General features: G+C 46.0%; 2 protein-coding genes and 1 pseudogene across 2 annotated transcripts; 1 reads left to right on the plus strand and 2 right to left on the minus strand.

Moving 5' to 3' along the window:
* The first annotated feature begins 6,926 nt into the window (after positions 1-6,926).
* Positions 6,927-76,076, plus strand: actr6 (actin related protein 6). Its single transcript, XM_072471581.1, has 11 exons — positions 6,927-7,037; positions 7,124-7,241; positions 17,151-17,219; positions 36,084-36,207; positions 36,341-36,476; positions 48,294-48,350; positions 55,433-55,531; positions 62,886-62,964; positions 72,243-72,414; positions 72,965-73,103; positions 75,402-76,076. Exons 1-11 carry the CDS (start codon positions 6,970-6,972, stop codon positions 75,529-75,531), a joined length of 1,191 nt encoding a protein of 396 aa, XP_072327682.1. The 5' UTR covers positions 6,927-6,969; the 3' UTR covers positions 75,532-76,076.
* Positions 9,795-10,683, minus strand: LOC140387769 (26S proteasome regulatory subunit 8 pseudogene; annotated as a pseudogene).
* A 22,744-nt stretch (positions 76,077-98,820) lies between the features above and the next one.
* On the minus strand, positions 98,821-238,603 carry lamb1a (laminin, beta 1a). The gene is made up of 33 exons (XM_072471582.1): positions 238,389-238,603; positions 236,234-236,409; positions 215,594-215,723; positions 212,358-212,431; positions 209,570-209,758; positions 209,288-209,351; positions 207,792-207,997; positions 206,040-206,160; positions 197,907-198,095; positions 196,374-196,553; positions 194,714-194,826; positions 192,081-192,160; positions 191,134-191,269; positions 190,868-191,026; positions 190,641-190,768; positions 190,325-190,445; positions 189,700-189,901; positions 187,543-187,686; positions 183,302-183,533; positions 183,042-183,205; positions 172,728-172,952; positions 167,556-167,773; positions 164,309-164,405; positions 130,262-130,631; positions 123,865-124,049; positions 122,865-123,106; positions 122,318-122,521; positions 113,230-113,374; positions 108,702-108,909; positions 108,158-108,299; positions 105,166-105,342; positions 103,843-104,002; positions 98,821-99,337 (listed from the first exon to the last, which is right to left on the minus strand). The coding sequence occupies exons 1-33, from the start codon at positions 238,417-238,419 to the stop codon at positions 99,201-99,203; spliced, it is 5,349 nt and encodes a 1,782-aa protein (XP_072327683.1). The 5' UTR covers positions 238,420-238,603; the 3' UTR covers positions 98,821-99,200.
* Between the last annotated feature and the right edge of the window lie 30,235 nt (positions 238,604-268,838).

Below are 268,838 nucleotides of genomic sequence, written 5' to 3' on the forward strand. Positions count from 1 at the left end.
ACAAGGGCCTGCCTTTCAGGTGTTATTCAACACAGGCCTTAACCACTTTTAATCAGAAACAAAGTTTATTCTACAAATTTAGGTAACATTTTTATAAACACACACAGTAAGCATTTTTATCAACTACAACCATAAATACCCCACACAGCTACAGTAATCTTGTATCACCCTTAATACATTTCCCCCTTTAACTGTTCCAATTTAATAACAAGATCCCAGAAACCAGAACCCCCCTTTTCAAAGGTGTGGCCCAGCACACAGCACTCAAGACCTGGTATGACTGTTCCTGTTTCCTTTCCAAAATATCAGGTTTGAATTCCATCCAGAAAGCAGTTATTTCTTTTCAAGCTAACAAGCAGTCTGGAAACAGCTTTTAAAATGAAGATAGAGAGACTCTCCAAGATACTTCTCTTTCTGAGTACAGCAGCCAAAGGTGAAAACGAAAGAAAAAAAGTTAGCCACAAAACAGCCCCAAACCAAAGCGAAAGTACAACCAATTCCAAGAGCCACAGCCCAGCCCCAGCCACACAATGACATCACTGAAGCCATGTGATAAGACAAAAACATTTCTTAAAGTGACACTCCCATGACACCAGGGAACTCTCCTACTCTTATGACTTGCTCTCAGGCGTATTAGAAGAATTTACAGACTGATAATCAAATTGTTTGGCCATGTTAATAGAACATGCAGTGCAGAAGGGGGGCATTCGGCCCATCGAGTCTGCACTGACCCACTTAAGCCATCACTTCCACCCTATCCCCGTAACCCAATAACCCCTCCTAACCTTTTTGGTCACTAAGGGCAAATTAGCATGGCCAATCCACCTAACCTGCACGTCTTTGAACTGTGGGAGGAAACCAGAGCACCCGGAGGAAACCCACGCAGACAAGGGGAGGACGTGCAGACTCCGCACAGACAGTGAGTCAGTGGGGAATCAAACCTGAGACTTTGGTGCTGTGAAGCCACAGTGCTATCCACTTGTGCTACTGTGCTGCCCCTAATGGACACGCCTTCCATGGCCATCAAGTCCTGAAGTGGGACTTGAACCCAGAGCTTCTGGCCCAGTTAAATACACTGCCACTGTGCCACAAGAGCAATTTATATGTCAAATATAAAATTCACCAGCTCCAAGCCACCAGTCGCTACAAATGTTTTTATATGTTTTGTTTTTGCATATTTTACCAAAATTCCCTTGATTCTGGAAAGGTAACATCAGATTCGAAAATAGCAAATGTATCTCCTCCATTCAAGAAAGGAGGGAATCAGAAAGCAGGTAACTGCAGGCCAGTTAGTCTAACGTCATCTGAGGAAGGAGCTGCACTCCGAAAGCTAGTGATTCAAAACAAACCTGTTGGACTTTAACCTGGTGTTGTAAGACGTCTTACTATGCCCACCCCAGTCAAACGCCGGCATCTCCAAATCATGGCTACCATCTAACATCCGGCAGAGGGAAAATGCTAGAACCTATGTTAAAGAAGGTTATCGCAGGGCAGTTAAAACATCTTGATGCAAGTACACAAAGTCAACATGGTTTTGTGAAGGGAAATTCACATGTGATTAATTTATTAGAATTTTTTGAGGAAGTGGGTGACACAGTGGTACTGTGGTTAGCACTTCTGCCCCACAGCTCCAGGGACCCGGGTTCAATTCCGGCCTTGGGTGACGGTCTGTGTCGAGTTTATAAGTTCTCCCTGTGTCTGCGTGGGTTTCTTCCGGGTGCTCCAGTTTCCTCCCACAGTCCAAAGATTTTTTTTTTTTTAAATTTAGAGTACCCAATTAATTTTTTCAAATTAATGGGTAATTTAGCATGCCCAATCCACCTACCCTTACATCTTTGGGTTGTGGGGGCGAAACCCATGCAAACACGGGGAGAATGTGCAAACTCCACATGAAGAGTAACCCAGGGCCGGGATCAAACCTGGGACCTCAGCGCCGTGAGGCAGCAGTGCTACCCACTGCGCCACCATGCTGCCTCCACAGTCCAAAGGTGTGCTGGGCAAATGGATTGGCCATGATGAATTGCCCCTTAGTGTCCAGGGATGTGCAGATTAGGTTACGGGGTTACAGATATAAAGCGGAGTGGATTGGTGCAGACTCGATGGGCCGAATGGCCTCCTTCTGCACTGCAAGGATTCTATGAACTCAAGGTGGAAAGGTGTTAAGGGTATTCAGAGCTATTTACATAACACTGGGGAAAAAAGGAAGACTTATATTCATTATGCATATTTCACTATCTCAGGAAACCCTAAAACACTTTACCTTACTATTTAATGCACTCTCTAATATGGTATAGAAAACATAAAAGCCAATTTGCACACAAGATCACACAACCAGCAATGTGGTAATAACCAAATGATCTGTTGATTGAGGGATAAATATTTACCAGGTAGAACTCCCTCCTTCAAAATAGTGCTTTGGGAATCTTCTATGAGAAGTCAGGTGAGATTTAATGTCTCATCTGAAAGATAACACTTCAGACAGTATCACGCTGGAATGTCAACCTACACTGCAGGGGTCAAGTCTCTGAAGTGAGATTTGAACCCTTAATCTTCTGACTACCACCGCATCACGACTGAAAGCCATCATGTGTGGAGAAAATTGTGAATATAGTTACCTAACCTAACCGTTAATGAACTACCTCTGAACCTATTATCTTGATGGCCTGTTTTCAATCCCCGATAAGGAACATTGTTTGTGACCATTAGATTCTCTATTTCTAGCATTCTGTTTGATTATTGATTGTATTTTGAGGGCACATTTAAGACAGTTCTCAGGCCTGGACATTTTTCAACAATTCACACTCTTTACACTAAGGATTTACCTGTGGCTCTTCTCTGCACTGCCTCTGGCAATTGTATGTCACTGCTTCTTGGTGATCAGAACTGGATATAGTTCTCAAGGCGTAGTCCAACCCCTTTGGTCACAATTTCTTCTGACTTATAATTTACTGTATTGGTTATTTAGTTTAACATTCTATTCGTTTTTAAAAACATTATTGCCCTGCTTTGGCTGGACATGGTAATTACTGAATCTATCATGACTCTTGAATCTCTTTCAACTTCATTGGTAGCTATTTTGTGACAATTCATGAAGTAAGCATGTTGCCCATTTTTGCTTCCCATGTGCAATGCTTTGCTATATTAAATTTTATCTAATATTGTTCAGCACACTCATGTATGTTGTTTAACTCATTCTATGGTTTCTGGGCTGCCTCTTCAATTTAATTGTTCCCCATTGGTTTGGTATCAGCTGCACATTCAGCGAAATCACGCTGAGTTTCAGAATTGTCACTGATGTAAATGGGACCAGAACCAGTTATGATCCCGATATTGAGCCTGAGCAGACTATACAGTACCACACAGTATCCAGTGGCTCACAAACCTCCTCCACCAGCCAGCCCCCCTCGTCAGATTACAACATTAACCAGTAGTCATGCTACTCTTTTTTCTCCTCCCTTAATTGAGGCTATTATCCTGTCTCTGAGTTCTAAAGTTCTAGGGGCAGCATGTACCATATATAAGCAGGCATTCAAATGTTGCGCTGCATAGTATGCATTTATGTGATTGCACTGTTTCCAGTGACCCGATTGGAAAGGCTTTCCAGCTGGAGGAAAACCAACTTTAATGGGATACGAACAGATCTGGACTGAATAAATTGGTGTCAAAAGTTGGCAGGAAAGATAGTAGCTGACCAATGGGCTACCTTCAAATAAGAGATAATTCAGATATATTCCCTTGAAAGGAAAGGTTGGGAAAACAAACCCAGAACTCCTGGCTGACAAATGAGGTAGATATTAAGATAAAGAAGAATGAGTGTGCTTATGGCAGGTGTCGGGTAGAATCTACAATTGAGAACCAGGCTAAATATAGAAGGTTCAGAGGGGAGGTGAAAAAGCAAATAAGAGAAGCAAAGAGGGAGTATGAAAAGAGACTGGCACTTATCAGAAAAGAGAATTCCAATGTATTTTATAGGCCTATAAATAGTAAAAGGGTGGAAAAAAGGAGTAGGGATAATGAGGCACCAAAAAAGGGTATTTACATATGGAGGAAGAGGACATAGCTGAGATATTAAATTAATACTTTGCACATGTCTTTAGCAAGTAAGAAGATGCTACACCGGTCATGGTAAAAGAGGAGGTAATTCAGACACTAGATTGAATTAGAGGAGGTTTTGGATAGGTTCTACATACTTAAAGTTGATAAGGCACCAGGAGTGGACGCGATGTACCCAAGGATGTTGCGAGAAATTAGAGTGGAGAATACGGAGGCACTTGTCGTGTTGGGTGTTCTGATGTACAAACGATCCAACACAGCTGGAGATGGTGTAACTCAATTTTATTAACTACTCAAGTGTAACAGCACACTGCTAACTTGGGTACGTGCATTACCAGCTAATCTGTGGACCCTGTCCTATCACTATCTGGGTGAGGCACTCAGCACATGGTGAATGTCTGAGTGGCAGGCTCTGGGCTCAGTGCTCTGAGCTAGCTGCTGCTGGAATGAGCGGGAACTGTAGTGTCCCGTTTTTATAGTGCGTGTGCTCTCACTGGTGATTGGCTGCGATGTTGTGTGTGTGTCGGTTGGTCCTACTGCATGTCCATCAGTGTGTGTGTGATTGCACCATGATATGCTGATCTAAATATCATGACAGCACTGGCCATAGATTTTGTCTTCCTTAGACTCAGGGGTGGTGCTGGAGGACTAGAGAATTGCAAACATTACTTCCAGGTTCAAAAAAAGGTGTAAGGATAAGCCCAACCACTACAGGCCAATCAGTTTAACATCCAAGGTGGGGAAACGTCTAGAAAAAATAATTCGGGACAGCATTAATAGTCACATGGACAAATGCAAGTCAACTAAGGAAACCCATGATAGATTTTTTAAGGGAAAATCATGTTTAACTCATTTGTTGGAGCTTTTTGAAGAGGTAACAGAAAGGTTTGACTGGGGCAATGCTGTTTATGTAGTGTACATGGATTTCCAAAAGGCATTTGATACAGTGCCGCAGAACAGACTTGTGAGCATAGTTATAGCTTATGGAATAAAAGGGACAGCAGCAACATGGATATAGAATTGGCTGAATGGCAGGAAACAGAGTGTAGTGGTTAATGAACGTTTTTCAGGCTGGAAGAAAGTTTGTAATGGAGTTCCCCAGCGGTCCATGTTGGAAACCTTGCTTTTCCTGATTTTTATTAATGACCCAGGCTTTGGTGTACAGAGGAAACAATTTCAAAGTTTGCATTTGATACAAAACGTACAGCATTGTAAACTGTGAGAGTAGTGTAGAATTTGAAAAGGGCATTGACAGGTTGGTGGAATGGACTGACAGGTGGCATATTAAGTTAAATGCAGAGAAATATAAAGTAATTCATGCTGGTAGAAAGAACATGGACAGTATAAAATGGGGTGATGGAGGGTACAACTCTAACAGGCGTGCAGAAGCAGAGGGACCTAGATGTATATGTATATATTATTGAAGGCGGCTGGACAGGTTGAGAGTGGTTAATAAATCATACAGTGTCCTGGACTTTATTAGTAGGGGTATAGACTACAAGAGCAAGAAGATTATGTTGAACTTGTTTAAGTCACTAGTTCGGCCTTAGCTGGAGTTTGTGAGCCAATTCTGGGTGCCGCATTTGAGGAAGGATGCGCACGCATTGGAAAGAGTGCAGAGATTAATCATGAGAATCGTTCCAAGGATGAGGAACTTCAGTTACGAAGATATATTGGAGAAGTTAGGTCTGTTTTCCTTAAAGAAGGCGGATAGATTTGATAGAGGTATTCAAATCATGAGGGACCGAGATAGATAGGAGAAACTTTTCTTTCTTGTGAAAGGACTGAGAATGAGAGGGCACAGATTTGAAGTAGTTGGCAAAAAAAGCAATAGTGATATGAGGAAAAACATTTTCACGCAGCAAATGGTGAGGGTCTGCAATGCTCTGCCGGAGAGTGAGGTACAGGCAGGTTCAATTGAAGCATTCAAAGAGGAATAGACTGTTACTTGAATTGAAAGCATGTGCAAGATTATGGGGAGAAGGTGGGAGAATGAAACTAGGCGAGTTGTTCATTTGGAGTGTCGGTGCACACACAATGGGTCAAAAGGCTTCCTTCTGTGCCATAACAATCCTGTGATTCTGGGTGCAGGTCTGTCTTTGCAATTACCTATGTACCCAACAGAACTTTAACACCCCAGATAATGAGAATCGTTGATTTCACTTAGAAGATGAAACAGGATATGTTCCTTTAGGGAAGGAAATCTGGTCTACAGCCAGACTGTAGCCCCACAGCCATTCCCACTTTAACGGCTTAGCAAGTCATTCAGTTCAAGGGCAATTCGGGATGAACAACAAATGCTGGCCCAGCCAGCAATGCCCAGTTTTCATGAAATAATTTATATATTTAAGAGGAAACTAAACACACAAATACAAGAGAAAGGAATAGAGCGCTATACTGTTGGATTTAAATAAAAATGTGTGGCAGGTGGCCTAAGTGAATCATGAACGATTGGGCCAAATGGTCTGTTCCTGGACCTCATATTATATGTATGTTTATGTATGTTTAAGCAATCAACCTCCCCTCCCCCCCCCCCCCGTTCTCAGCGACTCCGGAACCTTAAACCGCTTATTTGAACTGCAGGGAACGATAGAGAGGACGGACAAGAGGGCGGCTGCTGATTGGTTAGATGGATACGAGCGATGCTGATTGGTTCGATGGAGGCGGGCTGCCTCGGAGTGATTGGGTGGAGAGAGACGGCGGTTGATTGGTGCAGCGAAAGAAGGCGGTCGTTGATTGGTTGGGAGGTGCGAGGCGGCCGTCGATTGGTGGAGCCGGGGTTGGGATAGGAGGCTGGTGATTGGCTCTCCGGTGTGCAGGAGGTTGATGATTGGGGGGGAGGAGGCGGAAAGCGGCTGATTGGTCGGACGGTGTGTAGACGGTTGCTGATTGGTCGGGCGGAGGCGGGAGGCAGCCATGGAGACGCTGGTACTGGACAGTGGCGCGAGCACGGCCAAGATCGGCTTCGGCGACAAGCGAGTCAGGTAAGAAATAGAGCGCGAGAGAGGCCGGTGCCCACCCTCAGGCCGACCCGATCTCATCCTTTCCTCTCTCTCTTGTCCCCTTGCAGCGTTTTGCCCAACTGCCAGTTCCGATCCAGGACGGCTCGTCTCAAAACCTTCACCTCCAACCAAATCGACGAGATCAAGGACCCCTCCGGCCTGTATTACATCCTCCCCTTCCAGAAGGTGGGTGCAACGGGCGGTCACCGGAGCCTCCGATAAAAACAAAGTGGAGTCACATTGGACCTGAAACGTTAACTCTTGTCTCTCTTCAACCCACCCCCCACTTGCTGCCTGAGCATTTCCAGCACTTTCTGTTTTTATCTCAGATTTCCAGCATCCGCGGTATTTTGTTTCTATTGCACTGGAGTCACTCCTGCTTCAGGCTGGGTTACCCTTGTGCACACGATGAGGATGAAATTGGAGTGCTTTGGGCATTGCCATCTGCAGGGGAGGGCGATCCACATCTCTCCTGGATGCATTCTAGGCGGAGCTCCGGCTACCTGGACAAGAATACCTTGCCTCCAGATATCAGAAATTTGGGGCTGGATTCTCTGCCCCGCCGTGCCACATTCCTGTTTCACCCTGCCGGCGGGATGCTCCGTTATGCCGGCTGGTCAATGGGGTTTCCCATTGTGGGGCAGCCCCATGCCGTTGGGGAAACCCCCGGAGCTGCCGACAAAACGGAGCATCCCCCGGTGGAAAATCCAGCCTATGGTATTGCAATGCTGGCATTCAGACCTGTCAATCGCATCTAAACTTTTACTGTTTAATTTTGAAATGCCTCATACCAATGGGATGAGGTAACAGAACCCCTGATCCCCTTATTAATCTTTCTACCAGCATGAATTACTTTATATTTCTCTGCATTTAACTTAATATGCCACCTGTCTGTCCATTCCACCAACCCGTCTATGCCCTTTTCAAATTCTACACTTTTCTCACAGTTTACAATGCTTCAAGTTTTGTATCAAATGCAAACTTTGAAATTGCTTCCTCTGTACACCAAAGTCTGGTTATCACTATTTGGATGGCTAGTGCGTGGTACAGAGTAGCTGAGGTCGATTTGGGAACTACCTCTTCATCCTGTCCTTGAGAGTGGAGTGAAAGCCACCACTGACGAAGAAAACTGCCAAGAAAAATGGCTTGGGTTGAAGCATCAGCAGATAATGAGCTAGGGACCTTCCTTCAAGGCAGAACACACATGAATGAATGATTGGATTGGATTTGTTTATTGTCACGTGTGCTGAGGTACAGTGAAAGGTATTCTTATGCGAGCAGCTCAACAGATCATTGAGTACATGGGAAGAAAAGTGAAGAAAAGAAAATACATAATAGGGCAACACAAGGTATACAATGTAACTACATAAGCACCGGCATTGGATGAAGCATACAGTGTTAATGAGGTCACTCCACAAGAGGGTCATTTAAGAGTCTGGTAACAGCGGGAAAGAAGCTGTTTTTGAGTCTCTTCGTGCGTGTACTCAGACTTCTGTATCTCCTGCCTGATGGAAGAAGTTGGAAGAATGAGTAAGCTGGGTGGGAGGGGGTCTTTGATTATGCTGCCCACGTTCCCCAGGCAGCGGGAGGCGTAGATGGAGTCAATGGATGGGAGGCAGGTTTGTGTGGTGGATTGGGCGGTGTTCACGACTCTCTGAACTTTCTTGCGGTCCTGGGCCGAGCAGTTGCCATACCAGGCTCTGATGCAGCCAGATAGGATGCTTTCTATGGTGCATCTGTAAAGGTTGGTAACGGTTAATGTGGATATGCTGAATTTCCTTAGTTTCCGGAGGCAGTATAGGCATTGTTGTGCTTTCTTGGTGGTAGCGTCGACGTGGGTGGACCAGGACAGATTTTTGGTGATGTACACCCCTTGGAATTTGAAGCTGTTATCCATCTCCACCTTGGCTCCGTTGATGCAGACAGGGGTGTGTACAGTACTTTGCTTCCTGAAGTCAATGACCAGCTCTTTAGTTTTGCTGGCATTGAGGGAGAGATTGTTGTCACTGCACCACTCCACTAGTTCCCTATCTCCCTCCTGTATTCTGACTTGTCGTTATTCGAAATCCGGCCCACTATGGTGGTATCGTCAGCAAACTTGTAGATGGAGTTGGAACCAAGTTTTGCCACGCAGTCGTGTGTGTACAGGCAGTAGAGTAGGGGACTAGGTACGCAGCCTTGAGGGGCCCCAGTATTGAGGACTACTGTGGAGGAGGTGTTGTTGTTCATTCTTACTGATTGTGGTCTGTTGGTCAGAAAATCGAGGATCCAGTTGCAGAGTGGGGAGCCAAGTCCTAGCTTTTGGAGCTTTGATATGAGTTTGGCTGGGATTATGGTGTTGAAGGTGGAATTGTAGTCAATAAATAGGAGTCTGATGTAGGAGTCCTTGTTGTCAAGATGCTCTCGGGATGAATGTAGGGCCAGGGAAATGGCGTCTGCTGTAGGCCGGCTGCGACGGTATGCGAATTGCAGTGGATCAAGGCGTTCTGGGAGTATGGAGGTGATGCGCTTCATGATCAACCTCTCGAAGCACTTCATTACGACAAGTCAGGGCCACCGGACGGTAGTCATTGAGGCACGTTGCCTGGTTCTGAAGGAGTAGATCATACAGGCCCTTGAACCTGCCTCCCACCCCGACGTTCTGTAAGATCTTGTCTGATCTGATTGTGTCCTCAGCTCCATTTTCCTGCCTGCCTCTCTAATAGTCTAAATTTCTTTCTAGTTCAGTCAATTTTCCCGTTAATTCGTCCTGATTGCACAGCAAAGCAGGATCCAGGATGTCAATTCATTGGTTGCCATAATGACCTTAATATTTATAGAGGCCTCAAACCCATCAAGCTGGTTGAGAAGTTCCAACATTGTGTGCTGCATTTCACTGTCCCCACCAGAACCACTATCCAATTGCAAAGAACCAGTAGAGTCAATTTCATCCATGAAGATAATAGTTGGAGCATGCTCTCTGGCATCACAAACCGCTCCGGCACCATACCAGTACCTTCGCCAATGAATTTCTGTACAAACTCAGAGCGGATGAAGGTGCAGTCAGTTTGGTGGGCCACAGCTCTTGCTCGCAGTGTCTTTCCAGTGCCTGGAGGTTCATTCAGCAGTACACCCTTTGGTTGGGCAATGCCGAGAGCTTCAAACAGTTCAGATTGCTTCATAGGCACTTCAATAACCTTAATCTCTTTGATCTGTTTGTCCAAGCCACCAATCATTTCATAGCTAGAATGGAACCTTCTCGACCATCATCCGAAATACCAGAGGGTCCACTTTGCTGGGCAGGATTTTGTGTGGCGTGTAGCTATAATTTCTTAAGCTACACGGCAATTAGGAGTCACATCATTAATGTCAATGTTCTGACTACATCCACAGCATATTTTCTCTCTGGATGAACCTTGACAAGCACCTTCTCCTTGTCCATCGCTCTCCTTCATAAGACCCCTGTTCCTGTAATAGCTGTATTCTTCCTGCAGGTGCACATTTTGGCGTTGAGTTCATTTCTTTGAGCCTGTAGACATTGGAGATTCTGATTCTTATCATTAACGATAAGCTGCAGTTCTTCAATTTTTGACAGATCATACTGGCAGAGATCTGTCCCTCCCTTTCCATCTTCCATGTCCATCCGCATGCTGCTGGAAATGGATATTTGATATTCCGTGAAACAATATTCTGGGCAACTGCAGAGCAGTCAAGCCAGTGAGACTGCTCAAACCTGGCATTGTCACCGACTCTGTCCCCCGGCCATGCGTCTTAAAGCAAGACTGTCCCTTGTCCATGCATCTTGAAGCTGGAACAGTTAACTTTAAATCTGAGGGGCAGCACGGTGGCACAGTGGTTAGCGCTGCTGTCTCATGGCGCCGAGGTCCCAGGTTCAATCCCGACTCTGGGTCACTGTCTGTGTGGAGTTTGCACATTCTCCCCGTGTTTGTGTAGGTTTCGCCCCCACAACGCAAAGATGTGCGGGGTGGGTGGACTGGCAGTGCTAAATTGCCCCTTAATTGGAAAAAATTAATTGGGTACTCTAAATTTATAAAAAATAAAATTAAAAATCTGAGACAGATAGATTTTTGTTGAGGAAAGATATTAAGGGATAAGGAGTTAGGCCGCAGATCAGCCATGATCTCATTAAATGGCTTGACAGGCTCGAGGGGCTGAATGGCCTACTCCTGTTTCTAAATTCCAACCTGACCATAATCCAATTTGACTTTACTTTTTATATTCATGCGCCTGTGGATATATTTTGCCTTTTTTTGTTTCATAGATTCGCTTTGCCCTCCTGGTTGTTTTTTGACATTTATCATTATCTCCTTTGTCACGATCCCTTTCACTGTCCATGCAATTAATGTATGCTGCTTTCATTACACTCAGTTATTCTCTTTATATCTTTATTGGTGTCTCAGTGATAGGGTGCTCGAATAGTGATAATATTAAAAGACTAATAATCGACTAATGCTCCAGAGATGGAGTTCAAATCCCACCATGATAGGTGGTGGAATCTAAATTCAATTGATTAATTAATCAAGAATACAAAGGTAGTCTGCCCAACTTCCAATTGTTATAGTATTTTTCAAACACAGGAAGGAGTGCTTTAGAGTTAGAAGCAGTACATAATATGTGCAGGCAGGGGACACGGTAATGTGGAGTGAGTTGTTGTGGGTGGTGGTGGGGGGGGTGGGGGGGGCGGCGGGGGCAGGTACCAAAAACTGGTCCCAAAGGCATTTAAATGTGCTGTAAACGGTTGCTGGGTGATCATTTAGATTTTCAGTTAACGTAGTTGCGTATGCAGTGATGAAGCTGATGCAGAGTTCAGCTTATAAAAAGAGCCTTTCAGAACAATAGTCATATTGGACTCAAGACGTTAACTCTGTTGCTCTCTCCACAGATGCAACCAGACCTGCAGAGTTTTATTCCAGAGTTTAGCGTATTGCGTGCTATCTTAATATGTTCCAGGTGAACATTCGAATAGATAGATGAGTGTAAGGCAGAGAAGCCAGAGTCAAAAATCGAAAAGGGCGACAGTACAAGGTACAGTGACTGAAGGGAGTTCAGTGAATAGGCCCAGTAAGACTAAAAGGAATAAAACGGGAAGTAAAAACATAAATGGAAAGCGACGCGGTGGGTTGTTACATGAAGATATGGGTTCAAGGACAAGGAAAATTAGGAGAAAAGTTAAGAGGAAAAATAACTTGGGAGAGGTTACTGATCAAGGTGTTAAGATTCAAAACAGAGGCATAAAAGCCAACATAAGTGTACTTTGCCTGAATGCTCGCATTATTCGGAATAAGGTAAATGAGTTGATGGCGCAAAACATCGTGAACGACTATGATTTAGTGGCCATTACTGAAACATGGTTAATCGATGGTCACGACTGGGAGTTAAATATCCACGGGTATCAAACTATTCGGAAGGACAGAGTGGATGGTAATGGAGGAGATGTAGCTCTGTTATTTAAGGATGACATCCGGGCAATAGTAAGGGATCGGTGCTATGGAGGATACATTTGGGTTGAAATCAGGAATACTAAGGCAAAAAAGTCACTGATAAGAGTAGTCTATAGGCCACCAAATAGTAATATTATGGTGGGACAGGCAATAAACAAAGAAATAACTGATGCATGTAGAAATGGTACAGCAGTTATGAGGGATTTTAATCTACATGTCGATTGGTTTAACCAGGTCGGTCAAGGCAGCCTTGAGGAGGAATTTATAGAATGTATCCGCGATAGTTTCCTAGAACAGTACGTAATGGAACTACGAGGGAACAAGTGGTCCTCGATCTGGTCTAGTGTAATGAGACGGGATTGATTAATGATCTCATAGTTAGGGATCCTCTCGGAAGGAGCGATCACAATATGGTGGAATTTAAAATACAGATGGAGGGTGAGAAGGTAAAATCAAACACTAGTGTTTTGTGCTTAAACAAAGGAGATTACAATGGAATGAGAGAAGAGCTAGCTAAGGTAGACTGGGAGCAAAGACTTTATGGTGAATCAGTTGAGGAACAGTGGAGAACCTTCCAAGCGATTTTTCAGTGCTCAGCAAAGGTTTATACCAAGAAAAAGGAAGGACGGTCGAAAGAGGGAAAATCGACCGTGGATATCTAAGGAAATAGGGGAGACTATCAAATTGAAGGAAAAAGCATACAAAGTGGCAAAGATTAGTGGGAGACTAGAGGACTGGGAAATCTTTAGGGGGCAACAGAAAGCTACTAAAAAATCTATAAAGAAGAGTAAGATAGATTATGAGAGTAAACTTGCTCAGAACAGATAGTAAAAGTTTCTACAAATATATAAAACAAAAAAAGAATGGCTAAGATAAAGATTGGTCCTTTGCAGGATGAGAATGGAGATTTAATAATGGGAGATGAGGAAATGGCTGAGGAACTGAACATGTTTTTGGGGTCGGTCTTCACATTGGAAGACACAAATAACATGCCAGTGACTGATGGAAATGAGGCTATGACAGGTGAGGACCTTGAGATGATTGTTATCACTAAGGAGGTAGTGATGGGCAAGCTAATGGGGCTAAAGGTAGACCGGTCTCCTGGCCCTGATGGAATGCATCCCAGAGTGCTAAAAGAGATGGCTAGGGAAATTGCAAATGCACCAGTGATAATTTACCAAAATTCACTAGACTGGGGTGGTCCCGCGGATTGGAAATTAGCAAACGTGACACCACTGTTTAAAAATGGAGATAGGCAGAAAGCGGGTAATTATAGGCCAGTTAGCTTAACTTCGGTAGTAGGAAAGATGCTGGAATCTATCATCAAGGAAGATATAGCGAGGCATCTGGATGGAAATTGTCCCATTGGGCAGACGCAGCATGGGTTCATAAAGGGCTGGTCGTGCCTAACTAATTTAGTGGAATTTTTTGAGAATATTACCAGTGCGGTAGATAACAGGGAACCAATGGTTGTGCTATATCTGGATTTCCAGAAAGCTTTTGACAAGGTGCCACACAAAAGGTTGCTGCATAAGATAAAGATACATGGCATTAAGGATAAAGTAGTAGCATGGATAGAGGATTGGTTAATTAATAGAAAGCAAAGAGTGGGGATTAATGGGTGTTTCTCTGGTTGGCAATCAGTAGCTAGTGGTGTCCCTCAGGGATCAGTGTTGGGCCCACAACTGTTCACAATTTACATAGATGATTTGGAGTTGGGGACCAAGTGCAATGTGTCCAGATGACACTAAGATGAGTGGTAATGCAAAAAGTGCAGAGGATACCGGAAGTCTGCAGAGGGATTTGAATAGGTTAAGTGAATGGGCTAGGGTCTGGCAGATGGAATACAATGTTGACAAATGTGAGGTTATCCATTTTGGTAGGAATAACAGCAAAAGGGATTATTATTTAAATAATAACATATTAAAACATGCTGCTCTGCAGAGAGACCTGGGTGTGCTAGTGCATGAGTTGCAAAATGTTGGTTTACAGGTGCAACAGGTGATTAAGAAGGCAAATGGAGTTTTGTCCTTCATTGCTAGAGGGATGGAGTTTCAGACTAGGGAGTTTCAGACTAGTTATGCTGCAATTGTACAAGGTGTTAGTGAGGCCACACCTGGAGTATTGTGTTCAGTTTTGGTCCCCTTACCTGAGAAAGGATGTACTGGCGCTGGAGGGTGTGCAGAGGAGATTCACTAGGTTAATCCCAGAGCTGAAGGGATTGGATTACGAGGAGAGGTTGAATAGACTGGGACTGTACTCGTTGGAATTTAGAAGGATGCGGGGGGATCTTATAGAAACATATAAAATTATGAAGGGAATAGATAGGATAGATGCGAGCAGGTTGTTTCCACTGGCGGGTGAAAGCAGAACTAGGGGGCATAGCCTCAAAATAAGGGGAAGTAGATTTAGGACTGAGCTCAGGAGGAACCTCTTCACCCAAAGGGTTGTGAATCTATGGAATTCCTTGCCCAGTGAAGTAGTTGAGGCTCCTTCATTAAATGTTTTGAAGATAAAGATAGAAGGTGTTTTGAAGAATAAAGGGATTAAGGGTTATGGTGTTCGGGCCGGAAAGTGGAGCTGAGTCCACAAAAGATCAGCCATGATCTCATTGAATGGCGGAGCAGGCTCGAGGGGCCAGATGGCCTACTCCTGCTCCTAGTTCTTACGTTAAAAACACTGCACTATTTGGAAATAATTTGTACAGGGAAGGTTTAATTATCTGGCTGTGTTGAATTGATTGATCTTGGCTGCAAGTTGGTAGGATGCCACAATTGGCCTCTTGAGTATATGTAGTAGGGGAAGAAGCAACCAAGGTTCACACTTCTGACAGCTATTGTGACAATTGATGGAAGGTGCATATGTTGAGATTAGGAAGGGATAGAATAAGGCTTGGGACTGATTCCTTTTATTGGTTTCGTAATTGTGGAAATTGGGTTCATATGGGCAAGATTATCAGAGGACTGCTGGTGCACATGGAATGGCAATCTGACATTAGACAGTGATGTTGAAAGGAAAGGGGAAATGAATAAAAATATGTATGCACAATTGTTTTTATGAAGGGGAAGAAAGAATATACTTTTACAGATCTGGATAGTTGAAAATGATCTTCCATAATGAGAGATGAAAAGCCATCCCTTGCCTTGTATGTTTACATCCTAAACATTATGGCCAAATAGTGGTTATACCATGGTTATAGATAACGCTTGTGATTCAAGGAATAGGTTCTATGGTTTTGACCATTATTGTTTATGTTACAGTGGAGATGATAGCTTTGTTTTATCACAAAAATCAATGGTTAAAAAACTGTCTTAATTCAATGCCTCTTAATTCAAGTATATTAATGCTGACTTTACTGTCAAAGTTTTAGTTTTAAAAGCCAAACATGATATGTCAGAGATCGGTTCATGTTACTTTCGATTTTGTTTTCAATTTCTACAAAAATGCAGGTATTGAATTTATTATATATGCAAATTATGTAATCGGAGTCACTTTTTTGATAATTTTCTAAGTATTTGGTTTAGAATGACGAGTTTTAGGGCAGCATGTGGTGCGGTGGATAGCACTGGGACTACGGCGCTGAGGACCCGGGTTTGAATACCGGCCCTGATTCGCTGTCCGTGTGGAGTTTGCTCATTCTCCCCAAGTCTGCGTGTGTTTCACCCCCACAACCCAAAGATGTGCAGGTTAGGTGGATTAGTCACGCTAAATTGTCCCATAATTGGAAAAAATTAATTGGGTACACTAAATTTATATTTAAAAAAAATAGAATGCCAAGTTTTCATCTTGTGGCTCAGTATTTACTTTAGGCAAACTTTAAAAAAAGATTGCCGACCTCTGAACTTAGACTATGTCCCATGTATCTCAAATGATTTAGCTAACTGTTGTAAACTAATGGATAGAAACATAATGGATTACAAAGGGGGAAGGAAGAAAAAATGTTTTATTTTGTTCACGGGATGTGGGTGTCAGTGGCTCGGGCAGCATTTATTACTCAATCCTTATTGCTCGAGAAGGTGGTGGGGTGTTTGTTGCCTTCTTGAAAGTGTATGGAATAAATATGTTTCATAGATGCCCAGAAAAGGCTAGCTTCAGTTCTGTAGCTGCTAATTCAAAATAATTGCTTGCTGTGATCGTGCTGTCGATAGTGATAACCTCTTTGGTATTGTTGGGCGGAAAAAAACAGCGCAAAGGTTTGACGGGAGGGTTGAGAACTGCAGGGCACATAAGATGGCTGGCAAAAAAAACCAAAGTGATGTGAAAACCCTTTGTTACTCTCTGGATTGCACTGCTTGAAAGAATGGAGATTTTGCTATGATTTTTAAAAGGAATTCTAAATAATAAAGGTGAACAATTTGCAGGAAAGGGCGAGAGAGTGGGATTAGCTAAATTGCTCTTGCAGCGATAGCATGGATTTAATGGCCTGTAACCGATTTATGATTTTATATTTTATTTATGTTAATTTACTTCATTTTCGTTTTTGTGTCTTCATTCTGGGTAAAGGTCCAGTTTCATCTATTTTCCAACCATATTGCGTTGTGTTAAACCTTTGGTACAAAAAGGTAGGTTTTGGTTTCCTCGGAAATGTTGAGAAATTATGTTATCTTTTGTCTCTGAATGCATCATTTACATTTTGTACCATTCCTCATTTTAGGGATACTTGGTAAACTGGGATGTTCAGAGACAAGTATGGGATCACCTGTTCGGCAAAGAAATGTACAAGGCAAGTACTCTGTGATCATTGGCATGCTGTGGTGATTCTAATTTGGAAACCTACCCTTTTGATTCTTACATTCTACTATCTTACATAGTCAACACTAATGGGTGCTGGGGGGGTACCTTGGATCGTATTCTCCACATATAAATATCTCTTCATTGGCTACATTTGTAAGTTCAGTTGTCTTACTTAATAGTTGCCAGTGTGTCGAGTACAAGAATCTTCAACATATTCCTTCACATGTTCTGTGGCCACTCGTGCTCAAAATACCACACATGGTCCTGCAAGAAAAGCAATAACTTGCATTTATATAATGTCTTTAAAGTAGGAAGATGTTCTGAGGGTGTTTCATAGCAGCCTCACCAGACAAAACGTGACACCAATCCAAAAAAAAATTATGTTGGGGCATCTGAAGCTTTGTTAGTGGTAGGTTTTAAAGAGTGTCTTTAAAGTAGAGAGCTTTAGGGGTGAAGTTCCAGATTTTAGGGTCCAGATGGTTGAAAGATTGTCATTCATTGGTGGGGTGAAGGGTGCATAAGGAACCAGAGTTTGAGGAACACAGTGACACTCTTTGAGGAACACAGAGAAAGGAGTGACTTGAACATATGGACAAGAATTTTGAAATGCTGCAAAGGGGTTGAGAGGAGACCCAGCGTTCAAGTACTTTGAAGAGGGAAAGACAGGCTGGAGATGAGGTGGTAGTTTGCATGGTGGTGATGGCTGGTTTGTAGGAGAGGGAGAAGGATGTTGTTTGCAATAGCAGCAAGCATGAAGACAAGAAGGCAAGTTGGGTGATCATCTTGCTCGTAATAGGGTCAAGGCAGCAAAAGATGGATCCTATTGACAAGATGAGCTTGGAGATGGTATGAGGGAAGTAAACTTGCAAAAGGTGTGAGTTCAGATTTAGGGCCTTCAGTTGACTTGGTAAAGACAGAAGGGTTGTAGCAGAGGCAAGTAAATGAATGGTCTCAATCTTGACAAAGAAATCCACAAGCTCCTTGCATAATGAAGGAGGCAGGGAAGAAGAATTTACAGAAGCTGGGATGATCTTTGAATTCTGAGAAGATATTGGGACTAGTGAGCAGTTTTGGCAGCTGAGTTCAAAGTGTGATTAGTGTGGTCCATCTAGATCTGGTCATGAATGGCTAAACTAGTTGTGTGCCATACGTGTTCAAGTTGGCACTTGGACTTGAGGTAGTAAAATTGCTGGCTGTACCAAGGGAATGATCAAGCTGGGTGAGTGTGCGTGCATGCCTGTGTGTGTGTGTGTTCCTGGGTACTGTAGTTCACTGGGGTCAACCTGTCTACATTAAAGGACTGCTGTTGATGCTGGCAAGGATTGTTCTGTCTCAGAAGACGACGCCTCGTCTGGATGATTTTGAGCAATAGCTGATTACTATTGGAATGGCAAAATTAGCACACACTGGCTCCTGAACAACAGGCTACCAGTAACTTTATTGCAGTGTTAATGTAAGCCTACCTGTGACAAAATTAATAAAGATTATTATTATTATTACCACAAGGCTCAGTACTTGCACCAGTGCCCTTCCAATGTCTACACAAGATGCCCATAAAATTGTGCGGAGCTGCATGTGCAAATAAGCTTGTCTGTCAACACAATGACATAGACTCCACCTTTTAACAGAGATCTAAACTCAATGGAAACTCGAAGCCAAATCCTTACAAAACATAGGTAAATCTGGATAACAGAAACACTAATTACATCCTGAAAGTAACCTTTTATGGCAATGCTGTTCAAGTGACTTTGTTGCGACTAACTCGGAGTGAAGCTTGTTCGCATATTAACCTTCCGCGGCCACTTCAATAAGGTATCCAGCAAGACAAAGACAAGGATTGATTTGGTCCAGAAACTTCTGAACACAGGCTGGAGTGTACTAGTGCTTCAGATGCCAGTGATGGTCATAGTGTACTCTGTAACTGAGTGCTGTGCATCAGTATGGAGCTTAAGTAGTTTAATTTGATGCCATCCAACTACTCCCATGCAACACATTACTGGAACCCTCAAGCCTACCAAACCCAGTGGCTGCATATCTCTTCCCCCATTTATTCTCCGCGATGCTGCAATCCTCTGGGATGTCCACCATGTTGAGGAAATCAAATGTTGTCTCATCCACGGGGACATCGCCAATGTCCTTCAACATCATTTGAAATTGTACAAGTCCTTTTGAACCCACACACTTGACCTTCAACAAAGCTACTTCGACCCTGATTTTAAGTTTCTCTCAGAATTCAATCTGCTGCTGTGATCATTTGTTTCCCTGGGAGGCCTGGGTACTGATGGGGTAGGGTGGGGCACAACGTGATTGCTGATCCATTGCCTTCTGGATTTCTGTCCTTGCAAACATCACTCCCTCACACGTCTGCCACCAAGTGACAAAATCCCACAAGCTTGTGAAGCCATCAGTGCGACAACTCACTTACCATTCCATGATAACCCGTTCAACCCGCCTACTGCCCACCTTCCATCTCAGCACTCCATATGAAGCAACTTTCCTGAGTGAGAAAAACCAGGAGACATTGGATCAAGGAATAGGAAACTGAGGGCAGCAGGATACCTTGCAGATTTCCTTTTCTAAGTTGTCACATTTGGGCTCAGTGAAATAACTTCGTACAAAGTTTTATTATTTTCAAAGTTTTCCGCAGTAGATGTTTCAAATTCACAGCATTTTTTGCAGAGTTGGGCTGAGAAGAAGTTGGGTTATGAACTAATAAAATAGCTGGAAAAACATATAATTAAAAGGCAGTAGGCTAAACTTAGTAAAAAGTTGTATGACCAGTATATCCACTCTTATGAATGGTGTCAAATTGTTTTTAAAGATTCCTTTCAGGTGTCGGCCTTGTTCAGTTGGTAGCACTATTGACTGAATCAGAAGGCTGTGGGTTTGGGTTCTCCAGGATTTGACCACATAACCTAGACGGAAATATCAATGCAGTGCTAAATGAATACTGCATTGTTGGAGGGGCTGTCCATTGGTTGAATCATCAAGGCAAGGTCTTGGCAACCTGTTTAGGTGTAAATAAGCTTTTCTGTGAACACAATGACATAGACTCCACCAGTAGAGTGGAACTGCTGATTGGCTGTTGCGGGGGAAATTTCCATATGTCCGTGTGCTCACCCGAACTTGAAGGTGTACCTGAGCAAGAGACCCTAGCTGTCGGCTGTTGTGGGGGAAATTTGCATACGTCTGTGTGCTCACCCGAACTTGAAGGTGGTTTGTGGAGGAGCTGTTATCAAGTGACACTTGAACCCGAAACACGTCTTCAGTGTTTCCCTCCCTACCCCCTCCTCAAACCAAAAAAACCCAACCGCTGTAAAGATCAAGAGGAAGGTTTGAGGGCAGGTAGAAGTAGAAAGAAGGTGAACCGTGATGTCACAGCCTGGTAAGGGATTGGCTGGTGACTGGTAAGTAGTTTTTCTTTTATTTTCCCTTGGTTGTTATCGTGCGGGGCACAGAGGTTGCTGAGTGAGTGCTTGCTGAGAAGGGGAGTGAATAACAGGTAAGCTCTTTTTTTATCTAGAGGGGATGGCAGAGAAGGTAGTGCAATGTTCCTCCTGCAGAATGTTTGAGGTGAGGGAGGTCGTCAGTGTCCCTGCTGATTTCATCTGTGGGAAGTGCACCCATCTCCAGCTCCTCAGAAACCGCGAGTTAGGGAACTGGAGCTGGAGGAACTTCAGATCATTCGGGAGGCAGAGGTAGTGATAGATAGAAGCTTCAGGGATGCAGTTACTCCGACGAATAAAGATAGATGGGTGACGGTGAGAGGGGCTGGGAGGAAGCAGTCAGTATAGGGATCCCCTGTGGTCGTTCCCCTCAGTAACAAGTATACCGCTTTGGATACTGTTTGGGGGGGGGGGGGGAGGAGACGTACCAGGGGTAAGCCATGGGGTACAGGTCTCTGGCACAGAGTCTGTCCCTGTTGCTCAGAAGGGAAGGGGGGAGAGGAGTAGAGCATTAGTCATTGGAGACTCCATAGTAGGGGGATAGATAGGAGATTCTGTGGGAACGAGAGAGACTCGCGGTTGGTGTGTTGCCTCCCAGGTGCCAGGGTGCGTGATGTCTCGGATGGTGTTTTCGGGATTCTTAAGGGGGCGGGGGAGTAGCCCCAAGTCGTGGTCCACATAGGTACCAACGACATAGGTAGGAAAAGGGATAGGGATGTAAGGCAGGAATTCAGGGAGCTAGGGTGGAAACTTAGATCTAGGACAAACAGAGTTATTATCTCTGGGTTGTTACTCGTGCCATGTGATAGCGAGACGAGGAATAGGGAGAGAGAGGAGTTGAACAGGTGGCTACAGGGATGGTGCAGGAGGGAGGGTTTCGGATTTCTGGATAATTGGGGCTCATTCATGGGTCGATGGGACCTCTACAAACGGGATGGTCTACACCTGGACCAGACGGGTACCAATATCCTGGGGGGGGGGAAATTTGCTAATGCTCTTCGGGAGGGTTTAAACTAGTTCACAAAGGGCTTGGGAACCTGAATTGTAGCTCCAGTACACAGGAGGTTGAGAGTAGTGAGGTCATGAGTAAGGTTTCAAAGTTGCAGGAGTGCACCGGTAGGCAGGAAGTTGGTTTAAAGTGTGTCTTCAATGCCAGGAGCATACGGAATAAGGTGGGTGAACTTGCGGCATGGGTTGGTACCTGGGACATCGATGTTGTGGCCATTTCGTAGACATGGATAGAGCAGGGACAGAAATGGTTGTTGCAGGTGCCGGGGTTTAGATATTTCAGTAAGCTCAGGGAAGGTGGTAAAAGAGGGAGAGGGGTGGCATTGTTAGTCAAGGACAGTATTACAGTGGCAGAAAGGACGTTTGATGAGGACTCGTCTACTGAGGTAGTATGGGCTGAGGTTAGAAACAGGAAAGGAGAGGTCACCCTGTTAGGGGTTTTCTATAGGCCTCCGAAAAGTTCCAGAGATGTAGAGGAAAGGATTGCAAAGATGATTCTGAATAGGACCGAAAGCAATAGGGTAGTTGTTATGGGGGACTTTAACTTTCCAAATATTGACTGGAAACGCTATAGTTCGAGTACTTTAGATGGGTCCGTTTTTGTCCAATGTGTGCAGGAGAGTTTCCTGACACAGTATGTAGATAGGCCAACGAGAGGCGAGGCCATATTGGATTTGGTACTGGGCAATGAACCAGGACAGGTGTTAGATTTGGAGGTAGGTGAGCACTTTGGTGATAGTGACCACAATTCGATTACGTTTACTTTAGTGACGGAAAGGGATAGGTATATACCGCAGGGCAAGAGTTATATCTGGGGGAAAGTCAATTATGATATGATGAGGCATGGACTTACGATGCATCGGATGGAGAGGAAAACTGCAGGGAATGGGCACAATGGAAATGTGGAGCTTGTTCAAGGAACCGCTCCTGCGTGTCCTTGATAAGTATGTACCTGTCAGGGAGGGAGTGGTCGAGCAAGGGAACTGTGGTTTACTAAAGCAGTTGAAGCACTTGTCAAGAGGAAGAAGGAGGTTTATGTAAAGATGAGACATGAAAGTTCAGTTAGGGCGCTCGAGAGTCACAAGTTAGCTAGGAAGGACCTAAAGAGAGAGCTAAGAAGAGCCAGGAGGGGACATGAGAAGTCTTTGGCAGGTAGTATCAAGGATAACCCTAAAGCTTTCTATAGATATGTCAGGAATAAATGAATGACTAGGGTAAGAGTAGGGCCAGTCAAGGACAGTAGTGGGAAGTTGTGCTCGGAGTCCGAGGAGATAGGAGAGGTGCTAAATGAATATTTTTCGTCAGTATTCACACAGGAAAAAGACAATGTTGTCGAGGAGAATACTGAGATTCAGGCTACTAGACTAGAAGGACTTGGAGGTTCATAAGGAGGAGGTGTTAGCAATTCTGGAAAGTGTGAAAATACATAAGTCCCCTGGGTCAGATGGGATTTATCCTAGGATTCTCTGGGAAACTAGGGAGGAGATTGCTGAGCCTTTGGCTTTGATCTTTAAGTCATCTTTGTCTACAGGAATAGTGCGAGAAGACTAGAGGATAGCAAATGTCCCCTTGTTCAAGAAGGGGAGTAGAGACAACCCCGGTAACTATAGACCAGTGAGCCTTACTTCTGTTGTGGGCAAAATCTTGGAAAGGTTTATAAGAGATAGGATGTATAATCATCTGGAAAGGAATAATTTGATTAGAGATAGTCAACAAGGTTTTGTGAAGGGTAGGTCGTGCCTCACAAACCTTATTAAGTTCTTCGAGAAGGTGACCAAACAGGTGGATTCGGGTAAAGCAGTTGATGTGGTGTATATGGATTTCAGTAAAGCGTTTGATCAGGTTCCCCACGGTAGGCTACTGCAAAAAATACGGAGGCATGGGATTCAGGGTGATTTAGCAGTTTGGATCAGAAATTGGCTAGCTGGAAGAAGACAAAGGGTGGTGGTTGATGGGAAATGTTCAGAGTAGAGTCCAGATACTAGTGGTGTACCACAAGGATCTGTTTTAGGGCCACTGCTGTTTGTCATTTTTATAAATGACCTTGAGGAGGGCGTAGAAGGATGGGTGAGTAAATTTGCAGATGACACTAAAGTCAGTGGAGTTGTGGACAGTGCGGAAGGATGTTACAAGTTACAGAGGGACATAGATAAGCTGCAGTGCTGGGCTGAGAGGTGGCAAATGGAGTTTAATGCAGAAAAGTGTGAGGTGATTCATTTTGGAAGGAATAACAGGAAGACAGAGTACTGGGCTAATGGTAAGATTCTTGGTAGTGTGGATGAGCAGAGAGATCTCGGTGTCCATGTACATAGATCCCTGAAAGTTGCCACCCAGGTTGAGAGGGTTGTTAAGGCGTACGGTGTATTAGCTTTTATTGGTAGAGGGATTGAGTTTCGGAGCCATGAGGTCATGTTGCAGCTGTACAAAACTCTGGTGCGGTCGCATTTGGAGTATTGCGTGCAATTCTGGTCGTCGCATTATAGGAAGGATGAGGAAGCATTGGAAAGGGTGCAGAGGAGATTTACCAGAATGTTGCCTGGTATGGAGGGAAGATCTTATGAGGAAAGGCTGAGGGACTTGAGGCTGTTTTCCTTAGAGAGAAGGTTAAGAGGTGACTTAATTGAGGCACACCAGATGATCGGAGAATTGGATAGGGTAGACAGTGAGAGCCTTTTTCCTGGGATGGTGATGTCTAGCACGAGGGGACATAGCTTTAAATTGAGGGGAGATAGATATAAGACAGATGTCAGAGGTAGGTTCTTTACTTAGAGAGTAGTAAGGGCGTGGAATGCCCTGCCTGCAACAGTAGTGGACTCGCCAACACTAAGTGCATTCAAATGGTCCTTGGATAGACATATGGACGATAAGGGAATAGTGTAGATGGGTTGAGAGTGGTTTCACAGGTCGGCGCAACATCGAGGGCCGAAGGTCCTGTACTGCACTGTAATGTTCTATGTTTTAACAGAGATCTAAATGCCATGGAAGCTCGAAGCCAAATCCTTATAAAACATAGGTAAATCTTGATAACAGAAACATTAAGTACATCCTGAAAGTGACCTTTTATGGCAATGCTGTTCAAGTGACTTTGTTGCGACTAACTCGGAGTGAAGCTTGTTCGCATATTAACCTTCCGCGGCCACTCAGTAAGATATCCAGCAAGACAAAGACAAGGATTAATTTGGTCCAGAAACTTCTGAACACAGGCTGGAGAGTACTAGTGCTTCAGATGCCAGTGATGGTCATAGTGTACTCTGTAACTGAGTGCTGTGCATCAGTATGGAGCTTAAGTAGTTTAATTTGATGCCATCCAACTACTCCCATGCAGCGCATTACTGGAACCCTCAAGCCTACCCAACCCAGTAGCTGCATATCTCTTCCCCCATTTATTCTCCGCGATGCCGCAATCCTCTGGGATGTCCACCATGTTGAGGAAATCAAATGTTGTCTCATCCACGGGGACATCGCCAATGTCCTTCAACATCATTTGAAATTGTACAAGTCCTTTTGAACCCACACACTTGACCTTCAACAAAGCTACTTCGACCCTGATTTTAAGTTTCTCTCAGAATTCAATCTGCTGCTGTGATCATTTGTTTCCCTGGGAGGCCTGGGTACTGATGGGGTAGGGTGGGGCACAACGTGATTGCTGATCCATTGCCTTCTGGATTTCTGTCCTTGCAAACATCACTCCCTCACACTTCTGCCACCAAGTGACAAAATCCCACAAGCTTGTGAAGCCATCAGTGCGACAACTCACTTACCATTCTATGATAACCCGTTCAACCCGCCTACTGCCCACCTTCCATCTCAGCGCTCCAAATGAAGCAACTTTCCTGAGTGAGGAAAAACCAGGACACAATGGATCAAGGAATAGGAAACTGAGGGCAGCAGGATACCTTGCAGATTTCCTTTTCTAAGTTGTCACATTTGGGCTTGGTGAAATAACTTCGTACAAAGTTTTATTATTTTCAAAGTTTTCCGCAGTAGATGTTTCAAATTCACAGCATTTTTTGCAGAGTTGGGCTGAGAAGAAGTTGGGTTATGAACTAATAAAATAGCTGGGAAAACATATAATTAAAAGGCAGTCAGCTAAACGGAGTAAAAAGTTGTATGACCAGTATATCCACTCTATGAATGGTTACAAATTGTTTTTAAAGATTCCTTTCAGGTGTCGGCCTTGTTCAGTTGGTCGCACTGTTGACTGAATCAGAAGGCTGTGGGTTTGGGTTCTCCAGGATTAGACCACATAACCTAGGCTGAAATATCAATGCAGTGCTAAATGAATACTGCATTGTCGGAGGGGCTGTCAGTTGGTTGTATCATCAAGGCAAGGTCTTGGCTATCTGTTTAGGTGGACAATAAAATTGTGACTTCAAAGAAGAGCAGACACATTTTCCTCATTCTCCTGGCTAGTGCTACTCCCTCACCCACCAGTATTAAAATCCAATTAACTGGCCATTTTCAATGAAAACTGTGCAGAAGTATTCGGCCAATCCACCAGCATTTGAGAGGAGAAAAGACAAATTAACTCTTGGTTTATACTTTTCTGAGGATGCAGATGGATCAGATGTACATATTCAGCATTTTTCATTTCCCATTTTGATTATTAATCCTCCTGCTATTTATGAGTCCTTCAGTTTTCAACATTTCAAAGTTAACTACACTGTTAATTTTGAGGTATTCAAGAGGGATGAGAAAGCACAATAAGTGTTTAATTCTGGCTTTGAATAAGAAAATAAAAACTAATTAAATTATGCATTATGTTCTTTATTACATCCATCACATTGTCTGCATGGTTTCTGATTTAATTTTGGATGGGAACCTCTTATTAACACTATTGAATTGAAGAATAAGGGTCCACTTCAATTAAAGCTCAGATGAAGAGTCTGACGGCTATCCATGTAATGACAGCACACACAAATAAATGTTTCTGCACATTGTTTCTTGAAAATAAAATTGATTAGAACTCAAGAATTTTCATTTTGGAATACAGTGAAAAGTATTGGTCTGTGTACCGTCCAGGCAGATCGCTCCATACGTGAAAACATAGAACATACGATAAAAACATGATAAAAACATTATAGTTTAAATACATAAACATAGACAGCTGGTGAAGTATACGGCTTAGTGCTACAACTGTAGAGAAGATGCGTAGAAAGATCAGTTCAGTCCATAAGAGGGCAAGTCAAGAGTCTGGTAACAGAAGGGAAGAAGTGTTTTTTGAATCTATTGGTGCATGTTCTCAAACTTTTGTATCGTCTCCCCAATGGAAGAGGTTGGAAAAGAGAATAAACTGCGCGGGAGGGTTCTTAGATTTTGCTGCCCGCTTTCACAAGGCAGAACCGAGTCAATGGATGGGAGGCAGGCTCGCTTTGTTCACGACTTTCTGTAGTTTCTTGAGGGCTTGGGCTGAGCAGTTGCCATACCAGGCTGTGATGCAGCCAGATAGGATGCTTTCTATGGTACATTTAGAAATTGGACATTGTGGACATGCCAAATTTCCTTAATTTCCTGAGGAGGTATAGGTACTGTCGTGCTTTCTTGGTCATAGTGTCAATGTGGGTGGACCAGGAAATATTGTTGGTGATGTTTACATCTAGGAATTTGAAGCTGTCCACCATCTCCATCTCGGCACCATTAATACATACAGGGGCGTGGACGACACTTTGCTTCCTGAAGTCGGTGATCAGCTCCTTCGATTTGCTGACATTGAGGAATAGATTGTTGTCATTGCACCTTGCCACTTAAGTTCTCTATCTCCCTCCTATACTCTGACTCGTCGTTGTTTGAGATACGACCCACTGTGGTCGTGTCATCAGCAAACTTGTAGATGGAGTTGGAGCCGAATTTTGCCACACAGACATGTGTGTGTAGGGAGTATAGTAATGGGCTAAGTATGCAGCCTTGTGGGGCCCTGGTATTGAGGAATATTGTGGAGGAGGTGTCGTTTATCCTTACAGATTGCGGTTGTGGGTGAGGAAGTCATCGATCTAGTTGCAGACGGAGGAGTCACCTAGTCTTTGGAGTTTGGATATGAGCTTGGCTGGGATTATGGTGTTGAAGGCGGAGCTGTAGTCCATGCACAGGAGTCTGATGTAAGTGTCCTTGTTGTCGAGATGCTCCAGGGATGAATGTAGGTCCAGGGAGATGGCATCTGCTGTGGACCGGTTGTGGTGGTAGGGGAATTGCAGTGGATCAAGGCAATCTGGAAGTTTGGTGTTGACGTGTCTCATCATTTAAGATGCGCTTGAAATAAATCAAAGCCTGGACTGCAAGTAAAATACTTTTCACTGTACCTCGGTACACGTGACAATAAACAAATCCAATCCAAATATTTATGTTACTGATTACCTGCGCCCAGTGAACGAGGATTGATTCAGTCTTGGAACCAAAAATATGTTGAGTTACTGAAATTGTATAATAAATCACAACAACAATTGCAAAGCATTTATAGTATGGAAACAAGCTATTCGACCCAAAGGTCCATGCTGTTGTATATACTGTACTCCAGCTCCACTTATCCCTTTTTTTTAATAAAACATTTTATTGAGGTATTTGTGATTTTGTAACAATAACAGAAGAAACAGTATACATACAAATATAAACATCGTGCAAAGGCCATCTTCTTCCCTCACATGTTTCTTGCATGCTGTACAACCAATGCATACCCTACATAGGGAAGGAAGGAGAGACTACATAATACAATGTTACAGTTATATTCTCTAGTCTTTCCTTTCCCTATGTACGATATGCATTGGTTGTACAGCATGCAAGAAACAATACTTTTCACTGTATACCGATACATGTGACAATAATAAATCAAATCAAACCTCACTCTTATCTGTATTGAAGTTCATTTGTTAAATTACATGGCTATTCTGCAAGTTTACTAATACCTTTCTGTATCTGGTTGCTGCATACACAAATTTTGAAATTTTATTTTATTTCCGAATCCAAATCATTTACATAAATTGAGAACGTAGAACATACAGTGCAGAAGGAGGCCATTCGGCCCATCGAGTCTGCACCGACCCACTTAAGCCCTCACTTCCACCCTATCCCCGTAACCCAATAACCCCTCCTAACCTTTTTGGTCACGAAGGGCAATTTATCATGGCCTAACTTGCACGTCTTTGGACTGGGAGGAAACCGGAGCACCCGGAGGAAACCCACGCAGAAACGGGGAGAACGTGCAGACTCCTCACACACAGTGACCCAGCGGGGAATCGAACCTGGGACCCTGGCGCTGTGAAGCCACAGTGCTATTCACTTGTGCTACAGTGTGGCCCATTTTGAGAGAGTTGCTTTTTCTGGGGCTTTCCAACTGTGAATCCTGGTTGCTAAAGAACCCAGTCTTCCTTTAAACTCTGAGCATCACATCTCACCATTTGCCAAACCGGAGTTATTGCCTTTATTCCATACTCTCTCTCTTCTGTTTTGTAGCCAACTTGGTATTCATTCGGTTTCTTGTCCCCCGACTCCATGTTTTCTAACCATATAATCATGAGTCTACTATGTGATACCCAATCAAAGGTTTTTTGGAAATCCAAATATATTCCGTTGATTGTATCATCCTTATCTATCCTTTCTGCTGCTGCTTCAAATAATTCATTATGGTTGGTCAAGCATGACCTTTCCTTTTGGAAACCTTACTGATTACTCTTATTTTTAAAATTAATTTTCAGTTTAGATATTTTTCTATGACATCTTTGAGTAAGAATTCCATTATCTTTCCTATCACCAATTGGTCTAATTCCCTGTACTTTTTTCTATAGAGGAATCATAAACACTGTCTGCTAGTCCGCCTGACTCTATTCCCTCTCTATATGTACAGGGTCTTTGGTATCTCTTCCCTAATGTGAAATATGCGTGGATGCAATCTGTCTGGACCAGGAGTTTTTATCTTCTCTAGGTTTGATTAGTTTAGCAATTATCTCCCCCCGTTCTACTTTAAGTGGTTTTATATCCTTGTTTATGTCATCTTTGCATGTCATGCCTACCATGTTTATTTCACTGCTAAAGATTGGGAAAGTAATTTAATATTTCTGCTATTTGTGCTGTCATTACTTGTGCATTTATTATGTGTATACATTAATGAGTGGTTTTATCCAAATTGTTTCTCCTTTTCTCCTTCTACATTTTCTATAGAATACTTAAAACATTTATTTTTGTTTTCCTGATTGATTTTCAGCCTTATATCGTAATGCTTCATATTTTCTTTTTCATCTCTTTTTGTCTATTTACTTTGTGTATGCCGTTTCTCAATTTTTGCTCTTCCCTTAGGATATAGGGATTCAGCCCAGTCCAACTGGTACTATTCCTTCAAATAGATGTAGACATTTACTTGGATCAGAATAGTGACTGCACTTCAAAAGTAATTCACAGAATAATACAGCGCAGAAGAGGCCCTTCGGCCTACCAAGTCTACACCGACGCATGAAAAAAACACCTGCTCTGCCTACCTAATCCCATTTACCAACACTTGGCTCACAGCCTTGAATGTAATGACATACCAAGTACTCATCCAGGTACCTTTTAAAGGATGTCAGGCAACCCACCTCTACCACCGTCCCAGGCAGTGTATAATACCCCCTAAACCTCCTGCCCCGACCTTGAACTTGTGTCCCCTCATAACTGACCCTTCAACTAAGGGGAACAGCTGCTCCCTATCCACTCATAATCATGCCCCTCAATCCTGTGCACCTCGATCAGGTCGCCCCACAATCTTCTGTGCTCCAGTGAAAATAACCCAAGCCCATTCAACCTCTTTTCAGAACTTAAATGTTCCATCCCAGGCAACATCCTAGTGAATCGCCTCTGCACTCCCTGTTAGACGTTTTAGTTGCTGTGGTATGAAGAGTTTAAAGTTCTGTTCCTTTTTTCACCAACACATTTATTTCATTCCAACAGACTTTGCACAAAACTCTAACTACACATCACCTGACATAGGCCACCTGAAGCCCCTTTACATATCAGTGTCAATTAATGGATACTTAACATAAATGAGACAACTAATTGCAATGTCTCTTAACCATTACTTAACAGTCTTCCCTTGGCGAAAAAAAATAATTAGGTGAAAACAAAATTTCAAGAAACTCAAAAACACACATGATTCCCCCCCCTTTTTTTCAGTTTTTTGGGGACGAGAAAGAAAAAAGTCACAGAAACAAGCGCCCTTCATTAACAATATCCAAAAGTTTCTGTGAACTCGCCCCTCTTTTCATAAAACAGTCTGACAGTTGATAGCTACTGTTGACCCATTTAATTTTTGTTATTTCCCCTCTGTCCAACATCTGCTTCAAACTTGCGATGTCCATCCGTAACCTCTTTTCATTGATACTTTTTGTAGAGTGCACATTTTCCCACAGGGATTTATTGTCAATGTGACAGTCAATAGGTATATTACGCAAATCCCCTAATCCCAAAATTTCTGTCAATATCTGACTTGTATAAAAGGCCATACACCACCTCTACAAGGTTCAACGTCTCAGCAGCCAAAGTGCTCATTTTCTTTGTTTCCTTATTTTCTTTGTTTCCCACACAAGCGGGCAACCATTGATCCCCAAAAGGAAAATTATAAAACCTCCTGCGCTTGAAACCCCATCACATAAATTTGCGTAGGACGCATCACTATAAACTATGAGTTTCAAGTGCCTACGGTCACCTAAAACTGGGAACTTCAAAACACACTCCTGCATTTTTAATTTGGCCAACGCTTTATTTGCTCTTATTATGTCTTCCACTTTGGGATCATTCATTTTTGTACTCCACTCCATGACATTAAAACTCACGTCCGGTCTAGTCGGTCTACCTAACCAGTTCAGTTGCCCAATTAAACTTCGCAGTTGCTCTTTTTCTATCTTTGAAACCATTGCGACTTTTTCTGAAACTCGGCCATGACTAATTGCTATTGGGCTGATGCTTTCCAAGTAAGATTGCTGACGTAAAGTTGCCCCTAACGTATTACGACCAATTTCCAGTCCAATATATGTAAATGCACTGGAAGCCTGACTTCCAACCCTGAATTCTTTCCTCAAAACAGAGATTACAATAGCTTCAAAATCACTAATCCCACCCCACAAAAAATCATCGACATGCATCATAAAGATGCCAGTAAAACATTGCAGGATCTGCTTTCAACTGGCAACAGCCTAACTTTAACAAAACTGACCTGACGGAAAATTACCAGACTCTAGATGCATCATTTAATCCATATACACATTTGTTCAACTTCCAGAGTACCCTTCGGTGTTAGCTGCTTCTTTAGGAGGACGGAGAAAAATGTCTCTCTGGAGCTGATGCCCCTGCAAAAAGACAGCTTTTATATCTATAGATTTGCATTCCCATGCCTTTGTGGCTAATAGAGCCAAGAAGATCTTTAAAATAACCTTTCCTGTTGTAGGTGAATCTACCCTTAAATCCTGATCTTCTAAGTTTTCTTCAAATCCCCTTGCCACAAGCCTGGCCTTTGCCTTATAAGTTCCATCCGGAAGAACCTTTTCCGTGCAAATCCATCTATTGGATAGAGCTCTTTGTCCCCTATCCGGTACTTCCGTGTATACCCCAAATTCACTCCAACTATGCAATTCTTGCTGTTTAGCATCTTTGATAACTTTTCATCTAATTTACTTGAAGCCACCAAAATCTCACGTGCATGTGGGCTTCTACTCCTATTAGTACTCGTAGTCTTACTCATGTTCCGAGATCTTGATAAACTACGTCCCCTCTCTCGCCTGGTATCTCGTTCTGTATTGCTACTGCTTGATCTTTCCTTCTGCCGTGGGATGTCCTTTCAATAGTTCTCGACCTTTTCCTGCGGACCTGTTCACTATCCGATGTACTATCTGAACTGGCACTGCGTTTCTGTGCCCTCCATTTTTGGACTTTGTTTTCCCAATCCATTGTCTTGACTCCTTCCCCTGAATGCTGTACATTCAACCAATGTTTATACTTTCCAGTGGCCTTCCCTGCTCTACTAATAACAGTTGCATCCTTCTATTGACTAGACCCTTCAGGCAAGTATGTCACTTTTGTACCAACTTTTGGCAGTTGCCCTTTCGGAAAAATGGCCTGTTCTAATTCATCAGAAGTGTTGTGTTCCTCCACAGAAACCCTGTCTATATCAGTTAATTGGTCCTCATAGTTCTGTAACACATGCGTGCCAGATGACTGGTTCCTCGTCATGTCTGTCTGCTCGGTGTAAATTTGAAAATTTGTAATCTGTACCCATTATCCTTGATGAATGGACCCTAACAGCTTGATTACCATGTTGCAAAATAATTGTTTTGCCATCTATGCCTATGATCTTCCCTGGGACTTTCCATTCAGTAGAATTGTCTCTCTTATAGTATACCATGTCTCCTTGCTGAAAAGCAGCATCTGATGGCCGTACGTTATGTCTTAAAGCTCTGCGAATTCTTTCAGAGACTTCTGCTTCCAAAAAGGCTTTTCTTCTGCGATGGAATGCATTTACATGTTCAGCAAAACCAGAGCTAATTGTAGTCCCCTCCCAAGCTGGAGGCAGGTCATCCAAAATGCACAAAACTTTAGGATTTCTACCAAACACTAATTGACAAGGCCGATAGCCCCCACCCATCTGCAATTAATTCTTTGCATGTACCGCCCATGCTAAAGCTGAATTTGGCCTGCAATTTGGTCGATCTGCCAAAATTTTCCGAAGCATGTCATCGATGACAGCATGATTTCTTTCACAGACACCATTACTAAATGAGCTTTCTGCAGCTGTATTCATAACTCTGATATTCACGTTTTCACACATATCCCTAAACTCATCATTAGCAAATTCTCCCCCATTGTCCGTAAGGAATTTTGCTGGTGGATCCATTCCTGTTCCTATCCATTTTTCCATGATTTGATCCAGAATTACTCTCTTTTCTTTACTTCGTACAATCGTTGATTGACTAAATCTGGTTGCTAAATCTACAAAATAAATATATTATTTGCTTTATCCCAGATCTTAAGGTCCATGGCCACAATGTCGTTAAAATCCTTGGCCAAAGGTAGGGTTACTATCGGTCGTGCTGGTGTCCTTCTGTACTTCCTACAAACTTCACAGCGGTCACTAACCTGTTCTCTCAGTTTAGTATAGTTGTCATCCCTTACCCCTGCATCCTTTAATAAATTTTTCCGCCTCCGAGGAGACGCATGTGCAAATTGCCTATACAGTTTTAATACCACAAGCTTTTTATCAGCTAAAGTCCCACTTTCAACTGCCGTTAACACATCCTTAACCACTCTACTTGAAATATTATTTGTCGGTAATGGAATACAATAGTGTCCCGACTGTGTAAATTGTAAGTCCATCGTCTTTCCAAAAACTGGTGCCTTATCCTATTCCATATCCAGTTTCATATGTGCTTTCTTCATCGACGGTCTGCTCAGAAGTAAAAGGTATCTCACTTGATACAACACCCGTGCTAATGAAATGATTCACTCCGGCAATATTGCAATGGATCACCACTCTTTTCAGCGATTTCAGAGTATTATCATCCCCAAACCTGAAACTTATGGAACTTTCAAATTCCTTAACCGTGTTACGATTTTCAGTATTCAAGGAGTCCAGATAACATTATAACCAGTCAATTCCACACACAGTAGATGTGCAGCCGCTGTCCACAGCAGCACAGTTGAATGATTCTGCAACCAACACCCTCATTACCGGCGTAAAACTGCTTGTCATTAGGACAATGCTTCTTTCTGATCACTATCTTTTTCCTCTTCTGACTCTTCCGTATCATGTGTCGCTTCAAACACACTATCATAACGAGATGGATAGTTGATAGCATAATGATATTGAGAGTCACATCGAAAACATCGATTTATCATGCCCTGTGCATTTCTGGGGTTCATCTTCCTATTGTAGGTTCTAACTGGGGTTCTATCTTCATAATTTCCTGGTCTCCTTCTATAGTAGCCATATGATTATAGTAGCCATATGTTCGTAGCCATATGATTTCGCCATCCTGTTAGTAGTGTATCTTCCATATTCTGCCTTATTGCAGGCTGACCTATTTGGGTCATCAGAGCCATCCGAATCAAATGTTTCCCCAGAAACTTTTGTAAAGCTTTTGTCATCTGTTCGAATAAGTATCCTTATCAGTAAACTGAACTCCTGTCAAAACCAGGAGCCTATCCATGTTGCTCACTCTAGCACAGTCAAGTAATTTAAAGGCCAACACAGACTGTGGAAATTCCAAGTTGTGTTTCTGCAGCCTTTTATATCGTCTGCCAAATTCCATTATATAGTCTTCCATGGAGATATCCTCCATTTTCCGGAACTTATCAAAATCCGACCATGCTTCATACGCACTTAACAAGTCATCTTTCTTATAAATCTTATCCATATAATGTAATAAAGTCTCCAGACCTTCTTCTGAGTCTAACTCTTCCAATTCCAGCTCAGAAAGCACTTTGTTTCGAATTTTACTGCCATATGGTAGAGAAAGAGCCAATGCCATACCTTGTTTTCTCTTTCCCAAAGCAGTTACTGTAGTCCACATAACTACTGCACTTCTCCATTGGTAGTACGATTCCCTTTCAGAAAATAAGGGAGGATAGTCATATCCAGCCATCTTTATCCTCGGTTCAGCCATATATCCCTTTTTTTCTTTTCTCACTCACTCCTTGGTTTGACCTGGAAAAGTTGTATCTTTCAACCCTTCACATTTACACAGCAACCATCCTCTGCTACCAATTGTTAGACGTTTTAGTTGCTGTGATATGAAGAGTTTAAAGTTCTGTACCTTTTTTCACCAACACACATTTATTTCATTCCAACAGACTTTGCACAAAAGTCTAACTACACATCATCTGACAGAGGCCACCTGAAGCCCCTTTACATATCAGTGTCAATTAATGGATACTTAACATAAATGAGACAAATAATTGCAATGTCTCTTAACCCATTACTTAACACCCCCTACAGTCCAATCACGTCCTTCCTATAAATTAATTGATATATTTTAGATGTGAAGAATGTTATATAATGTGATGGAGTTTATGGGGGCGTGCAATCTTATGGAAATTTCATTTTTGTGCCGATATTGTATACCAGTAACATTTCAATGTATGTGGATACAACACAACTACAGTATTTTCATAATTTTACACATTTTGTTCTCAATTATTTTTCACACCTTTATCTATGTGCAAGTGCCTGATTTTTCTATTGATCTCTTGACCCCTTTAGACCTACAAAAATGTCTCAGTTCGTGTTTATTGTACTAGCCATTGTGGTGCAGTAATCTCTTCTCCCAAACGATAGATTTCCAAAAGTCTAGATCAAAGATAATTTCTGAGACACTTCTTCATATGATATAAAGGAATAATTAATAGAGCTTTGTCAGACTGTATCTAATAGTTTTAAAACGTCCATGCAGGTGGATTTTCCTGAAACCACTATCATCATCACTGAACCATATTTCAATTTTAACTCCATCCAAGAATCGATGAATGAAATCTTATTTGAAGAATATCAGTTTCAAGCGGTTTACAGGACAAATGGTGAGCGTTCAGACTTGATTGCTTTTTCCAACAGGGTCTGTCAGTCACAGATCATATAGATTATTACAATAGATTATTAGATATATTTTTAAAACTAGGAATGTGATTTGAATATTTTAAATGTATTTTTCAGCTGGAAATCTCAGTGCTCACAAGTATTTTGAAGAAAATAGTTCCGAACTCTGCTGCCTTGTGGTGGATAGCGGTTACTCTTTCACGCATATTGTTCCTTACTGTAAAGGAAAAAAGATGAGTGAAGGTATTTGCAGGTAAATCAGAACAGTACATCTATATTTATCACTACCACTGAATATCATCACCATCAACATTTTTGTCACACCCACTTAAAGTCAACAAGTCCATATTGACTGTCAACACTGAAGTTTACTACACATTCTAAAATATTCTTGTTCACTCATAATTTATTTCTTAGTATTAAAAAAAATCTATAATACACTGAAGCTCAACTGTTTGTATTTATCAGGGATGGGGTGATGACAAATGGAGAAGTGGGTCATCGGGTTGTGGTATTTCAAAATGATATTCCTGCAATCCTGTCACAATGCTCTAGTCACTAATTGGGGAAAGGTTAGGGCATTATTATTAAATATATATTTCCAGCTGTGAGGGGGGAGAGGATAAGGGAGGCTGGCAGTGTTGTCTGGATTAAGTGAATAAACCTATGTTAAGGAAAGACTGGCCCCAGATTCCTCCTTTGCTCAGTAAATGAACAGCCAATCATAACACCGGTGGGGGATTAAAACTGAGCTCATCATTTACGGCAGACATCCTGCAGTTGGGCCAGGGAGAGTTAGAACCATGTTGACTGACTTGCCATTCTGCCTTATTGAAGGAAACTTGCTGGGTCAGGAGGGGGAAGATTTAACAACATAATTAATGGAGTAAGAACATAAACATAAGAACTGGGAGCAGGAGTAGGCCATCTGGCCCTTCGAGCCTGCTACGTCATTCAATAAGATCATGGCTGATTTTTTTGTGGACACAGCTCCACTTTCCCGTCTGAACACCATAACCCTTTATTCCTTTATTCTTCAAAAAACTATCTATCTTTATCTTGAAAACATTTAGTGAAGCAGCCTCAACTGCTTCACTGGGCAGGGAATTCCATAGATTCACAATCTTTTGGGTGAAGAAGTTCCTCCTAAACTCAGTCCTAAATCTACTTCCCCTTATTTTGAGGCTATGCCCCCTAGTTCTGCTTTCACCCGCCAGTGGAAACAACCTCCCCGCATCTATCCTATACCCTTCATAATTTTACATGTTTCTATAAGATCCCCCCGCATCCTTCGAAATTCCAACGAGTACGGTCCCAGTCTACTCAACCTCTCCTCATAGCACAGTGGCCCACTCCTCATAGCCCACTGTTTAGCACAGTGGGCTAAACTGCTGGCTTGTAATGCAGAACAAGGCCAGCAGCGCGGGTTCAATTCCCGGACCGGCCTCCCCGAACAGGTGCCGGAATGCAGCGACTAGGGGGTTCTCACAGTCACTCATTGAAGCCTACTTGTGACAATAAGTGATCATTATTGGGCAGCACGGTAGCATTGTGGATAGCACAATTGCTTCGCAGCTCCAGGGTCCCAGGTTCGATTCTGGCTTGGGTCACTGTCTGTGCGGATTCTGCACATCCTCCCCGTGTGTGCGTGGGTTTCCTCCGGGTGCTCCGGTTTCCTCCCACAGTCCAAAGATGTGCAGGTTAGGTGGATTGGCCATGATAAATTGCCCTTAGTGTCCAAAAATGCCCTTCGTGTTGGGTGGGGTGACTGGGTTATGGGGATAGGGTGGGGGTGTTGACCTTGGATAGGGTGCTCTTTCCAAGAGCCGGTGCAGACTCGACGGGCCGAATGGCCTCCTTCTGCACTGTAAATTCTGTGAAAAACTGATAATCAAATGCCCTCAACTCTGGGATTAACCTCATGAATCTCCTTTGTACACCCTCCAGCGCCAGTACGTCCTTTCTTAGGTAAGGAGACCAAAATTGAACACAATACTCCCGGTGTGGCCTCACTAACACCTTATACAGTTGCAGCATAACCTCCCTAGTTTTAAACTCCATCCCTCCAGCAATGAAGGACAAAACTCCATTCATCTTTTTTTTTAATAAACATTTTATTGAGGTATTTTTTGTATTGTAACAACAACAAAATAAATAATGTACATGAAACTATAAACATAGTGCAAAAGCCATCTCCCTTCCTTGCAGGTCCCACCTTTATTAAACCCCTACTCTTAAGCTAAACTAACCCCCCCCCCCCTTCCGCTGACAATTAATTTTCCGCGAAGAAGTTGACAAACGGTTGCCACCTCCGGGCGAACCGTAACAGTGACCCTCTCAAGGCAAACTTGATTTTCTCCAAACAGAGAAAGCTAGCCATGTCCGATAGCCAGGTCTCCGACTGTGAGGGCTTTGAGTCCCCCTGGCCTCTACACCCTCCAAGCTAATAGTATACGTCTCTGGGCTACCAGGGAAGCAAAGGCTAGAATGTCTGCCTCTTTCTCCTGGATTCCCGGGTCTTCCGACACCCCGAAAATCGCCACCTCTAGACTCAGTGCCACCCTTGTTTTTAATACCGTGGACATGACATCTGCAAACCCCTGCCAAAATCCCCTGAGCTTCGGACATGTCCAGAACATGTGGACATGGTTCGCTGGTCCTCCCGCACATTTTGCACACCTGTCTTCCACCCCAAAGAATCTGCTCATCCGGGCCACTGTCATGTGAGCCCGACAAACGACCTTGAATTGTATCAGGCTGAGCCTGGCACATGTTGCGGATGCGTTGACTCTACTCAAATAGTCCGCACATAGACCATCCTCTATCTCTCCTCCCAGCTCCTCCTCCCACTTGAGTTTCAGCTCCTCGGTCTGCGTCTCCTCTGACCCCATAAGTTCCTTGTAAATGTCAGAGACGCTCCCTTCTCCTACCCACCGTCTGGAAATTACCCTGTCCTGAATCCCCCTTAGCGGAAGGAGCGGGAAGGTTGACATCTGTTTACGTAGGAAGTCCCACACCTGCAGATACCTGAATTTGTTTCCCCTCACCAACCCAAACTTCTCCTCCAGCGCCCTCAAACTCTGAAAGCTCCTTCCTCAATAAACATATCCCCCATCCTCTCAATCCCTGCTCTCCGCCATATCCGGAAACCCCCGTCCATACTTCCCAGGGCAAACCGGTGATTATTAACGATTGGGGACCAGACCAATGCTCCCTCTGCTCCCACATGTCTCCTCCATTGCCCCTAGACTCTCAGGGCCGCCACCACCATGGGGCTGGTGGAGTACTGTGCTGGCAGGAATGGCAGAGGTGCAGTTACCAACGCCCCCAGACTGGTGCCCTTGCATGAAGCCGCCTCCATATGCTCCCATGCCGACCCTTCCCCCACCACCCACTTCCTGATCATGGCTATATTCGCCACCCAGTAATAGTTACTAAAATTTGGCAGCGCCAGCCCGCTTTCTCTCTCCCCGACTCAGCTCAAGCATTACCTTCCTTACTCGCGGGGTCTTGCCCGCCCAAACAAAGTCAGTGATCACTTTGTTGTCCCGTTTAAAAAAGGACAGCGGAATAAAGATGGGGAGACACTGAGATACAAACCGGAATCTTGGGAGGACCGTCATCTTCACCGTCTGCACCCTCCCAGCCAGTGACAACGGAACCGCATCCCATCTCTGAAAATCATCCTTCATTTGGTCTACTAGTCGGGCCAGATTTAATTTATGCAGTCGGTCCCATTCCCGCGCCACTTGAATGCCGAGGTACCTAAAGCTTCCCCCTACTAATCTAACGCCGCCTCCATTCGCTCCCACACCAACCCCCCACCCGCCCAGACCAGCCCCTTGAGGCTCTCGGAGCAATTGCCAACTGCTCTATAGCTAGCGCGAACAATAGTGGGGAGAGGGGGCATCCCTGTCTCGTCCCTGGTGCAGCCTAAAATAGTCCGATGTTGTTCTATTCGTCCGTACGCTTGCCACAGGAGCCTGATACAGCAACCTGACCCAGTCAATAAAGCCCCGCCCAAATCAGAACCGTCCCAGTACCTCCCACACATAATCCCATTCTACCCGATCAAAAGCCTTTTCTGCATCCATTGCGATCACTACATCCACCTCCCTACCTTCCAGGGGCATCATGATCACGTTGAACAACCTTCTTACATTGGCCACCAACTGCCTACCCTTAGCAAACCCCGTCTGGTCCTCCCCAATAACGTCCGGAACACAATCCTTAATCCTGGAGGACAAAATTTTGGCCAGCAATTTGGCATCCACATTCAATAGGGATATCGGCCTGTAGGACCCACACAGCTCCTGGTTCTTGTCCCGCTTCTGAATCAGCGAAATTGTGGCCTGTGACATCGTCGGGGGCAGCACCTCTCTTTCCCTTGCCTCATTGAACATTCTCATCAACACCGGCCCCGATATCCCAGAGAACATTTTATAAAACTCCACTGGATACCCGTCTGCATGCCCTTCAGACCCTCCACTATCTCTTCCAACCCGATCGGGGCCCCCAGCCTTTCTACCAGCTCCCTGTCCACCTTTGGGAAATTCAGCCCCTCCAAGAAGTGCCTCATCCCCTCCGGCCCCGTAGGGGGTTCTGACCTGTACAGCCTACTGTAGAAATCCCTGAATGCCTTATTCACCCCTGCTGAATCTCCAACCAGGTTCCCATCTCCGTCATTTTTTTTCCCTATCTCCCTGGTTGCCTCCCTGTATTCACCCTCATAATCGCCTGTTGCACCTGTAAACCAAGTTTTTGCGACTCTTGCACTAGGACACCCAGGACCCGCTGCACAGCAGCATGCTTTAATATTTTATCATTTAAATAATAATCCCTTTTGCTGTTATTCCTACCAAAATGGATAACGTCACATTTGTCAACATTGTATTCCATCTGCCAGACCCTAGCCCATTCACTTAATCTATACAAATCCCTCTGCAGACTTCCTCTGCACTTTTTGCTTTACCACTCATCTTAAGTGTCGTCTGCAAACTTGGGCACATTGCACTTGGTCCCCAACTCCAAATCATCTATGTAAATTGTGAACAACTGCAGGCCCAACACTGATCCTTGAGGGACCCCACTAGTTACAGGTTGCCAACCAGAGAAACACCCATTTATCCCCACTCTCTGCTTTCTATTAATTAACCAATCCTCTATCCATGCTACTACTTTACCCTTAACGCCATACATCTTTATCTTATGCAGCAACCTTTTGTGTGGCACCTTGTCAAAAGCTTTCTGGAAATCCAGATATACCACATTCATTGGCTCCCCGTTGTCTCGCACTGGTAATGTCCGCAACAAATTCCACTAAATTAGTTAGGCACGACCTGCTCTATCATGAACCCATGCTGCGTCTGTCCAATGGGACAATTTCCATCCAGATGTCTCGCTATTTCTTCCTTGATGTTAGATTCCAGCATCTTCCCTACTACCGAAGTTGAGCTAATTGGCCTATAATTACCCGTTTTCTACCTACCTCCTTTTTTAAACAGTGGTGTAACATTTGCTAATTTCCAATCCGCCGGGACCACCCCAGAGTCTAGTGAATTTTGGTAAATTATCACGAGTGCGGTTGCGATTTCCCTAGCCATCTCTTTTAGCACCCTGGGATGCATTCAATCAGGTCCAGGAGACTTGTCTACCTTTAGCCCCAATCGCTTGCCCATCACTACTTCCTTAGTGATAACAATCGTCTCAAGGCCCTCACCTGTCATAGCTTCATTTATCAGTCACTGGCATGTTATTTGTGTCTTACACTGTGAAGACCGACCCAAACAACCTGTTCAGTTCCTCAGCCATTTCCTCATCTCCAATTATTAAATCTCCCTTTTCATCCTCTAAAGGACCAATATTTACCTTAGCCACTCTTTTTTTTGTTTTAGATATTTGTAGAAACTTACTATCTGTTTTTATATTTTGAGCAAGTTTACTCTCATAATCTACCTTACTCTTTATAGCTTTTTTAGTAGCTTTCTGTTGCCCCTTAAAGATTTACCAATCCTTTCGTCTCCCACGAATCTTGTATGCCGTTTTCTATGCTTTCTCCTTCAATTTAATACTCTCCCTTATTTCCTTAGATATCCACGGTTGATTTTCCCTCTTTATACCGTCCTTCCTTTTTGTTGGGATAAACTTTTGCTGAGCACTGAATCGCTTGGAAGGGTCTCCACTGCTCCTCAACTGTTTCACCATAAAGACTTTGCACCCAGTCTACCTTAGCCATCTCTTCTCTCGTCCTATTGTAATTTCCTTTGTTTAAGCACAAAACACTAGTGTTTGATTTTACCCTCTCACCCTCCATCTGTATTTTAAATTCCACCATGTTGTGAGCACTCCTTCTGAGAAGATCCCGAACTATGAGATCATTAATCAATCCTGTCTCATTACACAGGACCAGATCTAGGACCGCTTGTTCCCTCGTAGATTCCATTACATACTCTTCTAGGAAACTATCGCGGATACATTCTATAAACTCCTCCTCAAGGCTGCCTTGACCGATCTAGTTAAATCAGTTGACATGTAGATTAAAATCCTCCATGATAACTGCTGTACCATTTTTACATGCATCAGTTATTTCTTAGTTTATTGCCCGCCCCACCGTAATGTTACTATTTGGTGGCCTATAGACTACTTCTATCAGTGACTTTTTTGCCTTACTATTCCTGATTTCCACCCAAATGGATTCAACCTTATCCTCCATAGCACCGATGTCATCCCTCACTACTGCCCGGATGTCATTCTTATATAACAGAGCTACACCACCTCCCTTAACATCCACTCTGTGTTTCCGAATAGTTTGATACCCTTGGATATTTAACTCCCAGATGTGACCATCCTTTAACCATGTTTCAGTAATGGCCACTAAATCATAGTCATTCACGATGATTTGCGCCATCAATTCATTTACCTCATTCCGAATACTACGAGCATTCAGGTAAAGGACTCTTCTGTTGGCTTTTATACCTCCGTTTTGAATCTTTTAAAAAAATATATATATTTTATTCAAGATTTTTTGGCCAAACATAACAGTACGTAGTGTTTCTTTTAAACAACAATAAAGCAATATAAATAACAGTGGCCAGTTTTAAACAAATAAATAAATAATATATGAACAGAAACAAAAACCAAACTAAATGGCAACTGCCTGGTCAAAAATAGATACTCTCCAAAGATACAATCCAACAGTCCAATATACATTACCTAAAACAAGTGCCTATACATATACAATAACATCCCTGAGAGTCCGTCCGATTCCTCCCCCCCCCCTCCCCCCTGGGTTGCTGCTGTTGTCTTCTTCTTTTCCATTCCCTCTATCTTTCTGTGAAGTAGTCGAAGAACGGCTGCCACCTCCTGGTGAACCCTTGAGCTGAACCCCTTAGTACGAACTTAATCCGTTCTAACTTTATAAACCCTGCCATGTCGTTTATCCAGGTCTCCACACCCGGGGGTTTGGCTTCCTTCCACATTAACAATATCCTGCGCCGGGCTACTAGGGACGCAAAGGCCAAAACATCAGCCTCTCTCGCCTCCTGCAGTCCCGGCTCTTCTGCAACCCCAAATATAGCCAACCCCCAGCTTGGTTCGACCTGGACCCCCCCCACCACCTTCGAAAGCACCTTTGCCACCCCCACCCAAAACCCCTGTAGTGCCGGGCATGACCAGAACATGTGGGTGTGATTCGCTGGGCTTCTCGAGCATCTCACACACCTATCCTCTACCCCAAAAAATTTACTGAGCCGTGCTCCAGTCATATGCGCCCTGTGTAACACCTTAAATTGTATCAGGCTTAGCCTGGCACACGAGGACGATGAGTTTACCCTACGTAGGGCATCAGCCCACAGCCCCTCCTCAATCTCCTCCCCCAGCTCTTCTTCCCATTTCCCTTTCAGCTCATCTACCATGATCTCCCCCTCGTCCCTCATTTCCCTATATATGTCCGACACCTTACCATCCCCCACCCACGTCTTTGAGATCACTCTATCCTGCACCTCCTGCGTCGGGAGCTGCGGGAATTCCCTCACCTGTTGCCTCGCAAAAGCCCTCAGTTGCATATACCGAAATGCATTCCCTTGGGGCAACCCATATTTTTCCGTCAGCGCTCCCAGACTCGCAAACGTCCCATCTACGAACAGATCTCTCAATTGTGCTACCCCTGCTCTTTGCCATGCTCCAAATCCCCCATCCATTCTCCCCGGAACAAACCTATGGTTATTTCTCATCGGGGACCGCACCAAGGCTCCCGTCTTTCCCCTGTGCCGTCTCCACTGTCCTCAAATTTTCAATGTAGCCACCACCACCGGGCTTGTGGTGTATTTCTTCGGTGAGAACGGCAACGGCGCCGTCACTATAGCTTGTAGGCTAGTCCCACTACAGGACGCCCTCTCCAATCTCTTCCACGCCGCTCCCTCCTCTTCTCCCATCCACTTACACACCATTGAAATGTTGGCGGCCCAGTAGTACTCATTTAGGCTCGGTAGTGCCAGCCCCCCCCTGTCCCTCCTACGCTGCAAAAATCCCTTCCTCACTCTCGGGGTCTTCCCGGCCCACACAAAACTCATAATACTCTTCTCGATTCTTTTGAAAAAAGCCTTCGTGACCACCACCGGAGGCACTGAAACACAAAAAGGAATCTCGGGATGACCACCATTTTAACCGCCTGCACCCTCCCTGCCAGTGACGGGGACACCATGTCCCATCTCTTAAAATCCTCCTCCATCTGTTCCACCAACCGCGTTAAATTAAGCCTATGTATTGTACCCCAATTCTTGGCTATCTGGATCCCCAAGTACCGAAAGTCCCTTGTTACCTTCCTCAACGGTAAATCCTCTATTTCTCTGCTCTGCTCCCCTGGATGCACCACAAACAACTCACTTTTCCCCATGTTCAATTTATACCCTGAAAAATCCCCAAACTCCCCAAGTATCCGCATTATCTCTGGCATCCCCTCCGCCGGGTCCGCCACATATAGCAACAAATCATCCGCATACAGAGATACCCGGTGTTCTTCTCCTCCCGAGTACTCCCCTCCACTTCCTGGAACCCCTCAATGCTATGGCCAGGGGCTCAATTGCCAGTGCAAACAATAACGGGGACAGAGGACATCCCTGCCTCATCCCTCTATGGAGCCGAAAATAATCAGACCCCCGTCCATTCGTGACCACTCCGTTTTGAATCTTAACACCCATCAATAACCTCTCTTAAGTTATTTTTCCTTTCAAAATTTCTCCTAATTTTCCTTATCGTTGAACCCATATCTTCATGTAATAACCTGCTGCTTCGCTTTCCATATATGTTTTTACTTGCCGTTTTATTCCTTTTAGTATTACTGGGCCTATTCACTGAGCTCTCCTCAGTCATTAATGTACTGTGGCCCTTTTTGATTTTTGACTATGGCTTCTCTGCCTTACACTTTCCCACTGACTGCCTTTTGTTTCTGTCCCCGTTTTACTTCCCTCTGACTTACTGCATCAGTTGTCATCCCCCTGCCACAATAGTTTAAACCCTCCCCAACAGCAATAGCAAACACTCCCCCAGGACATTGGTTCCAGTCCTGCCCAGGTGGAGACCATCCGGTTTGTAATGGTCTCACCTTCCCCAGAACCGGTTCCAATGGCCAGGAATTTGAATCCCTCCCTCTTGTACCATCTTTCGAACTACTCATCCTATCTATCCTGATATTCCTACTCTGACTAGCTCGTGGCACTGGCAGCAATTCTGAGATTACTACCTCTGAGATCCAACTTTTTAGTTTAACTCCTAACTCCCTGAATTCAGCTTGTAGGACCTCATCCCGATTTTTCCTTGCACTAGGGAGGCAACATGCCATCCTGGAGTCTCGATTGCATCTGCAGAACCGCCTGTCTATTTCCCTTACGATTGAGTCCCCTATTACTATAGCCCTGCCATTCTTCTTCCTGCCCTTCTGTGCAGCAGAGCCAGCCACAGTGCCATGAACATGGCTGCTGCTGCCTTTCCCTGGTGAGCCATCTCCCTCAACAGTATCCAAAGCGGTATATCTGTTTTGCAGGGAGATGACCGCAGGGAACACCTGCATTGCCTTCCTACTCTTGCTCTGTCTTTTGGCCACCCATTTTCTATTTCCCTCAGTAATTTTCACCTGCAGTGTGACCAACTCAGCGAACGTGCTATCCATGACGCCCTCCGTATCGCGGATGCTCCAAAGTGAATCCACCCGCAGCTCCAGAGCCGTCAAGCGGTCTAACAGGAGCTGCAGCTGGTCACACTTCTTGCATGTGAAGGAGCCGGAGTCAGTGGATGTGTCCCTGAGCTCCCACATCGCACATGAGGAGCATGACAGGGGTCTGGGATCTCCTGCCATGTCTTAAACATTAGGTTAACTTATACAACTTCAATGCCAAAAAACAAAAGAAAAAAAAATGGACAAATGAAAAGAAAAGCTACTTCCCAGTCACCACTACTTACCTGCAGGTCCTCTCTTGGCCAACCTAATCACAGTCCTCCTGTGACGTCACTCTTCAGTTTCTCCCCAGTCTGAACCTCCGATTCACCTTTCACCTGCTTACCTTCCCAAGATGCTGTCTGTCCAACCGCTCGCCTCTGCTCCTGAAAAGGAAGGCCGCGTCTCCGAGCTAGGTTTTTAAACTCCCCGCTTACCTTCCCAAGATGCTGTCTGTCCAATCGCTCACCTCCACTCCTTAACAGAATGTAGCTGAAATACTGCCCTGTGAACCGGTCGCCAGGCTCCGTCCTCCGGACACTGCTCCCACGATTCCCGGCTGCTCCTGGGGTTCCTGTAAAGACATGTTCCCATGCTCTTTTACCCTGTGTCCCCGCCGCTCTCCTCGCGCTCTTTTACCTTGTGCCCCTGCACTAATTAATTTTAATTAGTTTATATTTCAAATTTAACACAGGTTTGCTATATTTATATTTCTCCTAAAAGTATAAATACATTTGAAAAGAAAGTTTACATTTTCATGGCATACAACTTGGAAGAAATGTTGTTTTATAGTATCGCTAATTCTTTTCACCTGTGGCTGGGAATCTTTTCACACTCCAGCTCACCTGGCAAATCAGGTGGGATTCGTCTAGCTGGATACGTAACTGTCAGTTCTGTGCATCGGGAGAATAAATGCTTTTCGTAAGTTCAATTTTAACACTTCTGGGGCGTCATTCTCCGACCCCCCGCCGGGTTGGAGAATCGCCGGGGGCTGCCGTGAATCCCGCCCCCGCCGGTTGCCGAAGTCTCCGGTACCGGATATTCGGCAGGGGCGGGAATCGGGCCGCGCCGGTTGGCGGGCCCCCCCCCCCCCCCCCCCGCTCGATTCTCCGGCCTGGATGGGCCGAAGTCCCGCCGATAAATTGCCTGTCCCGCCGGCGTGGCTTAAACCACCTTTTGAACGGCGGGACAAGGCGGCGTGGGCGGGCTCTGGGGGGAAGGGGGGGGGGCGCGGGGCGCGGGGCGATCTGACCCCGGGGGGTGCCCCCACGGTGGCCTGGCCCACGATGGGGACCCACCGATCCGCGGGCGGGCCTGTTCCGTGGGGGCACTCTTTCCCTTCCGCCTCCGCCACGGTCTCCACCATGGTGGAGACGGAAGAGACTCCCTCCACTGTGCATGCGTGGGAAACTGTCAGCGGCCGCTGACGCTCCCGCGCATGCGCCGCCCCGAGATGTCATTTCCGCGCCAGCTGGCGGGGCAACAAAGGCCGTTTCCGCCAGCTGGCGGGGCGGAAATTCCTCCGGTGTCGGCCTAGCCCCTCAGTGTTGGGGCTCGGCCCCCAAAGAAGCGGAGCATTCCGCACCTTTGGGGCGGCGCGATGCCCGTCTGATTGGTGCCGTTTTGGGCGCCAGTCGGCGGACATCGTGCCGTTTCGGGAGAATTTCGCCCTAGGTTATTGTCAGACTATCTATGGTCTCTTGGGTAAGTTGTTTGAGTACTAGCTGTAATCGTACAAGCATATCTGGCAAATTGAAGTCCTATTCATGTGAATTTCATTTATTGAGCTCTGGCATGTTTTGGTTACTTGGCTGGTCAAGGAAAACACAAAATAATTACACTGCATTCTTTTCATTTTAGGATTAATGTTGGAGGGAAACTGCTTTCCAACCATCTCAAAGAAATAATATCCTACAGGTATGGCTTCCACAGACATTACTGGCTCTGGAAAGGAGAGATAGTTTAAAATGTTAGATCATTTTGTGGTAACCAAATTTATGGAAGTGTGGTTCTTGTATTTTTGAAGAATGCAAAGGTTATAAAGAAGGGAAAAAAGTTAATGATCAAATAAAAGACAAAAATTTATATTCGGTTATTCATAGCATAACAAGCCAAGTTTTGAAAGGTTTATTTGTGGCTGCCTGAATAGAGGCATAACAGGTAATTTTGTGTTGAAAGAGTTGTGCGAGTCTTAAATGGAATAATAGGTATATGTGTCAGTGAACATGATGACGGTTTTGTAATTCTAGAAGTTAAACTGATGTTAATGCTGCCGCCATCCTTTATATTAGAAAGGCGGCAAGTTGCAATGTTGTGTGCGCTCAATTTACAAACTCACTTCTAATGGTAATGAAGCCTGGAACACTAATCCTGTTCTTAAAATTTAGCAGTTATAGATTAATCGTGACTGGTCCTCTTTTTAAACAGTAGATTGGTTTCAGTGTAACGTGCATTATTTGACAGTGTAAACGCACAGAAACAGACCACCTAACTTGCCTATACTGATGTTTATACTTCACGTGAGCATCTTCGCATTCCTCTTCATCTAGCCCTATTGGCATATCCTTCTATTCTGTTCTCCCTTGTGTACTTATCCATCATCTCCTTAAATTAAAATGGCTCAGGCTGCATGATCTGACTGCACTTGGGAGCCTGATCTTGTCTGGATTTTTCAGAAATCCACAGAAAATGTGTAATTTTTCAAAGGAGTTTTGATTAACTGGAATGCTTCTTGCATACTAAGACATGTTCTTTCTAAGCTCTGCTCTCCTCCAATCTGATGTACCAAAGCAAAATTTCAAACAAAAGAATCCCTGGGGAATGTGAAATTTGATTTAATTTAAAGCATCCAAAACAAGAGAAATCACAAACTAATTACTTCTGAGATAATGTTTTCAAAAAGAAAAAAAATGGGAGTAATTTAACATGTTTCCATGTGTCACAAATTATATTTTAAACACTTGCGCCTCAAAATGCGATGTACACAGTATCATTAGCACATTCCAGGGGGAAAATCTTTTGATGGATGGACAACAAAGTGAAATCTCATGTTTGTAATATATTCTAAATTCTCTATATTCTAAAATGTATTTTAAATATTTACACAATTACCACTTTCTTCAATTTTCAGTGAACTATACTTAAGAATGTAATTTATTAAACAGCTATTATTGTTTGGAACAGAAACGAGATGTTCTCCTTCAGTAATATTGCAGATACGGCTGGTAAAGAAGGAGAGATGCAAATAATTTAAAAACAACGACTTGAGTTATTTAGTGATTTTCTTTACTGCAGGATGTCCCGAAGAGCTTTAAAGCCAAGGCAGTACTTTTGCAGTGTGGTCACTGTTGTAATGTAGGTAACGCAGTAGCCAAATTGTAAATAGCAAACTCCCACACAATTGCAGTGTGATAATGATCAAATAAACCTGTTGCGGCTTTGATTGAGGGACAAATAGTGTATTCATTGAGAGAGATAATGATATCTTTGGAGACTCCTACTCCTATTGATGAAGACAGACATAGATAACAAAATTTGTCAACACCTCCAATTTACCAGCTCAGCCTTCGGCAGACTGAGGAAAAAAGTGTTTGAAGATCAGGATCTCAAACTTTTTTCTTAAAATTTAGAGTACTCCGTTCAATTTTTTTCCAATTAAGGGGCAATTAAGCATAACCAATCCACCTACCCTGCACATCTTTGTGTTGTGGGGGTGAGACCCACATAGACATTGGGAGAATGTGTAAACTCCACACGGTCAGTGACCCGGGGCTAGGATAGAACCCGAGACCTCGGCGCCGTGAGGCAGCAGTGCTAACCACTGCACCACCATGTCGCCCCAAGATCTCAAACCTGAGACTAAGATCATGTTTGAGTGATCCCAGAGCTCATACGCTTTGGAGACTTTGATATCATATAGCAGGCACCTCAAAGCACTAGAGAAGTATCACCAGTAGTGTCTTTGTCAGAATCTCCAAATCAGGTGGCAAGAAAGGAGGTTCAACAACAGCATCCTCTCCCAAGCCATTTGCCCAACATCAGGGCGATAATCACTCAAAACCAGCTCCGCTGTATGAGACTTGTCATTTGTCTGCTTGACACCAGACCCCCGAAAGAACTATTATACTTGGAACGCAATTGTGGCGACAGTCTCCCAGGAAGACAGAAGAAGTGCTTTAGGGATGTCCTCCGAGCATATTTGAAAAGATCAAACGTTCCTGCAGACATATGGGAGTCCCTGGCTTGTGACAACCAAAATGGAGAATTGTTTATTTGGGAAGGCGCTGAATATATCAGGAGACTTTGTCATGAACATGCAGAGCCAAAGTTTGAAGGTACACAATCCTCTATACGCCTCAACCGCCCCATCCTTCAAGCACCACCTACCATGGCACAGTCTGAGATCACACATAGCCCTTCGAGACCATCTCCGAACTCACTGGAGTGGGGCAAGTCATCCTCAATACCGAGGGACAGCCAAAGAGAAAATATTGGCTGGGACGTGGGATAAGTCCCCTGCACTTCAAAATAGTGCCATCAAAAAGGACAGATGAGGGTTTACTTTAAAGTTTCATATGTTGGAAGACACCTCGAACAGTGAAACACCCTCTTTGGTATGTCACTGGAGTATCAGCCTTAATCTTTGTGCTCAAGTCCTGGAGTGGGACATGAACCCACACCGTCTGACTCGGTGAGAGTACTGACAGCTGTACCAAAGCATTTTTAAAAATAAAGTAAGTATGATATGTGAGGCATTATGATTTTTTTAATGTGCCATTCATTTAGGACCATTGTCTCATGTGCAATTTTACAATCTGCTTTAATCTTTCATTCCCATGCCCTCTTCCAACAATATAATCTCCAATTTCTGCAGGCCTCCCAAATCTACCCTCCACGGGCCATCCAAATCTCTGTTGCCTGTGTCTTGACTTGCTACAAGTCCCATTCCACAATTACCTGTGCTTAGCTCCTGGTCAAACAAGGCTTTGATTTTGAAATTCCCAATTCCCATCCTTGTTTTAAAATCCTTCATGACTTAACCTGACCCCATCTCTGTAATATTCTCAGCCCCAGAACCCCCCCCCAAGATAACTGCACTCCTCTAATTCTGACCTTTTGTGCGTTAATTGCTCACCTTTTGGAGGCCCATGCCTTCAACTGCTCAGGCCTCAAGTCCTGGGATAAGCACTCTTCACCTCTCCAACCTCATGAACAGCCTCCATAAAACCTACCTCTTGGATTAAGATTTTACTCACCTGACCTAATATCTCCTTATGTGGCTTGGTGTCCTACTTTGCTTTATGATGTTCCTGTGAAGTGTCTTGGGACATTTAATTATGTTGAAGGTGCTATAAGTTGTTGTTCACTTGAGTAATGCTACAGGAGAGCTGGTGTTATTGATTTAGAAAATACCTAACGCATCATTAACATTTAAGATGTCAACTTCACTTATTGATGCAAAATAATCTCAAAATTAACGTGATTGTTTCTGAATTGATGCTTGAAGCTTGCATGAATTTTGCAATCTGTAACATCCTCACCAAGCAGCAATTATATTCTCATTGACTGGGGGCTGTGTTTACTTCACAGTTAGACTTGGCCTTGGGCATCAAGTGTAAGAATGCATGATACTTCACAAAATATTGTTGTCTTTATAGAACGTGTATCGTCTGACTTATTATGATCAATATCATGGGAGGTGCATGTGGTTTCTAGATTAAGATTTTTAAAAATATGTGCTCATTTCCTTTAAAGTAAGAAAAAGGAACCACTAACCTCTTAGTGTTTTTTCTGATTTTGGAGAAGAGCCAGGGAAATATAGTCTATAACAGAATAATTTACCTCTCGTGGACCTTGGCGCAAACAGAGCAACTAATTGAGCACAGGAAGGATTTGTTTGAAACATTCAGACCATGTAGTCATGAAGAGACCTGGAGATCTCACAACTGTACCATAGAACTGAAATGGTGCTTTGTGTGTTACATGAAACAACATTTCTCCCCTTATAGACAAAATAAAGTGTCTTATATACATTGCTACAACTTTTGTGATAATACTTTACTCCTGAATTATCTACAGTGGGCAGCATTGTCTCACACTTAACAAGCCACCTAGCTCTGGCTCCAAAATAAAATAGCTCCATAGATTGTTGACCATAGACATGAAGTCACTTATACAGTGTCTGCAGGTCAGTGATGCCTTCTCTCTCACTTCTGCTACCTCTTTATTTTGGTCCTTCCTTCCTTTACCCTGATCACACCCTGTGCTCTAATGCAAACGGTCGAACCTCGATCTGAGAGATTAAAATAAGTTTAGAAGTAAACTTGTTGCTTTCTCATGACATTACACTTGAGAGTGAAGATCAGGTGGCTGGGGAGATGATGGATGGATTAGAGCATCCAGATGCAATTCGGTCTCTATTTTCAAGTCTTCCATTCCGTGCATTTAATACAATACTTTGGCAAAACATTTCAATTTGTGAAGTTAATGGCAGCATCGGAATTTCTCGATTGTACAGACAGAGGAACTGCAAAACCCAGGTCCTTTAGCATTGTCACTGGCAAGTGGATGTAACTGCAGTGTGATAGCTCAGTTTTGTTCCAATTATAACCATTGGCATTTCTAATATCAAAACACGAAGGAAGTCGAAATGGAAGGTTTTTAAGATGTGCGAGTAAATCTCCTGTGCTGTTCTTCAGTCAAGAGAATTTTCTGTTTTATAATCATTTTGTATTTATACCACAAAGAAGATACCAGCTACTGTTTTACTGAATTAGGTGGAATAGCATTTTTAAAGAGAGATTCCTGTTGCTTTGAGGATTGATGTTTACATACGGGTCATGTAACCTATTCCAAATTCTGTCCGACAACAAGCCTCGGTGGCTTGGTTATTAAAAATTAAAGGAGGGCACAGTTATTTTAGTGGGAGAAGCTGCAAGAAAGTCACATCTGTAAACAATGCCCAGGGAGGTAGGGAAGTATTATGGTGCAGTGGTAGCGTCCCTACCTCTCGGAAGAAGCTCCGGGTTCAAGTCACACTTCAGGACTTGGCCATGGAAGGTGCATTCATAACGTGGCCACACAGGTTAATAATCAGCTTGTAAATCCTTCCAGTGGATTTGGTGGCAGAAGATAAGAGTGGGCGACGCTCCTGGTCTGCCGTACTGCAGTACTCCATGAACCATAGCCACAGACCAATCCAATGGAAGTCCATGGTCGACAATGCGCTCTTAGGGCATAGTACCTGAAGGAAGAGGAGGAAGCCATGACCAGAGCAGCTGTACTGACGGTGAATAGACTGGTCTCCAAATCCCAGGGAGATGTTTGGAGTATTGGGATTTGTAAATGGTTATATCTTAAACTGTCCATTTAATTTCAAGATTGAATGGAGTTGGGAGTCTATAAAGGAAAGATCATTTGCATTTCTATCCGGATACACGGTTCATGTGATTCACATTGTCCTGCAGATGGGCTTTGAGAGGGGAAAAGTCTATCAGAAGTCGATGGTGAATCCGTTTTTTCTAAAAAAAATATCACTAAACCTCAGATTCAGTCTGGAAGGATTAGAGTCAGCACAGATAGAGGGAGCAAGTGTCTGATTCATCTCTTTCTGCTATTGATAATTATCATAAAGTGAACACCCATCTGAGACTGGGTACTGCAGTCATTTAGCACATTATGTCAAACAATAGACCGGTATTGTCCCAAACTAAGACTTCACTCTATTTTTATAAAATATATTACATATTTCAGCATGGCTAATTCATAAAATCTTCAAAAACTGGACATAGGCTTTACAATGACTGATGGCACTGCTAACTACAGCTCATATATTAGGGACCTCCTGGCATCCAGGGCAGCTATGATCTCATTATCCTTCAAGAGGTACAAACAACCCTGCAAATCCAGAGACCAAATTCTGAAGGGATTGTACAAAGGCATTTTATATCTTGAGAAGATTGTTTTAGTTTTTAATATTTCTGGGGTCTAATGTGCTATTCTGTAAAGCAGGACTGTGGGTGTGTGTGTGTGTGACTAATCTAATTAAACAAAAGATAGTTGGGGAACAAGAATTGAGAACACCAAAGGGGCTAGGTGTGAAAAGCAAGCCAAGTTAGCTATTCTATAAGCAAACAGAACATGGGTAGGAATTTGCATTGAGAGATAAGTGATTATTTGGCTTTTTTTAGATGTTAAATTTCAAAGGGTGGTAAGAAGGAGTTTGCAACTTGGGAAAGGTCATAAATCAACAAGGGACATTTATTGAATTTTATTTTACCTAAAAGTGGTGGCCATAAGGAAAACATACGGGGCAGGATTCTCCAAAAATGGGGCTACGTCCCCAGGCCAGCGTCAAAACGCTGGCGTTTCACTCTTGACTTTCCTTAAGAAAGTCCTGAGCGATTCCTCTACCTGTAGGGGGCTGGCAGTGCTTCTCGCAGCTCTGGCTGCGGATACGGGGCCCCGCATGTCCGGTCGAGAGTCCGCACATGTGCACAGTGGTGTCCTGCGGCGGCCGACACGTGCGACATGGCGGACTCGCACCGCGGAGAATGTAGGCCCCCCCCTGAGATTGCGCGCGCCCGTGGATCCCTGCTTCCCGATCGCTCCCCTGACCGTCCATGAGCTCCCCCGCCCGGTGCTCGATCCCCCCCGCCCCCACCAGGGCAGCCGTGGACTGAGTCCGCAGCCACCACCCGAGGTTCCCGATGGCCGATACATGGTTAGAGCAACGCCGCCAGGGGGGTGGCGGAAATCCAAAATACCTATCTGTTTATGGACGGGTGGTGAGAGTGGAAATCAGAGCTGTTTAAATTAACCCCCCCCTGTCTGGAACGGTATGGGTAATTAATTATTTGGAATACAATTCAATCCCAAGGGTGTTGGAACTACTAGGTTTGATTCTTAAATTTGTTGGTTTATTCACATTTTAGTCAAATAGAGTATATCAGTTATACAAACACTATTGCAGTATATTGATTTAAATCTGTCTCTTTTAGACAGCTGCATGTGATGGATGAGACGCACGTTATTAATCAAGTGAAGGAGGATGTATGTTACGTGTCCCAGGACTTCTACAAAGACATGGAAATAGCACAGTAAGTGACTGCTCTTGGATTTATAACTCACTGTCAAGTCAAAAAGACAGTTATTTCTAATACAATTAATCTTTGCAATTGAGCTTCCCATGGGTGATGTTTGTCATTTGGAAGATGGAGAGAAAAACAAGAAATTCACTTAATGTTTTTCATGTGCGCCACCTGATGAGGAAACTTAAAGTGGCGTTGTTATTCGTTGGAATGTCTTTTTGCTGGACCACTGCTTCTAATTGTGATGGATTCTGGGACAAAGGGGTTAACATATGAGGGAAAGTTAAACAGGTTGGGTCTATACCTTTGATGTTTCGAACAATTAGGTGATATTATTGAAACATACAAGATCCTGAAGGGACTTGACAAAGTGGATGTGAAGAAGATATTCCCCCTTGTGGAAGAGTCTAGAATTACATGACACAGTTTAAAGGTTAGGGGTTTCCCATTTAAAACTGAGATGAGGCAATTATTTTTTTTCTCTTGAGGGATTCAGTCTGTAGAATACTCTTTGCCAGAAAACAGCAGAGGCTGTTTCATCGAATACATTAAAGACTAAGATAGATTTATGATCAAGTGAATATAGAGTTATGGGGGCAAGCAGGTAGGTAGAGTTGAGGCTGCAGTCAGATCAGCTGTGATCTTATGGAATGATGGAACAGGCTCAAGGGGCCAAATGGCCTGCTCCTAATTCTGGTGTTCTTGTGGATGTTGGAAAGATGATCCTGAAAAGTGTGGATTGGAAGGGGATATGAAATGCTTAAAATTAGTTTTGAAAATGGTATGTGTATTTAAATACCATATTAATGATCAATATGGCCATTATTCTTCGAATCCTGAAGGAGGCTTTATCTTGTACACAGCTCGCAGCACGTTTTTAGCTTTACGGGACAGATTTTCAGCTGCCAACAGGATCGGCACTGGCTCACCAGGCAAATGAACCTGTGACATTTATTTTTATATTAACAATTATTCAAAAAGTATTTTTATTCCAACTTTCACCATTTTTACAATGTACACCAAACACAACCCCCACCCCGCACATATTAAACCCGCCGCCCCTCCCTCAGCAGTCAACGATAACCAACTCTCCAAAATGCAAAATGAACAAACCCCAACTATTGTGGAACCTATTACTCACCCCCACTTAGAACAAATTTCACTTTCTCCAGGGCAGGTCCCCCTGCCACGCCGAGACACCGGGTGGAGCAGCTGACCTCCACCCCAACAAGACCCGCCTGCGGGCAATCTGCGAGATGAAGGCGAAAAGACATCTGACCCCGCACCCGCCTGCAACTCCGGCTGGTCCCACACCACAAATATGGCTTCTATGGGACCGGGCTCCACATCCACATACAGAACCCCCGAAATGGTGCTGAAAACTGTCGTCCAAAACCTTTCTAACTTGGTGCAGGACCAAAAAATGTGCACGTGGTTCACAGGGCTCACAAACGTCCTCCATTCCCTCGAACAGCCAGCTCATCCTCAACAGGTGAATCCGATACACCACCTTCAGCTGGATTAGCCCCAGCCTCGCACACAAAGTCGAGACATTCACCCTCCGTAATACCTCACACCACAATCCCTCCTCCAGCGCCGCACCCCAGCTCTTCCTCTCACTTCACCGTAGCCCCCTCCATGGACTCCTTATCCTCCTTCAAGCTCCTTGCGTAAATCGCCGAGATGAACCCCCTTTCCAAACCCCCCCCCCCCACTGACAGCACCGCCTCCAAGAACGAGGAGACGGCAGCGTTATCAGCAAGACCTTCCTCGCAAAGTCCCACACCTGCATATACCGAAGACTTTCGTCATGCGCCAGCCCAAACTCCTGATTCGTCTCCTCCAATCTCGCAAACCGCCCTGCCAGAAACAGATTCTTCGTCTCCTTAATCCCCTTCTCTTCCCATCCCCAGAGCCTCGCATCCACCCTCCCTTTCTCAAACCGTGATTGGCATCCACCCCGACCCTGCTCAAAATCTAAAATGCTGCCGAAACTGCCTCCAAATCTTCAGCGTGGCAACACCGACCCCCGATATGAACCCACCTACATCTTCACCCACAAAGCCCCATCTCCCTATTCCATCCCTGAACCTTCTCTGCATTCGTTGCCCAATAATAGGACATCAAATTCGGGAGGCCTAGCGTACCCACCCCCCACTTTTGCTGTCCACTCTGCAGTACCACCTTCCCCACCCAGACCGCCTTAGGCAAAAAGACCGGCAGACACTGAAACAAAAACAATAACCGTGATAAAATATTCATCTTTACTGCCTGTATACTGTTTCTTTTTTGGAGAGGAAGGCAGGAAGAGCGATGAAGTCCTGCAGAAGGAGTTCAAGGAGTTGGGCAGTAAGCTAAAAAGCAGAACCTCCTCAAGGTTGTAATCTCCGGATTACTCCCTGTCCCACGTTCCAGTGAGGCTAGAAATAGGAGGATAGTGCAGCTAAATACGTGGCGAAACCGGTGGTGGAGTAGGGAGGGTTTCAGATTTCCGGACCATTGGGATCACGTCCGGGGCAGGTGAGACCTGTACAAGAAGGACGGGTTGCATCTAAACTGGAGAGGCACCAATATCCTGGGTGGGAGGTTTGCTAGAGTCACTCGGGAGCATTTAAACTGGTATGGCAGGTGGGTGGCAACCAGAGCATTAGCTTAGAAGGTGTAATAACTGAAGGCAAAATAGAGAACAAAAATAAGAACAACATTACCCTTTCTGCTCAAACACAATGGTCTGAAGAGTATTTGTTTCAATGCCAGAAGTATAGCAGGTAGGGTGGCGCGGTGGTTAGTGTTGCTGCCTCATGGCACCGAGGTCCCAGGTTCAATCCCCGCCCTTGGGTCACTGTCCATGTGGAGTTTGCACATTCTCCCCGTGTTTGCGTGGGTTTCGCCCCACAGCCCAAAAGATGTGCAGGGTAGGTGGATTGGCCACGCTAAATTGCCCCTTAATTGTAAAAATGAATTGGGTACTCAAAATATATTTTTTTAAACTTACAGCAGGTAAAGCAGATGAACCTAGAGCACTGATTAGTACTTGAAATTACGATGTTGTGGTTATCACAGAAACATGAGGCGAAATTCTCCGGAAACAGCGTGATGTCTGCCGACTGGCGCCTAAAACGGCGCAAATCAGTCGGGCATCGCGCCGCCCCAAAGGTGCGGAATGCGCCGCATCTTTGGGGGCCAAGCCCCAACATTAAGGGGCTAGGCCGGCGCCGGATGAATTTCCGCCCCGCCAGCTGGCGGAAAAGGCCTTTGGTGCCCCGCCAGCTGGTGCGAAAATGACATCTCCGGGCGGCGAATGCGCGGGAGCGTTAGCAGCCGCTGACGGCATTCCCGCGCATGCGCAGTGGAGAGAGTCTCTTCCGCCTCCGCCATGGTGGAGACCGTGGCGAAGGCGGAAGGGAAAGAGTGCCCCCACGGCACAGGCCCGCCCGCGGATCGGTGGGCCCCAATCGTGGGCCAGGCCACTGTGGGGGAACCCCCCGGGGCCAGATCGCCCCGCCCCCCCCCCCCCCCCGGACGGGGAGCCCGCCCGCGCCGCCTTGTCCCGCCGGTAAGGTAGGTGGTTTAATCTACGCTGGCGGGACAGGCATTTTAGCGGCGGGACTTCGGCCCATCCGGGCCGGAGAATCGCGGGGGGTGGCCCGCCAACCGGCGCGCCGCGATTCCCGCCCCCGCCGAATATCTGGTGGTGGAGAATTCGGCAACCGGAGGGGGCGGGATTCACGCCAGCCCCCGGCGATTCTCCGACCCGGCGGGTGGTCGGAGAATCTCGCCCATGGTTACAGGAAGGGCAGGATTGGCAGCTGAACATTGGAGGATATAGATGATTCAGGAAAGATAGAGGGGGATGTAAAAGGGGTGGTGGAATACGGTAGCACAGTGGTTAGCATTGTTGCTTCACAGCACCAGCGTCCCAGTTTCGATTTCCGGCTTGGGTCACTATCTGTGTGGAGTCTGCATCCCCATGTCTACGTGGGTTTCCCTCGGGTGCCCCGATTTCCTCCCACAAGTCCCAAAAAGTAGTTTGAACATTTTGAATTCTCCCTCCGTGTACCTGAACAGGCGCGGAGTATGGCGACAAAGGGATTTTCACAGTTCCTTCATTGCGGTGTTAATGTAAGGCCTACTTGTGACAATAATAAAGATTATTAACGGAAAATATTATAGCCATACTGCAGGAGAACACCTCGGAGGGCTCATACAATGAGGCAATCTGGGTAGAGCTCAGGAACAGGAAGGGAGCAATCACAATGTTCTGGGTTTATTACAAGCCCCCCCCCCCCCCCCCCCCCCCCCAACTGCCAGCGAGAGAAAGAGGAGCAGATAGGTAGAGAGATTTTTGATAGGTGCAAAAGTCACATGGTTGTTATGGTAAGGGTTTTAACTTCCCCTATATTGACTGGGACTCACTTTGTGTTAGGGGCTTGGACGTGGCAGAGTTTGCAAGGTGTATCCAGGAAGGCTTCTTAATGCAATATGTAGATAGTCCAACTAGGGAAAGGGCAGTGCTGGACCTGGTATTGGGGAATGAGCCTGGACAGGTGGTTGAGGTTTCAGTAGGGGAACCTTTTGGGAATAGTGACCACAATGCCATTAGTTTTAGGGTACTTTTGGATAGGGATGAGGGTAGGTGCTAAACTGGGGAAAGGCAAATTACGATAACATTAGACAGGAATTGAAGAATTTGGATTGGGTGCGGCTCTTGGAGGATAAATCAACATCGACATATGGGAGTCTTTCAAGCGACGGTTGATTGGGGTTCAGGAAAGTTACGCTCCTGAGAGAACGAAGGATAAGTATGGGAAGTTTAGGGAGCCTTGGATAACAAGGAATATTGTGAACCTTGTCAAAAAGAAAAAGGAGGCTTTTGTACAGTCTAGAAGGGTGGTGACAGTCGAAACCCTTAAGTATAAAGTAAGTAGGAAGGTACTTGAGTGGGAAATTAGGAAGGATAGGAGGGGTCATGGAAAGTCCTTGGCAGGTAGGATTAAGGTGAATCCCAAAGCTTTTTATTTCTATGTAAAAGGCAAGAGGGTGGCCAGGGAAAGGATTGGAACCACTTAAGGACAGTGGGGGGAATCTTTATGTGTTGAGCCAGAGGAAATGGGCAAGGTAATAAATGTGTATTTTGTATCAGTGTTCACCAAAGAAAAGGACTTTGTGGAAGATGATTCTTGGGTAGGGTGTGTGGATTGTCTGGGTCATGTTGACATCAAAAAGGAGGAGATATTGGGTGTTTTAAAAGACATTAAGGTAGATAAAAGCAAATTACTGCGGATGCTGGAATCTGAAACCAAAAGAGAAAATGCTGGAAAATCACAGCAGGTCTGGCAGCATCTGTAGGGAGAGAAAAAAGCTAATGTTTCGAGTCCAGATGACCCGTTGTCAAGCTAAAAGACATAGAAAGTGGGAGATATTTATATTGTAGGGTGAAGGAATGAAAGGTGAGCCATAGCCACAGAAACCAAGGGAGTGCTAATGGCAGTACCCAGAGAGAATCAAAGATGTGAAAGGCCAAACAGCAGAGAAACTAAAATCAGAGGTAAGCTGTGACATGTAGATGTTGGGGAGGGGGGACATGGGTGGGAGAGAGGTAAAATGAGAAAAAGGGGCTAAGGGGGAAGCAAAGGGGAGAAAAGGTAAGGAAAGGGGAGGCGATAAGATAGGGGGAAAGAGTGGGGGAAATATATATATTTAATCAAGAAAGACAAGAAAGAAATGAAAGGTAAAAGACAGTTGAAATGGAATGAAAATAAAGGGGTCAAGGTGGGTAGAGCTAATCATCTGAAGTTGTTGAATTTGATGTTGAAACCGAAGACTGTAGCATGCCTAACCGGAAGATGAGATGTTGTTCCTCCAGTTTCCGTTGTGCTTCACTGGAACATTGCAGCAGGCCAAGGACAGACATGTGGGCACGGGAGCAGGGTCTTGTGTTAAAATGGCAAGCAATGGGAAGGTCAGGGTCCTGAATGCGCACAATGAGTGTATAACTCATTACTGTCGTTATAAAAAATTATCACTGCTGTTGCTAATGAAGAGAATCTGATTACTACTAATCATCAGTAAGTTGCCATTATATAATCATTGAATAGTTGCAACTCAGAAAGAGGCCACTTGTCCTGTCATGTCTATGCCAGGTGTCAGCAAACACAACCTAGCTATTCCCACTCCTTGGTCCTTCTCCCATAGCTCAGCAAAGTCTTTATTTTCAGGCGCTTACCCGGTTTCCTTTTGATTCTGACTCCATCACACAGACTGATCCTAACCACATGTTGTGTAAAGAAAACAAAAATCCTCAAGTGGCCATTCCTACTTTTGCCATTCACCTTAAAATCTGTACCCTCTGGCTCTAATAAAGAATATTATTTTTTTTAAATCACACCCTTTATGGTGAAGGTAACCTCTAAATCTTCTTACTCTCAACTTATGGCTGGTTTAGCTCACTGGGCTAAATGGCTGGCTTTTAAAGCAGATCAAGGCAGGCCAGCAGCATGGTTCAATTCCCGTACCGGCCTCCCCGAACAGGTGCCGGAATGTGGCGACTAGGGGCTTTTCACAGTAACTTCATTGAAGCCTACTTGTGACAATAAGTGATTATGATTATTAAAACCCTGATCTCTCGTGTAGAGTTTGATCCCATGCCCTTCTGATACAGAAATGGAAGTACTATTACTGACACCTACTCAGGGATGTACCCTTTAAAGTACTTCTCCATCCCCAAACGATTTAAATGCTCATCTTCATCATTAAAATAATAAATCATATGCTGATTATTAAAATATGATGAATTGCCATGTTCAGTATCTTGTACCAATAAGAATGACATTAACGTTGAGACAGCGAGAGGTTTTTATTCATAGATCCACTGTGAGCAGGTGGAGGGGTCCATTCAGCACCACAACAAAATAGTTTGCAAGAGGTCGATAGTTTGTAGCTTCCTTTGTTTCACAGACAATCCTGGCTGAGGGAAAAAAAATCAAAACCAATTGAAGTGGTCATATTGGTACCCTGATTGGGATTATAAATACATTTATTCTGTCCTTCATCAAGTCAGATGAGAATATTTTAGATATGCTCCTTACTGAATGCATCACAAGAATAATTGTAATTTTTTTTTCTATAAATTTAGAGTATCCAATTATTTTTTTCCAATTAAGGGGCAATTTAGTGTGGCCCCACCTACTCTGCACATCTTTGGGTTGTGGGGGTGAAACCCACACAAACACTGGGAGAATGTGCAAACTCTACACGGACAGTGACTGGGGGTCAGGATCGAACCTGGGACCTCGGCGTCATGAGGCAACAGTGCTACCACCGTGCCGCCCCCGAATAATTGTAATTTTAAACTTTTATTTAGGATGAAAGGTAAAGCAAACACGGTTATGAGAGATTACGTGCTTCCGGACTTCAGCACCATTAAGAAGGGCTTCTGTAAGGTTAGTCCATGGAATTGTTACTTTATGTAATCATTAATTCGCCCAGAGACTGAATATTGGCATTTCAAATCAACTTGTTTTCCATTATTCATACAAATTATTTACCAACTGCTACTGATCATCCAGCTTTGGATGTTATTGATTGGCGTATAATATCTCTCACGGTTTAAGTGTAAAACAATGGACTCTTCAATTTTAACATTGGAGCCCTGGGACAGCAGTACTCAAGCATGTGAAGTACAACTTCCAAGTGCCTCTCTCCACTGTGTACCTAATTCTTGAACCATTTTGAACGAAGGCCAGTTTTGTACACTTTGTGCATACCTATGACTTTTGCAGCGTCATATACATATGCAAATTTCAGAAATTTATTCCGAGATCCACATGTGTTCTTGATATGTTCCACCAAACATGATCTTCGCCTGTGAAGTTTCGTATCCAGTATCCACTATCAGCTGTTTTATTTTTCTAAATTTCTTAAACTTTAATTTTCTCTTTTGGTTTGCACTCCAACAAGATGAGGGAAGATAGTGGTGGGAGAGAAAACCTCTTCGGTTCCAGGCCCACATTGTCTGGACAGGATTTATCACTCTGTTGTGTGTAGCAACCCATTACAGAATAAACTTCCCAGCACCGTGTCCAAACTGTGTACCTCGACCTAGTGACAGAATAGTATCTCTTATTGCACCTGTAATCCTGAACCCAGTTTTGGCTTTTGTGTATATGCACACTAGGATATGTTCAAAATAATTTCATACTCAGTACACTTGTAGGGGCTTTATCCCTTGATTTGAATTCTGATTGCCAAGATGACTGCCATTAAGTCTGCTTTAAATTGCTTTTGGACCTGATCACATTATTTTTATGTTGCCCATCTGCACTGCAGCATACAATGGTGGAGCCACCAATGTAACATTGTGATACGAGGCTCAATGTTTGCTTTAAAGTGTTCTACAATGTCCTCTGGTCATGTACTATAGAATCATAGAATAATTGCGACATAGAAAGAGGTCATTCTGCCTATTTTGTCTGTGTGGGCTCTTTACATGGGGTGGTATAGTCACTGGCTAGTAAGCTAGAGGCCGAGGCTAATTGTCTGGGGACATGGGTTCAAATCCCACCACAGCAACTGGTGGAATTTAAATTCCATTATTAAAATCTGGAATTGAAAGCTAGTCTAAAATGATGTAATGAAACTATCATTGATTGTCATAAAAACCTATGTGGTTCACTGATATCCTTTTAGGGAAGGAAATCCTTACCTGATCTGGCCTGTGTGTGACACTAGACTCTCTGCGATATGATTGACTCTTAACTGTCTTCTGAAATGGTCCGGGAAGCCACTCTGTTCAAAGGCAATTAGGGATGGGCAACAAATGCTGGCCTTGTCAGTGATGCTCACATCCCATAAAAAAACGATAGCCCCAATCCCCTCAAACTTTCCCTGTAGCCCTGCATTTTTTTTCTCTTCAGTTCTTTTTTTAAAAAAATATTTTTATTAGGGTATTTGCAATTTCTATAATAATAACAATAACAGCGACATAAACATGGTACAATAACCATTTCCACCACCTTCACAATCTTCACACACCCCAACCCTAAAGCAACAGTCTGGCCCTCCCCCCCCCTTTGGAATTCTGCTTCTGCTGACATTTTAATTTTCCCCGAGAAAGTCGACGAACGGCTGCCACCTCCGGGTGAACCCTAACATTGACCCTCTTAAGGCAAACTTTATTTTCTCGAGACTGAGAAACCCAGCCATGTCACTAACCAGGTCTCTGCCCTCGGGAACTTCAAGTCCCTCCACAATAATAAGATCCGTCTCCGGGCTGCCAGGGAGGCAAAGGCCAAAACGTTGGCCTCTTTCGCCCTCTGGACTCGGCACCACCCGTGTTTTGAGCACTGTGGACATCACCATAGCGAAACCCTGCCAAAACCCTCTAAGCTTTGGGCATGTCCAAAACATGCGCACCTCACACACCTGTCCTCTACCCCAAAAAACTTGCTCATCCGGGCCACGGTCATGTGCGCCTGGTCGACTACCTTGAATTGTATCAAGCTAAGCCTGGCACATGATGAGGATGTATTAACCCTGCTTAGGGCATCCGCTCACAGATCCGCCTCTATCTCTTCCCCTAGCACGTCTTCCCACTTGCCCTTGAGCTCCTCCACCGGAGTTTCCTCCGATTCCAAAAGTTCCTGGTAGATATCTGATACCTTCCCCTCTCCCACCCATGTATTGGAGACCACTCTATCCTGTATCACACGTGGCGGCAGCAGCGGGAAGGCCGAAACCTGCCATCTCAAGAAGTCTCGTACATGCAGATACCTAAACCCATTCGGGATGAAGATGGGGAGGCACTGAAAGACGAACACAAACTGGGGAGAACCGTCATTTTCACTGTCTCTACCCTCCCCTCCAGTGATAGCGGGAGCATGTCCTATCTCTTAAAGTCCTCTTTCATTTGTTCTACGAGCCGGGATAGGTTTAACTTGTGCAGTGTCTCCCATTCCGGGGCCATCTGGATTCCCAGATATTGAAAGCTCCTTCCTACCATTTTAAACGGCAGCTCTCCCAGTCTCTTCTCCTGCCCTCTCACCTGTATCATGAACATCTCGCTTTCTCCCATGTTCAATTTATACCCAAATAAATTACCTAATTCCCCCCTAGGATCCGCATAACTTTCCCCATCACCTCCAACGGGTCAGAAATATACAAGAACAGATCATTCGTGTAAAGTGAGACATGGCCCCCCCCCCCCCCCCCCCCCCCCCCCGGACCAGTCCTTTCCAGTTCCTAGAGGCTCTTAACGCCATGGCCAGTGGCTCTATGGCCAGAGCAAACACTAGTGAGGAGAGGGGACACCCTTGTCTCGTCCCTCGGTGTAGTTTAAAATACCTCAGCCGGTTTGTACGCACTCGCTATTGGTGCCTGATCGAGCAACCGCGTCCGGTCAATGAAGCCCTCACCAAACCCAAACCTTCCCAGCACCTCCCACAGGAAATCCCACTCCACCTGATCAAAAGCCTTCTCAGCATCCATCGTGACCACCACTTTCATCTCCTCTCCTTCTGAGGGCATCATAATAACATTTAAAAGCCTTAGAACATTGGCCGTGTGTTGCCTGCCCGTTACAAATCCTATCTGGTGTTCCCCTATCACCCCGGGACGCAATCCTCCATCCTTGTGACCAATATCTTAGCCAGCAGTTTGGCGTCCACATTCAGTAGAGAAATTGGCCTGTATGACCCGCATTGCTCTGGATCCTTCTCCCGTTTCAGGATCAATGAAATTGAGGCCTGTGACATTGTTGGAGGGAGAGCTCTCTTCTCTCTTGCTTCATTAAATGTCCTCACCAGCAATGGGCTCAATATCTCCAAAAACTTCTTGTAGAATTCCACCGGGTAGCCGTCCGGCCCCGGGGCTTTGCCCGACTGCATGCCCTCCAGCCCCTCCATTATTTCCTCAATTTCAATTGAGGCTCCCAGCCCTTCCACCAGATCCTCATCCACTCTTGGGAACCTCAACTGACCCCAAAACTGCCTCATCCCCTCCACCCCAGCCAGGGGTTCCGACTCATATAATTTGCTGTAAAAGTCCTGAAACACCTCAGTCACCCCCACTGGATCCAGGACCGTGATCCCACCTCTACTCTTTACTCTCCCTATCTCCCTGGCCGGCTCCCTTTTTCTGAGCTGATGCGCTGTTCCATCGCCTTCCCGGTAGTCAACAGCCCAAACACCATCTGTAACCTCCGCCGCTCCCTCAGTAGCCCCACGTTTGGGGCCTCCGAGTATCTCCTGTCCACCTGGAGTATCTCCTCAACTAACCTACTCCTCTCAGCCCGTTCCACCTTTTCTCTGTGGGCCCGTATCGAGATTAATTCCCCTCTGACCACTGCCTTCAATGCTTCCCAGACCATCGCTGCAGAGACCTCCCCATATCATTTGTTTCCAGGTAGTTCTGGATGGACTTGTTCACCCATGGACACCCCCCCCCCCCCCCCCCCCCAAAACATCTGTTCCATAAACCCCTTCAATTCCTTTGCCGCGGCTGGCACCCTCCCTGTCCTAGATTTTGACTGTTAACCTGACTATGGGAGCAGGTTTTATGTGACTAAGTCTGGGATCTTGCCTAACACCCGCCTCATAAATTCCACATCGTCCCAATTCGGAGCATATACGTTCACAAGTACCACTTCTCTTCAGTTCTATACAACACCCTGATCTTAACTGCCTCCCCCACATACACAGGCAATGCATTCCAAATCCCAAACACTTCCTGCATTAAAAAAAGTTCCTGCGCTACTGCGAGTTCTTTTGCTCATCAACATAATTGGGGTCCTTTGGTTCTTCACCAGCGTTGACCATTTGCCACCAATGCCTCCTCAATATTCCTACCAAAATGTACCACTTGCACATCTCTGCATTAAAAATTTAATCTGACACATGTTTGCTCATTCTCCAGTCTATGTCCTCTTAATGTTTATCACCATTCTCCTCATATTTCTCAATGCTTCCATGCTTTTGTGCACACTTGATATTGTGCACCATACATCCAGTAATATAGATCACAAAAAGCAGTGGGTCTTGTACCAACCCCTGGGGACCCACATCATATACCTCCAGCTTTATAATCTTTATTATTGTCACAAGTAGGCTTACATTAACACTGCAGTGAAGTTACTGTGAAAATCCCCATGTCGCCACATTCAGGCGCCTGTTCGGGTACACGAGGGAGAATTCAGAATGTCCAATTCACCTAACAAGCATGTTTTTGGGGACTTGTGGGAGGAAACTGGAGCACCCGGAGGAAACTTACGCAGACACTGGGAGAATGTGCAGGCTTTGCATGGACAGTGACCCAAACAGAATTCGAACCTGGGACTCTGGTGCTGTGAAGCAACAGTGCTAACCACTGTGCTACCATGCCACTTGAAAATAAATATCAATTAGAGAACTTTGTTTCCTGCTTGAAGCCTTCTATTCAAGCATTGAAACTTGATCTTTTTGAGCTTGTGAATGCATAACATTTCCATGGTTACATAACAGACCTGGAACGGTGTTCAGTGGCAAGTCAGTTTTTTTTGTGGGCAAAGAGGAAGACTGTTTGATGTAAGATTATCTTTTATGATTATGCTCTGGGCTACGTCTCCAGGATGCAGTGCAGACTAGTAATCAAATACAAAGCCACTGTGCAATTTGCCCATCGTCAATCAGGATATCATTATGTTAAGTACTGGGTTTCCTTCAAGCCATTGCTTACAAATCCATCCCACAGCTGCAAAGTCCTATTTTGGGTTAATTTGAGAAATGGACCATCTGCTCTGATTGCCATTACTATGACAACTTTAGATGAGTGTTCCTATTACCTGAAATTGAGGAGTGTGCTTTTATATACCTTTTTAAAGATTTGAAATGTTAGATAAACCGCTACACCAGAATATTATTCAACCTTTATCTCTGACCAAGAAAATGTTTTTAATATTTCACATCTAAACATACGCGATGTTCCTTCTCGATTCCCTGTTCTCCCTGAAGCGCACAAGTTGCAAAACATATCTAGCTTCTCTCCTTGCCTGTTCCTCGAGTCAGCTGCTGGTAAATCTGCATGTGCAACTCAGCCATGTGAATCCTTTCATTTTTATCTTTCTCCTCTTATAATCAAGTAGGTTTACATTAATACTTCAATGAAGTTACTGTGAAAATATGGACCAATGGTATAGTCTGTCGTCAGCATTAACCTACCAAATGATGCAGCTGGGTTATGACACAACTGGGTGGCGAATCAAACATTTTAGCTTCTGTCCAACACCTCTAAGGACTACCTCTAGCCAGCAATTTAGTACCAGAGTTCATTCCTGTAATTAGCTTTCCTAAATACTTTACAAGTTAATTTTACATTGTTAAAATGTGTTATCTGTTAACCTAACTGGAAATGTCCTTTTATATAGTGTGACTTTTTTTTTCTTTCTTTTATACATTTAGAGTACACAATTAATTTTTTCCAATTAAGGGGCAATTTAGCGTGGCCAATCGACCTACCCTGCACATCTTTGGGTTGTGGGGTTGAAACCCATGCAGACACAGGGAGAATGTGCAAACTCCACACGGACAGTGACCCAGAACTGGGATCGAACCCGGGACCTTGACGCCGTGAGGTCACAGGGCTAACCCACTGCGCCACTATGCCGCCCCTATATAGTGTGACTTAACATGCAATCTGATATTCAGTTTTTTTTTTTTAAACACTAAATTACTACATTGCTGTGTTATTCTTGTGTTATTGTTATAGAAACTTAGAATTGCCCAATGTACTTGTTCTTAAAAAGACAGATGTGCTTTGTCACACTTCCCCACTTTCTGTCTGTAATCCTGTAAATGTTTCATCCGCAAGTACCCTCTTCCTTTTAAAATTATTTATGCAAGTAGTTTCCTACACCATTTTGGGTAGAAGTTTCAGATCCTGACAAATGAATTAAAATACTTCTCCTTTCCCCTCCAGATCCTTTGCCAATGATTTTAAATCCATGCACTCAGAAGGAATAGATTTTAATCTATCCACTCTCTCAAAATCTCTGATCTTGAAAACCTTAGATCACAGTCTCTGTTCCAAGGAAAACAGTCTTAACTTTCCCACCCACCCTCATAACTAAAGTTTCTCTTTGCTGGTATTAACCTCCTGCACCCTTTCAAATAGCCTTTCTGTCTTCCCTGAAGTGCGGTGCCCAGAATTGCCCTCATTACTCCTTACCGAGGCCGAACCACTGATTTATAAAGTTCTAGCATGATCTCTTTGCTTTTAGATTCGATTCCTTTATTTATAAACCCAAGTATTGCATTTTTTAAAAATCACTTTATCAACTCGCTCTGCCATCTTTCAGGATTAGTTTACATGGATATAGGGTTCTCTCTGCTCATCTGCACTTTTCAAAGTTGTGCTATGTATAATATGCTGTCTTTTCATGTTCCTTCCAAAGTGCATTATTTCACAGTTCTCCACATTAAACTCCACCTGCCATGTGTCTGCCCATTTTACCATTCTGTCTGTCGCCCCGAAGCCTCCAACTCTCCTCATCACTGTCTACTGTTTAGGCAAATATAGAATTATCTGTAGATATTGATAATGCTGCTTCCTACACCCAAGTTTAATTTGTTTATAGAAATTGAAAAGAGTAATGGATCCCAAACTGATACGCCTTGGGAAACACTACTGCCCTTTTCTTCCTGCTACTAAGCCAATTTCATAACCATACCACCTCTTTCCCCTTAATCTCACGGTCTTCCATCTTCTTAGTAAGCCTCCTGTGAGATATCTTGCTGAACGCATAGACATGAACCATCTGCAGCAACAGCTTGATCAACTTACTACTTTGGCACATCAAAGGATTCCATCATGTTAACTGGACACAATCTGCCTTTAACAACTCCACATAGGCAGCACGGTAGCATTGTGGATAGCACAATTGCTTCACAGCTCCAGGGTCCCAGGTTCGATTCAAGCTTGGATCACTGTCTGTGCGGAGTCTGCACATCCTCCCCGTGTGTGCGTGGGTTTCCTCCGGGCGCTCCGGTTTCCACCCACAGTCCAAAGATGTGCAGGTTAGGTGGATTGGCCATGATAAATTGCCCTTATTGTCCAAAATTGCCCTTAGTGATGAGTGGGGTTACTGTGTTCTGGGGATAGGGTGGAGGTGTTGACCTTGGGTGGGGTGCTCTTTCCAAGAGCCTTGCAGACTTGATGGGCCGAATGGCCTCCTACACTGTAAATTCTATGAAATAGGCTGTCGTCAATTAACACAAGCCTTTCTAAATGAAAGCTGATTTTGTCACCATAATGGTTTCCATTAACTTGAGTTCCTTGGTGCATATCTCTCTTCCATCTTTAATAATGGTATAACATTGGCAACTCTCTGGCACAACACCTGTAACCAACCAGATTGAATTAACCAGTGCCTCTGCTATTTATAGCTTTGCTGTTGTCAGCAACCTCAGACGCATTCTACCTGGGTCAGGATACTTCTTTTTAAAATTTAGAATACCCAATTAATTTTTTTCCAATTCAGGGGCAATTTAGCGTGGTCAATCCACCTACCCAGCACATTTTTGGGTTGTGGGGGCGAAACCCGCGCAAACACGGGGAGAATGTGAAAACTGCACACGGACAGTGACCCTGGGTCAGGATACTTATGAACTTTTAGTAATGCTAATCTTTTTAGTATGTTTCCTCTATCTATTGTTATCCTGTACATAATTTCCATATTCTCTTTAAGAGTAACCTTCATATAACCCACTTGGCTTGTGAAGACAGATGTAAAGTGCTCATTTAATACTTTTCCCCTGACCTCTATCTCCAAATCAAAACTTCTCTTTGGCATCTTAATAGGCCCAACCTTTTCCTCAGCTAACCGTTCACATTTTAAATGCACATTCAATGTTTTCTGTTCAATTTAATTATGCCAACTAATCTTTTCTCATTACAACTATTGAGCCCCTATGACAAAGGTATTTCTATTATTTTTCCATTGTACACAGTTAAATCTCCTTGCGTGTCTGGGATTTGATTCTAATTCTATTCCTCAAAGTACTACCTGTCTCTTCCTCCTACCCTGTCTGGTCACCCATTTTGTCACCTTCATCCTCTATAGTAGTGGGGTAACCGCCTCATGGAACATATGTTTGTGGAAACTCTCAAACTCCCAGCTGTACTACAGTGACTCCAGCCACTTCTGAAACTTGGAGGTTGAGGTCAAACAACTGGGAGCACTTCCTGGACTCATGGTTATTGAAACACAAAGTCTTGCAACGGGATATGTGAATTACATTGGACTCTCCACATAGAACAGGGTGTGCGCATGCAATGGGACAATTTAATAAAACAAACAAATGCTTACCCACAAATCTACTCCTACTGAGGATACCTTTTTTTGAATTACTTTACATATTACATTTCAGCTCCAGCTCTGACTTTTTTTTATTGTTCTGACTGACTTTCTGCCTCAGGTACTCCCTCTTTTATCTGTTATTCTCTCATGTTGCTTCCCCTCATACTTGCTCTCTTCACGCCCACTTAAGTCCATTTCTTAATTCAAATTGTTGAAGTAAAACACTTAAAAACAGAATAGTGCTAGTATTCAGTTACTGAACATATTCAAATTTGTATTTAGCTGTTGGTATTTAGTCTGCATAATGATCTTGGGGCAACAGGAGATTCTTCCCCCCCCCCCCCACCCCAGAATTTCTCAATTGGTTTCATCTGATATTTTTTTCTAATTTAGCCTCTGGAAGAAATGGTTTTTAATGGAAAATACAAGACAAGTGAACAGATTCTGCGCCTGACTAATGAGAGATTTGCCGTTCCCGAAATCCTCTTTCACCCTTCTGACATTGGTATTCAGGAGATGGGAATACCAGAAGCAATTGTTCATTCTGTGCAAAGTTTACCTGAAGGTAAGGAACTTCAGAAATTGAAACCAAGTTTAATCTGTTTTGCATTTATTATTGCTCGAGGCCTAATCTACATTCAGGCAACAGCAAAAACTGCTCATGTTTAGAAAATACCTTTTATTATAGTAAAACACCACAAGATCCTATGCAGGAGAACTATCAACATTTGATGCTGAGTCACCTAAGGAGATCTTAGGATTGGACCTGGTCAAAGAGGTAGATTTTAAGACTGGTCTTAAAAGAGGACAGAGAGGTGAAGATGTTTAAGGAGGGAATTCCAGGGCTTGGGGCCTTGGGCAGTTGAAGACATAACCAACAATGGTGAAGTGATGAACATTGCAGATGAGTAGGAGGGCAGAATTGGAGAAGTATCAAGATCTGAGAGTTGGCATGATTTGAGAACAAAGATGACATTTTAAAATTGGAGAGAAGTCTTTTGATGTGCCCATCCATTGGCATCATAATTAATATTTTAATATTTTTGCAAGCTGTCTACATGAACATGCTCAAATCCAACATTTTAAAATTAAACCTGATTTTTTTTTTAAACCAGAGATGCACCCACATTTCTTTAAGAACATCATCCTGACTGGTGGCAACAGCCTCTTACCCGGATTCCGAGATCGTGTTTACGCTGATGTCCGATCTCTTACTCCATGTGATTATGATGTTTCTGTTTTGCTGCCTGAAAAGTAAGTTTTATCACTGAGATGGTTATTTCAAAAATATAATTTTAAACCTTGAAACTGTATTTTAAATAAATGTTCCCTTTGTACTTTTTCACACGTTCATACTATGCATTCTGTATTCCAATCAATGGGTACGCAGTTACTTTAAATTGCCCTACATTGGACAATATGCTGATTTTATTTTCTGATAATCAGATGTTGTGCATCTGGGTGTCTGAGAGTTTCCACAAACATAAATATTCCATGAGATGGTTACCCCACTGCTATAGAAGATGAAGGAGGTGATAAAATGAATGACCGGGCAGGAGGAATTACCACTGAATTGAGGTTATTGCATCACAGTCGCGTCATGCAGGGAGATTGCCTTTCAACGAATGCGGAGAGAATGGGCTGATTCTGACACAATAATAAAATGGAAATTAAAACTTCATCTTTATAAACTACAGCACATGCCGCACAGAAATATATGAAGGTGATTTCAAGGCTATAATAATGCTATGATTATCAAGCCTATTTAGCAGTATTTGTATGTTCCTGATGTACAGGTCAGTATAAAAAAGGGCATTAGCAGAAATATCTAGGATGGGATTGTTAATGCTGAGTTTATGAGTTAGCTGCCAACTTTACATTTTCAAATTGAATGCGCATGCACAACTAGTTGCTTGCCTGATTTGGTGCCCTAGCTTGCGTCTATCCACTACATCCACAGTAGGTCTTTTACTGCCTACCTTTCCCTCTGCGGATGCTTTCCTGCAGCTTTGCTCTAATGACTGAGTGTCTGAAGCAGGGGCATTCTACCATTGAGTAGTACTAATGAAAACAATATAGCGTTTCGCTCATGGAGGTTACTGTTTCTACTGGGCTAATGCGTGGTCAATTCCAGCGCCACTTGAACTGGAGTCTCCACTCAAGTGAAATTAGATGCGTTTTTGAAATACCTGAGGATCTTGGCTGAGCCCAATAACTGCAGTCACCAGGTTTGTAAATTTAACACACAAATAACTTTGCATTATTTAACAGTGATATAATTAGACTCAAAAATGTAATGGGTTACCTAATACCCCACACCCAACATCCCCCTGTTCCAACTCACTCATATATACATGCACACAGACAACATGGAGAGAAAGGATGATGGAGAGAGAAGAAAAAATAATGATTAACTAGAAAGGATAAAAGATCTCCAATGCACTATGATGGTTTTCAGTTCAGGAGTTTTGCTTTGATGCCTCTTCCTTCTAAGCTTAAATGGGTTTTCTCTGGCAAGGCTGTCTACTTTCTTTGCAGATTCAAGATCATTTTAAGAATATACGAAAGATCGCTGGTTTTAAGACAATAAAGCAGTCCCTTCAGCAGAGAGAGGGAAAGCTCTTTCTTTGTTCAAGGTCCAATCACTTCTGCCCCACTCTCTCAGAAGCCTCTTGCAGGAACCAATCACTGATTTTTGTCAGCCAGAATACTGTCCCTGGCCAATGCACAGGTTGCCAGTTGCCAATCAAACAGACCTCCTTCAGAACCGGTTCCTAAGATCTACTCTGCGCTGAAGAGTCTGGTCTCTCCAAACATAAATCCTGGGAACACAAAATCCTGATAAGCAGGCTGCTTCAGCTTGGGTGTTCTACTTAAAAGCACATCCGGAGGGCAGCACAGTGGCGCAGTGAGTAGCACTGCTGCTTCGCGGCGCCGAGGTCCCACGTTCGATCCCGGTTCTGGGTCACTGTCCATGTGGAGTTTGCACATTCTCCCCGTATTTGCGTGGGTTTTGCCCCAACAACCCAAAGATATGCAGGACAGGTGGATTGGGCACGCTAAATTGCCCCTTAATTAGAAAAAATGAATTGGGTTCTCTAAAAATGTTTTTTTTAAAAGATGAAAAAGGCACATCCTGATTATGGGTCCACGGACCAAAGTAATAAAAATAAAATAAAGTAAACGGAAACAAGGAAATACACATGAAGGACACTTACAACTGTAAGAGCGAGTGCACTGGAGGAAAGGAAAAGAGTTTCTCGGGGATCTGATGTGGAAATCAGGAAATGTGTTGGGAAATGTAGGCAAGGGAGGAGAGAATATAATGGTGATCTCATTTGTTACAGTCCACAGGAAGATATTTACACCATTATAGTGCAAAACGCAATGCATCTCTAGCACTAAAATAAATTAGTTAAATTCTTGATGTGGGGATTCCCCCTTTGTGAAATATGCAACTTTATTAATTTGTTTTGTTTTGCCGTGAAAACGGGATCTTTACTGTATTTATATCTTTAATGAAGCAATTACACTGATTTTTCTTCCTTGCAGCCCGATCACGCACTCATGGGAAGGTGGAAGACTGCTTTCTGAAAGCTCTGATTTCATGGACTTGGTTGTTACCAAAGATGATTATGAAGAAAATGGGCACTGTATCTGTGAAGAAAAATTTGATATCTGAAATCTTTGTAAAACTATTTAAATTAGGAAAAATGGTTAATTTAAAGAAATGATACTGCAGATTGCACTAGTGACACTACTTGAATTGAGAAAAGGGGTATCGCTTAAAGATGCTGAAGTTATGAACTATGATAATGAATCAGCATGACTGCCTTAACAATGGTATGTGATCATCTGTCTCAATCATTCATGTTGCAAGTTACTCCCGTTGGTCTTGTCAAAGGCAAACCTGTAGTTCTGTTATTTATTTCGAAAACTGAACTGTGAAGAGGAGAAAGAAAGACCACTGGTGAAGACTTCCTGTGTGCATTTTGTGTAGACAAATCATAATTGCTTAAAAGACTGTGTTTATGATATGCACAATACAAGAAGGAAACTTCTGCCTTGAGTATTGGATATTTAAAGAATCTTTGAATGTTCATTTTGGCCAACTACTCTTTTGGATTTCTAAATGCTGTATTATAACATTCTGTTTTTGAAAATTTATGGACACTTATCGGTTTTAATAAAAACATGTAGCATCATGAATGAACATTTAATACTTAATGCTGCATTACGTTTTTGTGCAAATGTAGCTATTCTACCATTTTTAAGTTTAATTCTAATTTTATCTGTTCATGAATATCCTGTGATACTGCTCACATTAGATAGAATGTATTCATAAGGACAGGAACATTAGAATTTTACAGTGCCGAAGGGGACCATTTAGCCCATCGAGTCTGCACTGGCCCTTGGAAAGAGCACCCTACTTAAACCCACTCCTCCACCCTATCCCTGTAACCCAGTAACCCCACTTAACCTTTTTTGGACACTAAGGGCAATTTAGCATGGCCAATCCATCTAACCCGCACATCTTTGGACTGTGGGAGGAAACACATGCCGACATGGGGAGAACGTGCAGACTCCACACAGACAGTGACCCAAGCCGGGAATCGAACGTGGGACCCTGGAGCTGTGATGCAACTGTGCTAACCACTGTGCTACCGTGCTGCCCTGTCATTATCCTATATAGAAATAATTAATTATGGTATAATTTGGGGGATCCATTTACTGCACCCTCCCGTGGGTCAATCTGATGCTTAAGATTCTAAAATTATTGTGATTAGACTGGCATTTTTAAAATCTATTTCTATTAAAATGTGACGGGGAAAATTGTATCTGACATCTGGGGCGAAATTCTTCCCCCAACGGCGCGATGTCCGCCGACTGGCGCCAAAAACCGCGCCAATCAGACGGGCATCGCGCCGGCCCAAAGGTGCGGAATGCTCCGCATCTTTGGGGGCCGAGCCCCAACATTGAGGGGCTAGGCCGGCGCCGGAGGGATTTCCGCCCCGCCAGCTGGCGGAAATGGCGTTTGGTGCCCCGCCAGCTGGCGCGGAAATGCGGCGCATGCGCGGGAGCGTCAGCGGCCGCCGACAGTTTCCCGCGCATGCGCAGTGGGGAGAGTCTCTTCCGCCTCCGCCATGGTGGAGGCCGTGGCGGAGGCGGAAGGAAAAGAGTGCCTCCATGGCACAGGCCCGCCCGCGGATCGGTGGGCCTGGATCGCGGGCCAGGCCACCGTGGGGGCACCCCCCGGGGTCAGATCGCCCCGCGCCCCCCCCCCCCCAGGACCCCGGAGCCCGCCCACGCCACCTGGTTCCGCTGGTAAATACCAGCTTTGATTTACGCCGGCGGGACAGGCAATTTCTGGGCGGGACTTCGGCCCATCCGGGCCGGAGAATTGAGTGGGGGGTCCCGCCAACCGGCACGGCCCGATTCCCGCCCCCGCCCAATCTCCGGTACCGGAGACTTCGGCGGGGGCGGGATTCACGGCGGCCAACGGCCATTCTCCGACCAGGCGGGGGGTCGGAGAATGACGCCCCTGAAGTGTGTTATATATTATTAGGTAAAACATGGGAACTATTTGAAAAAGGGTTTCATGTGATATGGAGTCAGTTTATATCTTTTAAGTAGCAATAGCTGTACTTGTCAAAACAAGCCAAGGATGAATAAAGTGGTAAGAGACAACAAAAGCCCGAAGGAAAAAATGTAGAAAATAGCATAGGCCCTGGCGAATGGGAAAGGAACAGCAAGGGATAATAAAACAAATTGTAAGCGCTTCTAAAAGGATTATGAAAAGAAACTTGTCTGGGATATAAAATGTAACACTTTACAACTATATTGTTACACCTGTGGTTGATAAGATTATGTTTTGGGGTTGTATCTTAAATTCAGGGTAAAATGAAGGGGGTCAAGTGACTAGTTCTGAAGTCTGACGGTAAGTCTGGGTGGTTTCGTTGTTAGAGATCAGAAATACACTTGGATTGTTTTCCTGGGAAGAAGGCACTTGGAGACAGTGCCAGCAGCTTGTGTTAATAATGGAGACCGAAGGGCAGCACGGTGGCGCAGTGGTTAGCATTGCTGCCTCACGGCGCTGAGGTCCCAGGTTCGATCCCGGCTCTGGGTCACTGTCCGTGTGGAGTTTGCACATTCTCCCCCTGTCTGCGTGGGTCTCAGCCCCACAACCCAAAGATGTGCAGGGTAGGTGGATTGGCTGCGCTAAATTGCCCCTTAATTGGAAAAAATGAATTGGGTACTCTAAATTTATATTTAAAAAATAATGGAGACTGAGAGGTCCCCAAAGCCCCAGAAAGGTGTTGAAAGTATCAGGTTGTAAAAGCCTGTGCAGTTAATTGTCCATTTACTTAAAAAGTTAAGAGAGTTGGGTTCAAGAATAACTAATCAGTATTTCTACTGGGATGTGTTTCACATTGCCATGCGGAAGAGGAAGCCATTTTTGAGATGAGGTTAAAGACTTCCCCACCAATTGATGTCACAGACAACAGTTTTTGTGTGGTCAGCAAAAGAAGAGACTGCTTTACACTACCACAGCCGGATGTGGGGCGGTGACGGACTCTAGTTGGACGGGCGCATTCTGCGGAATTCAACCTGTCGTATTTGGGATGGGTGGTGGGGGGCGGGGAAGGTCAGGACAGACTGCTGGTAGTGGATTTAGGAAATTCTCTGGAAAATTATGGGAAGCGCCTGGGAGTTACTACTTGGCAAAATGGGGAAACAAACCCATTGGAAGCTGGGAGCAACCATGGACTCTGCTATAAGGACTGTAATTTCGAGGAGAGTGTAATGAGTGCAAGAAAGTTCCTTTCTGTGGTTTCAAGTGCAAGTTGCCGACAAAACGGAAATGGGGTTTGGGTCAATAATTACATTTTTTTTTGTTATAGTGTCATTTCTGAAACCTGAAATCTTGTCCTTGCAGCCTTTTCAGCTGTTAACTTGAAGTTCACGTTTCTTTTTGAAATGTTATCGGCCTATGGGGATTCTAACAATATTTAGCAAAAAAGGGTGGTCAGGAGCAATGTGGGCCTCTTAATAGTGATCATAGTGATGATGTTGTCAATGAAGCATTGGACAGTCAAATAATTATCGTGCATCAGTATTTACAGTCGAGAAAGTCAATATGCCAGATATTCCAAGCGGACTAATATTGACTGGGGGGAACTCGCCAAAATTGAGATAAGCAAAATAACATTTCTGAAGAAAAATATGGGAATAAAGAATGACAGATTTTTTGAACCAGTTTGTTTCCTTCCCATAGTTTAAACGGAGTAGCTGAGAACATTGTGGATGCCCAAATATATATCTACCAAAGTTCTCCATTCAGGAACCATGGGCGGGATTTTCCGTTTTGCCGGGGGTTTCCCGACGACATGGGGCTGCCCCACAATGGGAAACCCCATTGACCAGCTGGTGTAACGGAGAATCCCGCCGGCGCGTCGAGGCTGAAAAGTGGCGGGGAGGAGAATCCAGCCCCATACCTTTAGATTGGAACCTTATGCAGGTCACTTCGTTATTTAAGAAAGGTGCGAAAAGGAAGCCAAGCAATTAACAGCGTGTTAGCCTAACATTTGTTGTCAGGGAACCAGAGTGTATAATTAGGGATAAGGTGAGCATTTTCAGTTGATTGCAGAGAATCGACATGGGTTTGTAAAAGTAGGTCATAGAATTCTTTTGAAAGGTTGACTAAAGTAGTAAAAGGATTATCTGCACATGTTATTTTAAATGGGCTTCTAAAAGACAGTTGATAAAACTGCCTCATGAGCTTGTTAGCTAAAGTTAAAGCCCATGGAATTGATCTGGTTAGGAAATTGTCCAAGCAGCAGGAGACAGAACAGGGATAATGGATAGCAGAATGTGGCTTCCTTCGATCTTTGTTGGGGCCTCAACTATTCATTGTCTTTATCAGCAACTGAAATGAATGGAAAACTATATATCCAATGTTGCCAATGGCATCAAGATAGACAGGATTATAATTGGCGTAGATGGAAGCATAGAATCATGAAAGGATATAGATAAAGTGAATGGGCAAAACTTTCAATTGAGATCATCCACCTTGGATCTAAAAAGGAGAAATGGAAGTACAATAGCAAGAAATGTTCCTGGAGCAGACGATGTAGAATTTATATGGGTGAAGGTAAGAAATAACGGGAAGAAGATACTGGTGGAGTAGTCTATTGCCCCCCGCCCCCCCCCCCCCCCCCCCCCCCACTAACAGTAGGACAGAATAAACCAGGAGATAATGAGGCATGTAAGAAAGGGTGATTTTAATCTTCATGTGAATTGGGAAAATCAAATTGACAGGTAGCCATGAGAAAGAATTCATAGAGTATTCAGGACAGTTTCCTGGAACAATATTGTGGATCCCATCAGGTTATTTTTGATCTGATAATGTGTAATGAGGCAGGTTCAGGTTTTTTTTTAAACTCTAGGAAACTGACAAATACCAAGATAGAATTTAGCATTCAGTTTGAGAGTGAGAAACGTGGGTCAGAAACAACTGTGCTAAACATAAATACGGTTCATTAGAAAGGAATGAGGGCAGATTTTGCTGGAGGGGACTGGGAAAGGAGTTTAGCAGAAAACATGGTTGATCAGAAATGCTGAGGTTTCTGAAAATAGTTCATGATTCACAACAAAGATATATCCCAGTGAGGAAGAAGAATTCTAGGAACGGGATAAATCAATCATGGTTATCCAAGGAAGTTAAGGATAGTATTAAACTTAAAGAAAAAACATACAACGTGGCAAAAATTAGTGGTAAGCCAGAGGTTTGGGAATGTTTTTAAAACAACAAAAGATGACTAAAAGAATTAGAGGGAATACCAGGAGATGAAAGAAGAGGGGGAGGCTTTGGTAGAAGAGCTGAAGGGTAAATGGGAGGAGGAGTTGGGGGAGGAGATTGAGGAGGGGCTATGGGCTGACGCCCTAAGTAGGGTTAATTCCTCTTCATCGTGTGCCAGGCTTAGCCTGATACAATTTAAGGTGGTTCACAGAGCGCACTTGACGGGGGCGAGGCTGAGCAGGTTCTTTGGGGTGGAGGACAGATGTGGGAGGTGCTCAGGAAGTCTGGCGAACCATGTCCATATGTTTTGGTCATGACCGGCACTGGAGGGGTTCTGGAGGGGAGTGGCGGGAACAGTATCTAAGGTGGTGAAAGTCCGGGTCAAGCCAAGCTGGGGGCTAGCAATATTTGGAGTAGTGGTCGAGCCGGGAGTGCAGGAGGCGAAAGAGGCCGGCATTCTGGCCTTTGCGTCCCTAGTAGCCCGGCGAAGGATCTTGCTAATGTGGAAGGAGGCGAAGCCCCCCAGCGTGGAGGCCTGGATAAATGATATGGCTGGATTTATCAAGTTGGAAAGGATAAAGTTTGCCTTGAGAGGGTCTGCGCAGGGGTTCTACAGGCGGTGGCAACCGTTCCGAGACCATCTCGCGGAGCGTTAGATGAAGGTCAGACAGCAGCAACAGCAACCCAGGGGGGGAGCGGGGGGGATATCGATCGTGGGGGGGGGGGGGGGGGGTTTCCTCTGGGGGGCATTTGAGCAAGAAAACACATGAATGATCCGGAAACTGACATGTGCAGGAAGAATCCAATGTACAAAGTTTTGTATCTTATTGACTTGTTATTGAAAAATTCTTAATAAAAACATATTTTTAAAAAAAAGAATTAGAGGGAGAAGATAAAGTATGAAAATAAGCCAGTACACAATATAAAAACATACGGTAAGAGCCTTTTAAAATATTTAAAAGGAAAAGAGACTAAATTGAACAGGAAAGTGAATGTACTATTGCCAAGTTTGTGGATGTCATAAAAATATGTGGGGAGGATGGCACACAGTCTACAGAGGCATTTGGACAGTTAAATGAGTGGGCAAAAACTTGGCAGATGGAATATCGTGAAGTTATGTACTTTGGTAGGAAGACTAAAGTTGATGAATATTTAAATTGAGAAATTTGCAGCACAGGGAAATTTGGGGGGTCCTCTTAGATAAATGACAAAGATGTGGAGATGCCGGTGTTGGACTGGGGTGAGCACAGTAAGAAGTCTTACAACACCAGGTTAAAGTACAACAGGTTTGTTTCGAATCACTAGCTTTCGGAGCGCTGCTCCTTTCTCGGGTGAATGAAGAGGTATGTTCCAGAAACATATATATAGACAAATTCAAAGATGCCAAACAATGCTTGGAATGCGACCATTAGCAGGTGATTAAATCTTTACAGATCCAGAGATGGGGTAACCCCAGGTTAAAGAGGTGTGAATTGTGTCAAGCCTGCTAATGCTCACATTCCAAGCATTGTCTGGCATTCTTTGAATTTGTCTATATATATGTTTCTGGAACATACCTCTTCATTCACCTGAGGAAGGAGCAGCGCTCCGAAAGCTAGTGATTCGAAACAAACCTGTTGGACTTTAACCTGGTGTTGTAAGACTTCTTACTATAAATCATGAAGCCAGCAGGTAACAGGGAAGACAAATAGAATGTTGGTGGCCTTTATTTCAAAGACAATGGTGTATAAAAATAGGGAAGTCTTGCTAAAACTATACAAGGGCATACATGAAATATTGTGAATCGCTTTGGTCCCCTTTAAGGAAAGATATGCTGGCATTGGAGACAGTCATAGAAGGTTTGCTGAGTTGATCCAGGGTATAGATAGATCTTTGTATGAGGCGAGGTTAAGTAGGTTGGGCCTGTACTCATTGGAGTTCAGAAGAATGAGAGGCGACGTTATTGAGGCATATTGGCCGGGATTCTCCGATCCCCCGCCGGGTCGGAGAATCCCCGGGGGGAGGCGTGGATCTCACCCCGGTGCCCCGATGGCAGCTGCCCTATGCTCCGGTGCGGCGGGATTCCTGCCACACCGGTCGGGGGCCGTTGGCAGCGGCCCCCCCGGGCGATTCTGCGGGCCCCGATGGGCCGAGCGGCCGTCCAGTTTTGGCCAATCCTGCCGGCGTGAATTACTCATCTCACGCATGGCGGGACCTGGCAGGTGAGTATGCGGGGGCGGTCCTCGGAGGAGGGGGGGAGCGGGGGGATCTGACCCTGGTGAGGGGGGAGCCCCCATGGTGGCCTGGCCTGCGATCGGGGCCAACCGATCTGTGGGCGGGCTTGTTCCGTTGGGGCACTTATTTTCTCCGCACCGGGCCCCTGTAGAGCTCCACCATATTGCCCGGGGGCCAGGCATATATCTCAGTGAGGAAGACGAATTCTAGGAACGGGATAAATCAATCATGGTTATCCAAGGAAATTAAGGATAGTATTAAACTTAAAGAAAAAACATACAACGTGGCAAAGATTAGTGGTAAGCCAGAGGTTTGGGAATGTTTTGTTTAAAAGAACAAAAGATGATCAAAAAAATAAGAGGGAGAAGATAAACTATGCGAATAAGCCAGTACATGCGGGCCCCGATGGGCTGAGCGGCCGTCCAGTTTTGGCCAATCCTGCCGGTGTGAATTCCGCATGCGCTGAAATACACCCGCCGATCTGCGCATGTGCGGAAATATGCCGGCAGATCCGCGCATGCGTGAACTCGCGCCGTTCCTCCGGCGCCGGCTGGAGCTGCGCCAACCCCTCCGCCGTCCTAACCCCCGAAAGTAAGGAGAATTCCTTCCTTTCGGGGGCTGTTGACACCGGAGTGGTTGGCACCGGTTTTCCCACCAGCGTGGGGACTTAGTCCCCAGAAGGGAGAATCCCGGCCATTAGATTCTCGGGGGGCTTGACAGGGTGGATGCTGAGAGGTTGTTTCCTCTTGTGGGAGTGTTGAGGGCCAGAGGGCATAATCTCAGAGTAAAGGGTCGCCCACATAAGACAGAGGTGAGAAGGAATTTCTTCTCTGAGGGTAGTGAATCGGTAGAATTCTTTACGGCTGAGAGCTGTCGAGGCTGGGTCATTAAGTACGTTCAAGGCTGAGATAGACGGACTTTTAATCAGTAAAGGAATTTAGGGTTATGGGGAGAAGGTGGGAAAATGGAGTTGAGGTTTATCACATCAGATCAGTCCTGATTTAATTGAATGGTGGAGCATGAAGACCTTTGTCCTTGGCGATTATTCGCCTAACCACAGCAAAGTGCTATTAAAAGTACTTTGACTGCATAGTGCTTTGAGACTTTTACTGGTCATGAATAATGTTATATAAATACAAGCTTTTTAAATCTTCAAATTGGTGTCAGTACTGAGACTGAATGATTGTGAAGAAAGAAAGCTCTGGTTAAACCATTAAGATTTTTGCACATTCTTTAAGTGTTGGAAAAAAAGGCCATTCAAACCATGTGCTCAAATACATTTGTTAAGCGGGATATAAAGATGTGCTTAATTATCTTCACCTGTATGCAATGCTTTTGTCAGCAAACGTCTGAGAAGCCAGGGAACAAATGGCTGACCTGCCATGTCTGGATGTCGGTGTGGTGATTTGGAAGTCATCAAGGGTTGGAATAGAGCTAAAAGATGATTTAGACAAGAAGGATTGGAACTCTGAACATGTCATTCAGAAAAAGTGTCCATTATTTATTTAGCAGATGCAAAGTCCCTAAGCCAAGCAGTTTCTTCCCATCCAGCAATGTTGAGTGCGGATAGTCCTCCACTGAGTCTGTGAATAGGGCATTTTTCTTTGAAGAGGTGCATAATTTGCTCCCTACCACAGGCACATTGGGGGCTGGCACTAATGCCCTAACTGAAGTTGGCAAGCAGGGGCCATGGTCAGTCCTGAACCTAAGCACGGACCACTCTTCCCTTGGAAGGTTGAAACCAGGCAGCTATTGGGTTCGAGACCAGGTACTTATTTGTCATGTCCAATGATTCCCATTCATTGGCCCAGGTGGAATTTGTGTTGAAGCCCTGTGTGGGAGGTTTTTTTTCATATCGGCCTTCTTGATGGGTGTTATGAAGTGGTAGGAGGGAGGCATTCTGCATTTTTTCTATAATTTTGTGGGTTGTTGCGAGTCGGTGGATGTGTGGAGGACTGATGTTTGCCAAGCCAGGGAGTGGTGTGTTCCAGTAATAATATGCATGGTAGCATTCAGCTGGGTGTCAACTCACACCATGTGTGTGATGATCTTGACCATATTGGCACAGTATTCTGCACTGAAGATGAGTATGAGTGCTGAGGTTCAGAGGATGATGGGTAGTAGTACCCCACATTGAGCAGACTAGTTTGGCAGTCGAGTTGTTTCTGGACTCGGGCAGCACGGTGGCGCAGTGGGTTAGCACTGTTGCCTCACGGCGCTGAGGTCCCATGTTCGATCCCGGCCCCCGGGTCACCGTCCGTATGGAGTTTGCACATTCCCCCCGTGTCTGCGTGGGTCTTACCCCCACAACCCAAAGATGTGCAGGGTAGGTGGATCGACCACGCTAAATTGCCCCTTAATCGGAAAAGAAAAAATTGGGTAGTCTAAATTTATAAAAAATAAAGTTGTTTCTGGATGTGTCCTATCGACGGTCGCTCTCAGGTTAATTGGAGTTGGGTGGTGCTTTAACTTGTAAACATGCATTTGGATGTTAAACCCTTTATTGGCTTTTGCATTGTAAAGATAGAATAAGTTGGATACTGTTTGTGCACTGCCCTTTACATGTGTAAGGTGCCCTGAGATCAAGGAATGTGAGATAAAATTGAATTAATCGGAACAGTTTTCTAATCTCAGATGTTGATTTGAATTACAATTTTAAAAATGAAACAGTTAATTTTGAAGTCATATAGGTTATCAGCTTTTATATTTATCCATTCACTAACACAACTACTTGCAGACCCAGCTTTCAAGTCCTGCTAACTAATTTTACAGTTAATAAGTCATTGGTAGTTCATGACTTTTGTTAATAATTGGCGTGACAGGGTTAATGCATTCACTGGTAGCGTGCTGGGAGGTCACTATTGTAAATGTGAAAACTGATGGATGCAATCCAAAGTTAGGCTGGGTGATAACTCCTCTTCAAGATATGCCTGGGGTTAAAGTGAAGGATTAATTTGGTGCCCTTTGCCAGGGAATTGATCTTGGGTTTCCTCCAATAGTGGTGTTCATATTTTTCATAACGTGGTCAGTTGCTTAAAAAAATTATGCTGACACAGATTTTAACATTTTGCCGGTTGTGCTTTTAAAAAAAATGCTGGGTTGGCTTGGCACGATTAATGTTGAGAATTTTGTTTCAAGATTTTGTTTGGTTAAGAGATTGTTTTAATTCATTTTACTATCCAAGCTTTCAAAATATATGTTAGCATTAGACCTATTTTGTAATTGTGGAGTTAAGGTGCTATGGCTGTTAATTGCCACCAGAGGGCGTTTATTTCCACTTTCCATTTTTTTCAAATAACTCCCATATCTTGTTCTCTTCATGAAAATGAAAATCGCTTATTGTCACAAGTAGGCTTCAATGAAGTTACTGTGAAAAGCCCCTAGTCGCCACATTCCGGCGCCTGTTCGGGGAGGCTGTTACGGGAATTGAACCGTGCTGCTGGCCTGCCTTGGTCTGCTTTCAAAGCCAGCGATGAGCTGTTTTCAGTTTTTCTATTCTCTTCCAGTCTGTACTTCCTCATCAGCTGTCTCCATAGCAAATGGAATGGCAGAAAAATCAAAGAGTGACCTAAAATCATGGGGGAAGAATTCACAGCTTCCCCAATTTCTTCCCAACTTCACTTTCGGAATTTGACCGTTTTAGCCATTTCTTGGTGGTGGTGGAGGCTTTGATCGCCTGTCTAAGAACATGCACGCAAATTTCAGGCACACTTGTCTTCGAGAAGAGTAATGGTGAAGAATATTTTTTTTTTAAAATCACACCCTTTATGGTGAAGGTAACCTCTAAATCTTCTTACTCTCAGCTTATGGCTGGTTTAGCTCACTGGGCTAAATGGCTGGCTTTTAAAGCAGACCAAGGCAGGCCAGCAGCACGGTTCAATTCCCGTACCAGCCTCCCCGAACAGGTGCCGGAATGTGGCGACTAGGGGCTTTTCACAGTAACTTCATTGAAGCATACTCGTGACAATAAGCCATTTTCATTTCATTTCATGTATGTTTGCACGCGAAAGGAGATAGCTTGCAGAAAATAATGACCTTCAATCAGTCTCAGGCCTGGGAACCAAAGAACAAATGTAGGTACAGTAGTCCAGGGCTTTTCAAACTCAGGGTCGCAACCTGTGGGCGGGTCGCGGGTATGGTAAACCACTGTTGCACCTCTATTAGGTAGGACCTGTATGACAGATACGTTGGTAGTCCCTGCCTGCTGGCTCCGCCCAGTAGGCAGAGTATAAATGTGTGTGTCCTCCATGCTGCAGCCATTTAACCAGCTGCTGTGGGAGGCCACACATCTGAGAGCAATAAAGCCTCAGTTGTATTCAACTCTCGTCTTTGTGCAATTGCATCAATTTATTGCTCTAAGATTTTCAAAAGATGGACCTCCGTATCAAACCGGATCGCCTGCAGCTGGATCCGCAATCAAGCAACGCCAAAAAGGACTTTCAACACTGGCTAGCTTGTTTCGAGGCGTACTTCAACTCGGCGTCCACCCCTGTCTCGGAGGCTCAGAAGATACAGATCCTGTACTCAAGGTTGAGCTCCAGCGTCTTTCCGCTAATCCAGGACGCGCCGAACTATGCCGAAGCCATGACGCTTCTCAAGGAGCATTACGCCTAGAAGCCGAACACGCTCTTCGCCAGGCACGTACTCGCCACTCGCTCTCAACTCCCTGGTGAGTCCATAGAAGACTTCTGCTGGGCCCTAATCCCACTCGTCTGGGACTGTGACTGTCAGGCCGTTACAGCCACTGAACATTCAAACCTCCTTATGCGGGACGCGTTTGTACGGGGATTGGGTCGGACCTCATATGCCAGTGTCTGTTAGAAGGGGCCATGCTCGACCTCTCGACCTAGCGGAGACAAAGAAACTAGCGCACTCCATGATGATCGCCTCGCGCAACATTCAGGCCTACACCCACAGCCACGCGGCCCACCCCTCCTATGCATCGTGGACCCCACAGATGGCTGCCCCAGCGGGGGCCTTACCCAGCCAATACGCCTGCGCCATGCGCCAGCCAGCAAACCCCGGGGGTCCCCGATGTTATTTCTGCGGCCAGCAGAAAACCCCCCGCCAACGCTGCCCGGCCCGCGCTGCCCTTTGTAAGGCTTGCGGCAAGAAGGGGCACTTCGCCGCAGTGTGCCAGGCCCGTGCAGTCGTCGCTATCGCCCCCACCCCCCTCGTCTACGGACAATGGGCGCCACCATCTTCACCTCCCCGGACCACGCGGGGCCAGTGGGCGCCGCCATCTCCCCCCCCCCGAGCAACACGTGCGGCCCATGGGCGCCGCCATCTTATTCAACCCCCGCCACGTGCGGTCCATGGGCGCCGCCATTTTGTCCTCCTCTAGATCTTCAGGCGCCGCCATCTTGTCTCCCCCACAGCACATGGGCACCCCCAGCGTTCCCCAGGCTGCCCGTCATCCTGCACCAGCGACGACTGACCACGACTCGCCTCAGTGACTATCGACCAGTCTCGTCCGCACAACCTGGCCACCGCATTGACCAGCGTTAAAATCAACGGACACGTGACCTCTTGCCTGCTGGACTCTGGGAGCACCGAAAGCTTCATCCACCCGGATACGGTAAGGCACTGCTCCCTTGCGGTACACCCCGCCAACCAAAGAATGTCCCTGGCCTCCGGATCCCATTCCGTGGCGATCCGGGGGTACTGCACGGTCACACTCACGGTCCAGGGCATAGAATTCAGCGGCTTCCGCCTCTACGTCCTCCCTAACCTCTGCGCTGCCCTACTACTCGGCCTGGACTTCCAGTGCAACCTCCAGAGCCTAACCCTGAAATTCGGCGGGCCCCTACCACCCCTCACTGTGTGCGGCCTCGCGACCCTAAAGGTCGATCCCTCTTCGCAAATCTAACCTTGGATTGCAAACCCGTCGCCACCAGGAGCAGACGGTACAGCCCCCAGGACAGGACCTTCATCAGGTCCGAGGTCCAGCGGCTGCTTCGGGAAGGTATCATCGAGGCCAGCAACAGCCCCTGGAGAGCCCAAGTGGTAGTAGTTAAAACTGGGGAGAAACACAGAATGGTCGTGGACTACAGCCAGACCATCAATCGGTACACGCAGCTCGACGCGTACCTCCTCCCACGCATATTTGATATGGTCAATCAGATTGCACAGTACCGGGTCTTCTCAACGGTAGGCCTCAAATCCGCCTACCACCAGCTCCCCATTCGTAAATCGGACCGTCCATACACTGCCTTCGAGGCAGACGGCCACCTCTATCACTTCCTCAGGGTTCCCTTCGGCGTCACCAACAGGGTCTTGGTTTTCCAAAGGGAGATGGACCGAATGGTCGACCGGTACGGTTTGCAGGCCACCTTTCCGTACCTAGACAACATCACCATCTGCAGCCATGATCAGCTGGACCACGATGCCAACCTTGCCAAATTTCTCCACACCGCCACTCTCCTAGACCTCACCTACAACAAGGAGAAGTGCGTGTTTAGCACAACCCGCTTAGCCATCCTCGGCTATGGGGTACAGAACGGAGTTCTGGGGCCCGATCTAGACCGCATGCGCCCCCTCATGGAGCTCCCCCTTCCCCAAGGCCCTCAAACGCTGCCTGGGGTTCTTTTCGTACTACGCTCAGTGGGTCCCAAACTATGCGGACAAGGCCCGCCCACTCATACAGTCAACCCATTTTCCCCTGATGGCCGAGGCACAACAGGCCTTCGCCCGTATCAGAGCCGATATCGCCAAGGCCGGATGCACGCAGTAGACGAGACACTGCCTTTCCAAGTAGAGAGCGATGCATCAGATGTCGCCCTTGCCGCCACCCTCAATCAGGCAGGCAGACCCGTGGCATTCTTTTCCCGCACCCTTCATGCCTCAGAAATTCGGCACTCATCCGTCAAAAAAGAGGCCCAAGCTATCGTTGAAGCTGTGCGGCATTGGAGGCATTACCTGGCCGGCAGGAGATTCACTCTCCTCACTGACAAACGGTCGGTAGCCTTCATGCTCAATAACACACAGCGGGGCAAGATAAAAAATGACAAGATCTTGAGGTGGAGGTTCGAGCTCTCCACCTACAATTACGAGATTTTGTATTGCCCCGGTAAACTCAACGAGCCCCCAGACGCCCTATCCCGAGGTACATGTGCCAGCGCACAAGTAGACCGACTCCGGGCCCTACACGACAGCCTTTGTCACCCGGGAGTCACACGGTTGTACCATTTCAGAAAGGCCCACAATCTGCCCTACTCCATCGAGGAAGTACGGACAATCACCAGGGACTGCCAAGTCTGTGCGGAGTGTAAGCCGCACTTCTACCGGCCGGACCATGCGCGCCTGGCGAAGGCCTCCCGCCCCTTTGAGCGCCTCAGCGTGGATTTCTAAGGGCCCCTCCCCTCCACCGACCATAACATATATTTTCTCAGTGTGGTCGACGAGTGCTCCAGATTCCCCTTCGCCATCCCATGCCCCAATATGACGTCTGCCACCGTCATCAAAGCCCTCAACACAATCTTCGCTCTGGTAGGTTTCCCCGCCTACATCCACAGTGGCAGGGGATCCTCATTCATGAGTGATGAGCTACGTCAGTTCCTCCTCAGCAGGGGTATCGCCTCCAGCAGGACGAGCCACAACCCCCGTGGAAACGGACAGGTGGAGAGGGAGAATGGGACTGTGTGGAGGGCCGTCCAACTGGTCCTATGGTCCAGGAACCTCCCGGCCTCCCGCTGGCAGGAGGTCCTCCCTGATGCACTACACTCCATCCAGTCACTACTGTGCACCGCCACTAACAACACACCCATGAACGTCTTTTTGCCTTCCCCAGGAAGTCCAGATCCGGGGTGTCTCTCCCGACTTGGCTCGCAGCTCCAGGACCCGTCCTACTCCGTAGGCATGTCCGACTCCACAAGGCGGACCGTTGGTGGAAAGGGTGCAATTGCTCCATGTAAACCCCCAGTATGCCTACGTGGCGTACCCTGATGGCTGCCGGGTTACTGTCTCCCTCAGGGACCTGGCACCAGCAGGTTCCACACACACACACACACACACACACACACACACACACACACACACCCTGGCCCGGCACCACACTCCCCTCCCCCGGCGCTCCCAGCAGCAACCCCCCCAGGACTATCAATCCTCCCCCTGCCCACGCCGGAGGATGAAGAGGATTTTGGCATGCTCCCGGAGTCACCGGACATCAGACCAGCATCGGCATCGCCGCCACCACTACGTCGCGTCCAGCGGCACATCAAGGTCCCGGACTGATTAAATTTCTAACTGGTCCACTGGACTTCAAAATACATTTTTTTCTCTCTATCAAATATTGTAAATGTAAATGTAAAAAAAAAAACAAAAAAAACCATTTGTTGTATATAGTTCTCCACCACCCCCGCCGGACTCAATTTTAACAGGGGGTGAATGTGGTAAACCACTGTTGCACCTCTATTAGGTGATGTATGGTAGGATCTGTACTACAGGTATGTTGGTAGTCCCTGCCTGCTGGCTCCGCCCAGTAGGCGGAACATAAATATGTGTCCCCTCCATGCTGCAGCCATTTTGCCAGCTGCTGTGGGAGGCCACACATCTTAGAGCAATAAAGCCTCAGTTGTACCCAACTCAAGTCTTTGTGCAATTGATCATGCATCAGCGGGCAGGTTTTGGGAGGGTCGGGTCAGGAAGAACACCCAGTGGTCACGACCAGCTTTTAAAAATGCCATCCGCGATGGACTGTTGAGATTGCTGGCCCTCCTGCGCATGCGTGTCGATAAATGGTTGCCACCTCCAGGCGAACCCTGACAGTGACCCTCTCAAAGCGAACTTAACTTTCTCCAGATCTAGAAAGCTCGCCATATCCGATAGCCAGGCCTCCGACTTCGAAGGTTTTGAGTCCCTCCATGCCAACAGAATTCGTCACCGGGCTACCATAGAAGCAAAGGCCAAAACGTCAACCTCTCTCTCCTCCTGGACTCCCGGGTCCTCCGAAACCCCCAAAATAGTCACCTCTGGACTCATCACCACCCCTGTATTCAGTACCCAGGACATAACATCCGCGAACCCCTGCCAGTGCCCCCAGAGTTTTGGGCATGCCTAAAACATGTGGACATGGTTCGCTGGCCCTCCCAAACATCTGGCGCATCTGTCCTCCAATCCGAAAAATTTGCTCATCCGGGCCACTGTCATGTGGGCCCGGTGGACGACCTTGAATTGAATCAGACTGAGCCTGGCGCAAATTGCGTCCGCGTTGACACTACTCAACGCCTCCGCCCATACGCCCTCTTCCATCTCACCCCCGAACTCCTCTTCCCACTTAAGCTTCAGCTCCTCGGTCTGTGTCTCCTCTGCTCAAATAAGTTCCTTAGATATATCCAAGACCCTCCCCTCCCCATCCACTGGATACTACCCTGTCCTGGATCCCCGTAAGTGGCAGGCGTGGGAAGGACGGAATCTGTCTGCGTAGAAAGTCCCGCACCTGCAAGTACCTGAACTCATTCCCTCTCACCAGCCCAAATTTCTCCTCTTGCCCTCATGCTCGGGAAGCTCCCTTCCAAGAACAAATTCCCCATCCTCTCAATCCCAGCCCTCCGCCATAGTCTGAACCCACCATCCACATTCCCCGGGGCAAACCAGTGATTGTCGCAAATTGGGAACCAAACCGATGCACCCACTCCCCCCACGTGCCTTCTCCATTGGCCCCAGATCCGCAAAGTTGCCACCACTATAGGGCTGGTGGAGTACCGTGCCGGCGGGAGCGGCAGGGGTGCCGTAACCAGGGCTGCCAAACTGGTGTCCCTGAACGAAGCAGCCTCTATTCGCCCCAAACCGACCCTGCACCCACCATCCACTTCCTTATCATAGATATGTTGGCTGCCCAGTAGTAATTACTAAAGTTTGGCAGCGCCAGTCCCCCCTCCCCTCGGTTCCTCTTGAGCATCAATCTCCTCACCCGCGGGGACTTCCCTGCCCACACAAACCCATAATCATTTTATTGACCTTCTTGAAAATTGACCGCGGAATGAAAATGGGGAGACACTGGAAGATGAACAGGAATCTCGGGAGGATTGTCATTTTTACGGTCTGCACTCTCCCTGCTCGTATCAGTGGGAGCGCATCCCACCTCCGGAACTTGACCCTCATTTGCACCACCATCTGAGGGAAATTCAACTTGTGCAGACGGCCCCAGTCCCTCGCCACCTGTATCCCTAAGTATCTAAAGCTGTCCCCTACTAGCCTGAACGGCAGCCCCCTAAAACCTACCCTCCTGGCCCCTCGCCTGGACTACAAACAACTCACTCGTTGCCATATTTGTACCCCGAGAACCGGCCAAATTCCTTCAGGATTCCCATGATTTCATCCATCCCAGCTACTGGATCCGTGATGTATAAGAGCAGGTCATCGGCACACAATGACACTCTGTGTTCCAGCCCCCCCCCCCAACCCTGTACCAGCCCCTTCCAACCCCTAGAAGCTCTCAGGGCAATTGCCAGCAGCTCTATTGCTAACGCAAACAGCAGTGCAGAGAGGGGACACCCCTGCCTTGTCCCATGGTACAGTCTGAAATAGTCAGATGTTGTCCTATTCGTCCTTGCACTAGCCTCCGGAGCCTGGTACAGCAGCCTAACCCAGTCGATAAAGCCCTCCCCGAACCCAAATCGTCCCAGCACCTCTCATAGATATTCCCACTCAACCCCATCGAAAGCCTTCCATTGCCACAACTACCTCTACCTCCCTACTCTCTGGGGGCATCATGATCACATTCAGCAGCCTTCTTAGGTTATCCACCAGCTGCCTGCCTTTGACGAACCCAGTTTGATCTTCCATAATGACGTCTGGCACACAGTCCTCAATCCTAGCCGCCAAGAGCTTGGCCAGTATTTTAGCATCTACGTTGAGCAGAGAGATCGGCCTAGAGGACCCACATGCCTCTGGGTCTTTGTCCCGTTTCAATATCAGGTAGATGGTGGCCTGTGACATCATCGGGGGTAAAAACCCCTCTGTCTCTTGCCTCATTGAAAACCCTAACCAGCACCGGCCCCACTATCTCAGAGAACTTTTTATAAAACTCCACCGGATACCCATCCGGCCCCGGGGCTTTACCCGACTGCATGGCCCTCAAACACCCAATATTTCTTTGGTCCTGATCGGGGCACCCAACCAGTCTACCAATCTCCTGCCCACTTTTGAGAAGTTCAGTCCATCCAGAAAGCGCCTCATCCCCTCCAGCACCCCCCCCGGAGGTGTAAAGCTTACTATAGAAGTCCCTGAACACCTTGTTCAGCCCTGCCGGATCCCCTATCAAGCTTACCCCCCCCCTCCTCCCGTCGACTACCTTCCCTATTTCCGTGGCCACCTCCCTCTTCCTCAGTTGGCTTTCTCTCTGTGCTCGTAAATCGCACAACACCCCAAACTCAAGTCTGTAGCCTTCGTCCTTCCCTTAATAGCTCTGCCCTCGGGGTCTCCGCATATCTCCTGTATTTCTGTAAAATCTCCTTTACCAGTCGGTCCGTTTCTGCCCTGTCCCCATGTGCTCCCCTCTCACCACTGCCTTCAGCGCCTCCCAAAGCACCGCAGCTGAGACTTCCCCTGTGTCATTGGCCTGCAGGTAGTTCTGCATACATATCCTCACCCTCTCACACACCGCTTCGTCCGCCAACAAACCGACCTCCAGCCTCCATTGAGGGCACTGAAAACTTTCCTTGCAGACCTGCAGATCAACCCAGTGCGGGGCATGGTCCCAAATAGCGATCGCCGAATATTCTACGTGTCACCCCCCCTAGCAAATCCCTGCTCATGATGAAAAAAATCAATTCGGGAATACGCCTTATGGACATGTGAAAAGAACGAAAACTCCCTCCCCGTCGGCCGACTAGCCCACCATGGATCAGCCCCCCCCCCCCCCCCCATTTGCTCCATAAACCACCCCAGCTCTTTTGCCATTGCCAGCATCTTACCCATTCTTGAACACGACCGGTCTAGGCCGGGGTCAAGGACCGTGTTAAATTCCCCTCCCATTATCAGCCTGTGCGAGTCCAGGCCAGGTATCTTCCCCAGCAGTCTCTTAATAAACTCCACATCATCCTAATTTGGGGCATATACATTGACCAAGACTACCCTCACCCCCTCGAGCTTACCACTCACCATGACAAATCTGCCTCCCCCATCCGAGATTGTGCTGCCCGCCTCAAATTGCACCCATTTGTTGGCTAAAATCGCAACCCCCCTGGTTTTAGTGTCCAGCCCCGAATGGAAGACCTGGCTAATCCAGCCCTTCCTTAATCTGACCTGTTCCGCCACTTTCAGATGGGTCTCCTGAAGCATTGTTACGTCCGCCTTCAGCGCCCTCAGATGCGCGAACACACGTGCCCTCTTTACCGGCCCATTTAACCCTCTGACGTTCCAGGTGATCAGCCTGGTTGAGGGGCACCGTGCCCCCCCCCCCCCCCCCCCGCTATCAGCCATCTCCTTTCTTGGGGCCGCCTCCCCCTGTGTCGCGCTTCCCCCGGCCCGCCTTCTGGCAGCCCCCACCTCCGACCTCCTCCATTATCCTGCACCTAAGCCCCTCCCTCGTCAGCAGAACAACTCCCCCCTAGCAACAACACCCTGTAACCTAGCCCCTGCCCTAAACTAACTAAATACACACCCCCCACCTGGCTTCCGTAGACCAGCTCACCCAGTTAGCCTGGTGACTCTCGACTCCAGCGCCAACAAGTCTCCCACCTATGGTTCCCTCTGACCCATCCCCCCCGCCCATCAACACCACTTCCGCCAACCAGCCATCCTCAAGCAATTGCTCTGAAAAGAAACAAACAAAACAAGAAACAAAGAAAACCCCAACGCTAGTGCAAATCGAATAAAATAAAATAATAGGCACTTCTAACCACCCCGATCCGAACAAAAAAAGCCCCCAGCACCATATATTACCTTAAACGCCCTCTTTTTCCAACAAAAAAAAAGAAAAACCAGGAAAAAAAAAAGAAATCGCTGTGTCTTTTTAACACAAGTCCAACAAGTCCTCAGTTCGGCACCAGCCCTTCTCTCTTGGCGAAGTCCATCGCATCCTCGGGCTCCTCAAAGTAATGGTGCCATCCCTCATGTGTGACCCACAGGTGTGCCGGGAACAGCAGCCCAAACTTCACCTGCTTCTTAAACAGGATCTCTTTGACTTGCCTGTAGCCTGCCCTTCTTCTGGCCACCTCCACGCTCAGGCCCTGGTAGATGCGCAAGACACTGTTAATCCAATGGCAGCTCCGCGTGCGCTTGGCCCACTGTAGCACCAGCTCCTTATCCAGGAACCTGTGAAACTGGACCACCATCACTCGGAGGGGGCTCCCCCGCTCGCATCTGCCTTGCCAGCGCCCTGTCCACCTCCACCGAGCGAGGGAAGACATCATCTCCCAACAGCTTCTGGAACATGCCCATCACATACACTGCGGCATCCTCTCCCTCAGTCCCCTCCGGGAGACCAACGATTCTCAAGTTCTGCCGAGACCTATTTTCCAGGTCCTCCACCTTTTCCAGTAGCCTTTTTTGTTGATCCTTCAGCCTCTCCATCTCCGCCTCCACCACCGTTTGGTGATCCTCCTGCTACTCCAGCGCCTTTTCCAGCTTCTGGATCATCTGATCCTGGGCATCCAGCCTATGCTCCAGGCGCTCGATAAGATTTCTGAATCGGGTCTAATCTGTCCCTGCTTCAACGCGGCAAAGCCCTCTTGGATGACCTTCAACAGATCATCCAACAGATGCTCCGTTGTTGGCTGGGCTGGCTGCACTGGGGTCCGGACATCGGCCACATTGTCCTCAGCAGCAGCTTCTACACTGCCCTTTTTGCCCACATCTTCAGCTGTTTGTGATTCTTTCTGCTTCTTAATTCCATACACCTATGTCTGGAGTCAGTGCCTGAGTGCTTATGCCTTCAGATCCAGCGGTCAAAAGTACAAAAAAGTCGGGGGAAAAGGTCCAAAAGTCCGACTGGATCGAGAACCACCAAATGTGCGACTTACTCCTCCATAGCCGCCACCGGAAGTCCAGGTTTAGTTTTTTTAAACAAACTACAAGAGTTCCCCCACCAGAAGCGGCAGCAGAGAGCAGGTCACACGTATGCTGACATCACGTGTTCTGGGTGGAAAGGGATTCCTCCATTTTGCAGCTGCCTGCGGTGCTGGTGTGAACTCCTGGGCCTTTGGTGAAGCCCATGAAGAAGCTGAAAACAGGAACAAAGCAGCATGCAGATGATTACTTGAGGTGTGGGTTATTAATTGTGCTACTGCAAAACAGGATTCAAAGTTCGTTAAATGCAGAGAAACACTGGCAAATGAAAGTTTAAAACCCTCAAAACATAAGACATTTGAAGTCTAAACATGGCATGTTCGGGGACAAACTTTTTTTAATGGCTGCAGGGAGATCTTAAATCATCAGCTGAAGTAATTATCAGAAATGTAGCATTGAATAACAAAGCAAATAAAGAGCAAAGAAAAGTACAACACAGGAACAGGCCCTTCAGCCCTCCAAGCCTGCACCGACCATGCTGCCCGTCTAAACTAAAATCCTCTACACTCCCGGGGTCTGTATCCTTCTATTCATGTATTTGTCAAGATGTCCCTTAAACATCACTATCGTCCCTGCTTCCACCTCCTCCAGCAGCGAGTTCCAGGCACCCATTACCCTCTGTGTAAAAAAACTTGCCTCGTACCTCTCTTCTAAACCTTGCCCCTCACACCTTAAACCTATGCCCCCGAGTAATTGGCCCCTCTACTCTGGGAAAAAGCCTCTGACTATCCACTCTGTCTATTCCCCTCATAATTTTGTAGACCTCCATCAGGTCACCCCTCAACCTCCGTCGTTCCAGTGAGAACAAACAGAGTTTATTCAACCTCTCCTCATAGCCAATGCCCTCCATACCAGGCAACATCCTGGTAAATCTCTTCGGCACCCTCTCTAAAGCCTCCATATCCTTCTGGTAGTGTGGCGACCAGAAATCGTGAGGACCAGCAGGCTCATCTGTCACTTTAAAGGTAAGTGAAAATGGTGGGTCGCGAAGGTCGACCGGCGTGGGTCGCAAAGGTCAGCCAGCATGGGGTGCAAAGGTCAGCTGGCGTGGGTCGCAAAGGATGGCCGGTCGGTAGAAATGCATCCGGGCAAAAAAGTTTGAAAAACATTGGTTTACTCCATAGAAGCAACTTTGCCATTTTATTATTGAATTTCCAATTGTTGACTTTCCTTTTAAACACCAATTGATTCTACACTCTGCATAATCCTGCAACGTTTCTGCCGAGTTCTAGCTGTCTCTCAGATTGCTATCACTGCCTAAGTTGGAATTGCACGGTCAACTCAACCAAGCTTCAATCTACAAAGGCTAAAAGAGTGATATTTTCTCAGCTTATGTTTGCAAAGCAGACAAGGGAAAATCTAATTGCCTGTTAGTTATATATTACCAAATATAAATGATGTTTTACGTGCAAAGATATGCATCAATATTCATGGGCTGGAGGGCAGCACAGTGGCACCGTGGTTAGCACTGCTGCCTCACAACACCGAGGTCCCAGGTTCGATCCCGGCCCCGGGTCACTGTCCGTGTGGGATTTGCACATTCTCCCCGTATTTGCGTGGGTTTCATCCCCACAACCCAAAGATGTGCAGGGTAGGTGGATTGAACAGGCTAAATTGCCCCTTAATTGGAAAAAATGAATTGGGTACTCTAAATTTAAACAAAAGATATTCATGGCCTGGCATCTTCGCTTGGTGACTCTTATTGAAGTTGGCTAAATCAGCCAACCATAGGACCATTTGTAGAGCGAGAGTTTCATTTCAAAGCCACTGTGCTGGGGGGCTGAAGTCACATAAATAATTTCCCATCCTCCTTTTGGTATATTAATCTTCACTGTCTTTTCTATTGATCAAGATGCTTTCAGAAAACTTAATGTCACAAAAGCATTTCCTCCATTGATATATGCAAACATCCGGTGATGCGATGCAGTTTCTATAGACCAAGATGCATTTTATTTTTAAAGGATTTATTGCTCAATGTTTACTACATCCTTGTCATGAATAGTTTGATTGCAAGAAATGTGTTAAATGCTGGCTACAAAAGTTTGCTACATTTTCCAGACCTTATACTTCATTTTAGAGACAAAGTTTACGGATCAATATACAAAAATACTGGATTGTAGATTGCATTTTATGGCTGAAACATACAAAGTGCATAAAAGTAGAAGTAGAATATGCACCTTCTTAAAACAATGGTTCAATACATTTGCAAACTCTCTTTATAAAAATTAGGCTTGGCAATGATTGTTCTTCAGCTTTTAATAAGTAGAATATTGGACACTGACACTAAGGCACCTTGAAGAGTATAGGTGTCAGTGAAATGATTCTCATTATAAACAAGTACTATAGATAGCAACTTTCTGGCTAATTGTCTGCAGTAATGAACGCACATTTTCTTCCAGCTTTATTAACTTTTGCGCTTTTTCCTCCAGAGCTTTCTGGTTGTCATCGTAACTTCTTTCCAGTTCTGCAGAAAAGACAAGGGTAGTTTGTAATTCTTGGGTGATTAAATACGAATGCAGACGTTAGGTTAGTCGTCCTGTCATTCCTGCTTTACAATGCTTTGTATCAATTAGTTTTAAAAGATGTTCTAGTACGTTTGCCGCTGCAGCATCCATGCATGATTGAAGTTTAAACTCATCGTTCTCAACTTGTTTTCTTTTGCTTCTGCATTTAGATTCTAACTTAATTGTGCAATAGTGCTCTCAATTTTACATGATCTTTTGCTTTAATTATTTAATCCCGCTAGTTTTTAATCTTTGGATTGGAGAGTTGTAATCAACTTCATTTCATCTTTCATAAAAGTTTGTGTTTTTCATCAATTGCTGTTAACTACAGTCCTTCACTATTTCGATTTGCTGCAATTTACTTTAGGAAGCTTCTAGTTTTGTTCAAACTGAAACATTGACTTTGACACTGCAAGCATTCAGGTAGAAAAATATTTTGCTGGCACATTAATGGACAAGTTGCTGAGTTGATTCACATCTTTTCACCATTTGGCTTTAAGCTAGAAAGTCAAGTGCTTGTACATTAGTACAGGATTTCCTTCAGACGAAAAACACAGGAATGGCATGGTAGCACAGTGGTTAGCACTGTTGTTTCACAGTGCCAGGGACACAGGTTCAATTCCCGGTCACTGTCTATGTGCGGTATGCACGTTCTCCCAGTGTCTGTGTGGGTTTCCTCCGGGTGCTCCGTTTCCTCCCACAAGTCCTGAAAGACGTGCTTATTAGGTGAATTGGACATTCTGAATTCTCCCTCAGGGTACCCGAACAGGTGCTATAGTGTGGTGACCAGGGGATTTTCACAGTAACTTTATTGCAGTATTAATGTAAGCCTACTTGTGACACTAATAAAAGATTATTAGCCATGATGTGGAGATGCCGGCGTTGGACTGGGGTGAGCACAGTAAGAAGTCTTACAACACCAGGTTAAAGTCCAACAGGTTTGTTTCGATGTCACTAGCTTTCGGAGCGCTGCTCCTTCCTCAGGTGAAAAGATTATTAGATTATCTTGAGTAAACTAGAGTCCTGACATAACTATTTATTTGTATTCTTTCATGGGATGTGGGCTGGTCCAGCACCTTCCAAATCAATGATCACTATCAGCTAGAAGGACAAGAGCAGCAGACACCTGGAAAACCCATCACCTGGAGGTTTCCCTCCAAGTCACTCACCACCCCAACTTGGAAATAGATTGCCGTTCCTCCACTGTCACTGGGTGAAAATCTTGGAACTCCATAACACGCCGTGGGTGTACCTGCACCGCAGGCACTGCAGCGATTCAAGGCGGCAACTCACCACCACCTTCAGAAGGGCAATTGGCTTGGACAATAAATGCTGGCCTAGCCAGCGATATCCACATCCCATAAATTAATTAAAAATATATTGATTTTTAATAGCCCTTGAAAAGATGGCGGTGAGCTGCCTTCTTGAACTGCTGCAGACAGTGTGGTGGTGGAACACTGTTGTTTGGAAGGGAGGTCAGGATTTTGACCCAGCAACAGTGATATAGTTCTAATTCAGGGCTGTGGTGGTGTTCCCATGCATCTACAGCTCTTGTTCTTGGTGGTGGAGGTCACAGGTTTGGACAGTACTGTTGAGCCTTGGTGAGTTGCTGCAGTGTATGCTGTAGATGGTAGACACAGCTACCACTATCCTTCAACCGTGGTAGGACTGGATATCTAAGGTGATGGTAGGGTGCCAATCAAGCGGGCTGCTTTGTCCTGGATGGTGTCAAGCTTCGAGTTGTTGGAGATGCACTCATCCAGACAAGGGGAGAGCATTCCATCACGCTCATGACTGTGCCTTGCAACTGGTAGACAGGCTTTGGGAGACAGGAGAGGAGTTACTCACTGAAGAATTCCCAGCCTCTGATCTGATCTTGTAGCCGCTGGTTGAGTTCACTTTCTGGTCAATGGTAATCCTCAGGATGTTGATAGTGAGGGATTCTGTGATGTTAATGCCATTGAATGTCAATTCACCCTTGGTTTGGGACAATCATTGCCAGGTACTTCAGTTGATACGTGGCAAGTAACATTCATGTCACAAAAGTCTAAATGTTCATAGAATCCCTACAGGTGGAAGGAAGCCATTTGGCACCAACCCTCCGAAAGTGCACCCTACCGAGGCCCACTACCCCACCCTACCCCATAACTCCATCTAACCATTGGACACTAAGGGCCAATCCATTTAACCTGCGCATCTTTGGACTGTGGGAGGAAACTTCCACAGACACGGGAAGAACGTGCAAACGCCACACAGTCACCCGAGATGGGAATATTTCCAGGCCTTGGCTTCAGTAGCTGAGGAGTTGTCAAAGGTGAGCATCGTGCTATCAGCAGCAAACATCCTCACTTATGACCTTGTGAAAGAGGGAATGTCATTGCAGCGGAAGGACAACACCCTGCGGAACACCTGAAGCGATGTCCTGGGACTGAAATGATTAACCTCCTGCACTGTAATGATTTATGGATTCTAAGATAGCTGTGGTTTCTGGAGGCCATTTGGCCCATCGAGTCTGCACCGATCCTCCCAAAGAGCACCCTACTTAGGCCCACACCCCACCCCATCCCCGAAATTCCATAACCCAACCTAACCTGCCCATCCCTGTGACAAAGGGAGAAAACCGGAGAATCCGGAGGAAACCCACTCAGACCTGCAAACTTCGCACAACCAAGGCCAGAATCCCCGATGCTGTGAGGCAGTAGTGCAAACCACTGTGCTACCCGATGTGATAGGTATGACTCCAAACAGTGGAGAACTTTCCCCAATTCCCATCAACTTCAGATTTGCTTGGGCTTCTTGCTGCCACATTTTCCAATGCTACCTCCATGTCACAGTCAGTCACTCCTCACGTCTCGAGTTCTGCTCTTTGCCCATGTTTGGACCAAGGCTGTAAAGAGGTCAGGAGCTGAGTGGCCCTGGTGAAACCTAAACGGAGTTTTAGTGAGCAGATTATTGCTCAGTAAACGCTGCTTGATAGCACTGTCGATGACTTCGTCCATCACTTTACTAATGATCAAGACTAGGCTGATGGAGCAGTACTTGGCCCGGTCAGGTTGGCCCTTTCTCTAGGCAGTACATATTTGGGCAATTTTCCAATATATTAGGTGTCATGATATTCAAACATACATCATAACACATACATAATGATAAGACAGACCAACGGACCAATTAGCACACAACATGACAGCCAATCACAGACAAGAGCAGACACGGTATAAAACAAGAAACACAAAACTTCCTAGTCAGTCCATCGGGAGACGGCACAGGGCCAGGACCTCATAGCAAGACACTCACACAGTCACAACTTGCTGAGTACCAAGTCTGATGTATAAATAGTTAAATGGAATAAAACTGCGTTGTACCAATCGCAACCGTGTTGGTTCGTCTGTACCTCAGAGCACCCAACACTTCATGATACCAGGAGTGAATCGATACCTACCGGCAAATCTGCCATCCTGAGCCATGGACACCCTCAACAAACCGCATAGGTAGATGTCAGTTTGTATTTAGTCTGGAACAGCTTGGCTAAGGACACTTAGTTCTGCAGCACAAGGCTTCAGTACTATTAGTGGAACGTTTTCAGGACCCATAATCTTTGCAGTGTTCACTGCCTTCAGCCACTTCTTGATATCATATGGAGTGAATCAAATGGGCTGCACCTGTGATGCTGGGGGCCTCAGGAGGCCAAGATTGGATCATCCACTCAGCACTTCTGGTTGAAGATGGTTGCAAGTGCTTTAGCCCTTCTCTTTTGTTCTCCGCTTCCCATCATGGAGAATGGGGATATATTTGTGGAGCTTCCTCCTCCAGTTAGTTAATTATCCACCACCATGCAGCACGGAGGGGCAATGGTTAGCACTGCACCTGGGTTCGAATCCCGGCCCTGGGTCACTGTCCGTGTGGAGTTTGCACATTCTACCCGTGTCTGCGTGTGTTTCACCCCCACAACTCCAAGATGTGCAGGTTCGGTGGATTGGCCACGCTAACTTGCCCCTTAATTGGAAAAAAAATAATTGGGTACTCTAAATTTTTTTTAAAAACAGTACATTTAACTTTAGGGATTTCCAGGGCAACATGGTGGCACAGTTGTTAGCACTGCTGCCTCACAGCGCTGAGGACCCAGGTTTGATCCAGGCCCTGGGAATTTGCACATTCTCCCCATGTTTGCGTGGGCCTCACTCCCACAACCCAAAAAAGATGTGTGGGGTAGGTGAATTGGCCATGCCAAATTGCCCCAACCCAAAAAGATGTGCAGGGTAGGTGCATTGGCCATGCTAAATTGTCCCTTAATTGGGAAGAAAAATAATTGGACACTCTAAATTTATAAAAAATGTCTTTAGGAATTTTGAGTAACGAAGTGGTGACATTTAAGGCTCAGATATCAATCCTTTTGGTTTGGCATTTTTATTATTTTTCTAACCATTGAATCATGTAATCACTACCTGTTACACTGTGTAATACTTACTCTTTAATAACTCAAGTTTCCGACTTGCATCTGATAACAACGATTCAGCTTCAATCTGCAATAACGTTGCTTTCTTTCGAGCATCAGAAGCTGCATCAGATTTTTTTACAATGGTGTCTTCCACAATCGTGTACTTTTCTTTCAGGATAGTATCGAGTACCTAGATTTTTTTAAAAAAACCACAGTAAGATAATGAACATCTCACAATGAATGGGCAGTCTATGCACACCACGAGACGATAACAGTTTACTATAGCAACATGCCAGTTTAGTGATTAAATTTACATGTGTCTAACAGAAAGCTGCCATTTGGCTGAACTGATCAATGTTCTATGCCTGGCATCTATGTTCCATGAACCTCCTCCCACCCTATTTCATCCATGACCACCAGGAAAATGACATTATCTGTGCTGGCATAGCGACATAAGCAAACTCAGAAACTGAGCTTCTGCAGAGGAAAAGAGTACAAAGGAAACAAAAATTTTGGATAAGTCAGTCACTGACAGCCCGAGGGATTTAAAGGAAAATCTAATGACAGGACGGAATGAACTTCATACGAGGATACAGACAAAGAAGAGCATTGTAAAGGTCACATCCTTTGTCTCTGCCTTAAGGAAGTGTTAAAATGAGATTAGTGGAAACTATCTGACACAGAACTAATATATTAAAAAAGGAGCACTGGGCAAGACACAGGAAATTAAAGGATGGTGAACTTACTATTTGTTTTGTGTAAAGTATTAGAAGGCTTCCTGAAAGAGGGGACAGTAAAATAAAAATAACACATTTATAAAGCACCATTCATAACTTTGGATGTCCAATTGCAGTCACTGCTGTGATGTAAAGAAACAGGCAATTTTCTCACAGCAAGGTCCCACAAAGAGTAGCTACACGATAAAATATACTTGGATGATGTTGATTCAGAGAACTCGCATGCTTCTCTTTGTATAGAGCATTGGTATCTTTCATGGCCACCCGAGGGGCTGACATGGCCTGAGTTTAATGCCTCATTTGAAGGACTGCATGTCCAACAGTGCAGCATTCCTCTCAATACTGCGCTGCATCATCAATCTTGATTAATGCACTCAAGTTAAGAGTTGGACTTAAATATTTATTCTTCTGACAAGGGTTGCTGCTATCACTAAACCAGTACCAATGTCCAGGCACTGAAGGTAATGCAGAAAGGATTAACCAAAATGAATACCTACCCAAGGCAGCTTGAATAAACTGCAATTGTTCAGCCCCAAGGGTGAAATATTCAACTTTAAAATTGGGAAAAGCTAAACTGAATTATAAATTTACCCCAAAACGATTGAAAAATGCCTACCTGTTTGGCCTCATCCGCAGCCTGCTTTACTTTATCTGCAGTGTCCCCAATGCTTTCAGCCGTGTTTGTGTTGTCTGCAGTCTTCTGTTTTAATTCATCAATATCCTTTTCAATCTGTGCTAAGCGTTCAGTAGCATTGTTGAGGCTTTGCTCGGATGCTACCGTCTCTGATTCAATCTAAAATTTTATTTGAAAAGCCAAGATTTATAGTAGGATAGGTAAACAAAAGTAATACAGTTTCTATTTGACAAATGCAGGTATTCAACAACTTACAAGTTAACAGTTCAACACAAGGAAGACACATTTTCATTTACAGTTTTAGACTATATTTTAGATCAAAATCTTTACCCATCCAAGTGTGAAAGCAGGAATTGGACTGATTTGCCTACTCTATATCCTAATTTTCTCACTCATCAGAACATTGCAAACAAGAAACACATTTAGGAGCAGCACAGTGGGTTAGCACTGCTGCCTCACGGCGCCGAGGTCCCAGGTTCGATCCCGGCTCTGGGTCATTGTTCGTGTGGAGTTTGAACATTCTCCCAGTGTTTGTCCAGTGAAGCAGTAGAGGCTCCTTCATTAAATGTTTTTAAGATGAAGATAGATAGTTTTTTTGAAGAATAAAGGGATTAAGGGTTATGGTGTTCGGGCTGCAAAGTGGAGCTGAGTCCACAAAAGATCAGCCATAATCTCATTGAATGGCGGAGCAGGCTCGAGGGGCCAGATGGCCTACTCCTGCTCCTATTTCTTATGTTCGCGTGGATTTCGTCCACACAACCCAAAGATGTGCAGGCTAGGTGGATTGGCCATGCTAAATTGCCCCTCAAGTGGAAAAAAAATGAATTGGGTACTCTAAATTTACATTTAAAAAAAGAAACACATTTAGCCATCTGCATGTTCATTAAAGGAACATGTTGGCATGAAAGTTAGAATGGATAAAGCTGTGGGAAATTAAGTAGGAATATTCAGGTTAATGCAAAGACATCAACAGCACTGAAAGGGTCCAGGTTTGAGTCTGGATATAAACTTGTCTGCATTCACTGCCAACGCTATTAACTGATCACAAAGACTCCTGTGACAACACGTTCCAAACCTGTTGCCTCTACCACCTAGAAGGACAAGGGCAGCAGATACATAGGATCAACATCACCTGTAAGTTCCTCTCCAACCCACATATTACTCTGACTTGGAAATAATCGCTGTTCCTTCACTGCTGCTGGATCATACTCTTGGAACTCTCTCCCGAGCAGCACAGTGGGTGTATCTACACCAGATGGACCACAGCGATTCGAGAAGGCAGCTTATCATTACCTTCTCAAGGGAAATTAGGGATGGGCAATAAATGCTGACCCAGCCGGTGACCCCCACATTCTGTGAAATAATAAATCACCAATCTTCCTTTCATTAACCAGTTTAAATGGTACAAAAACCTGCCCAACTGCAATTGCCCACGTACTCAAAGTTGCATGGCATTGCAAAGCAGTAAATTAAATTTTCCAATATACCTGCGCATACACACACACTTCTCAATTCTGTGATCGTAGATTAAGGCTGCTACTTTCTTTACTGTTATTGCATTTGCTTTATTGTTTCACTTAGATAACAAGTTTAAACAAACAGGCTTTCAGTTGATGAAAACGGCTGGATTACTGAAACAGACAAAGACTCATGCTAAAACCTAGAATGAGAGAGAGAGAGAGAGAGAGAGAGAGAGAGAGAGATAAAAGACCACTTTAGCTGAAACAGATTATGTTGTGCATTCTCTGTCAAACAAATATGCACTTAGGAGTCTGTAATAGTTAACTTTGCCCCAGTTCTTTGATCTAATCACAGGGGCTGCAATGACTTAGACTGAGCGTGGACTATTTTGTTGATACAAGTGGCGGTACAGCTGTAGGCAATGGGTGAAATGTTGGCATTTAATCAGGAAACTTAAACCTGCACAGAGCAGTTCAAAGCTGCTCCGCATATAACATTAGCACCCTAATGCTTTAGTGCTCTGGAGGTCAGCAATAAATTCACACAAGTATCAGAAGGAGGCATCAGCGCTGGTTGACAATTACAATTGAATTTTGTTAAACACGAATTGCAATTTTAGAAGAGACCCTGAATAGAAAATAAGTGAAATAATTTCAAGTTTCTAATCTGTAGCTATCTTTGAAACATTGCTAACTGATAAGAAATTTTAGCCGGCTGTTTGTTGAAAGATAGGTTCCTAAATTCTTCCTGAGCTTGACGGATAAATGCAATGTCTTGTTGGGTGCTTGCACAGACCATGAAAATCTCAGGCTCCTGGTCTGTGGCAAGTTAGTTTGTTCAGCTGCGGCATAGCTGATACCTTGAACGAGTGTGCTGTAATGGGTTCTTATTTCGGATCACTCTGTCCTGTAATCTGTTGCTATGAAGCGCACGTAGAGAAGCATCAGTTGAGGTATGGCTCTGCTGGGGAACCCATCACATAAACAGCTGAGGAAGTTTCATTTAAGCTCACACCTGAAGTATGGAAATCTAAATTCAAGTACCAGAGTTTGTACAAATCAATAAAACAGTACGACAGTGGTACTTTGATTTTCGGCATGGAAGAATCAATAAAAATATACTAGATTTAGTTCTTATAGATTAGCACCAATATCTTTGGTTTGGGGGAAGGGGGGGGACAATTTAATTTCACAGCTACAGGTTAAAAGCTAACATAAGAAAGAAAACGAGCAAACAAATGGAGCACATGCAAAGCCAACATTAAGCGTTTCCCTGGTCTAGAAATTAGTTATATTATTTCTGCGCAGGGAGAATTGGAAGAATACATATTCATAAACTGACTGGGTACAGGCCTGTGGTCCCAGTGCTGATGCATTAAGTTGATGGGTGAATATTTTGAAGACTGGAAAAGAACAGAGGGAGATTTGATTGAATAGATTAACACCTGAACCCCCCACTATTCTAACACTCCTTGAAACTGAAGTCTTTCAATATCATTTAATTAGTGACATACGGAGGTCAGTAGGTCTTGTGTTCCCTCAATGTCTTCATTAGCTTGTTTTATGGCCTTTGCTGCTGCATTTTGTGCCTTTTCAGCTTCATCCAAGGCCTCCTTCACACGATCAGCTGCATCTTTAACTTCTGTTGCATGAATTCTGTAACACAGAAATTGTTGCGTTAACACAATTCGTCTCCACCCTCATATTTATAATTTAATTGGAGCAGATTAAGTCTAAGTGCTTTGAATTCTATTAAAATAAGGAGCCTCATACAGATGCCAGAATATCCTCTCACTTGTTTTTAATTATAGGTGGCAGGAACTGAATCTGGATACTGAGGGACAAAAAGGTGAAAATATCAATATTGAAGGATTAAAAAGTAATCATTCTGAAATTAATATTCCAATACTTACTGAACTATCATGGCTAATATATGCTATTAAAATGAGAGGAGAAGTTGTTTATCTAAAATGATGAACTAGTAGCAAATGATTTAGCTGAAATTGTATTTGGCACATATAGCTGGTAGTTTCAACAAGAGGAGATTTTGTGACACACCTGGATTTCCTGGCCTCATCCAGCAGTGCTTCAGCCCGCTCAATGTCTGCTGCACTCTGGTTTAAGATTATTTCTACATCTGACAGACTTTCTACCCGGGCACGAATGTCATTGGTCAGATCCTGAAGTTGCTGAGGAGTGGTCGGCATTTCTAACTTCAAGACTTCGTTGGCAACTGCCTCGATACTTTCCAGGTCAGCACCATCCTCTGCAGCAGGAGCAAAACAAGTCTGTTAGGTTTTTGGATCAAATAAATCTTGGATAAAAATAATACAGAATGCAAAAAACAGCCACAAGGAAAAGGTAATCAAGTTGTAAAATGTAATCAATTTAGAAACCTAATTTTCAGACGTATTTGTTTTTAAAAAGACAAATGTACAAATGGTTGCTTATGATATCAATGAGGAAAAACCAAAACATTGTACTTTATCTGACTGGTTCTTCCAAGCAACCAGCACTAGAGTTATACAGTCAAACAGAATGTGGTTGTTAAACTGGATGTGATTTTTTTTTTTTTTTTACACTGAATGAAAGTCTGCATCACTGAAATGATTGTACTTGGAACAAGGAAGGCAGAGCTGGATTTCTTGGGGAAAAACCTAAATGAAACCAATTCCATTATGTCATCTGTTAGGTCTGCATTTCGGTCTTTATTTTGGACAAAATGTTCCAAATGGACCATTTGTCTACAAAGTGCCTTTATGAGAAAAAACAGCATCACGGTCTTGAATTAAAAAAATTACTGCTGATGCTGGAATCCGAAACAAAAACAGAAAACGCTGGACAATCACAGCAGGACTGACAGCATCGGTGGAGAGAGAACGGAGCTAACGTTTCGAGTCTGGCTGACTTGTCTTGAATATGCTTCTAAAATGCAGAACAGGGTGGGTGGTAACTTTCTAAAGTAGCACCAGCATAGAAAGCTTCTATCTCCTGCTCTGAAAGGACCACCATTGCCAACGGCACTGCAGTCATTTTAACTTGTTCAAAAGCACTGCTTTCAGCTGGAGGCATCTACAATTGGAATTAAAAACCTCTCAACCCAGGAAGCTTAATTATGAATTAGAGAAAATATTTCTTTTCAAAATGACTCATTGTGTTCCATATTATCATACAAGTTGGTCAATGGGAGGCTAATTAGAATGGCCATCAGATCATCACCTACAGAAATAGAGGTAATGCTAACCTATACAAATAATTAGACTGCAGTTAGAATATTATGTCCCATTTTATGTATCCTTTAGGAATAACGTTATTGCTATGAGAATTATAGGATTTACTAGGATGCCAACAAAGATGAATGGCTTTAATTATGAGGAATTATTTTTTTAAAAATACAGCTTCACTGGAACAGATAAGTTGGCAAAACATTCTGAAAAGTGGTCTTCATAATTAGGAGCTTTTATGAGGCTAAAGCAGAAAAAGAAGCTGCTTTTCGATGGTTATCAGAGAAGGCCCCACAAGGGAGACTGCTAAGAGTCCATGGGATCCAAGGAAATTTGGCAAATGTGGCCCAGAATTGGCTGAGTGGCAGGAAGCAGAGGGTGATGGTCAAGGAGTGATTTACTGAATGGAAGCCTGTGAGGGATCAATGTTGGGGCCCTTGCTGCTTGTGGTTTATACAAGTGATTTAGACTTGAATGTAGGAGGGTTGATGAGCAAGTTCGCAGATTATACGAAAATTGGTGGGGTGGTAAATAGTGAGGACGATAGCTGGAGATTACAGGAGGATATAAAACGAGCGGATTATATGGGGTGATCAGTGGCAAATGGAATTCAATCCAGTTAAGTGTGAGGTGATGCACTTGGGCAGGACAAACAAAGCAAGGGAATACATGATAAATGGCAGGACCCTGGGAAGCACTGGGGATGAGAGAGACCTTGGTGTGCATGTACGCCATTCCCTTAAGGTAGCAAAGCAGGTGAATACAGTGGTTAAGAAAGCATATGGTATATTTGCCTTTATTAGACGAGACATAGAGTTTAAGAGCAGTGAGGTTATGCTGGAACAGTATAAAACATTGGTTAGGTCACAGCTAGAGTATTGTGTGCAGTTCTGGAATCTATATTATCAGAGGAATGTGATAGCACTGGAAAGGGTGCAGTGGAGATTAACCAGGATGTTGCCTGGGCTGGAGAGTTTCAGCTATGAAGAGAGATTGGATAGACTGGGATTGTTTCCTTGGAGCAGAGGAAACTGAAGAGGTACATTATTAAGGTGTATAAAATAATGATGGGCATAGATAGAGTAGACATGTAGAAACTTTTCCCCTTGGTGGAGGGATCAATGACCAAGTGGCATAGATTTAAGGTAAGGGGTTTAGGGGTGATGTGAAGAAATGCTTTTTCACCTCGAGGGTCGTGGAAGTCTGGAACTCACTGCCTGAAAGGGTGTTCGAGATAAAGACTCTCATAACATAAGTATTTTTAATAATCTTTTATTATTGTCACAAGTAGGCTTACATTAACACTGCAATGAAGTTACTGTGAAAATCCCCTAGTCGCCACACCCCCGGTGGCTGTTCAGATACACTGAGGGAGAATTCAGAATGTCCAATTCACCTAACAAGCACATCTTTCAGGATTTGTGGGAGGAAACCGAAGCACCCGGAGGAAACCCACGAAGACACGGGGAGAACTGCAGACTACAGTCAGTGACCCAAGCCGGGAATCGAACTTGGGTCCCTGGCGCTGAGAAGCAACAGTGCTTACCACTATGCTACCCTGGTTAGATGTGCACTTGCAATGCCAAGGCATACAAGGCTATGGACCAAGTGCTAGAAATGGGATTAGAATACTTAGGTGGCTGTTTTTGACTGGCGCAAATGCGATGGGCCAAAGGGCCTTTTCTGTGCTGTAGACCTCTAAAGACTCTGTGGTACTACCAAGATATAGAGCCCCTCTCAACTGCTCCGATACAGCCTCTATTGACAATGGTGCTTTGAACTTGTTCAAAATCATGGCTTTTAGTTTGAAGTATTTGCAACTGGCCAGCCAGTAAATAGTGGCCATAAATTTAAGATCACTGCCAAAAGAACAAAAGAGAAGGTTAGTCTTCTTAATGCAAAGGGTAGTTAATACTCGGAACATCCCATCAGGAAAGTAGGATTTTTAAAAATGTTTCCAAATGAGGGGGGAGGAGAATGGGACTTAGTGGATAACTTTGCAAGAGCTGGCACAGGAATGGAAAATCTTGATCAATAAATTACTGAGTTAACTTGGCTACATGCCACCCTTGGGGCAATATTGCCATGAGAGCAGTACATTTCGCTTCAAGAACTACAAACAGCAAGTAAATCAAAGTTTCACTGTCGATTTATCAACAGAAAGTGTGAAATTCCACTATACCATATACACAGTGAGGATCTAGCCCACAACAGAACCATTCAAACTGGTCCAGCTCCAAGTATTAGTTGCTAGACTCAGTTCGGAATGGGGTACGCAAAGGTTACGCGATACAGCTAAAATAGCAGCAAGTGGGGAAAAATATATTCCTCTGTTCTGAAGTTTATTCGACAAGGGCACAGATAGACAGATTTGCCATTTGTTATTCTTCCTCAATTAAGTAAATCAATCAATACTTCTATCAGCTCAAATCATTGGAATGTTTTGTTTCGATCTTCCTCAAGATGCTTTCAGAGTGTGCAACAAGCAAAGTAGTGAGAAAACAAAATATTAGTTCAGGAAAAATCTCATTGCAAATAAATATAGGTTTTAAAGAGAATAGTTGTGAGTTAGAATCACAGAGCTCATGTACTGGTAAAACTGAATCTAGTTCAGTGCTGAACAGATACCACTTGGAGCAGTGAAAAACCCAACAGATATTAATGGGCACAAAAATTTCCATGCAGACAAACTGCACAAGGTAAAGTTGTCACAAGGTGGAGGATAAGTGCTTTGATGGACTGAACACATTTCTGTCTAGCTTAAATAACACATGGTAGGTTCAGTGCAAGCTTTTTGCTTAAAATAAACAAATGAACAATTTACTGCCAGATTTCCGAAAATGAATATTACACTTACAGGTTGCACGTGGAAGGCAAACGTTAAGTGAACTGCAACATAAACTAGATTGAAAAGGCACCAAACCAAGGCCAGTGAAAGCCAGATGTTCTTTTTCCTTGGCTAAGTATGGTAACACTGCAATAATTACTAGGTGACCAATCAACAGGCATGATGAAGCATAAAAATTCCCAAAGACGGGAGCAAAAATAGCATTTAGATGGATCGCTGTTAGACAGTAAAGCATTAATCTCTCGCAGTGGAAAATCCATAGAAATAAACTTGAAGGAACAAATGCATTCTATAGTCATCTCGCATCTGCAAATCAGAACTGTATTAACAGCCATCACAGAAAGGTCAGTATAGATTATCTTCGTCTTCAGCAATGGCAAATTTTGAATCATATACACTGTATGATCATGTGGATTCTTCCTCACCACTTAGGTCAGTGATATTTCACAACAAACAAATATGCAGAGATAAATGCAAGATAACACCTTAAATAATGTTTAATCTCAATCCTTACGTGTGAGAAATTCCCTGATTTGCTTGATAAGATTCCTTAGGTCTTCATTGCTCTTGTCAACTTTTTCTTTTGTTGTATTGGTTTTCAGGAGTACCTTTTGTGCATTTAGTTTAGCCTCATCTGCTTTAATTTTTGCATCAGCAACCTGCAGGGACACAACATTATCACCTATTAATGAGGATCTACTGAGTCAGAACCGTGGAATATTTACAGAACAGAAGACTGCCATTTGGCCCGTTGTGTCCATTCTTACTCACTGCAGCAGCAACTCAATTAGTCCCACTCCTCATCTGGATAACCGTACCGAAAGCTGTTTAACTATGATTTCTCATTTTGACTTCCGGTGGCGTAGTGTAGGGGGAAGACACGCATGAGTTGGCTGCCGCTAGAATACTGCACTTTATGCCCCTTTCTCTCAGTGGGTATTTTCTTTTGAATTTTCCTTTGAAAACCCACGTAATTAATGGAATAAGGATTCTGTATGATTGAAATGCCCAGACAGGCCTTCCGGGTGCGGCGATGACCAGCTGAGTCGCACGTTTCGGCAGCTCCCTGTGAAACGGACTTTTGGGCTCTTGATAGGAGCCCCAACGGCAATTTTAACGGCTGAAAACACCGTGCGGTAAACCAGAAGGGTGTTCCCCCTGGACACGGATGGAAAAAGGAGAGGAAAGTGGCCGGATTGCAGCGGATCCTTTGGAACAACGGCAAGGAAGGCAAGCAGAAACCAAGATGGCGTCGGAAGGTGGCAGTTTCATATGGGGCCCTGAACAACAAGAGTTTTTGAAACGCTGCGTGGAGGAGATAAAAAAGGAAATGAAGAAAGAGTTGTTGGCCCCGATATTACAGGCGATTGAAGGGCTGAAAGAGGAACAAAAGACCCAGGAGCAGGAGCTTCGGGTCGTGAAGGCGAAAGCAGCAGAGAATGAAAACGACATACAGGGCCTGGTGGTGAAGTCGGAGATACAGGAGGCACACCAGAAACGATCTGTGGAGAGGTTGGAGGCACTGGAAAATAACGCAAGGAGGAACAACTTGAGGATTCTTGGCCTTCCTGAAGGCGTGGAGGGGGCGGACGTCGGGGCATATGTGAGCACGATGCTGCACTCGTTAATGGGAGTGGAGGCCCCGACGGGTCCGTTGGAGGTGGAGGGAGCATACCGAGTTATGGTGCGAGGACCGAGAGCAGGAGAAGCTCCCAGAGCCATAGTGGTGAGATTTCTCCGTTTTAAGGATAGAGAAATGGTCCTTAGATGGGCGAAGAAAACTCGGTGTAGTAAATGGGAGAACGCGGTGATCCGCGTCTATCAAGATTGGAGTGCGGAGGTGGCGAGAAGGAGGGCAAGCTTTAATCGGGCCAAAGCGGTACTTCACAAAAAAAAGATAAAGTTTGGAATGCTGCAACCGGCAAGACTGTGGGTCACATATCAAGGGAGGCACCACTACTTTGAGACAGCGGATGAAGCGTGGACTTTTATTGTAGAAGAAAAATTGGAATGATTGGACTACGAAAATGAACGTTTGGACAAAGTGGTGGGACGAGTGGGGGGGGGGGGGGGGGGGGGGGGGGGGGGCGAAGAGGGATTGTATGATTAATCCTGCGGTATGGTAACTTTTCTTTCTCCCACAGGTGGTGATGGGGGGAGGTGGGGAGGGAGAGGAGATGGGGCGTTGGCCATGGGAGGCGGGGCCGAGGGAGAGGCGCGGGCTTGGTTCCCGCGCTATGATAATTATGGCGGGAATAGAGAAGCAGGAAGGAGGGGGCGCCGCACGGGGCGAGCCGTGATCACGGGGGGTAGCCGAGGTCAGCCAGAGTTTGCTGACTTCTGGGAGCAACATGGGGGGAGTAATTACGCTAGCGGGGGGTCTAGCGGGGGGGGGGGGGGGAGGGGGGAATTACTGGGTTGCTGCTGCTGGGGAAAGGGGGGAGTGGGTGCGGGAAAGGATGGGCGGGGGGGCACCGTCTGGGAGAAATACAGCCGCGTGGAAACTGGGCGAGAAGCTGGAAAAAGATGATGGCTAACCGGCAAGGGGGGGGGGGTGGGAAGCCCCCCAACTCGGCTGATCACGTGGAACGTGAGGGGGCTTAACGGGCCGATAAAGAGGGCACGAGTACTCGCACACCTTAAGAAACTTAAAGCAGATGTGGTCATGTTACAGGAAACGCACCTGAAACTGATAGATCAGGTTAGGTTGCGCAAAGGATGGGTAGGGCAGGTGTTCCATTCGGGGCTGGATGCGAAAAACAGGGGGGTGGCTATATTAGTGGGGAAGCGGGTAATGTTCGAGGCAAAGATTATAGTGGCGGATAACGGGGGCAGATACGCGATGGTGAGTGGCAAATTACAGGGAGAGATGGTGGTGTTGGTAAACGTGTATGCCCCGAATTGGGACGATGCCAATTTTATGAGGCGAATGCTAGGACGCATCCCAGACCTAGAGACCGGAAAGCTGATAATGGGGGGAGACTTTAACACGGTGTTGGAACCAAGGCTGGATAGGTCGAAGTCCAGGACTGGTAGGAGGCCGGCAGCAGCCAAGGTGCTTAAGGATTTTATGGAGCAGATGGGAGGGGTGGACCCGTGGAGATTCAGTAGACCTAGGAGTAAGGAGTTCTCGTTTTTCTCCTATGTCCATAAAGTCTATTCACGCATAGACTTTTTTGTGTTGGGTAGGGCATTGATCCCGAGGGTGAGGGGAACGGAATATACGGCTATAGCCATTTCGGATCATGCCCCACACTGGGTAGACTTGGAGATAGGGGAGGAAACAAGAGGGCGTCCACCCTGGAGAATGGATATGGGACTAATGGCGGATGAGGGGGTGTGCTTAAGGGTGAGGGGATGCATTGAAAAGTACTTGGAACTCAATGACAATGGGGAGGTTCAGGTGGGAGTGGTCTGGGAGGCGTTGAAGGCGGTGGTTAGGGGGGAGCTGATATCAATAAGGACACATAAAGGGAAGCTGGAGAGTAAGGAACGGGAGTGGTTGTTGCAAGAACTTTTGAGGGTGGACAGACAGTATGCGGAAGCACCGGAGGAGGGACTGTATAGGGAAAGGCAAAGGCTGCATGTGGAATTTGACTTGCTGACCACAGGCACTGCAGAGGCACAATGGAGGAAGGCGCAGGGTGTACAGTATGAATATGGAGAGAAGGCGAGCAGATTGCTGGCACACCAATTGAGGAAAAGGGGAGCAGCGAGGGAAATAGGGGGGGTGAGAGACGAAGATGGAGAGACGGAGCGGGGAGCGGAGAGAGTGAATGAAGTGTTTAAGACATTTTATAAAAAATTGTATGAAGCTCAACCCCCGGATGGGAGGGAGAGAATGATGGAGTTTTTGGATCGGCTGGAAATTCCCAAGGTGGAAGAGCAGGAAAGGATGGGATTGGGAGCACAGATCACGGTAGAAGAAGTGGTGAAAGGAATTAGGAACATGCAGACGGGAAAGGCCCCGGGACCGGACGGATTCCCAGTTGAATTTTACAGAAAATATTTGGACTTGCTCGCCCAGCTACTGACGAGGACCTTCAACGAGGCAAAGGAAAGGGGACAACTGCCCCCGACTATGTCAGAAGCAACGATATCGCTTCTTTTAAAGAAGGAAAAGGATCCGCTACAACGCGGGTCCTGCAGACCAATCTCCCTCCTCAATGTAGATGCCAAGGTCTTGGCCAAGGTAATGGCAATGAGAATAGAGGAACGTGTCCCGGGGGTGGTTCATGAGGACCAAACTGGGTTTGTGAAGGGGAGACAGCTGAACACGAACATACGGAGGTTGTTAGGGGTAATGATGATGGCCCCACCAGAGGGTGAAACGGAGATAGTAGTGGCGATGGATGCCGAGAAAGCATTTGATAGAGTGGAGTGGGATTATCTGTGGGAGGTGTTGAGGAGATTTGGGTTCGGAGAGGGGTATGTTAGATGGGTGCAGCTGTTGTATAGGGCCCCAGTGGCGAGTGTGGTCATGAATGGACGGGGATCGGCATATTTTCGGCTCCATAGAGGGACAAGGCAGGGATGTCCTCTGTCCCCATTACTGTTTGCACTGGCGATTGAGCCCCTGGCGATAGCGCTGAGAGGTTCCAAGGGATGGAGGGGAATACTTAGGGGAGGAGAAGAACACCGGGTATCTTTATATGCGGATGATCTGCTACTATATGTGGCGGATCCAGCGGAGGGGATGCCAGAAATAATGCGGATACTTGGGGAGTTTGGGGATTTTTCAGGGTATAAATTGAACATGGGAAAGAGTGAGCTGTTTGTGGTGCATCCAGGGGAGCAGAGTAGAGAAATAGAAGACCTACCGTTGAGGAAGGTAACAAGAGACTTTCGTTACCTGGGGATCCAGATAGCTAAGAATTGGGGCACATTGCACAGGCTAAATTTGACGCGGTTGGTGGAACAGATGGAGGAAGATTTCAAGAGATGGGACATGGTAGCATTGTCAATGGCAGGGAGGGTGCAGGCAGTTAAGATGGTGGTCCTCCCGAGATTCCTTTTTGTGTTTCAGTGTCTCCCGGTGGTGATCACGAAGGCTTTTTTCAAAAGGATAGAAAAGAGTATCATGGGTTTTGTTTGGGCCGGGAAGACTCCGAGAGTGAGGAAGGGATTCTTACAGCGTAGTAGGGATAGGGGGGGGCTGGCACTACCGAGCCTAAGTGAGTATTATTGGGCCGCTAATATTTCAATGGTGAGTAAGTGGATGGGAGAGGAGGAAGGAGCGGCGTGGAAGAGATTAGAGAGGGCGTCCTGTAGGGGGACCAGCCTGCAGGCTATGGTGACAGCCCCATTGCCGTTCTCACCAAGGAACTATACCACGAGTCCGGTGGTGGTAGCTACACTGAAGATTTGGGGACAGTGGAGACGACATAGGGGAAAGACCGGAGCACTGGGGGGGTCCCCGATAAGAAACAACCATAGGTTTGCCCCGGGGGGAATGGATGGGGGATATGGAATGTGGCAAAGAGCAGGTATAACGCAATTGAAAGATCTATTTGTGGATGGGAAGTTTGCGAGTCTGGGAGCGCTGACCGAGAAATATGGGTTGCCCCAAGGGAATGCATTCAGGTACATGCAATTGAGGGCTTTTGCGAGGCAGCAGGTGAGGGAATTCCCGCAGCTCCCGACACAAGATGTGCAGGACAGAGTCATCTCAAAGAAATGGGTGGGGGACGGTAAGGTGTCGGATATATATAGGGAAATGAGAGACGAAGGGGAGACTATGATGGACGAACTAAAAGGGAAATGGGAAGAAGAGCTAGGGGAGGAGATTGAGGAGGGGATGTGGGCAGATGCCCTAAACAGGGTAAACTCGTCGTCCTCGTGCGCCAGGCTAAGCCTGATTCAGTTTAAGGTATTACACAGGGCACATATGACTGGAACACGGCTCAGTAAATTTTTTGGGGTGGAGGATAGGTGTGCGAGGTGCTCGAGAAGCCCAGCGAATCATACCCATATGTTTTGGTCATGCCCGGCACTACAGGGGTTTTGGATGGGGGTGACAAAGGTGCTTTCGAAAGTAGTAGGAGTCCGGGTCGAACCAAGCTGGGGGTTGGCTATATTTGGGGTTGCACAAGAGCCGGGAGTGCAGGAGGCGAAAGAGGCCGATGTTTTGGCCTTTGCGTCCCTAGTAGCCCGGCGCAGAATATTGCTAATGTGGAAAGAAGCCAAGCCCCCGGGGGTGGAGACCTGGATAAATGATATGGCGGGGTTCATAAAGTTAGAGCGGATTAAGTTCGTCCTAAGGGGGTCGGCTCAAGGGTTTACTAGGCGGTGGCAACCGTTCGTCGAATATCTTGCGGAAAGATAGATAGGGGAGAACAAAGAAGGCAGCAGCAGCGGCCCAGGACTTGGGGGGGGGGGGGGGGGGAGGGGGTGTGGCCTGAGACAAGGCAGTTGCCAATTAGGGCTAGTTTTTATTTTTTGTTATTTGATATTTATTTATTTGTGTTGTTTTTGTTTAAATTTAAAAAAGGTCATTATTATCTGTATTGTTACAATGTTGTGTAAAGGATGCACAATGTACTGTGTTGGTTGACCAAAAATTTTCAATAAAATATTATTTAAAAAAAAAGAAATGCCCAGACAAGAACGTGGACAGCAAATTTTCGTCGACAGGAGTCGGAGGCCTCTCAAGAGTTCATCGGCCGATAAATTTATTTTCGAAAAAAATAATTTAGAGTACTCAATTCATTTTTTTCCAATTAAGGGGCAATTTAGCGTGCCAATCCACCTACCCTGCACATCTTTGGGTTGTGGGGGCAAAACACACAAAAACATGGGGAGAATGTGCAAACTCCACACTGACAGTGACCCACAGCTGGGATCGAACCCAGGTCCTCGGCGCAATGCTAGCCACTGCGTCGCCGTGCTGCCGTCAGCAGATAAAATGGCAGAGACAGCCTCTGGGTCTCCGGCAACTTCACTAACAGCCAAGGTGCTTTCTAGTACCTTGGTGAAGGAATTTGATAAACACTGGAGGATTGTCGTAGGACCTCTATTAAGTGGAGTGGGATAAATGGGGGAGGGGTGGAGCATTGGGTATCCCTTTATACGGACAATCAACGTCTCTATATTATGGACCTAGTACCCTCCATGGACAAGAAAATGAAGCTACTTTGTATGTTTGGCTTCTTCTCTGGTTACAAATTGAACTTGGACACGAGTGAATGTTTCCCAGTCAACCCCCTGGGGAGGAGAGCCTAACTGGGGATGCTATCCTTTCGCCTTGCTAAGACTAGCTTTCGTTATCTGGGGTGCTGGGTGGCCCACAATTGGGCCTCGCTTCACAAATTAAATTACACTAATTTGGTCGACAGTATCAAGTCGGACTTGCAGAGGTGGGTTAACCTCCCCGTATCCTTGGTGGGTAGGGGTCAGACTATTAAAATGAACATGCTCCCGATATTTTTATTTCTTTTCCTATTTTGCAGATGGCAAGGTGGCACAGTGGTGAGGCTGCTGCCTCACAGCGCCAGGGACTCAGGTCAGACCTTGGGTGACTGTGTGGAGTTTGCACATTCTCCCCGTGTCTGCGTGGGTTTCCTCCGGATGCTCCGGTTTCCTCCAACAGTACAAAGGTGTGCAGGTTAGGTGGATTGGCAACGCCAAATTGCCCCTTAGGGTGGGGCTGCAGGTATAGGGTGAGGGATTGGCCTAGATAGAGTGGTCTTTCGAAGGGTCTGTGCAGACACGATGGGCCGAATGGCCTCCTTCTACACTATAGGGACTCTATGATTCTATGTCGCCACACTTTTCTTCCCGAGTCCTTTTTTGTTAAAGTCAACAAATTAATTCCTTCTTTTATTTGGACAGGTAAGATCCAAGGGTCCATGGGGCTTTGTTTCAAAGAGACAGACAATCAGGGGGCTTGGCCCTACCAAATTTATTGTTTTACTATTGGGCAGCCAACATTCAGAAGGTATTGACAAAGAGTCATTGGAGCTTTGACAAAGAGTCTTCGGACTCGAAACGTTAGCTCTATTCTCTCCCTACAGATGCTGCCAGACCTGCTGAGATTTTCCAGCATTTTCTCTTTCGTTTCAGAAGATATTATTGTAGTTCGGTCATTCTGGTCCCATATGGGGACAAATGGTAGCGAACTCCTGTACTGTTTCTAGACTTCGCGCAATAGTTACTGCATCGTTGCCTTTCTCGCTGGTGAGATTTTCCCGGAACTCAGTGGGCAGTGTCCACCTTGTGAATTTGGAAACTATTTAGCTTACGTTTCAAGTGCTGTTCCCCGTCTTCGCTCGCCCCTATCTGCCAGTGGGTTTGGATTCGATGTTTAAGTCATGGGGGGAGAAGGGTCTGGAGAGGTTTGGAGAACCTATTCATAGAGGTGAGGTTTGCTAGCTTTAAGGAGTTGGCAGACAAATTCCAACTGCGTGGTTCTAGTCTTTTCAGGTATTTCAGATTTGCGATTGTTTAGCGCAAGGCTTTCCCCTCCTTTCCATTGGCACCACTATTTTCCCTGTTGAAGAGGATTATGTCTTTGGACGGGTCTGACGGGGGGACTATTTCGGACACATACGGCCATATCCTCTCGGCGGAGTCAACTCCATTGAGTGAAGGGAGGATGAAATGGGTCCCATTCTGGATGATGAGCTATGGAGTGAGACACTTCACAGAGTCAACTCCACGATCTTTATGTGCTCTGCAAAGTTTGATTCAATTCAAGGTCGATCACAGGGTGCATCTGACTAAAGCAAGGATGAGCAGATTCTTCTCTGGGTTGGAGGATAAGTGTGAGTGCTTCGCTTGGGAGCTGGCTAACCACATTTATATGTTCCGGCCTTGTCCCAAGTTGGTAAGTTTCCGGGCTTCTTTCTTTAACACCATGACGGAGATATTCATGTAGGTTTGGATCCATGTCCATTGTTGGCAATATTTGGGGTGTCAGACTCGTCGATGCTCAGTTGGGGGTGAAGGCAGGTGTCCTCGCCTTCACCTCATCGATAGTCCGAAGACGAGTTATGTTTGGGTGGAGGTCTCCTACTCCGCGCCTAGTGCCTCAGCTTGATTTTCTATATTTGGAGAAGGTTAACTGCACCATTAGAGGGTCGGTGGGAGGGTTCTGCCTAAGATGGCTGCCATTAATTTGCTTTTTTAAAGAGCTAGTCGCCGTCACCTGTTAGGGGGTTTAGTTTAGTTTTTTGGTTTAATGTTAATACATGTTTTTTCTTGTTTGTCTCATTCTTCTATTGTGCATTTTTGGTAAATTGTTTTGGATGATTTGGTTTAATATGATTTTTAATAAATCTTTTTTTTTATACTACTGTTTCTCATTTTATCAACCGGCACAGAGAGTCACAAGTGGTATGGTCACAGAGAAGAAAAAAACTGCAACACAGCAAAACACAGCTTTTTCTTTGGAATGGTGTTTGTGGCTATGATGAAATATCTAAGTTCTATCTACTTCAGTACGGGATTAGTATTGTATAATGTTTATGGTTAATGTTTATGGTTACATTAATTACTTGTGATTTTTATTCCCCATACTCAGAAGTTAAAAATTGCTTGATAAACTTCACTCTGGTCCACTCCACACTGGACACTTCGACTAAGGTTCAGAATGCAAAACATACCATTTTAGAAAGCTGATCCACCTCCGCCAAAGCATTTAGAACTGCAGTGTCAAAATCCATGGAATCCTCCCATGCTTTATGGGCTAAAGTTACAAGTCCATCACAGCCAATTCCTCCACATTTTCTAGTTCCGTCATCATCTTGACAGTTTGGACCTCCACACTGTGCTTCCGCACACGACACCCCCGCAGGGCTACCGCAAATCTGGACAAACAGGTGAAGGATAGTTAGTGCAGTTTTTTTAGATTTGACTTCAGCAAAACTGATTTTCGTTCCATCAAGAATACTTGTGGAGTGCAATATTTTAAAAAGTCAGGATAGGCACCAAATAGACCGGAGTCACGTCTAATGCAGTAAATGGTAAAAACATGCAGTTTAGGTGGAATGCACCTATTCTGTGATCAATTAATTAAAAGGCCTGTTGTCAAGTTTAACTAGCTGCAACCAACTAATGTGCCACTAGAAATGGTTGCTTAATATAAACCATGAGAATTGGAGCAATTTTGTAATGTTAGAATGAACTCTGAAAACATAGGTGAAAATGTACCTTTTCGCTTAATGGTGAAAGGTCTAGATTTTGCAATTTGTCAGCCAGTTCTTCCAGACTTTGTGAATGTTCTTTTTGCTGCTGTTCAAAGTTATCCTGACTCTGTGAAATCATATCATCCACTTTTTCTCGAATGCTCAAGGATTCCAGCAATATATTATCGGGATCAGTAGTGGAAGAATTAACTTTTACTTCAGCCTCGAGAGACTGGTTAAAGTATTTCTGGACGCTGTCCAAGGCTCCTACGACAGAGTATTGGAGAGATTTGAAAACATCAAGACATGCATTACTTTCAGATGAAATTATGAGATTCTTCAGGGCAATAGAACACTTAATCTCATCATTACTATTGGAGGAGCCATATCTAATCATTACCATTTAGTGTCAAAATGAAATAAATTAACAGTTTTCCTTTTACACAGATGCATTGACCAGAACCAATGCAGACAATGATCATTGGTTTGATACGTTAAGGAGAAATACTGATGACTGTTACATCAAAGTATTATACAATACTTCCCTGAGCTCTATTTAGGAAATACAATTAGAAGCACCATTGAGTAACCTCTCAAAATTGCAATTAAAATTGAACAGATGCTTTAAATATCCAGAGAAACAAATTTCAAATAGATTCTCTCGATATTTCAAAATAATCTGCAGTATCCAAAAAAATTTTGGGAGTGTTGCGAGGAGATCTTGGGCTGGATCCTCCCCCCGGAGTACTCTCGGCCTGCCCCGCAATGCTCAGTCACCGACTGGCCGAATTCCCAACGGCGTGGGTTACGTGTACTCACACCGTTCGGGAACCTTGCGTGGCGGTTGCGAACTCAGTCCGGCGCCGCCACAGTCAGGAGAGGGCCGATTCGCGGGCAGGAGGGGCTTCATTTGGGGCTGGGGGCACAGTGGTACTTAATTTCTGACACCTTTGAAGGGACCTGATGAGCTTGCAGATATCAATGTAACACCATTCCAATTTGAATTAACGTAATCAAATACTCACCATGGACATCGGAGTTCTTAATGTACTCCAACTGTTCTGCTAGCTCATTCACAACAGCTTTTAAACTCTCAGCATCACTCTGAAGGACATTTAGTTCTGTGTCAGTTACATTATTTCGGTCTGCTGTAGTTCCAAGATCGGATTCAATCACATTAACTTTTTCAGTAAGGTCAATGACTTTCTTCCTGAAAACAAGAATTTTAAACCTTAATCCCATTTACTTAGGAGAGCTACAAACTCCAATATGGATTTGTTTCAAAATCCTTGAAGTCGGGAAGCATTGCCACAAGCTGCAATATGAATTAACATTTGGCATAATCAGGTGGGACATTTTGACCATTAGCATGTATGCAATCCGCAAGAAAAATATCTTTTTCCTCCCTGTCCAAAAATAAACCATTCCATGAATACAATGAAACCAAGCTGATATCAATGTTGGAGACGGAGCAACACCTCCCAGCATGTTAGATTTTCCAGAATATTAAACAGAACCCTTTCAGAGTCCTAAGAGAGTTAACAACTCCCAGATGTTGCCAATTATTTTCCCACAAGTAACAACATCAATATTGAAGTACAGAAATAAAGTATTGTGACATCTTGCATGCAAACCCTTACTCCCTGAAAAGGCAATCAAGTTGATCCAATCTTCCACACCCCCCTACCAAAGAATGACGTCTTCACTCGAGGCTTTAAGTAATGCCACATTCAGTTTATGCATACAAAATTGGCCTTCAAAATGGACAGAATCATACCACTATTGCTTTTGAGGGTATGGTCTGTGGCATTTTCCAATTCTTTTTGATAAAGTGGTCGCAGAAAGCAAATTGATACAAATAGACCAAAAATAATAAATAATAACTTGCATGTGCTCTGGGAACATACACAAGTGATGGAGCAAGTGGGCAGAATGTGTGGGTGGAAGTTGAAGGAATTAATATGACAACCGATGCAAATAATCTAATATTTTTCCTTCAACCTTCATTGTCAAATGAATATAGACACAGAAAACACAGCTAAGAAATTCTGTTCATTGGGAAATGCTGGAGAAATGCACCAAATTTATTTTGCGCTGTCAAATCAAGCCAGAAATGTTAATAAAAGCATGAAAATTACTTTACACAGCTGCCTTGCAGATGGTTTCAATAACATTTCCCTACTGACCTGTCATAAGTAGAATAAACTTCCAACTTTTTCTGGCGAATCACATCAAGATGAAGACCAACTTAATGAAATTTAATTTTACTATACAGATGGCTAAACACGGACAAAGATTCTGTTCCCAAATTTTTTAAAATGCCTGGCTCAATAAACAAGTTTTGTTTCCAAAATCCTTTTGGACTTTTACCCTCGAGAACATGCAGTGGTGGGCAACAGCATGATTCTGTCAGAAAGGTATCTCCATAGAACTTTTTGGCATACAATGTCTCCATTTTTAAAAACAATTCCAAATAAGGGGCAATTTAGCTTGGGCAATCCACCTAACCTGCACATCTTTGCGTTGTGGGGGTGAGACCCACGCAGACACAGGGAGAATGTGCAAACTCCACACAGACAGTGACCCAGGGCCAGGATCGAACCTGTGTCCTCGGCGCCTTGAGGCCACAGTGCTAACCACTGCACCACCGTGCCGCCCTCAATGTGTCCATTTTAAGAACGATAACGAAATAGAATAAAATGTACAGAGTGGACCTGTCATTGCAGTCAGGAACAGCATTATATAATGTGATGAACGGTTACTGTAACACTGTACCCTTGTCATCATGTAAGGTGATGTCCCCTTTAAGACTGGGCTTGGAACCCTGGGGAACGCTGCCTCCGGCTCCGCCCATCTGGGAGCCGTATATAAGGGGCCACCTTGTGGACAGTGCGGCAGTTAGCACACGTCTCGGCACTAGTCTAGTTCTTAGTTTATTAACACCTTCTTTACTGTTTACACTCTGAGCGTCGTTATTGAGGGTACCACAATTTAATAAACGAAACTACATCAGAATGGACGCAGAGAAAACCAGAGAAGCTCAACCTGGAAGCACGGACACCGGAGGCAAAGGAAATTTTTAAATACTGGCTCCGATGCTTCGAGGCTTACCTGGACTCCTCAGAGACTCCCATGCTGGGGCCGCGCAAGCTGCGCCTACTCCACGCCCGGGTGAGTCACAGAATCTCCGCCACGCTTGAAAAGGCGACGACTTATGAAGAGGCGGTCGAGCTACTCCGCAAGCGGTTCGTCAAGCCTATCAACGAGGTGCACGGCAGGTATCTGCTCTCTACCTGCCGACAGCGCTCGGGGGGGAAATCGCTAGACGAACTTGTTGAGAAACTCACCGCGCTTGCCAGGGACTGTGACCACCAGGATGTGACAGGGGAAGTCCATATGAACCTGCACATCAGAGACGCTTTCATGTCTGGCATCCGCTCGACCTACATCCGGCAGCGGCTGTTCGAAAACGGGGCAAAAGACCTCCAGGGCACGCTAACGCTCGCCTCCTCGCTGGAGGTGGCCCGACATAATTTGGGTACGTACCCCGCGGACTCTGCGAGCCCCACCCTGGACTTCCTCAGACTCAGCCATATTACAGGCCTGCGCCATGCGGCGACCCGCTCATCATGGGGAAACACCGTGCTACCTCTGCGGGCAGGGCCAGCACCCATGCCCACGCTGCCCAGCCCGCTCCGTGATCTGCAGCGACTGCAGGAAGATGGGGCATTTTGCAAGGGTCTGCCTGGCCAGAACCAGGGGAACAAAGCACAGCCGGCCCGAAAATCAGACTCTCAGGCCTCGCAATGCGGCTGCGCACCGACCCGACACGCCCCCTTCTGACGCGTCATCAGCCTCATGCGAATCATGGGAGCGGCCATCTTGTCGGTGGCCATCTTCTTGACCCGACTCGGCTGAAGACTCGGACTACCCGCGAGTGGGAGCGATCACCCTCGACCAAACCCGGCCAAAACACCTGCAGAGCTCTATGATGCAGGTCCAGGTCAACGGGCGCGACACTGCATGCCTCTTCGACTCCGGGAGCATGTAGAGCTTTATCCATCCTGAAACGGTAAGGCGCTGCTCCCTGCGCACCCATCCTGCGTCCCAAACAATAGCCCTCACATCCGGGTCCCACTCGGTGCAAATCAAGGGGTACTGTATCGCGGATCTCTCGATCCAGGGCACCAAGTACACCCATTTCAAATTTTATATCCTTCCCCACCTCTGTGCCCCCCTGCTGATCGGACTGGATTTCTAGTGTAGCCACCGAAGCCTGACACTGAAGTTCGGCGGACCCTTGCCCCCCCCCCCATGGTATGCTGCCTTGTGACACGGAAAGTCGCACCCCCCTCGCTATTCGCGAACCTCACTCCCGACTGTAAGCCAGTCGCCACCAGGAGCCGGCGCTACAGTGCCCAAGATATGGCTTTTATCAAGTCAGAGGTCCAGCGTTTACTGGGAGAGGGGGTCATCGAGGCTAGCAACAGCCCTTGGAGAGCGCAAGTGGTGGTAGTCAGGTCCGGGGATAAGAAACGGATGGTCGTGGATTATAGCTAGACCATAAACCGATTCACGCAGCTTGATGCGTACCCTCTTCCTCGCATCGCGGAAATGGTAAATCGGATGGCCCAATACCGAGTATTTTCCACGGTCGACCTCAAATCCGCCTACCACCAGCTCCCCATCCGACCAAAAGACCGCCCCTATACTGCCTTCGAAGCAGCCGGCCGGCTCTTCCACTGGGTCCCCTTCGGCATCACAAATGGGGTCTCCGTCTTTCAAAGGGCGATGGACCAAATGGTGGACCAGTATGGTTTGCGGGCTACATACCCGTACTTGGACAATGTCACCATCTGCGGCCATGACCAGCAGGACCATGACACTAACCTCGAAAAGTTCCTCCAGACCGCCCAAGCCCGTAACCTGACCTATAATGAGGAAAAATGAGTTTTCCACATAACCCGGCTACCCATCCTCGGTTATGTCGTGGAAGATGGGGTCCTAGGTCCCGACCCCGAATGCATGCACCCGCTTAAGGAACTCCCCTTCCCCCACAGTCTCAAGGCCCTCAAACGGTGCTTGGGGCTCTTCTCCTACTACGCCCAGTGGGTCCCCAAGTATGCGGACAGAGCCCACCCACTCATAAAGACCACCACTTTTCCCCTCTTGGCTGAGGCTCAATTGGCCTTCAACCGCATCAAGGTCGATATCGGCAAGGCTGCTATGCGCGCGGTGGACGAAACTATCCCCTTCCAAGTAGAGAGCGATGCATCAAACATCGCCCTGGCTGCTACCCTCAATCAGGCAGGCAGACCAGTAGCGTTCTGCTCCCAGACCCTCACCACCTCCGAGGTTTGACACTCTGCAGTCGAGAAGGAGGCACAAGCCATTGTGGAGGCTGTGTGGTGCTGGAGGCACTACCTAGCCGGTAGGAGGTTTACCCTTCGTCACCGACCAACGGTCAGTCACCTATATGTTTGATAACACGCAACGGGGCAAAATAAAAAACGATAAAATTTTGGGGTGGAGGATTGAACTCTCCACCTACACGTACGATATCAAGTATCGTCCAGGGGAGCTCAACGAGCCCCCAGATGCCCTGTCCCGTGGCACATGCGCCAACGCGCAGGATGACCGCCTGAAAGTCATCCATAATGACCTCTGCCACCCGGGGGTTATCCGGCTCGTCCATTTTATCAAGTCCCGCAACCTGCCTTACTCAACCAAGGAGGTCAAGGCCATGACCTTGGCTTGCCAGATCTGTGCGGAGTGCAAACCGCACTTCTACCGGCCAGACAAGGTTCGGCTCGTGAAGGCCTCGGGGCTCTTTGAGCGACTGAGCGTGGACTTCAAGGGGCCCCTCCCGTCCACCAATCATAATGCCTATTTCCTCACCGCTATCGATGAGTTCTCCCATTTCCCATTCGCCATTCCACAGTGGCCGGGGTACATCGTTCATGAGCGATGAACTGCGTCAGTATCTGCTCAGCAAAGGCATCGCCTCGAGCAGAACGACCAGTTATAACCCGCGGGGAAACGGGCAAGTGGAGAGGGAGAACGCGACAGTGTGGAAGGTTGTCCTTCTGGCCCTACGGTCGGGAAGTCTCCCAACTACCTGCTGGCAGGAGGTCCTGTCCGACGCCCTACACTCCATTAGGTCGCTCCTCTGCACGGCCACGAATGAGACCCCTCACAACCGATTGTTTATCTTCCCCAGGAAGTCTACCTCCAGGGTCTCGCTTCCACCTTGGCTGACGGCTCCGGGACCTGTTCTTCTCCGGAGGCACACGAGGAGCCATAAAACGGACCCCCTGGTCAAAAAGGTCCGATTACTCCATGCCAACCCCAGTTATGCCTACGTCGAGTACCCCGACGGCAGGCAAGATACGGTTTCCCTCCGGGATCTGGCACCCGCTGGTTCGCCCACTACAGACGCCCCTTCCCGCGCCGCTCCCCTGCAGGACCCGGCACCCCCTACAACACACTCCCTCCCGGCCCCATTCCCCTTTGGTGAGCACCTACCGCGCGCACCCCCTAGGCCCCCCTTTTACACATCCCGCCGGCGCCGGCACTGCCTATTCTCCCTGCGCCCCATTCCCCTGCCCTGACAAAAGCTCCGACCGCCGTGCTCCCGGACGTACCCTCAACCAAGACGTCAGGGTCCGCCACACCACTGTCCGAACTGAGGCCGATGAGGACGATCCGGCCACCGAGACGGATGGACTTATGATGGCACTTCACCCCCGCCGGACTCTTTTTTAAACAGGGGGTGAATGTGATGAACAGTTACTGTAACACTGTACCCTTGTCATCATGTAAGGTGATGTCCCCTTTAAGACCGGGCTTGGAACCCTGGCGAACTCAGTCTCCGGCTCTGCCCATCTGGGAGCCGTATATAAGGCGCCGCCCTAGCTGTTAGCACACGGTTCTTAGTTTATTAAAGCCTTCTTTACCGTTTACACTCTTAAGCGTCATTATTGAGGGTACCACATGAGGATAGGGCAAGGGAGCGGGCCTAGGTAGGGTGCTCATTCAGAGTGTCGATGGGCTGAATGGCCTCCTTCTACACTGTCAGGATGCTATGGTATGGTATAAGACAGTCTTTCAGTCTTTTACCATCTATTTTACTTGCATATCAGCCTTTCTGGTGTCAAATATTCACTTTCATTTGCAGGGCAAATTTGGTGAAATGAACATCATCCAGGCAGTGAATCAACGTCAATGACTGGTAGGATTTGCACAGGCCAATGTCCCAATCCATTCTCGTAGCCAGTCAGTCCCCCACGTCAATGACAAGCCTGATATGAAGTGCAACCAACTGCACTGTGCCTCTGTATTAGCAGCACAAAGCACTAAATGTCGGCAGATATGGAGAGAGAGAGAGTGAGAGGAGATCAGCATGACGAAAATCGCACTTACTTGGCTTCTTCCAAAAGGTCTCCGATGTTGTCTAGCGGTTCAGTAGCAGGATTTTCAGCAAGTAGAGTTCGTATGTCATTGATTTTTTCCTGCACAGCATTAACAGTTTCTTGGTAAGGACCCACAATTCCACTGTCCTTGACTGAATCCGCCTGTGCTAAAAGTAGTTTGCTTCGGTTAGCCAGCTCTTCAATTTCTTTATCCCAGAGTTTGAAGCACGTATGGCACGGCTCACAACGAGGAAATGTACCAGAGTAGCCTCGAGCACACTTATCACAACGGTCACCAGCAACCCCTTCTCGACAGATGCAGTGGCCATTTGTTTGGTTACACTGGTGTGTCTCAATCCCATGTTCATTACAATCACATTCTTGGGGAAAAAAAGGAAAGTGTTATGATTATATAAAAGGAAGATTAACTCAATGAAAGACACTGTGTTCCACAGCGGAGTTCCAATCTCGCAAAGGGGAGACTGACCCCTTTGATCGTGAAACTGCTCCTTGCCCAGTTAGTTACACTGTCTCGTCAACCTTCTGCTCAAGCGGGCTGCCTACAGATATGCACCTAAATGGCTTCATTCTCATAACGTAAATAGTCTTGATGTCTCTTTGCATTGATGTTCAGAGTGCGACCAGGAATCAGAATAACGTTTGCTCTGTAGACAGCTGTGTTGCTTGAAATTGGCACACCCAATGGACAGAAAGAATTAGCTCTTCATTTGGTGAGTAAGCAAAAAAAAAAACCCAGCACACCAAGACTGGCTGCAATGCAAGAGGCACCTGCATCAGTTAATCCACGGGAGTCAGTCCAGCACGCATTGTGCAAGTATGTAAGCAATAGTAGCACAGAGTAGGGCACAAGACTGCCCAATGAGTAACACTGTTGGACTACCCTGCTCCCCCCCCCTCACCCTCCCAAAATAGAATCCGAAACTCGCTGCAAAGGTATTATAGGAAACAGATACCAGGACAATGTATTTATATCAAGATATAGGGTCTGCAAAACATGGCCATATTTTTTGATTTTTGGATAGGAAATTGAAAGTTGTTGAATCTGATGATAACCCACTTAAATTACTGAACTGAAAATAAAAGGGTCTGGTTTAGCACGGCTAAATCGCTGGCTTTGAAAGCAGACCAAGGCAGGCCAGCAGCACTGTTTAATTCCCGTACCAGCCTCCCCGAACAGGCACCGGAATGCGGCGACTAGGGGCTTTTCACAGTAACTTCATTTGAAGCCTACTTGTGACAATAAGCGATTTTCATTTCATAAAATTCTTTAGGATCAGGCAGCCAATATTAAAATGGTCATAATATCTATCTCACATTTCTGTCCTACACACAAAATATTGGAGTTTTAAAAAATTGTTTTAAAGGTAAATTAAGAGCTAGCTTAAAATGGCAGTGTTTGGTTTCCTCCGGGTCCAATTTTAAACCAAGTCTGTGAAATGATTGGAGACCGTTGACCGTAAAGCCAACCAGTTATGGTCTCCATGCTTAGACTGGAATTTGTTATCGACGTCTGACAGAAATTAACATGTCTGATTAAAAATTACCGTAGTCTTTCACAAATTTATAAAAAATAAACAACTCCAGGTAAAGGTTCCACTTCACTTCCAGCGCGTTTAAAAAGTGGACCACCAGCCCGCAATTTTGCATCTATTTATGAAAAGAGTATCACAACAAGAACACCCAATTTATCCTGGCCCATGCCAGGAGCAACTCGGTGGAAATTCTAAGCTCCCAACACCAATTAACTTCTGCAATTAACCTCAATTTGCATGATTCTCTCAGTAAACGATAATACTCTGACTTCCCCCACTATCTACACACTTCAAACAATACCACTATCAGAAGATATAGGCATTTCATCCAACTTCATGATTATCAATTCAGCTGCCTAGTTGTTCACAGAAATCTGTATTCACACTAATTATACAATTCTTACTAAAATACATTCTTATTTTAATGTAATTTTGTTTTTCTGGCTAGGAGATAGATAAGCTGACACCATCCTACGTAAAACAGATTAAAAGAATTAAACTGCCAACTCGTGTTTCACGGCGCCACAGAAAAATAAGTGCTATGGTTACCTGGTTTAAGTCTGTTTCTGTAGTATAGATTCACAAACTTATAATGAGCAAGTTTAACATTAATGAAGGGGACAAAGGTAAAAGCTGCAACAGGTATATCTGATTGGGGGTGGGGGTGGGAAAGAGTACTGATGTTATTCTGATGAACAGCGAGTGGCAAATCAACCTATTAGGAAAGATAAGCACCTCAAAATGAAATTCCAATGTCATGCAGAATGGATGGCATCCCCAAACATGACTCGTGTGAGCCAGAATAAGAACAGGTTCATGAACCATAAAAGCTAATAAACAGTAGTTTCCTGTTAGGAATAGATGCTAAGGAAAATCATATCTAAACCACGACAGAATATATGCAATTATAGTGATCACTGTAATCAATGGTGTTTTTAAAGTTCAATTGTTACAAGATAACAAACCGTATATAGCATAACTATTAATTTAAATGTTTGGATAACAAAAATTGACAGGATAATGGAGGATAATGTGAAAGCAGCTGCACACCTTAGGGTCCTTTTACTCAAGCTTTAGACGAACATTAAATTTGTAGTGTAAATCCAGAGCCACTGCTTGCTCTGACTGGAGAGAAAAGCCAAGTAAAATTTCCCTGAGATGGTTGCCTCAAGTCACATAGATGGCAAATCTAAAACTTTAAAAAAATAAATTTAGAGTACCCAATTCATTTTTCCAATTAAGGGGCAATTTAGCGTGGCCAATCCACCTAGCCTGCACATCTTTGGACTGTGGGGGCGAAACCCACACAAACACGAGGAGAATGTGCAAACTCCACACAGACAGTGACCCATGTAGCCACCTGAGTTGGCCAACTCCCGATTTAAAATGGCAAACGGCAAAGGCTGAAGGGAAATTCAGCCAACACAGGCAGAAACCAGCAGGTGCACGTTTGCTGTGTATTTAACTCTGCAAAGGCCCAGACAGCATCGATACTAGCAGCAATCTGCATAATAATGTAGCAACCATCTACATACTAATAAGCAATCCCCGGGAACAATAGCAACATTTGGGACAAACAAAACTGAGCCAGACTCCCCGGCGCCAGCAGGAGCCAACACAAAAGAGGTTAACGGACACCTCAAGACAGCTCCAGTATTGGAGAAATCGAACCAAGCGATTGGAACAAAGTCCAATCATCTAGAACCAGGTACAGGGTCTGCCCCGAAAGGCGGGAAGCCCCTGGGGACGATAAAGTTAAGCCCCCAAGTTCAAATCGTTCTTCTTGACCGGGTCACCCAGCAACGTGAACCAACATTGACCGTGACCGGTTCAACTGCCGCCGAGAGATCGTAAGTCTTAAGTCAACGCTCGCTACGAGATAGGCGCTCCTAGCTATCAATCTGTACCAACTTCGAGTCCCGCAGACTCAGAACCAGAACGAAAGGCCATTTGTTCCCCTGACCTGGTGGGCCAGTCCGAAGTTAAGTACAGGCCTGTTAGTCGTAGAAGTAGCTTAGACGTAGAATTTGTGCATGAGTAGCGATTACTGTGTATAATAAATGTGCTCCGATTTAAATCTTACTAATCGGTGTATTGAGTTATTGGTCATTGCTCGAACTTGAACCTCGTGGCGGTATCATAAAGATACCTGGCGACTCGAGAGCAAAGGTTATAAAACAGAGCCAAGTGAACCAACCAAAAGTTAGCAACACCCAGAGCCGGGATCGAACCTGGGACCTCGGCGTCGTGAGGCAGCAGGGCTAACCCACTGCACCACCGTGCTGCACGGCAAATCCAAACTGATGTCAAATCTTATCTGTTGGCTGGTTTTTAAACCCAATTGGCCTGAGCTTAAATGTGGAAAGAGAAGGGGTTTCTCCCCTCCATACTCTGTACCCAGGCTCCTCAGTCCCGCTGTCACAAACTGAAGTCTAGGGTGGAGGGGTGGGGGAAGAGGGAAGAAATAGGGAGTCGGCAAATCATGAACAACAGTTTTATTGCCAATTGTAACAGTTTACCAGCAATTAAACTTGCAGCTATTCTGCCTGACAGAGGGCGCCATCCTCCGAAAAGGGAACGAAGTCACCGAGTGAGCGCGTTTAGCCGCGTGTTTCCCGGCACTCGCAGTGCCGAGAATCACGGCTATTCAACACAACTTGCTTTGGATAAGGGGCCTGAACGTGGAACATGTGGCCGAGGCTGCACATAGCCCCGTTTTATTACAATGGGGAGCTCTGCTCACCGGAACTCCCCGTTGTAGCGAAAGATCGGGACGCCATTTTTAATCTGCGATCTCAGAGGCCCTGAAAAGAATCCCCCAAAGCAATATAGGAACAAAAACAACATGGCCACGAGGAATCGGATTTAGATGACCCAAACTCATTTCATAGATCTTCCAGTCCAACTATTTAGGCGGAATCTGAGCCTACCCCTCCCAGATGTGGAAGTCCAGCATAACCCATTCACTTTTGTGGAATTAATATAAGTTTATATATTAGCAAAACAGGAATATACAATGTTTACATTCCACACTGCACACATTATGTTGCATGATTTAACTTGTATTGTTTAGAAAAGAATAGTACATTTCTTGGGATCCTAGCCATCTTTTCTCAGCCAGTCTCAAATCAACATAACAGTCATGTTATTGCGGTTTGTAGATCTTACTATATACAATAGTGCCTGTATTGAGCTACATGACACCCGCACTTCCAGAAGCACAGCCCCGGACCCAGGTTCGATTCCGACCACTGGTGATGGTCTGTGTGGAATTTGCACATTCTTCTCGTGTCTACGTGGGTTTCCTCCAGGTGCTCTGGTTTCCTCCCACAGTCCAAAGTTGTGCAGGTTAGGTGGATTGCCCATGCTAAATTGCCCCTAGAAATGGTTACGGGGATAGGGTGGGGGACTGGGCCAAGGAAGTATTCTTTTTGAGAGCGTCGGTGCAGACTCAGTGGGCCGAATGGCCTCCTTCTGCACTGAAGGGATCCGCTGATTCTATGAAACTACCAGGAGGCTCTGTCGCAACTCTCACACATGAAGAACAACAAAGGCAATGCACTAACAAGGAAGCAATTCTCAATGAATGTCTCATTTACTCCACCTTTAACTCAAGTTCCCAGCAGATGTCTTACTATTCCAATCATCATATACTTTTGTACATATATTTGCTACAAAGCCTCTTTCTTTCTTGCAATGCCACACAGAGCAGTCCCACTGGATCACAATAGGTGGGAGGCCAGTTTCCTGGGGAACGTGCCAAGGAACCGATCCAATGCACTATCCTTGATGTCAACTTACTTTAATCTGCATTGGTTTGGGTGTTTGCCTGCAGTGACAGCACGTCCCGAGGTTAACAAATCATTGATTGGTTAGAGCTCAGAAGGAGGCCTTTCAACCTGTCATGTCAATGCTACCTCTCTACAACAGCAGCCTGGCTTTACTCATTCCACACTTTCCCCTCTCTTTTCTCTCTTCAGGTGCTTATCCAATATCTTTCCGATTTTGCCTCCACCACACACTCAGGCAGTACATTCTAGCTCCTAGCCACTCATTGCGCAGGAAGAAATTTAATGTTGCTGCCGTTGGTCCTTTTGCAAGTCATTTCAAATGTGTTTTCTGGTTCTTGTCTCTTCCATTATGGGGAGTTTCTTCATGTCTATACCCTTCCTGATTTTGAGCACTTCTATCAAATCTTCTCCAAGGAGAACCACCCCAGCTTTTCCAGTCTATCCACATCATTGAAGTTCTTCATTCCTGGAACCACTTCTGTATCTCAAACTATTCTCTTACCTGACCCAAGAGAGGGTGCCTCAGCTGGGAACAGATGTATTGATTGAATCCTGAAAACAAGCCCCACCTGTCCCAGAATAAGTTGCATCAGGCCTTGGTCAGGGAACTCTGCCTAGCCCAGTTCTAAGCTCTTGTCCATGGTGCCAGCTCCTACTCTGCCTGGAACTGACCTGCAGCTGTCTTCATTTGGCCCAAAGCTGATCTGGCCAAATTCACTGGCCCTAGATCTTAATGCATATTGCCCTACCAAGCCTGCAATAGCTTTAATCTAGTATCTGTGCCATGGTATGGTTCTTTTTAGCCATGGTAGTTTATTCTTAGAAGTACAGGTGACTCAGGACGACTATTACGGCACCATCAAGTGAATACAGATTAGGTTTTCTGCTGCAGTTATGTTGGCCCATTGTAAAATTGGTTACCACTTTTATTGTTGTGCTTACAGCTTTGAAGGGAGAATACGGCAGACTCCTTGAAATTTTCCAATTGAGAACTTCTATGCTCGGTGACCACAAAATAGGATTGATATTCCTGGTTTTAAAACATACAAGCTAGCAACATTCTTGTCAATCATCATACAGAGCAATTCCCTTCCTCCGTCTTCTCCACGTAAGCATGTAAAATTAAAGTGCGTAGGATTGGGGGCAATGTATTGAGATGAATAGAAAACTGGTTGGCAGACAGGAAACAAAAAGGGTCTTTTTCTGAATGGCAGGTAGTGACTAGTGAGGTAACACAAGGATCGGTGCTGGGACCACAGCTATTCACAATATATGTTGATTTAGATGAGAGAACTAAATGTATTATCTCCATAATAACAGGTGACACAAAGCTGAGTGGGAGAGTGAGCTGTGTAGAGGATGCAGTATAATGTGGATAAATGTGAGGTTATCCACTTTGGTAGCAAAATACAGGATAGCAGATTATCTGAATGGCTATAAATTGAGAGAAGGGAATGTGCACGAGACCTGGGTGTCCTCGGACACCAGTTGCTGAAGTATTCATGTGCAGCAAGCGGTAAAGATGGCAAATGGCATGTTGGCCTTCATAGCAAGAGGATTAGAGTACAGGAGCAGGGATGTCTTGCTGCAGTTATACAGGGCCTTGGTGAGACAACAGCTGGAATAATGTGTGCAGTTTGGTCTCCCCATCGGAGGAAGAATGTACTTGCTACAGAGGAAGTACAGCAAAGGTTCACCAGACTGAAAGGTGGGACTGACATACAAGGAGAGATTGAGTCAGTTAGCATTATATTAACTGGAGTTCAGAAAGGAGGGGCGGGGTCTCATAGAAATTCTAACGGGACTAGACAGGGTAGATGCAGGAAGGATGTTTCCAATGGTGGGGAGTCCAGAACCAGGGTTTGAGGATTCAGGGTAGACATTTAGGACATAGATGGGGAGAAATTTCTTCACCCAGAGAGTGGGGAGCCTGTGGAATTCGCTATCACAGAAAGTAGTTGAGGCCAAAACATTGTATGTTTTCAAGGAGTTAGATATAGCTCTTGCGGCGAAAGGATCAAAGGAATTGGGATGGGGGGGGGGGGGCGGGAAAGAGGGGAGTTATTGAGTTGGATAATCAGCCATGATCATAATGAATAGTGGAGCAGACTCAAAGGCCCAAACGGCCGACTCGTGCTCCTATTAACTATGTTTCTAAGTGACTCTGCACGTTCTTCCTTTTCAGACTAATATTCTAAATCCTTCACGAATGCCTCAATTGTGCCTACCTTCACCATAATCTCTGGTAGAACATTAACGACTTAACCATCCGCTGCTCGGAAACGGTCCTCCCCACATTCCATTACTTATTTTGTCAATTACCTTGCACCTGGGTCCTTTTCCCCCTTTACCCCGTCCACAGAATCTCAATCTTACAGTACAGCAGGAGGCCATTTTGCCCATTGGGTCTCCACACACTGGCTCTCTGAAGGAGTATTCTGCCTGGGCCTACTGCCTTGCACTTTCTTCCTTTACAGATTGGATTCCAATTCCCTTTGAATACCTCATCGAACCTGCTTGCACCACCTTCTCAGGGAGTTTGTTAGACTCTCAGTGAAAAACACTTTCCTCACATTTTTGCCAATTATTTTGAATCCGTGCCCCCTAGTTCGTGATGATCTCAAGTGGGAAGTTTCTCACTATTTACCCTGTCCATACCCCTCTTTGAATACCTTTAATCAAGTCTCCTCTCAGCCTTATTTTCTCCGCGAAAAACAGTCCCAACCTCTCCAATCTATTTCCCTAGCTACAGTTCTTTATCCCCAGAATATTTTTTCTGAATCTGCTCTGTACTCTCTCCAATGCTTTCACACGTTCCTCAAGAATGGCGTCCAGAACTCAATGCCCCGATTAATAAAACTTTAAGTACCATACGCTTTATTAACTGCTCTCTCAACTACCCTGCCATCTTCAATGACATATGTACATTTACACCGAGGTCCCCCTGTTCCTGGACCTCCTTTAGAGATTTTTCCGTTATTTTACACATCTCCATATTCATCCTGCGCACTGAAATTCATCTACCACTCGTCAGTCCAGACCACCTCATGATTTTGAATACTTACCATCAAATCTGCTCTCAAGCTTCCCTTCGCCAAGGAAAACAGTCCCAGCTTCTCCATTATATCTACGTAACTGGAATTCCTCATCCTTGAAACCAATCTTGTCAATCTTTTCTGCATTCTAATGACTTCACATTTTTCCTCAAGTGAGGCACCCAGAACTGAACACAATACTCCAGTTGAGTGTGAATCAATCAGTGTTTTATACAAAATTAACATAACCTCTTGGCTCTTACGCTCCATGTCCCTATTCATAAGCCTAGAATACTAGTATGCTTTATTAACCACTCTCTCAACCTGCCATTCCACCCTCAATAACTTATGCACACTTTTTGTACACTTGTTACCTCTAAAAATTATAAATAATTGTTGCACACCTGCATTTGACATACTTGAAAACAGCTTCAACACTTTCTGGGAGCAGGACGCTTCTGTGTTGGTTGAAGAGGGAAAAGAGGAAGCAAAGTGTTGGGTACTCTGCCACACAGATGAACCAACACGGTTGTGAATGGTACAACGCAGTTTTATTTCAAACATCTATTTACACTGGTAAACTGTTTACGGAGGTTCGATCATGACCCTGGATTCTGTGGACCTATTCCTAATTCTATCTTGTAGTGGCACTCAGCACATGGTGGATGTCTGAGTGGCCTGCAATGAGCTCTGTGCCCTGAGCCGTCTCCTGCTCGAATGCCCAGGAAGTGTTGTGTTCCCTGTTTTGTACTGTGTATGCTCTTGCCTGTGATTGGCTGTCGTGTTGTGTGTGTTGATTGGTCCGTTGATCTGTCCATCAGTATGTATGTATGTGCTATGATAGTTACCTGAATATTATGACATCCCCCCCTTTTTTTTTTTTACAAGAACATGTGCCTACGTGGTCATAAATAGAGATGTGTACTGAGTGTAGCTAAATGTGTGTGTGTGCAATATTTACAGCAAGTACATGGGGCTAAACTATATACAAGGGGCAATGTCGGGTGTGACATAAAAACAAGGTTGTACCATAAACAAAGAACGGTTGAACGATAAAACAAATTCCTGTAACGATAAGATCATAAACATATTAACACAGTGGTAGTATGAGTTCAATGTACAAGCAGTCTCATAAGTCCAGTCTAGTAGGTGGGCGACGAATTTGGGTTGACCGCCTCAAGGCTTGGTCTGGAACCACCGGCTGAGGAATGGGCCTGGCCATGGGCAACAACTGAAGGGGCATGGTGGCAGGCAGCTCCACAAAGTCGATGTCAGGAACAACAAGAGGGCGCGGTGTCGGTGCAAGGTCCCGTAGCGAGCGTGGAAGTAGGCGAAGAGCCCGGCGATTGCGCCTACGACTGGATCCATCAGGCATGTGAACCAGGAACGAGCGGGGAGCCACGCGTCGGAGAACTTCGGCAGGTGCTGATCAGCCACCTTCTGGTAGATGGATGCGGACTTAGGCTCCAGGGGCCAGAGCGGGAAGATCAGTTGCCTGTGTGTCATATGCCCTCTTCTGGCGACCGCGCTGCAGTTGCATTCTGTGTAGTACCGGAGCATGGTTGGTTGTGGGTGCCAGAATGGAAGGCACAGTGGTCCTGAGGGCGCGACCCATTAACAGCAGGGCTGGTGAGAGGCCAGTGGGGCCGAGCGATAGGCTAGCAGGGCTAGGCAGAAATCTGATCTGGCAGCAGCAGCCTTGCAGAGGGGCTGCTTGACAATGTGAATGCCCTTCACCGCCTTTCCATTGGACTGGGGATGCAGAGGGCTGGACGTCACGTGTGTGAAACCATACGAGGCAGCAAAAGATGACCATTCCTGGCTGGCGAAACAGGGCCCATTGTCCGACATGACAGTCATCGGAATGCCGTGGCGAGCGAAGGTGTCTTCGCAGGCCCTTATGACAGCGATGTCAAATCGTGAAGGCGCATGACCTCTGGATAGTTGGAGAAGTAGTCAACGACGATGACATAGTCCCTGCCGAGCGCGTGAAAGAGGTCCACACCCACCTTCGCCCAGGGGGACGTCACCAGCTCATGGGGCAGAAGAGTTTCAGGACGTTGCGCCGGTTGAAACCTTTGCCAGGTGGGACAGTTGAGCACCATATTGGCAATGTCATCACTGATGCCCGGCCAGTATACCGCCTCTCGGGCCCTCCGTCTGCACTTCTCGACCCCCAGGTGGCCTTCGTGTAGTTGGTCGAGGACCAGCTTGTGCATGCTGTGCAGAATCACAATCCGGTCCAGCTTTAGAAGGACACCATCAATGACGGCCAAGTCGTCTTGGACATTGTAGAACTGCGGGCACTGCCCTTTGAGCCACCCTCCCGTCATGTGGCGCATCACACGTTGTAGAAGGGAGTCAGCCGCAGTCTCTCGGCAAATACGGGCCAGACTGGAGTCGTCAGTTGGCAGATTTGCCGATGTGAAAGCCACCTGCGCCTCGACCGGACAGACAAACCCCTCCGAATCTGGCGGTGTGCTCACTGCTCTAGATAGGGCATCCGCAATGATAAGGTCCTTACCCGGGGTGCAGACCAGTTGGAAGTCATACCTCCTAAGTTTAAGTAGGATGCGCTGGAGGCGAGGGGGTCATCTCGTTTAGGTCCTTATTAATGATGCTGACCAGGGGGCAGAAGTCAGTCTCAATGGTAAACCGGGAGAGACCATACACATAGTCATGGAACTTGTCTAATCCGGTTAGCAAGCCCAGGCACTCCTTTTCAATCTGCGTGTAGCGCTGTTCTGTGGGGGTCATGGCCCGCGAGGCATAGGCGACCGCGGCCCATGACGCAGTGTCATCCCGCTGTAGGAGCACTGCCCCAATGCTGGACTGGCTGGCATCAGTCGAGATTTTAGTGGCACGAGATGTGTCGAAAAATGCCAACACCGGTGCTGTGGTGAGCTTAAGTTTGAGCTCCTCCCATTCCTGCTGGTGTGTGTGTAGCCACTGGAACTCCGTGGACTTCATGACGAGGTGGCGCAGAGCTGTCGTGTGGGAGGCAAGGTTGGGAATGAACTTCCCCAGGAAGTTGACCATGCCTGGGAAGCGTAGCACTGCTTTCTTGTCTACCGGCTGCAGCATGGCTGTAATGGCGCTCACCTTGTCTGCATCCGGACGGACCCCAGACCGGGAATTGTGGTCCCCCAGGAACTTCAGCTCGGTTTGGCCGAAAGAACACTTGGCTCGGTTGAGGCGCAGGCCGTTTTCGCGTATGCGCGCAAAGACGCGCTGGAGATGATAGATGTGCTCCTGTGGTGTGGTGGACCAGATGACGTCGTCGTCCACGTAGACATGCACCCCTTCGATGCCTTCCATCATCTGCTCCATGATCCTATGAAAGACCTCAGATGCCGAGATGATGCCAAATGGCATTCGGTTGTAGCAGAACCTGCCGAAAGGGGTGTTGAAGGTGCACAGCTTTCGGCTGGACGGATCCAGTTGGATCTGCCAAAAACCCTTCGAGGCATCCAGTTTCGTGAAGATTTTAGCCCGGGCCATTTCGCTCGTGATCTCTTCCCGTTTGGGAATGAGGTAGTGTTCCCTCATAATGTTGTTGTTGAGGTCCTTTGGATCAATGCAGATCCGGAGCTCGCCAGAGGGCTTAACACACACCATGGAGCTGACCCATGGCGTGGGCTCCATGACCCGGGATAGGACACCTTGGTCCTGGAGATCCTGCAGCTGCTGCTTGAGGCGGTCTTTGAGTGGCGCTGGGACCCTGCGAGGTGCGTGAATGACCAGGGTGGTGTCCGGTTTGAGCCGAATTCTGTAGGTGTAGGGCAGTGTTCCCATGCCCTTGAATGCCTCCTGGTTGTGGGCGAGGAGCGATTGGAGCGGTGCGCTGAACTCTGCATCCGGGAAGTCAGCTGTGCCGTCTGGAGAGAGAGAGAGAGAGAGAGAGAGAGAGAGAGAGAGAGAGAGAGAGAGAGAGAGAGAGAGAGAGAGAGAGAGAGAGAGAGAGAGAGAGAGAGAGAGAAAGAGAGAGAGAGAGAGAGAGAGAGAGAGTGAGTGGACTCGTTGCACAAGGTGGAGAGCCTTGTATGCCTGTGCGCCTAGCAGGGAGTCCTTTGATGAGCCGACTATCTCGAATGAGAGTGTGGCCGTGTGTGTTGTGTGTCACCTGGAGCTGGCAGGATCCCATAGCCGGGATAACGTTCCCATTGTAGAATTATTATAGAATTTACAGTGCAGAAGGAGGCCATTCGGCCCATCGAGTCTACACCGGCTTTTGGAAAGAGCATCCTACCCAAGGTCAGCACCTCCACCCTATCCCCATAACCCCACCCAACACGAAGGGCAATTTTGGACACTAAGGGCAATTTATCATGGCCAATCCACCGAACATGCACATCTTTGGACTGTGGGAGGAAACCGGAGCACCCGGAGGAAACCCACGCACACACGGGGAGGATGTGCAGACTCCGCACAGACAGTGACCCAAGGCAGAATTGAACCTGGAACCCTGGAGCGGTGAAGCAATTGTGCTATCCACAATGAAAATCGCTTATTGTCACAAGTCGGCTTCAAATGAAGTTAGTGAAAAGCCCCTAGTCGCCACATTCTGGCGCCTGTTCGGGGAGGCTGTAACGGGAATTGAACTGTGCTGCTGGCCTGCCTTGGTCTGCTTTCAAAGCCAGCCTGCAACGGGACGGCCGAATTGGTGGTCTGACCTTCATGGCGTAGAAGGCTGACCATGCTATGAGGTTGGGGGAGGCGCCAGTGTCCAGGCGGAACGTTATCGGTTGACCGTTCGGGTGGCACACCATTCATCACCCGTATTGATCGTGTTAACTTGCACCGACTAGTGGGTCCTGGGTGGAGACATTCGGTTCCCATCAATGACCGCAACACGGAAGGCATCCCGGTCGTCTGTGTCACTGGTCTGGATATCGTCTGGGCACGATTCGTAATAAGGAGGCTGAATGGTCCGCACGTCCCTGCGAGGTTGTCGGAGTTGGGGAACATTGACAGGTTGAGCTGCTCGACAGCAAGCAGCGTAGTGGCTCACCTTGCCACAGCGGAGGCATTGTCGGGTTCTTGCGGGATATTGCCGCTTTAAATGTGCGGCTCCACAGTTGCCAATGACGTCATGGCGTTCGTTGCGCCACTGCGCATGCGCGGTTCGGTCTTGCGTCGAGCGCGCCTGCGCATCACATCCCTCAGTGTTGGCGTAGCTTTTGGCGCGCAGAGGTGCGGGAGGCCTCGAAAACGCGCGAAAAGTCCGCCCTCGTCAGGGCCGCGGGGAGGAACTCGATCGCCTGGACCCGTTTGGCCTCGCAGGGCGCCTGCCTCGCCGATCCGGCCGTGTAGAACCCCTGCCGTGCCGATTCGGCCGCCTGAAATTGGGTATAACGGCTAGTCGCGTTTTCGTGCAGGACACAGGCTTCGATTGCGGAGGCTAAGGTGAGGCCTTTTATTTTTAAGAGCTGCTGGCGTAGGGTGCCCAAGGTGACCCCAAAAACGATCTGGTCCTGAATCATGGAATCGGAGGTGGTGTCGTAACCGCAGGACTGCGCGAGGATGCGGAGATGCGTCAGGAATGACTGAAAGGGCTCATCCTTACCTTGCAGGCGCTGCTGGAAGAGATACCTCTCGGAGCTCTCGTTGACCTCGACGTTGAAGTGTTGATCGAGCTGGAGAAGGACAGTCTTGTATTTGGTCTTGTCCTTGCGTTCCGCGAACACCAGGGAGTTGTAGACATGGATGGCGTTTTGACCTGCCGTGGTGAGGAGGATGGCAATCTTTCTTGTGTCCGAGGCGCTCTCCTTTTCGTTGGCTTCCAGAAAGAGCTGAATGGGCCGAAGTCCCGCCGCTGTCAACCCACGCCAACCGGCGTGGATTGAACCACCTACCGTACCGGCGGGAGCAGATGGCGCGGGCGGGCTCCAGGGTCCTGGGGGGGCGCGGGCTATCTCGCCCCGGGGGGGGCCCACGGTGGCCTGGCCCGCGATTGGGGCCCACCGGTCCGCTGGCAGGCCTGTGCCGTGGGGGCACTCTTTGCCTTCCGCCTTCGCCATGGTCTCCACTATGGCGGAGGCGGAAGAGACCCCCTGCACTGCGCATGCGCGGGGATGCTGTGAGCGGCCGCTGTCGCTCCCGCGCATGCGCCGCCCGGAAAAGTCATTTCCGCGCCAGCTGGCGGGGCACCAAAGGCCTTTCCCACCAGCTGGCGGGGCGAAAATCAGTACGGCGCGGGCCGACCTCCTCAAGGTAAGGGCTCGGCCCCATAAGATGGAGAATTCCGCACCTTTGGGGCGGCGCGATGCCGGACTGATTTGCACCGTTTTTGGCGCCGGTCGGCGGACATCGCGCCGATTACGGAGAATCCCGCCCAGGATGTGAATTATAATGCAAGGAACTAATGATCCACTACAGAAGAAAGTTCCACCAGCTTTATCCCCCAATATTATTTTTTTTCTACTTTGTAGGAAGAAAATTAATTATTGATACTATGTGAATGCATTTTATTGTACTTGCCATTTAATTAGTCCACTGTTAGGTAGACAAAAAACTAACACCTTGATTTTCTAAGAAAAGAAACGAGCATGTATGTTACTTATTTCAGTAGCACCTGAAACACATTTTAATTTTCTGTTGATTAATATAATTTAAAGTTCCAACTATATATAGATCAAATGTAATCCTCTAGGAACTTGATCTTAATTACTTGCCCCTCTCCCCCTTAATAGTACCCATGACCAATTTGGTAATTGGATCACATTCTTGACATGGCAGGGGAGGGGGGTTGTTGTGAGTGAACTGGTATTGTAATTTAGTCTTCTACTCTAGTTTTGACCTCGGGTGATAAACCAATCTCCAAATGAATGAGAGAGAGGATGGAACCAAGCAGGAAATTACTGACCTCAAGACTGCTATTTAACAATGGAAATCGGACAAATGAACAAAGGAAGAAATTTACAGCCTGGGAGGAGGCGTAGTTCACACAGTTTACTCAGATCATTACCATCGTGTTGTGGCATTTTGTTTGGTAGATCAGACACTCAAAAACTGCAAAGATCAAAGTTCTCTGAAAGAAATCACAGCTGACCGTGACATGCAACGAATTTTAAAAACTTTGCAAAAACTCCTGTTTCACAGTTTGGACAATTTGAAGTTTTCATGACAGCCATGGAAAGGGAAATAGCTACAATTAGTACCGCTACAACAAGGTAAACTGACGCCAAAGTGCTTGGAAGAAGGACACATCATCTCAACAAACGTTATAATCCTGGGGACTGAAAGGGAAAGACAGCATAGCCAAACTTTAAAGTATTTTTTTGTTCAAGATGCAATACTTTCAAATCATGTAATTCATTATAAATCTACAGGAAATTAATTTTGCCAATTTAACTAACACAATGAATTGACAAAAGTTAAAATGTCAATGTTGTTTACTAACCTCCACCAGTCCAGAGGCACTCAGGATTGCTTATTTTCAATACTTTCATAGATTATCATAGAATTTACAGTGCAGAAGTACTTTGACATTCCTCCAGTGCAAACGTCAGGGTAGTCTGAAAGCCAGATGTTGTGTGTTTGACCATGGAATAATCTTTACCATCTGTAATGGTATTCAGTAACATTCTATGCTCTAGGATGTGGGTGGGAATGATTTGGAGGATATTAACTTGCTCAAAGCAATTATATATTGTCTAAAAATGCTCTCAAGTTTCTGTTAAAAAGGCTTGTAATCAAATTTTGCATGTCCATACATATTAAAACATTTTGACCTCTGGCCTCAAATGCATAGCTAAAGTGCATGAACATTTTATTGTACCGTTCCAATTTTCTTAAAAGCATCAAATTCAAAAGTTCTCTTGTTCCTTAAAATCATTCCCCTAGGGACAGTCTAACATATATCCTGTAAATATTTCAAAAATACTTCCTTGTTGTTATTCATTGCTTGACAGTTCTAGTGCTAAACCACATAATTGATAGGTATGTCTATCTCTGAAGTATGAAAACCATAGTTAGTTTCATATATTAAAAATCACCATAGAAGATAGAATGAAAAGGATAATTTGCCTATTCTCAAATTCATTTCTCCATTTAAGTGTGTTTTGAAAATTACCTTATGTTGAGAATAGAAGTTATAGGAAATTCCAACTCCTGATAAAAACCTGGGGTCAGGTAACCGGGAGCAAAGTGCCATCGAGAAGGCAAGCCTCTCGAGCTGGGGAGAGGGAGGGGTCCCAAGAGAAAAGTCCCAGAAAGGAGGCAGAGACAAGGTCCCAGTTCAGTCAAAAAGAGGGGAGCAGAGACAAAAGGTTCCAAACAGGAAAAGGGCTGCAGGGAGCAACTTAAAGTGAAGTGGGCTCAATGGAAGCCCAGGTAACTGAAGAGGACTCAAAGGAAAGCCTAAAGTTTTAAGGAGGCAGTCGATGCTTGGTGACTCTGTGCTGCAGGCTATCAGGAGCAAAAATAGTCCCATGGGAGTAGTAGTGAAATGCTTGGTGCAGCAAAAAGCCGAAATTGTGCTTGAGTTAGTCTTTGAAGGTAGACTCAGAAATCCATGGGAACAGAATCTCAGAAGACAAGATTGAAACTCTTTAAGAGGTGTTCTGTTGTTCAACTCGTCCGAGTTTGAGCAACATTTGGACAGAATTCCAAAGCAAGATCTACAAAGGGGTACGGTTGGAATCCGCCATGAAAGAGACTGAGTTTCAGTGGGATTGGTTGACTTACAGCTTTACGGACGTCTGGTTGGGTTGTTGAGATATCTGTGGACTGTGTGTTGGTTGCTTTTGGCATTCACTGTGCAATGTGTTGTGTTTGACCAGCTTCCCTGCTAATTCACATGTACCTCATATAGATATTGTAAATGTTTATCTTTCTGACCCTATTTCTGTTTGTTCAAAACCCTGGAATCTTGTGAATTTCTTCACTGAGCAAGTGTCTTGAATCTCGAACTTTGTCCACTTTAAACAAAAGGTTACTGGCCTCTAACGGAATTGTACCAACAACTTGGGGATTTAGCCTAGAATCAGAACCATTGAAAAGCTGCAATATTTTCAGGTGGTTTTAATTGAGTTTCTACTTTGTGGTTATTCTTAGGCAGCACCGCAGCAAATCCATTTGTGAAATAACCTGTGGAGTACTTTGAACAAGATCACCCAGAGCTATTGTTTTAAATAATTTTGCGCCAATTTGTTATAAACTAAGCTGCTTCACAGCAAGGAATAGAAGTTGGCTTAGTCTCAAAGTTAACCACCATTCCAAATCAGTACAAACAAGACCAACCTCAGGAGGTAACAGGTCCTGTGTCGATATAAACTGGTAGCAGAATCAGCCACCATTCCTTACTTGAATGATGTACTCTTCCAGTGGGTTTGATACTGAAGTAACATTTTGTCTCATAAACCTCTTAGTGCGGAATGGTCACTTTCTCTAGCCAAATACCACTACGTTCAATAAATCTGAGTCACCTGTAATTATCGTCAGCAGTGCCGGGTGGCCATTAGAAGATGCCACAATGTACGGTCATCTGTCTGTGTCTTTGTCACAGATCATTACCATGCAAATGGAAAGAGTTTGTCTGTGGCATTTAACAGGGAGAAAAAATACCTGCTATATTTAGGAATTAAGAAGCAATTCCACATACATGTGAGCTCTGCCTTTCTGAGAATAAAACATGGAGATTGAGGAGGCAGACCGCGGAAGGAAACTAAGCAGGAAGTAAGGTGGTGCAGAGAGCAAAGAGAGTAACTGAGAAGAGATTGGAATGATATGGTCATCTATCACGGAGAGAATGTGTGGAGGTGAATAATGGAGATGGGACTGGCAAGAAAAAGGACGGGGAAGGTACAAGACCAGATGGAAAGACACTGTTGTGAGAGGCTTAAACATAGTGGGATTGGATGAGGAACGGGTGACTGGCAGGAGCTGATGGCGAAGGGTGGCCAATCAGCATTATGGTGACTACAAGCAAAATAAATGGTACAAACAGGATGAAGAAGTTTAAAATAAATTTCTTCACAGAATCTATGGTAGGTTTTACATTCACTCTCGTGTTGTACTGACTATAGGAAGTTTGATCCGATGACAACCTCTGAACGGGGCGGCACGGTAGCACAGTGGGTAGCACTGTTGCCTCACAGCTCCAGGGTCCCAGGCTCGATTCCTGGCTTGGGTCACTGTGTGTGTGGAGTCTGCACGTTCGCCCAGTGTCTACGTGAGTTTCCTCCCAATGCCCCGGTTTCCTCCCACAGTCCAAAGATATGCAGGTTAGGTGGATTGGCCATGCTAAATTGCCCTTAGTGACCAAAAAGGTTAGGTTGGGTTACGTGGATAGGGTGGTAGCGTGGGCTTGAGTAGAGTGCTCTTTCCGAGGGCCGGTGTAGACTCGATGGGCCGAATGGCCTCCTTCCGCACTGTAAATTCTATGAACCACTGAGATTTTCATCCATTTTTTTTAGTCACTGGTTACTCTATTTTTATGTTTAGAAATTTTGGCTACTGTTCCGCTGTAACCGATAATAAACAAACACAATTAAACATATGGCATATTTGCATCCATCCAAGTATATTTTCTTTCCCAAAAATGAATTATTAGATTTAACAGGAAATACATCATAACTCGTGTTTCTTTAACTCGTTTTAGGCTTAAGGCTTGGGTTGACAATGTAGAACATTCCAAATAAATCTTCACTGACTCGGTGCGATAAGTATTATTACTGTGTGTACATAAAACCAAGATTTAACTCCTTGTATAGCTACTTCTGACTATCCCTATTTTTGCGTATTTCCACAGGAAATCCTCCAGAACTCTGGAGTAAGCAGCTGTCTGGGCCAAAACATATGGTTCATTTTAAAGTCACATCAAGAGATTTACAGCGATTGAGCTTGCGCATTTTTATAGTTCTGCAGCTAACTCACTTTAAATGCAATTTCAAGCGAACAGCTTTTGCTATTTAAGCAAAAACACAAAAATGCATTTGCATGCTGACATTGTTGTATACGTAAATAACTTGGCTGATCAGGACTGGCTTTTATTTGTACTGGAACAAATAAATGGATTTCTCAGAAGGTTACTGTGTTAGCCATTAATACCCTAATAAGATAAGGGAGGAATGGTAAGATTTTGCAGTGCACTGCAGAATGCACAAGTCATTGACTACAAAGAGGGCATAAATCCCGAGACAGGGGCGGCATGTGGCGCAGTGGATAGCACTGGGACTGTGGTGCTGAGGACCCGGGTTCGAATCCTGGCCCTGGGTCACTGTCCATGTGGAGTTTGCACATTCTCCCCATGTCTGCATGGTTTTCACCCCCACAACCCAAAGATGTGCAGGTTAGGTGGATTGGCCACGCTAAATTGCCCCTTAATTGGAAAAAAAAATAATTGGGTACTCTAAATTTATTTAAAAATAAATAAATAAATACCGAGACAATAGCAGGATTAATATTCACCTACCAGGAAAAAAAACAATTTGAACAGGAAATGTTCCTATCGTGCAGTCATATTGGTAATCTGGACCTTAATTCCTTCCTTTCCTTCATAAAAGCAACTAATTATATTTGGACCATAAATCCAAAATGTACAGTTAGCCCTCTGACCATAGTTTATGAGCAAGTCTGGAAGCTGATCACTTCAGCATTGTAAGCCTCACCACGGAGCTCTATGTTTTCACATGCATTTTTCCAGCAGGGGTTTGTAGGATAGAGATTAGAAGTAGGTTAATGTTTATCAATTCAAAACATTCCGTGGTAAATTGTGCAGCCCACTCACCAGTGGATTTGAAATTTGGCAAGAACGCACATATTTAGTGTAATCTGTTCCATTAGCAAACCCCAACATATCCTTACAGGTGGGACATGTCTATCTATTTCCTGTTACACATTTTAACCATCTGCTGTCAGATGCTACATTCACAATTTCTAGCTGTGTGCAAACAGGGTATTCAGCTAACTGACACTGAACATACAGCACATTTTCATCCAAAGGAACCACTTTTGGGGGGGGGGGGGGGGGGACTTTATAATTTACACCATTGATTGCACATATTAGATGGATCATACACAGACATCGGAGGTCTTTTGGCACAGTAGAGTGGTGAATCTGTGGAATTCACTACCACAAAAAGTAGTTGAGGCGAATACATTGTGTAATTTCAAGAAGGAATTAGATATAGCACTTGGGGCTAAAGGGATAAGGGTACTGAGCTTGATAATTAGCCATGATCATAATGAATGACGGAGCAGGCTCGAAAGGCCAATGGCCTCCTCCTGCTTATATTTTCTATGTCTGTTTCTATGTACTGTTATCCATAGTTCCAGATGACAACATAAGTATAAAAGTGCATACTGCCACAGCAACTCCGTGTGAACAGCGTGAACTGCAATGTCATCGCCTAACCAGAATGATAACAAGCAATAGTGAAAACACAACAATAAAGAGTTAAAAATTGTTTTCAAGAATTGATTTAACTCTAATTATCGGCTGGACAGTTGGTTCGTGAGGCGAGGCCAGCAGCACGGGTTCAATTCCCGTACCGGCTGAGGTTAATTCTCAACTTTGCCCCTCACCTGAGGTAGTGCTCCTCATGTTCAATCACCACCAGTCAGCTCTCCCCCTCAAAAAGGGAAAGCAGTTTATGGTCATCTGGAACTACGGTGACATGACTTTAACTATCAAGTCCAGAAAATAGGTCATTTCTTTCTATCTTAAGTGAGATTATCAACTTCTGAAAATATTCTATCACATAGCTTGCCTTGTCTGTTTTATTCAGGCCAATATCATTGATAGTGAAATAACATAAAATCTATGGAAAGAGTGAATAAGATGCATATCTGTTCAATGAGGTTAGGCGATATACAAGTAACATCACATTGTAATTTGGTGCTCAATGATATTGAGTGAGAAGACCTGGCTTAACTTGAGAAGTATTTCAGGTTGAATAGCCCTGAACAGCTGGTAACAATGGCTTGAGAGTACTTCACTGAACCTTGTTGTCTCTCAATTATGGGGCTTAAACAAGGGAATAAGTACCTTCTCCTTAGCTCCTTCCAACTATATCACCCCTTGATGCCACCACTAAGCACTTTTCTCTGGCCTGCAGGCTGATTTGCCAGAGCTAGATTCACCATGACCACAGATTGGACAAGGGGAGGGCATCAAAATATCAGGGGGTGTACTTCTGAGCTCCATGGCCATTGTAACTGCGTGTATGTTTGTGTGGGTGGATTAAGGTTGTGGTTACCCAAAGATGCATGCAAGATTTGTATGGCAATTGCCTGGGAAGTGCAAGCTTTCCTTGGGCAAATGCCCTTCAGTGGGAACCATCCAAAATGGGATTTAAATCACAAATTCCAAATGGTTCTGGCTATGTAACATCAATAGTTACCCAGGAAAAGTTAGAATAGTTAAAACTACTTCGGACTTGGGTAACTATTGTACAGATATACACCTACCTTCCCATGAGGACTACCCCCACAACTCAAGAAGACCTACCCACCCCTTTTCACAGGACTCTACACCTCTTTCGCTGACACAACGCAACCAAACACCCCCCCCCCCCCCCCCCCCGCCACCCTGAGGCCGACCCACTTATCTTCTCCCTGGCCTGTTAACGGCCTTTAAACTTGACTAGACCTTTAACTAACCTGGTTGATGGCAGCAAGTGCCATAAAAAGGGGGCATGGCCTCCTTACATTTGACTGGGCTGACCTCAATGCTAGGCCCCAGGGACTGAGTAGGAAGGTCAGGCGAGATAGGAACAAAAAAAATTTCAAGTAAGGAAGTACGAGTGCAGTGGGAGTGACTCGAATTGTCACTCCACGGATATTCAGCCCAATATTTTGAAACGGCACTAAAAGCTCTTAACTGCCTCTCTGACAAATTATTCCTTTTTTTAAAAAAAAATTCCAAATGAGGGGCAATTTAGCATGGCCAATCCACCTATCCTGCACATCTTTGGGTTGTGGGGTGAGACTCACACACCATTAAATTATTCCTGAATTTGCTACTTATTACGTGATTTAGAGGTGTAAATAATCACACCCTCAAAACTGAATTGTGCATAATAGCAGGAGAAAAAGCATCATCAGAAATTTTTAACATTTCCATCAGGAGAGATCCTATGTTGAAACACCTATTTCAGAAAATGATAAATCAGCTATCCCAACAAATTCTAGAATTTTCTGCCTTATTTCCCCTGAAAGTGCGCATATACGCCTGTATGTCATTGCTTGCCTTGCTACATGGTGACCATCCTTGATCAATATTCCTTACATGGGTGACCGCCGGAGTCTGCTCCATTATGTGCTCCTCCAAAAGAAATAGCCATACAGGTGTTCAAACTTACTGTTTCCACATCATCATTACTTCTCAATTTACTAAATAGTTTTGACATTTCATTTTTTGATAGGAAAGAAAATTATATTTTTATTATGTTACATCTTAAAGAAGTGTCGATAAGGAAAGTTCAAACAGGAAGAGCAATCCTCCTTCTGGAAGCGAGGTGTCTTATTTAAAAAAAATTTAGAGTACCCAATTAATTTTTTTCCAATTAAGGGGCAATTTAGCATGGCCAATCCACCTACTCTGCACATCTTTGGCTTGTGGGGGTGAGACCCTCGCAACACGGGGAGAATGTGCAAACACCACATGGACAGTGACCCAGAGCCGGGATCGAACAAGAGACCTTGACGCCATGAGGGAGCAATGATAACCACTGCGCCACAGTGCTACCCACTGCGCCACAGTGCTACCCAAGTGAATTGTCTTATTAACGACCTTAGATAATCACAGCTGAACAAATACCAAGATACTCTACTGCCATCACAGATCACAACTTATTTATTTTTGGATATGATGTGGTGGCCATTTGGCCCAACTCTTACCCCACAGTGCACCATTGTTTCCCGTGCCATGTAACATAAAATTCAATCAAACACAACAATAAAGAAAACAGTTAAGGGCAGTGTGAGGGGGAAAGAAATAGAAGGATATGTTGGTGGGGTTAGATGAAGACGTCAAAGGGATACTCTTACAGAGCTTAAAGATCGGCACAAATATGAAGAGGTAAATGATCTGTTTTTTGTATTGCAGTATTTGTAACAAGGCTTTAATTAGTCACCTTTTTTGTATTGCAGTATTTGTAACAAGGCTGTTAATTAGTCACCTTAACTTCCAAAAGTGGGAAGAAACTATGAATGTTGTATAGTCAGTTTCAGATTTATAAATAAAGATTGTTAGTTATTAGGAACAGTTCCAAAAGGTTGGGGAAAAGTTGCTGTGAACGAGTTATAAATTTATCACAATCTAACATTTTTTTTTTGCTAGAGTTCATGTTTGAATTCGGATATTGGACCCGGTGGTGGGGGTTGGGAGACTCAAGCAAGAGCTGCCAGAACATTGTGATTAATGTCAAAGTGACAAAAAGTGCGCAAGTACAAGAGGACAAGAGGACCAAATGCGGCAGAAGACGCCAACTATTTTCAAATTCTCAGTACTTTAGCAAATCCCTTGAAAATTGTAAATAACCCCTCATGGAAACGGATTATTAATTACATTTACATGTATCTGCCACGTTACCTACCGCTTCTTTTCTACATGCAATGAACATGCAAGTTTGTTTTATCTCTACAAATTAGATGGATGTATTACCGTATAACAAGCCAGTAGTAAACCTACTGTACAGATAAATGATGCAACTATTCATTTGGCTCACACATCTCCAATGGCAGTTTGTTAAAAAGACATAGTTTTAGGTTCCAAGAGACAAATCCACTTTCAGAAACAGATGTGAAGCCTACTCCAGTCATGGCCTCATTGACAACCAATTTCAGTGAACAAAAGAAAGCAAGCATGCCAAAAGTGAAATGGAAATCAGTTCACGGATATGAATTATTGATTTAAATACAGATCCTATGCAGGGATTATTGGCAACTTTCTGGCTGATCATTTACAATATCTGTCATTGTTTATTTCCTGGATTAATAATTTAACGTAAAAATATTGTAGTGCATTAAAAAGGGTTAACAATAGGATGCTGCACATTATCAACTGGCTAATCTATTATTTCATAAACTGAAGTGCAAGTTTAATTAGAGCCTGAATATCTTCAGGTCCTGGTGCAGAATATAGGTTTGTAATAATAATAATAATCTTTATTCTTGTGGCGCCTGTTCAGGTACACGGAGTGAGAATTCAGAATGTCCAATTTACCCAACAGCATGCCTTTCAGGACTTGTGGGAGGAAACCGGAGGGAGCACCTGGAGGAAACCCATGCAGACACGGGGAGAACATAGACTCCGCACAGACAGTGACCCAAGCCGGGAATCGAACCTGGGACCCTTTGCGCTAACCACTGCACTACCGTGCCGATGGAGCATCAACAGCTTTATTACGCCAGTTGGGCAGAACAGTCCATTTCTGTGCTGTGCGTTTTATGTAATTCCTTAATCGAGTTGTTAAGAATAAGTGGGAAGGGGCAGCATGGTGGCGCAGTAGTTAGCACTGCTGCATCGCGGCACCTAGGTCCCAGGTTCGAGCCCGGCTCGGAGTCACTGTCCGTGTGGAGCTTGCACATTCTCCGGCGCCGTTCGGTTTTTTTGCGTGGCCGCTCGGCCCATCCCGGGCCGAGAATCACTGTGGGGGGCGGGGGCCTTGTAGAGCGGCCCCCGACTGACGCCGATTCTCCAAGCGGAGAATCAGTAGACTGGCATTGGGGCGCTATTCGCGCTGGTCCCGAAGAATCTCCGGCCCAGCCCTGGGGTGAGAGAATCCCGCCCCGTGTTTGGCTACTTGCGTGCTACCAAAAATCATCCACCAGAATTCCCATACATCCCATCCCGAGCAACCCCAAAATAATACGCAATTGAAAGATGCAGACGTACAATACCCTGTATGGCACTAATGGAGTGCACAAGATTATCTTCATGAAGGTTTATGGCCTGGGTCACTCCAAGATTTGAGTATGACGTCTGTAAAAATCGACCCAACTGATGAATTTTAAATTTATTCAGTGATTTTGGGGTTTACAAGCTCCACAACACGAAGCAGGTGTCTACCTATATAATGCAAATTGTCTGACTCCAGGAAAAGCAGCAATGCCAAGCAAAGGCAGGAGATGATTCCCACTTGACACAGCTTCGGCTATGGATTCTTTGGTGCTGTTGATAAACGCATGGTTTTCACCATGACTAAAAGTAATGACAAGTATAAATGTAGATATGATTCTATTTAATTCCTATACCCATCCAGATTGCGATATTTCCAGTGATCAATCAGCACAACATGTTAGATCTAAATAGATGTCAAAGTAATTGACAGTTAAGTTATCCACATTGTTAGACCATCTCAATATTTAGTTTATACTCTCCTGCCATTTGCTACTACTTCTACTGTGCACTCCTCCTAACTGAGGAGGCAGTCTCTTCTGCTACACTATAATTTGACTACTGGGTGCACAAAAGCACACTGGGAGAGCTTGCTGTAAATGTTCTCTCTTCTTCTCTACCCTCCATGTCCTCGCCTATCTAAATGAAATTTGGCACTTCTCCACAATAACTCAGCTAAATGAAGGACTTGCCACTTGGTAAATTTATGTCATCAATATTCTGTTGCAATGTTACCCTGCAAATGTAATGTTAATGAAGAGAATTTGTAGACGGTAGCTGGTCGATAACATTGTCATCTAACACTGGAGTTTCAACCAAATCAGTCTTATATTTGAATTGAATAGTTTGGTTATCTCAAGTTGATTCCTGTTTAGGATAAGCCTTAATTATATACAATGGTTTATATGAAGTGTTGAACTTCAAAAGGTACTTGGGTGCCTTTGTTCTTGAGTCACTGAAATCTAACATGCAGGTACAGCAAGCAATTAAGACGACAACGGGACACGTTGTCCTTTATTACAAGAGGATTTCAGTACAGGAGTAAAGATGTGTTACCGCATTTATATAGGTAAAGGTATGGTAAAGTCGCCATAGTCTCAGATGACCACATGCTGCTTTCCCCTTTTGAGGGGAGAGCTAACTGGTGGTGACTTAACCTGTGAATCACCACACCTCAGGTGAGGGGCAAAGTTGAGAAGGCAGGCTTTCATGAATAACCTCAGCCGGTACACTGCTGGCTTTGATCTGCATCACGAACCAGCTGTCTAGCCAACTGAGTTGAACCAGCCCCATGCGTTTATATAGAGCTTTGGTAAGCCCGTACCTGGAGTATAGCTTGTAGTTTTGGTCTCCTTGCCCAAGGAAAGATATACTTGCCATTGAGGGCAGTAGAGCAGAGCTGCTGATTGGCTGTTGCAAGGGCCTTTTGGCTAAGATCAAGTGTAGTCTCATTTGATCGAGGGAAGCTGAGGATTTTGATTTCGATGTCGATCGTGGATTGGAGAACTCTGAGGGATTGAAGTCGTCAAAAGAGGAAACGTTTGGAGCCCGGCTGCTATTGGTGGATCTACATGCTGGCCTAAACCTCTGGTTTAGGCCCAACGCCGATACAGTTCAGACCCAACGTATGAGCTATGGATGCAGCTGCATCCCGACCACCAGGCTGGGGAGTGCAAAACACTGTCCGAGTCACAGTGAAGAAAGCGGAAGGGGAGTCACCTGTGGACTGGAGATTCTTCGTGAAGCGGGTGCTGCTCGAGTGTTATGGGTTTAAGGCAACAGATATCTTCTGCTTGCAAAAATTCCCCAACAATGGGTATTTTGATGTCACCTTCAAGAGCATCGCAGCGTGCATCAAATTCTTGAACGTCTTCAAGGAAAAAGGTAACCAGAGTCCCCTGTCGATCCTGACTGCGGAGCCTCGGTTTACGCTACCGTCGCAGCAAAACCGGGTTGTAACACTGCACACGTACAACCCCCACGTCCCCGTGTCGGATGTGCTCACGTTCCTCGCCAGGTACGCTGAGCTGAAAAGTGACAGCGTGCAAGTGAAAGACACCTTCGGCATCTGGACAAATGAGCACCAGATCAAGGTGACTCTGAAAACAGACAGCAACGGAACCATCCTGCATTCCCCCTCCAGTTTCGCCATTGGAGGAAATCGTGGCTATCTCTACTACGTGGGACAGCCACGAGTATGCCACACCTGTGGCAAAACGGGGCATGTTGCCGCAAACTGCAGTGTGACCTTCTGCAAATACTGCAGGCAGGAGGGACACATGACTAAGGACTGCAAAGAAGACAAGTGCTGCAACCTGTGTGGGGAGGCCGGCCATCTTTACAGGGCCTGCCCGAAACGCGGGGCGACATATGCACAGATCATCAGCAGCGGAGTTAAAAAGGCAACCAGAGAGGAGGTTCATACACCCTCCACCGAAAAAGACACCATGGCACAGAATGCAGAAAAGCAACAGAAGGGCCCCCAACAAAAAGAGGAGGCCCCAGCACGCCCTGACAACCCAACCCCAGCCTCATCTGATGAGGAACACTCAATGGAAGAGGAAGAGGATGGGACAAAGAATAACGAGCCCTGGGAAACAGTGAACAGGGACAAACGAAAGAGAAAACAAAAAAACAAACTGAAGAACCCCCCGATGGGGAGTGGCAAAAAGCGACATCTTTCAGCCAGCAGACTTAGCGCCGACACCTCCTCCGATGAGGGAAAACAAGACAAGAATCGGCCTCAAATAAAGAGGCAAAGCACCAATGTGGAACGGGAGGCACAGCCCCCCCAGACCACAGACCGGGAAGAAAATAAAACACGCCGAGACAATCAACCTCTGGCTCATGGGAACAGCAATATGACCAATGGCCACCAAACGCCGGACATCGAAAACAAGGTCACAGACCAACCCCCGAAAGTAACAAGCAGCAACAACCCAGGCGAAGACCGGCCTGCAACCCCAACACCTACCGACTGCCACAACGAACGCCAGGGCTACATCACCCCCCCCAATGCATCTGCATCAAGTTCACGGGGCCAGTGCGGACCAGAACAGTTTTCTCAGCCCTGCAACTGTGCTAAAGTTTGCGAGCACCACCAGCATGCTGGGGAACATCCAACAGCTGGAACAGCCAACTGTATAGACTCTGGACTCTTGAGACTGGTAAATCTACCTTTTTACAATGGGTTTAAAAATTGCATCCATAAATGTGCGAAGCATCAAAGATACTTTGCGGTGTGTAGCCACACAACTATTTAGCAAATGTGAAAGCTGACCTACTGTTCCTGCAGGAGTGCGGAATTCCGCACCTCAGCAACTACAGGCGCTGGTCGAGCTGGTGGTCCCACGGGCCATCCATCTGGTCAGGAGGAAACGACTGCCGCTCCTCCGGCCTGGGTATTCTGCTGGGGGGAGGCAACTTCACCATCTCCGACGTTAAGGAGGTGGTGGGTGGGCTCGTCCTCGTAGCAGACGTCAAATACAAAAACACCTCTCTCAGACTTATTAATGTGTACGCCCCGGCCGTAAAAAGTGAGCGGCTGGCAGTCCTTCAGCAACTCCCACTACTGTTGGCCACCTCCAAGCCGGTCATCTTGGGTGGTGACTTCAACTGCATCATCGATGCGGCTGGACGATCCAGCAGAGCCGACAGCAAACTAGACGCTACATCCAGACTCCTGATGGAAACGGTAAAAGACGCCAAGCTGCTCGACGTCTGCAGCAACCCTGCAGACGGAGCGCAGCGTAGATACACATGGTCACGGCCAGACGGGTCCGTCCGCTCCAGGATAGACTTCTTCTTTGTGTCCCGAGCTTTCACGGTCAGGTCCACCGACGTAAGGCCGGTGTTCTTCTCTGACCACTGCCTCCTACTGGCCGACTGCCACCTGCAGGAAGACCAGGGGGTAGGCAGGGGGACATGGAAGCTAAATGCAAAACTGCTGACCCCTGAGAACCTCGAGGAACTCAGGAGGGATTACAAGGGTTGGCGAACCGTGAAACCCCTCTTTGAGGCCCCACATCTCTGGTGGGAAGCAATCAAGGGGAATATCAAGAGGTTTTTCATCCTCAAGGGTGTTCAAAAGGTGAGAGAGAGACGAGCGGTCATGTCCAGGCTCCAGAAAAGTATGCAGAATTTGCTCCAGCTGCAGTCGATGGGGGTGGATGTCAAGGATCTCCAAGAGGTGAAGAGCCAGCAAGCCTCGCTCTACACCTCGGAGGCCTCCAAGGTTATCTTCCGTTCCAGAGTCCGCTCCGTGGAGCAGGACGAAAAGTGCTCACGCTTCTTCTTCCAAAAGGTGCACAGAGAGACCTCTGTGATCAGCAGCCTGAAGGAAGAAGATGGCTCTGTAAAGTCATCGCAGTCTGCCATCCTGAGGTTCAGCCAATCCTTTTATGCTGGACTGTATGACCTGAAGCCAACAGATAGCACTGTTTCCCAGACCTTCCTGTCGACTATCACGGAGGTCATAGGCGACAGCGAGCTGGAAAACCTGGACAAACCACTAACTCTGGATGAGCTGACGAAGGCCACCAAGTCCTTCGAGACGAGTAAAACTCCCGGAAGCGACGGCTTACCGGTTGAGTTGTATTCGGCTCTGTGGGACTGGATGGGCCCAGACCTGCTGGAAGTGTACGAGAGTATGCTTCTGGGAGGCAGCATGTCAGAGTCCATGAGGAAAGGCATCATCACCCTCATCTACAAGCAGAAGGGGGAAAGGGAAGAAATTCGAAATTGGCGACCCTTTTCACTGTTGAACGTGGATTACAAAATTCTAGCCAAGGTCATCGCCAATCGGGTCAGGTCTGCTCTGGAGTCGGTGATCCACCCTGACCAGACCTGTGCTGTACCCGGCAGGAAGATCTCTGATAGCCTCGCGCTACTCAGGGATACGATCGCCTATGTGCAGGACAGGAGGGTGGACACTTGCCTCATCAGTCTTGACCAGGAGAAGGCTTTTGACAGAATATCGCACACCTAAATGATGGATGTGCTCTCCAAAATGGGGTTTGGGGAGGGAATTCGCAAATGGATCAAACTGCTCTACACAAACATCTATAAGCGCAGTCTCAATCAATGGGTGGGAATCAGAAAAGTTCCAAATCAAATCCGGAGTCAGGCAGGGCTGCCCGCTCTCCTCTGCCCTTTTTGTGTGCTGCATAGAATCTTTTGCCGAGTCCATCAGGAAGGATCTGGGTATAAGAGGAGTGTCGATCCCAGGCAGTGTCCCCGGTGTTACGAAGGATGGGCCTGGCCTCATTGCCGCGGAACGCTCCAAGTAGTTGGACCGTACCGTACCACCTGTCCTTCGTGGAAAAGTTTTTGAAGAAAAACACCTTTGACCACAAGGCAATGAAGCAGTGGTCAGCACGTAATGTCCTCGAGGCCCTCAGGGAAAAGGAGACCGTGGAGGACGTTGGATGGTTCCCTGAACAGACTGCCAGAGTCATCTGGCAGAACGCCTCATCACCAGAACTTTCAAACAAGCACCAAGACCTAGCTTGGCTGGTGGTGAGAAGGGCCCTCCCTGTCAGATTCTTCATGCACACCCGAATGGCTCTGCGCCAATGCACGCTGCCCTCGGAGTGGCTGTGGGGGAAATGAGACGGTCACACACCTCCTTGTGGAATGTGCCTTTGCAAAGAAGGTCTGGAGAGAGATGCAGTGGTATTTGTCAAGGTTTATCCCGAACAGATCTGTGACACAGGACTCTGTGCTCTACGGACTGTTTCCAGGGGGACACACCAAGACAAATATCAACTGCTGCTGGAAGGTCATCAACTTGGTCTGCCCAAAACTTGCTGATCTTCCAGTACAAAGAATTGTCCTCGACCTAGTGTTGCAGACTGGCACATTCCAAGGTTCAGGACTACGTGCTGAGGGACGCACTCAAGCTTGGGGAAGCTGCCGGCAAGGCGCAATGGGGAAAGACCAGTGTGTAAGGTCTTTCCAGCAAATGTACACCGAGGAGCGGGTAACAGTGTAAACCCCCCTCGGTCTGGGCCACCAACACTCCAATGTATAAAACAAACATGACAATGTAAATATTTAAGGAAGAATTGTAATGTAAAGAGTGATGTGTATAATAATATCAAAATTGAATGGAAGAAAGTCAAGGCAATGTCTAGCTCTGACGGAAATGTACAGTCAAGACAATTCGAAATGCTCTGTAATGCTTATGATAAATTTCATGAATAAAGTATATTTTTTTAAATAAAAAAAAAGATATACTTGCCATTGAGAGTGTGCAACAAGGGTTCACCGGACTAATTCCTAGGATAGAGGGGGATAGTCCTATGAGGAAAGATTAAATAGCCTGGCCTTCATTCTCTGGAGTTTTGAAGAATTCCGACAGGGCTCAACAAATTAGATGCAGGAAGGATGTTTCCCTTGCTGGGGGATCTAGAACCATGGGACACAATCTCATAATAAGGGGCAGGCCATTCAGAACTGAGAAAATGAGGAACCTCTTCACTAAGCGGGTGAGGAGTCTTTGGAAATCACTGTCCGAGCGGGCTGTGGAGACTTAGTCGTTGAATGTATTAAAGGCGGAGATTGACAGATTTCTACATATTAAGAACATTAAGAGATATGGGGAAAGTGCAGGAAAACGCTGATAGAGGATCAGCCACTATCTCACTGATTGGCTGAATAAGCTCAAAGGGCTGAATGGCCTATTTCTGCTCCTATTTCTTATGCTCTTATTACATTAGGAAGCTAATTATGAGTCACTTTAGTGGATTTCAAGAATTGTAGTTCCCAATATCTGAAGTAGTAATTTATAATCCTATAACTTTAAGCTATTAACATGATTACCAGTTAATAATTCTGTAGTGCTAAGTCCTATACAGAGAAATGTCCTCACTTGCTCAAATGCTGAAAACAAACATTTTCAAACCGGAGTCTACGAGGTGATCCCAGGGGCTTTCAAGGGTCAGATTTCTATTTGTTCAGGTGCACTCTGAACAGGCAGACTTGAAAATTCTATATTTTATTTATGCTGTCTTAGAGCATTATTTCTCCTCCTCAGGTCCTGAGGTCACTGGTGTAGCAGCTGCAGCTCAGCTCGTAGTACTTTGAACTCTCAACCTTCCGGCAGATTAAGTCCCCTCCGGACTGATGCTCCAGTGCAGTGCTGAGTGAGTGCTGCACAGTCAGAGGAGCCATTGTTTGGATGAGATGCTAAGCCGGTGGCCCTTGCTGTCCCTCAGATGGACTAAAAGAAAATCTTATTTTGAGGACTGCAGAGAGTTATTCCAGGTGTTCTGGGCAATATTTATTCCTCATTCAACATCAGAAAAAAACAAATTATCTGCTTCATCACTTTGCTATTTGAGAGTTTGCTTCATGCAAAATAGCCTGCTGCTTTTCTGTCAATACAACACTTTGAAAGTATTTCATTGGCTGAAATGTGTTTTGGGATATCTTTTTTAAAAAACATTTTAGAGTACCCAATTCATTTTTTCCAATTAAGGGGCAATTTAGCGTGGCCAATCCACCTACTCTGCAATTCTTTTGGGTTGTGGGGGCTAAACCCACACAAACATGGGGAGAATGTGCAAACTCCACATGGACAGTGACCCAGAGCCGGGATCGAACCTGGAACCTCGGCGCCGTGAGGCAGCTGTGCTAACTATTGCGCCAGCGTGCTGCCCTGCTTTGGGATATCTGACAGCTGTGAAGAGCACTGTAAAAATTCAAGATTTGTTTTGAAGCAAAAAACATTCCACCAACTCAGCAGCACAGTAGCATTGTGGATAGCACAAGTGCTTCACAGTTCCAGGGTCCCAGGTTCGATTCCGGCTTGGGTCACTGTCTGTGCGGAGTCTGCACATCCTCCCCGTGTGTGCGTGGGTTTCCTCCGGGTGCTCCGGTTTCCTCCCACAGTCCAAAGATGTGCAGGTTAGGTGGACTGGCCATGATAAATTGCCCTTAGTGTCCAAAATTGCCCTTAGTATTGGGTGGGGTTACTGGGTTATGGGGATAGGGTGGAGGTGTTGACCTTGGGTAGGGTGCTCTTTCCAAGAGCCGGTGCAGACTAGATGGGCCGAATGGCCTCCTTCTGCACTGTAAATTCTATGACAATCTATGATAACATCACCTTCTTTTTGGTAGCTACGTTGATTCAATCTCCAAAGCATCTTTTAACTCTAAAAATATCCAGATAACGTTACTAGCAAAATGGTACCAATGCTCATAATGTATATGAAGAGATCCAGTTTAAGTTGCACGCATTTATGTCAATTTTATAATAAAATGTTGAAGTTAAGATATAAATGATATTGCCACTATGTTTTCAATTAAAAGTATTTTGGAACTTCAAAAGCTACTCATCACTTCATTCCTTCTCTTGATCATATCAGATGTGAAAACTTGAAACAAGACCAAAGCAGAGTAAAAACAGTACAGCACAAAGAAACAAAAAGCACTTTGATTTCTTGGAAGATAGAATTTCAAAAAACATACAACCTACCGGATTATTGTGCTGTGGGAAAAATATTGCATGCATCTCAATTTCATAGATGTCATGTGGGTTTTTAAAAAAAATAATAAACTGAGGAAGCCAATTGTCAAGTAAGTTTAGTCCACATTTCAGCATTGGTCTGATGTGTCCACATTTCAGCATTGGTCTGATGTATCCACATTTCAGCATTGGTCTGATGTGTCCACATTTCAGCATTGGTCTGATGTGTCTTTAGGACAATACAGAAATTGTTTTTCGTAATACAACACACCAATAAATCACTAGTATTTCCTGAATCAAGAGGTTTTTCCATGATCTGCAACCATGAGGTAAACTCCAATAATTTGTGCACAACTACTTACTCATACATTCCACATCAGGATTTCCCCAGAAGAACTCTCGACAGTCACTGCAAGTTCGCCCTCCAAATCCAGCCATGCACTGACACTGTCCTGTGAACTGTAATCAAAATACAGATGTTCACATCCTCTCCTATTGACAGTTTTTATGCCAATTTGCAAATAAATAGAGTTGAGCAAACAAATTACAAAATATTCCTTACTATTAAAATGAGAAAACCATATTTTCGCCCTCACTTCTACTGCCATGGTCAAATTTAACAAATGCGTGTCAATTAGTTATGATCACCGTTTTACAATGAATTCTTACCCACTAGACAAGACACTGAAACTTACTTCAGACAGAGCTCCTTGCCCGGGCATAGATTCCATCAAATGTCTCAATCCGGACAGATAGGGTGAAACTATTCCCACTGGCGGGCAGATGGGTAAAGAATCAGAGCACACCCATTCGAAGTGACTGGCAAAAGAACCAGAGGTTACACGAGGGAAAACATATTTCCACACACTTGGGCGATTAGGATCTGGATTGCACAGCCGGAGTGTATGGTGCAGGCAGATTCAATCGAGACTTTCAAAAGGAAATTGGATAAGCACCCAGAGGGAAAACAATTTGTAAGGCAATGAGGAAAGAGGCAGGGCTACGAGGAGAAAGGCAGGGGAAGTTGCTCTTGCAGGAAGTTGGCATGGACACGATGGTCTGAACAACCTCCTTCTGTGCTGTAACCATTTAAGACTCGAGGGGGTCCTTTCGTTCTGAACCTTGACAGTAGGTAATGAAGGGATGAAGGGGAAAGTAAGAAAGAAAGGGAGAGAGGCGAAGGTTGAAATCACAGCAAATGCCAAACCTATCTTGACTCCATGTCCACAGACTCACTTACGATGACCGCCAAAGATGCTGAAACAGGATCCCTGGCAGACTTTCCCCAATATACAACTGCAACAGCTGAGATCATATAACTCAGCCCAAAACTGGGTTGCAATTTCTTGATAATAAACTACAAAATCATTCAGGGGAAATTGCACAAAATGTTTCTGCACAAGATCCTGATCTGACATTTATTTATTCTGAGGACACAAGTGATGCTAACGTGGATGTACTTACTGCTTATCCTTAATTACCTCATTAGTGGGTCTCCTTGCAGCTGAGAATGACTTCTTAGTGACAAGAGAGCATTTGAGAATCAACCAGTGGAGTTGCATGGGAATCACATCGGGTAGGTTACCTTTTCTGAAGTTCATTTTGAAACGGAACCACTTGAGTTTTTATCACAACTGGTCATAAAAGGATCAAGAATGAAGGGGGCACAGATTCAACATTTTCACATGAGTTGTTCGGGTTGTGGAATTTACTGCCTGGAAGTGTGGTGGAGACAGGTACCACCGAGGCATTCAAGACGGCATTGGATGATTTCTTGAATAGAGACAATGGGTAGGGTATGGGGAAATTGCAGGAAATAGGCACAAAGCCTCGATGCTTGTTTGGAGATCCGGTGCAGACACAATAGCCAAATGGCCTCCTTCAGCACCATAACAATTCTGTAATTCAGCAAAATCATGGACAGTTGGACCCCTCCCTCTGAAGTCAAAATCCTATAATTACCACAGGTTACTTGGTGATTAGCCATAATGTTTGTGATTCCCAACTGCTCTTGAGAAGGTGGTGATGAGCTGCCTTCGTGAACCCCTGCAGTGTAGATATATCCACGATGCTGATTCAGGATTTTGATCCAGCGACAGTGAAGTAATGGTGATATTTGTCCAAGTCAGGATGGTGAGAGACTTGGAGGGGAACTTCCATGTATTTGCTGTCACCCCTGTTCTTCTGGATGGTAGCGGGTTTGGAAGGTGCTGTCTAAGGAGCCTCTGTGAGTTCAGTGAGTGGATCTTGTAGATGGTACACATTGCTGCCATTGTGCGTCAGTGGTGGAGGGACTGAATATAGCCATCACATTCTTCATATGGCTAGTCCAGTTTGATTTCTGGTTGATGCTAACATCCAGGATGTTAGCCATGATGTGGAGATGTCGGCGTTGGACTGGGTGAGCACAGTAAGAAGTCTTACAACACCAGGTTAAAGTCCAACAGGTTTATTTCAGACACTAGCTTTCGGAGCACTGCTTCCTCAGATTCACCCAAGGAAGGAGCAGTGCTCTGAAAGCTAGTGTTTGAAACAAACCTGCTGGACTTTAACCTGGTGTTGTAAGGCTTCTTACTGTACCCCAGTTGACAGAGGGAGATTCAACCATGGCAATGTCACTGAATGGCAAGGATCAATGATTAGATTCTGGTTGGTCACTGTCGGACCCAAATGTTATTGTCCACTTGGACAATAAGTCTTTCAGCATTTGTACATGGACTGCGTCCAGTATCTGAGTCACCGCAAATGGAGAACATTGTGCAAACATCAGGCAAAACTTCCCCACTTCTGACCTTGTGATGGGGATGGTTGTTGCTGAAGCAGCTGAAGATGGTTGGGCCTAGGACACTAGTCCACAGAAGTCCATAAGTATCCCTCGCCATTAGAAAGACAATTGATCATACATAATGAAGAGGCATGTTCTATAAGCTGGGCTAAAGTGAGGAGGCAAGGGCTCCAAGAGCTACCACAGCCAGCACAAGGATTGAACCGGTGTCATTCTGCATCATACTCTTGCCATTGAGCCGACTGACACCCACATTACCAGATATCTTAAATTAAATTTCACAACTTTCCACGGGGGGAAATCTGGACTTACTCTAGCTTGCTCGTCTTAAACGATTAAACTAGCTCAGATGTGAATCACTAGACTGGTGGTTAACCCCATTATGTTCCCAACTGTGACATGTTTCATAGAAAACTACATAATTTAGCACTGCCCTGCAGGGCTTCAAGCAACAGGGTCCATAGCGATAACGAGGTCAATGCATCAGAATGAATGGAAAATCACGCTGATCACACAATGGGTGCCGAGGCTTTTGTCAGAGTTCCCATTGAACTTGAGTGCACATTCAAATTTACTGCTACATTCTGATTAAAGGCTAATAGATCATGATGCTACTACATATATTCAGTAAATATACACATAACTGAAATAAAAAATGCTCAGGTTGCTACAAGGGTCAAGTTAATTACTTGTCAAGAACAATGAGTCTGTTTGTCCATTATTTCTTGATAGTAAACACCATGAAACTCCATAAAATCGTTCAAGAATTTAAACCAAATGTTTTTAGATCCACCCAAGTGGCACTTTTTCATGAATTTTCTCACCTGATTACAAGATGCTGTACGTGAGTGGACTTCATTACAATTGCAGAGCTCACAGCCTGCTCCGCTTGCTAGTTTCCAGGTATTAGGCGCACAGTGATCACATGCAAGACCGACCACATTGGGAAGACAAGGGCACTGGCCAGTTGTTTGGTTGCAATGACATTCATCTGCAGAAGAGCACTGGGTCTGTACGGTACCCAGGTAATTGCAGACACACTCTAAAAATAGAACAGAAGAGTTAATATATATATATTTATCTTTCATAAATAATTTCCATACCCGAGCAATGCTGAAATGCTAAATTACTCTCCAGAATAAATTATAGACTGCCAAACAGGACTGAAATGCTTACATTGGCCAGGGTTTTGCAGTCAACAGGGAAACAACGGCACTTGCTGACCTCAAAGAAAGCTGCCCAAAATAAAAATTTTACAGGAAGCAAAATAAACCGCTGGAACTTGTCCATGGAAGTAAGATAGAAAATGAAATCCAAAACAATAATTTGATCATAATTGAGAAATAGGGGACGGGCTTCTCCAATCCCGCGGTAGAGTGGCCACGCCATTGCGTTTTACGACGGCGTGAACAGGCCGCTGGGAGTACCGATTCTGGCCCCTACAGGGGGCCAGCACGGCACTGGAGTGGTTCGTGTCACTCCAGCTGCAGATCCCGGCGCGAACTGTGCGCCGCAGGATCCGTGCATGCGCAGTTGCGCCGGTGTCAATGAGGACATGCGCAGTGGCACCGGTGCCAACGCGCGCATGCGCAGTGGCCTCCTTCAACGCGCCGGCCCGGACGCAACATGGCGTAGGACTATAGGGGCCAGCACGTAAGAAAGGAGGCGCCCAGCCACAGAGGCCAGCCCGCCGATCGGTGGGCCCCGATCGTGGGCCAGGCCACATCGGAGGCCCCCCTTAGGGGTCGGGTCCCCCCTCGGGGTCGGACCCCCTCCCCTTACACGCCGAGGTCCCGCCTACCAGAGCAGGTTAAAATGGCGCCAGCGGGACCCGGCTCTTTTCTTACGGCCTCTCGGCCCATTCGGGCTGGAGAATCGACGGGCTGGCCACGTAGAGCGGCCCGCGACCAGCGCCAATTCTCCGCTCTGCGGAAAATTGCGTGCTGGCGTCGCGCGATTCATGCGGCCCGTCGGCGATTCTCCAACCCGGCGCAGTGTCGAAGAATCCCGCCCAGGACATTTCAAAAATGTAAAATTATTTTTTTCAGGATAGTGAGACTGTTAACAGCAATTATGAAAATGAATGAAAAATGAAAATCGCTTATTGCCACAAGTAGACTTCAAATTAAGTTACTATGAAAAGCCCCTAGTCGCCACATTCCGGCGCCTGTTCGGGGAGGCTGTAACAGGAATTGAACCGTGCTGCTGGCCTGCCTTGATCTGCTTTCAAAGTCAGCGATTTAGCCCTGTGCTAAACAGTGTGCCGCTAGAAACCCAGTGGCACCTCATTAAACAAAGTGTAATTCTTTCGAGGGCTTTCAACAATGAGACTAAGTTTTCATCAGTTCAATTTCTACTTGACTGCAGTCTGGGAGGACTTCAACTGTGCACCCAATGGGCATGCACAGATAACAACGCCTGGATTTTCAGGTCTAACTGTGCAAACAGCAGAAACTGTTGTTAGTTTCAGAGACATAATGATAGCAAAACTACTAAAAAAAAAAAATCATTATTACCATTAGAAAAACCGGGCCAATTATATTCATTATTTGGCTTTATGAAAACTTTCAAAGCAAAGTTAAGAAACATATGATAGAAATAAAGAACGTTAATTTGCCCAAGTGCCTTACCAGGATTTGTGAATGCAATCCAGGCTGACATTCAATACAGTTTAGTGACAGAAACATAGAAAATAGGAGGAGGAGGCCTTTCCCACACAATATCAGACACACTGTTCAGGTGATTGCTAAATTACAGGGTATTCTCCAAACCAACATTCCTCCCTCAACCACCAACAAAATGAACAGACCATCCAACATCTTGCATGCAAACTGGCATGCTTGGTTAATTAAGGAGATTATACTTCAAAAGTAATTCATTTTCTGTGAATATTTTTGTTAATCTGTTTTCAAACTGATGTAATTAAAGGTAAACAACAAAGAACTGTCTATTAGAGCCACATCAAGAGCTATTCTGGGAGAGGAATCTTGGTTAACATCTGGCAGTATGGTCTAGTGTTGTTCCTTTTTTGACATTAGCTTCTATTACACTAAATATGAGACAGTTTCCATGAAACAATTTGTATTTTACATCAGTTCTCATGACAAAAAAAATACATCATAAATACTTCTGTGCCCTCATCATTTTTATAATCCCCTTCAACTCACACATTCGGGGCTCCTACCTCTGGCCTAATATCTTCTTTCCCTCTTCTTTTCCACATTAATCACACAGCCTTCTAAAAATAAGAAACTTTATCAGTGTCACACTGTAATGAAGTTACTGGGAAAATCCCCCAGTCGCCACACTACGGCACCTGTTCAGGTACACTGAGGGAGAATTCAAAATGTCCAATTCACTGAATAACAAGAACGTCTTTCAGGATCTGTGGGAGGAAACCGGAGCACAGTGGCGCCGTGGTCAGCACTGCTGCCTCACGGCACCGAGGACCCGGGCTCGATCCCGGCCCTGGGTCGCTACCCATTGGAGTTTGCACATTCTCCCTGTGTCTGCATGGGTCTCTCCCCCACAATCCAAAGATATGCAGGGTAGGTAGATTGGCCATGCTAAATTGCCCCAAATTGGAAAGAGAAAAATTGGGTACTTTAAATTTATTTTTAAAAAATGAGTATGGCCATTTTGTCCACCCTTCAAAGACCATCACATAACCCTTATTGACCAATGGACTGCTATAATCTTTCCCACTCCGATACAGAACTTCCATTAACTTGTGGTCAAAGTCCCTGTTCCTTCTTTCCATTTATGCACAGCAGCCTGGGATAGTTCAGCACATTAAGGAACCTATTAAATGCAAACTGACGAGGCTGCAAGGCACACTCAAAACATTCCAAGATTCATTATCCCACATTACAATGTCACATGCAATGCCATTCAATGCACATTAAGAAATTTGCAATATGGAACTTAGACTGGCTCACATTTATACCCCACTGTTTGAAGGCAAACCAGAAAACAAATGTAGCAAGGAACACTGGTTTCCACCAGCACCAGATATCGTAATGTTGGATAATACATCTTGGAATGTTCTGAATGCGCCTTGAAGCCTCATCACTTTGCATTTAATAGGTTCCTTAATGTGCTGAACTATCCCAGGCTGCTGTGCATAAATGGGAAGAAGGAACAGGGACTTTGGTCAGAAGTTAAAGGAAGTTCTGTATCGAAGTGGGAAAGACTTTAGCAGTCCATTGGACACCGGATTTCAGTTCAAAACACAAGTCATTCAGATTCTTGATATAATGCAACTCAACTACCAGGAAAGTTGTTGACTTAACAGCTGAAATGGAGGTGGCATTTAGAGTTTCTGCTGGAGAATTAGAACTCTAGCAGATATTCAAGTACAGCTTACTTGAAGCAAAGAAATGACCTGTTATAAATACTTTTCACAAATATGCCTCCTGGCCTGCATTTGACAAGTTAAATCATTTCAAACAAGAACAAATGAACGGGTGGTTACACGCCAGAGGTGGCCAAGAATCCTTTGTTAATTACTTTGCCATTCTGTTCTGATGTTAAAATCATCAAGAGTGTTTATGTAAACAAAGCTTTTATTTCCCTCAGGCTTGTGAAACCATGGGGAACAAACATGTTGACTTGATGATAAAGCGCAATGAGTGCTTGCAAATTTGACCTCAGGCAGAAAAAGAAAAGACCGTGGAAGCTATCCATTGTCTTCATTCCATTTGGGAATCCAATTGAATTTATCCAGGATAATTAAGATAAAGCCATCAAAGAAAAACAACAAGAGGATTAAAAAGATAACACCACTGGAATTTACAGATACCAACACCTGGCCATATCGCTCTTCAGAACATTTTCAGATCATGCATTTATAAAATTGAAAAAAGGTATAGTTTCATTCTTGTTTAATTATGTTGTTTAAAAAGACTGCGGTTGGGTCTCAATTGCTGTTGATCAAAAGAGGAAGGGAGATTGCCTGACCTAGGTTTAACAAGGTTATCACAATGCCAAAATTGGGTGTAGTCTTGCTTTGCATTCGGGAATAGAGTCATGGACGGCAAAAGTAACTGGCTACCACCAGCAATACTTGGTTTTGGGTCCACCATTTAGGTTCTGGCTGCAATAAGGTAGGAACTCTTAGTTTCTTATTACAGCAATGTGATTTCCAGATGCTGTGTTAAAAATATATATATATATATATATATATATATATACACACAAATCACTAAATTATCATTTTGGCCATGGCCTTTGCCAAAGCAACAAACCTGATCCGGGACATACTGGAAACATTTTATCAACTGTACATAGGGCGGGGGCCAGCGAATCATATGCACATGTTTTGGGGTTGTGAAAAGTTGGGAAGATTCTGGGCGGGTGTGTTCGCGGTCTTAGCCAGGACAGTGGAGGAGGAGGTGGACCCGGACCCTTTGGTGGCGATATTTGGGGTTTCAGAGAAGCTGGGGCTCATGGAGAGGAGGAAGGCCGATGTCATGGCCTTCGCTTCTCTGATTGCACGGTGACAAATTTTGCTGGAGTGGTGGTCGGCATTGCCACCGGGGGTAGCAGCATGGCTGGGTGACCTGTACGACTCCCTGCGGTTAGAGAAGATAAAGTATGAGTTAAGGGGCTCAGCAGGGGAGTTTGAGAAAAGGTGGGGGATGTTTGTGACCGTGTTTGAGGAGCTCTTCGTCGTTGGGGGGGGGGGGGGGGGGGGGGGGGGGGGGGGGGGGGGGGGGGGGGGGGGGGGGGGGGAAGAGATCTTGCACTCTCACTACTGCCCCAGTGGTCGCTGAATCCTCCTACAGTATAAACAAGGAAGATTTAATAAATGCAATTGGCACTTTTCACAGGTCCATAATATAGACATAATATCAGGACAAAAAATACAAGGGGCCAAGAGGAATGACGAGAGAGCACACACACCACACAAAGCCCACAACAACATATTGGGATCCCAGTCGCAAGATTGCGAAACAAAATATGCATTTCCCGATTCCTAATTTCAGGTGTCTTACTTTTGCAATTCTGTTGCAGTGCATTGCCATAATAGCCAAGCTGGCAGAGGTTGCAGCTTTCACCCTCAGTATGATATAGACATTTTAGACACTCTCCGGTTTGCTTGTCACATGATTCTGCGTCAGTCATATCAATGTTGTTGCTGCAATGGCACTCCTGACAGTGCCCTCTTGTTTCATTGGGGTTACCGTAAAACCCAGATGCACATTCATCACACCTTGCACCTAGCAGAAATAAAGCATTAAGAACTATTTTAAACAAAACATCTTCCAAGTAATGACAGTTGATACGATTCACAGGGTATATAGAAATTACAGCATGAAAACAGATTGGTCAGTGCTGATGTCAAACCTCCACATTAGTGGTATTTCTAACTTCATGTGTCCTATTCCCATATCTCTTTATCCCCATTCTTCCAACTACCCATTTAACCGTTGAAATGTTTCTGCTTCAATCGCAACCCTGATCATGCAGTCCACAGCACTGCATACTTCTGGGTCTGAAAAAAAATCCTGCTCTCTACTTTCAACAATTTACATTTTAGTTTGTATATATGTCCCCTTAAGAGAAACATTGGTACACGTATTCCACGCTGGCATCATTTCCTGCCATAGAGAAATTAAGAGATATAATTACTTTACTGAAGTTATTCAAATCAATACTATCAAAACCATTTTTAAGTACATACGTGCCAAGGGTGCTTGTGCATCTTAAAAGTTTGAAAGCCGATTTAGCAATGCTGGAGGAGACTCACTTGAGGGTGAAGGATCAGGTAAGACTTAAAAAGGGCTGAGTTAGTCAGGTGTTTCACTCTGGATTTGACGGAAGGGCTCGAGGGGTAGCGGTAATGGTCAGCAAAAAGAGTACGGTTCCAGTTGGAGAATGTGGTTGCAGATCGGGGGAGGGGGTAGATATGTGATCGTGACAGAGGTGTGGAGGGGAGGTAAGTGGCGCTGGTAAGTGTATACGATCCCAGTTGGGACGATGTGGAATTCGCAAAGAGGGTGTTTGGGGCCATCCCCAAGAAAAGAAAAAGAGAAAAGAACAGAACAGAAACATATCAATCAAACATAATACAGAACTTATACAATGGGTTTCTCCCGCACATATTAACCCTCCCATATGCTTTTTTTTGTACAAGTACCCCTAGGAAACCCCCCCCCTCCCTCCCTGGGTTGCTGCTGCTGCTGACCGACCTCATTCTAACGCTCCGCGAGATAGTCTAGGAACGGTTGCCACCGCCTGAAGAACCCCTGCGCAGACCCTCTCAAGGCAAACTTTATCCTCTCCAGCTTAAGGAACCCTGCCATGTCATTTATCCAGGCTTCCACACTGGGGGGCTTCACGTCCTTCCATATGAGCAAGATCCTCCGCCGGGCTACCAGGGACGCAAAGGCCAGAATACCGGCCTCTTTCGCCTCCTGCACTCCCGGTTCATCCGCCACCCCAAATAATGCCAGCCCCTAACTTGGCTTGACCTGGACTTTCACCACCTTGGACATAGTCTTCGCGAAACCCCTCCAGAACCCATCCAGTGCCGGGCACGACCAGAACATGTGGGCGTGATTCGCTGGGCTTCCCGAGCACCTCCCGCATCTGTCCTCCATCCCAAAGAACCTACTCAGCCTCGTCCCTGTCATATGCGCTCTCTGAATAACCTTAAACTGTATCAGGCTGAGCCTGGCACATGAGGAAGAGGAATTAACCCTACTCAGGGCATCAGCCCACAGACCCTCTTCAATCTCCTCCCCCAACTCCTCCTCCCACTTGCCCTTCAGCTCCTCTACCGAAGCCTCCTCCTCTTCTTTCATCTCCTGATATATCGCCAAAACCTTGCCTTCTCCGACCCATACACCTGAAATCACCCTGTCCTGAATCCCCCGTGCCGGGTGCAGCGGGAATTCCCTCACCTGCCGCCTCAAACACCCTCACTATTTACCTGAACGCATTTCCCGGGGGTAACCCAAACTTCTCCTCCAGCGCCCCTAGGCTCGCAAACGTCCCGTCTGTAAACAGGGCCCCCATCCTTCTGATCCCAGCCCGATGCCAGCTCAGAAACCCCCCGTCCATCTTTCCCGGGACGAACCGATGGTTCTCCCGGATCGGGGACCACACAGAGGATCCCATCTCACCCCTATGTTGTCTCCACTGTCCCCAGATCTTTAGCGTTGCCGCCACCACCGGACTCGTGGTGTACCTTGTCGGCGAGAGTGGCAGCGGTGCAGTCACCAGCGCCCTCAGGCTCGTTCCTTTGCAGGACACCATCTCCAACCTCTTCCATTCCGCCCCCTCTCCCTCTATTACCCACTTACGGATCATCGCCACGTTGGCTGCCCAATAATAGCCACCCAGATTCGGCAACGCCAGCCCTCCTCTGTCCCTACTACGCTCCAGAAACCCCCTCCTTACCCTCAGGGTCTTGTTTGCCCACACAAAACCCATGACGCTCCTACCTACCCGCTTTAAAAAGTCCTTGGTAATCATAATAGGAAGGCACTGGAACACAAAAAGAAACCTTGGGAGGACCATCATTTTAATTGACTGTACCCTGCCCACTAGCGAGAGTGGCAACACATCCCATCTTTTGAAGTCCTCCTCCATCTGCTCCACCAGCCGCGTCAAATTAAGTTTGTGCAGGGCCCCCCAGCTCCTAGCTACCTGGATCCCCAAGTACCGAAAGCTCCTTTCCGCCCTCCTCAGCGGTAGGTCGTCTATCCCTCTTCCCTGGTCCCCTGGATGCACCACAAAGAGCTCACTTTTCCCTACATTGAGCTTATAGCCCGAGAAGTCCTCAAACTCCCTTAGGATCCGCATGACCTCCACCATCCCCTCCACTGGATCTGCCACATACAGCAACAAGGTCGTCTGCATACAGCGACACCCGATGCTCCTCTCCCCCTCGAACCACCCCCCTCCATTTCCTGGACTCCCTTAATGCCATGGCCAAAGGCTCAATTGCTAATGCAAACAAAAGGGGGGACAGGGGGCATCGAAAATACTCCGACCTCCGCCGATTCGTAGCCACACTTGCCACCGGGTCTCTATATAGGAGCTTAACCCAACTGATAAACCCCTCCCCAAACCCAAACCTCCGCAACACTTCCCAGAGATACTCCCACTCCACCCGGTCAAAGGCCTTCTCCGCGTCCATAGCTGCCACTATCTCCGCCTCTCCCTCCACCGATGGCATCATAATCACGTTTAGGAGCCTCCGCACATTGGTGTTTAGCTGCCTACCCTTTACAAATCCCGTCTGGTCCTCATGAATCACCACCGGGACACAGTACTCAATTCTCGTAGCCAGCACTTTTGCCAGCAACTTAGCATTCACATTGAGGAGCGAAATCGGCCTATACGACCCACATTGCAGTGGGTCCTTGTCCCGCTTCAGGATCAGAGAAATCAGCACGCCGGACATGTCGGGGGCAGGGTCCCCTTCTCCCTTGCCTCATTGAAAGTCCTCACTAGCAACGGGGCTAACAGGTCCGCATACTTGCTGTAAAACTCAACCAGGAACCCATCTAGCCCCGGGGCCTTCCCCGCCTGCATGCTCCACAGTCCTTTAACCAACTCCTCCAACCCAATTGCCGCCCCAAACCAGCCACCTCCTGCTCCTCCACCTTCGGGAACCTCAGTTGACCTAGAAATCATCGCCTCCCCTCTTCCCCTGCTGGGGGCTGAGATCTGTACAGCTCCTCATAAAAGTCCTTAAATGCCTCATTTACTTTAACCGCACTGTAGTTCCCCTGCTATCCTTGACTCCACCTATCTTCCTCTCTGCCATCCTCTTACGGAGCTGATGTGCCAGCATCCGGCTTGCCTTCTCCCCATACTCGTACGTCGCCCCCTGTGCTTTCCTCCACTATGCCTCTGCCTTCCCTGTGGTCAACAGGTCGAATTCCGTCTGGAGACTTCGCCGCTCCCTAAGTAGTCCCTCCTCGGGGGCCTCTGCGTATCTCCTGTCCACTCTTAAAATCTCCCCCACTAACCTCTCCCTTTCCCTGCCCTCTCTCTTCTCCCTGTGAGCCCTGATGGAGATTAACTCTCCCCTGACCACCGCCTTCAGCGCCTCCCATACTACCCCCACCTGCACCTCCCCGTTGTCGTTGGCCTCCAAATACCTTTCAATGCACCCCTGCACCCTCCCGCACACCTCCTCATCCGCCAGTAATCCCACATCCAGACACCACAGCGGGCGTTGGTCCCTCTCCTCTCCTAACTCCAGCTCCACCCAGTGCGGGGCGTGGTCTGAGATGGCTATGGCTGAGTACTCCGTTCCCTCCACTTTCGGGATCAGCGCCCTACTCAAAACAAAAAAATCTATCCGGGAGTAGGCTCTGTGTACGTGAGAAAAAAAAGAAAATTCCCTGGCCAAGGGCCTAGCAAATCTCCACGGATCTACTCCCCCCCATCTGGTCCATAAACCCCCTAAGCACCTTGGCCGCAGCCGGCCTCTTCCCTGTCTTGGATCTGGAGCGATCTAATGCTGCGGCCAACACAGTGTTGAAATCCCCCCCATTATCAAGCTTCCTGCCTCCAGATCCGGAATCCGCCCCAACATGCGCTTCATAAATCCAGCATCATCCCAGTTCGGGGCGTATAAGTTTACCAATACCACCCACGCCCCCTGCAACCTACCGCTCACCATCATGTATCGACCTCCATTGTCCACGACAATATTCTTGGCCTCAAACGACACCCGCTTCCCCACCAGTATTGCCACCCCTCTGTTCTTTGCATCCAGCCCAGAATGGTATACCTGTCCTACCCATCCCTTTCTTAACCTGACCTGGTCTGCCACCTTCAAATGGTGTCTCCTGAAGCATGACCACATCTGCCATCAGACCCTTTAGGTGCGCGAACACTCGGGCACTCTTAACCGGCCCATTTAGGCCTCTCACAGTCCACGTGATCAGCCGGATTGGGGGGCTTCCCCACCCCCCCTGCCGACTAGCCATCTCCTTTTCTAGGCCAGTCCCGTGCCCGCGCCTCCCCCACTCTCCAGTCCCCCAGACGGGAGACCCCTGCCCCGACCACCTCTTCTGTTTCCAGTTCTCCATCGGCCAATGCAGCAGCAACCCTATTTCCCTCCCCCTCCCCCCGCTAGATCCGTATCTAGCTCTTTTGCTCCCCCCATAACACTCCTGTAAGTCAGCTGACTCCTGCTGACCCCGGCCTCCCCCGCCATCCTGGGGAATCCCCCCTCCTCCCCAGCAATCAGTGTGCGCTCCTCCCCCCCCCCCCCCTCCGTCCTTCTCTAGCGCGGGAAAAAGCCCGCGCTTTCCTGAGACGGCCCCGACCTCTCTGGCGCCGCTCCTGTTGCGGCCTTATCCCAATTCCCCCATCCCCGGGCCTCCCCTCCCTCCAGCACCAGCGCCCACACTCTCACACAGTCTCCCCATCAGATCTCTTCCCCACCCCCATCCATCACCCAACCCGTGGAACATTCCCTACGCATAGTTAAAACCCTGTATACAACCGACATCCCCCCCACAACCACAACCCTCAGTTTGAGTCCAACTTTTCAGTTTGTATAAAGGTCCAAGCCTCCTCAGGCGTTTCGAAGTAGTGGTGTCGATCCTTAAATGTGACCCACAATCGCGCTGGCTGCAGCATTCCGAACCTCACCCCTTTCCAATGGAGCACCGGCTTGGCCCGATTAAAACCAGCTCTCTTCTTTGCCACCTCCGCACTCCAGTCCTGATAGATTCGGATCTCCATATTCTCCCACCTGCTGCTCCGATCTTTCTTGGCCCATCTCAGGACACACTCTCTATCCACCAAACGGTGAAACCTCACCACTACCTCCCTTGGTGGCTCGTTGGCCACGGGTCTCTTCGCCAGGACCCGATGAGCCCCATCCAGCTCCAGAGGCCTCGGAGGGGCCTCCGCACCCATCAGTGACTCAAGCATCGTGCTCGCATATGCCCCGGCATCGGCCCCCTCCACTCCTTCAGGGAGACCCAGAATCCATAGATTCTTCCTCCTCGACCTGTTCTCCAGGTCCTCGAATCTTTCCGCCTACCTCTTGTGCAGCGCTTCGTGTGCCTCCATCTTCACCGCCAGGCCCAAGATCTCATCCTCGTTCTCAGAGGCTTTTTCCCGCACCTCCTGGATCGCCGCCCCTTGGGCCTTCTGGGTCTCCACTAACCCCTCGATCGCCGTCGGCATTGGCGCCAGCAACTCTTTCTTCAGCTCCTCAAAGCAGCGCCTGAGAAACTCCTGTTGCTCCTGCACCCATGCCGCTTGATCTCCGCCCAGCGCCATCTTGTTTTTTCTCCCTCGCACTTTTCGCTGCTCCAAAAACGCTTTTTTGACCGTTCCACTCCTGGTCCAATCCATATACTATGGAGGGGGAACCTTGCTCACCTTCCCACACTGGAAGTCGTCGAATAAATTGCCGTTGGAGCTCCTCTGGAGAGCCCAAAAGTCCGTTTTAGCGGGAGCCGCCGAATGTGCGGCTTAGCTCCGCATAGACGCAACCGGAAGTCGGCCATCCCCAACTTGAACACACACGAACTGATAGTGTGTGGGGTGGGGGGGGGGGGGGGGGGGGGGGGAGAGAAAGAGAACTGGAACTTGGTGCAGGAGCCAAGGTTGGATAGGTCACGGCCGCGCTCGCTGGTCCCATCAGGGGGGGGCGAAGGCGATGGCTGGGCTAATGGTGGAAATGGGAGGGGTGGACCCTTGGAGGTTTCTGCACCCAAGGGAACGGGAGTACTCGTTTTTCTCGGCAGTCCATAAGGTATACTCGTGGATCAACTTTTTCGTGGTGGGGAAGGCTTTGCTGGCTGGGGTTAAAGAGTCAGATTACTCGGCAATTGCAGTATCAGATCATGCTCCGCATTGGGTGGATATGGTACTGGAGAAGGGCGTAGTGCAGAGGTCGGGGTGAAATTAGATGTGGGACTCTTGGGGTACCAAGTGTTGTGTGACAAAATTGAAAAGGTATTTGAGGAATATGTAGGTTTCAACTGTACAGATGAGGTGTCAAAGGCAGTTGTCTGGGAGGCTCTAAAGGTGTTGGTGAGGGGTGAGGTGATCTTGTTTAAGGCCAGGGTGGACAAAGAGGAGAGGTTGGAGTGGCAGAGAGTAATAGATGAGATGTTGGAGGTAGGTAGGAGTTCTGCAGAAGATGGGGACCCAGCGAAGTTGGAAAACAGGAAGGAACTACAGGCGAGCTTTGACTGACTATCTACGAGGAAGGCGGTGCACCAACTGAGGCGGGCAAGGGGTGCATAGAGATAAGGCGTATGTTAGCAGGTCAGCTCCGGAGGGAAGCAGCGGTCAGGGAAATTGTACAGGTGAGGGATAGGGCAGGGAAGTTGGTGGTGGCTCCGGATCTGATTAACAAGATATTTGAGGAATTTTATGAGAGGTTGTACAGGTCAGAGCCACCTGGGGGAGGCCGGGAGATGCAGGAATTTCTGGATGGGTTGGAGTACCCGAGGTTAGGGGAGGGGGACAGGGCTACATTAGAAGGAGCGGTAGTGGAGCAGGAGATAAAATATGCGATTGGGAGGATGCAGTCGGGGAAGGTGGCAGGGCCGGATGGGTTTCCAGTGGAATATTATAAAAAATTCAAGGGTAAGCTGGCACCCCTGATGGTGGGGATGTTTGAAGAGGCGATAGGGAAGGGGGTGTTGCCACAAAATTTGGGGCAGGCATAGATTTCCCTGTTGCTAAAAAAAGATAAGGACCCGACGGAGTGTGGGTAGTATAGGCATATCACTATTAAACGTGGACGCAAATGTATTGGCGAAGATACTGGCGGGTAGGCTGGAGGAGGCAGCTCTTTTCAAACGTTAGAAGGGTATTGAATGTGGTTGTGGTACCGGCAAGGAGGGGTAAACAGAGGTGGTTGTGGCATTGGACGCTGAGAAGGCGTTTGACTGGGTAGAATGGGGGTACTTGATGGCAGTTCTGGAGCGGTTTGGGATTGGACCAAGTTTTGTGAACTGGGTAAAGCTACTACTATACAAGGAGCAGAGGGCGAGTGTCCGCACAAACAACATCAGCTCGAGATACTTTTCTCTCCACCATGGGACTAGGCAGGGATGTCCTATGTCCTCCCTGCTGTTTGCACTCACGATTGAGCTGTTGGCCATCGCATTAAGAAGTTCGGGGGTATGGAAGGGAATAGTGCGGGGGGGGGGGGGGTTTCCTTATATGCCGATGACTTGCTGTTACACGTGTCGGAACAGAGTGTGTCGATAGGGGGACTATTGGAGCTGCTTCGGATGTTTGGGTTTTTCTCGGGCTACAAACTAAATCTAGACAAGAGTGAGTTTTTGTGGTGTCTCGGCTGGGGGTGGGGGGCTGCCATTCCGTAGGGCAGGGACTCTCTTTAGATACCTGGGGGTGCAGGTTGCCCAGGAGTTTGGGGGGGGGGGGGGGGGCGTTTCTAGTTTGGTGGGGAGAGTTAAAGCTGATCTGATAAGGTGGGATGTTCTCCCTCTGTCACTGGCGGGTCGGGTACAGGCGGTTAAAATTAACGTGTTGCCGCGATTTCGGTTTATTTTCCAATGCCTGACGACTTTCCTGCCAAAGGCATTTTACAAAGAGATTGAAGGAATGATTATCCCGTTCATATGGAGAGGGAAGGTGACCAGAGTTAGAAAGGTGCTGCTACAGAGGGGAAGGCAGGCAGGGGGTTTGGGTCTTCCGAACCTGATGTATTATTACTGGGCAGCGAATGTAGAGAAGGTGTGGAGTTGGGTCAGAGGGGTTGAATCCCAGTGGGTCAGAATGGAGGTGAGTTTGTGCAGGGGGTCAAGATTGAAAGCACTACAACAGCGCCGCTTCCGATGGCCCCGGGGAAATACTTGGAGTTTTGGAGGCAGTTTCGCCAACACTTTGGGTTGGGGGCAGGGTCAAGGGAAATGCCGTTTCGGGGGAACCACAGATTTGAGCCAGGGAAGTGGGATGGAAATTTTGGGAAATTGGAGGAGAAGGGGATTAGGACACAAAGATTTATCTCTTTGGGGTTGGTTTGCAGGATTGAAGGAGCTGGAAGCGAAGTATGGGCTGGAGCAGGGGAAATGTTTAGATGCATGCAGGTTCGAGATTTTGCCAGAAAGGAGATACAGAGCTTCCCAGTGGAGTCGGCCTCCACATTGCTGGAGCAGGTGCTGACGACAGGGGGACTGGAGAAGGGGTAGTGTCGGAGGTTTATGGAGCTATTTTGGAAGAGGAGAAGGCACCATGGAAGGGATCAAAGCAAAGTGTGAGGAAGAGTTGGGAGAGGATATGGAGGAGAAGTTCTGGTGTGAGGTGCTCTGGAGAGTGAATGTCTCCACCTTGTGCGCGAGGTTGGGGCTGATGCAGCTGAAGGTGGTATACAGAGCGCACCTCACGAGGGCGAGGATGAGCCGATTCTTTGAAGGAGTAGAAGATGTGTATGAACGCTGCAGGCAGGGGGCCCCCGCTAATCACGTTCATATGTTTTGATCCTGTCCAAAGTGGGAGGATTACTGGAAGGATGTTTTTAGAGTAATCTCTAAAGTGGTCCACGTGAAACTGGACCCGGGCCCCCAGGAGGCCATTTTCGGGGTGTCGGTGCAGCTGGGGTTGGAAACGGGTACGGAGGCAGATGTTGTAGCCTTCGCTTGATTGCCCGAAGGTGCACCCTGATGGGTTGGAGAGCAACTTCTCCACCCTGTGCCCTGGCGTGGCGGGGGGGACTTGTTGGAATTCTTGACTCTTGAGAAGGTTAAGTTTGAACTGAGGGGAAGGATGGAGGGGTTCTACAATTCATGGGCATTATTCATCATGCACGTTCAAGAACTGGATAACATCGAACATTAGTTGGGGGGTTGGGACTATGTGTGTTAATGGTGACTATGGGTGATTCCTGATTCCTTTTTGTCAGTTGTTTGTGTGAACATGCGGGCTAATGTTGCGTTTGGCGGGAGGATGGGATCGTTGTTATTGATATGGGGATTGACATATTTGTTACTGATTATTGTTTGTTGTTGGTGGGTGTGAATTTGGGAGAAAATGTGAAAAAGGACGAGAATAAAAATATATATTTTTTAAATTACATACGTGCAGCTGGGAGATAGCACAATCGGACAACTGGCCTCCTTTTGTATCAAATTATCTATGATTATGGCCAGTTGCAAAAACAATTGTGTTTAACATACATCTTAATGCAGTTCAATACGCAGCTTTGGATAGATCGGTGTTAAAAACACTTCAGATATTGTTTATAATTGGTTTTCAACTGTAATCCATTAAATATTGCATTGGTAATTACTGTGCTTAATTTATTTTGAAGGAAGATTGAGCTTCAGTTCATTGTCTTTACATACCTGTGTACCCATGCTGACAGAGGCATATGATATTTCGGGAATTCGGATCCTGGTAACAGTCGGTTGCAAACTGCCGTCCACTGCCTGGACCATCTGGACAAGGACATGGGCGACAATGGTCACCTGATCCAAGTACCGGGTCTCCATAATAACCTGACAGACAGCTGGGAGAGAAATAAGGAGATTTTAACAATAGCTGTTTGATCATGTTGGAAAAAGATTTGAGGTGATAAAGACCAGCAAAAACAAAAATACCTTACCTGCCACAATTATGCCCACCAGTATGATCTCTGCAGCCCAAACATTCACCACTTTCCAAGTCACAGTGATCTGCATGTCCATTACACTGGCACAGGCGGCAATTAGGAAATCCCCAATATCCAGGCTGACACTGGTCACACTGACGGCCATATACTCCTTCGTTACATCGACACTGGCCAGTAACATGATGGCAAAATTCACTTACAGAACCCTCTTTGTGACAGTCGCATGCTGCAGTAAAATTAAACAATATTTAGAAATGATATATGAAACTGTCAATCACTTTGCCAGCGAAATACTTACATAATTGAATGCAGTAACATTGGTCTAAACAGCAACAGCATGTTATTAAAAGTTACTGTTAAGCACTACACTAATAAAATAAATATTAAAATATCTTTAGAAAGTCTACTTGAGATTGAAGTTAAAATTAGCAAATTTTCCCAGCATTTTATGCGATGCAACCATGACGGACTGGGATTACGAAAAATGGGCCAGGTTCAACCCATTGCACGGTAGTGCAAGTGGCTAGCACTGTGGCTTCACAGCGCCAGGGTCCCAGGTTCGATTCCCCGCTGGGTCACTGTCTGCACATTCTCCCCGTGTCTGCGTGGGATTCCTCCTGGTGCTCCGGTTTCCTCCCACAGTCCAAAGACATGCAGGTTAGGTGCATTGGCCATGATAAATTCCCCATAATGCCCAAAAAGAGTAGGAGGGGTTATTGGGTTACAGGGATAGGGTGGAAGTGAGGGCTTAAGTGGGTCAGTGCAGATTCGATGGGCCGAATGGCCTCCTTCTGCACTGCATGTTCTATGTTATATTCATTGAATGCAAGTTAGATGTCCCTAGCCCGAGTTCGTGGCCCTGCATTGAAATACTAGGTGGAGAAAAAAACAGCTATTTCTCTGTCTCTAGACTGACCCAAAATACTTCCGGGCACAAGTTAACAAAAATGAATACCAAGCCAAATTTTTTTAAAAAGTAGTTCTGACCAGAAGCTTGGTCGCACAGGTATGTTTCACGGAGGGTTTAAATCGGAAGAGGGGGGTAGAAATCCAAAGGGTTTTAGGGAAGGAATTTCAGAGTATGGGGCAGAGGTCACTCAAAGTACGGTTTCCAAAGATTAGGAGGAGGGAGGAATTCAGAGGCCAGAGCAGAAGAATGGAAGTTCTAGGGGAATTAGAAGGAGTGGAGGAGATTCAAATTGGATAAGAATTTTAGATAAGAATTGGAAGCACTGCAGGACCGGCGTCCAATGTAGATTAGCAAGAATAGCAGTGATAGATGAATGGGGCCTGGTTCAGGAGATGATACAGGCTGTAGGGCTTAAGTGCGTGGAGGCTGTGCTGGGAGAATTAGCCAAGCTTTCCTCGTCTGACTGCTATCCAGTGACCTTTGATGAAAAACATTGAGCTTGCAGATAATGGATGATAACAGATTTAGGATTCGTCATGGCTCGCCTTCAGCCCAACTATTGAAAGAGCCTGCCAGCTAGGTTCAGACACAAAACTTGTTCATTTGTGGAGGTATTGAGAATGGCTGCTGGAGCCCGCAGAATTATAGCTTTGCATGAATGACAAAGAAAAGCTGGGTAGTGCAGGAGGAACGTTAGTCAGTAATGACACCAGATGTTTATAGAAGTTATTTTAATATATGAATTAGAAAGAATAGACTGATCGGACTCCTGGAACAGCATCATCATTCTAGAAGATCATGGCTGATCCGACTGTGGCCTCAACTCCACATTCCATCCACCCACGACAGCCTTTGACTCTCTTGTTAGTCGAGTCTCTACCTTAACAAATGTTCAATTAACCTGCCTCCAATGTATCCAGGGGAAAGTTCCAAAAATTTGCAACCTCAAAGAAAACATTTCTTCTCATCTCCGGTTAGACTCTATCCCCTAGATCTAGCCTCTCCCAGAAGGGAAACATTATTTCAGCACTCACCCTGATAAGTCCACTCAGGATTTTGTATGTTGCATTAAGATCACCTCTCAACTTTCTGAAGTTCAATGGATACAGGCCTATCCAATCTTTCCCCATAAGATAACACCCCCATCTCAGTATCAGCCATATTAACCTTCTCTCAACTGTTTTCTAACACAATTATATTGTTTCTTTAAATAAGGAGACGAAAACTGCACAAAGTACTCTAAATATGGTCTCACCAAGCACTGTACAATTGTGGTAAAACATCCCTACTTTTATTTGCCATTCGCCTGGTGATAAATAATAACAATCTATTTGCCTTCCTAATTACTTGCTTTACCCACATAATAATCTTTATTAGTGTCACAAGTAGGCTTACAGTAACACTGCAATGAAGTTGGTGTGAAAATCCCCTAGTCGCCACACTCCGGCACCTGTTCAGGTACACGGGGGGGAGAATTCAGAATGTCCAATTCGCCTAACAAATATGTCTTTCAGGACTTGTGGGAGGAAACCCACGCAGATACGGGGAGAATGTGCAGACACCGCAGACAGTGACCCAAGCCGGGAATCAAACCCCGGTCCCTGGTGCTGTGAAACAAGTGCTGATCACTGAGCTACCATGCTGCCCAATTCATGCACCAGAACATCCATCAGTAGCTCTGCAATTTCTCTCTATTTAAATAATGTGCTGTTTTTCAAGTCCAGAAAATCAACAAAACAAACTATTAATCTTCTCCTGCACTCAACGAAATGCAGTGCAGCAGTCCAATATTTTTCTGTCTTTCTTCCCCATTTTAACAAGTGTACTCTATGCAGGAATCATGACTGCAAATGCTAAACGTGGTTTACTGCACCAGGAATGTTCTCCTCTTCCCCACACAACAAATAGGGCCACAATGATTCCCCTGTCCCTGGTCAGGATGGATTTGATTGGGTAATTATCTGTCAATCACACCTGGAGTCAGTAACTTCATTTAAGTGTTACTGTAAGCCTACTTATGACACTAATAAAGATTATTATTATTGCTATTAAGTAACTGGGGCTAATTTTATACATATTATTTCTAACCATCCTCCATTCACTGCCTCCTGCTGGAGCCATCACCATGCTTTTGTTGGGAGAAATCTCTGTTGTTTCAGTCAGTTTTGTTTGCTGTATTCAAATAAACTCTTCAAATATAGACTCTGTGAACAGACATTGTTGTAAAACAGACAGCTTGTGGCAATCTCTGCCATTAGCACTGCCCTTATTGTCCGACCGTGATGTCTATAGACAGTGACTAAAGAATACAATATTGATGCTTTTGAGTCAACACATTATTGATGATGGAAGTCTAAGAAGAGCTGATTTCAAGATATTGGAGAGCACCTCATTTTTCACTGCACCACCTGTCATGTGAGAGTACCTTTAAGAAATGGATGGTTAGGCAATGTACCTTTAAGAAATGGAGCTGATCATATTACTGAAGTGATGCCAGAGGGTGGGGGGGAGCTGAGCTCACTTCTGCTTTTTGAGTTTCAGTTTGAGAGAGCAGCTGGAAGTGTCTGTGTGTTTTGCTGTGAGCTGCAGGAAGAAACACAGCTGGTCTGTTGATTTCTGCAATCCAAAGACTATAAATATATTGAATGTAACCTAATGCGGTCCTATTTTTGAAGGTTTGACGTCTTTTGGATGTTTAAAGGACCAGGTTGAAGGATTATTTAGTGTTGTGGTCTTTTGGGGTTATCTTTGAAGTAATGGGTGTTAAGATATTCAATGTTTGTTTTAAAAGGGTTAACTTGAGTTCATAGAATAAACATTATTTTGTTTTAAAAACCACTTGTCCATTTTTGCTGTATCACACCTGCAGAGTACGCTGTGTGCTTCCCACACCACAATCTATTAAAAGTTGTGGGTCAGTTGAACTCCATGCTACACTTTGGGGTTCTCTAAACCCGGACCCATAACACACCAGCCATGTAAGTGTAATAAAAGCACAAAGGCCTGAAGATAACTATTTCTCTTCAAAGATCTCTAGATCAGGGCAGCACGGTGGCGCAGTGGTTAGCACTAGTGCCCCACGGCGCCGAGCTCCCAGGTCCTATCCCCCCTCTGGATCACTGACCGTGTGGAGTTTGCACATTCTCCCCGTGTTTGCATGGGTTTCACCCCACGACCCAAAGATGTGCAAGGTAGGAGGACTGGCCACGCTAAATTGCCCCTTAATTGAATTGGGTACTCTTAAATTTATTTTTAAAAAAGATCTCCAGACCACTTTGAATATGAAAGTACTAATTTCACCATTAAAAAAAAAAACTGTACTTACGCCTGCAGCCGCTAGGACCAAAACCGAACGTTGCAGGAGCACATCGGTCACAATTTCGACCGACTACACTGGAGCGGCATTGGCATTGTCCACCACTGGGATTACAAACAGAACTGAGAGATCCTTGAGGGTCACACCCGCAAGCTAGAGCAATAGAAGATAAGTACACGTTAAGAGTATTCAAGTAAAAGAGAGCTTCATGACAAACCAATTTGCATATAACTAGTAACGGGGTGATTAGGAGAACTGGGGACGGTTAGGGTCTTAAAGGAGGATTGGAGCAGAGCGGCAGGGGGCATGGCTGAGGTACTAAATAAGTATTTTGCATGCCTTCATCAAGGAAGAAGGTACTGCCCAAGTCCAGTAAAAGAGGAGTTAGTTGAAACGCTGGGGAGGCTAAAAATAGATAATAAGGACAGGCTATCTGTATTTTAAAGCCATTAAGTCAATCAAGTAAGTCACCAAGATCAAATGAAATGCATCCAAGGATACATGGGGAAATAAGGGAGGAAATTGCAGAGGCACTGACCATAAATCTTCCAATCCTCCTTCAAGTGGTGACATAGGATTGAAGAACTGGGGAGGCAGTGGCATAATGGTATTGTCACTGGACTCGTAATCCAGAGACCCAGGGTAATGCTCTGGGTTCGAATCCCACCAGGGCAGATGGAGGAATTTGAATTCAATTTTTTTAAGTCTGGAATTAAAAGTCTAATGACGACCACCAAACCATTGTCAACTGTCGTTAAAACCCAGCTGGTTCACTAATGTTCTTTACCTACAAGTGACTCCAGACTCACTGCAATGTGGTTGACTCTTAAATGCTGGCCCAGCCAGCGCCGCCCACACCCCATGAACAAAGAAGAAAATAAATTGCAAATGTGCAAGGGTTCACCCACCATTTACAAGTTTATGTTGGTCATGGGGAAGCTTTCAGAAATGATAAATCAGGGTAAAATTCACTCCTATGAACAAATCTTGACTAATTAAGGAAAGTCAGCACGGATGTGTTCAGGGAAAATTGCAATTACCCAATTTCAGCAATGTTAACGAGTTCATGGAATAAATGGGACAGCAGCTGCATGACCCAGTGCCAGGAAATAAGTTGTGAACAGCTGTTTTCAAACTGGAGGAAGGTATATAGTGGGGTTCCTCAGGGGTCAGAGTTAGGAACTCTGCTTTTCCTGATTTAAATGACCAAGACTTGCACCGAGCACAATTTCAAAATATGCAAATGGCATGAAACATGGAGATATTATGAACTTTGAAGAGGATAGCGATAAGCTTTAAGAGGATAAACTCAGATGGATAGAATGGGTGGACCTGTGACAAATGTAATTTAATGCAGAGAAGTGTGAAGTGATTCATTTGGTAGCAACAGCCAGGGAGAGGCAATATAAGTTATTGGGTAGCATTTTAAAGGAAGAGGGACGTGGGGGCCAGAATCCAGAGCTTTATAACAGGGGTATATAGTATAAAAACAAGGAAGTTAGCTGGCATGACTGCCTCCATTCTATTCTGTAAACATTCTAGGATATTCTAATTTGAATGCTCAATCATATCTATTCTTTGAAATGGACCAGCTTTCATCTGCAGTACTATGGAATTGTCTCTTAATCAATCTCCAGGGGGATTCAAAGATAACCAAGGCTCCAGATGACAACAAAGAATTCTGAAATCTATCCCTGGGCCCCCAAAAAGTGCCACTCTCTCTTTCTTCCAATTTTCAAGAGCTTTGTGAACAGTAGAACTATTATGGTCTTCAGAATAACTATTAGTCACTGTTCCCTTTCCCGTTATTTTAATGTAGTCTTATGTAGCCTCAGGCGTAGAACTTGAAATGCTATTTGAAAATCTCAGTCTACTCTACACAGGCAAATTCTCTTATTCACTAATCTACATACTTTGTCAAAGCATTCCTCAGGGGTCATGATCCATAACTTTTGAACTATGCTCTCTAGATGAGCATTGATAGCATCTTATTAAAAATATTTGACTTCTTCACTAAAGTCAGACTAACTGGTCTAAGTCACCAATTCATATTTAACGTCTTGTTGAAGTATACAAAATATTGGCAATTTTCATTTTACAAAACACACCAAAACTTTACGGCCATGCTGATCAATCTTTTGAAAAACAAAATTAAGATAAACCTACGTAAAGCTCCTTCATGGATTATGGAAGAAATACTAGACAGGATGCCCCGACAGACTTCAGTCATTGGCGTCTTAGTAACACTTTGACTGTTCTCCAAACAACGGTACCGTTGGAAGGTTTCCCAGAGTCTGTTTGTGACAATCTCACTCGATTCCCCTACAGAGAATATATCCAATGACCTGCAGTGGGGCATGAGTACAAGCTGGAAAAATATTTAAATTGACAATCAGCACTTTTATCAAATTAAATTTTGTTTTAAGAAAAATAAAGAGTTTTATACTCCGTGGTTAGACAAAGATTTAAGAGCAATTTTACTCATCACTACTCTCAGTGCAAAGGAGAATCCGACAGGACACGATTTTGGTAAAGGAATTTCTGACACATTCTTGAGTGGAAAGCTATTATCTAGGTGCACAAGTTCTATCAGTTAATTGCATAAACATTGATACTTCAGTAAATACGATGCACATAATGAATAAAGCTTCAATCATTACTCACAGCACACATGTAAACATGAAAATAGAGGGAATAAATATTCAAACTACGACATGCAAATACATTTACTAGATCAAAACGTTCCCAAAAATCTTATTTATTCCTATAGCGTGATTTTAGACATACATACCGAATCTATGAATATATAAGGAGTTTCCATTTCATCGTCAGAAGAATACTTTGTTAATTCTAAACGGATTGTGTAGTTTAGTCCTTTTTCAAAGCATACAGGTTGAGGTAGGACCACATACCTAAAGAAACATTCATAGTTAGCTCAATACTAATCCAGTGGTGTATTTCCTATGATTCACATTATTTTCTTTTTAGGTTAGCTTTAGACTGTTACAAGGCTGATATTCTTTTCTCTCTAAATGTTGTCAAAGATTATACAAAATCCAAAACGGTCAGTTACCCAACAAAATGGTGGAAGTACTTTTCAATCTAACCTTGATCCTGACTGCAGAGCGAACACTTGGTTGTCATCACCAGGTGTTGTGTTTCCACACCGACTGTTGGTATGAATCTTACCAGGGCGGAACACTGTTATTTTTGCCTCTTCCCAATTCTTTGGCAGCTGAACAGAAAGAACCATGTTACATTCATGCCAACATTTCCAACAGTTCTATTACGTTCTATCACTCAAATACCATCTTAAAGAGTGAGGATTATCAACCTGTGGTTCATAACGAATCAGTATGTCATACTCCATAGAATGTGGAATGTCATGTATGTGGAATTCTAGATATGCTCCTTCAGGAACCCTTACAAATCCAATTCTGGTCCAGGTTGGAGAGCGATCTTGTGGATATTGTCGCTGTATTATCGTCACTTCCTGCAAAGAATGAATGACATCACTTATGTTTAAAATGTCAGAATCACTTGTGTTTAAAATGCCAGAAAGTGCCTCCACAGGTTAGTTCACAATCAAAGCTGACTTACTGGACCCAAGTCGGCTTCCTCTGCCTCGTACGTGTAGTGGTCCAGGGCAATAAAATAAAACCCAGATTCAACCTCATTGCAGCGACGTCCGACCATGTGCTCCTTACAAGGGCACTGACCTGTCTCTGCGGAACAACTGTAAATGGAAAAGGTAAATCAGCATTATTTTTCATGATCTGCAACATCCAAATCCATTTTGTAAAACAAAAAATTAGGCTTGGTAACCTAGTCAGCAGACATAAAATGCCTATGCAAAGGGAATATGCAACACATTTAAACAAAATGTTAATTCACCATGTTCCTGGGAACTGTGACAGAAAGATCTTCTTGGTGCTACCTGGAGAAGTTTGACTATGCACAGGGGGATCAATAGTCGGTTTACAAAATTCTGAAGTAATTTCATTGGACACGTCATCAGCAGCTTTAAACATTTAAGCATAAAGACAATTTTTTTTCTTATAAAGCTTATACTTGTTACCATTAAACACAAAATATATGTGCGTACAGCAACAGAAATTGACTGACTTTAGAAAGGGCTCATGCACAAAATCATCATTTGAACAAAGTACCAGGGGTGGCTGATAAAACCAAAAATACAGCTCCCAGGTGTCATCACCTCTAGAATTGGACAGCTGTGAAAGGGTAAATAAAATAATTGCATTTATTGTGAAAGTAAATCAAGACTTATAAACCGACTGCCATTTGTCACAAGTAATTATTTAACTATTGGAGCAAGAACAACATTTGGAAGCATTCTTTCAGCTACTGTTCAACCAGGATAAGGAGACAAGAGGAGGCAAATAAGTTACTTTTAGAAGCTACTCACTGGTGGGATTGATCGCTGCCTCCCTTTGTTCAAACTGTTATAACATTTGAGTGCTCAAATGATTACTAATTAACTGTGAACCTTGTTTCAGCACAGTAAATGATTAAGAAGCTGGCCTTACTTATTGTTGTATGACCCCCCCAGGTCACAGTCACAAGGGCGACAGCCATCCAGGTCATTGCTTAATCCCCAGTGTTGGGGCTGTAAAACAATAAACCATTATTAGTTTCAATATCGCATGACCACATTCAAGCCATTACAAAGTAAAATTAATTATGAACGCTCCAGCATCATGTGGTAGAATTCGGAAATCAATTCAATGAAGTTAAAGAATTGGAAAAGTTCCTTGTAAAGATCACATGCTGCATAAAAAGTCACTTCAATTGATCCAAAACAAGATCAGAAACAAGCTAAAGCTGCTTTCAATGACGCATAATCCTAATGTCATTAAACTCTCAAATCGTTTCTCATTTATTTCTTTAAAAGGGGGCCTGTTTTAATCAGCATTGTTGAATATTAAACTTTATAAATTATTTTATATTCTGTCAATAGAATTTAAGCTTTATAGAGAAATGAAGTGATTAAAACTTGAGTCACTGGGCCACTCTTCTACTTCTTGTTTTGCATTTCACACATAGGACTGGGAGGTGATGAGGTGTTCACTCACAAGTCAACATGTCTCATTTAGCTTTGATGCAAATGCTAGAGATAATACGCCTGCTTCATTCACTCAAATACCAAGCTCCTATTTGATATGTTGAACAAAGTACCATTGCTTATTATTTTAAAATTAAGTTTGTTTCTTTCCATTAATTTCTGGAAAGAAGTTCTAGGGTTGGGTGGCCAAAATTGGAAGGTCTGGTTGAGGCTTTCAGTAGTCTATGATAAAAAGAGGATTCTCTGGTTTACCTACCCAGTTACCTTAGCAAGCAAAAGTTCTCTCCAACACAGAGGGAGTGACGACTTACCCAGAAGTCAATGACGCTAGTAGAAAAAAAGAGTAAGAGAGAGCAAAAACATAATGGGGCATGGACACTTAGCATGCACGTGATCGGGACTAATGCTCGGCTCAATGGGGGTAACTGGAGCAACCAATTCCTACTAGGATTGATGCGCACCAAGAGCAATTACGTTTGTTATCGAATACAAGCCCGAATATCGTGAAGATAGAATACTGAATCACACTTCTTCAAAGGTAAAATGACTCCACAGTTCCCAGAGGACCATAGGCTGCTCTCCCCTTCTTTTGAGAGCTGACTGGTGGTGATTTAATCCAAGGGTCACCACACCTCAGGCGAGGCCTTCATGAATAACCTCAGCCGGTACTCGAGTTGAACCCGTGCCATTGGCGTGGCTCTGCATCACGAACCAGCTGTCCAGCCAACTATCATAGTTTTTTTTTTTTTTTTTTAAAAAGATGCCAATACAAACCACTTTATGCTATACCCTATCACAGCCTATATTATACTGTGCTTTTCCTGGACAGTGAAGGGTAATAATAAGTGGAAAAAAACTCTACACACTAATTTTTCATGAGTCAATAGCTGTGATTTGATTCAGGTCTGAGAATACATCTCGTGCCCATCCTCCCATCCAGTTGTGGTCCAGGGATATACAAAGTGAAAAAATGTAACAACTACCAATCATTTCAGCTGAGCTCAAACACAACCGAGTCTAACTTTCAAATCTTGTTCAGCAATCAATTTTAATGCTACTTCAAAGAGATGTACCGCGGCCAAGTTCTGACGCCGGCATCAAAAACGGTGCAAGCCACTCCGGCGTCAACAGGCCTCCAGGCCCAGGTATTCACCCCTTCCTAGGGGGCTAATACAGTGCCGGAGTGGTGTCCGCTGCTCCGGTGCTTGAAAGCCGGCGCATCACGGCCGGCTCGCGTCCGTGCATGGCGACACGGCTGGCGGGGGTCCGTGCATGCGCGTGGGTTCCCATCTCTGCACCGGCCACGGGGCAATATGGCGGAGCTCTACAGAGGCCCGGCACCGAGGAACATAGGCCCCCCCCACGGAACTAGCCCGCCTGCCGATCGGTATGTCCCAATCACGGGGCAGAGCACCGTGTAGGCCCCCCCACCAGGACGGCCTCCGCAGAGGTCCCGGCGGATTGGACCTTATGTAACCCACATCGGCAGGACTCGGTCGAACTTGGTGGGCACTTGGCCCGTCGAGGCGCGATGAATTGCTGGGGCGGGTCTTCTTTCAACGGCCTCCGATTGCCGCAGCGGCGATTCGGCGGGCCAGCATCGGAGCGGCGTGGCGTGATTCTCGTGCTCCCCCCCCGCCCCCCCCCCCCCCCGCGATTCTCCGACCAGGCGCAGGAACGGAGAATCGCCGGCCATAATATTTCATAGAATCCCCACAGTGCTGGAGGCCATTTGGCCCATCGAGTTCTCACCGACCTCTGAAAGAGCACCGTACCTAGGCCCACACCCTATCCCCGTAACCCCATCTACCCTTTGGACACTAAGGGGCAATCTGGCATGCCCAATCCACCTAACCTGCACATCTTTGGACTGTGGGGGGGAAACCCATGCAGACAGTCATCCAAGGTCGGGATCGAACCCGGCTCCCTGGCGCGGTGAGGCTGTAGTGCTAACCACTGTGCCACTCAATACCCCTTGATACCATACTCCATAATCTTCAAGCTATTCATGTACTCTTTGAAAGATTTTAGTTATCTTCAATTCAGAAACGTTAAACATGTTTTTGGCAGTGTTTTCTATTTCTGCTGTTTTCTTACCAGACACTGATCACAGTTCTTTCCCATCACCAGACGTTTACAGAAGCAATTCCCTGTTACATCATCACATGGCGTTCCTCCTGGATGTGTTCCCAAATGGTTACAGGTACACGCTAAGTGACCAAACAAAGCAAAAACATGCCTCAGCAACATTCTCCACTTTCAGTGATCTAGATATATTTAAAATAATTAGTGGTGAAATTGTGGTCACTGCCACCTGTCTGCGTCTCACCAGAAGAATGAGTGATTAGAGGAATAACCTGGTAGATATCCAAATAAGGTAGGTCTTTAAATGGGCTTTTACCACTCCTGTCCGCAGCAAGCAAAAAGCAGTTAAAATATGCAAATCAGTGCATTGACTTTAGGACCCAGATTATAATTTTAATGTACAAATAAGCAGAGGGTGTTTAATACATTCTTGCCCCAGTTGTACTGGGTGTTGGGCTGCCAATCCTAAAAGGGGCGACTGGAGACTTCCCAAGCAAGCATTTTTAGATGTTGCCGAACTATTTCTTTTTGGTCTCACAAAAAGCTTCCTCTACTGGCGATTCCAGTATGCGCAGATGACAATTCAATGACTGAAGCCTGCTTGGTGCCAATTGACAACCCAAAGATGTGCAGGAGGGTGGGATCAGATCATCCCACGCCTGCGTGGGCTGGGCAGGTGACCTGAACATTTTGTGGTGGTGATTCCCTTCCTTGACACATGCTCAATATTGGTTTTCTGGTCATTTTCAGCTGAAGTTGAAATTCCCAATCCCCCCCACAGGCAAACTCCAAAAGGTTTTGAAAAGTGTTCTCTTGGGTCAGAAAACGAATTTCATTTCATTAAAACTTTTTACTTTGATATTTACTGCTCTGTCCATTTTTATTCCTGCAACCCTGATCCTCTCTTGTTTTCCTGTACTAACTTTCACAAGGAAGTGTAGAGGACAAAGACATCAGCACAGGGGAAGCCACTAGGACATCTGGAAAATACTGAGAAAATTCCTTATAAGTGGACCCGGACGTCATTAACAAAACACGAGAAGGGTGTCTGTATAATTCAAAGTAAGCAGAAACGATTGATTTTCAGCTATCGCTTGGTTAGAACAAATGTGTTTTTGGGGGGCATGAAACACTTGGGCTCTTTCTCTGCTTGTAAGCTAACTTTAAGATATCCAAATTTATGAATGGATCTGCTCTTGAAATAGTAAGTTGCTTTTTGTCCTACCCACGCATACTGAATGACATGAATATTTCCAGGTCTTGCTACAGACTTCCAGCATGCACCGTTTTGCTTTATAAATATTTATTTTGAGTTAGTTGCATCGATTGTGCTAAATTAGCTCATGCCTCAAGGATGACTTCCTTTAAAACAGTTCATGTTGAGCAGCCACCGTTATGTTAAAAATCTACCAGCAAAAAAAAAAACTAAATTGGTTGAAAATCCAGTTAAACCACATTAAAAACAATTTTTAAACTGACAGTTCTATCTTGATCCATTTTCACACAAACAGTCCTATAATGAAACAATATTACTCACGTAAAACTATAGCACTTTTAAACAATCATCTGCAAAAGTGGAATTCAGAGCAGGGGAGAATATTAAAAATTAGAACATACAAATGAAGTACACAAAGAAAAGAAATACCAATTTCAAAAGCAGTCATCTACTTACGCTGGCATCCCATAGGATCATCTGCACTTAGTCCAAAGAAACCCTCTTTGCAGAAATCACAGCGCTCACCCTCAATGTTTAGTTTACAACGGCACTGCCCCGCAATGAGATTAGCTGTCAAATCAGTGTGGCTGTCACAGACTCCACCATTAAATGACCCCGCAGGGTCACAGTTACAAGCTGCATTAACAGGAGATTGAAATAATTAGGCATCAAAAGCGTAGCAAATTGATTATTTAAACGATGCTTTCAATTCATTCATTTAACAACTTGGAAGTATATTTTTACCTTGACCACTGTTTGCAAGAATGAATGAGTCAACGACAATCTACACATTTTAGTTGGCGCTTAGTTCGATTGTTTTGATTTGTCAGAAAAAAAGTTTATTTTTTCTTTCATGGGATGTGGGCGTCCCTGGCAAGGCCAGCATTGCAGCCCATCCCTAATTGCCCTTGAACTGAGTGCCTTGCCACAACATTGCTGAGGGCACTTTAAATTTAGAGTATCTAATTATTTTTTTCCCCAATTAAGGGGCAATTTAGCATGGCCAATCCACCTACCTGTACATCTTTGGATTGTAGGGATGAAACCCACGCAGACACAGGAAGAATGTGGACTCCACACAGACAGTGACCCGGGGCCGGGATTGAACCCGGGTCCTCAGTGCCTTAGGCAGCAGTGCTAACCACCGTGTCGCCCCATCATAGAATCCCTACAGGGCAGAAGGAGGCCATTTGACACATCGAGACTGCACCGACCCTCCGAAAGAGCACCCTAGCCAGGAACACTTGCCTGCCCTATCCCCGTCAACCTACCGAACATTGGGGCATTGGGCAATTTAGCATGGGCAATCCACCTCACCTGCACATCTTTGGACTGTGGGAGAAAACGCACACAGACACGGGGAGAATGTGCAACTCCACACAGTCGGCCAAAGTTGGAATCGAACTCTGTCCCTGGCGTGGTGAGGCAGTAGTGCCAATCACTGTGCCACGCATCTTAAGAGTCAACCACATGGCTGTGAGTCTGGAGTCACATACCAGCCAGACCAGGTAAGGGCAGCAGATTCCCTGAAAGGACATTAGTGAACCCAATGTTTTTTTTATGACAACCCATAATAGTTTGTTGGTCACCATTACCGAGACTAGCTTTACATTCCAGATTTGTCAATTGAATTCAAATTCTGCCAACTGTCATGCCCAGCGCAGTAACCTGGGTCTCTGGATTATTAGTCCAGTGACATTACCACTAGATCACCAGCTCCCATCACTACAATTATAATATGCAAAAACAGTCACATCACATCAAAAACTTGTTTTTGTACATAGTGTACTCTTCATTCAAAATTATTTAATTCAAATTTCCTCAGTGCAAAAATAACTGAATTTAGCAGGGATGTTACATGAAAAAAATGAACACCTTAAAGCATATGTTCCATCTCAAACTTCTAAATCCCCCTCAAATAAAGGATCAAACAGATCAGTGTCATTCACCTCTTTCTCAGATCTTGGTGTATCAAATAACAGTACTTACGTTCACAGATGTCACTGGCACGAATACTTCGTTCTGGATGCTGGTAGTAGAAAGGTTTGCATTGTTCACAGTGCTGTCCCATTGTATTATTTCGACAGCCATCACAAACACCACCACTAACATTACCAGATGCTATATATGCAGCCAAGTCAAAGTGACATTTATCAGCATGCCCGTTGCAGCTACATCCTGAAATTGAAAATACATAAATTCAGCATACCCCTTGTTGGTAGCACGAATTTGAATCCCACCCATTGAACTTCCCATGCGTTTCATCGCACATGTAAAGGATAACTGGTCCCACCCATCAAAGTGCTGGTCTGTAGCAACTAATTAGTGCATGCAGACTTTTGAGAGAAGGATGTTACATTCCAGCTATGCATGGTTTACCAGCACCTGCAGGTTCACAAGTGAGGGAGAAAAAAAAAGGTCTTTTGTCGGATTACATTCCTTTGAAGCAGCTTGGAACATTTGCCATTTCTTTTAAAATTTAGAGTACCCAATTCATTTTTTCCAATTAAGGGGCAATTTTAGCATGTTCAATCCACCTATCTTGCACATCTTTGGGTTGTGGGGGGGCGAAACCTACGCAAACACGGGGAGATTGTGCAAAACTCCACACGGACAGTGACCCAGAGCCGGGATCGAACCTGGGACCTCGGAGCCGTGAGACTGCAGCGCTACCTACCACTGCGCCACCGTGCTGCCCTGAACATTTGCCATATTAAAGGCACTGCATAAAGGCAAGACTGACTCCCAGATTTTGGTGGATTCAGTACTTTGTCATAGCAAAATCAGTGAAGTGGTTTTACAGGCGATGGGCGACTGTAACCAGAACTTATGTTCTGCAACCTGCGCACGGTTGGAGTGGTAATGTGGAAGGATGACATCAAAAGGATTGAATAACCTCAACATCTACCAACTTCCTCACGGTAAAAGAACTGAAAATCTTGCCCCCACAAAATGTCACTTTGTTACCCGTACAGTATTTAATTAATTTTTCAATTTCCTTGATGGGTGCGCCACTGCAAGAGGTACTTGGCCGTTCTCTGGTATATGTAACCCAAGTATCCTTTTATTAATTTGCAAGCCTCAACAGTAAACGTTAACAAGATACGTGGCAGCAGAAAAAAAATCCAAATCCAATATGTCCTCGTAAGCCTACTTCCATATGACCATAAGACATAGGAGCGGAAGTAAGGCCATTCGGCCCATCGAGTCCACTCCACCATTCAATCATGGCTGATTTCAACTCCATTTACCCGCTCTCTCTCCATAGCCCTTAATTCCTCGGGAAATCAAGAATTTATCAACTTCTGTCTTAAAGACACTCAACGTCCCGGCCTCCACCGCCCTCTGTGGCAATGAATTCCACAGACCCACCACTCTCTGGCTGAAGAAATTTCTCCTCATCTCTGTTCTAAAGTGACTCCCTTTTATTCTAAGGCTGTGCCCCCGGGTCCTAGTCTCCCCTGATAACGGAAACAACTTCCCTACGTCCACCCTATCTAAGCCATTCATAATCTTGTAAGTTTCTATTAGATCTCCCCTCAACCTCCTAAACTCCAATGAATATAATCCCAGGATCCTCAGACATTCATCGTATGTTAGGCCTACCATTCCTGGGATCATCCGTGTGAATCTCCGCTGGACCCGCTCCAGTGCCAGTATGTCCTTCCGGAGGTGTGGGGCCCAAAATTGCTCACAGTATTCTAAATGGGGCCCAACTAATGCTTTATAAAGCTTCAGAAGTACATCCCTGCTTTTATATTCCAAGCCTCTTGAGATAAATGACAACATTGCATTTGCTTTCTTACTTACAGACTCAACCTGCAAGTTTACCTTCAGAGAATCCTGGAATAGGATTCCCAAGTCCCTTTGCACTTCAGCATTATGAATTTTGTCACCGTTTAGAAAATAGTCCATGCCTCTATTCTTTTTTCCAAAGTGAAAGACCTCGCACTTGCCCACATTGAATTTCATCAGCCATTTCTTGGACCACTCTCCTAAACTGTCTAAATCTTTCTGCAGCCTCCCCAACTCCTCCATACTACCTGCCCCTCCACCGATCTTTGTATCATCGGCAAACGTAGGGTCCTGGATAGCGATTGGGATCAGGAACTAAATGCGATAAAGTACTACACCATTTGCTTCAAAACTACAAAATCTCATTCACAGGAAATTTTAAAGGGACACTTGCATGGGAAACTTGGAGAACAAACCATTGTTAGCTTCTGAAACAATTTCAACTTAGTGTGAGAAAATACACAAATCTGTTTGGGAGATGGGACACTTTGGGTAAATAAGGTAGCTGGCCAATCGGCAACAATAAAAGTTATTTCTTACATTCACTGATATTGCATTAAAGCCAAATGCTAGAGGTTGGGAGACCTGAAATAAAATCAGAAAGTGCTGGAAAAACTCAGCAGGTCTGGCAGCATCGGTGGAGAGAGAAACAAGAGTTAATGTTTCGAGGCTGAAAGGACTCTTCTTCGGGATGTTAAATGTTGCTATTGAGATTATTGCTCGTGAGATTACAGTCTTCTTGCTAGATTTCACACAACCTATCTGATTTGAAGCATCAGGTGCCCAAAGCAACTGAATCGCGTGGTATCCACCTAAAAGGTGAATGCTACATGCTTATCTGAGTGAAATGCATTGAAATGATTAAAAGTGTACATACTTGAGAATGGTACAAATGCTAACATTTCCTTATTCAAGTCTCCTAATTTCTATATAATAGTGGACGAGCATTTGTGCTACATTAAAAGCCTCAGTTCAGACATTATGAAAGGTCTAGGTTTCAACTATTGCATAAGCCAAGCATTACTTCCTGTATTGCACTCTCTTCTCTGTAATTATGAATCATGTAACTTAAATTTGAAGACTAGTTTTAACATTAAGAAACAAACAAAATGGTGCAAAATGTGATATTTTCCATCAGCGTGCACAGAAATAAGGGATGGACAAGCCATAGAACCTCTAGTGTGTAACACTATGGTAAAAAGATCAATGGCTTGGCATATCGCACTCATTCATGGCACTGTGGTGATACACCACTGTACTTTCCTAGCATTGTACATAGTTATATAATAGTTGTGTGTAACGTGGCCCTGTAATCCTGTGTATTGTACTGTAGCTCTGTAGAGGTTCGGTCACCTGTATGTAACCTGACCTGGCCATGGAGAGCTCCGCCTTGGCCACTCCCTCGGGAGTTAGGTGTAAGACCCAGGTTCTGAGACCGGACCCATTTTGTCTGGGGTCGTCTGTGTCGGGTAAGCTTCCTATGTAGTGTATTAAAGCCTTGGTTAAAGTCTCACATGTCTTTGTGGTTCTTGACGCTTAGTGCATCAATTTAATACACTACAGTTATAATGTAGGCTGCTCTAAAACCCGACACGCTCTCGCTCGACCCCCACAGTCCATGCGCGGATCACCTTTTCAACTGCTGGCTCCGGTGTTTCGAGGCCTACCTGGAAGCATCCTCCGCCTTCGCCAAAACGGACGCTGGCCGACTCAACCTCCTGTGCTCACGGCTCGACTACGGGCTTTTCGACCACATCACGGGAACAACGACCTACGCCGATGCCATCGTGAAGCTCAAAAGCCGGTATGCACGAACTGTTAATTCTATTTACGCCCGCCACCGCCTCGCCTCCCGGCACCAGCAGCCGGGTGAACCCCTATCCATGTTCGTTCGGGACCTCCGTGCCCTCAGCTCACCTGCAACGCGCCAGCAGTCTCCGCTGAGCAGAACACGGAGGCCCTGGCGCTCAATGCCTTTGTAGCCGGCATCGCTTCCGTCCCAATTCGCCAACTCCTACTGGCACAAACTACCCTGACTCTGGACACGGCAGTCGCTATGGCAGAGGCCCAACAGGCAGCCTATGACAATAATGCGTCCTACACGCCTGCCCAAACTTCCTATGCGCCTGCCCACGTTCTCTACGTGGCCACTACTCAGCAACAACCCCTACAAGTCACAGCCCACCCAGCCACACCAGCAGTAAAAATAATGCCTGGGCCCCAGTGTTACTTTTGTGGCCAGGCAAAACACCCCAGGAAACACTGCCCTGCTAGAGATGCTACCTGTTCAGCCTGTGGCAAGAAAGGTCATTTTGCAAACGTCTGCCGCTCCACCGCTGCCTCGGGGTCCAACACCGCGGCCTGCTACTCCTGGTTGCCGCCATCCTCCGTTCCCGGCTCGCTATTCGACACGTGCGACGCATGGGCGCCGCCATCTTTGATTATTCCCGGCCCGGCTTCCTTCATTTCCGGTCCGCCGCACGTCACTTCCGGTCCGCTGCCGATAGTCACTTCCGGGTCCGCCCCGCCGCCGATCGTCACTTTCGGACCTGCGCACTCGACCGAAATGCTGCAAACTACTGAGATGCAGCCAACGACAGCAACCTGGCCTCCAACAGCAGCCTACGATGCCTGGGCGCCGCCACCTTCTTCCGCAGGCTGCTCCCCCGGATCCAGCACCCTTCAACAGCTCCACCATCGCATCCATCGTCCTCGACCAGGACCGACCGCATCAGCTCGCCAGATCCACCATGAAGGTTCATGTAAATTGTTTCCCTGTTACCTGCCTCTTCGACAGCGGCAGCACTGCGAGCTTCCTCCACCCGGACACCGTGCGCCGCTGCTCCCTCAAGGTACTACCCACGCGCAGGCATATTTCCATGGCCTCCAACTCCCGGTCGGCCGAGGTTTCGGGCTACTGCGTCGTCACCCTCTCAGTGAACGGCACGGTGTTCCAGGATTTCAAATTCATGGTCCTCCCTCACCTCTGCGCCGCCGCGATCCTCGGCCTGGACTTCCAATGCCACCTGCGCAGCCTCACCTTGCATTTTAACGGCCCCCCCTCGGTCGCCAACCCCCAGTTCTTCCCTGATCTCCCCCCCCTCCCGGGTCCCACATGTAGTCTCTCCACGCTCAGGATCCCCCCCCCCCCTTCACTGTTTGCTAATCTCACCCCCGACTGCAAGCCCGTGGCTACTAAAAGTCGGTGTTACAGTTTCGGGGACCGCCAATTCATTCGAGCGGAGATTAAGCGCCTTCTCTCGGAAAAGATCATTGCTCACAGCACCAGCCCCTGGCGAGCCCAAGTGTTGGTAGTCAAGTCTAGCGAGAAACACCGCATGGTCATTGACTACAGTCAGACCATAAACCGGTACACGCTGCTTGATGTGTATCCCCTCATATCTGACATGGTCAATCGGATTGCACAGTACCGGGTGTTCTCCACCATAGACTTGAAATCCGCCTACCACCAGCTCCCTATCCGCCCGGAGGACCGTAACTTCACGGCCTTCGAGGCGGACGGCCGCCTCTACCACTTTCTTAGGGTACCCTTTGGCGTCACCAATGGAGTCTCGGTCTTCCAACGGGAGATGGACCGAATGGTGGACCAGAACAGACTGCGGGCTACCTTCCCGTATCTGGACAACGTCACCATCTGCGGCCACAACCAGCAGGACCATGACATCAACCTCACTAATTCCTCCAAACTGCCAAACGCCTCAATCTCACGTACAACGAGGCAAAATGTGTTTTCGGCACCACCCGCCTCGCCATACTCGGCTACGTGGTGGAGAACGGTGTCCTCGGCCCCGATCCCGACCGTCTGTGCCCCCTTCTCGAACTCCCCATTCCCACCTGCCCCAAAGAACTGAGGCGATGCCTCGGGTTCTTTGCCACTATGTCCAGTGGGTGCCCGAGTACGCTGACAAGGCCTGACCCCTCCTCCGTTCCCCCTCATTCCCCCTCCCGCCCGAGACCTGCCAGGCCTTCCACCTCCTAAAAACCGCCATCACCAAAGCCGCCATGCATGCGGTAGACGAGTCTGCACCATTCCAAGTCGAGAGCGATGCCTCCGACTTTGCCCTGGGTGCCACCCTCAACCAGGCGGGCAGGCCCATCGCCTTCTTTTCCCGCACACTCCAAGGCCCCGAGATCCGCCACTCCTCTGTTGAGAAGGAGGCACAGGCCATAGTGGAAGCCGTCCGGCACTGGAGGCACTACCTGGCCGGAAAACCATTTACCCTTGTTACTGACCAACGATCAGTTGTGTTCATGTTCGACAACAAACAACGAGGTAAAATCAAAAATGATAAGATATTACGGTGGAGGATCGAACTCTCCACCTACAATTATAGTATCTTATACCGGCCAGGTAAGCTCAATGATCTTCCTGATGCCCTGTCCCGTAGTACTTGTGCCAACGCACAGGATGACCGACTGCGAGCACTACATAATGACCTCTGTCACCCGGGCGTCAGGCAGTTCTACCACTACACCAAGGGCCACAACCTGCCCTTCTCAGTCGAGGAGGTCAAGGCCATGACTATGGACTGCCATGTCTGCGCGGAGTGCAAGCCGCAATTCTACAAGCCAGACAAGGCGCACCTAATCAAGGCTACCCGCCCCTTTGAACGTCTCAGCATTGACTTCAAAGGGCCCCTCCCCACCCACAACCACAACACATACTTCCTCAATGTCATCGACGAGTACTCGCGGTTCCCCTTAGTCATTTCCTGCCCTGACACGACCTCCGCCACCGTCATCAAAGCATTGCACGACCTCTTCATGCTGTTCGGTTATCCCAATTACATTCACAGTGACCGGGGCTCCTCCTTCATGAGTGAGGAGCTGCGTCGGTACCTGCTCGCCAGGGGCGTTGCCTCGAGCAGGACGACCAGTTACAACCCCCGGGGGAACGGACAGGTGGAGAGGGAGAACGCGACAGTTTGGAAAGCCGTGCTGCTAGCCCTCAAGGCCTACCAGTCTCCCGTTGGCAGGAGGCCCTCCCTGCCGCACTCCACTCCATCCGGTCCCTTTTGTGTACTGCAACGAATGCTACCCCTCATGAGCGGATGTTTTCTCTTCTCCAGAAGATCAGCATCCGTGACATCGCTTCCGTCCTGGCTCCTGTCCCAGGGAGACGCCCTGCTCTGCAAGCACGTGCGGACCTCTAAGGCGGAGCCCTTGGTGGAGAGAGTCAGTCTCCTCCACGCCAACCCACAGTACGCGTGCATAGCGTACCCCGACGGGCGTGAGGAGACCATCTCCATCAAGGACCTGGCCCCCTCTGGGGTCCCTGCCGCCCCCGCCCCGCAACCTCCACCCCGCTCCCTCTCTGCTCCCGTTGATCCCTCGGCCTGTTACTACTCCGTGCCAGCCGCTGTCATCCCGCAGTCTCGCCTCGAGCCAGCCGAAGCGGTGGGGGACGTCATGCCGCCTCGCAACCCAGCACCACCGACCGCACGGATACCGCCGGACACTACCTCAGCGCCACAGCTCCGACGTTCAAAGAGATCGACCAAACCCATCGTTCGTCTCGACCTCTGACGACACGGAACCTCCTGATGGACTCTGTTCGTTACTCCCCGTTTGTTCACGGTGTTTGCTACTCCATATTTTCACCCCAGACTTCCTTCTTAACAAGGGGTAAATGTGGTGATACACCACTGTACTTCCCTAGCATTGTACATAGTTATATAATAGTTGTGTGTAACGTGGCCCTGTAATCCTGTGTATTGTACTGTAGCTCTGTAGATGTTCGGTCACCTGTATGTAACCTGACCTGGCCACGGAGAGCTCCGCCTTGGCCACTCCCCCGGGAGTTAGGTATAAGACCCAGGTTCTGAGACCGGACCCATTTTGTCTGGGGTCGTCTGTGTCGGGTAAGCTTCTTATGTAGTGTATTAAAGCCTTGGTTAAAGTCTCACATGTCTTTGTGGTTCTTGGCGCTTACTGCATCAGGCACGTATATGGGTTCATGGTTTGGATCACAAGGGATGTGAATCTGTCTGCCTATGGAACCTAAATTTCCTGTGAACATTAACAGTTGGGAAGAAAATTTGAACCATAATAGTGGTTCGCTCAGCATGGTAGGTGATTATAATCAACTTTGTTGTCAGCTTGGTGGAGGTTGGTGAATTGAGGGTGGTACAGTTTTAACCCAAGACACTTTTGGTCTGTACGAAAGGTCAAACTTTCTAAGCTATTGGAAATGCTGACCATTTTGTATTTTAAAGATAAAGAAAGCTACAAATATGTTGCATGCAGAATGCAAGTCCAAAAATGAAGACATTCATCAAGCTTTCAATATTTTAACTTGCAACCCACTTTGGCATGCATTGCTGTTGCGGCCTTCAGCAGGTTTCCAAGGTGCATCTTGGTGGAAATCCTCACATAGCTCACAGTTTAAACCTTTGGTGTTGTGCCGACATACACACCGACCATGTACCTGAAAAACAATGTGAAAATGTACTTGTTTACCTTATGAACGGTTATTTATTTTTTTTAAATTTAAAGTACCCAATTCATTTTTTTTCCCCAAATAAGGGCCAATTTAGTGTGGCCAATTCACCTACTGTGCACGTCTTTGGATTGTGGGGGCAAAACCCACGCAAACACGGGGAGAATGTGCAAACTCCACACGGACAGTGACCCAGAGCCGGGATCGAACCTGGGACCTTGGTGCCGTGAGGCAGCAGTGCTAACCACTGTGCCGCCAACGAACCGTTATTTTAATGATATTTTGCAGCACAGAAAAGTTGCCTACATTGCTTCCACAATTACTTTTACACAAGTTTACTAGGAAGCAATACTATTAATTTATTAGCATCATTTTAAGGTTCTAACCAAATGATTTTTTTGGCATGGGAAGAGCTTTAGTGACAAACACTTAAAAATTCTTGCAGCTTTTCCAGTTTAAAAGAGGCTCATGTATTCAACTACTACTTCTCCGTTTAACACAAAATCAAACTCCTACCCCATGTATATAGGCACACATTTGTGCCTATAACCACTGTACACAAACTTAAAACTTTCTGAAACAAAATTATTTCCCAAGGATTCAAAAGCAAATTTTAATGCATTAGAAACAGTATATACTTGTATGATCTGGGAGACCAGCTGTACACTAGAGAAATATTTGGTAGGAAGGAAGCAATTTCATCACTATTTTTCCATATCAAATTCTAAGATGTCCAAATTTATTTTTCTACTTCATCTGCAATGAGACAATCGAGGAGGAGCTTTAGGTTGATCGAAGTTGAATATTAAGCATATAATTACCAAAATAACCATCTGCACAGATTAAATTTCACTCAATCTCCTATTAGCAAAGGGTTTTCAAGCAATGTAGTGGCACATTAGACTAAAGCACTACACGGTATAGAGTGAGATGCAAACATCCTACTTTGTCACAACACTGAATTAATGATCGCGGTCTCAAAACAGCCGGGGAAACAGGAATCAGAGGCACCAAGAGGGAAATGGGAGGCAGTTTCCCCCCTAGATCACTCTTACAAACATCCTTTCAACTGGCCCAGGCTATCACTGAACGTCTCAAAGCAGGTCTGTTGCCACTTTTATCTTGCAACTGGGACGTAACCCAGGAGAGGGGGAAAGAGAAAAATAGAAATTAAGCATGGTATTAATAAAATTAGTACAATGTGGCTGACATAAACTAAACATGCCCAGCTTGCAATCTGACTGTTGTAGCAGGAAACTGAAAAACTGCGAGAGTTGCTGAAAGTTTGTGAACTCAAACTCGGGTTTCGCTTCAGACTTAGAACAGGAAATGGTGCAGCCAGGTCAAGGAAACTGTTCATCTGGGTTCAATTAAGCTCTGATGGAAGCACCATCAAACTTCACTGTGGAGTAGGCACGCTCACAATTCAAGCCTTGAAACAAAGTTTGTGACTTTCCACATTTTGCAATAGTACGTTTAGCACTGCACAAGTATATTTTGTTGAGCTAATGTTGGACGTACAAGCCAGTGCAGTAAAAAGTATTTAATAACACAGTTCAACACAAAAGCTGAAAATACATGTTTTGTTTACTTAATCTGCAAATCACTTTTGTACTCACCTTCCCATCCACATCATGGTCATCAGAATTATGAACAGGAGCACATTCACTGGCATGTCCATAGCAAAAACAGTTGCCCCGAACTACCATGTCATAGATAGCGTAGTAATATTTTTCTTTGATTTCCACTCTCGAGTCCAGCAAATTGTCACCCAGAGTATGGAGCTTGGTAAACTTTATCCTCAAGTTTGTGATCTTCAGCATATCTTCAAAACATAACATGCAAATGAATTAAAATTTTTCCATTAAGGTCAAATGGCGTACCTTTGAAAACAATAAAAGTTACTTTTTTCAAATTATCCATTCAAAATTTTTCAGCCATTTTACAAGCCTACAGCCATTTATTATTCTTCAATTCTACTCTATTGTAAGGCTAATTAGAAACCAATTTTGTCAATTTTAATACTCCTGCAATGTGTCTCGAGACAAATCAAGGAAGGTTCTGGAGTTGAAATAACTTATCTGCTTAATCTGAATGCATCATCAGGAGTTCTAGCAAATGTAATGCAAAAGATGTTGCAGTTAGCCAAGTATGTTACTCAATAGCCTAGAGTTAACATCTCTTTTTTGATTTACAATACAAAGAGAGTGCAAGATTGACATACAAATCAAACAACTCCAACACCTATTTAATCAAAAGCACTTTCAAAGTGTATTTCAGCTGTAAAAGCAACACCAATTGAGACAAAACATTTTCAAGCGTCTTCCTTAACATTACGAGCCAAATAAAAATAAAGCTGGAGCACACCTGCATGCAGATCAAAAACCATGGGGAAAGTGCTGTCCAAAATAGTAATTCAGCTGAAGTAGAGCAAGTATAGTCCCTTACTTGCTAGTTTCTGAACCAGACAGAGTTCTCTCATTGATCAGGAACATACCAGGTTGGATTTAAATGTAAATTTGGTGGACCTATTGTTAATTTTTCAAAAAGAACATTTTCAAACCTCTCATTTTGTCAAATTCAGTGAGGGTGGAAAAATGCTTTGCTGGCCAGAAAAAGTACAATTATTTATTTCTCTCCATTCTCTTCCAGCCTTTTGACCAGATTATCATTGTTGTTTCATTCGGACCATAACAGCGACAGACAAAATTGAACGAGCGCTGGAACTTAAGAGACTCAAAAAAAGAGTTTTAAGTTTCTCAGTCCTCTGCCAAAAGCAACATCCTGAAGAGGAATATCCTCCACTTCTTTACTGCAACCAGGTTATATTCAAGTCAACAGGAAGAATGTGGGCCAGACAGGAAACTGTGATTAATACAAATCCATTTACCCAGTTATTACTATCAGTGTATAAACATAATTATCGGAAAAAACAATTACAGCAGAAAATATTTAGCAGGTCCGTGTTAGTGATGGCAGAAATAAGATTAAATCATTGTGCTGTGTAAATAATTGACAGCAATCAAAGTAAAGGAGTGTGAAGATTACAGAAACAATTAGTTTTATTTTGAAAAAAATACTGTAGCGGTATAACAAGTTAAGTGGTGACAATTACTTTGTATTCTTCGGCTATAAGGATCATCAATTTTAAAGGCTGGATCCAACACACGGTAGATAACCTAAAGACAGACAAGATAAGTTTATCAGAAAATACAAATGTCAATATGTGCACATAAAAGGAGCCATGATAATATTTATCTATAGGTCATGGAAAGGGTTTCGGACTGAAATATTTTGAATTACTGCTTTAAAGTTACATTTTAATATTTCTGTTCACTATTATGAGCCAGGGGAAATGCACAGACCAACAGTTCATTACCAAACATTTGTCACAAACCTCTCCTTCAGTAGAAGGTTCAATGTCAGAGTACCGCGAGTCACAGATAATGTCATCCACTTTCTTCAATGATCCTATTGCAATGCCTGGAAAGGATGACTCGCAATCATAAGCATAATACCGATAGACCTGCCAGGTTTCTCCGAAATCAGAAGATCGCTCTATCATCATAGCAGCTGGACGAAAAGTCTAGGGAAAAATACATATTTTTTTTTCACAAAATGAATAACTTAGCCGAACGTGTTTCAATAATTTGCGCGTGGCCCAAAGAAATACACGGACAGGAGTCAGTCATTGAACTTTTCAGCCATTCTATTAGATCATGGGTGATTTCAACTGCATTTAGCTACCTTTGATCTATTTCCCTGACACCATTATCTGTTGAAACTTTTAATTGGCCTAGAAAACAGTGTGTTGGGAAAAAATGTCATATCTTTATCCTTTGCGCTTAAGAATATTTCCTGATTTTACTTCTGAAAGGCCCAGCTCCCAATTTTAAGTTTATGCCCTCTTGATCTTTAGTAACTTAGAATTCAATAAACAGAGATTTCATTTAAAGAGAGTTGTAAACAGCAGAATACTCTAATCCAAAAACTATCCTGTGTGGGGGGAAAAGTTTTGATTAGCATTATTCCCCAAAAGGAAGAGTTGCATTTATGTAGCGTCTTGCACCTCAGGATATCTCAAAATGCTTTACAGCCGATGAAATATGAGGTTGGGTCACTGTTATAACAGGAAACATATCAGCCAATTTTCACACAGCAAACTCTCACAATCTTAAAGTGATAATGACCAAATAATCAGTCCTGCGATATTAATTGAGGAATTAGTATTGGCTGAGCAGCAGGGATAGCTCCCCTGCCCCTCAGCAGAATAGTGCCATGGAATCTTTTACTTCCACCTGACAGAGCCTCAATTTAACATCTCAACTGAGAGATGGCACCCATAACAGTGCAGCTCTGTTTCAGTGCCACATTGCAACATCAGCTTGGGGCTCGAACTCACGACCTACTGACTCGGAGGTGAAAGTACTACCGAGACAGCCATGACAACAGAGTGGAAGAAAGAATACTACTGCTTTTAGGGTAGACTAGTCTAGCTAGCTCAACTAAAATCGTCGATATCAAATTCAACCAATTTACAAGCAAACATTACTTAAAGGCAGAATCATCAATGCTACGCTTCAAAAATTGAAGATTGGAGGGGTGGCAGTGAATGTATTTCTCCTTGCTAAATGGATGCTGCTTGCTTCTGATCTACTGTGTTAACAATGATTGCAAACATACTTGCATTTCTTTAGAAAGTTCTCATTGACCCCCAAACAACTTGTAACTAGAATCCTGATTACTATTCTCATGTCTCATTGCATTCTGCCAAGCATCCGATACATTTCTAAAAGATGAAGCCCATATAAGAAAAAGAGGAAAATAAATAATTTAGAAACACAAGTAACCATGAAGGCAATTTTCAACTCTTGTTCCAGAAACCTATTTTTCTCTCTATGCCATACAACTTAGTCATCAAGGAGGGCTGTTTAAAAACTTCTGCATTGCAGATCACTGCTCTTGGGTAAACTTCAAGTGGGCTAGCTCATGTGAACCTTGGCTCGGTATATTTTGAGGACCGCCTAAGCCAAACTCGCAACATCTAATGTGTCCAAAGGAGGCCACAGGTGGTGCAGCTGCAGATGTTCCCCCGGCACTAACAATGGCAACATGAACTGCAGTTGTGGGTGCCCATACCAATTCATCAATTATAATAATAATGATAATCTTTATTGTCACAAGTAGGCTTACATTAACACTGCAATGAAATTACTGTGAGAAATACCTAGTCGCCACATTCCAGCCCCTGTTTGGGTACACAGAGGGAGAATTCAGAATGTCCAAATTACCAAACAGCACGTCTGGAGGAAACCCCCACGCATACACAGAGAAAACATGCAGACTCCGTACAGACAGTGACCCAAGCCGGGAATCAAACCTGGGACCAAATTCCAAGAGGATCCACTGAAAACAATGCAATCACTTACAGCTTGGACATACTCGAGCAACAAGGAGTGTGCAACGACACGGGCAAGTGAGAAAGAGCAATTAATGCCTTGCCAGTGACCTGTTGAGAAGGATTTTTAAAAAGTACATGCCCAATGGCATCCAAGCATTAACCAAGAAAGATTAACTTAAGTCTAAATTGCTATTGATTTAGATTCCCTACATTATTAGTTGAACTAATTCTGCCAAGTTATGGCATCACATTAATTCTTTAATTGCAGTATGACAAATAAAAATCAGAGAACTGTTAGAACCATTCCTGACTTTTCTCAGGTGGCTGTTTATAGAGCAGTTTTCAGGAGGAGAAAGTACCTCCAAGTACAGGAGAGTCTGTGCCAGATAGCTAGAAACAAGCTTTAATTGAACATTTAAATTTAAAATATAAACTCACAATATGCCTGAAACAAGAGTTTTATTAAAAGCTAGAGATATGAATGTGAGATGATCCAAGTAGTGAGTAAAAAATAGCCATTCTAAAAGCCTTGCAAAACCTTCATTAAATTAACATGGCCTTTATAGGAGCTTTAATATTGTCACCACCCAAAGGTGCAATAGCTTACAAAAATATAATGCGTGAGAGCAACTATTACAGGTTTGGAAATTTACATCTGAACTGACTCATTCATTCAAAAAAAAAAGTGTACTGATAGAAGGCCATTCCATGTATTCCTTCTCTATATTAAAAAAGTTCTGAGCCTTTCAGCAACTTCAGCTCATGTGAATAACTAACTGTTTACCTTGAAGGTCATAATGAGGTGGGTAAAATGGAATTCAGCTTCCAGGTCCAGTTGAAGAGAAACATTTTCCAAGCCTGCGGAAAAGATCAAATTTTAAATGAAGAAATAAAAACAGAGAAAGTTCATTACAACAGTTTGAACCGTTTTACAGTGTGTAAGGAGTAAAACACGATGCAAGTTACATGGCAATTACAGCACAGAAACAGGCCATTTAATCCAGTTGGTCTACGTTGCGTTTTTATAATGACAAAGCACCAGCCACTGAGAACGGGAGGGAGTCAACACATTGGTGTTTTACAAAAGTAGGAAGCTTGATGCCATCAGCAGCTGAACTGTCTGTACTGTGTTCTGCTCAGAGGTCAAAGTGAAACGGAGACTGGGTCACATGATACACCTCATGATAGCATGCTGCTATCCCTTAAAAGATATACTATAATGGTCTATAGATCATGGTCACTATTCAACACATTTGAGTCTTTACTCTCATCAGTTTCCATTCTCTGTTGGTGGGCAAAGATCGATAGCAGGGTTTTGTAAAGTCAAGTGGCACAGGTGGGTCCTGGAGCGATTGGTCCTGCAGCCCCAACAGCCGCTACTGGCTTTTACATCACGCAGTGTGGCCATTGCTGCCTTTCAAATGGAGGTACATTAGGCTGTGTGAAGTCTTCCAGCCAGCAGTGGCAGCAGAGAACAGGTCACACACCGCTCATATGGAATTGATGTGAAGCACCGTTTAGGTACGTGCTTTGGCGACAAAGAAGGGCACAGAGTTGGTTCGATTTTGCAGCTGCTGCCAAGCAAGGTAAATGAACTGTGAAGAACAATGGTTTTCTTAAAAGTAAGAGATGGCCAGAGGCTCACATAGGCAGTATCTATTGGACAGGATCTCACAACAGAATCTGGAGAGATAGCACGGCACAGTAATTAGCACTGCTACCTATGATGCTGAGGACCCGAGTTTGATCCCGGCCCTGGGTCACTGTATGTATGGAGTTTGCACGTTCTCACGTGTCTGCGTGCGTTTCACCTACACAATCCAAAGATGTGCAGGTTCGGTGGATTGGCCATGTTAAATTACCCCTTAATTGGAAAAAAATAATTGGGTACTCTAAATTTATTTAAAAAAAGAATCTGCTGGATAGAGCTGCACAGGAGAGTCCAAGACAGTGGAAGTATTAGAGCTCCAGGACCTCTGGTTAATGACCCTAAAAAGTAACTTAACTCGGAACAAAGTGGTACGAATAGGATTTCTTAAGGTATGGCTTTGTAAATTGTGACAATGAAAATAAGTAGGCAAAGTCCACGCGTGTTAAATGCAGGGAAGTACTGGCAAATGAGAAGTTTCAGAATTTGAAAGAGAAGTGGTAGGCGGAAAATTCCTCATCAGGTTGAGAGCGCAGAGAGTTATGAACTCACATTCTCCCCGTGTCTGCGTCGCTCTCACCCCACAACCCAAAAAGATGTGTAGGGTTGGTAATTGGCCACGCTAAATTGCCCCTTAATTGGAAAATAATAATTGGGTACTTTAAATATAAAAACTTGGTTGACTCCAAATTAAAAGACTACACTGCTGTAGCTTATCTGTAATACTACATTAAAAATGTGCCAAAGCCCACGAGGTTGTCAGCATTCTGGTGTAGCATCTTGCGGGAGTACCCATTGCTGAGTAAAACATGCATTTTGTTGTTATTGCCCTTCACGAGAGGTTGGATTTTCCATTGTCGGCACAATAGAACTGTCTGTACCGGCTCTTTTGAACCGGATTCATGTGAGATTGTGTGAACAAAGCAGGATTCCCTTTCACATTAAAAGGTTCGGGAACATGGAGTGGGTCGTGAATGTCAACCAGTTGCCAACAGTGGGTCCCATGAAACAAAAATTGAAAAACAGATATAGAGGATCAAGTGGCATGGGAAGAAAGGGTATTTTGAAGAGACCATAGTTTATCTATTTCTTTAATACCAAGTGCAAATGTAACTATACTAATTTATTTACACCAATTCTGCTAAGATTTTGAGGCACGACAAAGTACACAAATGAACAGACTTTGTATAGTTAGCAAAAGAATGTGCAAGAAAATATGAAAACAATAATAAGTTTTGGCCACTAGCTTTGTTTTTTTAAGAAAATGTAAACAAAAGAAAGTGTGTACATTAAGCATTACCTTGGTTAATATAACAAAGACCAATGATGAAGGAGAAGTACAGAAGAGCACAGAGGGACCCAATGACTCTAGCTTTGAAATTAAGGGAGACTGGCTCAAGGAATCAAAAGGATTTAATAACCATCTTCCAATCCTATTGACAAAACAGTTTCACAAATCAGCTGTTTTTCTTTTATCCTGCATAAGCAGACAGTTCCTCACATCTCATCCAGCATGCATACAATGACATCACTACAGTCAATATGCAAGATGGTTTACACTATCACGTCACTCCCAACACTGAAACAACATATTTATTGGCCCCAAAACTAGAAACAAGTCAGCCAGACTGCTGGCCATGTACAAAATCCATAGGACAGGAGCTGTAGGCAAACGTCAATGATATTCAAGTGAGGATTCTATGGGCTAACAAGTTATTCTCAGACTTACATTTCCAAATAAAGTACAACCCTGACCATATTTAAATTATTGGATCAAACTCATTTTTAGTCGTCATTCAAGTTAATTTTCACTTTCATCTAATTAATTCTCATTTCCTTATTAAATTGGATAATCTCAGTACTTAGGCTATTAGAACTTGTACTGTTGAGAATGCTTCAGGTCAGAAAATTAGTCTTGAAGAATTAAACCCTTGCTGGCACCACCAGCCAGTTACCATGCCTTGCACTCTAGAACAGCATACCTGTCACCACAGAACATCTGTCAACATTTAGAAATAGGAATTTCTCGTTCGGTCTCATCGGATTGCTATGTTCGCACTGCACGCGTGCACACATGTACGTCCAGGAGCATCAAAATCAACCGTAGCACCCACCTGAGTTTAGTTAACTCAGCACAGCGTAGAGATCACATCCAACAACTGTCTGCATGGCTCAGAGTACACCAGGAACGATTTACTCACCAACGCATTACATTGAAAGCTCTAGGTTGTCAGTTTTGTAAAAGGCCTTTTACAACTGGAAGTTTGTTGGTCTATATCAGTCAACAAAATTCACATACTAAATACCTACATACAGTTCTTGCTCTATGATGAACTGATCACATTTACAGTTTCATACCAACCATAACTCACCATTTTCAGACTGCCACCAGGTGTTTAGTCGGTTGAGTGCAAACGTGGTGACAACATTCTCAATTCTATGACTGTTCGAATTTTCAGCAAAAAGAGCCCGTGAATCACATGAAAAACATTTTTTTTCTTCCTGAGAAAGCAAAAATTGAAAATTTAGTATGCCTTCTATTTTCAGAATACAAACAAAACACCAAAATTGGATGGAACCCAAGTAGCAAACTCCGACACATTTAGTAAACGTGATTTTAATGTGGAAAGTACACTGATCCCCATTTGTACTTTTTCCTGATAGTGAACAAAACTCCTGTTCTGGGTGGATATTGATGTACCAGATATGATCCGGAGTCACACTGATCAAGACGTTCCAAGTTTCAATCAGAGTCAGTGGTGAGGGAGGAAGTCTTATTAGGGTGACAGCATGGATATTGATTACCCTATTTCCCACTCCACGGGTGGGGGTGAAATACACAATCAGATCTTGTTAGACGCCAGACCATACAAGAGAATATTCGATTTGTGACCTAAACCTGAAGGGTTTGAAATAGCATCTTGAAGGAGGAGGAACGCGAGAGAGAAAGAGAGAGAGAGAGAGAGAGAGAGAGAGAGAGAGAGAGAGAGAGAGAGAGAGAGAATTCTAAAACCTTGGACCAAGGAAGTGAAAGCAGTGACCAAGAGTGAAATAGAAAAAGTGGCCAGAAAAGAAGTAAAGATCAAGTCAAGGGATTTTAAACAAGGATGGAAATATAAAAATGGAGCTACTACCAGAAAGTGCATCAATGTAGGTCAGCATGCACAGGGCTCATGGATGAATCGGATGATGGTGAGTGTGCCTTTTTGTTCTCTTTGTTGGTGGTCAGGAAGATTTGGGGTAGGAGGGGGCGGAGGGTTGACTGGAGGGATGGGGTGTAGTCAGAGGCTGTGGGCAGGGACCACCTTGCTAGCTGGGCAGGTTAGTTAACGGGAGTGAAGTGGGGGGGGGGGGGGGGGTTGCCAGGAGGAATGGGTGGGGGAGCGAGGGTGGGATGGGATTGGTTCTTCGTTTGAGGGTAGGGGGGGCTGCTGACATGGGGCTGGTTGGCATGGCGCAGTTGGGAAGAGAGTGATAGGCATCCAAGGACAGGCCTGGAGGGGTGTGTGACGCGGGCTGAGGAGGGGAGCGGGGAGCCCCCCGGACCAGACTAGTCACATGGTGTTTTTGCAGGAGAAGCACCTGAAGTTGGGGGATCAGACGAGGCTGAGGAAGGGATTTGTGGGGCAGGTGTTTCACTCAGGCTGGATATGAAGACGAGGGGGGTGGTGGTGTTGGTTAACAAGAGGGTGGCATTTGAGGTGGCGAGCATTGCGGTCCATCTGGGGGTTAGGTATGTGATGTTTAGTGAGAAGCTGGAGTGGATGCCGGTAGTCCCGGTAAACATTTGTGGCCCGAATTAGGATGACGTGGACTTTAGGAGGCGGGTATTGGAGAAGATTCCGGACCTGGATATGCAACGGCTGCTTATGGAGGATGATTTAATACGGTCCTGGACCGATCGTGTCACAAGTCAGCGAGGGTGTCAGCAATGGCTAGGGAGCTGAGGGAGTTCATGGAGCGATGGTTGGGTGGACCCGGGGAAGTTTGGGAGGCAGAGGTCGAAGGAGTTATCATACTTCTCCCATGTGCAGCAGGTGTATTCGCAGATTGATTTTTTTTATGATGGACACGGTGCTGCTCGCCGGGGTGGCCGACTCTTGGCGATTGTGGTTTCTGACCACGAGCGCATTGGGTGGATTTGCGGATGGTTCAGGGGGCGGCCCAACAGCTGCAGTGGAGGCGTGAGCGGATGAAGGCTGCCATTCAGGGCTATGTGTTGAACGGTATGGGGGAGGTGACAGCGCCACTCAAGGCTGTTGTTGGGGAGGGGGTGGTGTTTATTTTGATTCAGGCATACAAGAAGAGGGTGGAGCGGCAGGCGAGAGCAAGGCTGGTAGATAAGATATGGAGGGTATATTGGAGGTACTCAGTGGCACCGGAAGAGGGGCTGTTGAAGAAGAGGCAGAGGCCCCAGATGGAGTTTGGGTTAGTGTCTACAGGGAAGGCAGTGGGGCAGTTGAGGAGGGCCAGAGGGACAGTGTATGTGTATGGGGAGAAGGCGAGTAGGATGCTGGCCCATCAGCTGAGGAAGCAAACGGCTGCAAGGGAGATTGGTAGGGTGAAGGACGAGGGGGACACGGTGATGATAGACCCGGAAGGGGCGAATGGTGCATTTGAGGCCTTTTATAGGAGGCTGTAAATGTCGGAATCCCCGAAGGGGAAGTGGGGATGCGGCGGTTCCTGGAAGGGTTGGAGATTCCCAAGGTGGAGATGGGGTAGGTTCAGGGCCTGGGGGCCCCGGTTGGGTTGAGGGAGGTATGGATGGCATGGGTGCGATGTAGGCAGGGAAGGCCCGGGACCGGAAGGGTTCTCAGTAGAGTTTTTATAAAATGTTTAGGGCGGAGCCGGGGCCACTGCTGGGGAGGATGTATAATGAGGCAGGAGGGGAGGGGGAGCGCTTCTCCCCACACTATCGAAGGCTTCCATCTCCCTGATTTTAAAGATGGAGAAGGGTCGTACTGCCCGGTATCGCTATTGAATGTTGATGCCAAGTTGTTGGCGAAGGTACTTGCATCACGGATTGAGGACTGTGTGCCAGGGATGATAGGAGAGGACTAGACAAGTTTTGTGAAGGGAATGCAGTTGTCAATGAATGTGCGGAGGTTACTTAACATGATTATGATACTCTTGGAGGGCCAGGAGATAGAAGTAGTGGTAGCGACGGATGCGGAGAAGACTTCTGATCAGGTAGAGTGGCCGTATTTGTTTGAGGTGCTAGAGTGGTTTGAGGTGTTAGGGCAGGGGTTTGTAGATTGGGTCCGGCTGCTGTAAAAGGTGCCGATGGCGGGTGTGTGGATGAAGCGAGGGAGTTCGGGGTGCTTTGGGCTATGCTGTGGGATGAGACAAGGGTGCCCGCTCTCCCCATTGCTTTTTGCATTGGCGATAGAGCCGTTGGCAATAGCGCTTATGGTGTCGGAGGATTGGACGGTGATCGAGCTGGGGTGAGGGAGGGGGGGGAAAGCATAGGGTTTCGCTGCATGTGGATGATTTGTTGTTATATATTTTGGACCTGATGGGCAACATTGGGGGGGGGGATTAGGCAGGCTTTTGGGATATAAATTGAACATGGGAAATAGTGAGGTGTTCCCGAACAATGCCAGAGGGCAAGAAAGGAGATATGGGGAGTTGCCGTTTAGGGTGGTGGGGACAAGCTTGGGGTACGTATGTATCCAGGTGGCACGAAGCTGGACCCAGCTGCACAGATTGAACTTGGCTCAATTGGTGGAGGGGATGAAGGCGAATTTTAAGAGGCGGGATGTGTCGGTTATTTATGCGGAACTGATGGAGAGGGAGGGCACCTCAGTGAAAGATATCAAGCACAAGTGGGAGGATGAACTGAACTGGGTGGGGTGGTACAGGCTGGGACACGCGCAGAGGCCTTGTGGAAGGTGAACGTACCCTCGTCATGTGCGAGGATGAGCCTCATCCAGTTTAAAGTGGTACATAGGGCCCACATGATGGTGGCGAGGATGAGCAGGTTCTTTGTTGGGGTGGAGGATAGATGTCGGCGGCGCACGGAAGGGGCACGCGAACCATGTCCACGTGTTCTAGGTGTGTCCAAAACGGAAGGGGTTCTGGCAGGCGTTCTCGGACGTGAGGTCCGAGGTGCTGGCTCTGGGGTGGTCAAAATGGGGAGGCAGGACGTGGCACGGTGTTGGTACCAGGGGTTTGGAGGGTTGTGTTTGTTTATTGGGTTGGTGTGTTTTTCTTCTGACAATATGTATATATGTGAAATGCCTTGAATAAATCTATTTTTTAAAAATGGATGAATCGGAGACTTGATGCAAATTAGCACAAGTCACCATTTTTGGATGGGCCCAGGTTCACAGCGGACAATCAGCCAGGAGAGTACTGGAATAGTTGAGTCAAGTCCAGTAGAACCAAAGGCACAGATAACAGTTTCAGCATTTATAACAGGAAGGAATAAATAAAGCTAAAATGTTTCTCAAACTGCCAAGTGCAAGTCATGCAATGCCAGAAAATGTCCTTTGCCACCAATTTGCTCTACATTCATTTATGTTGTTTCTCCCAAGGGAATAGGAAATACACAAGATATGATGGCACTTAAGCCTCAACAACAGATCAATAAGAAACTTTGAGATGTGCGTGTATTTATGTATGTATGTGTGTGTGAGTGTGTGTGTGTATGTATATATAATATATATATATTTTTAAAATTTAACATGACAGAAATGACTCTTTCCTTTGCTTGTACACTATGGCCATTTAACATCTTCCATTACTTTTGTTTTTGGGGGGGGGGGCGGGGGTGGGTGCGATCTGCTATTAAAAAGTACAGCAAAAATAGAAAACTGTACATTTCAACTTGCACACAATAAGCATGAATTTGGTGTAAAACCACAAGGGATTAACACTGTAAACACAATGAACGATACAAAATCTTATACCAGAATGGGAAAAATGTCTGAAAATACTTCAAGGTGACTCTTTTTTCATTTGTTGATGGGATGTAGGCATCGCTGGCTGGACCAACATTGATTGCCCAGCCCTGAGGGCATTTAAGATTCAACCACATTACTGAGGATCTGGAGTCACATGTCGGCCAGGCTTCATGGTCATCATTAGACATTTAATTCCATATTATTATTATTTTCTTTAATATTTTTTATTCTCCTCCTTTTTCACATTTTCTCCCAAATTTACAGCCAACAATAAACAATAATCAGTAACGAATGTAATGTCAATCCCCATATCAATAACAACGATCCCATCCTCCCACCAAACCCCAAACATTGGCCCGAATGTTAACATAAACAAATGACAAAAAGGAATCAGGAATCACCCATAATCACCATTAACACGTACAGTCCCCCTCCCCCCAACCCTCCTAGCCCCCAACCCCCCTAATGTTTGATGTGATCCAATTCTCGAAAGTGCATAATGAATAACGCCCATGAATTGTAGAACTCCTCCATCCTTCCCCCCAGTTCAAATTTGACCGTTTCTTTTTATTGAAATTTTTTTCCCTGAGCAACATTTTTCCCGCTTACAAAACAAGCGAAACGATAACAGTAACAAAACAGAAATGTTTAAACTTTTTAACAATAGTAGTAATAATATACAAGTAACAAAACCTCGTACTCTATTGCCCTATACTCAACTGCCTCCCACCCCCCCCCCCCCCCCCCCCCTCCCCCCTGGGTTGCTGCTGCTGGTCATCCGTCTTCCCTCTAACGTTCCCTTAGGTAGTCGAGAAATGGCTGCCACCGCCTGGTGAACCCTTGAGCCGATCCTCTCAGGGCAAACTTTATCTGCTCCAGTTTAATAAACCCCGCCATATCGTTTACCCAGGCCTCCAGTCCGGGGGGTTTCGCCTCCTTCCACATGAGTAGGATCCTGCGCCGGGCTACGAGGGACGGAAAGGCCACGACATCGGCCTCTTTCGCCTCCTGCACTCCCGGCTCTTCCGCAACTCCAAATAGAGCTAACCCCCAGCCTGGTTTGACCCGGGCCTTCACCACCTGTGAAATCACTCCCGTCACTCCCTTCCAATACCCTTCCAGTTCCGGGCACGCCCAAAACATATGTGCATGGTTTGCCAGGCTCCCGCTACACCTCCCACATTTGTCCTCCACTCCAAAGAACCTGCTCAATCTTGCCCCGTTATGTGTGCTCTATGTAGCACTTTAAATTAAATCAGGCTAAGCCTGGCGCATGAGGAAGAGGAATTTACCCTGCTTAGGGCATCAGCCCACATACCCTCCTCTATCTCCTCCCCTAATACTTCTTCCCACTTTCTTTTTAGTTCGCCTACCGACTCCTCCCCCTCTTCCCTCATCTCTCTATAAATCTCTGACACCTTGCCCTCTCCGACCCACACCCCTGAAAGCACCCTGTCCTGTATCCCGTGTGTCGGGAGCCGCGGAAATTCCCTCACCTGTTGTCTAGTAAACGTCCTCACCTGCATATATCTCAAGAAATTCCCCCGGGGTAACTTATACTTTTCCTCCTGTGCTCCCAAGCTCGCAAAAGTCCCATCTAGGAATAAATCTCCCACCTTCCTAATTCCCAACTGGTACCAGCTCTGAAATCCTCCATCCATTCTTCCTGGGGCGAACCTATGGTTGTTCCTGATAGGGGACCCCACCAGGGCTCCCCGCACCCCTCTCTGTCGCCTCCACTGTCCCCATATGTTCAGTGTTGCTGCCACCACCGGGTTCGTGGTGTACTTTTTCGGTGAGAACGGTAGCGGCGCCGTCACCAGCGCCTCTAGACTCGTCCCTTTACAGGACCTTCTCTCCAGCCTTTTCCACGCCGCTCCCTCACCCTCCATCATCCATCTACGTATCATTACCACATTGGCGGCCCAATAATAATCTCCCAAGTTCGGTAGTGCCAGTCCTCCTCTGTCCCTACTGCGCTGCAGGAACCCCCTCCTTACTCTCGGAACTTTCCCTGCCACACAAAGCTCGTAATGTTCCTATCTATTTTATTAAAAAAGGTCCTGGTGATTAAAATAGGGAGACATTGAAATACAAATAAGAACCTCGGGAGGACCATCATCTTAATTGCCTGCACCCTGCCCGCCAGCGATAAAGGCTGCATGTCCCACCTCCTAAAGTCCTCCTCCATTTGTTCTACCAGCCGCGTCAGATTAAGTCTGTGCAAGGTTCCCCATGTCCTAGCGATCTGAATCCCCAAGTATCGGAAGTTTCTTTCCACTTTCCTTAGCGGTAAGCCTTCTATCTCTCTACTCTGGTCCCCTGGATGTATCACATATAATTCACTCTTCCCCATGTTTAACCTATACCCCGAAAATTCCCCGAACCTCCTCAAGATTCGCATAACCTCTATCATCCCCCCCGCTGGGTCCGACACGTATAGCAATAGGTCATCCGCGTATAATGAGACTCGGTGTTCTTCTCCCCCTCTAGTCACCCCTCTCCATTTCCTGGAGTCTCTCAGCGCCATGGCCAGAGGTTCAATTGCCAGCGCAAACAACAATGGAGACAGCGGGCATCCCTGTCTTGTTCCCCTATATAATCGGAAATACTCCGATCTATGTCGACCTGTAACTACGCTTGCCGTTGGTGCCCCATAAAGTAGTCTAACCCAGTGAATAAATCCGTTCCCAAACCCAAACCGCCTTAACACTTCCCATAAATACTCCCACTCCACCCTATCAAATGCCTTCTCTGCGTCCATTGCCGCCACTATCTCTGCCTCCCCCTCCACTGAGGGCATCATTATCACCCCTAATAGCCGTCGCACGTTAACATTCAATTGTCTCCCTTTTACGAACCCTGTCTGGTCTTCGTGCATCACCCCTGGGACACAGTCCTCTATCCTCGATGCCAGCACCTTTGCTAGCAGTTTGGCGTCCACGTTCAATAGTGAAATAGGTCTATAGGACCCACACTGCATCGGATCTTTGTCCCTCTTCAAAATTAGCGATATCGTCGCCTCCGACATTGTCGGGGGTAGTGTCCCCCCTTCCCTGGCCCCATTGAACGTCCTCGCCAACAACGGGGCCAACAAGTCCACATATTTTCTGTAGAATTCCACCGGGAACCCGTCTGGCCCCGGGGCCTTCCCTGCTTGCATGCTTCCCAGTCCCTTAATAACCTCATCCATCTCAATCGGCGCCCCCAGGCCTGTCACCGCCTGCTCCTCCACTTTCGGGAACCTCAACTGGTCCAGGAACTGCCGCATCCCCTCCTCTCCCTCTGGGAGCTGAGACCTATACAGTTCTTCATAAAAGGTCTTAAACACCTCATTTATCTTTCCTGCCCTTCGCACGGTGTCTCCCCTTTCATCCCTAATTCCTCCTATCTCCCTCGCTGCTGCCCTCTTTCGCAGTTGGTGCGCCAACAGGCGACTAGCCTTTTCCCCATATTCATACCTCCTCCCCTGTGCCTTCCTCCACAGTACCTCCGCCTTTCTGGTGGTCAGAAGGTCAAACTCGGTCTGGAGTCGTCTCCTCTCCCTGTACAGCTCCTCCTCAGGGGTCTCTGCAAATTCCCTGTCCACCCTTAAAATCTCCCCCAGTAATCTATCCCTTTCCTTGGCCTCTGTTTTCCTTTTGTGGGCCCCAATAGAAATCAGCTCTCCTCTGACCACCGCTTTTATTGCTTCCCAGACCACTCCCACAGGGACCTCGCCGTCGTCATTGACCTCCAGGTATCTCTCGATACACCCCCTCACTCTTGCACACACTCCCTCATCCGCCATCAGTCCCACATCTAATCGCCAGAGTGTTCTCTGCTCCCTGTCCTCTCCTACTTCCAGGTCCACCCAATGTGGGGCATGATCCGAAACCGCTATGGCTGAGTATTCAGCTTCTTCCACCCTAGAGATCAACGACCTTCCTAGAACAAAAAAATCTATCCGGGAGTACATTTTATGGACGTGGGAGAAGAAGGAATACTCTCTAGCCCTGGGTCTAAGAAATCGCCATGGATCCACTCCCCCCATTTGGTCCATAAACCCCTTAAGTACCTTGGTCGCTGCCGGCCTTCTTCCAGTCCTTGAGCTGGATCTATCTAGCCCCGGGTCCAGCACCGTATTGAAGTCCCCTCCTAAAATCAAATTTCCTGCCTCCAGGTCCGGAATACGCCCCAGCATCCGTCTCATGAACCCCACATCGTCCCAATTTGGGGCATACACATTAACCAACACGACCTCCATTCCCTCCAGCCTACCACTCACCATTACATATCTACCTCCACTATCTGCTACGATGTTCTTTGCTTCAAATGCTACCCGTTTCCCCACCAAAATGGCCACCCCTCTGTTCTTTGTGTCCAGTCCTGAGTGGAACACCTGTCCCACCCATCCTTTCCTTAGCCTAACTTGGTCCGCCACCTTTAGGTGCGTCTCTTGGAGCATAACCACGTCTGCCCTTAGTCCTTTCAAATGCGCGAGCGCTCGGGCCCTTTTTAATCGGCCCATTCAGGCCTCTCACGTTCCACGTGATCAGCCTCACTGGGGGGCTACCTGCCCCCCTCCCGTGTCGACTAGCCATTACCTTCTCTAGGCCAGTCCCGTATCCCGCCTCCGCGCTCCCGCTCGCTCCCCCAGCGTCGCATTCCGCCCCCGACCACCTTCTCTTTAGCCATTTCCTTTTGGATTTCCGCAGCAGCAACCCAGTTGTCCCCTTCCCCCCTCCCCCCGCTAGATCTCTATCTAGCTTGATTGCTCCCCCCATATCACTTCCGTAAGTCAGCTGACTTCAACTGACCCCGGCTACTCCTGCTCGCTCCTCGGCCCCCCCGGTGTGAGGGAACTCCCATCCGCCTTGCGCCTGTTTTCCCGCCTTATTCTTTCTGGCGCGGGAACATCCCTTTACCTGTCCCGCCTCTTATGGCGCAGTTCCCATTCCCCTCTCCCTCTCCTTCCCCATTCTCTGACTATGTCCCGCCTCTCCCCCCTCACCGGCGCCCACATTTCCTCAGTGTCCCCCCCTTCCCTGTTTACTTCTCGCTTAACTTTCACCATCCCATTAACAAAAACAATAATAACAACAATAACAGTTCCCTGCAGCATCAGTCCCTCAGTTCCGGTGCAGTTTCTCTTCATTGATGAAGGACCATGCTTCCTCCGCCGTCTCGAAATAATAATGTCTCTCCTGATCGTGACCCATAGTCTTGCCGGCTGCAGCATCCCAAACTTCACCTTCCTTTTGTGCAAAACCTCTTTGGCTCGGTTGAAGCTCGCCCTCCTTCTCGCCACCTCCGCACTCCAATCCTGGTAGATCCTTACCACCGCATACTCCCATCTGCTATTCCGCACCTTTTTGGCCCATCTCAGGACCTCGTCTCTGTCCTTAAGGCGGTAGAATCGCACGATTATCGCCCTCGGTGGTTCTCCCGCTTTTGGTCTTCTCGCCGGGATCCGATTTGCCCACTCCACCTCCATGGGGCCCGCAGGGACCTCAGCACCCATCAGTGAGCTCAGCATCTTACTTGCGTACGCTCCACAGTCCACTCCTTCCACACCCTCCGGGAGACCTAGTACCCTAAGGTTCTTCCTTCGCGCTCCATTTTCAAGGGCCTCAATCCTGTCAGCACACTTTTTATGAAGTGTCTCGTGCGTCCGAGTCTTGACCGCCAGGCCCAGGAGCTCGTCCTCAATACCGGACACCTTCTGCTCCACCACGCGAAGTTCCGTCTCCTGGGTCTTTAAAGTCTCCTTAAGCCCCTCAATTGCCTGTAACAACGGGGTCATTACCTCCTTCTTCAGCAGGTCCACGCACCATCTCACCATCTCGTCCTGCTCAGGCCCCCATGTCACCTGTGGTTTCTCCGCCGCCATTTTGTTTCACTCCCTCTCTCTCTCTGATCTTCTGGCTGCAGACTCTTCGGGATGCAGCCGCCGGCGCCGGTTTTTCCCTCCGTCTTTCGGGGGGGGGGGGGGGGGCTCCCTTCCCTCGCGCCTCGCACCGGATTTTACGGCCGTCTAAGTCCCCGTTGGGGCTCTTAAAAGAGCCCGAAGTTCCGTCGGAGCTGGAGCCGCCGAAACGTGCGGCTAGCTCATCCCTGCCGCAACCGGAAGTCGAAAATTTGACCTTTTCAAGCATTAAGAATTCCAGCAGGTCCCCCCGCCACGCCAGGACACAGGGTGGAGAGGTTGATCTCTACCCTAACAGGATCCGCCTTCGGGCAAACAACGAGGCAAAGGCTACAACATCTGCCTCTGCGCCCATTTCCAACCCCGGCTCATCCGACACCCTGAATATGGTCTCCCGAGGGCCCGAGTCCAGTTTCACGTGCACCACTTTAGGGATTACCCTAAACATCTCCTTGCAGTAATCCTCCAGTTTTGGACAGCACCAAAACATATGAATGTGGTTTGCAGGGCCCCCTCCACAAAATTCACACACATCTTCTACCCCCTCAAAAGAGCCCACTCATCCTTGCCCTTGTAAGGTGTGCTCTATACACCACCTTCAGCTGAATCAGCTCCAATCACGCACACGAGGTGGAGGCATTCACCCTCCGGAGCACCTCACACCAGAACCCCTCCTCCATATCCTCTGCCAACTCTTCCTCCCACTTTGCCTTGATCCCTTCTAGCGGCGCCTTCTCCTCCTCCAAAATAGCCCAGTAAACCGCCGATACTACCCCTTTTCCAGCTCCCCCGTCGTCAGAACCGCCTGCAGCAATGTGGAAGCCGGCTCTACTGGGAAGCTCTGTATCTCCTTTCTGGCAAAGTATCGAACCTGCAATTCCATATTATTAATGAATTCAAATTTCACCCCCGGTCATGGTGGGATGCAAACCCGAGTCGCCAGCACATTACCCTGGATATCTGGATTACTAGTCCACCCGACAATACCACTACACCATTGCCTCGCCTCCCCTTCATCATCAGGCATTTGTGGAGCAAGTATGGCTATGTAACATCCCTTTACCATAATGCCAGATTAAATGACACAATGAAATGCTTTGAAATCTATTACTCTTCTCTCTCATTTGTAAACAAAAAATTAGTTTGCTATGCACCTTTTAAAAAAGGAAATGAAAGCACTTTGAAATCACAAATTACTACTTTAGGTTATTGGTTCATGCCTTTGGTAACTTTGGAATCACTACAATTGAAAATCATCAAGAACATGCAAGCCAATTTACCCATCTGCAATCCATCACTGACTTTACAGCAAATCACATACCATAAAGTCCACATCTATCCAGGGGGTAAAACTCAAATTCAGCTGAGGCACAAAACGGGTGGCAGTGGATCAGCTGCCTATTATGTATCCCGCATGGTGTTCCCTTCCAAAGATTCTGCCATTCAATCAAAATGACTATCTTAGAAAGTAAATTAACTGAAGCTGCTCAAGGAAATTAGTAATTAGGATGAAAGTGAAAAGTGCACAACTGCTTTTGCACAGTGTTCACTCCAAATGCTTGCAAGATACCTGTTGCTTTCCAGAAAGTTCAAAATCTGAAACAGATGTATGCATTCGAACACATTTAGTTTCCAAAGAGAATTCAAATAACTTCAGATGTTGACTAGAAATCCAGAAGTGAAGTTTAAAGCTTTCTTTGCAATGAGAGTCTTGGAACACCTATGACGGATTAGATACTGTGACGAGATTGCTCTTCTCGGTGAGAATTAGATGTGATCATTTTTTTTGGTAAAGTCTACAGTGGCCACGTTTCCCCAAGGCATCATTGTTTGCACTATTTCTTGAACAAATTAGATAAGAGCGGAAGCCATTCAAATTTAACAACTGGATACAGCTTACAGAATGAGGACAAAACCGGATTGCTGATTGTGACTGGAAGCAATAATCTCATATGAAAGCAGCTGTCAGGCTCCAATTGATTAGGCCTATTGAAAATGAAGCTTTACAACTCAGCTGCAACAAAAGCATTGAACTAGAAGTAACCTGTTCATCCCATACTACTGAAAGCATTTTAAACTAAATAATGTCACTTCCAGTGTTTTGACTTTTATGGAAGATTTTTAAAAAGCTATTGAAGCTCAAACACAAAATACCTAACTGAATTAATTTAGTAAGTGTTTCTACCAGAAGCGGAGACTGAAGATTGGACAACATCATGAGGTAAATGATCAAACTGTCTCTAAGAGATGATCAGCGCAAACTTTATTTGATTTAGGATTGACTAGTGACAAAATGAAAACAGAAGTGCTGGAAATACTCACGGTCAGGTAGCATCTGTCAAGAAAAAAAAAAGTTAAGTGTTTCAGGTCGAAGACCTTTCATCAGGAAAGAGCAGATTATAATTAGTGTATTATAGGGCGGCACGGTGGCAGTGGTTAACACTGCTGCCTCACGGTGCCAAGGACCCGGGATCGATCCGTGTGGAGTTTGCACATTCTCCCCGTGTCTGCGTGGGTCTCACCCCCATAACCCAAAGACGTGCAGGGTAGGTGGATTGGCCACGCTAAATTTCCCCTGAATTGGAAAAAAGAATTGGGAACTCTAAATTTATTTTTAAAGAAAATAATTAGTGCACTAGGACTCATTCTCTGTGTTCACAATAGTCAGTACCTTCAATCTGATGAACAAATTACAGACCGACATTTCTGTGGAGCTATGATGAAGGATCATCAACCTGAAATGTTACCCCTGCTCTGCTCCCTATTGATGCTGGCAGACCAGAGTATTTCCAGCATCTTCTGTTTTGGGTTGAGATTTCCAGCATCTTCACTTGTTTTCTCTTGATACCGATGTTGGTTGAATGAAATAGCAGCATATATTTTTCACTTCAACGTGTATCAATAAAACATGCATGTTTTATTAACAAATTGGGGAGCTCTGCAATCTGACATGTCCGGTCAGCCCTGGAGCACTGCATCTGCCGTGGCCCCCGCTCTTGACAATCTATGGACTCATCATTCCACATACTTTCTTTGGATTACCTCCTTTGAACAAAGATCTTGACATTTAGTACTGGAAATGATACTGGTATTGTTCAGTTACTCAAGTAGCCAAACATCTTTTCATTAAAATCACTCACTTAAGTGAAATCACTTTTCTATTTTCTTGCATGCCAAAAGAGCAGTCTGCAGAGAGATGACATTTTTACACAGCTAAATTTGAATGCTTCTGTGTCGGGAGAATGGTCTGCATGCACTGTTCTTTCTCATTTACTGCTGCTGGTCGCACTGGGTTCAGGCGCAGCTATGTAATGGACAGACCTGATATTGACAAGTGCTGGGATTCATGATTAGTGTTTGAAGGAACCAGTGGAAAATTTGCAAACCCACATTTTTGTGCAGCATGATTCATTGAGCTCTCGGTAGTTGGGGTGCTTATCCCAAAAGTATCCAGCAGATAACAAGAATGAAATTGCATCTATGTAATGCAAAATGACATTCAAAATAGCATTGGTGTTACAACTGGAAACTGAATATATTTAGTCACTATGGATAAACATTGGCAGACTATTCTCCAGTTACTATATGAAGCTTGTGTTACGATCTCAGTTGATGTTTTAACTGAGCAGGAAGATCCCAGATTGGAACCCTGGCTCAAAATACCATAACTTTTTATTTTTTATAAAACGTGGAGGAACTGTCACAGGATGGCTAATTAGTTTTAATATTTTTAAAAATTATTAAACATGAAAAAATTGAATGATACTACAATACAACGTTCCTCATTCCTCACCTTAACACTGACACACAGGTTTATTTAAGATTAACATGGATGGCAAAGTACACCTTAATCTACAGCAATCTCATTAATGTGTCCCTTTTAAACACACACGTTGACTGTGGGCAAATACACACTCTACTCTGAACCACAAGTGACTTTTATGTGAATGTCTCCTCAGAATCCTGCCAGGTGATGGTCATGTGAGAGTTTCCCAACTCCACTCTCCAAAAAACACACTAAAATCTTCTCTCATAGATAGGTTTCCTTTTGTGGTTTGCATTTCGAAATCTAGACCAGGTTTTCTAAATGACAGTTTTAAACAAAGCTTCTACTGCACTTTTAACAGCGAACCCAGTCCAGAATTTTACACCAATCCCTTTAGGATTTCCTTTGTTTTGACTGCTTTCACACAAAATCCGAGATCCAGCCACCGATTACCGCAGTTATTTCAAGTCATGTTCCACAGGCTGTCGTAAAATCTCACAAACCTGAAAATCACTTCTGATCTCTTTTGAGTTCTCAGCCTTCTTCCTAGCTTGGTCTGTCTTTACTGAGCTGTGTTCTGTTCTAGTACATTTAGCTTCAGGCCTCTTGGAAACTTCTCTATTTTCCTTAACTAGCTGCTCCCTTTCTGCGAGAGCTGCTTTCTCTCTCTCTGCCCATCTCCAACTGCAATCAAATTAGCTCAACTAAACTTAAAAGCTTCTTTACCGTACAAGGTTCCAGTTGCTAAGCACCACCCACAAAACTCTGCTGGGTTATTTATTTCTCTTGCCATAGCCCTATCGGAGCACAATAGAAACACAGTTGGAACTTAACCTATCCCCACAAACACCCTTGTCCAGCATGAATCTAACTATAGATTTTACCCTTCCAGGCACAGAACATTAAATTAAATACATTCAAAATTATACCTTATTTCTAATGTTTAACAATACAACTCTAATTCCCTTCAAACTATCTTTCTTTTCCGAATGCTTGGAAGTGTTGAAGAATCCTGAGCAGAGCTTTCTTTTGCACATCTGATCTTACATCAAGAACAAAATTACTTTCTTTCACTTCAAGCTTTACTTGGTTTACGATGCAACTTCTTGCACGTTCACCTCATTGGCTTTCCTGCTTCCTCAAAGTACGGTGCAGCCCATATCCTCTCCTGCACAGATTTGAATTCATGCTATGTACATTACTGCCCAATTAATACAGCACTACATCAGCTATCCTTCTGTCCTCAATAGTCTCCCAAAATATTTGTACAATGTTTTCACATCCCTTCTTTAGACAATTTCTACCCTGCCCCATGACCTTATTTTTCCTGGTTTGTATCTACAAAGCAAGATTTTCCTGCTCTTTGAATAATTCTGAGAGATTTCACATTCACTTGAACAAACAGATGGACCTTGGGTTAATGTTGCAACCAAAATATGACACTTCAAATAGTTCAACAATCCTTCAGTACGGCCCTTAAAATTTTTAAAAATCTTTTTAAATTTTTCCAATTAAGGGGCAATTTAGTGTGGCCAATCCACCTACCCTGCACATAGTTGGGTCGTGGGTGCGAGACCCAGGCAGACACAGGGAGAATGTGCAAAGGCCACAGACAGTGGCCCGGGGCCGGAATCAAACCTGTGTCCTCGGTGGCGGGAGGCAGCGGTGCTAACCACTGTGCCACCGTGCTGCCCAGTACTACACTAAAATAACAGTGTCGAAAGAAATATTTAAAAAATTTTTTTTTTTTTTTTTTTTACACGCAGGAAACAAAATCAGGGGTGTGAAATCACCGTGAAGCAGGTAGGTAATTGGCTGGTAATAATAATAATAATCATCTTTAGTAGTGTCACAAGTAGGCTTACAACAACACTGCAATGAAGTTATTGTGAAAAGCCCCTAGTCGCCACATTCTGGTGCCTGTTCGGGTACATGGGAGGGAGAATTCAATGTCCAAATTACCTAATAGCATGCCTTTCGGGACATGTGGGAGGAAACCGTTCACCCGGAGGAAACCCACGCAGACACAGGGAGAACATGCAGACTCTGTACAGACAGTGACCCAAGCAGGGAATCGAACCTGGCACCCTGGCACTGTGAAGCATCAGTGCTACCGTTCCACCCTGAATATCTAAGCTATGGAATTACAATTGGGATAAGTAGAACATGACGGGAAATAATAAGAACATAAACACAGGACTAGAGGAATTAATTGAAATGTATTTAATTAAAGAACTAAACACAATAAAGATGGCCTGGCAGGTGATGTGTTGCAGCTGTAGTATGCGAAGGCCGGTGAACGGCAGTGTGATCCACGACAAATATATCTGCAAAATGTGTCTGCAGTATTAGGAATTTCGGCTCAGAGTTAATGAGCTAGAGGCAAGTTATGGACATTGCAATGCATCAGGGAGGGGGAAAGTTACCTGAATTCTTTGTTCTAGAGGGCAGTGACATTCCTTAATCTTAAATTACAGTTGACCGAACAGGCAGTAGTAAGGACAGGAGGGTGTGATTGTGGGGGAGGTATATGTGGAGATGAGTAGGTAGAAGTGAAGGAGCCTCAGCCTTCACAACTGTCAAAGAAGTTTGAGGTTTATTCAGCTTGTACTGGATGCGAATTGGGGCTGACCATTCCAAAGACATGGCTACAAGCTGACCAAGGCTAAATATTCAAGGGTATTTGACATTCCAGAAGAACAGGAAGTTGGGACGTGCTGGCAGCAGAGCTCTGTTAATTAAGGAAGACATTAGTACGATAGAAATAGTCTTAATTCGAAAATTCAGAGTATAGAATCAGTTTGTGTCGCGATAAGGAATAGCAAAGTTAAGAGGTTTACTTATGATGGTAGTTGATAGACTCCTGAACAGTAGCTATCCCGCAGCATGGAATATACAGGAAAAAAGATACAGCAATAATCACGGGTGTTTTAATTTAAACATACATTGGTTACATCATATTTACAATGTTAGCCTGGAAGATGAGTTCATAGTGCTTGGGATAAGTTCTTAGAGCAGCACATTCTAGAGCCTACTAGAGAGCAGGCTATTCTAGACCTGGCAGTACACAATGTGGTAGTATTCATGAATTACATCATAGTAAAGGAGCTTCTAGGTAGCAACGATTCTTTTTTTTTCTTTAAATTTAGAGTACCCAATTCATTTTTTCCAATTAAGGGGCAATTTAGCATGGCCAATCCACCTACCTTGCACATCTTTGAGTTGTGGGGGCAAAACCTGATGTGTTGGGTGTTCTGGATCACATACAGGTCACCAACACTTGAAGTAGTGCAACACTATTTTATTAAAAGGTTAACTATTTAAACATACTTGAACTGTGGGTAAATACGATACTAGCTTTAACTAAAGACCTTTGCCTTGTCCTAACCAGTTGATGCACTCAGCACATGGTGAATGTCTGTGTTGCAGGCTGTGAGCTCTGTGCTCCTAGCTAGCTGCTACTCGAATGAGTGGGAACTCTGATGCCCCCTGTCTATATAGTGCGTGTGCTCTCACTGGTGATTGGCTGCGGTGTTGTTTATGTTGATTGGTCCCACTGTGTGTCCATCAGTGTGTGTCTGCACCATGATATACTGGTGTATATTATGACAAAACCCACGCAAACACGGGGGGAATGTGCAAACTCCACACGGACAGTGACCCAGGGCCGGGATCAAACCTGGGACCTCGGTGCCGTGAGGCAGCAGTGTTAACCACTGCGCCACCCTGCTGCCCCTCTACCGAAGGAAGTTAAAGATAGTATCAAATTGAAAGAAAAAGCATACAATTCTGCAACGGTCATTGGCAGGTCAGAAGATGGAACAACATTTTTAAAATCAGCAACGAATGACCAAAACATTGAGGGAGAAATTAGTACAAGAGAAAGATAGTTAGAAATATAAAAACAGACAGTAAGAGTTTCTGAAGTAGTAAAAAGGAAAAGGGTAACTGGAGTGAACGTGGGCCCTCTAGAAAGGGAGTCTGGCAAATGAATAATGGGAAATAAGGAAATGGCAGAAGCATTGAACAGATATTTTGTACATGTCTTCACTTTTAGAAGACACAAATAACACTCCTGAAATCCCTGTAAATCAAACCATTAGAACTAAAGGCTGACAAATACCCAACACCTGAAGGACTTTATCCTAGGGTCTTAAAATAAGTGACTGTGGAGACAGTAGATGCATTGGTTGCATTTTTTCAAAATTCACTAGATTCTGGAAAGGTTCCACCAGACTGTAAAAGAGCAAATGTAACTCCTCTATTCGGAGGGGGGGGGGGGGGGGGGGGGGGAGTAACTAGAGGCCTGTTACCTTAGCATCTATCATAGGGGAAATGCTTGAATCTAATATCAACAATATGAAACAGTATAAAATAGCAGGGCTCTAAAGTCTTAATGCAATCAGGCAGAGTCAACATGGTTTTGTGAAAGGGAAATCATGTTTGACTAATGTATTACAGTTATTTGAGTCAACCACAAGGAACATAAAGGGGAACCTGTAGATGTGTTGAACTTGGGTATTAAAAGGGTGTTTGATAAGGTGGCATATTCAAGGGTTACTACATAAAACAAGAATTCATGGTTTAGGGGGCAACAGATTAGCATAGATAAAGGATTGGTTAGCTAACAGAAAGCAGAGAAAGGGCTAAATTGGTCATTTTCAGGTTGGCAATATGTGATGAGTGGAATGCCACAGGAATAAGTACAGGAGCCTCAAATATTTACTGTCTATATAAATTACTTAGATGAAAGGACTGAATGTGCAGTTGCTAAATTTGCTGATGACACAAAGGAGAGGACAAATACTCTGCAAACAGATGTAGATAGCTGGACTAAAACATTGGCAAATAGATTATGGGAAAATGTGGACTTGTCCACTTTGGCAGGAAGAACAGAAAAGCAGCATACTATTTAAATGGTGAGAGACTGCAGAACTCTGCGATACAGAGGGACCTGGGTGTCCGGGTATAAGAATTACAAAGATGCAGCAGATGAATAGGAAGGCAAATGGAATGTTGCGGCTTATTGAAAGGAAAATGGAATACAAAAGTAGGGAGGTTTTACTACAGTTGAGACTACATACTGAGTATGTCAACAATTATGGTCTCTTGACTTAAGAAAAGGATAGAACTGCATTAATACTAGGTCAGAGAAGGTTCACTTGTCTGAATCCTGGGTTGAAGGGGTTAGCTTATGAGGAAAGGTTGGGCCTGTATCCATTGAAGCTGAGAAGAATGAAGTGAACTTACTGAAACATACAAGAGCCTTGAATGCTGAGAGAATGTTTCCTCTTATGAGACTAGAACTAGCGGACACAGTTTAAAAATAAGGGCCCACCCATTTAAGACAGGGAGGAGGAGAATTATTTTCTCGGAGTCATTACTGTGTGGAATTCTATTCTCCAGAGGGAATGTGGGCAGGGTCATTTAATAGCTTTGCGGGATTCTCCATTACGCTGGCCGGTCAATGGGGTTTCCCATTGTGGGGCAGCCCCACACCGTCGGGAAACCCCGGGCGCAGGCAAAATGGAGAATCCCACCTGCGGAGAATCCTGCCCAAGTTCCTTTAGGGAAAGCAATGGAAATATCAGCATAAAAATCATCACCAAAAGGCAGGGCATAAAATCTTTTTGTGATCACTTTCATGCTTTGTGTCCTTCAAACTGGCCAGCACTGCAGTTTTCTTCTCTCCAGCTATGATAAACCTGCGCATTCAGAAATAAATTGGAAGTTTTGTTTTGAAGATCCACACTTCCACAGACTGATGGCACTCGTGTGAATTTCAGTGTGAAAACAGCTTACAAGTATTTTGCTCAAGAATCCATGTGCATAGTTCTTTTTGACCAATACATCTGCCCCGCAGCACAATTAGAGTGGTTTCCACATGATGCCTCAGGGAGTATTACAAAGTAGTATTTTGAAAAACGATTGTGCGATTGAAATAGCCTAGTAGTTCTCATCAAGATAACATTTATCAGGGGCAGCAAGCATGGTGGTGCAGTGGTTAGCACTGCTGCATCAGAGCACCCGAGAACCTGGTTCGATCCCTGCCCAGGGTTACTGTTAGTGTGGAGTTTGCACGTTCTACTCGTGTCTGCGTGGATCTCACCCCCACAACCTAAAATTGTGTGCAGGGTAGGTGAATTGGCCATGCTAAATTACCTCTTAATTGAAAAAGAAAAAGAATTGAGTGCCCTAAATTTATATGAAGAAAAAGATAAAATTTGTTGCCCCCCAGTCCCACCACACTAGCATTTGTACTACACGACAGGCCAAAGGCCAAACAATTAACATGAGTGAAACCAGAGCGGCTGGTTACTTAATCTGGAGGACAATAGTAAATCATAGGCCTGGCTCCAGTGCTTTTCTGTTATGTAGAGCTATATAATCTTTTTTCCTCTCACAGCCACACAATAATGCAGATATATCATACCTGAAGATGGCTAACAATGCAGAAGGGTTCAGGTTTATACCTGCCGCAGGTGGAAGTGGCAGTGAGTCTATCTGCTCGCCCAATCAATAGGTCTCCTGTGGCTGGGTAACAACTCCCCTCAGCGCAGCCGTAGCTGAACTCTTGCCCCTGGGTGATAACACAGTGCCAAAATGTGACTGAAAGACAAAGAGGACATTTAGTTATAGCACACAATAGTTACATGGATGCATACCAACATCATAGAATCATACAGCTCGGAAGGAGGCCATTCGGCCTATATCATCTATCCTAACCATCACAGTGTCCAATATGTTCATTCGCTGCTCTTTCCTCACAGTCCTGTAATGTTCCCCTTCAAGTTAATACCCAATTCATCATATTCAAGAACATTGGTCCAAAATTATCTTCTATAGTATGGTACAAGATATTGTATTGGATTGTGATGAAAGTATGCCAAATTCTGCTGACGGGTGCAAGGCAAGAAATGCTGACAGCATGTCTCTTTTTTGGGGCAGCATGGTGGCACAGTGCTTAGCACTGCTGCCTCATTGCTCCAGGGACCCGGGTTCAATTCCGGCCTCGGGTGACTGTGTGTGTTGTGTTTGCACTTTCTCCCCGTGTCTGCCTGAGTTTCCTCTGGGTGCTCCCGTCTCCTCCCACAGTCCAAAAATGTGCACGTTAGGTGGATTGGCCATGATGAGTTACCCCTCACGTGTCCAACGGTTGGGTGGGTTACTGGGTACGGAGATGGGGTGGAGGTGTGGGCTTAAGTAGAGTGTTCTTTCCAAGGGCCGGTACAGACCCGATGGGCCAAATGTCTCCTTCTGCACTGTTGGGATTCTATGACTCAGCAATATTACTACCAAGCAACTAGCTTACTGTTGATAAAAATGTAAAGGTCTACAGACAGATCTTAGATTAACTGAGTCAGTTAAACTCATTAGAATGAGTCATCCAGTTAAACTATTGATAACAGGCTTTCTGACCAGTTACAATCCAACTTTACACAAACATGCATTCTTCCAGGGGTTTGAAACTTTTGGCAAGATTTGCAGTCCAGAATTAGAGGAAATTGAAGGGATTAAAGAAACTTTGTTGCCCCACACTGCAGGTATTCTGTAATGTGGGGAGCAAGCCTCTTCTGTTTCAGACAGATCTCATACTTCACAGTGTGGTGGTAACCGAACTACCAACCTGGCTGCTGAACTGTGCTACAATTTTGAGTTGATGTCTTCAAAAACACCTTTTTAAACTAAATACCGACACTAAAGTGCCAGGAATCACTCGTATATACACCCTAAAGATCTGTCAAAAAGTACATTGCAAAAAAAAAAGTGCATTGCAATGGCCTCAGAGACACATGCCATTAAAGTGCAACTTTAAAAGCTAATTCCATTATTCAAATATTCTCTGGGAGTGGGGGAAAGAGTGGAGGAATAGTTCGATCGGTATTTGCGCTTCAGAACTTTACACCTTTTCAACTTTTAGACGTAAATTTTATCGAACCACCAATGTAAATGAGAACCTTTTACAGTATAAATTATCTTAGGGTCAGACAACTGATTATAGACAGATGGGGGTGGTGGGGAATCCCTTTGAAGAATGGACTAAAAGAGTTGATTCCACAGCCAGTCTTGCTGTTTGTCTCCACTGCTGTGTTCCTGACCAGGAATTTTTTATAGCGGAGATTTTGCTCCAGTTCCTGCAAATGCTTTAATCGGAGGCTACAGGAGTTCTACATAGAGACAGATAGTGCATATTAACCTATAACATGGGGGGTGGGTTATAAAGGAATCTCCAACTAACCCACAGTATCTTCCGATAACGATCGTTCGAAACTGCAACAACAAAAAACCCAATCAGTGCAGAGAAACTTTTCACTTTAAAATCAACTGATGGGAACGTTTCCCGCAGAGACACGCAATAAAAAAAGAGAAAGGGTTGAGAATCTGACAGATAATCTTGTTTCAAAAACATTTTTCGGATTTTGCGGCTGTGAAACAACTCGTTTTCTCCTTCTTCCATCTCCCCGGCGTGTTTTTAATTTTAAAAAAACACAAGGGGAAGAAAAAAAGAAAACTTACTTTGACTTTGCGCACACCGTTGCAGCTGTTTTGGGTGTGTGGGGAGAATCTTTAAAAGAAAAAAAACTTACCAAGAACAGTTATAACCCTGAAGTGGAACATTTTCGGCTAAATTGCCCCTCAGTTCACAGAGGGGGAACCTCCGGAGTTTTGCCTCTTTCTTGTGAAGGAAAAAAAACCTGACAACAAACGGCGTTGAGGAGAGAGGGGCGATTCACTTAATGGGAAACTAACTGAGGGAGCACAGCAGGGCAAACTTCCTCCCACTCGTCGCCGCGGGTAAGACACTCTCCGTCTCCGCCTCTATTCCCGCTCCCGCCCTGATTCTGACACAGCACGCATGCGTCCCCCTCCCCGCCCAGCCCATTTAATCGCCACCACAACTTTTCTGGTTTCTCCCCCAAAAAACGTTTCTGCAACAGAGTCGGAGCTTTCCTGATATAATAAAAGTCACGACAGAGGAAGCGGCACGGCCGAAAGATCGCGCATGACATGAGGAGATGACCCCCAGCATTTTCCGTTTTTGTTTCAGATTCCAGCATCCGCAGTAATTCGCTTTACTATTTTTGACAGGAGGGCTGGTGAGCAGCGAAAATGGGGCGTCGCAAAAGAGCGAGGCCATTCAGCCCCTACACGTGTCCCTGGACCCTTAACATTGTCTTCAGTTGTGGCACCCCAATAAATTTGCATCGCCACGGTGGCTAATTATCCACCCACTCTGCGCCTTAATTGATATCTTCCCGTTCTTCCGTGCAGCATTGAGTAACCCCCACCGTCCCCGTTTGGTGTCATTCTCAAATTTTGCAAAAATGAATCAACCTTGAGTGCAATTCAATTAAATGGTAAACCGCAGTGGTCCCAGTACGGATTCCATTCGGATCGCCGCTTACTACTCCAGGTTAGGAACCACCCTTCCCTCTTGTTTTGTCGCTGGCTGGTTAACCGTTTCCGCCAGCTCCAGCATGAAACACATCTTCCCATCTCCCCATGTCAGCATTCCGCAGGGACCACTCCCTCCCTGACACCCTGGTCCCCTCGTCCATCATGCCCAGCTCCCCATCCCATTCCCACAGCACCATTCTTTGTAATTGCAGAAGGTGCAACACCTGCCCCATTGCCTCCTCACCGTTCAAGACCCAAAAACAATTTCAGGTTAAGCAATAGGCTCACACTATGCTTATCCCATCCAATATTTCACATTGCTCCCCCTGAACTACAATATCTATCATTACCCTCTTTTGTGAGGACATATGCAAAATATTCATGAAGAACCATGCCCACATCTTTCACCTCCACACACAAGTTACCTTTTTGGTCTCTACTTTGTCCTACTCCTTTACCCTTTTTCTTTTTATGTATGTATAAAACCTTTTGGGATTGTTTTTGGTTTTATTTGGCGATATTTTTTCAAACTTGTTTTTTCGTTTTCCTTATCTCCTTTTTAATTTCACTTCTGCATTTTCTCTACTTCCCTGCTTTCTGTATTATTGAGCTCATTATTTGACATAGGCTTTCTTTTTTGTCTTATCCTATTCTGTCTGCCCCTTGACACCCAATGGGTCTATATTAGGGAGACCAACCCTTTTTTCGTTACGGAAGCATAATTGTTCTTTACGCTTTCTCTTCCATGAATATCTTGCATTGCTTTCACACTGATTTGCCTGCAAATAGCTATTTGTAGTCGATTATTTTAAATTGATTTGACTATTATATAGTAGGCAAATTTGCCAATCAAGATATGTAGTAATGTTAGTGGTCAAAGGGGGTAGTTATTTCTGCAAAGGGATATATTGGGTGCTTCACAGGCGTACACTCTGACTCATTTTGTAGAACTAGCTGCAATAGTTTGTGACTTTTTGAAAGATCTGCTTAAAAATCAAATGCATGTTTCAGTCGATCTGTGTTTTTCTCAGTCTTGCATCTATTACTAATTACAATGTTCGTAACTTCAAAGCACAGTGTGATGGTATTCAAAGCCATTTTTCATCTGAATAGCTTTTTATTTGTGGGGCGTATAGGATGAAGAAAACAATGTGCCTCACTGTCCATGTCTTTTTCGCTATCTGTCACTCTGTTAGATTAATATGTTTTCTGGAGTATCAGATAAATAGCTCTCATTTAAAAATTGTTAAGGATTTATTCAAATTTATTGTACTGAATTATTTTCAAAAGCAGACAAACTTAAATACTTTGAACATGAAAATAATTCGACTCTGCTACAAGTAAAACAATAGGTTTATAATTGAAACTTAACAACAGCTCTGCATCAATGCAACAAAAACAAGTTTGTTAAATCGGTGGGTTGTTTTCCATCTGAATCTCATACATACGTAAAAACAGAGGATCAACTTTATACCTTATGCCTTTTTAAAAATTTCCTTTAACTTCCTTCAAATTATTTTATAAATAACAAAACAGATAGTGTTGGATGCTGAAGAGAAGCATTCTGTCAGTTGGTTAATTCCATGAGTCAGATGCACTTTGAGAACATAGAACGTACAGTGCAGAAGGAGGCCATTTGGCCCATCGAGTCTGCACCGACCCACTTAAGCCCTCACTTCCACCCTATCCCCGTAACCCAATAACCCCTCCTAACCTTTTTGGTCACTAAGGGCAATTTATCATGGCCATTCCACCTAACCTGCATATCTTTGGACTGTGGGAGGAAACCAGAGCACCCGGAGGAAACCCACGCAGACACAGGGAGAACTTGCAGACTCCGCACAGACAGTGACCCAGCGGGGAATCGAACCTGGGACCCTGGCGCTGTGAAGCCACAGTGCTATCCACTTGTGCTACCATGCTGCCCACCAGTTCAGACTGCCTTCAATGGCAGCAGTTTTGGCAGAAATATCAAGTTCAAGATTACGATTTTGGGAGAGAAAGCCTGAAAATAAAAATCAATGGCGGTATTAAAATACATAAAAGGCGGACCTCTGGTGGCGGTATGTAGGGGGTGGATGGACACGAAGTGGCTCCTGCCAGGGTATTGCATTTTTAACCATTTCGGCTAGTTTCTAGGGGTACTTTTGTTTAAAAATCCACCTAATAGGTGGTATAAGGTGCTCACATAAAGGAAATGCCCAGAAGGACCAGGGTAAAGAAAGTTGAAGAAAGAAATTTGGCAACGGAATTGGAGACCTCTCGGGGCTCTTCTGTGGAGAAAATGGCGGAGGCTGCTGCTGCAACTCCGTCCACTCCACTAATGACCGAAATGCTCACCGGCATCTTGGTGCCGAAATTTGAGAAGCAAAGGCAGTCGACAGACGAGGCCCTGGCCCCCGTTTGGGGAGCGTTAGATAAGATCAACGAGTTGGTAAAAGCACATAGCAATGCGATAAAGGGAGTGGAGGTGGCTCTTTCGAGGCACAGTGGCCAGATTGACTCTCTGGAAGTTGAGATGTTGCATGTGGCTGGTATGAATAAAGCACTGTAGGCCAAAGTGGATGATCCGGAGAATCATTCCAGGAGACAGAATATCAAAGTTGTGGGGATGCCAGAGGGAATGGAAGACCAAACTCCCACAGAATACTTTACAAAAATGTTTGGGAAGATGGTGCTGGGGGGATTCTGGATTCACGTCCCCTCCGAGCTGGATTGAGTGCATTGGACACTCCGACAGAAGCCCTGCCCCAACGAACCGCCATAAGCTGTTATCGTAAAGTTCCATTGCTTTCAGGAAAAGGAAGGGGTCCTGAGATGGGCTAAGGATCATTGTGATTGTAAATGGGAGGCCACACCATCAGGATGTATCAAGACGTTGGTGTGGAGCTGGCATGGAAGTGGGTGGTGTTTAGTAAAGACAAGGCCACCCTGTATAAGTGTGGAGTTTTTGTTGTCAGTATTTTTCTACACTCTGGGCAGGGGCCACCCTGCTAGCCAAAGTGTTTGCTAGCTAATGAGAGTGGAGCAATATGGGTAGCTGCAGCTCATTATCTTTAGATTTGGATAGTAAGCTTAGTGTTTTTGTTCTGTTTGGGGCTAGAGTTAGTAGAAGTAGGATTTAAGGTTTTTGTTCCCTGGTTGGTTTGGTGGTCATCTTGGGTGGGCCTGGTGCCTGTACTCTCAAACCAGTTGCTGGATGACCAATTTTGGTGGAAATGGCTGACTCCAGATCGGAAGGGTGTGAGAGGCCCCCAATTCAGCTGGTCACCTGGAATGTAAGGGCTTTGAATGGCCCAGTTAAAAGGTCAAGGGTATCTGTTCATTTGTAAAGATTGAGTGCTAATGTGATGTTTCTGCAGGAGACTCATTTGAGGGTAAGGGACCAGACTAGGTTGTGGAAGGGGTGGGTGAGCCAAGTATTTCACTCTGGTTTCGACCGTAGTGCCTGGGGGTCCGAAATTCTGATTAATAAAAGGGTTGAATTTTTGGCCGCTGAGATCTCGGCGGACTTAATGGTAGATACGAGTTTGCTAGTGGGTCCTTGGTGGGCAGCTTAGTGGTCCTGGTTAATGTCTATGCACAAATGGGATGATACAGGTTTTGTTAACAAGTTGCTAGCCTCCATTTTTTGACTTGAACTTGCATAAGCTAATCGTGCAGCAATCATCTCTTTGTGCCGGCGAGCTTGGGCGCGATGAAAGGACATGGGAGGGGCAGGGTCTGGAGAGATTTGGGGACTTGTTCATGGAGGGAAGGTTTGCCAGTTTTGAGGAACTGGCGGAAGTATTTCAACTCCCTGTGACCAATTTGTTAAGATATTTCCAGATTTGTGACTTTTTGCAGAAGACTGTTCCTTCTTTTCCCCTGGCACCACCGTCCTCTCTGTTGAAGAGGACTTTATCTTTGGCTGAATCTGGTGGGGGGGGAGTATTTCGGGTATTTATGGCCAGATCATACCAGTGGAGTGGCTCTGTTGGATGAGGTGAAGATCAAATGGGAGGGGGAATTGGGTCCTATTCTGGATGAGGTGGTGTGGAGCGAGGCTCTTTGTAGGGACAATTCCATGTCCTCCTGTGCTCGGCTTAGTTTGATCCAGTTCCAGGTGGTGCACAGGGTTTACCTGATCAAGACAAGGATGAGTGGTTTCTTTTCAGGTTAGGCAACAGGTGTGAGCATTGTTTTCAGGGGCTGCCTAATCATAAGCATATGTTCTGGGTGTGTCCCAAGTTGTTAAACGTTTGGGTCTCTTTCTTTAACACCATGTCAGAGACTCTTAATGTTGAACCGGAGCCTTGTCTGCTGGTGGCCATTTTCGGGGTCTCGCCCTCGCCAGTGCTGCAGACAGGTGAAGGCGGATGTCTTCGTCCTTGCCTCGTTAATAGCCCGGAGGTGAGTTCTGCCTGGGTGGAGTTCTCCTACTCAGCCCAGTGCCTTGGCCTGGTTGAGTGACCTCATGGAGTTTCTACATTTGGAGAAGGTCAAGTATATCATTAGAGGGTTGGTAGAAGGGTTCTACCTAGAATGGCAGTCATTCATTTCCTTTTTTAAGGAGTTAGTCATTGTCAGTTGTTTATTTTTTTGGTTTAGTTTAATGTGGCGGGGGTGGGTAGGATTGGATATGTTGATGATTGTGTTCTATTTACATTGTAACTTGAGCATCTGTTTTGTATTATATTGTTATACTATTTTGTTCTAATGAAAATGTTTTCAATAAAAATATTTTAAAAACACATGAAAGCCAATTCAGTAAGTATACATGAGGTAATGTGAAAAATGTAACGTTTTGACTTTTTAAATTTTGTATAAAGTATTTGGGACAGGACGGATTAAACATCACAAAGAAACTTATTAATCTAATTATATGTTTTAAATTAGTAGCTTCTGACTGGTCATTTAGGGTTGGTTGTTTTCACAAATTCCTTTTTTGTCATTTTCGACTTGCTTTCATAAAAGCGTTGATATTTGTGGCACTGAATCATCTGCTGCCGTTTTGCTTTGAACTAGGAAACAACGATGACAAAACTGTGACAACATGCTATTTGCAAGACTTTTAATATTTATAGATCTTTATGAAGGGATTATCTTTATTTAAAATAGGTTGTTTTAAAGATTGCTAGATTTTAAAGGGTTGTACTATCCGAGAGACCTATGAGCATTTATGCATAAATCTTTGAAGGTGACAGGACATGCTAACAAAGTAGTTAATAAAACATATGGGATTCTCGGCTTTTTCAATGCAGACAGAGAGTGATCTAAGCCTACATAAAACACTAGAAAGGCCACAGCTGGAGTAATATGTCCCATCTGGACTCTGCAGGAAGGATATGAAGGTTTTGGGAAGGGTACAGGAGAGATTACGAAGAGCTTAATAAAGCATAAAGGGGCAGCACGGTGGCGCAGTGGATTAGCCCTGCAGCCTCACGGTGCCAAGGTCCCAGGTTCAATCCCGGCTCTGGGTCACTGTCCGTGTGGAGTTTGCACATTCTCCCTGTGTCTGCGTGGGTTTCATCCCCACAATCCAAAAGATGTGCAGGGTAGGTGGATTGGCCACGCTAAATTGCCCCTTAATTGGAAAAAATGAATTGGGTACTCTAAATTTTTTTTTTTAAAGCATAAAGTATTCTGGGCTTAATTAATAGAGGCACAGAGTACAAGAGCAAAGAGGTTATGCTGAATTTATACAAGGCACTAGTTAGATGTCAGCTGGAATATTGTGTACAGTTCTGCGCACCCCACTATAGGAAGGATGTGAACACGTTGGAGAGAGTGCAGAGAAGGTTTGCAAGAATGGTTCCAGGGATGCGAAACATCAGTTATGAGGTTAGATCGGAGAGGTTAGGATTGTTTGCCTTGGAGAGAAGACGGCTAAGAGATTTGATAAGAGATGTTCAAAGACATGAGGAAGCTGGACAGAATATAGAGGGAGACATTGTTACTGCTTGTAAAAGGATCAATAATGAGAGGCCACCATGGTGTTTGTTAAACGTGGTGCTCTCCCCATCGGGGGGTGGGGGGGGGGGGCTGATGTGGTGGCGCTGGACACTGAAGTGTTCAGATAAGGGGAAGGAGAAAGTAATGGGGGGGGGGGGGGATTATAGGGTGTCCATTTATGCCGCAACCTTTTGTTGTATATTTCTAACCCGGTCCCCATGGTGGGGGATATAATGGGGTTACTCAAGAGGTATGAGGTTTTTTCGGGACATAAACCGAATTTAAAAAAGAGTGAGTGGTTTTTGGTTTCTTCTCTGGGGGTAGGGGCTGACTTGGGGGGATTGCCCTTTCGTGTGGCGACGACTAACTTCAGGTGTTTGGGGGTGCAGGTGGCTCGGGACTGGGCCCGGTTCCAGAAGTTGAATTTTATGAGCCTGGTGGGCAGGGTTAAGGTGGATTTGACATAGTGGGATGGCCTTCCCTTATCATTGAGGGCCGGATGCAGACGATAAAGATGAATATTTTGCCGTCATTTTTATTTTTATTCCTGTGCTTTCCGGTCCTTTTGTAGCAGATGTTTTTTATGGGGGTGGGATGATTGATTATGCGTTTGTATGAGTGGGTAAGGTTGCGAGGATTCGGAAGACGGTACTTCAGAGGGCGACAGTTTGGCTCTTCCAAATCTGTTGTATTATTATTTGGCGAAAAACGGCGAGAAGTTACGAGGCTGGGTTAGGAAGCCGGAGGCAATGTGGGTGAGGATGGAGGCAGGCATTTGTTGGGGGTCGGGTTTGCAGATGCTGGCAACAGCGCTGCTCCCGTTTGCCCCAGAGAAATACTCGTGTAGTCCGATGGTGGCCACGCTGAAGATATGGAGGCAATTCCGGCAGCATTTTAATTTGGGGGCAGGGTCCAAGCTGGTGCCAGTCCAAGAGAAGCATGTGTTTGAGCCGGCGAGGCTGGATGCTAGGTTTCGGGGTTGGAGAAGCGGGCATTGACGGAAAATAAGGACTTATTTTTGGAAGGGCGGTTTTTGCCTTTGATGGAGTTGCCGGTGAAATTTGGGATTCCACAGGGGGAGGCCTTTAGCTATGTGCAGTTGTGGCATTTTGCAAGGAAGGTTTTCCCAACGTTTTCAGTGACACTGCCTTGTTGTTGGAGGGAGTGTTGTTGGTGATATCACTGGAGGGAAAGTTCATCTCGGGTTATCTGGGCAGCACAGTGGTTAGCACTGTGGCTTCACAGCTCCAGAGTCTCAGGTTCGATTCCCGGCTTGGGTCATTGCCTGTGCAGAGTCTGTACGTTCTCCCCGTGTGTGCGTGGGTTTCCTTTGGGTGCCCCCGTTTCCTCCCACAGTCTAAAGATGTGCAGGTTAGGTGGATTGGCTACGCTAAATTGCCCTTAGTGTCCAAAAAAAAAAGGTTAGGTGGGGTTACCGGGAGAGGGTGGAGGTGTGGGGATAAGGTGGAGGTGTGGGCGAAGGTAGGGTGCTGTTTCCAAGGGCCGGTGCAGACTCAATGGGCCGAATGGCCTCCTTCTGCACTGTGAATTCTATGATTGTATGATCTCGGCAATTTATGGGAGAATTTTGGAGGAGTATATGGCTGTGCTGGAGGGGGTTCAGGACAAGTAGGTGGAGGAGCCGGGTTTGGCGCTGGAGGAGGGTTTGCGGTCTGAGATGTTGCGGAGGGTGAATGCCTCAACCTCGTGGGCAAGACTGGGGTTAATACAGTTAAAGATGGTGCACAGGGATCACCTGATGAGGATGTGCTGTTTTTTGAGGGGGTGGAGGACATTTGCGAGCTGTGTGGGAGGGGTCCGGTCATCCATGAACATATGTTCTCGTCCTGCTTAAAGTTGGAGAAATTTTGGGGGTCGTTTTTCAGCACCATGCTGGCCTCCTGCATGTAGACTTGTAGCCCAGTACCCTGGGGGCCATATTTGGGGTGTCGGACCTGCCGGATCTGCAGATGGGAGCGGGAGCAGATGTTTTAGCCTTTGCCTTGCTGATTTCCCGCAGGTGGGTCCTGTTGGGGTGGAGGTCAGTTTCTCCGCCCTGTGCCTCTGTATGGCTTAGGGACCCCATGGAGTTTGCTTTGAGGGGGGGAGGGCGATTGAGGGGTTCCACAAATGATGGGGTCTGTTTATTCTGTACTTTAAAGTGTTGGTTACCGTCAGCCACAAAGGGGTGGTTGGGGGGGGGGGTAATGTGAGGGGGTATTCTATTCTTGTTGTATTTGCATTATTTTTTTATGCATAAAATGTTAAAAACCAAATAAAAATATTTTAAAAAAATAATGAGAGGCACATATTTAAAGTGATTTGCAAAGGAAGCAAATGGGATGTGAGAAAAACATTTTTACACAACAAGTGGTTCAGGTCTGAAATTCACTTCCTGGAAGAGTAATGGAGGCAGGTACAATCGAGGCATTCAAGAGGGCATTAGATGACTACTTGAATAGAAACAATGTGCAAGTGTACAGGGAAAAAGCAGGGGAATGGCATTAAATCATGAAACTCGTTTGGAGAATCGGTGCAGACACAGTCGGCCAAATGTCCTCCTTCTGTGCCGTAACAATTCCATGATTTTGGGGGGGGGGGCGTTGATGAAATTGTGGAGAAAATCATTTGTACAGTATTGTTACAACTCAATAATTTCACATTTCTTAGAAAGTCACCCTAAATAACAATGCCAGAAGAAATTTACTTCTGGAGCATACAGGCTCTGTAAAAATATTAAATCATACAAATTTAAATAGCACAACAAGTTCAAGAAAACTGAATTAATTGTCCTACTCCTGTGAGTTTATGTCAATTTAGATGTAATACCAGTTCTCTCCCGCAAAGAATAACTATGTCCAAACGCCACACATACCAAGATGTAATTGCCCAAGAGACATCAGCTGCCTGCATCACTAATCAATTCAAGATACAGATTAGGCATGCATGACAGCGTTTAGCCATGTCATCAATATTGCTAAAACAGACGGTCACAAAATCAAAAAGTAATACCATTCAAACAGATGTAGTTCTGGATTAGCAGTAAGCTGCAACTGAAGTTCACTCTCCATCATATGTCGCACTGAATCACATGTACTAGGAATATCCAACATATTTATTTGCATGGTCCACATTGTCTGCGATCGGGTGCAACCCATCACAGTCCACTTGGTAGCCTAGGTACACCACTTCCCTTGCGTGAAATATCGACTTCTCACTCCGCAGGCAGACACCCGTCTCCATGAACTGAAGGAACAGCTCGTCCAAGTTACTTGAATGTTCCTGTTTGGTCACACCTATGATCAACACATCATCTAGATATACTGCCACTCGCGATACTCCTTGTAGTATGTTTTCCATCACCCTCTGGAATATGGCACAGGCTGACAACACTCTAAAGGATAGCATGGTGTATTTGTACAAGCTCTTACGTGTATTTATGGTGATGTACTTACGGGAGACAGGATGAGAATTTAACTGCAAATATGCTTGGCTCATACTGAGCTTGGTAAACAAGTGTCCACTGGCCAGTTTTGCGTATAGGTCCTCAATTCGGGGCATTGGGTAATGATCCAACTGAGAGGCTATGTTAACTGTTAATTTATAGTCCCCACAAAATCTGACAGTTTTATCAGGTTTAAGCACCGGAACCACTGGTGCTGCCCAATCGGCAAAACATATTGGCCTGATGATCCCAAGTCCTTTGAGCTGACTAAGTTCGGTCGCCACCTCTGCGAACAAGGTGTAAAGGATGGGGCAAGCTGTGAAGTATCGAGGTTGTACGTTTGAGTCAACTTGGATTTTCGCCATGGCCTCTTTTATGATCCACAGACAGGGCTGAAAATCCTCAGGGTATTTTCCAAGCACTTCGTACAGATCCCATTTGGAATATCTTCTGCCAGTCCAAATGTAAGCGTTTCAGCCAATTGCGGCGTAGCGGGTTGGGACCGTATCCATTGACAATGATTAACGGGAAATATGCCAACTGTTGTCCACAAACCACCAGTTTCACAGTGGTCCCTGCAACGGTCCCTGGATAATCGCTCGTGCGCGAATCACGCAGCGCAGGCCCCCCCAGAGATACTCCGGTCCCGACCGTCCGAATTCCCGACGGCATGGTTCTAATCACGTCTGGCCAGTCGGGACACTGGAGCGGCGGCTGCAGACTCAGTCCGCGGCCGCCCATGTGGGGGGCGGGGGAAACAAGTACCGGGGGGGGGCCTTATGGGCGGCCGGGGCAGCGATCGGGCGGGTTTGATGGAGCAGTGCGGGGCATGATCGTTGGGACCTTCTCTTTTGGTCCAGGTCTGCCGGCTGAGTCCGCCATCGTGTCAGGTGCGGCCGCTAGAGGATGCCGTGCACATGCATGGACTCAGAACCGGAAGTGGGGGGCCCGTTCGTGCAGCGAAAGCTGCGAGCAGCACTCCGGGGCCCTGCCAGCCTCCTGCAGGTTGGTGAATAGGTCTTACTTTTTTTAAGGAAACTCTGGCATGAAACGCCAGCGTTTGTATGCTGGCATGGGGACACAGCTCCATTTTTGGAGAATCCAGCCCCCTGTGTCTAGCTCCACACCTATTGGATGCCCATTAACCTGAAGAATTATCTTAATTGGGGCCATTCGGGCTGCATACAATCCTGCTCTTCTGATTCATCCAGGTGCAAAGTGCGAATCCTAAATTGGCACCTGCCTCAGCCGGGGCCTGGATCTCGGGCAGGATTCTCCCCTACCCAGCGGGGAGCATGGTCCCAGCGCCGAGGAGTGGTGTGAACCACTCCGGCGTCGGGCCACCCCAAAGGTGCGGAATCCTCTGCACCTTCAGGGGCTAGGCCGGCCCTGGAGTGGTTTGCGCCACGCCGGCTGGCAGGGAAGGGGCTTGGCGCCAGGCCAACCGGCGCCGAAGGGCCTCCGCCGGCCAGCGCGAGTCGGCGCATGCGCGGGAGCGTCAGCGTGTACTGGCGTCATCCCAGCGCATACGCAGGGGGGTTCATCTCCGCGTCGCCCATAGCGGAGGACCACAGCAGCCGATGCGGATCAATAGAGTGCCCCCATGGCACAGGTCCGCCCGCGGATCGGTGGGCCCTGACCGCGGGGGGGGCACCTCCCGGGGCCAGTTCCCTCCGCGCCCCCCGAGGACTCCGGAGGCCGCCCGCGCCACCAGCTCCCGCCGGTAAGGACCTACTCTAATTTACACCGGTGGGACCAGCAGAAAACGGGTGGCCACTCGGCCCATTGCGGGCCGGAGAATCGCCGGGGGGCCGCTGCCAGTGGCCGCCAACTGGCGCAGCGCGATTCCCGCCCCCGCCAAATCCCCGGCGCCAGAGAATTCAGCAGAATCCAGCCCCTCTTCTTTTTAATATAAATTTAAAGTACCCAATTCTTTTTGTTTCCAATTAAGGGGCAATTTAGCGTGGCCAATCCACCAACCCTGCACAGCTTTGGGGGTGAGACCCACGCAGTCACGGGGAGAATGTGCAAACTCTACATGGACAGTGACCCGGGGCTGGGATCGAACCCGCGTCGTTGGTGCCGTGAGGCAGCAGTTGTAACAATGTGCCGCCCGATGGCCTGGATCTCTGGCTGAGTTGTAACTTGAGTTCCCTTCAAGCCCTTCACCCACATGCCCACACCATCCTGGCACTTCTTCTATAGATTCCGGGGAGGTACCCCATCAGGGACTCGGTTTTTGACCAATGGACCTGGCCCCGTTGATACTCAGTTCTGGGCGGGGTATTGGTCTTGGGGAAGGGGGGAAACACGCTCACTGGGAGGGGGGGATGCATCTTAGGGTGTTTACTCCATCCCCTGGATCGCCTGCACTCCTCTCTCAGCACTTTCACAGGAAAGCTAATTTGTACAGCCTGCTGTTGACCTAGGAGTGGTTCCAATTTCCATTGAGTAGCCACATTGTTTATGCCAGAGATCAAACGGTCACGCAAAATTTCTGAAAAGGAAGTTCTACAATCACAAAATTTGGTTATTTTATGTATCCTTATCAAACACTCTGTGATGGACTATCCTGGGGTCCTTTCTGCTGTATTGAAATGGTATCTCTGAACTATTATGGATGGTCGCACTAGGGTTAGCAATTGTTCAAACGATTTAACGTCAGGAGCTGCAGGATATGTTCGGCTTTTAATCACTCCACAAATATGTGCACCAAGTCCGCAGTATTACTGTAAAACTGGTTGCCAGTTTTGTAGACCACAAAAGAGTCCAAACCGAGTTATCACAAAAGCAATTTTGTTTTTTGTGACATAAAGATATTTACAATATACATCAGATCCCAACCGGGTCTGTCCTGTCGATTCCATCCTTGGCTGACTTTATATGTATTTAAACATGAATAATCTTGGCTCCCCACCCCCTTAGCAGGGGAGCTCATATTCGGCAAGACTCACAGGGACAGTGATTGCTCCCAACCCATAGGTCTCGTGCGGGTCATAACAATAACCCAACTTCCACACTCTTATACAAGAACACATCGCTCATGCACCCAAAAACTATTGGAACTTTAGACCTAATGACTTACTGGTATAGTAGTTAATTGGGTCCACTTGGTTCAAAGTAAGATCAGAGGAGTGATTGGTATGCCATCTATATATGTTTACTAGGTCCACAATCAATTCCTGTTGTATTAACTAATTTTCCCATCTTCTGTGAAAGCCACTGGAAAGATAACTGGGTACCGAAGATTATACTTCTAAACACAGATAGTATATACAGTGTTTGGACCTGTTTTTGACATTTGTAAAGATTTTACTTTGGCTTAAAGTTCAGAGAGCCAAGCTGTGAATCATTTGCAGTAAAACCTTCTAATTTAACTTAGATTTGCTTTTGTGCCTCCAACTGCCTATGTGCATGAAAAGGAAATGCAACTCCAATTCAAACTTTCTTGCACAGAATGAAGAAATATTGAGGTTGGCGTATATCATCTGATTTGTGGATTGCATCTCAGAACTGAGTTCCCTGGGCAAGATTTTGGTTTCCTATTCCTGTCTGGATCTAAGGCAATGTTTGTTAGAGTTTCCTGTTATTTAGCAAAGCATACGTCACGCTGTCTGACAAGCTCCATCTGCATCCACTCAGCTCTGTTTAGCACGATAGTGCTGCAATAGTTTAATTGTGACTTTTGCATACTGCTGGACACAGTGGGAATCATTGAAACTCTTCCTCATGATTTCTATTCCCTGAGTTGCAATTGCTCGGAAGCTATCATATGTCCAGTTACATTGGGTATACGCTAAACATCAAAACCTAACATTTTGTCCTGTTAAGTTCTTGGTTTGTTAAAATAAAATATTAAAAAATTAGAAATCCAGTACAATGTTACATTGAATGGGCTTACAAAATAAATCTGCCGCATTGAGTTACCAATCTTAGAAAGGCGAATGAGGGGAGAAACTATGTAGGTGTTGGGCATATGTCCATAACTAAGGAAGGAAATGATTCTTTCATATCCCTGATCAGTTGACCTTGAAATGGAAAATATACCCCCTACGTTGATTCGGAATGGTGAATGATATGCGGAAAGAATAACGTGTCATATACTATGACACTATAATACTATAATACTATGGGCGCGATTCTCCGCAAAGAATTCTGAGTGTGTAGCGAGCAGGAACTGCCGTGAGCTTCACAACGCTCGGCCCGGCAAGGCCGGCATCGCAATTCAATGTTAATTGGTCCACTTAAGGAGGCTCCACAGGCTTCATAGCACAAATGAAGGCTCGCCAGCTCATTCGCCAGGACCACACCCCCACCTCCCCGCTAACAAGGTTGAACAGCATTTAAACTGCACTTGCTCAGCCAACCCCACTCAGCTCGCAGCCATAGCGCCGAGACGATCAGCCCCAAGGTTTGGAGACGCGGACCTGGGCAGGCTCCTAGATTTGGTCGAGAACAGGAGGGATCTCCTGTTCCACTTGGGATGTGCGAAGCACGCACTGAACTATGATTGTCTATTCCCATTAGCAATAGCCTTCAGCCACAGGGCCAGAGGCCTGTGTGATTGGTGGTCAGTGGGTCTGACAGACAGGGTTGCACCCGAAACAGGGACACGTGGGTCCAGGGGTTGGCATGGCAGACCCGCGCATGTCTGACCCAACCCCCTATGGCGGCCCACCCCCAACCGAGGCTGCACCCACCAGTTGCCCTGCCCACCCCCCTACCCACCCCCCCCGAACACAGGGGCAGCGGGCCTAGTTTCCCCGGACTTATTGCGTGTGAGCGAAGATGGTTGCTCACCTCCTCGGCTTCCACAGCAGCCCATCCGCCAGTGTGACCACTTGCTGGGGAGGCAGTTGGATCATGGGAGGCCGATGGATATGGGGTGGCTCCTGTTAATTGTATGGATATAGGGCTTAAGTGGTGATAATTGGTTTCTTGCCATACTACGGCGGGATCCCAATTTCACCTACGGGAGCGGGCTGGTTGCATCACAAACAGTTTGGCGCAGTTCTCGTTTTTGGCCTCTCCCGCTATTCACCTGCCTCGTTGTGCTCAAGCAAGAGCGCATTAACGCAGGAGATTTGCGACCTTTGTCTTTAACATCAAAGGATTCTCTGGTTTGGCAAAGGCATGGGGTACACAGACTTAAAGCTAAGAAAGGATAAATTAGGAGAGATGACCAAAGGATTGACCAATGAAATTAGTTTCAATTTGAATAATCTTTAATTTTTAATTTAATAATCATTATTGTCATAAGTAGGCTTACATTAACACTGCAATGAAGTTAATGTGAAATGCCATAATCGCCACATTCCAGCGCACGTTCGGGTACACAGAGGGAGGATTCAGAATGTCCAAATTACCAAACAGCACGTCTTTCGGGACTTGTGGGAGGAAACCGGAGCACCTGGAGGAAACCCACGCAGTCACAGGGAAAACGCACAGACTTGGCACAGACAGTGACCCAAGCCAGGAATCGAACCTGGGACCCTGGAGCTGTGAATCAACAATGCTAACCACTGTGCCACCCAGAGGTGGAGAGGAAAAGGCCATGGCAGAGATATTTCAGGAGGTAATTTCCGACAAGAGGATAGGTAGCTGAAAATACAGCGACCAAGTCGGGTGAAGGGAGAGAGGGTTAGTCAGCGGTTAACCTCACAAGAGGTTAGTCAGGAACTGATATTTCTTGGGGAGGAAGCATGTTGTGCATGTGGGGAGGTTATGCAGATAGGAAGGAGCCTTAGAATGGAGGTAATTAAAGTCAAGGAGAAGAATTTTAAATGTGAGCTATCATGAAAACACATCCCACTCTAGGTCATCAAGATTGATAGGGCATTGAGCAAGCGGGGCAAGCTATAGAATAACCTTGGGCAGCAGTAAATGTTTTGATGAGTTGGTCTGTGAGGGTGGAGGATGGGAGGCCAGCAAGGAAACATATGGAGTAGTTGACTTTGGAGATGACAAAGGCATGTGTTAGGGTTTCAGCATGTTGGAGACATTTCAGTAAATGTTGGAGGCATGCAGTGTTGCTGAGATGGAAATAGAGGGTCTGACTGATATGGAGTCTGAATCATAGCTTGGCATCAAGGAGGATGTGGATGTTGTCTGTCTCGGATAGTAGCCAGAGAGGGGGAGATAGTTAATGGCAAGGGAGCAAAGCCTGCAGTGGGAGTTAAGGGACTGGATTCAGTTTTGCTAATGTTTACAGCTGGAGGAAGTAAAGAAAGATAAATTGGAGAAAGAAAATTAAACAAGGGCCTCTCACCCTACAATATATCCAGAAGGTATTTTATGAATATTTTTTCTTAAAATTTTTGTGTGGGCAGAGCAACAATAGGAATACTGTCTTCACTGATGTTTTCTATAAGTATCTCAATTGTGCTTTCTCGTTCAATTACTTCATATGTTTTCAGCATAATAGATCTTTTGCAACAAGAAATGCTTTCTTTCTTTGAATATGGTATTGAGTCCATAAATCTAATTAATAAGATGCAACAGGCATCTTTGGAATGTTAAACACTGGGGACATGTCATGCCTTGAGATTCCCAGTGTTCATAATGTACAGAAATGGACATCATTGAATTGTTTAAGTCTTAGCCTCAGCCTTGTTATGCACTGCTGGTCTAGCAAGACCAGAGAGCTATGATGAACTACAATCTAGATCGTACTTGCTGTGCGTCTTCTGCCTCCTACGTCCCTTGCATTTCCAGGCTAGTCGTTCATGCGTCATAATAACATTGATCAATTAAACTATAGGGCAGAGCTACGCACATGCGCAGCACCAAAATAAAAATAGGACTAAACAGCTTTACAACGAAGGGTTCCATAGAATCCCTACAGTGAAGAATGAGACCATTTGTCCCATCAAGTCTGCACCAACCCTCTGAAAGAACATCCCACTCAGGCCCACTTCCTCCACCCTATTGCTGCAACCCCACCCAACCTGTACATCTTTGGACACTAAGGGGCAATTTAACATGGCCAATCCACCTAACCTATAAATCTTTCGTCTGTGGGGGGAAACTGGAGCACCCGGAGGAAACCCACGCAGGCACGGGTGGCGTGGTAGCACAGTGGTTAGCACTGTTGCTTCACAGCTCCAGGGTCCCAGGTTCTATTCCAGGTTCTATTGGGTCACTGTCAGTGCGGAGTCTGCACATTCGCCCCGTGTCTGCGTGAGTTTCCTCCGGGTGCTCCGGTTTCTTCTCACAGTCCAAAGATCTGCAGGTTTGGTGGATTGGCCATGCTAAATTGCCCTTAGTGTGCAAAATAAAAAGGTTAGGTGGGGTTACTGGGTTATGGGGATAGGGTAGAGGTGTGGGCTTCAGTAGGGTGCTCTTTCCAAAGGCTGGTGCAAACCTGATGGGCTGAATGGCCTCCTTCTGCATTGTAAGTTCTATGATGCTATGATTCTATCCCTGGTGCTGTGAGACAGCGGGGCTAACCACTGTGCCACCATGCCTTAGATATCAATATCTGTTGTGGAGATGGATTGCCATCTTCTAATAGTGCAGTGCGCACATCTTGCTTTGTGGGCACTGCACATCAATGGTGAGATGCACCACAACTGGAAGTGATTCCACTCTGTCAATGTTCAGCTAACGTGTGACTACATACAATGTATCATGCAGGTCAAGACCTGGCACCTTGGGGGCATTCAAGTCGCCATGATGCCTTTATTCCAGACTGTCCACTCTCCTATCATCTTTTGAGTCATCAGGACAAATCACAGGGTGGTCATCGATCGACTAATCCCGCCCTCCCCCCCCCTTGGAATACTGCTTCTGCTGACATTTTAATTTTCCCCGAGAAAGTCGACGAACGGCTGCCACCTGCGGGTGAACCCGACCATTGACCCTCTTAAGGCGAACTTTATCTTCTCGAGACTGAGAAACCCAGCCATGTCACTAACCCAAGTCTCTCCACTCGGGGGCTTCGAGTCCCTCCACATTAACAAGATTCGTCTCCGGGCTCCCAGGGAGGCAAAGGCCAGACGTCAGCCTCTTTCGCCCCCTGAACTCCCGGCTCTTCCGACACTCCAAAGATCACTACCTCCGGACTCGGCACCACCCGTGTTTTAGCACCATGGATATTGCCTTAGCAAAACCCTGCCAAAATACTCTAAGCTTCGGGCATGCCTAAAACATGTGGACATGATTTGCTGGGCTTCCCGCGCACCTCGCACACCTATCTTCTACCCCGAAAAACCTGCTCATCCTAGCTGCTGTCATGTGTGCCTGGTGGACTACCTTTTTTTTTTAATATCAATTTAGAGTACGCAATTATTTTTTCCAATTAAGGGGCAATTTAGCATGGCCAATCCACCTACCCTGCACATCTTTGGGTTGTGGGGGTGAAATCCAGGCAGATACGGGAGTGGGAGGATGAGATAGGAGGAGAGAAAGAGGTGGGTCTATGGGCGGATGCCCTAAGCAGGGTTAAGACCTCCTCATCATGTGCCAGGCTCAGCCTAATACAAATTAAGGTAGTCCACCGGGGGCAGCACGGTAGCATAGTGGTGAGCACAAATGCTTCACAGCTCCAGGGTCCCAGGTTCGATTCCCGGCTTGGGTCACTGTCTGTGCGGAGTCTGCACGTTCTCCCCGTGTGTGCGTGGGTTTCCTCCAGGTGCTCCGGTTTCCTCCCACAGTCCAAAGATGTGCAGGTGGATTGGCCATGCTAAGTTGCCCTTAGTGTCCAAATTGCCCTTAGTGTTAGGTGGGGTTACTGGGTTATGGGGATAGGGTGGCGGTGTGGGCTTGGGTAGGATGCTCTTTCCAAGAGCCGGTGCAGACTCGATGGGCCGAATGGCCTCCTTCTGCACCGTAAATTCTATGATAATCTATGATACGGGGAGAATGTGCAAACTCCACACAGACAGTGACCCAGGGCCGGGATTCGAACCCGGGTCCTCAGCGCCATCGGCAGCAATGCTAACCACTGTGCCACCGTGCTGCCCCCGGTGGACTACCTTAATTTGTATTAGGCTGAGCCTGGCACATGATGAGGAGGTATTAACCCTGCTTAGGGCATCCGCCCATAGACCCATCTCTTTCTCTCCTCCTATCTCGTCCTCCCACTTGCCCTTAAGCTCCTCCACTGGAGTTTCCTCTGCCTCCGAAAGCTCCTGGTGAATATCCGATACCTTCCCCTCTCCCACCCAGGTACTGGAGACTACTCTATCCTGTAACCCCCGTGGCGGCAGCAGCGGAAAGGCCGGCACCTGCTTTCTCAGGAAGTCTCACACCTGCAAATACCTAAAACCATTCCCTGGTGGCAATTTAAATTTATCCTCCAAGGTTTTCAAGCTGGGAAAGTTCCCATCTATAAATAGATCCCCCATCCTTCTGATTCCTGCCCTTTGCCATCTCCGGAACCCGCCATCTAGCCTACCCGGTACAAACGGATGATTATTATAAATCGGGGTCCAAACAGATGCTCCCTCCCCTCTCTTATATCTCCTCCATTGCCCCCAGATTCTCAGAGCCGCCACCACCACCGGACCTGTGGAGTATCGGGCCGGCGAGAACGGAAGAGGTGCCGTTATCAGTGCTCCCAAACTGGTGTCTTTGCATGATGCCACCTCCATCCGCTCCCATGCCGACCCCTCCCCCACTACCCATTTCCTAATCATGGCTATATTAGCCGCCCAGTAGTAATTGCAGAAGTTCGGCAGCGCCAACCCACCCTCCCCCCGACTGCGCTCCAGCAACACTTTCTTCACTCGCGGGGTTTTACTCGCCCACATAAAGCCCAAAATAACCTTATTCACCTGCTTGAAAAAGGCCTTTTGATGAAGATGGGGAGCCACTGAAAGACAAACAGAAATCTGGAGAGGACCGTAATTTTCACGGTCTGTACCCTCCCTGCCAGTGATAGCGGGAGCATGTCCCATCTCTTAAAGTCCCCTTTCATTTCTACCAGCCAGGATAGGTTTAACTTGTGCAGTGCCTCCCATTTCCGGGCCACCTGGATTCCCAGATATCGAAAGCTCTTCCCTACCATTCTAAGCAGCAGCTCTCTCAGTCTCTTCTCCGGCCCTCTTGCCTGGATCCCAAACATCTCGCTTTTCCCCATGTTCAACTTACACCCCGCAAAATTGCCAAATTCCCTCAAGATTCGCATTACTTCCCCATCCCCTCCAACGGGTCTGAAATATACAAGAGCAGGTCATCTGCGTAAAGCGAGACCCGGTGCTCCACTCCCCCCCCCCCCCCCCCCCCCCGAACCTGTCCAGTTCATAGAGGCTCTTATACACCATGGTCAATGGCACTATGGCCAGAGAAAACAGTAACGGGGAGAGGGGGCACCCTTGCCTTGTCCCTCGGTGTAGTTTAAAGTACCCCGACCTCAGCCGGTTCGTACGCACACTCGCTACTGGTGCCTGATAGAGCAACCGCACCCAGTCAATAAAGCCCTCACCTAACCCAAACCTTCCCAGCGCCTCCCACAGGTAATTCCACTCCACCCGATCAAAAGCCTTCTCCGCATCCATCGCTACCACCACCTCTGCCTCCTCTCCTTCTGAGGGCATCATAATAACATACAAAAGCCTTCGAACATTGGCCTTGAGTTGCCTGCCCTTAACAAATCCCGTCTGGTCTTCCCCTATCACCCCCGGGACACACTCCTCTATCCTTGTGGCCAGTAACTTAGTCAACAGTTTGGCGTTCACATTCAGTAGAGAAATTGGCCTGTATGACCCGCATTGCTCCGGATCCTTCTCCCATTTCAGGATCACTGAAATCGAGGCCTGTGACATTGTTGGGGGGAGGACTCCCTTCTCTCTTGCTTCATTAAATGTCCTCACCAGCAGTGGGCTCAATATCTCTGAAAACCTCTGATAGAATTCCACCGGGTAGCTGTCAGGCCCCTGGGCCTTGCCCGACTGCATGCCTTCCAGCCCCTTGATTATTTCCTCAATCTCAATTGGGGCTCCCAACCCTTCCACCATATCCTCATCTACCCTCGGGAACCTCAACTGATCCAAAAACTGCCTTATCCCCTCCACCCTGGCCGGGGGTTCCGACTCATATAATTTACTATAAAAAGTCCTTAAACACCTTGTTCACCCCCGCTGGGTCCAGGACAGTATTCCCGCCTCGACTCTTTACTTTACCTATCTCCCTAGCCACTTCCCTTTTCCTGAGCTGGTGCGCCAACATTTTGCTTGCCTTTTCCCCGTACTCATAAATTGCCCCCCTTGCATTCCTCAACTGTTCCACCGCTTTCCCTGTGGTCAACAGCCCAAACTCCGCCTATAACCTCCGCCGCTCCCTCAGTAGCCCCGCGTCCGGGGCCTCCGAGTATCTCCTCCACTAATCTATCCCTCTCAGCCCGTTCCGCCTTTTCTCTGTGGGCCCGTATCGAGATTAATTCCCCTCTGACCACTGCCTTCAGAGCTTACCAAACAGTCGCTGCGGAGACCTGCCGCGTATCATTTGTTTCCAGGTATTTCTGGATGGACTTGTTAACCCGCTGAGATACCCTCAATTACGACTCAGGAGAGGAGTTTGATAATACAAAGACTTTAATTACCAGAGAACCAGACAGCTGCCGAGAAGTGTGCTCACTGCACGCTGCCTACTGAACGTAACCTTATATACAGCGTCCTGGGGGCGGAGCCGGAGGCGGAGTCTCCCAGGGTTCCAAACCCGGTCTTAAAGGGGCCTACACATTAAAGGTACATGTGTATACAGATATCATTCATCACATTCACCCCCTGTTTAAAAAAAAACGCATAGTCCGTCGGGGGTGAAGTGGAATTACAAGTTCTGTCTTTTGGGTGGTCTGATTGCCCGTGTCGACTTTCTCTGCTTCGGCAGATACGGTCGTCCTCGGTGGTGGTATATCCGGGCGCACGGTTGTCTGAGCCTTTGCCCGCGTTGGAGCAGGGGGGAGTATCTGGGGTGATTGATGCCGGCGCCGACTGGGGGGAGGGGAGTGCTATGGGGCGGGTGCTGTCGGAGTCGACCGCTGGTGCGGGGGGGGGGAAGCGTCGGTGGAAGGGGGGGCGTCAGTGGGCGAGCCAGCGGGTGCCAGGTCTCGCAGGGAAACGGTGTCCTGCCTGCCGTCGGAGTGCTCGACGTAGGCGTATTAAGGGTTTGCTTGTAGTAGTTGGACCCTCTCGACCAGTGGATCTGTCTTATGGCTCCTCACGTGCCTCTGGAGCAGACTGGTCCCGGAGTCATCAGCCAACGCGGAAGCGAGACCTCAGAGGTGGACTTCCTGGGGAAGACAAACAAACGGTTGTGAGGGGTCTCATTCGTGGCTGTACAGAGGGGCGACCTAATGGAGTGTAAGGCATCGGGTAGGACCTCCTGCAAGCGAGCGATTGAGAGACTTCTTGACCGTAGGGCTAGAAGAACAGCCTTCCAAACTGTCGCGTTGTCCCTCTCCATCTGCCCTTTTCCCCGCGGGTTATAGCTGGTCGTTATGCTCGAGGCGATGCCCTTGTTGAGCAGATATTGACGCAGCTCATCGCTCATGAACGATGTACCCCGGTCGCTGTGGATATAAGCGGGGAAACCAAACAGCGTGAAGATGCTGTGCAGTGCCTTGATTACGGAGGCCGAGGTCATATCGGGGCAGGGACAGTGAAGGGGAAGCGGGAGAATTCATCGATGATAGTGAGGAAATAACTATTGCGGTTGGTGGACGGGAGGGGCCCTTTGAAATCCACGCTTAGTCGCTCAAAGGGCCCAGAGGCCTTTACCAGGTGAGCCTTGTCTGGATGATAGAAGTGCGGTTTGCACTCCGCACAGATCTGGCAAGCCTTGGTCATGGCCTTGACCTCCTCGGTGGAGTAAGGTAGGTTGCGGGACTTGATGAAATGGGCAAGCCGGGTGACCCCCGGGTGGCAGAGGTCATCGTGGATGGCCCGCAGACGGTGTTTCTGCGCGTTGGCGCACGTGCTGCGGAACGGGGAATCTGGGGACTCGTTGAGCTTCCCCGGACGATATGTAATATCGTACGCGTAGGTGGAGAGTTCGATCATCCACCTCAGAATTTTATCATTCTTTATTTTGCCCCGTTGTGCGTTATCGAATATAAAGGTGACCGACCTTTGGTTGGTGACGAGGGCGAACCCCCTACCTGCAAGGTAGTGCCTCCAGTGCCGCATGCCTCCACTATGGCTTGTGCCTCCTTCTCAACTGCAGAGTGTCGAATTTCCAAGGCGGTGAGGGTTCGGGCGAAGAACGCTACCGGTCTGCCCGCCTGGTTGAGGGTAGCAGCCAGGGCGATGTCTGATGCGTCGCTTTCTACCTGGAAGGGAATGGTTTTGTCCACCGCGTGCATGGCAGCCTTGATGATATTGGCCTTGATACGACTGAAGGCCGACTGAGCCTCAGCCATCAGGGGAAAAACCGTGGTCTTAATGAGTGGACGGGCTTTTTCCGCATATCTGGGGACCCACTGGGCATAATAGGAAAAGACCCCCAGGCACCGTTTGAGTGCCTTGAGGCTACGGGGGAGGGGAAGTTCCTTAAGGGGGCGCATGCGGTCGGGGTCTGGCCCTAGGCCCCATTTTCCCCGACGTAGCCGAGGATAGCTAGCCGGGTTGTGTAGAACACGCATTTCTCTTTATTGTATGTCAGATTGAGGGCCCGAGCGGTCTGGAGGAACTTCCTCAGGTTTTCGTCATGGTCCTGCTGGTCATGGCCGCAGATAGTGACATTGTCCAAGTACGGGTATGTAGCTGTAAGCCGTACTGGTCCACCATTTGATCCATTGCCCTTTGGAAAATGGAGACTCCGTTTGTGACACCGAAAGGGACCCTGAGGAAGTGGAAGAACCGAAGGCCGTATAGGGGCGGTCCTCTGGGCGGATAGGGAGTTGGTGATAGGTCGACCATGGAGAATACTCGATACTGGGCGATTTGGTTCACCATTTCTGCTATGCGGGTAAGTGGGTACGCATCGAGTTGTGTAAAGCGGTTTATGGTCTGGCTATAGTCCACCAGCATACGTTGTTTTTCTCCGGAGCGGACTACCAGTATTTTTGCCCTCCAAGGGCTGTTGCTAGCCTCTATGACCGCTTTTAGTAGCCGCTGAATCTCTGACTTGATGAAAGTCATGTCTTGGGCACAGAACCGCCGACTCCTGGTGGCGACGGGCTTAAAGTCGGCGATGAGGTTCGCGAAGAGGGGGGTGGTGCAAATTTGAGTGTCGCCAGGCTACATACCGTGAGCAGGGGCAGGGGTCCGCCGAACTTCAGGGTCAGGCTTCGGTGGCTGCACTGAAAGTCCAGACCGAGCAGCAGGGTAGCGCAGAGGTGAGGGAGGACATAAAGTTTAAAATGGGCGTATTTGGCGCCTTGGATAGCGAGGTTCGCGACACAATACCCCGTGATTTGGACCGAATGAGACCCAGATGCGAGGGCGATAGTTTGGGAGGCGGGATAGGTGCGCAGGGAGCAGCGTCTTACCGTGTCTGGATGGATAAAACTCTCCGTGCTCCCGGAGTCAAAAAGGCAGGGGGTGTCGCGGCCGTTGATTTGAACCTGCATCATTGAGTTTTGCAGGTGCTTCGGCCGAGATTGATCGAGCGTGATCGCTCCTAGTTGCGGGCAGTCAGAGTCTTCGGTTGAATCGGACTCGCAAAATGGCCGCCGCTGTCGGTCGCACGTTTTGAGTTTTGAAGATGGCCGCCACCAAGATGGCCACCCCATGACTCGCACGAGGCCGATGACGCGTGTCCGGCCGCCGTGCGGCCGCGTTGTGGGGCCTGTGGTCCCGGGAGTTCGATTTCTGGGCACGATGAGATTTTTGTTTCTTGCCTTTGGGCCCAGCCAGGCAGACCTTTGCGAAGTGTCCCTTCTTTCCGCATTTGCCGCAGATAGCGGAGCGGGCCGGGCAACGCTGGCGTGAATGCTGGCCTTGCCCACAGAAATAGCATTGGGGGCCCCCGGTGTGAGCGGGTCGCCGCGCGGCGCAGGCATGAAACGTGGCCGAGTCTGGAGGGGATCGAGAGGGGTTCGCAAGGTCCGCGGAGTACATACGGAGATTATGGTGGGCCGCTTCCAGGGAAGAGGCGAGCGTTACCGTGCCTTGGAGGTCCTTTGCTCTGTCTTCTAGGAGCCACTGCCGGATGTACGTGGATCGGATACCGGACATGAAAGCATCATGAATATGTAAGTTCATGTGGACTTCTGCCGTCACCTCTTTATGGTCACAATTCCTGGTGAGCGCGGTGAGTCTCTCCAAGTATTCATCTAGCATTTCCCCTGGCGCTTCTGTAGGATTTTGACCGCCGTTCCGTACGTCGTAGCTTTCTCGATCACGGAGGATAGTCGGTGGCCCACCCGGGTATGTAATAAGCTCAGCTTGCGAGGTCCGTCAACTTCAGTCTCTGAGGAATTCAGAAAGGCCTCAAAGAACCGGAGCCAGTATTTAAAAATTTCAGTGACTTCCGGCGACCTAGCGTCCAAATTGAGCTTCTCCGGCTTTAGATCACTGTCCATCATGATGTAGTCTGGTTATTAAATTGAGATACCCTCAAATACGACTCAGGAGAGGAGTTTGATAATACAAAGGCTTTAGTTACCAGAGAACCAGACAGCTGCCGAGAAGTGTGCTACTGCACGCTGCCTACTGAACATAACCTTATATACAGCTTTCTGGGGGCGGAGCCGGAGGCAGAGTCCCCCACGGTTCCAAACCCTGTCTTAAAGGGGCCTACGCATTAAAGGTACATGTGTATACAGATATCATTCATCACATCCGCCCACAGATCGCTTCGTCCCCTAGCAACCCCACATCCAGTCTCCACAGCGGGCGTTGTCCTCTCTCCACACTAACCCGTAGATCCAACCAATGCGGACATGATCCGACACTGCGATTGCCGAGTATTCAGTATCCACCACCTCCGGTATTAGCACCCTGCTCAGCACAAAAAAGTTGATGCGAGAGTATACCTTGTGGACATGTGAGAAAAAGGAATACTCCTTCGCCCTTGGCCGTGCAAACCTCCATGGGTCTACTCCTCCTATCTGTTCCATAAACCCCTTCAATTCCTTTGCCACAGCCGACCTCCTCCCTGTCCTGGATTTTGACCGGTCCAATTTCAGATCAATGACTGTGTTAAAGTCTCCTCCCATGATCAGGTTATGTGACTCTAAGTCTGGGATCTTACCTAAAACTCACCTAATTCCACAAGGTCCCAATTCGGAGCATATATGTTCACAAGTACCGCCTGCACCCCCTCCAGTTTCCCACTCACCATTATGTACCTACCCCCCTTGTCTGACACGATTCTCCCTGCCTCAAATGCCACTTGTTTGTTGATCAAGATCACTACCCCCCTGGTCTTTGAGTCCAGCCCTGAATGGAATACTTGGCTGACCCAGGTGTGTCTCTTGTAGCATTGTCACGTCCGCCTTCAGCCCCCTCAAATGCGCAAACACGTGCGCCCTCTTGACCGGCCCATTCAGCCCTCTGACGTTCCATGTAAACAGCCTGGTCGGGGTCGGAAGTTATACAACCCAGCACAACAAATCACCGCCACAGTACTTCTCCAAGGCTTCAGTGTCTTTTAATTCACCTCCAGCCTCTTTTCTTTAATAAAAGTCCATACTTTGTCTGGTGTTTCAAAGTAGAAGTCCCGTTCGTCATGTGTGACCCACAGACTGGCTGGGTACTGCATCCCAAACTTCACCCCTTCTTAAAGAGGGCCGCTTTTGCCCGATTAAACCCAGCTCGCCTCTTGGCAAGATCCACGCCCAGGTCCTGATAAATGCGCAGCTCACAGTTCTCCCATTCGCTGCTCCATTCCTTCTTGGCCCACCGCAGAATGAGTTCCTTGTCCAGGAAACGGTGAAAGCGTACTACCATTGCCCTCAGCGGCTCGTTCGCCCAGGGCTTCTTCGCGAGGGCACTGTGCGCTTTATCCACTTCCAGGGGCCGAGGGAATGCATCAGCCCCCATCAACCTCTCCAGCATGTCTGTCACATAAGTCCTTGCATCCGATCCCTCACTGCCTTCAGGGAGGCTGTAATTCTAAGATTCTGCCTCCTGGACCTGTTCTCCAGATGCTCCAGCTTCTCCTGCATTCTTTTCTGGCGGTCGTTCATCATCTCCACCTTGGTCTCCAGCACGGTTATGTACTCCTCTTGCTCGGACACCTTTTTCTCCACCTCCTGGATCGCACTCCCGTGGGTCTCTTGATTCTGCACAACTTGATCAATCAAAGCCTTAATCGGGTCCAGCGTGTCCTTCTTCAGCTTGGCGAAGCAATCTTCGAAAAACTTCACCAGCTGCTCCGTCGACCACTGTGCCGTCTCCCCGCGGCCCTTGCTCTCCGCATGCTTTCCCGTGTTACCAGCTCTGCTTGGGTCTTCCTTATAGGACTTTGCCTTCTCACACGGCCACTTCTGGTCCAATTCTCCATACACCGGAGGGGGATTTCTCCTTACTGTCTCACTCTTCACCGATTTATTCCATAAAATCTGGGAAAAAACGGGGGAAAAAAATGTCCAAAAGTCCGTCACAGGCGGGAGCTATCAAATGTGCGACCTACTCCTCCATGGCTGCCACCGGAAGTCCTGCCACATAAAATGTGATAGAAGAGGCCATTGGCATACTTAAACAATGCTTCTGCTGCCTGAACTGCTCTGGAGGATCCCAGCAGTGCTCGACAGAGCTTGTCTTGATTTGTGGTGGTTTACTGCATGCTGCACAGCCTTGCCATCATGAGGGTCCAGCCCTAGCCACCCAATCTAAGGCTTCTGCCATGATGGCTGCAGATATCAGCCTTCAAAGGAAGTTACAAGGTGTCACATCACTCCAATATACAGTGGCCAGCTGAGAAGAAGGTGGGGGGGGCTGGTGAAGGGAACCAGCACAATCCCTTTCTGGCTGGTATGTCTATGCTCAGTTCATCTGAGTGTGCTACCAATGAACACAACTCCAATTATCTATTCACCGAGAGTACCACACTATCCGTTCCTCAGTCATTGACAATTACAACATTTGGTTAACTCAATGCAAAAATAAAATCCTCCACCAAATGAATACCCGAAACTAAAGTTACAAATCAAACAAAGCCATATTGCATTGAAACACCAACTGTTTATCTTGTGAATTCCCTTGGTTCCTGCCTTTCATGAGCCTTTATCTTTCCTGGTTCTCCTATGCAGCACTATCCCAGTGGTTGCAGCATGACTATTGGGCAGCTGCTGATGGGGGAACTTGCAGATGGTCCTGCACAATGACCTTGAACATTTCTAGGCTTTGAGTGTATGGCTTTGGACTGCACCATCTCAGCACGTATGGCAGCATTCTGGACTAGCCAACTGATGGTCAGCGGCAAGAGCGCCAATGAGGAGGCAGTGGTGGGAGAATGAATGCTGGCATCCTGAGAGAGGATAGCAGGTTCATGCGCCATGGAGCCACTGCCACTCCTCGGGGCTTTCTCTTACCAATCCAATAATCTGTTGGAGAATAGCTTGTAGGAGTGATGTGGCACCCTGTAACCCCTTTGAAGACTGATATCTGTAGCTTTGGTGCTAGCCGTCAGAGTGGCTGGTGCTTGGGCTACAATGGAAGCTGAGACATTGACCAGAAAGTTTGCAACATGGTTGGGTCTCTAATTGTGCCACCACTTTCACACTGGAAGGAATAGGCTCCAAATTCTGCAAATCCCTGTGCAAAGCTTTTTTTTCTAATAAATTTAAAGTACCCAATTCACATTTTTTTCCAATAAAGGGGCAATTTAGCATGGCCAATCCACCTACCCTGCACATAAGAACATAAGAACTAGGAGCAGGAGTAGGTCATCTGGCCCCTTGAGCCTGCTCCGCCATTCAATGAGATCATGGCTGATCTTTTGTGGGCTCAGCTCCACTTTACGGCCCGAACACCATAACCCCGAATCCCTTTATTCTTCAAAAAACTATCTATCTTTATCTTAAAAACATTTAATGAAGGAGCCTCAACTGCTTCACTGGGCAAGGAATTCCATAGATTCACAACCCTTTGGGTGAAGAAGTTCCTACTATGCTCAGTCCTAAATCTACTTGGGTTGTGGAGGTGAGACCCACGCAGACAGGGGAGAATGTGCAAACTCCACATGGGAAGTGACCCAGGGCCAGGATCGAACCTGGGACCTCGGTGCCATGAGGCAGCAGTGCTAACTACTGCACCACCATGCAGCCCCTTTCCTGTGCAAAGTTAGTGCTTCTCCACTTTCCTTAACACTGAGCATAGTTTTTCTGCTAGGCCTGACAATGGACGAAGCCTTTTTTTAAAAAAATATTTTATTGAAAATTTTTGGTCAACCATCACAGTACATTGTGTATCCTTTACACAATAATATAACAGTATAAATAACAATGACCTGTTTTATAAACAAAGAATAAATAATATATAACAAAAACGGAAACTAAAACTAAATGGCAACTGCCTTGTCTCAGATAAACACTCTCCAAAAATATGATTTAACAGTCCAATATACAATTATTTATAGCAACGACCTATACATATTATACATATATATTAACAACCCTGAGATTCCTTCTGGTTCCTCCCCCCCCCCCCCCCCCCCCCCCCCCGGCCAGGCTGCTGCTGCTGTCTTCTTCTTTTCCATTCCCTCTATCTCTCTGTGAGGTATTCGACGAACGGTTGCCACCGCCTGGTGAACCCTTGAGCCGATCCCCTTAGGACGAACTTAATCCGTTCCAGCTTTATAAACCCTGCCATGTCATTTATCCAGGTCTCCACCCCCGGGGGCTTGGCTTCCTTCCACATCAACAGTATCCTGCGCCGGGCTACTAGGGACGCAAAGGCCAAAACATCGGCCTCTCTCGCCTCCTGCACTCCCGGCTCTTGTGCAACCCCAAATATAGCCAACCCCCAGCTTGGTTCGACCTGGACACCCACTACTTTCGAAAGCACCTTTGTCACCCCCACCCAGAACCCCTGTAGTGCCGGACATGACCAGAACATGTGGGTGTGATTCGCTGGGCTTCTCGAGCATCTCGCACACCTATCCTCTACCCCCAAAATTTACTGAGCCGTGCTCCAGTCATATGCGCCCTGTGTAACACCTTAAATTGAATCAGGCTTCGCCTGGCACACGAGGACGATGAGTTTACCCTACTTAGGGCATCCGCCCACAGCCCCTCCTCAATCTCCTCCCCCAGCTCTTCTTCCCATTTCCCTTTCAGCTCATCTACCATAATCTCCCCCTCGTCCCTCATTTCCCTATATATATCTGACACCTTACCGTCTCCCACCCATGTCTTTGAGATCACTCTGTC

This window comes from Scyliorhinus torazame, chromosome 13 (assembly GCF_047496885.1).
Source record: "Scyliorhinus torazame isolate Kashiwa2021f chromosome 13, sScyTor2.1, whole genome shotgun sequence".
In the NCBI taxonomy this organism is placed as follows: Eukaryota; Metazoa; Chordata; class Chondrichthyes; order Carcharhiniformes; family Scyliorhinidae; genus Scyliorhinus; species Scyliorhinus torazame.

Excerpts from the sequence above, each read along its gene's own strand:
- actr6 (XM_072471581.1), top strand. The coding sequence starts at position 6,970 with ATGGAGACGCTGGTACTGGACAGTGGCGCGAGCACGGCCAAGATCGGC. Across the intron at positions 7,038-7,123 it reads TTCGGCGACAAGCGAGTCAG|CGTTTTGCCCAACTGCCAGT; the intron begins GTAAGAAATAGA and ends GTCCCCTTGCAG. Across the intron at positions 62,965-72,242 it reads TTAAGAAGGGCTTCTGTAAG|CCTCTGGAAGAAATGGTTTT; the intron begins GTTAGTCCATGG and ends TTTCTAATTTAG.
- lamb1a (XM_072471582.1), bottom strand. The coding sequence starts at position 238,419 with ATGTTCCACTTCAGGGTTATAACTGTTCTTG. Across the intron at positions 183,534-187,542 it reads TGGTCCTAGCGGCTGCAGGC|CATGCGACTGTCACAAAGAG; the intron begins GTAAGTACAGTT and ends ATTTTACTGCAG. Across the intron at positions 122,522-122,864 it reads TTTCACCATTAAGCGAAAAG|ATTTGCGGTAGCCCTGCGGG; the intron begins GTACATTTTCAC and ends CTGTTTGTCCAG.